General features: G+C 38.5%; 12 protein-coding genes, 1 long non-coding RNA gene and 1 pseudogene across 26 annotated transcripts; all 14 read right to left on the minus strand.

The window, feature by feature from the left end:
- Nucleotides 1-9,456: 9,456 nt before the first annotated feature.
- On the minus strand, nucleotides 9,457-17,099 carry LOC146576141 (uncharacterized). Its single transcript, XM_085271201.1, has 8 exons — nucleotides 15,404-17,099; nucleotides 15,059-15,177; nucleotides 14,907-14,979; nucleotides 14,682-14,797; nucleotides 14,284-14,358; nucleotides 13,279-13,347; nucleotides 12,962-13,030; nucleotides 9,457-12,870 (listed from the first exon to the last, which is right to left on the minus strand). The coding sequence occupies exons 1-8, from the start codon at nucleotides 15,474-15,476 to the stop codon at nucleotides 10,831-10,833; spliced, it is 2,634 nt and encodes an 877-aa protein (XP_085127327.1). The 5' UTR covers nucleotides 15,477-17,099; the 3' UTR covers nucleotides 9,457-10,830.
- An 8,063-nt stretch (nucleotides 17,100-25,162) lies between these two features.
- On the minus strand, nucleotides 25,163-32,851 carry LOC146576142 (uncharacterized). Its single transcript, XM_085271204.1, has 8 exons — nucleotides 31,339-32,851; nucleotides 30,994-31,112; nucleotides 30,842-30,914; nucleotides 30,617-30,732; nucleotides 30,219-30,293; nucleotides 29,214-29,282; nucleotides 28,897-28,965; nucleotides 25,163-28,805 (listed from the first exon to the last, which is right to left on the minus strand). Exons 1-8 carry the CDS (start codon nucleotides 31,409-31,411, stop codon nucleotides 26,772-26,774), a joined length of 2,628 nt encoding a protein of 875 aa, XP_085127330.1. The 5' UTR covers nucleotides 31,412-32,851; the 3' UTR covers nucleotides 25,163-26,771.
- Nucleotides 32,852-40,527: 7,676 nt separating this feature from the next.
- LOC146576143 (uncharacterized) lies at nucleotides 40,528-48,999 on the minus strand. The gene is made up of 8 exons (XM_085271202.1): nucleotides 47,294-48,999; nucleotides 46,949-47,067; nucleotides 46,797-46,869; nucleotides 46,569-46,684; nucleotides 46,171-46,245; nucleotides 45,166-45,234; nucleotides 44,849-44,917; nucleotides 40,528-44,757 (listed from the first exon to the last, which is right to left on the minus strand). The coding sequence occupies exons 1-8, from the start codon at nucleotides 47,364-47,366 to the stop codon at nucleotides 42,718-42,720; spliced, it is 2,634 nt and encodes an 877-aa protein (XP_085127328.1). The 5' UTR covers nucleotides 47,367-48,999; the 3' UTR covers nucleotides 40,528-42,717.
- A 7,486-nt stretch (nucleotides 49,000-56,485) lies between these two features.
- On the minus strand, nucleotides 56,486-64,938 carry LOC146576144 (uncharacterized). The gene is made up of 8 exons (XM_085271205.1): nucleotides 63,241-64,938; nucleotides 62,896-63,014; nucleotides 62,744-62,816; nucleotides 62,516-62,631; nucleotides 62,118-62,192; nucleotides 61,113-61,181; nucleotides 60,796-60,864; nucleotides 56,486-60,704 (listed from the first exon to the last, which is right to left on the minus strand). Exons 1-8 carry the CDS (start codon nucleotides 63,311-63,313, stop codon nucleotides 58,665-58,667), a joined length of 2,634 nt encoding a protein of 877 aa, XP_085127331.1. The 5' UTR covers nucleotides 63,314-64,938; the 3' UTR covers nucleotides 56,486-58,664.
- A 5,000-nt stretch (nucleotides 64,939-69,938) lies between these two features.
- LOC146576145 (uncharacterized) lies at nucleotides 69,939-90,628 on the minus strand. 2 transcript variants are annotated; one of them, XM_085271206.1, is made up of 9 exons: nucleotides 90,600-90,628; nucleotides 75,743-75,823; nucleotides 75,402-75,520; nucleotides 75,250-75,322; nucleotides 75,026-75,141; nucleotides 74,621-74,695; nucleotides 73,637-73,705; nucleotides 73,320-73,388; nucleotides 69,939-73,228 (listed from the first exon to the last, which is right to left on the minus strand). In XM_085271206.1, the coding sequence occupies exons 1-9, from the start codon at nucleotides 90,625-90,627 to the stop codon at nucleotides 71,252-71,254; spliced, it is 2,607 nt and encodes an 868-aa protein (XP_085127332.1). In that variant the 5' UTR covers nucleotide 90,628; the 3' UTR covers nucleotides 69,939-71,251. The 2 variants fall into 2 exon arrangements, with proteins under 2 accessions (XP_085127332.1, XP_085127333.1); XM_085271207.1 differs by lacking the exon at nucleotides 90,600-90,628 and adding an exon at nucleotides 82,075-82,105.
- LOC146576146 (nuclear GTPase SLIP-GC-like) lies at nucleotides 87,320-116,007 on the minus strand. 4 transcript variants are annotated; one of them, XM_085271208.1, is made up of 24 exons: nucleotides 115,961-116,007; nucleotides 115,826-115,875; nucleotides 102,968-103,032; nucleotides 102,788-102,869; nucleotides 101,431-101,543; nucleotides 101,228-101,272; nucleotides 101,099-101,128; nucleotides 99,728-99,752; nucleotides 99,470-99,550; nucleotides 96,802-96,889; nucleotides 96,073-96,289; nucleotides 95,760-95,981; nucleotides 94,337-94,543; nucleotides 94,071-94,246; nucleotides 93,364-93,457; nucleotides 93,197-93,284; nucleotides 92,925-93,046; nucleotides 92,077-92,247; nucleotides 91,839-91,993; nucleotides 91,595-91,712; nucleotides 91,358-91,466; nucleotides 91,132-91,262; nucleotides 90,801-90,882; nucleotides 87,320-90,702 (listed from the first exon to the last, which is right to left on the minus strand). In XM_085271208.1, exons 4-24 carry the CDS (start codon nucleotides 102,852-102,854, stop codon nucleotides 90,632-90,634), a joined length of 2,412 nt encoding a protein of 803 aa, XP_085127334.1. In that variant the 5' UTR covers nucleotides 102,855-102,869; nucleotides 102,968-103,032; nucleotides 115,826-115,875; nucleotides 115,961-116,007; the 3' UTR covers nucleotides 87,320-90,631. The 4 variants fall into 4 exon arrangements, with proteins under 4 accessions (XP_085127334.1, XP_085127335.1, XP_085127336.1 ...); XM_085271209.1 differs by lacking the exon at nucleotides 115,961-116,007 and having other exon boundaries at nucleotides 102,788-102,890; nucleotides 115,826-115,955; XM_085271211.1 differs by lacking the exons at nucleotides 87,320-90,702; nucleotides 90,801-90,882; nucleotides 91,595-91,712; nucleotides 115,961-116,007 and having other exon boundaries at nucleotides 115,826-115,955.
- A 3,506-nt stretch (nucleotides 116,008-119,513) lies between these two features.
- LOC146576147 (nuclear GTPase SLIP-GC-like) lies at nucleotides 119,514-129,883 on the minus strand. Its single transcript, XM_085272516.1, has 20 exons — nucleotides 129,869-129,883; nucleotides 129,433-129,477; nucleotides 129,321-129,350; nucleotides 129,218-129,242; nucleotides 128,942-129,031; nucleotides 126,688-126,775; nucleotides 125,924-126,140; nucleotides 125,611-125,832; nucleotides 124,487-124,693; nucleotides 124,216-124,391; nucleotides 122,938-123,031; nucleotides 122,770-122,857; nucleotides 122,520-122,641; nucleotides 122,096-122,269; nucleotides 121,853-122,007; nucleotides 121,624-121,741; nucleotides 121,441-121,549; nucleotides 121,205-121,335; nucleotides 120,915-120,996; nucleotides 119,514-120,738 (listed from the first exon to the last, which is right to left on the minus strand). Exons 1-20 carry the CDS (start codon nucleotides 129,881-129,883, stop codon nucleotides 120,653-120,655), a joined length of 2,274 nt encoding a protein of 757 aa, XP_085128642.1. The 3' UTR covers nucleotides 119,514-120,652.
- A 154-nt stretch (nucleotides 129,884-130,037) lies between these two features.
- On the minus strand, nucleotides 130,038-133,894 carry LOC146576148 (uncharacterized). The gene is made up of 3 exons (XR_014892220.1): nucleotides 133,763-133,894; nucleotides 130,956-131,020; nucleotides 130,038-130,857 (listed from the first exon to the last, which is right to left on the minus strand). It is a non-coding gene; the product is annotated as an uncharacterized LOC146576148 (long non-coding RNA).
- A 2,304-nt stretch (nucleotides 133,895-136,198) lies between these two features.
- On the minus strand, nucleotides 136,199-147,906 carry LOC146576149 (nuclear GTPase SLIP-GC-like). The gene is made up of 22 exons (XM_085271213.1): nucleotides 147,616-147,906; nucleotides 147,399-147,480; nucleotides 147,041-147,153; nucleotides 146,736-146,771; nucleotides 146,400-146,424; nucleotides 146,171-146,257; nucleotides 145,512-145,599; nucleotides 144,356-144,572; nucleotides 144,013-144,234; nucleotides 143,002-143,208; nucleotides 142,728-142,903; nucleotides 142,059-142,152; nucleotides 141,884-141,971; nucleotides 139,512-139,633; nucleotides 139,099-139,242; nucleotides 138,856-139,010; nucleotides 138,631-138,748; nucleotides 138,440-138,548; nucleotides 138,206-138,336; nucleotides 137,916-137,997; nucleotides 137,645-137,722; nucleotides 136,199-137,435 (listed from the first exon to the last, which is right to left on the minus strand). Exons 2-21 carry the CDS (start codon nucleotides 147,463-147,465, stop codon nucleotides 137,649-137,651), a joined length of 2,355 nt encoding a protein of 784 aa, XP_085127339.1. The 5' UTR covers nucleotides 147,466-147,480; nucleotides 147,616-147,906; the 3' UTR covers nucleotides 136,199-137,435; nucleotides 137,645-137,648.
- Nucleotides 147,907-154,292: 6,386 nt separating this feature from the next.
- Nucleotides 154,293-174,340, minus strand: LOC146576150 (nuclear GTPase SLIP-GC-like). 6 transcript variants are annotated; one of them, XM_085271219.1, is made up of 26 exons: nucleotides 174,249-174,340; nucleotides 173,974-174,162; nucleotides 173,690-173,768; nucleotides 172,614-172,641; nucleotides 172,397-172,478; nucleotides 172,114-172,226; nucleotides 170,442-170,483; nucleotides 170,298-170,336; nucleotides 169,863-169,887; nucleotides 169,628-169,714; nucleotides 169,223-169,310; nucleotides 168,230-168,446; nucleotides 167,891-168,109; nucleotides 166,568-166,774; nucleotides 166,300-166,475; nucleotides 162,557-162,650; nucleotides 162,386-162,473; nucleotides 162,146-162,267; nucleotides 161,721-161,894; nucleotides 158,303-158,457; nucleotides 158,077-158,194; nucleotides 157,856-157,964; nucleotides 157,626-157,756; nucleotides 157,353-157,434; nucleotides 157,086-157,163; nucleotides 154,293-156,932 (listed from the first exon to the last, which is right to left on the minus strand). In XM_085271219.1, exons 5-26 carry the CDS (start codon nucleotides 172,461-172,463, stop codon nucleotides 156,814-156,816), a joined length of 2,550 nt encoding a protein of 849 aa, XP_085127345.1. In that variant the 5' UTR covers nucleotides 172,464-172,478; nucleotides 172,614-172,641; nucleotides 173,690-173,768; nucleotides 173,974-174,162; nucleotides 174,249-174,340; the 3' UTR covers nucleotides 154,293-156,813. The 6 variants fall into 6 exon arrangements, with proteins under 6 accessions (XP_085127345.1, XP_085127343.1, XP_085127342.1 ...); XM_085271217.1 differs by having other exon boundaries at nucleotides 173,920-174,162; XM_085271216.1 differs by having other exon boundaries at nucleotides 173,690-174,162.
- Nucleotides 174,341-175,637: 1,297 nt separating this feature from the next.
- On the minus strand, nucleotides 175,638-189,739 carry LOC146576151 (nuclear GTPase SLIP-GC-like; annotated as a pseudogene). Its single transcript, XR_014892221.1, has 24 exons — nucleotides 189,305-189,739; nucleotides 189,092-189,173; nucleotides 188,814-188,926; nucleotides 188,610-188,651; nucleotides 188,436-188,474; nucleotides 187,450-187,488; nucleotides 187,134-187,158; nucleotides 186,892-186,978; nucleotides 186,496-186,583; nucleotides 185,094-185,310; nucleotides 184,757-184,972; nucleotides 183,177-183,383; nucleotides 182,909-183,084; nucleotides 179,517-179,610; nucleotides 179,347-179,434; nucleotides 179,108-179,229; nucleotides 178,722-178,898; nucleotides 178,482-178,630; nucleotides 178,267-178,384; nucleotides 178,049-178,157; nucleotides 177,834-177,964; nucleotides 177,463-177,550; nucleotides 177,286-177,372; nucleotides 175,638-176,467 (listed from the first exon to the last, which is right to left on the minus strand). The product of XR_014892221.1 is annotated as a nuclear GTPase SLIP-GC-like (transcript).
- Nucleotides 189,740-194,320: 4,581 nt separating this feature from the next.
- Nucleotides 194,321-218,827, minus strand: LOC146576152 (nuclear GTPase SLIP-GC-like). Of its 3 annotated transcripts, XM_085271221.1 has the most exons (26): nucleotides 218,582-218,827; nucleotides 216,194-216,275; nucleotides 215,921-216,033; nucleotides 214,571-214,652; nucleotides 214,298-214,410; nucleotides 213,938-213,976; nucleotides 211,776-211,817; nucleotides 211,635-211,673; nucleotides 211,188-211,212; nucleotides 210,974-211,045; nucleotides 210,613-210,700; nucleotides 210,193-210,409; nucleotides 209,838-210,035; nucleotides 208,363-208,569; nucleotides 208,097-208,263; nucleotides 199,485-199,542; nucleotides 199,319-199,406; nucleotides 199,068-199,189; nucleotides 198,678-198,854; nucleotides 198,437-198,585; nucleotides 198,228-198,345; nucleotides 198,010-198,118; nucleotides 197,794-197,924; nucleotides 197,185-197,272; nucleotides 197,016-197,102; nucleotides 194,321-195,908 (listed from the first exon to the last, which is right to left on the minus strand). In XM_085271221.1, the coding sequence occupies exons 2-25, from the start codon at nucleotides 216,258-216,260 to the stop codon at nucleotides 197,020-197,022; spliced, it is 2,592 nt and encodes an 863-aa protein (XP_085127347.1). In that variant the 5' UTR covers nucleotides 216,261-216,275; nucleotides 218,582-218,827; the 3' UTR covers nucleotides 194,321-195,908; nucleotides 197,016-197,019. The 3 variants fall into 3 exon arrangements, with proteins under 3 accessions (XP_085127347.1, XP_085127348.1, XP_085127349.1); XM_085271222.1 differs by lacking the exon at nucleotides 211,635-211,673; XM_085271223.1 differs by lacking the exons at nucleotides 211,635-211,673; nucleotides 211,776-211,817.
- An 11,212-nt stretch (nucleotides 218,828-230,039) lies between these two features.
- On the minus strand, nucleotides 230,040-243,148 carry LOC146576153 (nuclear GTPase SLIP-GC-like). The gene is made up of 21 exons (XM_085271224.1): nucleotides 242,739-243,148; nucleotides 242,516-242,603; nucleotides 242,295-242,407; nucleotides 241,308-241,332; nucleotides 241,051-241,137; nucleotides 240,644-240,731; nucleotides 237,883-238,096; nucleotides 237,542-237,763; nucleotides 235,724-235,930; nucleotides 235,456-235,631; nucleotides 233,888-233,981; nucleotides 233,718-233,805; nucleotides 233,456-233,577; nucleotides 232,355-232,528; nucleotides 232,113-232,267; nucleotides 231,884-232,001; nucleotides 231,651-231,759; nucleotides 231,425-231,555; nucleotides 231,152-231,233; nucleotides 230,866-230,947; nucleotides 230,040-230,752 (listed from the first exon to the last, which is right to left on the minus strand). The coding sequence occupies exons 2-21, from the start codon at nucleotides 242,580-242,582 to the stop codon at nucleotides 230,683-230,685; spliced, it is 2,424 nt and encodes an 807-aa protein (XP_085127350.1). The 5' UTR covers nucleotides 242,583-242,603; nucleotides 242,739-243,148; the 3' UTR covers nucleotides 230,040-230,682.
- Nucleotides 243,149-260,025: 16,877 nt separating this feature from the next.
- Nucleotides 260,026-273,329, minus strand: LOC146576154 (nuclear GTPase SLIP-GC-like). 2 transcript variants are annotated; one of them, XM_085271225.1, is made up of 23 exons: nucleotides 272,659-273,329; nucleotides 270,829-270,910; nucleotides 270,545-270,657; nucleotides 269,763-269,804; nucleotides 269,616-269,654; nucleotides 268,665-268,689; nucleotides 268,421-268,507; nucleotides 268,025-268,112; nucleotides 266,799-267,015; nucleotides 266,456-266,677; nucleotides 265,135-265,341; nucleotides 264,867-265,042; nucleotides 264,167-264,260; nucleotides 263,997-264,084; nucleotides 263,758-263,879; nucleotides 263,342-263,515; nucleotides 263,101-263,255; nucleotides 262,855-262,972; nucleotides 262,614-262,722; nucleotides 262,382-262,512; nucleotides 262,083-262,164; nucleotides 261,801-261,906; nucleotides 260,026-261,516 (listed from the first exon to the last, which is right to left on the minus strand). In XM_085271225.1, exons 2-22 carry the CDS (start codon nucleotides 270,893-270,895, stop codon nucleotides 261,821-261,823), a joined length of 2,442 nt encoding a protein of 813 aa, XP_085127351.1. In that variant the 5' UTR covers nucleotides 270,896-270,910; nucleotides 272,659-273,329; the 3' UTR covers nucleotides 260,026-261,516; nucleotides 261,801-261,820. The 2 variants fall into 2 exon arrangements, with proteins under 2 accessions (XP_085127351.1, XP_085127352.1); XM_085271226.1 differs by lacking the exon at nucleotides 272,659-273,329 and adding an exon at nucleotides 271,046-271,353.
- Nucleotides 273,330-288,358: the final 15,029 nt, after the last annotated feature.

The raw sequence follows: 288,358 nt of genomic DNA on the forward strand, positions 1-288,358 counted from the left end.
ACAGCCACAACAGGATCATAGCATTAAAAGAAAGATGCAAGAAAAAAAGAAACAAGCAAGAGAGATACTTTGTTACTTTCACAGTTATGTCAGTATTGCAGTTTTCTGTATTGCATTGTTCTTACTCATAAATCTGTGGTTTATGCCAGGTGCTTTTTGCAATTAAATGATAAAAAAGGCAGATAATGTTCCACGTTTTTATTCACATGAACATTCACTACAAAATGAATTAATGCATTACAATATCAAGACTTAAAAAGTAAACTGACCACATTTGACCCATGTCTTTTTTTTTTAAAGTCTTTACACAGCTCAGATTTACTGTTTTATTAACACATAAATGTCTGATATTTCTGTCAGAAGTTACCCAACTGGTGAGCATTACTATTGTGCATCCATGTCTATTATATTGTAATCTCAAAAGGAGCCAAGCTAAAAATGCAGAACCTACCGTTACCTGGTCCTTATAAGTCATGTATACTTGAAAATTATGTGTTTCCATGGGCTTCACAATTCACCTAAACATGAAATATCTGTGTGTGACCTTATGGTACTCATAAGTCACATAAACCTGACAGTGTCCTCACAAGTAGCATTAAATTCAGGTTTGACCAAAATTTAGCCCTAGCCAAAATCTCAACAGATGGGTGTGTTCCTGGAAGCATGGGTCAAATTTTTTGAGATTCCCATGCCTCTAGGACCTTCGGAAAGGCACGTTCCCATTTGTCACATTTTTGTCATACGTACTGATATATCACGAAAACACGTATGTGTGTGTGGGTGTGTGTGTGTGTGTGTGTGTGTGTGTGTGTGTGTGTGTTACTGCTGATCAAAGGGTCCTATACGCACAAAGGCACACAACAAACATCCTTGGTCAGGAAGAGAGTAGACCCCCCCTCATCCTAGATAACACCGTGAGGAAGTCCAGCAGTTCATTTATAAACAAAAGCACTTAGACTAGAACAGACGCAACTACGTTAATCCTACCGTAAAACAATAAGACAAGGCACGAACTCTCGTGCCCTCAGTGTGCTCTCTAATACACACAAAGTTTGCAGACTATTAAGTATGATCAAACCTCTACCAATCTAAAACTAATTATAAACTCTAAGCATATATAAGTAAATATTTCTAAGCATAAATGACAATCAAAAATACAAACTCTAACACTTGTACTCTGGGGCCTCTGGATATCTGGGGCCTGGATCTCCTCCATGCCTGCTTCATACCCTGGTGGACGGGGCTATGGCTCCCCACACTCCCTAGCAGATCGTTACATGGAGAAACCTTTGGAATAGAAGCATGCTGATCCACACAGGTATGCACACAGGTGTGCACACGAGTGTTCACAGACGCGGACTACACCTTTCTTGGCTGCTGCCTCAAAGCACATTGTGCGCTGTCTATCTTGCGTGCTGCACAATATCGTTTATTATTTAGTATCTACTGTTATCTACTTCTAGCTAGTTTATTGTGATGGTGCTTCTTTTATTTATTATGTTGCTCTTTGTTGTTTGCTTTCTCTTCTGTTTTTTTTCTCCATACAGGTGACCCAGGTGTTTTGTTTGTTTTTCTTTTTTCTTTTTTTCTTTTTTTTTCTTTCTTCCCCCCTTCTCACCGTCTCTTCTCCCCTTTGGTTTTTATTTCTCTCCCTCTCTTTCTTTCATTCTTTCTCCCTGTCCTATCCCCCAGTCATGTCTGTCCCGTTTGTAGCAACTGAAAATAAAATAAATTCATAATTATAATAAAGGTCAATCAAATGGACCAATATGGCAAGGCCATGATGATCCACTTGGTAAAATAAATCCGCTTGGCATCTTTCTTGGCCTTAAGACAACAATTCTGATGGCTAAAGATCCAAACGGGACACAAAAAAAAGAAAAAAAAAAAGAAAAAAAAGAATTTGTTCTCTGTGCATGTTCATGGGTGATGGGCAACGTAGGTATAAGTATGCAGTAAAGGTGATGCTGATATAAGAATGAGCAGAATGTCAAAGATATGCCCATAAAAGTTTGTATTTTAAATGTCCTTTCTTCTTCTTTCAGTCTTCTGACACATCAAATTTGATGGAAAATCACCATTAACCGTAAGTGACATTTTTCAGATGAAAAGTAACAAATGTGAAAGGATTTAATTAATTAATTTCACTCTAGGTCCAGCTCTTGGGATCAATTTCTCGATTTCTTGGGATCAATTTCTCGATTTGATCATCAAGATGATACATACTTTCCTCATCAGTTCAGTAGGAATAAAGATTATTCATAAAATTAGTTCAGAAATACTTTTTTAAAGGAGTTCTGCATTGGTGTATGAATTAAATGCATGTTAATTCTCTTTGTTTTAAGCAAGGTGTTAACAGTTTACTCTTGCTTACACATTTTGTGTATTAAGTATAAAATCCACAAGTGATATTTTACTCTCTAAACATGGACAACATTTAGGCTGACCATGTTATAGTACGGAACAACATTTTAAGCTCTATTAGTAGCTCTTATGTTTCATAGTTAGCGTTACATAAGTATATATATATGTACCCACAATAAATGAAACATGTTAAACAAAACAAATGTAACAATTCACCTTCAAGTGTCTCTGTTTTTTCACTTAGTTTCCATTCAGTCAGTTTTCTTTGCACAAAATCACCCATGACCAAAAATCGAAACTGAAAGATAAATTGTAATTTCCATTAAACCATTCCTCCTTTATATACTAGACCTTTCAACTCCCTAAACTGATCAGTAGAGCAGTTACATATATGGAAAGATTCATCAGAACAAAAAATTTTTGTGTGTGCTCATCTGCTTTTAAAGTTAATGCGAAAATGGTCAGTTATGGAGGATGAAGTTAGCAGGCAAAAGGAGAAGTCCAACAATAAGCAGGATTACAAAGAATAATAAGATTCAGATTAAACAGAAAATAAAAAGACAGACGTGAATGAGTCTGATGACGAGTGTATGAGAGGGACTGGATGTTTGTTAAATGTAGAAACTGTCTCGGTTCATTGTTGTCTGTATGTCAATTAGTTAAAGGGGTTAAGTAGAAAAAGAAAGGAAAACAAAAAACGTTTTAAAATAAATAATAATATATTAAATAATAATAATAAATAAGAAAACGTAAAATCACTTACAACAACTTCTGCTAGTATATGTATTTTGCACTATGTAAGAGTGGTCCCCTCACATCACTGACACAGGTCACATGATGACGTATTCTGGGTTTTTTTTCTACAGTCTCATTTAGTGTCTTAGTATAATATTTACATTTTGAACACAACAATCAAACTCCAAACACTCCAGTTCATTTCTGAAGTACTGTGTTTTTACTCAGGTAATTCTATTAATAATTTTTTTTTTTTTTTTTTAGCAACTTGAGTTTAGATGTGTGGAGTTAGATATGTTACAGAAAGTGTTGAAAGTAATGCACATACCAGAGAGTGATGCAAAGTGCACCCCAAGAAGTTTTTTTTTTTTAAGTATAATAAACAGGTTTCTCATTTGCATAGGGAAAAAGCTGTAGATATCCTGGAGTAGGTACAAGTAATTTGCACGCTAGTTTGACTAGCCACACCCAATTCTTCTCAAAACAAATGACCTCTTGTACAACCATCACAGCCACCATTTATCTTGCATGCAAATGAATTATTATGTGTGCAAATGATTTGTACTTGTCCTATTCTGGGATATCAACAGCGGCTCTTTGTTCATGCAAATAAGAAACGTGTTTATCCCAAAAATACTAATAATTTCTTTCACTTTGCTGATATGTGTATTTCTTTTAACAACATGTTAAAACGACCAAGGTTGTAAAAAAAAAAAAAAAAAAAAAAAAAAGTGTTTTCATCTTAAACCTAAAATAAATACAAATACTTTTATTGAGGTTTCAAGGTTTTCATGGACCATGTGAAGGTCATTTTTGGAAAGTTATTCTTGTTGCAGAATGTGAATGCTACCTGACAAAAATAAATGTTGGAGAAATGGAGGCTGAATAATGGACAGCAGAATACTAACATCATAAAATCAAAGGAAAGCTCACCACTCGGATGATTTCCAAATTTCCATCATTTCTGATGGAGGCTTTAACATGTGAAGATGGGTGCCTATTTGTGAAATCTACATATTAGTCTTTCATGGAGTTCTCTGCATTACACCAAAGACACATACATCAACTAAAGGTGAGTGCAAATATTCTGGTACAAATCCAAACACAATGTCAAACAAAGGAAGTCTGGAAAGCAAGGACACTCCTTTTATTCCATCCTTCACGACCTAAGACTTCTCCACCTGCATAAGATTTTTTTTATTTTATTTTTATTTAACTGTTATTTAACCAAGATCCCATTGAGATTAAAAACCTCTTTTTCAAGGGAGACCTTGCCAAGTAGGCATGGGTATCGTTTAGGTTTTATCCGATACCGGTGCCAAATCGGTACTTTTGAAACTGTGCCGGTGCTCAAACCGGTGCTTAAAGAATGGAGAACACAAAATTGGTCCAAAAACATATTTGCATGGGCAAACAGCTTCTTTGATTCCCTGAAATATAAAGTACAAATGATTTGGGAACATGTCCTCCATCTCCTTTTCCCAACCACATTAAAGCCAATGTCCTGTTCCACCCACTGCACACAAAGCAAACAACCCCATGCAAACAAAACACACCATATTTACTCAGAAGAAAAATTAAGCTTGAACCATTTGCTGAACACAGGCCATCTGAAAAGCAAGAAAACTAAAAGCAAAATAAACAATCTGACCACTAATGAGCTTTAATAATTGATAAATCGCCAAGAGACCTTATATAAATCCTCGCTGTGAAGGAGATATTATTACAAATAATTAGCAAATAATACCAGGTGTTCAAGTTACCACACCTGACAGCATATGATAGGTTTCGTTTTGCCTGAATCGCAGAGGCGTGTATTACAGTCTGGCTGGGATGCATACACTGTGGTTTTGCTTGAATTTGTTCTCTGTGCATGTTCACGGGTGATGGGCAACGTAGGTATAAGTATGCAGTAAAGGTGATGCTGATATAAGAATGAGCAGAATGTCAAAGATATGCCCATAAAAGTTTGTATTTTAAATGTCCTTTCTTCTTCTTTCAGTCTTCTGACACATCAAATTTGATGTAAAATAAACATGTTAATATATATTCTGTGTGTGCATGTGTGTCTCCACATGTATGTTTTCATACATGCCTGAGTGTTTTTGTATTTGTGCATGTGACCGAGCTTTTTGTATCTCCGTGGGTGATATAAGTTTAGGGCTGTTTGATTGTTTCACCACCTGTGCCCGACATGTCTGCAGATTGGTACCTCCCACCCTGACACTCAAATCAAACACGGCTCAAGTTTCCTGAGCTGTCTTTTGTGTGGAGCGTGTTAAGCGATTTTTAAAGTGGCCCTTTCTGGTTTCTCCACCAGGGCTGAGGGGACACACTCCCTCTGGCTCGCTCTATCTCTAACTTTCTCTCAGTTTTGTTTTCCCTTTGTCAATTGCAGCTTCTCTCAATGTATCTACCCATCTTTTCTGTGTGTGTGAGGAATGAACACAGTGAAGAGAAAAAGAAGAATTTATTTTAGAAAGTTTTCTAATAAAAAAAAAGTTTCCTTGAATCTTCAGTGGCTACAATAAGATGCATTTGCATTTTAGCAGTTAGTTCTCTGCATTCCAGAGATGGTTCAAATGCTCATATCTCACTTCTCATTAAGTATTTAGCTGGCATCCTATTTGCATAGCTGAGAACAGAGGGGAGAAACGTGTAGATGTGTACGAGGTGGCTAACGAAGTGGCCTGGAGATTGCATGGATGGATTCTTGCCAAGCAACGCCCCACCTGCTTGCACCCGCCACTTACTCCCAGTCGTGACTGCCCCCAACCCCCTAGCTCATTGAGTGTGCCCACTCTAAAAGCTCACAAATTCTGCTCCCTTTGACAATGGTTAGGTCAGCCTAGATAAAGCACGTCTATTAGAGGCAATCGAGCTGGCGGGACAGAGTGACAGAGACACACAGGAGGGCAAAACAGGAGGGGAAGGAGTAGGAAGGCTTTGACAAATACCAAAGGTGGCCATAACTCTGCTTGTCTTCCTGGGAAATTTTTGCATGCTTTTTTTCCCTTAGAGCTTGATAAGTGTTTCTGAATTAAATGGGTTTTAATTAGCAGTCATTAAGAAGTTCATTAGCAAATTGCCTGGCTGTTTGGCTGTTTCGATGGGGATGATGGCGCTGCTCTCTGGGGCTCGCTCTGTCTTTTTACCGTGGCAGTAGTGCGTTTGGGTTTAAAGGAGAGGAAGCAGACATTTAAAGAGAGAGTGTGGATTTAAAAAGGAGAGGAAACACAAGAGAGGGAAAAATCTGATCTGGACACTTTGCACTTGTTTCTAATTTTTTCTGACCTTTCTCACCTCCTCTCATTCTGCACCTTTTTCTCTCTCACTTCTGCATCCTCCCCATTTTGCCCACATCTCTCTCTCACTGTCAGTGGTTACTTTGTGGTTATGTGGTGATGGAAGCTGATAGCTGGCAGTTGAAGGCTGTTCTGTAGGGCTTAAGAAGAATCCATCTGTGACTGCGCGGTTGCAGTTTAGTCAGATGGTGCAGACTGGCCTGCTGAGGTGGCGTTACAGAACGATACTCGAGATGAAAGCACAGGACATGGACAACAAAAGCCATGATAGTAGCACAGTTATAGAAGCAGATAGTATTTGGTGGCTAGGCTGTTGTTCTTACACTGCTTGAGAAATTGTGTGGAAATGTAGCATGGTTAAGCAAGACAAGTGACTGTGTGTGTGTGTGTGTGTGTGTGTGTGTGTGTGTGTGTGTGTGTGTGTGTGTGTGTGTGTGTGAGGGTGTTTTATGGAGAGGCACATGGAGACAAAAAAAGCTTCATATTTGTTTATTTACTTTATGGTTGTGGTTCACTCATGTCATAACTGCTGCTATGTTTCTTTAATTCATTACTGTAAAATTGTATACAAAAGTACACACAATATTTAGTCTTACTTACTTATTATTAGTCCTATTTTTAGAGTTTTTTCAGTTTAAAATAATGATATAAAGAATATATAAATAAATACACCAATTGTGCTCACCTTGATAAAAGCTTTGGTCACATTCTCACACAGATATCAGCATGCGCCAATATCTTTTAGGAGAATGATTAGAGTTTGGAAATGAGGAAATGCGCTGGCTTCACTCACATGAAGACATGTACAAATTAACCTTCCTTTAATCTCTCTTTCTCACTGCTGAACATACAGTGGGGCAAAAAAGTATTTAGTCAGCCACCGATTGTGCAAGTTCCCCCACTTAAAATGATGACAGAGGTCAGTAATTTGCACCAGAGGTACACTTCAACTGTGAGAGACAGAATGTGAAAAAAAAATCCATGAATTCACATGGTAGGATTTGTAAAGAATTTATTCGTAAATCAGGGTGGAAAATAAGTATTTGGTCACCTCAAACAAGGAAGATCTCTGGCTCTCACAGACCTGTAACGTCTTCTGTAAGAAGCTTTTCTGTCCCCCACTCGTTACCTGTATGAATGGCACCTGTTTGAACTCATCATCTGTATAAAAGACACCTGTCCACAGCCTCAAACAGTCAGACTCCAAACTCCGCCATGGCCAAGACCAAAGAGCTTTCGAAGGACACCAGGAAAAGTATTGTAGACCTGCACCAGACTGGGAAGAGTGAATCTACAATAGGCAAGCAGCTTGGTGTGAAAAACCAACTGTGGGAGCAATCATCAGAAAATGGAAGACATACAAGACCACTGATAATCTCCCTCGATCTGGGGCTCCACGCAAGATCTCATCCCGTGGGGTCAAAATGATCATGAGAACGGTGAGCAAAGATCCCAGAACCACACGGGGGGACCTGGTGAATGACCTGCAGAGAGCTGGGACCAAAGTAACAAAGGTCACCATCAGTAACACACTACAACGGCAGGGAATCAAATCCCGCAGTGCCAGACGTGTTCCGCTGCTGAAGCCAGTGCATGTCCAGGCCCGTCTGAAGTTTGCCAGAGAGCACATGGATGATACAGCAGAGGATTGGGAGAATGTCATGTGGTCAGATGAAACCAAAGTAGAACTTTTTGGTATAAACTCAACTCGTCGTGTTTGGAGGAAGAAGAATACTGAGTTGCATCCCAAGAACACCATACCTACTGTGAAGCATGGGGGTGGAAACATCATGCTATGGGGCTGTTTTTCTGCCAAGGGGACAGGACGACTGATCAGTGTTAAGGACAGAATGAATGGGGCCATGTATCGTGAGATTTTGAGCCAAAACCTCCTTCCATCAGTGAGAACTTTGAAGATGAAACGAGGCTGGGTCTTCCAACATGACAATGATCCAAAACACACCGCCCGGGCAACAAAGGAGTGGCTCCGTAAGAAGCCAGTCTCCAGACCTCAACCCCATAGAAAATCTGTGGCGGGAGTTGAAAGTCCGTGTTGCTCGGCGACAGCCCCAAAACATCACTGCTCTCGAGAAGATCTGCATGGAGGAATGGGCCAAAATACCAGCTACTGTGTGTGCAAACCTGGTAAAGACCTATAGTAAACGTTTGACCTCTGTTATTGCCAACAAAGGTTATGTTACAAAGTATTGAGTTGTATTTTTGTTATTGACCAAATACTTATTTTCCACCCTGATTTACGAATAAATCCTTTACAAATCCTACCATGTGAATTCATGGATTTTTTCTTCACATTCTGTCTCTCACAGTTGAAGTGTACCTCTGGTGCAAATTACTGACCTCTGTCATCATTTTAAGTGGGGGAACTTGCACAATCGGTGGCTGACTAAATACTTTTTTGCCCCACTGTACATTCAGCATTCCTTTCCTAGAGTCTTGAAACCAAGCCAAGGACAAACGGTTTGTGCCCCCAGGACAGTTTAACTGTCAGGAGCAAGTCTGTACTGGTCCAGATTGTAAAACAACTTTATAACACGACCATTTCCTGAAGTCATTTTCTAGATAATCCTTCTAAGCTCATTGCCCACCAAGGTTTAAACTGTTTTTTCTATAATTAATTATAATTCTAACATCATTTGTCACATATTCACATAAAATGTCACATAAAAGTAGCAATTTTCAGGCACAACCTTGTTTCAACGTATAGACAAAGATCTGTGTTTACACTCTGGCATGCTGTTACATTAATGTAGCTTCACACAACCACAGATGCACAGCAGGCATTCAGTGTGGACTTTGTTTCAGAAATGACTGAAGAATAAGAAATTGATGGGACCAAGAAACAATATAAGACATTTATATAAAAAGTATTTCTGTAATATTGTGTGAATTGATGCGTTCACTGCAGCACCACGCTGATTTCATATTTGTGCACTTGTAGCATTCAGTGTTGAGTTTTTTCTCCCACACTGCCATGTGTGTCTTTTAAACGATGTTTGATTTAATTTAAAATGTCAGATTGTTTTTTCTTTTTAGTTTTAGGTCAACTTACGGCATAAGTCTATATACGAGCTTCTTTTCTGTTGTTTGCTTCACCGATGGTTCATGACCCGGTAAACATGTTTAACATGGTATTAAACAAGTGTTCCACCCCAGCCTAGGCAACCGGCGTGCAACACAGAAAAAAAAAAAAAAATAAGGAAAAAAAAACTACTACGGTTCTCCACCAAAATCCCAAAACGAAAGCATCGACAGCTATTTACTTCAAAGCAAAATAGGACATTTATTTACATCAAAACACCAAACTATTTACAACCGGGGGAGGGAAGATCACGACCATGACAAACTGAAACACAGGGCTTAAATACATAGAAGGAGCAATCAGGGAATGGACAACAGGAGGGAAACACAGCTGGGGCAAATCAGAACTGACGAGACAAGGAAGCGTAAATTGAACACACTGAGATAAGACAGACTTTCAAAGTAAAGCAGGAAACACATAACAGTCACGCCTAAAACAAAACACTGACAACACCGAATCGTAACACAAGGGTCCTACTTAGATATTTAATTCTGGCCTATGATAAGGTAATAAAGCCACATATGAACAGTGGTCATGTTTATTTTTCAAAAATCTCTAAACATCATTTACTGTATTTACACATCCTTTTTTCTTTTTTTTTTAAGGAACGACACTAAAATTTGAATTGACTCTGAATAGCAGCACAAATCCAGAGTGAAGAAGGAGGCCAAACAGATTTTTCAGGCATATTTAAAGTAATAAGACTAATTATAATCATTTTTATGTAGCAGGATACAAACATTCTTGAGCAAATCAATCTGTATTATATTCAATAGACTTGCACACATTGCAACATTAAACAGAATAAGTCTCATCAGCCATTACACAATAATATGAGGTAATATGAAGCTTTATGATCTGTTATCTCAGTAATAGCAATCTGTATCAGGATGCAGTAAACCACATTGATCCACTCACCCCGGATTTTTAGCGTTAATTCACAAAATGTTTATGTGTCACAATAATTTGCATTTCATATTGAATAGAGGTAAACTGACATGTATGATAAATACGTAGTGAATACAAAGTTGGGAAAGGCAAGCTTTTGGCTGTTTACCAATCACTCCATAATTTCCTCCATATACAGATAATACACATACAGTACTGAGTGATATAATCCTACATTACACTGACTACATTATGTCCACACTGTCACACCAAAAGAAAACGTAAGCCACAGATCTCGCACACATATGAACAAAATGACTCCAAACTCCTTTGAAAAAACTTCATCATCGTTCATTTTTCCAAGATTTTCACTGTAGTAAAAACAGCCATGTGCCATGATATACAAGACAGAGAAAGCACCTTAGCTGTGCTGGAACTTTAATATCTTTCATATGAGTTTGGTAAAGGCACCAGCCAACCATCCACATACATGCATTTACACCTAACATCCCTCAAAAAGAAGGCTTTGGGCTGAGTTGTCCTTTCCACTTCCACAAAGATAGTCCTTGATGCACTGTCAGGAATCATCCTGCTGTCCTCTGCATCACGTTTGATATAAAATAGCTGGACCACAATGACTGAAATAGCCGAGCACACACAGTTGGATGTGCAAACACAGTTCTCTTTAAACCTGACGATGAACTGTATTTCTCCATAGCAGCCATTCTTGAGTTTTATGACACAGTCTGTTCTGTCTGCCTCTTCATGGTTTATAGAGTAAACAGTATTTCTGTTGATGAAGCTGTCAAAGGCTTCCACTGATCTGAATGAAACAGGTCGATTTAAGAGCTCTTCTATTGCTAGTTTTATGGATCCTGTGATAGCCAGATGCCGTGAATTTCCAAGCAGATTGTAACAATCAGTGGTTTCATTTACTGGTGAAATGCTGGCTAACGGAGAATTTCCGTTAGAAACAAGGGAGCGAAGGTGACTCGGCAGGCGCTGCCAACGGAGAAACTTGTCTTGAATTTTTTGAGGATTGTAGTTTATGTTGCTAAGCAGTGCCCTTAAATTTGCACTGTTCCTCTCAAAACTGAATGCTGATGTTGCCCAGAGAGGCCCCCAGTTACGCACACAGTCAGCTAAGTGGATCAACTGATGGCAGTTGAATGAAACGTTTTCTTCACCATAGAGTTCTTCCATGTTTCTAACAAAGAGTACCAAGTTCTCATGGGCCAGCTGAAGGTCATTTTGGGAGACTGATTCTTGTAGCAGAATGTGAATGCTGATCGACAAACAAAAAAAATGTTGGAGAAATGAAGGCTGAAGGATGCCTGGTAGGACACTAACAGCATAAAATAAAAGGAAAGCTCGCCACTCAGATGCTTTCCAAGTGTCCCGACCCTTCAGTGACTGTAGAGATCTGCTCATTTCTGATGGAGGCTTTAACATTCGGAGATAAGAGTCCATCTGTGAAATCTGTTGACCTACATACCAGTCTTTCATGGAGTTCTCTGAGTTCAGCCACAATCCAATAAGTTGCTTAGTCACACCAACTAAAACTGAGTGCATATATTCTGGTACAAATCCAAACACAATGTCAAACAAAGGAAGTCTGGAAAGTAAGGACATTCCTTTTACTCCACACTCTGAGGTGTTTTCATGGGAGCTTTCAGCCTCTCTTGCATTTTCAACAAACATATTCTTTGATCTTGATTCTTGTTTAGTTTCATCATATCGGTATGACCTCACAGATCCAGAGCCCTTTGGTACCACTGTGCCAGGGTGTAAACACCAGTCACAACCATATTCTCCATTGAATTGTTTGCAATTCCGGAGAAGTGGCCTCGCCACAGCGTCAGAGGAGCAAACCAAGCAGAAGACTTTTGATGAATGAAGAGTGCCTCTGCTGTCTCTCCACTGAAATGGATTTTGGGCTAAATCACAACATTCATCCACAAATGGTTTCAGAAATGTGTTCATATGAGGTTTTCCTTGGCCAAACCAAAATCCAGCAACTATCATATTTACCTGTCTTTGTGTGTAAGGAAGTTCATTAATAACAAACTGAAGGGGCCAAATTGAGTATCTGGTTGTGCTAAAATTTGGTACTTCATCAAAATTCCATGTCAGTGTGAGATCATCTGCAGCTAGTTTACCCTCTCTGAGGAGATTCTGGTACATCATCCCATCCATCACATCTTTGATGTTATCATGCTCATCTTTAACTGTTTTAGGTAACAACTCAGTGCTGTGGTTCTCAAGGATACCTTTCAGAAGGTCTTTCAGGGATGAGTACAGAAAGAAGTTTCCATTTTGAATGCTGCTTGCTTTATTGAACACAGAGGCACAGTGAGAACAACAAGAATCAGGATTGTTTCCCATGAAGTTTTTACACTCTTGACAGTAAAACATTGTAAATGTGGTTGGACTTTGTCCTTGTGTCACTGTTGCCCAGGAGCGAATTGGTTCGTTACTCTGAAAAGACAAACAAACATGTGTTTTATATACACAAATAATATCGGCATAACAAAATGACTTGAGGAGAAACATCAATATTCCTTCTTACTGTGTCACTGCCTCTGTCAACTGCTGAAGCAGACTCCAACTGAAATGGAAAAATGTTGTGGTCCTGCATCTAAAACAAGGCCAAAACATCAGCCAGGCCTACCTATACTCTTAATATTTCATATTCACTTGATGAAGGTGCATTTCAGATATGTATATTAAACAAATTTAAAGCAGTTTGCATTTGTTAGCTTCATTATTTATTGCTCCTCTTAATGCAGCATTATGGAGACAAAATGTTTGTCTGCAGATAAAATCATTGTAAATCACTGGATCTTCAACCAGTTTAAAAATATTTTTTCTGACTTCATTTCTTACCGTGTCTTTGCCATCTGTTGTGTCAGACGCTGAAGCAGATTCCAAATGTTGAGGAAAAATGTTTGGCTCCTACGTGAAAACAAATACCAAATAATTATCCAGACAAGGCACAGGCCTTCATGTTGTTTACTCACAGTTTGTGAAAAACAGTTGAGCTGTGTTGGAGAATTCTGCAGAGGACTTAGGTAAACAGCTAACCTGGTTCACTTTGCTCATATTGACACCTGTTTTACTCTAAAGATATGAGTCCTTGAATCAATCAAAATGTATTTTTATTAGTGCTGTCAGCATTAATCTCTTTAAAATGACGTTAACGCCATAATGTCATTTTAACTTAATGGCGTAAGCGGTTAGCTTGTTATTGTTTAGCGGCGTCCAGCTCCACGCATGGGGAGATCCACGGTAACCAGCTAACGTAGATTTGCTGCGTTAATGCGGCTATGGCGTCAATGTCATTTTAAGTCTGACATCATGTCAAGTTCAGGGTTCATTTTAAGATTATAATCATGACCTATAGGGCCCTGCACGGTGTAGCTCCAACTTACATCAGTGATCTTCTTCTGCCTTATCGCCCCAGCAGGTCCCTGAGGTCTTGTGACCAGGGACCAGGGCTTGCTGGTTTTCCAGCATACAAGGTTAAAAACAAACAGTGACAGAGCGCTTGTATCAATGGCTCCCAGACTCTGGAACTCGCTCCCTTTGAGTTCGAGATCTGTGGACTCAGTCATTTCATTTAAAAAGCAGTTAAAAATGTATCTGTTTAAACTTGCTTTTGGTTGCTTTTGTTTGTTTGAGGTTGTATGTCCATTTCTGCTTGTGTGAAGCACTTTGTGATTTTATCTTGAAAGGTACTATTTAAATAAAATTTTACTTACTTACTTTACTTAAGGAGATTAACGCTGACAACATTAATTTTTCTATAATAACATGATGACATTAATAACAAAAATGATCAAAGATTAATCACTCAATAATGAACCATGTTCAGACACAATGAGATCATACCATTTCTGGACTGTCCTCTTGCTCTGCGCTTGTTTCCATCATGTCAGCAGAATCATCATTTGTTCTATTCAAGTCCTGCAGTGGTGAGGGATAAATTTAAGATGTATTTCGTATAATAAAAGAAGTGTGATCAGTTTTGTTATATTGATACCTGCCAGTGTGAAATGCATTACATGCACAGTAAATGCTACATTAAATACATTATCTTGTACTCGAGTATTGTGAGGTTATTTTTCTGAATGTCACAGCGCTCACACACAACCTCCAATCTGATGCATTGCATACACTATTAATCTACTGATCTTAACCGCCATTTGTTTTATTAAAAAAAACAGTATATTTAAACTTTTATGGCTTTATGTTCCAGGATTTTTTTGTAACATTTAATAAAACATTACCTGTAAGTATTCTCTGAGCCTCCTTTTAAACTTTACTCTTGGTCCAATTTTTGGAATCAAAGTATTGATTCTGCCTGACTCGAGACTTAGGAAAGCTTCTTTGTCAATACCTTCCTCTGCAACAAAACGAAGTATTCAAATTGAAATTAGACAAACAAATATCAATATGAAATTACAGTACAGCAGTAATTTATGAAGGACCAAAACCAAACTATAATAAAATACCTTCAAATCTGTGAATCAGCTCACTGAGATGCCATTCAGTTAATTTTTCCTGGACAAAATGACATGTCTCCATCTACAGAATCAAAACAAACACATCACACATTAATGAAACAATAGACCTGCTGATATAGAATAAAAAATAGATGCCTTACCTGTAAGTAATCTTTCAGTCTCTTTCTAAACTTTACTCTTGGTCCAATTTTAGGAAACAGTAAATTAATTCGGATTGAATCTCCAAGGTTTAGAAACGTCTCCTTGTCAATGCCTTCATCTGAAATAATGCCAACAACAAAATAAAATATTCAAAAGTCAGATGAAGCTAACACTGCAAAACATTAATATTCATCAACTTTGAATATGAAAGACTTTTGTTTTCTATTACAAGTCATAAATCACAGGAATATCCAGACTGACTTCTAAATCAGTAAATTACGATGCTGTTCTAGTGCCATTACAGATACAACAATTCCCATTAAATAATAATAATAAACTCATACCTTTAAATCTCTGCATGAACTCACTGAATCCCCATTCAGTTAGTTTGTCCTGGACAAATCCAGATGTCTCCATGGAATTTGCTGTGGGGACAATCAGCAATAACTGATTTATTCATATTTAAAGTATTATTCACTAAATAAGATCATTTACTTTCCTGTGGGGTTCTGAAGTGTCAGAGGTTTAAGTTTCTATGTATCTCAATAACCTTTTTCATGTGACAAGAGGAGGTAAATGTTTTTGTCTCTTAGCTGGATTGAACTGTTGCAACTTTTGCGACTTCATGTCACTCTGTAGAGTTCATCTAAATATCTAAAGTTTCCAGTTTAGTGAAATGTGTTTACACTGATACAAAGGTTTAAGTTTTATTTTTCATTTGATTTCATTTGATTTGGAATAATATGATTTTTACAGAGCCAAAGTTTTTTAAGGGGCAAAAAATGTGAAATTAGCAGGAAACTGTTGTAGCAAACATATTGACATTTTCACAAAAACATATTCTAAAAGATCTCATTAGATCTTATTAATTTCAGCGTTGATAGTTTACATACACATAATGTGCTACAGGCACTGTTTAAAAAATGTTTTAGTCTCCAGATGTCATTTATATAAAATGTATTTGTGATATCTTGTTTAATCTCTCCACTCACCTTTGCTGTCATCAACACGTTGACAAAAGCATGCATTTTTGTCATTGGCACTAAAACTATAGAGACTAAAGACCTGATACTTTACCATCAGCATACTTTTTTCTTCATACAAGGAAGCAAAAGCAACTGAACTACTCTAACCTTCATTTCTTACTTAATAGTCAACAGGAATAAAAACAAACAATAGGAAGGACACTGTCAAGACTGACAGGCAGGCAGGAGTAGTGTTGGCCGTATGACACTGGTACTCCCACACAAGCTTCAAACTCAAAGTTACATTTTCCTTGAACCACTATTTCAAAGGTTGCTTCATTGTGGAAAATCACATGTCCCATGTACATGATCACACCCCACCCTAGTTACTGAAACATGCCCTACCATCCCAACACATCCTGCTCCACCAAGGACACCTTCATCTACCTGCTACATTACATAAGTTTACAGAATCAACTGACCAATCAATCCATCGTTACAAAATTGTATTTATATCATTCACACAATGAATGATATAAATACTTTGATACAATCAGCAAATGGAAATTGAGATTTCATGTGCTGTCTCCTATTTCATTACTAGATGTCACTGAACAAAGCTTTGAATGAATGAACCAATTTTCAACAGGACTGATCAAGTGGTTCAATAGAGGTTCATGGTTTTATTTGCACATCAGGAGTTGGACCCAAACGCAGCATTTGGAAGATGGAGTGGTAAACTAAAAAGTGACCTTATTAACTTGAACTACGTGCAAAATAATTCAGATAAAAACAAAACAAACAAAAAACAAACAAACAAGGAGATCTGAATCTTCGAGGAAAACAGACTACACAAGACTAAGGAGCTTGGAAAGAAAAGCGTCTGGACTTCGCTTGAAGACGTTTCACCTCTCATCCGAGAAGCTTCTTCAGGTCTAAGGTTAAATAGTGGAGAGTCCCAGAGACTCCCAGATTTAAGCCCTATGGGAGAGTTCAAATAGTGAACAGAGGCAGTGGCTTACAACACCAACTGTCTGCCATCTATAATCCAGTTTTGAGATCCCTTCCCAGACACCTCAACACCCACACACATCATAGGGCCTTCTGACCTCACATGATAGGGTGGGGCTAGGTTTCACAATGGCTGTGTCCCAATTCAGGGTCTGCATGCTTGAAGTACGCGCACTACGTACGGTGCGTACTATAAGTACGAGAAGTGCGGAAGTGAGAGGTTTGTGAAATGGGACGGTATACGCTTCGTCGCGCTGTTCAGGTTGCCTAGCAACCATGATACTAACAGCGAGATACAGCATTGTTTGACAGAAATGAAGGAGAAAAATGTTTTGTTGGTCATTCATTTTTGTCATGACATCACTTTGATTAGTTGAGTATCTGAGGCTGAGACCACGGGACTGTAAAACATGATTGTTGGGCTTCATTTCTGTACTGAACAGTCATTTAAGATTAGTTAGTAAATAACAATTAGTTAATGTTGTTCATGAGACTAAAGTCATCTCACTGTGGTAATGTAAATATAATATATAGATATATATATATCTATATAATGTATATTGTATATAATGTATATTGTAATAACATGATATTATGTTGTTCAAATGTGAAAAGTATATTGTGAGAACAATAAAGTTTTCACATTACATGTGATATAGCTCTATTTTTCTTTTGCCTGGGTGGGAGCTCTACGCTTTCGAAATGTTTCGCTTTGAAACCAGACTGAAATGTTTCTGAGATATCGTTAATTTCCAGTAGAGCCTGGAACTGAAGGAAGACAGGATTTTGGACAGGAAGGAGAGTTTAGAGATTGGTTTAAAATTTGAGAACACTGTTGCATTGAGATGTTTGTTTTGTTTTTTTTTTGTTTTTTTTTGAGAAATGGGTTCACTATGGTATGGTTAAGATCGGCTGGGATGGTTTTAATAATGGTTAAAACTGTAGGTCCAATAGTGTCAAAGACACTATTATCTTTGACATTATTAAAAGAGAGAGGGGATAATAGTGTCACAGGACATTCACAGACACATTTACACCTAACATCCTTCTAGAAAAAGACTGAGTTAATTTGCCCTTTCCACTTCCACAAAAACAGTCTATAAAGCACTGTCATCTTGTTGTTATTAATACATTGTTTGTAATATATAGCACCTTTTCACCAAAGCAATCGTCAGATAAGATATTCATTTTTGACAATCTAAGACTTTTTTCAGTATTATGAATATGTTCTCATAAATTATAAAGTCTAAGGAGCTTAGAAAGAAAAGCATCTGGACTTCTTTAAGTTGCTTGAAGACATTTCACCTCTCATCCGAGAAGCTTCTTCAGAGTCCCAGATTTAAGAGCAATGGGAGTGTCCCCCATGGGTGTAAAGGGAATCAAAACTGGATTATAGATGGCAGACAGTTGTAGACCGTGTCGTAAGCCACCACCTCTGTTTACCCTCTGCTTTACCCTCTGTTTACCCTCTTTGAACAGAGGCGGTGGCTTACGACACCAATTGTCTGCCATCTATGATCCAGTTTCTAGATCCCGTGCCTATGCACATCCTGGCTCTTCTGACCTCAGGAGATCAGATGATAGGGTGGGGCTTGGTTTCACAATGAGTTCACCCGAAACTTTGGCTGATTGTGACCAACACCTGTTTTCACACCTTGGCTCATGTGATTAGGTAGAGGATCAATAAGGGGTCCATGTCCATTTTAGGGGATACTCCAATAGGGCTTGAATCTGGGACTCTCCACCATTTGACCCAGGAATGAGAGGTGAAACATCTTCAAGTCCAGACGCTTTTCTTTCCAAGGTCCTTAGACTACGATGACCTGGATGGCTGAGAACCCCCACAGACATAAACTATATTCGCTCCTCCAGGAGAAAGCTAAGTACCCCAAAGAGAGAGTGGCTCTTTCTGCTGCCACACAGAGGTCTCTGGACAGGAAAAAGAAGTAAGAAATTAAAGGGAAACACATGTTTTTATGGCAATGCTTTTTAGATCGAGTGATTAGTGGTGTATGTGGTACTGGAGTTGGTGAGTCTCCAGCATAGACTAGGAAGATGCAGCAGAAGCCAAAATGCCCCACTACCAACAAATACGATATTACTTCATTATTACTTTTAATTGATTCTAAATTTCACTTGATGTTATTTCTAAATGATTGTCCTCAAAAGTTATTTACATACATTCATTACTCCTTTCCTAGAGTCTTGAAGCCAAGCCAAAGACAACATGTTTGTGCCTCAGGACAGCTTAACCGTCAGGAGCAAGTCTGTACCGGTACAGATTGTAAAACATCTATTATAACACACCCATTGCCTGGTTTTGAACCTCCAATCCTCCCTCCTCAACCACCGGACGAAGCCCCCAAATGTTAAGGTTCAAAATTGAGGAAGGAGAGTACAAACCACCCATGGTCCAGAAGGTCTTGGTCAAACAATGATTTTAATGAATACACACGTGTGGGAAGAACACTCTGTACGCCGACAGCAAGTGATCTCCAACTTAATCAAAGCATGAACAGATATTTTATAGCATCAGGGTTTGATTTATTGACGCCCCTTCATGCGTCACAGATACATTTTATACATAGATCAGATCAACACCACAATGGCTTTTCACCCAGAAGATCATCTTCTATTTTCATGGCTGGTACTTTCCGTTCTTGTCTTAAAGTAAATTGTTCCTCTTTCTTGCCGAGACAACAAGGACGGTTCCTCTTTTACCGAGACACTTTTGCAGTTACAACCAGACATAACTAATCTCTCCTCTAAATAAATTTAACTCGTGTGTGTGTGTCACGACCTCACATGCTCTTTCTCAATTCACCTGTTGCACTTCTGACCTTTTACCAGACCAGAGGCTCACTGAGACTATATGTATGTCTTCTACTAAATAAATGTTTTAACCAAGAACCTCTACTTAAAAGCTTAATATAAAATGATCTGATATATAAGTGTTTTGTAAGCATGTATTGCAATTCCTTCTATGGCTCCAAGTCACTTGCACAATAGATTGTCCGAACATCGCGCCGAACAAAGCTTCCGACCCCCAATTAATTGACCGAGCTCCAACTCTTTAATAAGCACAGATATGCATTGTGTATGAAATAGTCATAACTGCACCTGAAATACAAGGTCAACATAATAACTGTATGCATAACATCTTAAGGCCTTCTTAAAGCTATCTGTTACATTGTTAAAGCCTCGTCTTAGCCTGCTGCTCAAAATAACTTCCACTTCTGCAAAACTCTCCAAGCCTGTTTCCTGTCCTATTACTTTTAGCCTTTCTGAAAGACACACACTGTTCAACCCCTGAATGCAATATAAACTCCAGATTATATTATTAATGCAATGGTAATGATGACAATTATTTAACAATAGCAGTAAAATAATTTCCCTGCTCCACATCACATATTAATAAAGGTAGCAGTCTTCAGACACAACCTGCTTTCGACGTATAAATAAAGATCTTTGTTTACACACTGGCATGCTGTTACATTAATTGTAAGGGGCAAGTTTGTACTTGTCCAGTAATTATTGTACCAGTATAGTACCAGTAAACATTGTAGTCATTCTTTCTTAGCTCAGTGTCCGCAAAACTTTAAACATTTTTTGTTTTTTATAGATAATTAATTACAGTTCTAACATTATTTTAGTCACATATTCATAAATGCAGCAGTCTTCAGACGCACCCTGCCTTTAATGTATTTAAAGTCATGCCCTAACTGGAGTTTTTACTCTTTTAATGCAAACCTTTCACCACTAAGACTTTAGTCAATGCTGCTAACCACACGATGGTCCTTGAATTAGCTTTGAAAATTCACATGAATGAACTGTTGCTCACCGAGTAGAGCCGTATTGTGAGAGGGTCACCATGGCTATTAGCCAGGCCAGCTTCTGGGAGAATGGTTCTGGCCCCTGTTTTTTTGTTTACAGTGTGATGATGTGAGGGGAGCCGCGGTGGAGCAATGGACTCCAGGATGAGATGGGGATAGGAGGGTTCTCCTCTTCTGCCTGGGACGAGGCTGGTCTGGACCCTTCTCTGAAGGAGGAATTTCGGTCCTGCTTGTGAACACCTAACAAACATTTATCCTTTGTTGTGGGACAGTTACATTGTGGGACAGGGTGGGAGTTTAGCGAGCATAGAACATTGTGTTTTATATGTTTTTTTGAAATTGGGATTATTTATTTCTGGGGATTTTAGTACCTTGACAACATTTTATTGCTTGTTTTTAGAATTGTTTTTCATTCTTCCTCCCTGGTTTGGAAATAAGCTGTTTCTGATGAGACTTACATCATCTATGTGCCCTGGGTTTCTGACTCGCGCACTCTCCCCTTGTATCTAAAGAACCAGCCTGTATAGTAAGACATTCGCACCAGCGTGTCTACATATTCACGAACAAAAACATCACAGTGCTGTTGGTTTGACTGTTGCCACTCGCCAAAATAATTTGTGTCAACAGCTGATTGTCAATGAAGGAAAAAATAAGTAGCTATAGTTAAATGTAAGTCAAAAGAAGCTAAATTGAAAACACTTAAAAACAGTTGTGTGCCTAATTACTCTGGCTTTGTTATCTGTCATGTTTTAGTGATGCATATATTTAATATCAACTGCTTATAGCTGTAAGTTCAGTTTTATACAGACAGTCAGACAATTTAGTTGTGGTCAAAATACAATATTTAAGTGTGTATGATTTATTCATTGCATTTTTTTTTCTTCAAGGGCTTTAACTACCAGATGCATGCTTAATCATCAAGGTAAGTAAATCCCAAATGTACTGTTTGGGAAAACCTGCAGTCTGTTGAGACTGAAGAAGTCACTTGGATGAGTGACAAAACATTTGTCTCACTGAAAACACTACGCGCAGATGAACACAATCAGCCTTTTGGGCTATAGTTACCAATTTGTACATTGTTTCCTTCTTTATCTATGCTGAGTTTTCAGTTCTCTGAGTCATATCAAAGTGTTTTAGTACTTGGTTTTAATGACTTATGAAAAGGAAAAAAGATACAATCTCTGACATCTTCAGTATTCTGATTATTTTTTCATAAACTATAAACTACATTCACTCCTACAGGAGAAAGCTAAGTGCCCCAAAGAGAGAGTGGCCCTTTCTGCTGCCACACATCGGTCTCTGGACAGGAAAAAGAAGTAAGACAAGAAATAGAAACACATGTTTTGCATTAATGCTGTTGAGATCCAGTGATCAGTGGTGTATTTGGACTTCTTTAGGGTTGGTGAATCTCCAGCACAGACTAAAAAGATGCAGCAGAAGCCAAAATGCCCCACTACCAACAGGTGTGAAACACGGCTGTGGGATGTTATTACTTTTTGGTTCATTTTGTGTTTCCCTTTATGCAATTTCCAGATTATATTCTCCAGAGGTTATTTACATACAGTGGGGCAAAAAAGTATTTAGTCAGCCACCGATTGTGCAAGTTCCCCCACCTAAAATGATGACAGAGGTCAGTAATTTGCACCAGAGGTACACTTCAACTGTGAGAGACAGAATGTGAAAAAAAAATCCATGAATTCACATGGTAGGATTTGTAAAGAATTTATTCGTAAATCAGGGTGGAAAATAAGTATTTGGTCAATAACAAAAATACAACTCAATACTTTGTAACATAACCTTTGTTGGCAATAACAGAGGTCAAACGTTTACTATAGGTCTTTACCAGGTTTGCACACACAGTAGCTGGTATTTTGGCCCATTCCTCCATGCAGATCTTCTCGAGAGCAGTGATGTTTTGGGGCTGTCGCCGAGCAACACGGACTTTCATCTCCCGCCACAGATTTTCTATGGGGTTGAGGTCTGGAGACTGGCTAGGCCACTCCAGGACTTTCAAATGCTTCTTACGGAGCCACTCCTTTGTTGCCCGGGCGGTGTGTTTTGGATCATTGTCATGTTGGAAGACCCAGCCTCGTCTCATCTTCAAAGTTCTCACTGATGGAAGGAGGTTTTGGCTCAAAATCTCACGATACATGGCCCCATTCATTCTGTCCTTAACGCGGATCAGTCGTCCTGTCCCCTTGGCAGAAAAACAGCCCCATAGCATGATGTTTCCACCCCCATGCTTCACAGTAGGTATGGTGTTCTTGGGATGCTACTCAGTATTCTTCTTCCTCCAAACACGACGAGTTGAGTTTATACCAAAAAGTTCTACTTTGGTTTCATCTGACCACATGACATTCTCCCAATCCTCTGCTGTATCATCCATGTGCTCTCTGGCAAACTTCAGACGGGCCTGGACATGCACTGGCTTCAGCAGCGGAACACGTCTGGCACTGCGGGATTTGATTCCCTGCCGTTGTAGTGTGTTACTGATGTTGACCTTTGTTACTTTGGTCCCAGCTCTCTGCAGGTCATTCACCAGGTCCCCCCGTGTGGTTCTGGGATCTTTGCTCACCATTCTCATGATCATTTTGACCCCGCGGGATGAGATCTTGCGTGGAGCCCCAGATCGAGGGAGATTATCAGTGGTCTTGTATGTCTTCCATTTTCTGATGATTGCTCCCACAGTTGATTTTTTCACACCAAGCTGCTTGCCTATTGTAGATTCACTCTTCCCAGTCTGGTGCAGGTCTACAATACTTTTCCTGGTGTCCTTCGAAAGCTCTTTGGTCTTGGCCATGGCGGAGTTTGGAGTCTGACTGTTTGAGGCTGTGGACAGGTGTCTTTTATACAGATGATGAGTTCAAACAGGTGCCATTCATACAGGTAACGAGTGGGGGACAGAAAAGCTTCTTACAGAAGACGTTACAGGTCTGTGAGAGCCAGAGATTTTCCTTGTTTGAGGTGACCAAATACTTATTTTCCACCCTGATTTACGAATAAATCCTTTACAAATCCTACCATGTGAATTCATGGATTTTTTCTTCACATTCTGTCTCTCACAGTTGAAGTGTACCTCTGGTGCAAATTACTGACCTCTGTCATCATTTTAAGTGGGGGAACTTGCACAATCGGTGGCTGACTAAATACTTTTTTGCCCCACTGTACATTCAGCATTCCTTTCCTAGAGTCTTGAAACCAAGCCAAGGACAAACGGTTTGTGCCCCCAGGACAGTTTAACTGTCAGGAGCAAGTCTGTACTGGTCCAGATTGTAAAACAACTTTATAACACGACCATTTCCTGAAGTCATTTTCTAGATAATCCTTCTAAGCTCATTGCCCACCAAGGTTTAAACTGTTTTTTCTATAATTAATTATAATTCTAACATCATTTGTCACATATTCACATAAAATGTCACATAAAAGTAGCAATTTTCAGGCACAACCTTGTTTCAACGTATAGACAAAGATCTGTGTTTACACTCTGGCATGCTGTTACATTAATGTAGCTTCACACAACCACAGATGCACAGCAGGCATTCAGTGTGGACTTTGTTTCAGAAATGACTGAAGAATAAGAAATTGATGGGACCAAGAAACAATATAAGACATTTATATAAAAAGTATTTCTGTAATATTGTGTGAATTGATGCGTTCACTGCAGCACCACGCTGATTTCATATTTGTGCACTTGTAGCATTCAGTGTTGAGTTTTTTCTCCCACACTGCCATGTGTGTCTTTTAAACGATGTTTGATTTAATTTAAAATGTCAGATTGTTTTTTCTTTTTAGTTTTAGGTCAACTTACGGCATAAGTCTATATACGAGCTTCTTTTCTGTTGTTTGCTTCACCGATGGTTCATGACCCGGTAAACATGTTTAACATGGTATTAAACAAGTGTTCCACCCCAGCCTAGGCAACCGGCGTGCAACACAGAAAAAAAAAAAAAAATAAGGAAAAAAAAACTACTACGGTTCTCCACCAAAATCCCAAAACGAAAGTATCGACAGCTATTTACATCAAAGCAAAATAGGACATTTATTTACATCAAAACACCAAACTGTTTACAACCGGGGGGGAAGATCGCGACCATGACAAACTGAAACACAGGGCTTAAATACATAGAAGGAGCAATCAGGGAATGGACAACAGGAGGGAAACACAGCTGGGGCAAATCAGAACTGACAAGACAAGGAAGCGTAAACTGAACACACTGAGATAAGACAGACTTTCAAAGTAAAGCAGGAAACACATAACAGTCACGCCTAAAACAAAACACTGACAACACCGAATCGTAACAGTTCCCCCCACCCAAAAATCAAACATTTAAAACATGTAACCCCAAAGAAAATGTTTGATTCATGCCCAGCGCATACGGCACCGGCTGCTGTTCTGCAGGTGACGCTGATGGCTGGATGGGCCCCTTGGATCCTCCAGTGGAAACGGAAGGCTGGAGCGGTCCCTCGGACCCTCCAGCGAAGGCGGACGAAGGCTGGAGCGGTCCCTCGGACACCCCCAGCGAAGACGACGAAGGCTGGAGCGGTCCCTCGGACCCTCCAGCGAAGACAGACGAAGGCCGGACGGGCCCCTCGGACCCTCCAGCGTATCCCGGACGAGCCGCCATTTTGTTACACCCCGGCCTAGGCAACCGGCGTGCAACACAGAAAAAATAAAAATAGGGGGAAAAAAAACAAAACAGAAAAACTACTACGGTTCTCCACCAAAATCCCAAAACGAAAGCATCGACAGCTATTTACTTCAAAGCAAAATAGGACATTTATTTACATCAAAACACCAAACTATTTACAACCGGGGGAGGGAAGATCACGACCATGACAAACTGAAACACAGGGCTTAAATACATAGAAGGAGCAATCAGGGAATGGACAACAGGAGGGAAACACAGCTGGGGCAAATCAGAACTGACGAGACAAGGAAGCGTAAATTGAACACACTGAGATAAGACAGACTTTCAAAGTAAAGCAGGAAACACATAACAGTCACGCCTAAAACAAAACACTGACAACACCGAATCGTAACACAAGGGTCCTACTTAGATATTTAATTCTGGCCTATGATAAGGTAATAAAGCCACATATGAACAGTGGTCATGTTTATTTTTCAAAAATCTCTAAACATCATTTACTGTATTTACACATCCTTTTTTCTTTTTTTTTTAAGGAACGACACTAAAATTTGAATTGACTCTGAATAGCAGCACAAATCCAGAGTGAAGAAGGAGGCCAAACAGATTTTTCAGGCATATTTAAAGTAATAAGACTAATTATAATCATTTTTATGTAGCAGGATACAAACATTCTTGAGCAAATCAATCTGTATTATATTCAATAGACTTGCACACATTGCAACATTAAACAGAATAAGTCTCATCAGCCATTACACAATAATATGAGGTAATATGAAGCTTTATGATCTGTTATCTCAGTAATAGCAATCTGTATCAGGATGCAGTAAACCACATTGATCCACTCACCCCGGATTTTTAGCGTTAATTCACAAAATGTTTATGTGTCACAATAATTTGCATTTCATATTGAATAGAGGTAAACTGACATGTATGATAAATACGTAGTGAATACAAAGTTGGGAAAGGCAAGCTTTTGGCTGTTTACCAATCACTCCATAATTTCCTCCATATACAGATAATACACATACAGTACTGAGTGATATAATCCTACATTACACTGACTACATTATGTCCACACTGTCACACCAAAAGAAAACGTAAGCCACAGATCTCGCACACATATGAACAAAATGACTCCAAACTCCTTTGAAAAAACTTCATCATCGTTCATTTTTCCAAGATTTTCACTGTAGTAAAAACAGCCATGTGCCATGATATACAAGACAGAGAAAGCACCTTAGCTGTGCTGGAACTTTAATATCTTTCATATGAGTTTGGTAAAGGCACCAGCCAACCATCCACATACATGCATTTACACCTAACATCCCTCAAAAAGAAGGCTTTGGGCTGAGTTGTCCTTTCCACTTCCACAAAGATAGTCCTTGATGCACTGTCAGGAATCATCCTGCTGTCCTCTGCATCACGTTTGATATAAAATAGCTGGACCACAATGACTGAAATAGCCGAGCACACACAGTTGGATGTGCAAACACAGTTCTCTTTAAACCTGACGATGAACTGTATTTCTCCATAGCAGCCATTCTTGAGTTTTATGACACAGTCTCTTGTCTCTTCATGGTTTATAGAGTAAACAGTATTTCTGTTGATGAAGCTGTCAAAGGCTTCCACTGATCTGAATGAAACAGGTCGATTTAAGAGCTCTTCTATTGCTAGTTTTATGGATCCTGTGATAGCCAGATGCCGTGAATTTCCAAGCAGATTGTAACAATCAGTGGTTTCATTTACTGGTGAAATGCTGGCTAACGGAGAATTTCCGTTAGAAACAAGGGAGCGAAGGTGACTCGGCAGAAGCTGCCAATAGAGAAACTTGTCTTGAATTTTTTGAGGATTGTAGTTTATGTTGCTAAGCAGTGCCCTTAAATTTGCACTGTTCCTCTCAAAACTGAATGCTGATGTTGCCCAGAGAGGCCCCCAGTTACGCACACAGTCAGCTAAGTGGATCAACTGATGGCAGTTGAATGAAACGTTTTCTTCACCATAGAGTTCTTCCATGTTTCTAACAAAGAGTACCAAGTTCTCATGGGCCAGCTGAAGGTCATTTTGGGAGACTGATTCTTGTAGCAGAATGTGAATGCTGATCGACAAACAAAAAAAATGTTGGAGAAATGAAGGCTGAAGGATGCCTGGTAGGACACTAACAGCATAAAATAAAAGGAAAGCTCGCCACTCAGATGCTTTCCAAGTGTCCCGACCCTTCAGTGACTGTAGAGATCTGCTCATTTCTGATGGAGGCTTTAACATTCGGAGATAAGAGTCCATCTGTGAAATCTGTTGACCTACATACCAGTCTTTCATGGAGTTCTCTGAGTTCAGCCACAATCCAATAAGTTGCTTAGTCACACCAACTAAAACTGAGTGCATATATTCTGGTACAAATCCAAACACAATGTCAAACAAAGGAAGTCTGGAAAGTAAGGACATTCCTTTTACTCCACACTCTGAGGTGTTTTCATGGGAGCTTTCAGCCTCTCTTGCATTTTCAACAAACATATTCTTTGATCTTGATTCTTGTTTAGTTTCATCATATCGGTATGACCTCACAGATCCAGAGCCCTTTGGTACCACTGTGCCAGGGTGTAAACACCAGTCACAACCATATTCTCCATTGAATTGTTTGCAATTCCGGAGAAGTGGCCTCGCCACAGCGTCAGAGGAGCAAACCAAGCAGAAGACTTTTGATGAATGAAGAGTGCCTCTGCTGTCTCTCCACTGAAATGGATTTTGGGCTAAATCACAACATTCATCCACAAATGGTTTCAGAAATGTGTTCATATGAGGTTTTCCTTGGCCAAACCAAAATCCAGCAACTATCATATTTACCTGTCTTTGTGTGTAAGGAAGTTCATTAATAACAAACTGAAGGGGCCAAATTGAGTATCTGGTTGTGCTAAAATTTGGTACTTCATCAAAATTCCATGTCAGTGTGAGATCATCTGCAGCTAGTTTACCCTCTCTGAGGAGATTCTGGTACATCATCCCATCCATCACATCTTTGATGTTATCATGCTCATCTTTAACTGTTTTAGGTAACAACTCAGTGCTGTGGTTCTCAAGGATACCTTTCAGAAGGTCTTTCAGGGATGAGTACAGAAAGAAGTTTCCATTTTGAATGCTGCTTGCTTTGTTGAACACTGAGGCACAGTGAGAACAACAAGAATCAGGATTGTTTCCCATGAAGTTTTTACACTCTTGACAGTAAAACATTGTAAATGTGGTTGGACTTTGTCCTTGTGTCACTGTTGCCCAGGAGCGAATTGGTTCGTTACTCTGAAAAGACAAACAAACATGTGTTTTATATACACAAATAATATCGGCATAACAAAATGACTTGAGGAGAAACATCAATATTCCTTCTTACTGTGTCACTGCCTCTGTCAACTGCTGAAGCAGACTCCAACTGAAATGGAAAAATGTTGTGGTCCTGCATCTAAAACAAGGCCAAAACATCAGCCAGGCCTACCTATACTCTTAATATTTCATATTCACTTGATGAAGGTGCATTTCAGATATGTATATTAAACAAATTTAAAGCAGTTTGCATTTGTTAGCTTCATTATTTATTGCTCCTCTTAATGCAGCATTATGGAGACAAAATGTTTGTCTGCAGATAAAATCATTGTAAATCACTGGATCTTCAACCAGTTTAAAAATATTTTTTCTGACTTCATTTCTTACCGTGTCTCTGCCATCTGTTGTGTCAGACGCTGAAGCAGATTCCAAATGTTGAGGAAAAATGTTTGGCTCCTACGTGAAAACAAATACCAAATAATTATCCAGACAAGGCACAGGCCTTCATGTTGTTTACTCACAGTTTGTGAAAAACAGTTGAGCTGTGTTGGAGAATTCTGCAGAGGACTTAGGTAAACAGCTAACCTGGTTCACTTTGCTCATATTGACACCTGTTTTACTCTAAAGATATGAGTCCTTGAATCAATCAAAATGTATTTTTATTAGTGCTGTCAGCATTAATCTCTTTAAAATGACGTTAACGCCATAATGTCATTTTAACTTAATGGCGTAAGCGGTTAGCTTGTTATTGTTTAGCGGCGTCCAGCTCCACGCATGGGGAGATCCACGGTAACCAGCTAACGTAGATTTGCTGCGTTAATGCGGCTATGGCGTCAATGTCATTTTAAGTCTGACATCATGTCAAGTTCAGGGTTCATTTTAAGATTATAATCATGACCTATAGGGCCCTGCACGGTGTAGCTCCAACTTACATCAGTGATCTTCTTCTGCCTTATCGCCCCAGCAGGTCCCTGAGGTCTTGTGACCAGGGACCAGGGCTTGCTGGTTTTCCAGCATACAAGGTTAAAAACAAACAGTGACAGAGCGCTTGTATCAATGGCTCCCAGACTCTGGAACTCGCTCCCTTTGAGTTCGAGATCTGTGGACTCAGTCATTTCATTTAAAAAGCAGTTAAAAATGTATCTGTTTAAACTTGCTTTTGGTTGCTTTTGTTTGTTTGAGGTTGTATGTCCATTTCTGCTTGTGTGAAGCACTTTGTGATTTTATCTTGAAAGGTACTATTTAAATAAAATTTTACTTACTTACTTTACTTAAGGAGATTAACGCTGACAACATTAATTTTTCTATAATAACATGATGACATTAATAACAAAAATGATCAAAGATTAATCACTCAATAATGAACCATGTTCAGACACAATGAGATCATACCATTTCTGGACTGTCCTCTTGCTCTGCGCTTGTTTCCATCATGTCAGCAGAATCATCATTTGTTCTATTCAAGTCCTGCAGTGGTGAGGGATAAATTTAAGATGTATTTCGTATAATAAAAGAAGTGTGATCAGTTTTGTTATATTGATACCTGCCAGTGTGAAATGCATTACATGCACAGTAAATGCTACATTAAATACATTATCTTGTACTCGAGTATTGTGAGGTTATTTTGCTGAATGTCACAGCGCTCACACACAACCTCCAATCTGATGCATTGCATACACTATTAATCTACTGATCTTAACCGCCATTTGTTTTATTAAAAAAAACAGTATATTTAAACTTTTATGGCTTTATGTTCCAGGATTTTTTTGTAACATTTAATAAAACATTACCTGTAAGTATTCTCTGAGCCTCCTTTTAAACTTTACTCTTGGTCCAATTTTTGGAATCAAAGTATTGATTCTGCCTGACTCGAGACTTAGGAAAGCTTCTTTGTCAATACCTTCCTCTGCAACAAAACGAAGTATTCAAATTGAAATTAGACAAACAAATATCAATATGAAATTACAGTACAGCAGTAATTTATGAAGGACCAAAACCAAACTATAATAAAATACCTTCAAATCTGTGAATCAGCTCACTGAGATGCCATTCAGTTAATTTTTCCTGGACAAAATGACATGTCTCCATCTACAGAATCAAAACAAACACATCACACATTAATGAAACAATAGACCTGCTGATATAGAATAAAAAATAGATGCCTTACCTGTAAGTAATCTTTCAGTCTCTTTCTAAACTTTACTCTTGGTCCAATTTTAGGAAACAGTAAATTAATTCGGATTGAATCTCCAAGGTTTAGAAACGTCTCCTTGTCAATGCCTTCATCTGAAATAATGCCAACAACAAAATAAAATATTCAAAAGTCAGATGAAGCTAACACTGCAAAACATTAATATTCATCAACTTTGAATATGAAAGACTTTTGTTTTCTATTACAAGTCATAAATCACAGGAATATCCAGACTGACTTCTAAATCAGTAAATTACGATGCTGTTCTAGTGCCATTACAGATACAACAATTCCCATTAAATAATAATAATAAACTCATACCTTTAAATCTCTGCATGAACTCACTGAATCCCCATTCAGTTAGTTTGTCCTGGACAAATCCAGATGTCTCCATGGAATTTGCTGTGGGGACAATCAGCAATAACTGATTTATTCATATTTAAAGTATTATTCACTAAATAAGATCATTTACTTTCCTGTGGGGTTCTGAAGTGTCAGAGGTTTAAGTTTCTATGTATCTCAATAACCTTTTTCATGTGACAAGAGGAGGTAAATGTTTTTGTCTCTTAGCTGGATTGAACTGTTGCAACTTTTGCGACTTCATGTCACTCTGTAGAGTTCATCTAAATATCTAAAGTTTCCAGTTTAGTGAAATGTGTTTACACTGATACAAAGGTTTAAGTTTTATTTTTCATTTGATTTCATTTGATTTGGAATAATATGATTTTTACAGAGCCAAAGTTTTTTAAGGGGCAAAAAATGTGAAATTAGCAGGAAACTGTTGTAGCAAACATATTGACATTTTCACAAAAACATATTCTAAAAGATCTCATTAGATCTTATTAATTTCAGCGTTGATAGTTTACATACACATAATGTGCTACAGGCACTGTTTAAAAAATGTTTTAGTCTCCAGATGTCATTTATATAAAATGTATTTGTGATATCTTGTTTAATCTCTCCACTCACCTTTGCTGTCATCAACACGTTGACAAAAGCATGCATTTTTGTCATTGGCACTAAAACTATAGAGACTAAAGACCTGATACTTTACCATCAGCATACTTTTTTCTTCATACAAGGAAGCAAAAGCAACTGAACTACTCTAACCTTCATTTCTTACTTAATAGTCAACAGGAATAAAAACAAACAATAGGAAGGACACTGTCAAGACTGACAGGCAGGCAGGAGTAGTGTTGGCCGTATGACACTGGTACTCCCACACAAGCTTCAAACTCAAAGTTACATTTTCCTTGAACCACTATTTCAAAGGTTGCTTCATTGTGGAAAATCACATGTCCCATGTACATGATCACACCCCACCCTAGTTACTGAAACATGCCCTACCATCCCAACACATCCTGCTCCACCAAGGACACCTTCATCTACCTGCTACATTACATAAGTTTACAGAATCAACTGACCAATCAATCCATCGTTACAAAATTGTATTTATATCATTCACACAATGAATGATATAAATACTTTGATACAATCAGCAAATGGAAATTGAGATTTCATGTGCTGTCTCCTATTTCATTACTAGATGTCACTGAACAAAGCTTTGAATGAATGAACCAATTTTCAACAGGACTGATCAAGTGGTTCAATAGAGGTTCATGGTTTTATTTGCACATCAGGAGTTGGACCCAAACGCAGCATTTGGAAGATGGAGTGGTAAACTAAAAAGTGACCTTATTAACTTGAACTACGTGCAAAATAATTCAGATAAAAACAAAACAAACAAAAAACAAACAAACAAGGAGATCTGAATCTTCGAGGAAAACAGACTACACAAGACTAAGGAGCTTGGAAAGAAAAGTGTCTGGACTTCGCTTGAAGACGTTTCACCTCTCATCCGAGAAGCTTCTTCAGGTCTAAGGTTAAATAGTGGAGAGTCCCAGAGACTCCCAGATTTAAGCCCTATGGGAGAGTTCAAATAGTGAACAGAGGCAGTGGCTTACAACACCAACTGTCTGCCATCTATAATCCAGTTTTGAGATCCCTTCCCAGACACCTCAACACCCACACACATCATAGGGCCTTCTGACCTCAGGAAATCACATGATAGGGTGGGGCTAGGTTTCACAATGGCTGTGTCCCAATTCAGGGTCTGCATGCTTGAAGTACGCGCACTACGTACGGTGCGTACTATAAGTACGAGAAGTGCGGAAGTGAGAGGTTTGTGAAATGGGACGGTATACGCTTCGTCGCGCTGTTCAGGTTGCCTAGCAACCATGATACTAACAGCGAGATACAGCATTGTTTGACAGAAATGAAGGAGAAAAATGTTTTGTTGGTCATTCATTTTTGTCATGACATCACTTTGATTAGTTGAGTATCTGAGGCTGAGACCACGGGACTGTAAAACATGATTGTTGGGCTTCATTTCTGTACTGAACAGTCATTTAAGATTAGTTAGTAAATAACAATTAGTTAATGTTGTTCATGAGACTAAAGTCATCTCACTGTGGTAATGTAAATATAATATATAGATATATATATATCTATATAATGTATATTGTATATAATGTATATTGTAATAACATGATATTATGTTGTTCAAATGTGAAAAGTATATTGTGAGAACAATAAAGTTTTCACATTACATGTGATATAGCTCTATTTTTCTTTTGCCTGGGTGGGAGCTCTACGCTTTCGAAATGTTTCGCTTTGAAACCAGACTGAAATGTTTCTGAGATATCGTTAATTTCCAGTAGAGCCTGGAACTGAAGGAAGACAGGATTTTGGACAGGAAGGAGAGTTTAGAGATTGGTTTAAAATTTGAGAACACTGTTGCATTGAGATGTTTGTTTTGTTTTTTTTTTGTTTTTTTTTGAGAAATGGGTTCACTATGGTATGGTTAAGATCGGCTGGGATGGTTTTAATAATGGTTAAAACTGTAGGTCCAATAGTGTCAAAGACACTATTATCTTTGACATTATTAAAAGAGAGAGGGGATAATAGTGTCACAGGACATTCACAGACACATTTACACCTAACACCCTTCTAGAAAAAGGCTTTGAGTTAATTTGCCCTTTCCACTTCCACAAAAACAGTCTATAAAGCACTGTCATCTTGTTGTTATTAATACATTGTTTGTAATATATAGCACCTTTTCACCAAAGCAATCGTCAGATAAGATATTCATTTTTGACAATCTAAGACTTTTTTCAGTATTATGAATATGTTCTCATAAATTATAAAGTCTAAGGAGCTTAGAAAGAAAAGCATCTGGACTTCTTTAAGTTGCTTGAAGACATTTCACCTCTCATCCGAGAAGCTTCTTCAGAGTCCCAGATTTAAGAGCAATGGGAGTGTCCCCCATGGGTGTAAAGGGAATCAAAACTGGATTATAGATGGCAGACAGTTGTAGACCGTGTCGTAAGCCACCGCCTCTGTTTACCCTCTGCTTTACCCTCTGTTTACCCTCTTTGAACAGAGGCGATGGCTTACGACACCAATTGTCTGCCATCTATGATCCAGTTTCTAGATCCCGTGCCTATGCACATCCTGGCTCTTCTGACCTCAGGAGATCACATGATAGGGTGGGGCTTGGTTTCACAATGAGTTCACCCGAAACTTTGGCTGATTGTGACCAACACCTGTTTTCACACCTTGGCTCATGTGATTAGGTAGAGGATCAATAAGGGGTCCATGTCCATTTTAGGGGATACTCCAATAGGGCTTGAATCTGGGACTCTCCACCATTTGACCCAGGAATGAGAGGTGAAACATCTTCAAGTCCAGACGTTTTTCTTTCCAAGGTCCTTAGACTACGATGACCTGGATGGCTGAGAACCCCCACAGACGTAAACTATATTCGCTCCTCCAGGAGAAAGCTAAGTACCCCAAAGAGAGAGTGGCTCTTTCTGCTGCCACACAGAGGTCTCTGGACAGGAAAAAGAAGTAAGAAATTAAAGGGAAACACATGTTTTTATGGCAATGCTTTTTAGATCGAGTGATTAGTGGTGTATGTGGTACTGGAGTTGGTGAGTCTCCAGCATAGACTAGGAAGATGCAGCAGAAGCCAAAATGCCCCACTACCAACAAATACGATATTACTTCATTATTACTTTTAATTGATTCTAAATTTCACTTGATGTTATTTCTAAATGATTGTCCTCAAAAGTTATTTACATACATTCATTACTCCTTTCCTAGAGTCTTGAAGCCAAGCCAAAGACAACATGTTTGTGCCTCAGGACAGCTTAACCGTCAGGAGCAAGTCTGTACCGGTACAGATTGTAAAACATCTATTATAACACACCCATTGCCTGGTTTTGAACCTCCAATCCTCCCTCCTCAACCACCGGACGAAGCCCCCAAATGTTAAGGTTCAAAATTGAGGAAGGAGAGTACAAACCACCCATGGTCCAGAAGGTCTTGGTCAAACAATGATTTTAATGAATACACACGTGTGGGAAGAACACTCTGTACGCCGACAGCAAGTGATCTCCAACTTAATCAAAGCATGAACAGATATTTTATAGCATCAGGGTTTGATTTATTGACGCCCCTTCATGCGTCACAGATACATTTTATACATAGATCAGATCAACACCACAATGGCTTTTCACCCAGAAGATCATCTTCTATTTTCATGGCTGGTACTTTCCGTTCTTGTCTTAAAGTAAATTGTTCCTCTTTCTTGCCGAGACAACAAGGACGGTTCCTCTTTTACCGAGACACTTTTGCAGTTACAACCAGACATAACTAATCTCTCCTCTAAATAAATTTAACTCGTGTGTGTGTGTCACGACCTCACATGCTCTTTCTCAATTCACCTGTTGCACTTCTGACCTTTTACCAGACCAGAGGCTCACTGAGACTATATGTATGTCTTCTACTAAATAAATGTTTTAACCAAGAACCTCTACTTAAAAGCTTAATATAAAATGATCTGATATATAAGTGTTTTGTAAGCATGTATTGCAATTCCTTCTATGGCTCCAAGTCACTTGCACAATAGATTGTCCGAACATCGCGCCGAACAAAGCTTCCGACCCCCAATTAATTGACCGAGCTCCAACTCTTTAATAAGCACAGATATGCATTGTGTATGAAATAGTCATAACTGCACCTGAAATACAAGGTCAACATAATAACTGTATGCATAACATCTTAAGGCCTTCTTAAAGCTATCTGTTACATTGTTAAAGCCTCGTCTTAGCCTGCTGCTCAAAATAACTTCCACTTCTGCAAAACTCTCCAAGCCTGTTTCCTGTCCTATTACTTTTAGCCTTTCTGAAAGACACACACTGTTCAACCCCTGAATGCAATATAAACTCCAGATTATATTATTAATGCAATGGTAATGATGACAATTATTTAACAATAGCAGTAAAATAATTTCCCTGCTCCACATCACATATTAATAAAGGTAGCAGTCTTCAGACACAACCTGCTTTCGACGTATAAATAAAGATCTTTGTTTACACACTGGCATGCTGTTACATTAATTGTAAGGGGCAAGTTTGTACTTGTCCAGTAATTATTGTACCAGTATAGTACCAGTAAACATTGTAGTCATTCTTTCTTAGCTCAGTGTCCGCAAAACTTTAAACATTTTTTGTTTTTTATAGATAATTAATTACAGTTCTAACATTATTTTAGTCACATATTCATAAATGCAGCAGTCTTCAGACGCACCCTGCCTTTAATGTATTTAAAGTCATGCCCTAACTGGAGTTTTTACTCTTTTAATGCAAACCTTTCACCACTAAGACTTTAGTCAATGCTGCTAACCACACGATGGTCCTTGAATTAGCTTTGAAAATTCACATGAATGAACTGTTGCTCACCGAGTAGAGCCGTATTGTGAGAGGGTCACCATGGCTATTAGCCAGGCCAGCTTCTGGGAGAATGGTTCTGGCCCCTGTTTTTTTGTTTACAGTGTGATGATGTGAGGGGAGCCGCGGTGGAGCAATGGACTCCAGGATGAGATGGGGATAGGAGGGTTCTCCTCTTCTGCCTGGGACGAGGCTGGTCTGGACCCTTCTCTGAAGGAGGAATTTCGGTCCTGCTTGTGAACACCTAACAAACATTTATCCTTTGTTGTGGGACAGTTACATTGTGGGACAGGGTGGGAGTTTAGCGAGCATAGAACATTGTGTTTTATATGTTTTTTTGAAATTGGGATTATTTATTTCTGGGGATTTTAGTACCTTGACAACATTTTATTGCTTGTTTTTAGAATTGTTTTTCATTCTTCCTCCCTGGTTTGGAAATAAGCTGTTTCTGATGAGACTTACATCATCTATGTGCCCTGGGTTTCTGACTCGCGCACTCTCCCCTTGTATCTAAAGAACCAGCCTGTATAGTAAGACATTCGCACCAGCGTGTCTACATATTCACGAACAAAAACATCACAGTGCTGTTGGTTTGACTGTTGCCACTCGCCAAAATAATTTGTGTCAACAGCTGATTGTCAATGAAGGAAAAAATAAGTAGCTATAGTTAAATGTAAGTCAAAAGAAGCTAAATTGAAAACACTTAAAAACAGTTGTGTGCCTAATTACTCTGGCTTTGTTATCTGTCATGTTTTAGTGATGCATATATTTAATATCAACTGCTTATAGCTGTAAGTTCAGTTTTATACAGACAGTCAGACAATTTAGTTGTGGTCAAAATACAATATTTAAGTGTGTATGATTTATTCATTGCATTTTTTTTTCTTCAAGGGCTTTAACTACCAGATGCATGCTTAATCATCAAGGTAAGTAAATCCCAAATGTACTGTTTGGGAAAACCTGCAGTCTGTTGAGACTGAAGAAGTCACTTGGATGAGTGACAAAACATTTGTCTCACTGAAAACACTACGCGCAGATGAACACAATCAGCCTTTTGGGCTATAGTTACCAATTTGTACATTGTTTCCTTCTTTATCTATGCTGAGTTTTCAGTTCTCTGAGTCATATCAAAGTGTTTTAGTACTTGGTTTTAATGACTTATGAAAAGGAAAAAAGATACAATCTCTGACATCTTCAGTATTCTGATTATTTTTTCATAAACTATAAACTACATTCACTCCTACAGGAGAAAGCTAAGTGCCCCAAAGAGAGAGTGGCCCTTTCTGCTGCCACACATCGGTCTCTGGACAGGAAAAAGAAGTAAGACAAGAAATAGAAACACATGTTTTGCATTAATGCTGTTGAGATCCAGTGATCAGTGGTGTATTTGGACTTCTTTAGGGTTGGTGAATCTCCAGCACAGACTAAAAAGATGCAGCAGAAGCCAAAATGCCCCACTACCAACAGGTGTGAAACACGGCTGTGGGATGTTATTACTTTTTGGTTCATTTTGTGTTTCCCTTTATGCAATTTCCAGATTATATTCTCCAGAGGTTATTTACATACAGTGGGGCAAAAAAGTATTTAGTCAGCCACCGATTGTGCAAGTTCCCCCACCTAAAATGATGACAGAGGTCAGTAATTTGCACCAGAGGTACACTTCAACTGTGAGAGACAGAATGTGAAAAAAAAATCCATGAATTCACATGGTAGGATTTGTAAAGAATTTATTCGTAAATCAGGGTGGAAAATAAGTATTTGGTCAATAACAAAAATACAACTCAATACTTTGTAACATAACCTTTGTTGGCAATAACAGAGGTCAAACGTTTACTATAGGTCTTTACCAGGTTTGCACACACAGTAGCTGGTATTTTGGCCCATTCCTCCATGCAGATCTTCTCGAGAGCAGTGATGTTTTGGGGCTGTCGCCGAGCAACACGGACTTTCAACTCCCGCCACAGATTTTCTATGGGGTTGAGGTCTGGAGACTGGCTAGGCCACTCCAGGACTTTCAAATGCTTCTTACGGAGCCACTCCTTTGTTGCCCGGGCGGTGTGTTTTGGATCATTGTCATGTTGGAAGACCCAGCCTCGTCTCATCTTCAAAGTTCTCACTGATGGAAGGAGGTTTTGGCTCAAAATCTCACGATACATGGCCCCATTCATTCTGTCCTTAACGCGGATCAGTCGTCCTGTCCCCTTGGCAGAAAAACAGCCCCATAGCATGATGTTTCCACCCCCATGCTTCACAGTAGGTATGGTGTTCTTGGGATGCTACTCAGTATTCTTCTTCCTCCAAACACGACGAGTTGAGTTTATACCAAAAAGTTCTACTTTGGTTTCATCTGACCACATGACATTCTCCCAATCCTCTGCTGTATCATCCATGTGCTCTCTGGCAAACTTCAGACGGGCCTGGACATGCACTGGCTTCAGCAGCGGAACACGTCTGGCACTGCGGGATTTGATTCCCTGCCGTTGTAGTGTGTTACTGATGTTGACCTTTGTTACTTTGGTCCCAGCTCTCTGCAGGTCATTCACCAGGTCCCCCCGTGTGGTTCTGGGATCTTTGCTCACCATTCTCATGATCATTTTGACCCCGCGGGATGAGATCTTGCGTGGAGCCCCAGATCGAGGGAGATTATCAGCGGTCTTGTATGTCTTCCATTTTCTGATGATTGCTCCCACTGTTGATTTTTTCACACCAAGCTGCTTGCCTATTGTAGATTCACTCTTCCCAGTCTGGTGCAGGTCTACAATACTTTTCCTGGTGTCCTTCGAAAGCTCTTTGGTCTTGGCCATGGCGGAGTTTGGAGTCTGACTGTTTGAGGCTGTGGACAGGTGTCTTTTATACAGATGATGAGTTCAAACAGGTGCCATTCATACAGGTAACGAGTGGGGGACAGAAAAGCTTCTTACAGAAGACGTTACAGGTCTGTGAGAGCCAGAGATTTTCCTTGTTTGAGGTGACCAAATACTTATTTTCCACCCTGATTTACGAATAAATCCTTTACAAATCCTACCATGTGAATTCATGGATTTTTTCTTCACATTCTGTCTCTCACAGTTGAAGTGTACCTCTGGTGCAAATTACTGACCTCTGTCATCATTTTAAGTGGGGGAACTTGCACAATCGGTGGCTGACTAAATACTTTTTTGCCCCACTGTACATTCAGCATTCCTTTCCTAGAGTCTTGAAACCAAGCCAAGGACAAACGGTTTGTGCCCCCAGGACAGTTTAACTGTCAGGAGCAAGTCTGTACTGGTCCAGATTGTAAAACAACTTTATAACACGACCATTTCCTGAAGTCATTTTCTAGATAATCCTTCTAAGCTCATTGCCCACCAAGGTTTAAACTGTTTTTTCTATAATTAATTATAATTCTAACATCATTTGTCACATATTCACATAAAATGTCACATAAAAGTAGCAATTTTCAGGCACAACCTTGTTTCAACGTATAGACAAAGATCTGTGTTTACACTCTGGCATGCTGTTACATTAATGTAGCTTCACACAACCACAGATGCACAGCAGGCATTCAGTGTGGACTTTGTTTCAGAAATGACTGAAGAATAAGAAATTGATGGGACCAAGAAACAATATAAGACATTTATATAAAAAATATTTCTGTAATATTGTGTGAATTGATGCGTTCACTGCAGCACCACGCTGATTTCATATTTGTGCACTTGTAGCATTCAGTGTTGAGTTTTTTCTCCCACACTGCCATGTGTGTCTTTTAAACGATGTTTGATTTAATTTAAAATGTCAGATTGTTTTTTCTTTTTAGTTTTAGGTCAACTTACGGCATAAGTCTATATACGAGCTTCTTTTCTGTTGTTTGCTTCACCGATGGTTCATGACCCGGTAAACATGTTTAACATGGTATTAAACAAGTGTTCCACCCCAGCCTAGGCAACCGGCGTGCAACACAGAAAAAAAAAAAAAAAAAAAGGAAAAAAAAACTACTACGGTTCTCCACCAAAATCCCAAAACGAAAGTATCGACAGCTATTTACATCAAAGCAAAATAGGACATTTATTTACATCAAAACACCAAACTGTTTACAACCGGGGGGGAAGATCGCGACCATGACAAACTGAAACACAGGGCTTAAATACATAGAAGGAGCAATCAGGGAATGGACAACAGGAGGGAAACACAGCTGGGGCAAATCAGAACTGACAAGACAAGGAAGCGTAAACTGAACACACTGAGATAAGACAGACTTTCAAAGTAAAGCAGGAAACACATAACAGTCACGCCTAAAACAAAACACTGACAACACCGAATCGTAACAGTTCCCCCCACCCAAAAATCAAACATTTAAAACATGTAACCCCAAAGAAAATGTTTGATTCATGCCCAGCGCATACGGCACCGGCTGCTGTTCTGCAGGTGACGCTGATGGCTGGATGGGCCCCTTGGATCCTCCAGTGGAAACGGAAGGCTGGAGCGGTCCCTCGGACCCTCCAGCGAAGGCGGACGAAGGCTGGAGCGGTCCCTCGGACACCCCCAGCGAAGACGACGAAGGCTGGAGCGGTCCCTCGGACCCTCCAGCGAAGACAGACGAAGGCCGGACGGGCCCCTCGGACCCTCCAGCGTATCCCGGACGAGCCGCCATTTTGTTACACCCCGGCCTAGGCAACCGGCGTGCAACACAGAAAAAATAAAAATAGGGGGAAAAAAAACAAAACAGAAAAACTACTACGGTTCTCCACCAAAATCCCAAAACGAAAGCATCGACAGCTATTTACTTCAAAGCAAAATAGGACATTTATTTACATCAAAACACCAAACTATTTACAACCGGGGGAGGGAAGATCACGACCATGACAAACTGAAACACAGGGCTTAAATACATAGAAGGAGCAATCAGGGAATGGACAACAGGAGGGAAACACAGCTGGGGCAAATCAGAACTGACGAGACAAGGAAGCGTAAACTGAACACACTGAGATAAGACAGACTTTCAAAGTAAAGCAGGAAACACATAACAGTCACGCCTAAAACAAAACACTGACAACACCGAATCGTAACACAAGGGTCCTACTTAGATATTTAATTCTGGCCTATGATAAGGTAATAAAGCCACATATGAACAGTGGTCATGTTTATTTTTCAAAAATCTCTAAACATCATTTACTGTATTTACACATCCTTTTTTCTTTTTTTTTTAAGGAACGACACTAAAATTTGAATTGACTCTGAATAGCAGCACAAATCCAGAGTGAAGAAGGAGGCCAAACAGATTTTTCAGGCATATTTAAAGTAATAAGACTAATTATAATCATTTTTATGTAGCAGGATACAAACATTCTTGAGCAAATCAATCTGTATTATATTCAATAGACTTGCACACATTGCAACATTAAACAGAATAAGTCTCATCAGCCATTACACAATAATATGAGGTAATATGAAGCTTTATGATCTGTTATCTCAGTAATAGCAATCTGTATCAGGATGCAGTAAACCACATTGATCCACTCACCCCGGATTTTTAGCGTTAATTCACAAAATGTTTATGTGTCACAATAATTTGCATTTCATATTGAATAGAGGTAAACTGACATGTATGATAAATACGTAGTGAATACAAAGTTGGGAAAGGCAAGCTTTTGGCTGTTTACCAATCACTCCATAATTTCCTCCATATACAGATAATACACATACAGTACTGAGTGATATAATCCTACATTACACTGACTACATTATGTCCACACTGTCACACCAAAAGAAAACGTAAGCCACAGATCTCGCACACATATGAACAAAATGACTCCAAACTCCTTTGAAAAAACTTCATCATCGTTCATTTTTCCAAGATTTTCACTGTAGTAAAAACAGCCATGTGCCATGATATACAAGACAGAGAAAGCACCTTAGCTGTGCTGGAACTTTAATATCTTTCATATGAGTTTGGTAAAGGCACCAGCCAACCATCCACATACATGCATTTACACCTAACATCCCTCAAAAAGAAGGCTTTGGGCTGAGTTGTCCTTTCCACTTCCACAAAGATAGTCCTTGATGCACTGTCAGGAATCATCCTGCTGTCCTCTGCATCACGTTTGATATAAAATAGCTGGACCACAATGACTGAAATAGCCGAGCACACACAGTTGGATGTGCAAACACAGTTCTCTTTAAACCTGACGATGAACTGTATTTCTCCATAGCAGCCATTCTTGAGTTTTATGACACAGTCTGTTCTGTCTGCCTCTTCATGGTTTATAGAGTAAACAGTATTTCTGTTGATGAAGCTGTCAAAGGCTTCCACTGATCTGAATGAAACAGGTCGATTTAAGAGCTCTTCTATTGCTAGTTTTATGGATCCTGTGATAGCCAGATGCCGTGAATTTCCAAGCAGATTGTAACAATCAGTGGTTTCATTTACTGGTGAAATGCTGGCTAACGGAGAATTTCCGTTAGAAACAAGGGAGCGAAGGTGACTCGGCAGGCGCTGCCAACGGAGAAACTTGTCTTGAATTTTTTGAGGATTGTAGTTTATGTTGCTAAGCAGTGCCCTTAAATTTGCACTGTTCCTCTCAAAACTGAATGCTGATGTTGCCCAGAGAGGCCCCCAGTTACGCACACAGTCAGCTAAGTGGATCAACTGATGGCAGTTGAATGAAACGTTTTCTTCACCATAGAGTTCTTCCATGTTTCTAACAAAGAGTACCAAGTTCTCATGGGCCAGCTGAAGGTCATTTTGGGAGACTGATTCTTGTAGCAGAATGTGAATGCTGATCGACAAACAAAAAAAATGTTGGAGAAATGAAGGCTGAAGGATGCCTGGTAGGACACTAACAGCATAAAATAAAAGGAAAGCTCGCCACTCAGATGCTTTCCAAGTGTCCCGACCCTTCAGTGACTGTAGAGATCTGCTCATTTCTGATGGAGGCTTTAACATTCGGAGATAAGAGTCCATCTGTGAAATCTGTTGACCTACATACCAGTCTTTCATGGAGTTCTCTGAGTTCAGCCACAATCCAATAAGTTGCTTAGTCACACCAACTAAAACTGAGTGCATATATTCTGGTACAAATCCAAACACAATGTCAAACAAAGGAAGTCTGGAAAGTAAGGACATTCCTTTTACTCCACACTCTGAGGTGTTTTCATGGGAGCTTTCAGCCTCTCTTGCATTTTCAACAAACATATTCTTTGATCTTGATTCTTGTTTAGTTTCATCATATCGGTATGACCTCACAGATCCAGAGCCCTTTGGTACCACTGTGCCAGGGTGTAAACACCAGTCACAACCATATTCTCCATTGAATTGTTTGCAATTCCGGAGAAGTGGCCTCGCCACAGCGTCAGAGGAGCAAACCAAGCAGAAGACTTTTGATGAATGAAGAGTGCCTCTGCTGTCTCTCCACTGAAATGGATTTTGGGCTAAATCACAACATTCATCCACAAATGGTTTCAGAAATGTGTTCATATGAGGTTTTCCTTGGCCAAACCAAAATCCAGCAACTATCATATTTACCTGTCTTTGTGTGTAAGGAAGTTCATTAATAACAAACTGAAGGGGCCAAATTGAGTATCTGGTTGTGCTAAAATTTGGTACTTCATCAAAATTCCATGTCAGTGTGAGATCATCTGCAGCTAGTTTACCCTCTCTGAGGAGATTCTGGTACATCATCCCATCCATCACATCTTTGATGTTATCATGCTCATCTTTAACTGTTTTAGGTAACAACTCAGTGCTGTGGTTCTCAAGGATACCTTTCAGAAGGTCTTTCAGGGATGAGTACAGAAAGAAGTTTCCATTTTGAATGCTGCTTGCTTTATTGAACACAGAGGCACAGTGAGAACAACAAGAATCAGGATTGTTTCCCATGAAGTTTTTACACTCTTGACAGTAAAACATTGTAAATGTGGTTGGACTTTGTCCTTGTGTCACTGTTGCCCAGGAGCGAATTGGTTCGTTACTCTGAAAAGACAAACAAACATGTGTTTTATATACACAAATAATATCGGCATAACAAAATGACTTGAGGAGAAACATCAATATTCCTTCTTACTGTGTCACTGCCTCTGTCAACTGCTGAAGCAGACTCCAACTGAAATGGAAAAATGTTGTGGTCCTGCATCTAAAACAAGGCCAAAACATCAGCCAGGCCTACCTATACTCTTAATATTTCATATTCACTTGATGAAGGTGCATTTCAGATATGTATATTAAACAAATTTAAAGCAGTTTGCATTTGTTAGCTTCATTATTTATTGCTCCTCTTAATGCAGCATTATGGAGACAAAATGTTTGTCTGCAGATAAAATCATTGTAAATCACTGGATCTTCAACCAGTTTAAAAATATTTTTTCTGACTTCATTTCTTACCGTGTCTCTGCCATCTGTTGTGTCAGACGCTGAAGCAGATTCCAAATGTTGAGGAAAAATGTTTGGCTCCTACGTGAAAACAAATACCAAATAATTATCCAGACAAGGCACAGGCCTTCATGTTGTTTACTCACAGTTTGTGAAAAACAGTTGAGCTGTGTTGGAGAATTCTGCAGAGGACTTAGGTAAACAGCTAACCTGGTTCACTTTGCTCATATTGACACCTGTTTTACTCTAAAGATATGAGTCCTTGAATCCATCAAAATGTATTTTTATTAGTGCTGTCAGCATTAATCTCTTTAAAATGACGTTAACGCCATAATGTCATTTTAACTTAATGGCGTAAGCGGTTAGCTTGTTATTGTTTAGCGGCGTCCAGCTCCACGCATGGGGAGATCCACGGTAACCAGCTAACGTAGATTTGCTGCGTTAATGCGGCTATGGCGTCAATGTCATTTTAAGTCTGACATCATGTCAAGTTCAGGGTTCATTTTAAGATTATAATCATGACCTATAGGGCCCTGCACGGTGTAGCTCCAACTTACATCAGTGATCTTCTTCTGCCTTATCGCCCCAGCAGGTCCCTGAGGTCTTGTGACCAGGGACCAGGGCTTGCTGGTTTTCCAGCATACAAGGTTAAAAACAAACAGTGACAGAGCGCTTGTATCAATGGCTCCCAGACTCTGGAACTCGCTCCCTTTGAGTTCGAGATCTGTGGACTCAGTCATTTCATTTAAAAAGCAGTTAAAAATGTATCTGTTTAAACTTGCTTTTGGTTGCTTTTGTTTGTTTGAGGTTGTATGTCCATTTCTGCTTGTGTGAAGCACTTTGTGATTTTATCTTGAAAGGTACTATTTAAATAAAATTTTACTTACTTACTTTACTTAAGGAGATTAACGCTGACAACATTAATTTTTATATAATAACATGATGACATTAATAACAAAAATGATCAAAGATTAATCACTCAATAATGAACCATGTTCAGACACAATGAGATCATACCATTTCTGGACTGTCCTCTTGCTCTGCGCTTGTTTCCATCATGTCAGCAGAATCATCATTTGTTCTATTCAAGTCCTGCAGTGGTGAGGGATAAATTTAAGATGTATTTCGTATAATAAAAGAAGTGTGATCAGTTTTGTTATATTGATACCTGCCAGTGTGAAATGCATTACATGCACAGTAAATGCTACATTAAATACATTATCTTGTACTCGAGTATTGTGAGGTTATTTTTCTGAATGTCACAGCGCTCACACACAACCTCCAATCTGATGCATTGCATACACTATTAATCTACTGATCTTAACCGCCATTTGTTTTATTAAAAAAAACAGTATATTTAAACTTTTATGGCTTTATGTTCCAGGATTTTTTTGTAACATTTAATAAAACATTACCTGTAAGTATTCTCTGAGCCTCCTTTTAAACTTTACTCTTGGTCCAATTTTTGGAATCAAAGTATTGATTCTGCCTGACTCGAGACTTAGGAAAGCTTCTTTGTCAATACCCTCCTCTGCAACAAAACGAAGTATTCAAATTGAAATTAGACAAAAAAAAAATATCAATATGAAATTACAGTACAGCAGTAATTTATGAAGGACCAAAACCAAACTATAATAAAATACCTTCAAATCTGTGAATCAGCTCACTGAGATGCCATTCAGTTAATTTTTCCTGGACAAAATGACATATCTCCATCTACAGAATCAAAACAAACACATCACACATTAATGAAACAATAGACCTGCTGATATAGAATAAAAAATAGATGCCTTACCTGTAAGTAATCTTTCAGTCTCTTTCTAAACTTTACTCTTGGTCCAATTTTAGGAAACAGTAAATTAATTCGGATTGAATCTCCAAGGTTTAGAAACGTCTCCTTGTCAATGCCTTCATCTGAAATAATGCCAACAACAAAATAAAATATTCAAAAGTCAGATGAAGCTAACACTGCAAAACATTAATATTCATCAACTTTGAATATGAAAGACTTTTGTTTTCTATTACAAGTCATAAATCACAGGAATATCCAGACTGACTTCTAAATCAGTAAATTACGATGCTGTTCTAGTGCCATTACAGATACAACAATTCCCATTAAATAATAATAATAAACTCATACCTTTAAATCTCTGCATGAACTCACTGAATCCCCATTCAGTTAGTTTGTCCTGGACAAATCCAGATGTCTCCATGGAATTTGCTGTGGGGACAATCAGCAATAACTGATTTATTCATATTTAAAGTATTATTCACTAAATAAGATCATTTACTTTCCTGTGGGGTTCTGAAGTGTCAGAGGTTTAAGTTTCTATGTATCTCAATAACCTTTTTCATGTGACAAGAGGAGGTAAATGTTTTTGTCTCTTAGCTGGATTGAACTGTTGCAACTTTTGCGACTTCATGTCACTCTGTAGAGTTCATCTAAATATCTAAAGTTTCCAGTTTAGTGAAATGTGTTTACACTGATACAAAGGTTTAAGTTTTATTTTTCATTTGATTTCATTTGATTTGGAATAATATGATTTTTACAGAGCCAAAGTTTTTTAAGGGGCAAAAAATGTGAAATTAGCAGGAAACTGTTGTAGCAAACATATTGACATTTTCACAAAAACATATTCTAAAAGATCTCATTAGATCTTATTAATTTCAGCGTTGATAGTTTACATACACATAATGTGCTACAGGCACTGTTTAAAAAATGTTTTAGTCTCCAGATGTCATTTATATAAAATGTATTTGTGATATCTTGTTTAATCTCTCCACTCACCTTTGCTGTCATCAACACGTTGACAAAAGCATGCATTTTTGTCATTGGCACTAAAACTATAGAGACTAAAGACCTGATACTTTACCATCAGCATACTTTTTTCTTCATACAAGGAAGCAAAAGCAACTGAACTACTCTAACCTTCATTTCTTACTTAATAGTCAACAGGAATAAAAACAAACAATAGGAAGGACACTGTCAAGACTGACAGGCAGGCAGGAGTAGTGTTGGCCGTATGACACTGATGCTCCCACACAAGCTTCAAACTCAAAGTTACATTTTCCTTGAACCACTATTTCAAAGGTTGCTTCATTGTGGAAAATCACATGTCCCATGTACATGATCACACCCCACCCTAGTTACTGAAACATGCCCTACCATCCCAACACATCCTGCTCCACCAAGGACACCTTCATCTACCTGCTACATTACATAAGTTTACAGAATCAACTGACCAATCAATCCATCGTTACAAAATTGTATTTATATCATTCACACAATGAATGATATAAATACTTTGATACAATCAGCAAATGGAAATTGAGATTTCATGTGCTGTCTCCTATTTCATTACTAGATGTCACTGAACAAAGCTTTGAATGAATGAACCAATTTTCAACAGGACTGATCAAGTGGTTCAATAGAGGTTCATGGTTTTATTTGCACATCAGGAGTTGGACCCAAACGCAGCATTTGGAAGATGGAGTGGTAAACTAAAAAGTGACCTTATTAACTTGAACTACGTGCAAAATAATTCAGATAAAAACAAAACAAACAAAAAACAAACAAACAAGGAGATCTGAATCTTCGAGGAAAACAGACTACACAAGACTAAGGAGCTTGGAAAGAAAAGCGTCTGGACTTCGCTTGAAGACGTTTCACCTCTCATCCGAGAAGCTTCTTCAGGTCTAAGGTTAAATAGTGGAGAGTCCCAGAGACTCCCAGATTTAAGCCCTATGGGAGAGTTCAAATAGTGAACAGAGGCAGTGGCTTACAACACCAACTGTCTGCCATCTATAATCCAGTTTTGAGATCCCTTCCCAGACACCTCAACACCCACACACATCATAGGGCCTTCTGACCTCACATGATAGGGTGGGGCTAGGTTTCACAATGGCTGTGTCCCAATTCAGGGTCTGCATGCTTGAAGTACGCGCACTACGTACGGTGCGTACTATAAGTACGAGAAGTGCGGAAGTGAGAGGTTTGTGAAATGGGACGGTATACGCTTCGTCGCGCTGTTCAGGTTGCCTAGCAACCATGATACTAACAGCGAGATACAGCATTGTTTGACAGAAATGAAGGAGAAAAATGTTTTGTTGGTCATTCATTTTTGTCATGACATCACTTTGATTAGTTGAGTATCTGAGGCTGAGACCACGGGACTGTAAAACATGATTGTTGGGCTTCATTTCTGTACTGAACAGTCATTTAAGATTAGTTAGTAAATAACAATTAGTTAATGTTGTTCATGAGACTAAAGTCATCTCACTGTGGTAATGTAAATATAATATATAGATATATATATATCTATATAATGTATATTGTATATAATGTATATTGTAATAACATGATATTATGTTGTTCAAATGTGAAAAGTATATTGTGAGAACAATAAAGTTTTCACATTACATGTGATATAGCTCTATTTTTCTTTTGCCTGGGTGGGAGCTCTACGCTTTCGAAATGTTTCGCTTTGAAACCAGACTGAAATGTTTCTGAGATATCGTTAATTTCCAGTAGAGCCTGGAACTGAAGGAAGACAGGATTTTGGACAGGAAGGAGAGTTTAGAGATTGGTTTAAAATTTGAGAACACTGTTGCATTGAGATGTTTGTTTTGTTTTTTTTTTGTTTTTTTTTGAGAAATGGGTTCACTATGGTATGGTTAAGATCGGCTGGGATGGTTTTAATAATGGTTAAAACTGTAGGTCCAATAGTGTCAAAGACACTATTATCTTTGACATTATTAAAAGAGAGAGGGGATAATAGTGTCACAGGACATTCACAGACACATTTACACCTAACACCCTTCTAGAAAAAGGCTTTGAGTTAATTTGCCCTTTCCACTTCCACAAAAACAGTCTATAAAGCACTGTCATCTTGTTGTTATTAATACATTGTTTGTAATATATAGCACCTTTTCACCAAAGCAATCGTCAGATAAGATATTCATTTTTGACAATCTAAGACTTTTTTCAGTATTATGAATATGTTCTCATAAATTATAAAGTCTAAGGAGCTTAGAAAGAAAAGCATCTGGACTTCTTTAAGTTGCTTGAAGACATTTCACCTCTCATCCGAGAAGCTTCTTCAGAGTCCCAGATTTAAGAGCAATGGGAGTGTCCCCCATGGGTGTAAAGGGAATCAAAACTGGATTATAGATGGCAGACAGTTGTAGACCGTGTCGTAAGCCACCGCCTCTGTTTACCCTCTGCTTTACCCTCTGTTTACCCTCTTTGAACAGAGGCGATGGCTTACGACACCAATTGTCTGCCATCTATGATCCAGTTTCTAGATCCCGTGCCTATGCACATCCTGGCTCTTCTGACCTCAGGAGATCACATGATAGGGTGGGGCTTGGTTTCACAATGAGTTCACCCGAAACTTTGGCTGATTGTGACCAACACCTGTTTTCACACCTTGGCTCATGTGATTAGGTAGAGGATCAATAAGGGGTCCATGTCCATTTTAGGGGATACTCCAATAGGGCTTGAATCTGGGACTCTCCACCATTTGACCCAGGAATGAGAGGTGAAACATCTTCAAGTCCAGACGTTTTTCTTTCCAAGGTCCTTAGACTACGATGACCTGGATGGCTGAGAACCCCCACAGACGTAAACTATATTCGCTCCTCCAGGAGAAAGCTAAGTACCCCAAAGAGAGAGTGGCTCTTTCTGCTGCCACACAGAGGTCTCTGGACAGGAAAAAGAAGTAAGAAATTAAAGGGAAACACATGTTTTTATGGCAATGCTTTTTAGATCGAGTGATTAGTGGTGTATGTGGTACTGGAGTTGGTGAGTCTCCAGCATAGACTAGGAAGATGCAGCAGAAGCCAAAATGCCCCACTACCAACAAATACGATATTACTTCATTATTACTTTTAATTGATTCTAAATTTCACTTGATGTTATTTCTAAATGATTGTCCTCAAAAGTTATTTACATACATTCATTACTCCTTTCCTAGAGTCTTGAAGCCAAGCCAAAGACAACATGTTTGTGCCTCAGGACAGCTTAACCGTCAGGAGCAAGTCTGTACCGGTACAGATTGTAAAACATCTATTATAACACACCCATTGCCTGGTTTTGAACCTCCAATCCTCCCTCCTCAACCACCGGACGAAGCCCCCAAATGTTAAGGTTCAAAATTGAGGAAGGAGAGTACAAACCACCCATGGTCCAGAAGGTCTTGGTCAAACAATGATTTTAATGAATACACACGTGTGGGAAGAACACTCTGTACGCCGACAGCAAGTGATCTCCAACTTAATCAAAGCATGAACAGATATTTTATAGCATCAGGGTTTGATTTATTGACGCCCCTTCATGCGTCACAGATACATTTTATACATAGATCAGATCAACACCACAATGGCTTTTCACCCAGAAGATCATCTTCTATTTTCATGGCTGGTACTTTCCGTTCTTGTCTTAAAGTAAATTGTTCCTCTTTCTTGCCGAGACAACAAGGACGGTTCCTCTTTTACCGAGACACTTTTGCAGTTACAACCAGACATAACTAATCTCTCCTCTAAATAAATTTAACTCGTGTGTGTGTGTCACGACCTCACATGCTCTTTCTCAATTCACCTGTTGCACTTCTGACCTTTTACCAGACCAGAGGCTCACTGAGACTATATGTATGTCTTCTACTAAATAAATGTTTTAACCAAGAACCTCTACTTAAAAGCTTAATATAAAATGATCTGATATATAAGTGTTTTGTAAGCATGTATTGCAATTCCTTCTATGGCTCCAAGTCACTTGCACAATAGATTGTCCGAACATCGCGCCGAACAAAGCTTCCGACCCCCAATTAATTGACCGAGCTCCAACTCTTTAATAAGCACAGATATGCATTGTGTATGAAATAGTCATAACTGCACCTGAAATACAAGGTCAACATAATAACTGTATGCATAACATCTTAAGGCCTTCTTAAAGCTATCTGTTACATTGTTAAAGCCTCGTCTTAGCCTGCTGCTCAAAATAACTTCCACTTCTGCAAAACTCTCCAAGCCTGTTTCCTGTCCTATTACTTTTAGCCTTTCTGAAAGACACACACTGTTCAACCCCTGAATGCAATATAAACTCCAGATTATATTATTAATGCAATGGTAATGATGACAATTATTTAACAATAGCAGTAAAATAATTTCCCTGCTCCACATCACATATTAATAAAGGTAGCAGTCTTCAGACACAACCTGCTTTCGACGTATAAATAAAGATCTTTGTTTACACACTGGCATGCTGTTACATTAATTGTAAGGGGCAAGTTTGTACTTGTCCAGTAATTATTGTACCAGTATAGTACCAGTAAACATTGTAGTCATTCTTTCTTAGCTCAGTGTCCGCAAAACTTTAAACATTTTTTGTTTTTTATAGATAATTAATTACAGTTCTAACATTATTTTAGTCACATATTCATAAATGCAGCAGTCTTCAGACGCACCCTGCCTTTAATGTATTTAAAGTCATGCCCTAACTGGAGTTTTTACTCTTTTAATGCAAACCTTTCACCACTAAGACTTTAGTCAATGCTGCTAACCACACGATGGTCCTTGAATTAGCTTTGAAAATTCACATGAATGAACTGTTGCTCACCGAGTAGAGCCGTATTGTGAGAGGGTCACCATGGCTATTAGCCAGGCCAGCTTCTGGGAGAATGGTTCTGGCCCCTGTTTTTTTGTTTACAGTGTGATGATGTGAGGGGAGCCGCGGTGGAGCAATGGACTCCAGGATGAGATGGGGATAGGAGGGTTCTCCTCTTCTGCCTGGGACGAGGCTGGTCTGGACCCTTCTCTGAAGGAGGAATTTCGGTCCTGCTTGTGAACACCTAACAAACATTTATCCTTTGTTGTGGGACAGTTACATTGTGGGACAGGGTGGGAGTTTAGCGAGCATAGAACATTGTGTTTTATATGTTTTTTTGAAATTGGGATTATTTATTTCTGGGGATTTTAGTACCTTGACAACATTTTATTGCTTGTTTTTAGAATTGTTTTTCATTCTTCCTCCCTGGTTTGGAAATAAGCTGTTTCTGATGAGACTTACATCATCTATGTGCCCTGGGTTTCTGACTCGCGCACTCTCCCCTTGTATCTAAAGAACCAGCCTGTATAGTAAGACATTCGCACCAGCGTGTCTACATATTCACGAACAAAAACATCACAGTGCTGTTGGTTTGACTGTTGCCACTCGCCAAAATAATTTGTGTCAACAGCTGATTGTCAATGAAGGAAAAAATAAGTAGCTATAGTTAAATGTAAGTCAAAAGAAGCTAAATTGAAAACACTTAAAAACAGTTGTGTGCCTAATTACTCTGGCTTTGTTATCTGTCATGTTTTAGTGATGCATATATTTAATATCAACTGCTTATAGCTGTAAGTTCAGTTTTATACAGACAGTCAGACAATTTAGTTGTGGTCAAAATACAATATTTAAGTGTGTATGATTTATTCATTGCATTTTTTTTTCTTCAAGGGCTTTAACTACCAGATGCATGCTTAATCATCAAGGTAAGTAAATCCCAAATGTACTGTTTGGGAAAACCTGCAGTCTGTTGAGACTGAAGAAGTCACTTGGATGAGTGACAAAACATTTGTCTCACTGAAAACACTACGCGCAGATGAACACAATCAGCCTTTTGGGCTATAGTTACCAATTTGTACATTGTTTCCTTCTTTATCTATGCTGAGTTTTCAGTTCTCTGAGTCATATCAAAGTGTTTTAGTACTTGGTTTTAATGACTTATGAAAAGGAAAAAAGATACAATCTCTGACATCTTCAGTATTCTGATTATTTTTTCATAAACTATAAACTACATTCACTCCTACAGGAGAAAGCTAAGTGCCCCAAAGAGAGAGTGGCCCTTTCTGCTGCCACACATCGGTCTCTGGACAGGAAAAAGAAGTAAGACAAGAAATAGAAACACATGTTTTGCATTAATGCTGTTGAGATCCAGTGATCAGTGGTGTATTTGGACTTCTTTAGGGTTGGTGAATCTCCAGCACAGACTAAAAAGATGCAGCAGAAGCCAAAATGCCCCACTACCAACAGGTGTGAAACACGGCTGTGGGATGTTATTACTTTTTGGTTCATTTTGTGTTTCCCTTTATGCAATTTCCAGATTATATTCTCCAGAGGTTATTTACATACAGTGGGGCAAAAAAGTATTTAGTCAGCCACCGATTGTGCAAGTTCCCCCACCTAAAATGATGACAGAGGTCAGTAATTTGCACCAGAGGTACACTTCAACTGTGAGAGACAGAATGTGAAAAAAAAATCCATGAATTCACATGGTAGGATTTGTAAAGAATTTATTCGTAAATCAGGGTGGAAAATAAGTATTTGGTCAATAACAAAAATACAACTCAATACTTTGTAACATAACCTTTGTTGGCAATAACAGAGGTCAAACGTTTACTATAGGTCTTTACCAGGTTTGCACACACAGTAGCTGGTATTTTGGCCCATTCCTCCATGCAGATCTTCTCGAGAGCAGTGATGTTTTGGGGCTGTCGCCGAGCAACACGGACTTTCAACTCCCGCCACAGATTTTCTATGGGGTTGAGGTCTGGAGACTGGCTAGGCCACTCCAGGACTTTCAAATGCTTCTTACGGAGCCACTCCTTTGTTGCCCGGGCGGTGTGTTTTGGATCATTGTCATGTTGGAAGACCCAGCCTCGTCTCATCTTCAAAGTTCTCACTGATGGAAGGAGGTTTTGGCTCAAAATCTCACGATACATGGCCCCATTCATTCTGTCCTTAACGCGGATCAGTCGTCCTGTCCCCTTGGCAGAAAAACAGCCCCATAGCATGATGTTTCCACCCCCATGCTTCACAGTAGGTATGGTGTTCTTGGGATGCTACTCAGTATTCTTCTTCCTCCAAACACGACGAGTTGAGTTTATACCAAAAAGTTCTACTTTGGTTTCATCTGACCACATGACATTCTCCCAATCCTCTGCTGTATCATCCATGTGCTCTCTGGCAAACTTCAGACGGGCCTGGACATGCACTGGCTTCAGCAGCGGAACACGTCTGGCACTGCGGGATTTGATTCCCTGCCGTTGTAGTGTGTTACTGATGTTGACCTTTGTTACTTTGGTCCCAGCTCTCTGCAGGTCATTCACCAGGTCCCCCCGTGTGGTTCTGGGATCTTTGCTCACCATTCTCATGATCATTTTGACCCCGCGGGATGAGATCTTGCGTGGAGCCCCAGATCGAGGGAGATTATCAGCGGTCTTGTATGTCTTCCATTTTCTGATGATTGCTCCCACTGTTGATTTTTTCACACCAAGCTGCTTGCCTATTGTAGATTCACTCTTCCCAGTCTGGTGCAGGTCTACAATACTTTTCCTGGTGTCCTTCGAAAGCTCTTTGGTCTTGGCCATGGCGGAGTTTGGAGTCTGACTGTTTGAGGCTGTGGACAGGTGTCTTTTATACAGATGATGAGTTCAAACAGGTGCCATTCATACAGGTAACGAGTGGGGGACAGAAAAGCTTCTTACAGAAGACGTTACAGGTCTGTGAGAGCCAGAGATTTTCCTTGTTTGAGGTGACCAAATACTTATTTTCCACCCTGATTTACGAATAAATCCTTTACAAATCCTACCATGTGAATTCATGGATTTTTTCTTCACATTCTGTCTCTCACAGTTGAAGTGTACCTCTGGTGCAAATTACTGACCTCTGTCATCATTTTAAGTGGGGGAACTTGCACAATCGGTGGCTGACTAAATACTTTTTTGCCCCACTGTACATTCAGCATTCCTTTCCTAGAGTCTTGAAACCAAGCCAAGGACAAACGGTTTGTGCCCCCAGGACAGTTTAACTGTCAGGAGCAAGTCTGTACTGGTCCAGATTGTAAAACAACTTTATAACACGACCATTTCCTGAAGTCATTTTCTAGATAATCCTTCTAAGCTCATTGCCCACCAAGGTTTAAACTGTTTTTTCTATAATTAATTATAATTCTAACATCATTTGTCACATATTCACATAAAATGTCACATAAAAGTAGCAATTTTCAGGCACAACCTTGTTTCAACGTATAGACAAAGATCTGTGTTTACACTCTGGCATGCTGTTACATTAATGTAGCTTCACACAACCACAGATGCACAGCAGGCATTCAGTGTGGACTTTGTTTCAGAAATGACTGAAGAATAAGAAATTGATGGGACCAAGAAACAATATAAGACATTTATATAAAAAATATTTCTGTAATATTGTGTGAATTGATGCGTTCACTGCAGCACCACGCTGATTTCATATTTGTGCACTTGTAGCATTCAGTGTTGAGTTTTTTCTCCCACACTGCCATGTGTGTCTTTTAAACGATGTTTGATTTAATTTAAAATGTCAGATTGTTTTTTCTTTTTAGTTTTAGGTCAACTTACGGCATAAGTCTATATACGAGCTTCTTTTCTGTTGTTTGCTTCACCGATGGTTCATGACCCGGTAAACATGTTTAACATGGTATTAAACAAGTGTTCCACCCCAGCCTAGGCAACCGGCGTGCAACACAGAAAAAAAAAAAAATAATAAGGAAAAAAAAACTACTACGGTTCTCCACCAAAATCCCAAAACGAAAGTATCGACAGCTATTTACATCAAAGCAAAATAGGACATTTATTTACATCAAAACACCAAACTGTTTACAACCGGGGGGGAAGATCGCGACCATGACAAACTGAAACACAGGGCTTAAATACATAGAAGGAGCAATCAGGGAATGGACAACAGGAGGGAAACACAGCTGGGGCAAATCAGAACTGACAAGACAAGGAAGCGTAAACTGAACACACTGAGATAAGACAGACTTTCAAAGTAAAGCAGGAAACACATAACAGTCACGCCTAAAACAAAACACTGACAACACCGAATCGTAACAGTTCCCCCCACCCAAAAATCAAACATTTAAAACATGTAACCCCAAAGAAAATGTTTGATTCATGCCCAGCGCATACGGCACCGGCTGCTGTTCTGCAGGTGACGCTGATGGCTGGATGGGCCCCTTGGATCCTCCAGTGGAAACGGAAGGCTGGAGCGGTCCCTCGGACCCTCCAGCGAAGGCGGACGAAGGCTGGAGCGGTCCCTCGGACACCCCCAGCGAAGACGACGAAGGCTGGAGCGGTCCCTCGGACCCTCCAGCGAAGACAGACGAAGGCCGGACGGGCCCCTCGGACCCTCCAGCGTATCCCGGACGAGCCGCCATTTTGTTACACCCCGGCCTAGGCAACCGGCGTGCAACACAGAAAAAATAAAAATAGGGGGAAAAAAAACAAAACAGAAAAACTACTACGGTTCTCCACCAAAATCCCAAAACGAAAGCATCGACAGCTATTTACTTCAAAGCAAAATAGGACATTTATTTACATCAAAACACCAAACTATTTACAACCGGGGGAGGGAAGATCACGACCATGACAAACTGAAACACAGGGCTTAAATACATAGAAGGAGCAATCAGGGAATGGACAACAGGAGGGAAACACAGCTGGGGCAAATCAGAACTGACGAGACAAGGAAGCGTAAACTGAACACACTGAGATAAGACAGACTTTCAAAGTAAAGCAGGAAACACATAACAGTCACGCCTAAAACAAAACACTGACAACACCGAATCGTAACACAAGGGTCCTACTTAGATATTTAATTCTGGCCTATGATAAGGTAATAAAGCCACATATGAACAGTGGTCATGTTTATTTTTCAAAAATCTCTAAACATCATTTACTGTATTTACACATCCTTTTTTCTTTTTTTTTTAAGGAACGACACTAAAATTTGAATTGACTCTGAATAGCAGCACAAATCCAGAGTGAAGAAGGAGGCCAAACAGATTTTTCAGGCATATTTAAAGTAATAAGACTAATTATAATCATTTTTATGTAGCAGGATACAAACATTCTTGAGCAAATCAATCTGTATTATATTCAATAGACTTGCACACATTGCAACATTAAACAGAATAAGTCTCATCAGCCATTACACAATAATATGAGGTAATATGAAGCTTTATGATCTGTTATCTCAGTAATAGCAATCTGTATCAGGATGCAGTAAACCACATTGATCCACTCACCCCGGATTTTTAGCGTTAATTCACAAAATGTTTATGTGTCACAATAATTTGCATTTCATATTGAATAGAGGTAAACTGACATGTATGATAAATACGTAGTGAATACAAAGTTGGGAAAGGCAAGCTTTTGGCTGTTTACCAATCACTCCATAATTTCCTCCATATACAGATAATACACATACAGTACTGAGTGATATAATCCTACATTACACTGACTACATTATGTCCACACTGTCACACCAAAAGAAAACGTAAGCCACAGATCTCGCACACATATGAACAAAATGACTCCAAACTCCTTTGAAAAAACTTCATCATCGTTCATTTTTCCAAGATTTTCACTGTAGTAAAAACAGCCATGTGCCATGATATACAAGACAGAGAAAGCACCTTAGCTGTGCTGGAACTTTAATATCTTTCATATGAGTTTGGTAAAGGCACCAGCCAACCATCCACATACATGCATTTACACCTAACATCCCTCAAAAAGAAGGCTTTGGGCTGAGTTGTCCTTTCCACTTCCACAAAGATAGTCCTTGATGCACTGTCAGGAATCATCCTGCTGTCCTCTGCATCACGTTTGATATAAAATAGCTGGACCACAATGACTGAAATAGCCGAGCACACACAGTTGGATGTGCAAACACAGTTCTCTTTAAACCTGACGATGAACTGTATTTCTCCATAGCAGCCATTCTTGAGTTTTATGACACAGTCTGTTCTGTCTGCCTCTTCATGGTTTATAGAGTAAACAGTATTTCTGTTGATGAAGCTGTCAAAGGCTTCCACTGATCTGAATGAAACAGGTCGATTTAAGAGCTCTTCTATTGCTAGTTTTATGGATCCTGTGATAGCCAGATGCCGTGAATTTCCAAGCAGATTGTAACAATCAGTGGTTTCATTTACTGGTGAAATGCTGGCTAACGGAGAATTTCCGTTAGAAACAAGGGAGCGAAGGTGACTCGGCAGGCGCTGCCAACGGAGAAACTTGTCTTGAATTTTTTGAGGATTGTAGTTTATGTTGCTAAGCAGTGCCCTTAAATTTGCACTGTTCCTCTCAAAACTGAATGCTGATGTTGCCCAGAGAGGCCCCCAGTTACGCACACAGTCAGCTAAGTGGATCAACTGATGGCAGTTGAATGAAACGTTTTCTTCACCATAGAGTTCTTCCATGTTTCTAACAAAGAGTACCAAGTTCTCATGGGCCAGCTGAAGGTCATTTTGGGAGACTGATTCTTGTAGCAGAATGTGAATGCTGATCGACAAACAAAAAAAATGTTGGAGAAATGAAGGCTGAAGGATGCCTGGTAGGACACTAACAGCATAAAATAAAAGGAAAGCTCGCCACTCAGATGCTTTCCAAGTGTCCCGACCCTTCAGTGACTGTAGAGATCTGCTCATTTCTGATGGAGGCTTTAACATTCGGAGATAAGAGTCCATCTGTGAAATCTGTTGACCTACATACCAGTCTTTCATGGAGTTCTCTGAGTTCAGCCACAATCCAATAAGTTGCTTAGTCACACCAACTAAAACTGAGTGCATATATTCTGGTACAAATCCAAACACAATGTCAAACAAAGGAAGTCTGGAAAGTAAGGACATTCCTTTTACTCCACACTCTGAGGTGTTTTCATGGGAGCTTTCAGCCTCTCTTGCATTTTCAACAAACATATTCTTTGATCTTGATTCTTGTTTAGTTTCATCATATCGGTATGACCTCACAGATCCAGAGCCCTTTGGTACCACTGTGCCAGGGTGTAAACACCAGTCACAACCATATTCTCCATTGAATTGTTTGCAATTCCGGAGAAGTGGCCTCGCCACAGCGTCAGAGGAGCAAACCAAGCAGAAGACTTTTGATGAATGAAGAGTGCCTCTGCTGTCTCTCCACTGAAATGGATTTTGGGCTAAATCACAACATTCATCCACAAATGGTTTCAGAAATGTGTTCATATGAGGTTTTCCTTGGCCAAACCAAAATCCAGCAACTATCATATTTACCTGTCTTTGTGTGTAAGGAAGTTCATTAATAACAAACTGAAGGGGCCAAATTGAGTATCTGGTTGTGCTAAAATTTGGTACTTCATCAAAATTCCATGTCAGTGTGAGATCATCTGCAGCTAGTTTACCCTCTCTGAGGAGATTCTGGTACATCATCCCATCCATCACATCTTTGATGTTATCATGCTCATCTTTAACTGTTTTAGGTAACAACTCAGTGCTGTGGTTCTCAAGGATACCTTTCAGAAGGTCTTTCAGGGATGAGTACAGAAAGAAGTTTCCATTTTGAATGCTGCTTGCTTTGTTGAACACAGAGGCACAGTGAGAACAACAAGAATCAGGATTGTTTCCCATGAAGTTTTTACACTCTTGACAGTAAAACATTGTAAATGTGGTTGGACTTTGTCCTTGTGTCACTGTTGCCCAGGAGCGAATTGGTTCGTTACTCTGAAAAGACAAACAAACATGTGTTTTATATACACAAATAATATCGGCATAACAAAATGACTTGAGGAGAAACATCAATATTCCTTCTTACTGTGTCACTGCCTCTGTCAACTGCTGAAGCAGACTCCAACTGAAATGGAAAAATGTTGTGGTCCTGCATCTAAAACAAGGCCAAAACATCAGCCAGGCCTACCTATACTCTTAATATTTCATATTCACTTGATGAAGGTGCATTTCAGATATGTATATTAAACAAATTTAAAGCAGTTTGCATTTGTTAGCTTCATTATTTATTGCTCCTCTTAATGCAGCATTATGGAGACAAAATGTTTGTCTGCAGATAAAATCATTGTAAATCACTGGATCTTCAACCAGTTTAAAAATATTTTTTCTGACTTCATTTCTTACCGTGTCTCTGCCATCTGTTGTGTCAGACGCTGAAGCAGATTCCAAATGTTGAGGAAAAATGTTTGGCTCCTACGTGAAAACAAATACCAAATAATTATCCAGACAAGGCACAGGCCTTCATGTTGTTTACTCACAGTTTGTGAAAAACAGTTGAGCTGTGTTGGAGAATTCTGCAGAGGACTTAGGTAAACAGCTAACCTGGTTCACTTTGCTCATATTGACACCTGTTTTACTCTAAAGATATGAGTCCTTGAATCAATCAAAATGTATTTTTATTAGTGCTGTCAGCATTAATCTCTTTAAAATGACGTTAACGCCATAATGTCATTTTAACTTAATGGCGTAAGCGGTTAGCTTGTTATTGTTTAGCGGCGTCCAGCTCCACGCATGGGGAGATCCACGGTAACCAGCTAACGTAGATTTGCTGCGTTAATGCGGCTATGGCGTCAATGTCATTTTAAGTCTGACATCATGTCAAGTTCAGGGTTCATTTTAAGATTATAATCATGACCTATAGGGCCCTGCACGGTGTAGCTCCAACTTACATCAGTGATCTTCTTCTGCCTTATCGCCCCAGCAGGTCCCTGAGGTCTTGTGACCAGGGACCAGGGCTTGCTGGTTTTCCAGCATACAAGGTTAAAAACAAACAGTGACAGAGCGCTTGTATCAATGGCTCCCAGACTCTGGAACTCGCTCCCTTTGAGTTCGAGATCTGTGGACTCAGTCATTTCATTTAAAAAGCAGTTAAAAATGTATCTGTTTAAACTTGCTTTTGGTTGCTTTTGTTTGTTTGAGGTTGTATGTCCATTTCTGCTTGTGTGAAGCACTTTGTGATTTTATCTTGAAAGGTACTATTTAAATAAAATTTTACTTACTTACTTTACTTAAGGAGATTAACGCTGACAACATTAATTTTTCTATAATAACATGATGACATTAATAACAAAAATGATCAAAGATTAATCACTCAATAATGAACCATGTTCAGACACAATGAGATCATACCATTTCTGGACTGTTCTCTTGCTCTGCGCTTGTTTCCATCATGTCAGCAGAATCATCATTTGTTCTATTCAAGTCCTGCAGTGGTGAGGGATAAATTTAAGATGTATTTCGTATAATAAAAGAAGTGTGATCAGTTTTGTTATATTGATACCTGCCAGTGTGAAATGCATTACATGCACAGTAAATGCTACATTAAATACATTATCTTGTACTCGAGTATTGTGAGGTTATTTTTCTGAATGTCACAGCGCTCACACACAACCTCCAATCTGATGCATTGCATACACTATTAATCTACTGATCTTAACCGCCATTTGTTTTATTAAAAAAAACAGTATATTTAAACTTTTATGGCTTTATGTTCCAGGATTTTTTTGTAACATTTAATAAAACATTACCTGTAAGTATTCTCTGAGCCTCCTTTTAAACTTTACTCTTGGTCCAATTTTTGGAATCAAAGTATTGATTCTGCCTGACTCGAGACTTAGGAAAGCTTCTTTGTCAATACCTTCCTCTGCAACAAAACGAAGTATTCAAATTGAAATTAGACAAAAAAAAAATATCAATATGAAATTACAGTACAGCAGTAATTTATGAAGGACCAAAACCAAACTATAATAAAATACCTTCAAATCTGTGAATCAGCTCACTGAGATGCCATTCAGTTAATTTTTCCTGGACAAAATGACATATCTCCATCTACAGAATCAAAACAAACACATCACACATTAATGAAACAATAGACCTGCTGATATAGAATAAAAAATAGCTGCCTTACCTGTAAGTAATCTTTGAGTCTCTTTCTAAACTTTACTCTTGGTCCAATTTTAGGAAACAGTAAATTAATTCGGATTGAATCTCCAAGGTTTAGAAACGTCTCCTTGTCAATGCCTTCATCTGAAATAATGCCAACAACAAAATAAAATATTCAAAAGTCAGATGAAGCTAACACTGCAAAACATTAATATTCATCAACTTTGAATATGAAAGACTTTTGTTTTCTATTACAAGTCATAAATCACAGGAATATCCAGACTGACTTCTAAATCAGTAAATTACGATGCTGTTCTAGTGCCATTACAGATACAACAATTCCCATTAAATAATAATAATAAACTCATACCTTTAAATCTCTGCATGAACTCACTGAATCCCCATTCAGTTAGTTTGTCCTGGACAAATCCAGATGTCTCCATGGAATTTGCTGTGGGGACAATCAGCAATAACTGATTTATTCATATTTAAAGTATTATTCACTAAATAAGATCATTTACTTTCCTGTGGGGTTCTGAAGTGTCAGAGGTTTAAGTTTCTATGTATCTCAATAACCTTTTTCATGTGACAAGAGGAGGTAAATGTTTTTGTCTCTTAGCTGGATTGAACTGTTGCAACTTTTGCGACTTCATGTCACTCTGTAGAGTTCATCTAAATATCTAAAGTTTCCAGTTTAGTGAAATGTGTTTACACTGATACAAAGGTTTAAGTTTTATTTTTCATTTGATTTCATTTGATTTGGAATAATATGATTTTTACAGAGCCAAAGTTTTTTAAGGGGCAAAAAATGTGAAATTAGCAGGAAACTGTTGTAGCAAACATATTGACATTTTCACAAAAACATATTCTAAAAGATCTCATTAGATCTTATTAATTTCAGCGTTGATAGTTTACATACACATAATGTGCTACAGGCACTGTTTAAAAAATGTTTTAGTCTCCAGATGTCATTTATATAAAATGTATTTGTGATATCTTGTTTAATCTCTCCACTCACCTTTGCTGTCATCAACACGTTGACAAAAGCATGCATTTTTGTCATTGGCACTAAAACTATAGAGACTAAAGACCTGATACTTTACCATCAGCATACTTTTTTCTTCATACAAGGAAGCAAAAGCAACTGAACTACTCTAACCTTCATTTCTTACTTAATAGTCAACAGGAATAAAAACAAACAATAGGAAGGACACTGTCAAGACTGACAGGCAGGCAGGAGTAGTGTTGGCCGTATGACACTGATGCTCCCACACAAGCTTCAAACTCAAAGTTACATTTTCCTTGAACCACTATTTCAAAGGTTGCTTCATTGTGGAAAATCACATGTCCCATGTACATGATCACACCCCACCCTAGTTACTGAAACATGCCCTACCATCCCAACACATCCTGCTCCACCAAGGACACCTTCATCTACCTGCTACATTACATAAGTTTACAGAATCAACTGACCAATCAATCCATCGTTACAAAATTGTATTTATATCATTCACACAATGAATGATATAAATACTTTGATACAATCAGCAAATGGAAATTGAGATTTCATGTGCTGTCTCCTATTTCATTACTAGATGTCACTGAACAAAGCTTTGAATGAATGAACCAATTTTCAACAGGACTGATCAAGTGGTTCAATAGAGGTTCATGGTTTTATTTGCACATCAGGAGTTGGACCCAAACGCAGCATTTGGAAGATGGAGTGGTAAACTAAAAAGTGACCTTATTAACTTGAACTACGTGCAAAATAATTCAGATAAAAACAAAACAAACAAAAAACAAACAAACAAGGAGATCTGAATCTTCGAGGAAAACAGACTACACAAGACTAAGGAGCTTGGAAAGAAAAGCGTCTGGACTTCGCTTGAAGACGTTTCACCTCTCATCCGAGAAGCTTCTTCAGGTCTAAGGTTAAATAGTGGAGAGTCCCAGAGACTCCCAGATTTAAGCCCTATGGGAGAGTTCAAATAGTGAACAGAGGCAGTGGCTTACAACACCAACTGTCTGCCATCTATAATCCAGTTTTGAGATCCCTTCCCAGACACCTCAACACCCACACACATCATAGGGCCTTCTGACCTCACATGATAGGGTGGGGCTAGGTTTCACAATGGCTGTGTCCCAATTCAGGGTCTGCATGCTTGAAGTACGCGCACTACGTACGGTGCGTACTATAAGTACGAGAAGTGCGGAAGTGAGAGGTTTGTGAAATGGGACGGTATACGCTTCGTCGCGCTGTTCAGGTTGCCTAGCAACCATGATACTAACAGCGAGATACAGCATTGTTTGACAGAAATGAAGGAGAAAAATGTTTTGTTGGTCATTCATTTTTGTCATGACATCACTTTGATTAGTTGAGTATCTGAGGCTGAGACCACGGGACTGTAAAACATGATTGTTGGGCTTCATTTCTGTACTGAACAGTCATTTAAGATTAGTTAGTAAATAACAATTAGTTAATGTTGTTCATGAGACTAAAGTCATCTCACTGTGGTAATGTAAATATAATATATAGATATATATATATATCTATATAATGTATATTGTATATAATGTATATTGTAATAACATGATATTATGTTGTTCAAATGTGAAAAGTATATTGTGAGAACAATAAAGTTTTCACATTACATGTGATATAGCTCTATTTTTCTTTTGCCTGGGTGGGAGCTCTACGCTTTCGAAATGTTTCGCTTTGAAACCAGACTGAAATGTTTCTGAGATATCGTTAATTTCCAGTAGAGCCTGGAACTGAAGGAAGACAGGATTTTGGACAGGAAGGGGAGTTTAGAGATTGGTTTAAAATTTGAGAACACTGCTGCATTGAGATGTGTTTGTTTTGTTTTGTTTTGTTTTTTTTTGAGAAATGGGTTCACTATGGTATGGTTAAGATCGGCTGGGATGGTTTTAATAATGGTTAAAACTTTAGGTCCAATAGTGTCAAAGACACTATTATCTTTGACATTATTAAAAGAGAGAGGGGATAATAGTGTCACAGGACATTCACAGACACATTTACACCTAACACCCTTCTAGAAAAAGGCTTTGAGTTAATTTGCCCTTTCCACTTCCACAAAAACAGTCTATAAAGCACTGTCATCTTGTTGTTATTAATAAATTGTTTGTAATATATAGCACCTTTTCACCAAAGCAATCGTCAGATAAGATATTCATTTTTGACAATCTAAGACTTTTTTCAGTATTATGAATATGTTCTCATAAATTATAAAGTCTAAGGAGCTTAGAAAGAAAAGCATCTGGACTTCTTTAAGTTGCTTGAAGACATTTCACCTCTCATCCGAGAAGCTTCTTCAGAGTCCCAGATTTAAGAGCAATGGGAGTGTCCCCCATCGGTGTAAAGGGAACCAAAACTGGATTATAGATGGCAGACAGTTGTAGACCGTGTCGTAAGCCACCGCCTCTGTTTACCCTCTGCTTTACCCTCTGTTTACCCTCTTTGAACAGAGGCGGTGGCTTACGACACCAATTGTCTGCCATCTATGATCCAGTTTCTAGATCCCGTGCCTATGCACATCCTGGCTCTTCTGACCTCAGGAGATCACATGATAGGGTGGGGCTTGGTTTCACAATGAGTTCACCCGAAACTTTGGCTGATTGTGACCAACACCTGTTTTCACACCTCGGCTCATGTGATTAGGTAGAGGATCAATAAGGGGTCCATGTCCATCTTAGGGGATACTCCAATAGGGCTTGACTCTGGGACTCTCCACCATTTGACCCAGGAATGAGAGGTGAAACATCTTCAAGTCCAGACGCTTTTCTTTCCAAGGTCCTTAGACTACGATGACCTGGATGGCTGAGAACCCCCACAGACATAAACGATATTCGCTCCTCCAGGAGAAAGCTAAGTACCCCAAAGAGAGAGTGGCTCTTTCTGCTGCCACACAGAGGTCTCTGGACAGGAAAAAGAAGTAAGAAATTAAAGGGAAACACATGTTTTTATGGCAATGCTTTTTAGATTGAGTGATTAGTGGTGTATGTGGTACTGGAGTTGGTGAGTCTCCAGCACAGACTAGGAAGATGCAGCAGAAGCCAAACTGCCCCACTACCAACAAATATGATATTACTTCATTAATACTTTTAATTGATTCAAAATTTCACTTGATGTTATTTCTAAATGATTGTCCTCAAAAGTTATTTACATACATTCATTACTCCTTTCCTAGAGTCTTGAAGCCAAGCCAAAGACAACATGTTTGTGCCTCAGGACAGCTTAACCGTCAGGAGCAAGTCTGTACCGGTACAGATTGTAAAACATCTATTATAACACACCCATTGCCTGAAGTCATTCTTTCTCAGTACATTGTCCACCGAGGTTTCAATATTTTTTATTATAATTAATTATAATTATAACATAATTTGTCACATATTAATAAAAGTAGCAGTCTTCAGACACAACCTGCTTTCGACGTATAAATAAAGATCTTTGTTTACACACTGGCATGCTGTTACATTAATTGTAAGGGGCAAGTTTGTACTTGTCCAGTAATTATTGTACCAGTATAGTACCAGTAAACATTGTAGTCATTCTTTCTTAGCTCAGTGTCCGCAAAACTTTAAACATTTTTTGTTTTTTATAGATAATTAATTACAGTTCTAACATTATTTTAGTCACATATTCATAAATGCAGCAGTCTTCAGACGCACCCTGCCTTTAATGTATTTAAAGTCATGCCCTAACTGGAGTTTTTACTCTTTTAATGCAAACCTTTCACCACTAAGACTTTAGTCAATGCTGCTAACCACACGATGGTCCTTGAATTAGCTTTGAAAATTCACATGAATGAACTGTTGCTCACCGAGTAGAGCCGTATTGTGAGAGGGTCACCATGGCTATTAGCCAGGCCAGCTTCTGGGAGAATGGTTCTGGCCCCTGTTTTTTTGTTTACAGTGTGATGATGTGAGGGGAGCCGCGGTGGAGCAATGGACTCCAGGATGAGATGGGGATAGGAGGGTTCTCCTTTTCTGCCTGGGACGAGGCTGGTCTGGACCCTGCTCTGAAGGAGGAATTTCGGTCCTGCTTGTGAACACCTAACAAACATTTATCCTTTGTTGTGGGACAGTTACATTGTGGGACAGGGTGGGAGTTTAGCAAGCATAGAACATTGTGTTTTATATGTTTTTTTGAAATTGGGATTATTTATTTCTGGGGATTTTAGTACCTTGACAACATTTTATTGCTTGTTTTTAGAATTGTTTTTCATTCTTCCTCCCTGGTTTGGAAATAAGCTGTTTCTGATGAGACTTACATCATCTATGTGCCCTGGGTTTCTGACTCGCGCACTCTCCCCTTGTATCTAAAGAACCAGCCTGTATAGTAAGACATTCGCACCAGCGTGTCTACATATTCACGAACAAAAACATCACAGTGCTGTTGGTTTGACTGTTGCCACTTGCCAAAATAATTTGTGTCAACAACTGATTGTCAATGAAGGAAAAAATAAGTAGCTATAGTTAAATGTAAGTCAAAAGAAACTAAATTGAAAACACTTAAAAACAGTTGTGTACCTAATTACTCTGGCTTTGTTATCTGTCATGTTTTAGTGATGCATATATTTAATATCAACTGCTTATAGCTGTAAGTTCAGTTTTATACAGACAGTCAGACAATTTAGTTGTGGTGAAAATACAATATTTAAGTGTGTATGATTTATTCATTGCATTTTTTTTTTTCTTCAAGGGCTTTAACTACCAGATGCATGCTTAATCATCAAGGTAAGTAAATCCCAAATGTACTGTTTGGGAAAACCTGCAGTCAGTTGAGACTGAAGAAGTCACTTGGATGAGTGACAAAACATTTGTCTCACTGAAAACACTACGCGCAGATGAACACAATCAGCCTTTTGGGCTATAGTTACCAATTTGTACATTGTTTCCTTCTTTATCTATGCTGAGTTTTCAGTTCTCTGAGTCATATCAAAGTGTTTTAGTACTTGGTTTTAATGACTTATGAAAAGGAAAAAAGATACAATCTCTGACATCTATTCTGATTATTTTTTCATAAACTATAAACTACATTCACTCCTACAGGAGAAAGCTAAGTGCCCCAAAGAGAGAGTGGCCCTTTCTGCTGCCACACATCGGTCTCTGGACAGGAAGAAGAAGTAAGACAAGAAATGGAAACACATGTTTTGCATTAATGCTGTTGAGATCCAGTGATCAGTGGTGTATTTGGACTTCTTTAGGGTTGGTGAATCTCCAGCACAGACTAAAAAGATGCAGCAGAAGCCAAAATGCCCCACTACCAACAGGTGTGAAACACAGCTGTGGGATGTTATTACTTTTTGGTTCATTTTGTGTTTCCCTTTATGCAATTTCCAGATTATATTCTCCAGAGGCTATTTACATACATTCAGCATTCCTTTCCTAGAGTCTTGAAACCAAGCCAAGGACAAACGGTTTGTGCCCCCAGGACAGTTTAACTGTCAGGGGCAAGTCTGTACTGGTCCAGATTGTAAACCAACTTTATAACACGACCATTTCCTGAAGTCATTTTCTAGATAATCCTTCTTTCTAAGCTCATTGCCCACCAAGGTTTAAACTGTTTTTTCTATAATTAATTATAATTCTAACATCATTTGTCACATATTCACATAAAATGTCACATAAAAGTAGCAATTTTCAGGCACAACCTTGTTTCAACGTATAGACAAAGATCTGTGTTTACACTCTGGCATGCTGTTACATTAATGTAGCTTCACACAACCACAGATGCACAGCAGGCATTCAGTGTGGACTTTGTTTCAGAAATGACTGAAGAATAAGAAATTGATGGGACCAAGAAACAATATAAGACATTTATATAAAAAGTATTTCTGTAATATTGTGTGAATTGATGCGTTCACTGCAGCACCACGCTGATTTCATATTTGTGCACTTGTAGCATTCAGTGTTGAGTTTTTTCTCCCACACTGCCATGTGTGTCTTTTAAACGATGTTTGATTTAATTTAAAATGTCAGATTGTTTTTTCTTTTTAGTTTTAGGTCAACTTACGGCATAAGTCTATATACGAGCTTCTTTTCTGTTGTTTGCTTCACGACCCGGTAAACATGTTTAACATGGTATTAAACAAGTGTTCCACCCCAGCCTAGGCAACCGGCGTGCAACACAGAAAAAAAAAAAATGAAAAAAAAAAAATACTACTACGGTTCTCCACCAAAATCCCAAAACGAAAGTATCGACAGCTATTTACATCAAAGCAAAATAGGACATTTATTTACATCAAAACACCAAACTGTTTACAACCGGGGGGGGAAGATCACGACCATGACAAACTGAAACACAGGGCTTAAATACATAGAAGGAGCAATCAGGGAATGGACAACAGGAGGGAAACACAGCTGGGGCAAATCAGAACTGACGAGACAAGGAAGCGTAAATTGAACACACTGAGATAAGACAGACTTTCAAAGTAAAGCAGGAAACACATAACAGTCACGCCTAAAACAAAACACTGACAACACCGAATCGTAACACAAGGGTCCTACTTAGATATTTAATTCTGGCCTATGATAAGGTAATAAAGCCACATATGAACAGTGGTCATGTTTATTTTTCAAAAATCTCTAAACATCATTTACTGTATTTACACATCCTTTTTTCTTTTCTTTTTTTAAGGAACAACACTAAAATTTGAATTGACTCTGAATAGCAGCACAAATCCAGAGTGAAGAAGGAGGCCAAACAGATTTTTCAGGCATATTTAAAGTAATAAGACTAATTATAATCATTTTTATGTAGCAGGATACAAACATTCTTGAGCAAATCAATCTGTATTACATTCAATAGACTTGCACACATTGCAACATTAAACAGAATAAGTCTCATCAGCCATTACACAATAATCTGAGGTAATATGAAGCTTTATGATCTGTTATCTCAGTAATAGCAATCTGTATCAGGATGCAGTAAACCACATTGATCCACTCACCCCGGATTTTTAGCGTTAATTCACAAAATGTTTATGTGTCACAATAATTTGCATTTCAGTTTGAATAGAGGTAAACTGACATGTATGATAAATACGTAGTGAATACAAAGTTGGGAAAGGCAAGCTTTTGGCTGTTTACAAATCACTCCATAATTTCCTCCATATACAGATAATACACATACAGTACTGAGTGATATAATCCTACATTACACTGGCTACATTATGTCCACACTGTCACACCAAAAGAAAACGTAAGCCACAGATCTCGCACACATATGAACAAAATGACTCCAAACTCCTTTGAAAAAACTTCATCATCATTCATTTTTCCAAGATTTTCACTGTAGTAAAAACAGCCATGTGCCATGATATACAAGACAGAGAAAGCACCTTAGCTGTGCTGGAACTTTAATATCTTTCATATGAGTTTGGTAAAGGCACCAGCCAACCATTCACATACATGCATTTACACCTAACATCCCTCAAGAAGAAGGCTTTGAGCTGAGTTGTCCTTTCCACTTCCACAAAGATATTCCTTGATGCACGTTTGATATAAAACAGCTGGACCACAATGACTGAAATAGCCGAGCACACACAGTTGGATGTGCAAACACAGTTCTCTTTAAACCTGACGATGAACTGTATTTCTCCATAGCAGCCATTCTTGAGTTTTATGACACAGTCTGTTCTGTCTGCCTCTTCACCCTTTACAGAGTAAACAGTATTTCTGTTGATGAAGCTGTCAAAGGCTTCCACTGATCTGAATGAAACAGGTCGATTTAAGAGCTCTTCTATTGCTAGTTTTATGGATCGTGTGATATCCAGATGCCGTGAATTTCCAAGCAGATTGTAACAATCAGTGGTTTCATTTACTGGTGAAATGCTGGCTAACGGAGAATTTCCGTTAGAAACAAGGGAGCGAAGGTGACTCGGCAGGCGCTGCCAACGGAGAAACTTGTCTTGAATTTTTTGAGGATTGTAGTTTATGTTGCTAAGCAGTGCCCTTAAATTTGCACTGTTCCTCTCAAAACTGAATGCTGATGTTGCCCAGAGAGGCCCCCAGTTACGCACACAGTCAGCTAAGTGGATCAACTGATGGCAGTTGAATGAAATGTTTTCTTCACCATAGAGTTCTTCCATGTTTCTAACAAAGAGTACCAAGTTCTCATGGGCCAGCTGAAGGTCATTTTGGGAGACTGATTCTTGTAGCAGAATGTGAATGCTGATCGACAAACAAAAAAAATGTTGGAGAAATGAAGGCTGAAGGATGCCTGGTAGGACACTAACAGCATAAAATAAAAGGAAAGCTCGCCACTCAGATGCTTTCCAAGTGTCCCGACCCTTCAGTGACTGTAGAGATCTGCTCATTTCTGATGGAGGCTTTAACATTCGGAGATAAGAGTCCATCTGTGAAATCTGTTGACCTACATACCAGTCTTTCTTGGAGTTCTCTGAGTTCAGCCACAATCCAATAAGTTGCTTAGTCACACCAACTAAAACTGAGTGCATATATTCTGGTACAAATCCAAACACAATGTCAAACAAAGGAAGTCTGGAAAGTAAGGACATTCCTTTTACACCATACTCTGAGGTGTTTTCAACAAACATATTTTTTGATCTTGATGCTTGTTTAGTTTCATCATATCGATATGACCTCACAGATCCAGAGCCCTTTGGTACCACTGTGCCAGGGTGTAAACACCAGTCACAACCATATTCTCCATTGAATTGTTTGCAATTCCGGAGAAGTGGCCTCGCCACAGCGTCAGAGGAGCAAACCAAGCAGAAGACTTTTGATGAATGAAGAGTGCCTCTGCTGTCTCTCCACTGAAATGGATTTTGGGCTAAATCACAACATTCATCCACAAATGGTTTCAGAAATGTGTTCATATGAGGTTTTCCTTGGCCAAACCAAAATCCAGCAACTATCATATTTTCCTGTCTTTGTGTGTAAGGAAGTTCATTAATAACAAACTGAAGGGGCCAAATTGAGTATCTGGTGGTGCTAAAAATTGGTACTTCATCAAAATTCCATGTCAGTGTGAGATCATCTGCAGCTAGTTTACCCTCTCTGAGGAGATTCTGGTACATCATCCCATCCATCACATCTTTGATGTTATCATGCTCATCTTTAACTGTTTTAGGTAACAACTCAGCGCTGTGGTTCTCAAGGATACCTTTCAGAAGGTCTTTCAGGGATGAGTACAGAAAGAAGTTTCCATTTTGAATGCTGCTTGCTTTGTTGAACACAGAGGCACAGTGAGAACAACAAGAATCAGGATCGTTTCCCATGAAGTTTTTACACTCTTGACAGTAAAACATTGTAAATGTGGTTGGACTTTGTCCTTGTGTCACTGTTGCCCAGGAGCAAATTGGTTCATTACTCTGAAAAGACAAACAAACATGTGTTTTATATACACAAATAATATTGGGATAACAACATGACTTGAGGAGAAACATCAATATTCCTTCTTACTGTGTCACTGCCTCTGTCAACTGCTGAAGTAGACTCCAACTGAAATGGAAAAATGATGTGGTCCTGCATCTAAAACAAGGCCAAAACATCAGCCAGGCCTACCGATACTCTTAATATTTCATATTCACGTGATGAAGGTGCATTTCAGATATTTATATTAAACAAATTTGAAGCAGTTTGAATTTGTTAGCTTCATTATTTATTGCTCCTCTTATTGCAGCATTATGGAGACAAAATGTTTGTCTTCAGATAAACTCATTGTAAATCACTGGATCTTCAACCAGTTTAAAAATATTGTTTCTGACTTCATTTCTTACCGTGTCTTTGCCATCTGTTGTGTCAGACGCTGAAGAAGATTCCAAATGTTGAGGAAAAATGTTTGGCTCCTGCGTGAAAACAAATACCAAATAATTATCCAGACAAGGCACAGGCCTTCATGTTGTTTACTCACAGTTTGTGAAAAACAGTTGAGCTGTGTTGGAGAATTCTGCAGAGGACTTAGGTAAACAGCTAACCTGGTTCACTTTGCTCATATTGACACCTGTTTTACTCTAAAGATATGAGTCCTTGAATCCATCAAAATGTATTTTTATTAGTGCTGTCAGCATTAATCTCTTTAAAATGACGTTAAAGCCATAATGTCATTTTAACAATATGGCACAAGCTTGTTATTGTTTAGTGGCGTCCAGCTCCACGCATGGGGAGCTCCGCGGTAACCAGCTAACGTAGATTTGCTGCGTTAATGCGGCTATGGTGTCAGGACGTCAAGTCTGACATCCTGTCAAGTTCAGGGTTCATTTTAAGATTATAATCATGACCTATAGGGCCCTGCACGGTGTAGCTCCAACTTACATCAGTGATCTTCTTCTGCCTTATCGCCCCAGCAGGTCCCTGAGGTCTTGTGACCAGCGCTTGCTGGTTTTCCAGCATACAAGGTTAAAAACAAACAGTGACAGAGCGTTTGTATCAATGGCTCCCAGACTCTGGAACTCGCTCCCTTTGAGTTCGAGATCTGTGGACTCAGTCATTTCATTTAAAAAGCAGTTAAAAATGTATCTGTTTAAACTTGCTTTTGGTTGCTTTTGTTTGTTTGAGGTTGTATGTCCATTTCTGCTTGTGTGAAGCACTTTGTGATTTTATCTTGAAAGGTACTATTTAAATAAAATTTTACTTACTTACTTTACTTAAGGAGATTAATGCTGACAACATTAATTTTTATATAATAACATGATGACATAACAAAAATGATCAAAGATTAATAACTCAGTAATGAACCATGTTCAGGCACAATGAGATCATACCATTTCTGGACTGTCCTCTTGCTCTGCGCTTGTTTCCATCATGTCAGCAGAATCATCATTTGTTCTATTCAAGTCCTGCAGTGGTGAGGGATAAATTTAAGATGTATTTCGTAAAATAAAAGAAGTGTGATCAATTTTGTTATATTGATACCTACCAGTGTGAAATGCATTACATGCACAGTAAATGTTACATTAAATACATTATCTTGTACTCGAGTATTGCGAGGTTATTTTTCTGAATGTCACAGCGCTCACACACAACCTCCACTCTGATGCATTGCATACACTATTAATCTACTGATCTTCACCGCCATTTTTTTTTTTTATAAAAAAACCCCTCAGTATATTTAAACTTTTATGGCTTTATGTTCCAGGATTTTTTTGTAACATTTAATAAAACATTACCTGTAAGTATTCTCTGAGTCTCCTTTTAAACTTTACTCTTGGTCCAATTTTTGGAATCAAAGTATTGATTCTGCCTGACTCGAGACTTAGGAAAGCTTCTTTGTCAATACCCTCCTCTGCAACAAAACGAAGTATTCCAATTGAAATTAGACAAACAAATATCAATATGGCATTACAGTACAGCAGTAATTTATGAAGGACCAAACCAAACTATAATAAAATACCTTCAAATCTGTGAATCAGCTCACTGAGATGCCATTCAGTTAATTTTTCCTGGACAAAATGACATATCTCCATCTACAGAATCAAAACAAACACATCACACATTAATGAAACAATAGACCTGCTGATATAGAATAAAAAATAGCTGCCTTACCTGTAAGTAATCTTTGAGTCTCTTTCTAAACTTTACTCTTGGTCCAATTTTAGGAAACAGTAAATTAATTCGGATTGAATCTCCAAGGTTTAGAAACGTCTCCTTGTCAATGCCTTCATCTGAAATAATGCCAACAACAAAATAAAATATTCAAAAGTCAGATGAAGCTAACACTGCAAAACATTAATATTCATCAACTTTGAATATGAAAGACTTTTTTTATTGTAAGTCATAAATCACAGGAATATCCAGACCGACTTCTGAATCAGTAAATTTCGATGCTGTTCTAGTGCCATTACAGATACAACAATTTCCATTAAAGAATAATAATAAACTCATACCTTTAAATCTCTGCATGAACTCACTGAATCCCCATTCAGTTAGTTTGTCCTGGACAAATCCAGATGTCTCCATGGAATTTGCTGTGGGGACAATCAGCAATAACTGATTTATTCACATTTAAAGTATTATTCACTAAATAAGATCATTTACTTTCCTTTGTGGTTCTGAAGTGTCAGAGGTTTACGTTTCTATTTATCTCAATAACCCTTTTCATGTGACAACAGGAGGTAAATGTTTTTGTCTTTTAGCTGAATTGAACTCCTGCAACTTTTGCGACTTCATGTCACTCTGTAGAGTTCATCTAAATATCTAAAGTTTCCAGTTTAGTGAAATGTGTTTACACTGATACAAAGTTTCAGTTTTAATTTTCATTTGATTTCTTCTGTCATAGTGGAATAATATGATTTTTACAGAGCCAAAGTTTTTTAAGGGGCAAAAAATGTGAAATTAGCAGGAAACTGTTGTTGCAAACATACTGACATTTTCACAAAAACATATTCTAAAAGATCTCATTAGATCTTATTAATTTCAGCGTTGATAGTTTACATACACATAATGTGCTACAGGCACCGTTTCAAAACATTTTAGTCTCCAGATGTCATTTACATAAAACGTATTTGTGATATCTTGTTTAATCTCTCCACTCACCTTTGCTGTCATCAACATGTTGACAAAAGCATGCATTTTTGTCATTGGCACTAAAACTATAGAGACTAAAGACCTGAGACTTTACCATCAGCATACTTTTTTCTTCATACAAGGAAGCAAAAGCAACTGAACTACTCTAACCTTCATTTCTTACTTAATAGTCAACAGGAATAAAAAAAAAAACAATAGGAAGGACATTGTCAAGACTGACAGGCAGGAGTAGTGTTGGCCGTATGACACTGATGCTCCCACACAAGCTTCAAACTCAAAGTTACATTTTCCTTGAACCACTATTTCAAAGGTTGCTTCAGTGTGGAAAATCACATGTCCCATGTACATGATCACTCCCCACCCTAGTTACTGAAACATGCGCTACCATCCCAACACATCCTGTTTCCCCTAGGACACCTTCATCTACCTGCTACATTACATAAGTTTACAGAATCAACTGACCAATCACAAGCCACCCCTTCTGAGCCTCTATCTCTCCAACGCCAGATCTCTCGTGCAAAAAACGGATGACCTGGAATTACAACTAGTGGGAAATCGCTATGTTCGTGACTGCTGTGCCTTGATCATCACTGAAACCTGGCTTCACCCGGGAATACCCGATGCTAGCGTGCAGCTAGCAGGCCGCACTCTGCTCCGCTGGGACAGGACAAAGGACTCCGGTAAGAGCAGGGTGGGAGGGCTCTGTATTTACGTGCATGAAAGCTGGTGCAACAACGGGACAATTATAAACAGTCACTGCTCCCCGAACCTCGAGTACATGTCGGTAAGATGCCGGCCTTTCTTTCTACCGAGAGAGCTAACAGTAGTGATCATCACGGCTGTGTACATTCCACCCGATGCCAATGTAATCACGGCACTCTCTATCCTGCTGAACACCATTAACAAATAGCAGCGGGCCCACCCGGACGGTGTTCACATTATCGCAGGTGATTTTAATAAGGCCAATATAAAGACTGTACTCCCAAGGTTCTATCAGCATGTCAAATGTCCCACCAGAGGACACTATTTATTACATATTACTTATGTCTTGTATATTGTATATTTTATATATATATGTTTTTCCCTTTGTTAATACTGTCCATATGTACATAGCGCTGCAGAATTGTACCCCCCCCAGCATGTTTACACTGAGCAGGAGATGCTCTGTATCTCATAGTACAACTGTATAGTGACAATAAAGGCATTCTATTCTATTCTATTCTATTCTATAGAATCAACTGACCAATCAATCCATCGTTATAAAATTGTATTTATATCATTCACACAATGAATGATATAAATACTTTGATACAATCAGCAAATGGAAATTGAGATTTCATGTGCTGTCTCCTATTTCATTACTAGATGTCACTGAACAAAGCTTTGAATGAATGAACCAATTTTCAACAGGACTGATGAAGTGGTTCAATAGAGGTTCATTGTTTTATTTGCACATCACTAGGCAGGAGTTGGACCCAAACGCAGCATTTGGAAGATGGAGTGGTAAACTAAAAAGTGACCTTATTAACTTGAACTAAGTGCAAAATAATTCAGATAAAAACAAAACAAACAAACAAACAAACAAGGAGATCTGAATCTTCGAGGAAAACAGACTACACAAGACTAAGGGAAAGAAAAGCGTCTGGACTTCGCTTGAAGACGTTCACCTCTCATCCGAGAAGCTTCTTCAGGTCTAAGGTTAAATAGTGGAGAGTCTCAGAGACTCCCAGATTTAAGCCCTATGGGAGAGTTCAAATAGTGAACAGAGGCAGTGGCTTACAACACCAACTATCTGCCATCTATAATCCAGTTTTGAGATCCCTTCCCAGACACCTCAACACCCACACACATCATAGGGCCTTCTGACCTCAGGAAATCACATGATAGGGTGGGGCTAGGTTTCACAATGCCTGTGTCCCAATTCAGGGTCTGCATGCTTGAAGTACGCGCACTACGTATGGTGCGTACTATAAGTATGAGAAGTGTGGAGGTTTGTGAAATGGGACGGTATACGCTTCGTCGCGCTGTTCAAGTTGCCTAGCAACCATGATACTAACCGCGAGACACGTTACATACAGCTTTGTTTGACAGAAATGAGGGAGAAAAATGTTTTGTTAATCATTCATTTTTGTCATGACATCACTTTGATTAGTTGAGTGTCTGAGGCTGAGACCACAGGACTGTAAAACATGATTGTTGGGCTTCATTTCTGTACTGAACAGTCATTTCAAGATTAGTTAGTAAATAACAATTAGTTAATGTTGTTCATGAGACTAAAGTCATCTCACTGTGGTAATGTAAATATAATATGGCCAATATTATAGTATTGTCAGATTATTATGATATTTATATATATATATATATATATATATATAATGTATATTGTATATAATGTATATTGTAATAACATGATATTATGTTGTTCAAATGTGAAAAGTATATTGTGAGAACAATGAAGTTTTCACATCACATGTGATATAGCTCTATTTTTCTTTTGCCTGGGTGGGAGCTCTACGCTTTCCTAATGTATCGCTTTGAAACCAGACTGAAATGTCTCTGAGATATCGTTAATTTCCAGTAGAGCCTGGAACTGAAGGAAGACATTTTTTGCAGGATTTTGGACAGGAAGGAGAGTTTAGAGATTGGTTTAAAATTTGAGAACACTGTTGCATTGAGATTTGTTTTTTGTTTTTTTGTTTTGGGGTTTTTTTTTTGAGAAATGGGTTCACTATGGTATGGTTAAGATCAGCTGGGATGGTTTTAATAATGGTTAAAACTTTAGGTCCAATTGTGTCAAAGACACTATTATCTTTGACATTATTAAAAGAGAGAGGGGATAATAGTGTCACAGGACATTCACAGACACATTTACACCTAACATCCTTCTAGAAAAAGACTGAGTTGATTTGCCCTTTCCACTTCCACAAAAACAGTCTATAAAGCAATGTCATCTTGTTGTTATTAATACATTGTTTGTAATATATAGCACCTTTTCACCAAAGCAATCGTCAGATAAGATATTCATTTTTGACAATCTAAGACTTTTTTCAGTATTATGAATATTTTCTCATAAATTATAAAGTCTAAGGAGCTTAGAAAGAAAAGCGTCTGGACTTCTTTAAGTTGCTTGAAGACATTTCACCTCTCATCCGAGAAGCTTCTTCAGAGTCCCAGATTTAAGACCAATGGGAGTGTCCCCCATGGGTGTAAAGGGAATCAAAACTGGATTATAGATGGCAGACAGTTGTAGACCGTGTCGTAAGCCACTGCGTCTGTTTACCCTCTGCTTTACCCTCTGTTTACCCTCTTTGAACAGAGGCGGTGGCTTACAACACCAACTATCTGCCATCTACAGGGAGTGCAGAATTATTAAGCAAATGAGTATTTTGTCCACATCATCCTCTTCATGCATGTTGTCTTACTCCAAGCTGTATAGGCTCGAAAGTCTACTACCAATTAAGCATATTAGGTGATGTGCATCTCTGTAATGAGAAGGGGTGTGGTCTAATGACATCAACAGCCTATATCAGGTGTGCATAACTATTAGGCAACTTCCTTTCCTTTGGCAAAATGAGTCAAAAGAAGGACTTGACAGGCTCAGAAAAGTCAAAAATAGTGAGATATCTTGCAGAGGGATGCAGCAGTCTCAAAATTGCAAAGCTTCTGAAGCGTGATCATCGAACAATCAAGCGTTTCATTCAAAATAGTCAACAGGGTCGCAAGAAACGTGTGGAAAAACCAAGGCGCAAAATAACTGCCCATGAACTGAGAAAAGTCAAGCGTGCAGCTGCCAAGATGCCACTTGCCACCAGTTTGGCCATATTTCAGAGCTGCAACATCACTGGAGTGCCCAAAAGCACAAGGTGTGCAATACTCAGAGACATGGCCAAGGTAAGAAAGGCTGAAAGACGACCACCACTGAACAAGACACACAAGCTGAAATGTCAAGACTGGGCCAAGAAATATCTCAAGACTGATTTTTCTAAGGTTTTATGGACTGATGAAATGAGAGTGAGTCTTGATGGGCCAGATGGATGGGCCCGTGGCTGGATTGGTAAAGGGCAGAGAGCTCCAGTCCGACTCAGACGCCAGCAAGGTGGCGGTGGAGTGCTGGTTTGGGCTGGTATCATCAAAGATGAGCTTGTGGGGCCTTTTCGGGTTGAGGATGGAGTCAAGCTCAACTCCCAGTCCTACTGCCAGTTTCTGGAAGACACCTTCTTCAAGCAGTGGTACAGGAAGAAGTCTGCATCCTTCAAGAAAAACATGATTTTCATGCAGGACAATGCTCCATGACACGCGTCCAAGTACTCCACAGCGTGGCTGGCAAGAAAGGGTATAAAAGAAGAAAAACTAATGACATGGCCTCCTTGTTCACCTGATCTGAACCCCATTGAGAACCTGTGGTCCATCATCAAATGTGAGATTTACAAGGAGGGAAAACAGTACACCTCTCTGAACAGTGTCTGGGAGGCTGTGGTTGCTGCTGCACGCAATGTTGATGGTGAACAGATCAAAACACTGACAGAATCCATGGATGGCAGGCTTTTGAGTGTCCTTGCAAAGAAAGGTGGCTATATTGGTCGCTGATTTGTTTTTGTTTTGTTTTTGAATGTCAGAAATGTATATTTGTGAATGTGGAGATGTTATATTGGTTTCACTGGTAAAAATAAATAATTGAAATGGGTATATATTTGTTTTTTGTTAAGTTGCCTAATAATTATGCACAGTAATAGTCACCTGCACACACAGATATCCCCCTAAAATAGCTAAAACTAAAAACAAACTAAAGACTACTTCCAAAAACATTCAGCTTTGATATTAATGAGTTTTTTGGGTTCATTGAGAACATGGTTGTTGTTCAATAATAAAATTATTCCTCAAAAATACAACTTGCCTAATAATTCTGCACTCCCTGTATAATCCAGTTTTGAGATCCCTCCCCAGACACCTCAACACCCACACACATCATAGGGCCTTCTGACCTCAGGAAATCACATGGTAGGGTGGGGCTTGGTTTCACAATGAGCTCACCCCAAACCTTGGCTGATTGTGACCAACACCTGTTTTCACACCTTGGCTCATGTGATTAGGTAGAGGATCAATAGGGGGTCCATGTCCATCTTAGGGGACACTCCAATAGGGTTTAAATCTGGGACTCTCCACCATTTGACCCAGGAACTGAAGAAGCTTCTCGGATGAGAGGTGAAACGTCTTCAAGCAATTTAAAGAAGTCCAGATGCTTTTCTTTCCAAACTTCTTAGACAAGCCTGACCTGGATGACTGAGAACATTCACAGACATACTACAAGAGACAAAATGTCACCAAAATAAGACAGGAAATGTCTGAGATTTACCTGGACTAAAATACATGCGCTTCACACACACAGAAGGCAAACCACAGAGACACGATAGGCTTAGCAAAAGAGACACTAAGGACAAAACACATAAACAAGACTAGGAAACAAAAGAGAACCAACAAAATTAAACAAGACACCGGAGACTATAAATATAGATAACAAACCTCAGAACCCCTATGAAATACTGAACTCTGGGCAAAATAATGCAAAGTATCAAGTGAAATTATTCCTGAGATTGAAGAAAAATAACCATGAGTCCATAACAACAACAAAAAATGCTGGGACTAAGACCCAGGACAATGACAAATATAATAGACTGATTCAGTATCTACTTACATGTGGTCTCTTCTACTGAACTGAAGTCTGTTTCTTCTGTGTATTTTGCACTTTGTATGAATAGTCCCCTCCCACCACTGACACAGATCACATGGTGACATATTTTGTGTTACGCAACAGAACAGCAGATCTTAAACACTGCGTCATTACTCAGATAAATCTGTTGATTCATGTTGATTAGAAGAAATAGAAAAAAAATCATTCTAGCAACCTGAGTTTAGATGTGTGGAGTTAGATATGTTACTGAAGGTGTTGAAAGTAATGCAGATACCAGAGAGTGAAGCCAAGTTGCAGACCCTGAAGTTTTTTTTTTTTAATAAACTGGTTTCTTATTTGCATAGGCAGAAAGTTGCTGTTGATATCCAGGAGCAGGTAGAGGTGATTTGCACACTAGCTTGAATACCAGAGGCGGAGCCAGACATTTGAAACACCCGGGGCTTAGCATGTGGGATTTCTTTCTTTTTTTTTTTTGGGGGGGGGGGGGGGAGAAATGACTGAAAGATTAATTGGCTCTGTTTTGAATTTTGTTCAAAAAAAGAATGACTTCATATAGGGAAAATATATATCACATATGCAGGACACCTTAAACTAGTTTTTTAACTAAGCAGCAAGGCAGAACAAGGTCAGGGCTGTATCAAGACACGAGGAGTAAACCCCAATTCAACCAGACCCAAAACTGATCAGAATTAAAACAGGACTACAACAGTTCAAAAATCAGGACTAAGGACTTAACTGGTGGTGGTCAGAGGGCCCGGTGGCGCCAGTGTCCGGCAGCCTCGCCTCTGTCAGTGCGCCCCAGGGTGGCTGTGGCTACAATGTAGCTTGCCATCACCTGTGTGTGGATGTGTGTGTGAATGGGTGGATGACTGGATATGTAAAGCGCTTTGGGGTCCTTAGGGACTAGTAAAGCGCTATATAAATACAGGCCATTTACCATTTAACCAAGACAGAACCAAAATCAGAACTAGATGATAGCAGCACTAAAAATCATTATAGACCTGCACTACACTTATTTTTTTAATTCTACCAAAGTCCACTATTTAGATTGAGAAAAGTTTATATAATTATTTAGCCTTGTTGTGCAAACAAGCCTAATAAATGTTCAAGCTTAATAAATGTAGAATTTGAAAAATAGCAAACCTAAAAAGAAACACTAGGTACGAGATACATGAGGACCTATGATACGGTGATACTTTTGGTAAACAACCATTTGACTAACATGTGTGTCTCACCTGCTCTTGTTCATCTCTGTTCTGTCCTCATTCTCCATCTCCCTCTCTGTTCCTCTCTCTCTCTCTGTTCCTCTCTCTCTGTTCCTCTCTCTCTGTTCCTCTCTCTCTGTTCCTCTCTCTCTCTCTGTTCCTCTCTCTCTGTTCCTCTCTCTCCCTCTTTGTGCTGACAATCATCAAATATACAGTTGAAACCACATATTTATGTACTCTTCAGATCAAAACACAAACACTTTTTTAATTGTAACATCAAATCAGACTAAATGTTTATTTTTTTAGATTGATAAATATAAAAACATATTTGTTAACTTTAAGAGTAAGGAGAGAAATTATCTGTATTTCTTAATTGCAAATGGCACCAAATTGTATGCAAAACTGAGCCACACTTATGGAGCTCCACAGTTCTTTTCCTGGTGTTGTGGTTGACATCTCTTGATTTTCCCACGTCACAGAAACAGGCTCTGTGTTTTGCCTTATATGCATCCACAGGTGTGCCACCAGTTTACTCACATGGACTCTACTAACCTATCAGAAGCTTCTTCAGCTCAGAATGGATTATTAATTACCAATAAACTTAGTGTATATGTACTCCTAAATTTGATGAAAGTGATAAAAAATAGACAGCTCTGTCTCTCTTTATTCTGACATTTAACTAATTCAAAAGATATTTCAATATTTATTTAACCAAAACAAAACAAGTTTACTCTAAATTGATGTTGTACAGTAAAAAAATGTTCTTGTGTTTTCCATAAAGTGTATGTAAATAGATGGTTTAAACTGTGAATATACTGCTGTGTATTGAAGTTCCTCTTGTTTTGCATAGAAATATACTGAACAACATACAAAGCATAATATATAAAATACTACCAGAGTTTTTTCTTTGAAAGAAGCTCCTTATGTCCATTCTTGTATATCAGTGCATTACTGAAACCGATTTATTTAGCCGTGGAGGGTAACAACTGAAAATATGAAATAAACACACATGTAAGCTAAGAAACAGCATTGTTGTTGTTCGGCTTTTCATTTCGCCATTTGTTGATTCACTTGAAGACCAAGTAACGTAATATGGGTCAAGTGATCAGTTTGATATCAATCTTTCGTGATGCACCGTCATATTTACATTATTTGTACGGTACGAATGATTTGCTTTGGTACCTGGTCAAACTTAAGCTCTCCTTAGTATGGCTGGCTCCGTTTCTCCAACAGCGCACTCACTGCTGGCAGCAGCTGCCCCGCCCTCTCGCTCAGTCGCTTAGTGCCTGAGCTCGGATCATACCAATATCAGGGGGGATTCACGCACAGTCGTAAATTCCCACAGTGTGCACTATGTGCTTCGAATATTGTGTGTACTTTTTGTTTTATACAGTGTCAGCCAGACATCTAACTATGAAAAAAATTACACTCCAAAAGACCCCGGGCTTCTGACAAAACAACCCGGGCTTAAGCCCAGTAAGCCACCCCCATGCTCTGCCCCTGTTGAATACCCGCTCCTAATTTTCCTCAAAACCAATGACCTCTTGCACAACCACCACCAACACCATTTATTATGCGTGCAAACAAGTTATTATCTGTGCAAATGATATGGTATCCCTATCCTGGGATATCAACAGCAGCTATGAAGACTATATAGATGTGCTCATTGCTGATGCAGGCCTTAACATGTAAAGACTGTTGTTGTACCTACATGCATTTAACCAAAGACACACACACCAACTAAAACTGAGTGCAAATATTCGGGTACAAATCCACACAAGGAAACACAATGTCAAACAAAGGAAGTCTGGAAGGCAAGGATACTTATTTTACTCCGTACTTTGATGTGTTCTTTTCAGCCTCTCTTACATTTTCAACAAACATATTTGTTAATCTTGATGTTTGTTTCATTTCATCACATCGCTGTGACCTCACAGATACAGAGCTTTGTTACACCACTGTGCCAGGGTGTAAACACCAGTCACCAGCAAATTCTCCATTGAATGGTTTGCAATTCTGGAGAAGTGGCCTTGTCACAGCATCAGAGGAGCAAACCAAGCAAAATCATTTTTAGGAGTGATCTATGAATGGCTTCATGTGTGTGAAACGTGTTTATATTAGGAAAATTTTAATGGCTTTATATTCCAGGATTTGGCTGTTTTTTTTTTTTTTTAAATTACCTGTAATATTCTCTTTATAAACTTTACTCTTGGTCTGATTTTAGGAATCACAGCAATCCAAGCTAAACTGGCACTGGAAACTAAACACAAGGCAACACAGGCTTAAAACATGACGAGAGAACCACAGCACAAAGAGAGGGTACAACACCACACAGAGCAAACACAGGGCTTAAATACACACTGGTAAATAATCAGGGAACTGGAGACAGGATGGAAACACACCTGGGAGAAATTAGAACTAATGAGAGAAGGGGAAGCAAAACTAGACTCACTGCATGTAGGACTGGGACTATCAAAATAAAGCTGGAAACAAAAGACAATCCACAAAGACACGGACTTGACACTGAGAGACAGACTGAAGGAATATGACACATGGAACACAAGGAAGACACTGACTTAAACTAGAAGGCAGAACAACAAATAACATCAAGAGAACAAAACCATGAGTAACTAATAATCAGGAAGTAGAACTTAAACACAAAACACTGGGTAACAATCAGGACCATGACAAGCAGATTGACATTTCTGGCTTTTAGCGAAGAAGCTGTATATCTTTTGGTCATGTCACATTGTATGAGTTTACATGGTCACAGGGGTATAAAACCAAGCATTTATGAAACAAACAAACAACAAACATTTATGAAACAAGATCACCTTTGTGATGAACTGACTTTGAGACTGCAAGCCTGTCCCTTACATCACTGAAAGAGGTCACATGTACACATGCACACTGCAGTACCAGACTTTGTGGCCACACAGTGGTTTAATTTTTTTTTAAAGGATAACCCTTTATTTCCCTGAAATAGAAAGTACAAAGGATTTGGGAACATGACGTCTGCCATGACCATTTTCCTAACCGCATTAAAGCCAATGTCCTGTTCCATCCACTGCACACACCCAAAGCAAACAACCCCATGCAAACAGAACACACCATATTTACTCAGAAGAAAAATTAAGCTTGAACAACTTGCTGAACACAGGCAATCTGATTGCCTGATATTGCAACTATAATCTCTATCTAATGTTCTCTGTCATTCAGTATTGTCACTGTGATCCTGCTGTTCTTTAATTTTTTGCTCCTTGTTGTTATTTCTGTTGACAATGGGAGTGATATTGTGTAATGAAATTGCGCAAAGAGCAGCTCAGTTATCATAGTTTTGAAGGAAAGGTTTAAAAATAATTTGAAATAACAATTGTTGTGTAATCTTTGGAGATGTTTTAGACTACAGATAAACTGGAGTTTATTTTTATTGATGATGTAGTTATCAAGTTTCCCTTATAGATGACAGAAGAACTATTTTTAATAATTGTTAAACCAGCGAACAACCGAAACCCCTTATTTACTCTAAAGTGAGAGGCCATTCCTGTCCGAAAGGTTTACAAGATAAGAGTCAAGAGAAGATTAGTTTTTCCCAACTTGCACGTTTCTCCAAATGTTCTTAGCTCCCTCATCTACTCATCCATGCAGTAACACATCATGTTTAACCACAAAAGGACTCCAACTGAAATAAGAAAAGTTTTTGTGTCAAACGAGAGGCTAATCTGATACTATGTAAAACATCAAAAATAAAATATAATAAAGATTAAAAATAATAATAAAAGATTTACACAAATATCTTTAGTTTTATTGTATTGTAAAACCAGACATTAGAACAAGATGTAAATCTTGCAGTCTGGCTAAGATGTTAGTTAACTTACAATCTGTATAATGTAACCTGCAATTTTTGTGGAGTGTTTCAAACTACAGTGATGTGAAAAAGTATTTGCCCCCTACATGATATGTTTTTTTTTCTTGTATGTCCATTTTGTGTTTACTTGTATAATTTTTTTCTAATGTTTTAATTTGTTTGCTGATCTGAAACACTGAAGTGTGACAAACACAAAAATAGGAAATTAGGAAGAGAGCAAACACGTTCTAACACCACTGTATGTTGGTCCTGAAATGCAATTGTTTGGTGGTTTTAGGGCAAAAAGATCTAGGTTATAATAAATATGTTTCCATCTTATGACTAAAATAAATATTTGCTTTCACTCAAGATTTATTAAACAGTATACAATATCAACTACACGCATTCTTTTAGAATCAGTACAGATTAGGAAGCAAGAAAACAAAATAATATAAAAACTACATCACATTGTGCTGGGAAATCCAGATGTGTGACTCCAACAGGAAGCAAAATAAACAATGAAACCACCAGTGAGCTTTAATAATTGCTAAATTGTCAAGACGGCTTATAAAAATTATTCCCAAGAAACAGATTTTATTACAGCAGTATAATCATCAAAAGTTATCTGTGGCTTTAACAGTTATTTAATTTAATATTTAGAGTTGGGGAATGGCTGCAATCACAGCATTGTAAGATGGCGGAAGAGGCCCCCTCCTCGATTCAGAGATGGTCTGAAAAAGCACTTTTGCAAATATATAATGTCTTGATAAATCGAGTAGATATTTGAAGTTTACACTGCAACATTCTTGCCTGAAAATATCTTAAAAGTTTATTTTGTGATCCAGAAAGAGTAATATTTCAAACTCCGCCACTATGCGTTCCTCTGCCACTGCCTCATTTGAGTTTTGGAGGAAATGCATTCTGGGATATTGCATCTCGTCATTTCGAGCTGATTGGAGACCAAAACAGCCAATCAGATTTTTTTGCATCCAAGTTTGAGATTGGCTGGTTTTCTGGCACAAATATAACGGTGTACAGAAAGAGTTGAATGCACACGGGCAGAAATGTTGAGAACACGAGCAACACATTGCGAGCAAGCGTAAATGCAAAAACTGAGCAGAAGGGGCTGCTATTGTGTGTGTGTGTGGATAATAGCAAACACCGAAATAATTTTTTTGCACGCAACAGTGAATTTTGTTCACTCAAAATTAGCTTTTCTTTGCTCAAAATAAATTTCTCCTCAAAATGCAACACTTGTGCCTGCAAATTTTTTTTTACTACGCTCAGAACAGTGGCACAAAAATAACGCCATAGATAAGAAAATCTGCTGGGGGCAAAAAGGTGTCATGTTCTTAATGAAATGACAACAAGACTGAGTGACTTTCAGTTTCTGATTAAAAGAAAATGAAACTGAACTAAAGATCAAATCCTGCCACTTTTCCATTTACATTTTGTTCTCATACACAAATCTACTTAATGCAAAACTTCCCAGAGGTACAGGAAAATTTGCATTAAGCAAATTGTTTCTCGTACACATAATTAACCTCTGCTTCTGTCCTCCTCTTCAGACATGAAAACAAGCACAAGAATCAAACTGTCACGGCTGGGGGAGGGAGCCGTGTGGTGTGGAGGAAAAGGAGGACCCAAAATGCAGCAAACTGATGATACGAATGACGTTTTATTTACAGGGTGGTAGTGGCAAAAACAGGCAATGAAGCACGAGTAATTACAAACGGAAACCTAAACTGGGAGAAACTAAGTGACAAACCTGGGACCATACAAAGGGGTGCGGGGCAGAGAGACGCAGAGACAGGAACACCATAGAACGCAGATGAATGTAGATTAACACAGTGATACATGGATGAACGCAGACGAGCCGACAACAAACACAGACCGACACCCACTAAATATACACACACAAGGTAATCAGGTAATCGCACACAGGAGGGAAGAACAGCTGATCTGAATACACATGATGACTGGAGGACACAAGCTGAACACAATGACAACAGACACAGACTTTCAGAACAAAACAGGAAATCTAGAACCCGAACCGGACACAAGGGGGGAGGACACAGAATAACTAGACAGAGGGAAATAATCACAAAACAAAACGCTGGGTCAACGACCCAGGACCATGACACAAACGAAGCAGGGAAAACAGTCCACACCCAAAACACTAAAAGGCCTGGATCAGTTCTGTTTTGAAATCTCTCGGCCCTTATTTCTGAAGTGAAGTTGTGGTATATCTTGATTTAAAAAAAATTTCTTCATGTAAAACTAACCTTTTCTGGAAGAATAACACAAAAAGAAGGTTGGCAACAAAAGTTACCCTCTCACAATTTGCACCTTTACTAATGTTTTATCGAACAGTATACAATATCAAATACATGCACACCTTTAGATTTAGAGCAGATTGAACTAAATAAAACAAAAAAAAAAGTTGCAAATAGCTGAATGATGTAATTTTCGTCATAGTTTAACAGTTTCTTCTATTTTGCAACATTTCTCATGTGGTCATTGATATGAACCATCATCGTACAATAAGCAAATATTTGTCCTTAAAAACTTTTAATTCAAGACCATTATTGTGGAGTATGTCTCAGCTCTGTGACCAATGAATAAAAAATATTAAAAGAAACTTGCCAAAACTGTTATAACTGTTCTACTTGGACACTTACTCTAAAACCTTACTGACTTTTGTAAGAGAATTGCAACAACATAGATAAATAAAGAGCAATTGTTGAAAAGGAAGATACATGTGAAACTATCGTCTTCTTTCAGCTGCTTCTGTTTAGGGGTCGCCACAGCAGATCTGCCTCATTTTACTCTATTCTTGGGATTCTCTTCAGTCACACCCTCTGCATGTCCTCCACCACATCACTGCATCTTCTCTGTGGTTACATGCTTTTATTTGTTTTAACTAAACTTCTTCTGAGAACATACATTTTTATTTGCTTTTAACTGAAGGACAATTTCACTGCTACCACTGACAGTAACCAACTTGCCTCACTCTTTCACACACTTTTGAAAACAGTCTCTACAAATCTCTGCTTATTACCGACAAAAGTAAAAAAAATTGCAAAAAGCTGCAAGATTAAAAAGAAAATGCATCAACACAACAATATAATGTCTTTGGTAATGATGTTACCAAAGACATGATTTCAGAACTGCATTAAGTGTGTTTAAGTAGAATGAATGTAGGACACATTTTGAAAAGAAACTGTCGTTGGTACAATAATAACAATAATAGTAAAAAACACTTAAATATAAAATTGAAAACAAAACATGTGCTTGAAAAAATTCAAAACTATAGAAAAGATACTTAAAAATCTTAACATAACATGGAACATGAATGGAAATCATATTTGCTTAAAATATGTATTGAAATTTGTATGTTTAAAAAACAAATACAATATTGAAATTGAGAATCTCATTAGTAACATTGTGGAATCAGTTCCTAGTCAAAATATGACCTTTTGATATTCCCTCAGTTAGTGACATTTCTTCATCTGACGACTGCGCTATTTTTAAGTTTGTCATAATTTTCCTTCACCATTGAAAGCTCTGTTGAAAAATCTAAAACAAGCAAACAAAAAAGGTCAAAAATATTAAAAATAAGATATTCAGGTTTTGGTGAAGTTGAAGTTGTATTTATTGTCTTTAGAAATGTTTACCTGGAAGTGAGCAGTTATCAGTCTTAAGTGAGAGTTCAATTGATTCCATCATCGTTTTCTGCAGCGTCTCTAGGATGTATTGCTAAGATAGTACCAAACTTTTAATCACTTATCAAAGAACCAGTGAGAAATACATTTAAAAAACACAACTTAAGATGCGTTGGAGGTTGCTAGGACTGAGGAAAGTACTCAAGGAAACACTTTTCTTATAATATCCACTCAAACAGAAAAAGGCATTGTGTAAATATTGGACAAAGGAAAATTGATGTGCAACAGTATGGTTTAAATTGTGTTCAAATATAAATATGTTTAAATATAAAATATAACAAACCATCAAGGCATTCAGCTTCTCCAACATGGTATTTTTTGCCCGCTCAAACATGTTCTTATTTGAGTGCACATGTCTCTCAATAGTCTCCCTCATGTTGTTCAGTGTGCCTGGTCCTCTGAATGCTGCGGCCTCTAGAGTAAGACATAAAACATCTGTCAGACTTTTGATGCAGAATCATGATAAAAAGAAATGTATCGTAGCGGCAACTTATAAATCTCTTTATTACTGATGTAGCTTTCTTCCATAATTTCTTTAATTTTCTGTGTCACACTGTTGTAGACATCTTTCTTCTGCGTCCGGATGATTTTATTGAGTTTTGCCTTGATTTTTTCCTCCTTAGAAAAAAAAAAAAAAAAAAAAAAAAAAAAAATATATATATATATATATATATATATATATATATATATATATATGAATCATTATTTTTCTGTTTTCACTAATATTGGGAAGTTTAATCTTTTACCTCTGTCTTGAGAAATCTCAGCTGCAGTTCAACATCTTTGTGGTATTTATTCAAAAAATCGGTGTTAAGTGAAAATGTTTCAATTACACCATTAAATGCGCTGCATTTAACTTCATTTCTGAAACATTTAAACAGGATGCTTTTAACAGACAGAAGTAGAATTTTTTATTTTAAAACTGACTTTTACATATCCATTTCATGTTTTTATTTGTTAAAAGGTGTGGTATATAATGTGTATCCTTACGGGAAGGTCTTTCTGAAATCTTCATCAATGCTGTCCATCAAGTATGAAGCTAACATCATGTTAATGTTTATTTGCTTCCCTTTTTTTTGTTTGTAGATGCCACCACTCTGAACAACACGCTTTAGTGTCCAGTGAAAAGCACTACCCTTCTTTCTCTGAAACAAAGTAGAGAACATTTTAACACATAATCATATAAAATGCAAAGTTCCTTGTGTTGATGGAACTAGCTTATACATACATAATACAAGAAGGTCTTCAGTTTTTGTCCATATGAACAGATGGAGCTTTCAACTCCCTTGCTAAGGCATCTCTCAAAAGTCCTATAGGCCTCTGCCATTGCTTTTGCGACTTGCGTAAGTTGTTGGCTCATTGTTCTCTCAAGTTCTCCACACACATGTTTTTTACTAGCCTAAAATAAATAAAAAAAAAAAGAACATGTTACAATTTTTATCAAACTATATCAATTTTAAAAAGAGCTTCACAAACGAGTCAAAAGTAAAAATACAAGCGAAAAAAAGAAAAAGAAAAAAAAAGCAGCATTTCAGATTAAGGAATAGGTATGGGCAATATTTTTTGGTTTGTTTGGACAGAACTTTGAGATTCAAAATTACTAATTCATCAACTACTCGCTCAATGCAACTTCCAATATTGGATTATTCACAACCTGCAACTTATCTTAGAGAAGTGCTATCCTGGCACTTTCTTATTCATGTCTAAGAATGTAAGAACATCTAACACAATAGCAAGAACTGTTCTACTGGCCCTCTCCTCACTTACAACATGCTTTCAGGATTTAATGAAACTGTTTAAAAACATACATCATACCAATATTCTTTGATTAAAAATTCCCTTCTGAGTAAATTTCTTTTATTTTCTCAAGCAGTTGAAAATTGTGTTTTATTCTGCTTTATAAAATGTTGTATTTTTACTTTGCTGTTGCGCTTTCCTAAAAGTCTTTAAGATTCACATTTCATGTGCACCTTGTCATTTTCCAGTGAAACTGAACACACTTTACTAAACTTACTTTCAATAAACACAGCTTTAAAAACATATTAATCACAAATCTGAGTATTTATTACCACTTACCACTCCTCTGCAGTTGGCCCCTTGAATCAAAGACAGAATCCCATAAGCTCCAGACACATAGTTGAATGTCTCTGAGTGACAGTCATTGAGATCTTGCAAAAATTGCTGAAGTTTGGGTATTTCTGTTAAAAGGAATTTGAATGCTGAAATTTTACATGACTGTGCATACTTTGATTTAAATCCAATCGTTCACTCTTGCTTCAGTTAAAAAATGCAAAAAAAAAAAAAAAATTCTTAGCTATAATATTGTCATTTAAGGAGACTTTACCTACCAGTTTCATCTGCATTTAAGCGTTTCTTTTTTAGAAACTCTTTGGAGCTCACTGTGAAGACCTTGAAATGGTCAACAGTGAAGTGTTTCTGGGGAAAATGGATTTCATTTGAACACAATCTTAACATTAAAAAGAGTTGTTGTGTTAGTTTTCTTCAGCTTGCTCACCTTAATTTTGTGTAGCCTGCTGAATTCTTTCCTCACTTCATCTTTGACTTGCATGTTTCTTTTAACTATAAGGTCCCGGCGTTGAGCTGCTGAACTAGAAGAAAAGATATTTGCACATATAGTTGGACAGTAAGGGGGAGTCTCTAACTAGACCCTTTCTAAGTAAGCAATAAGTGCACCCTTACTGGGTACGTAACAGCTAGGTACTGCTGATAAAATGTACTTGATTAATTAATTAACGAGTGAGCACCGCTTTAAAAGCAGACGTTGTTGTTGAGACAATCCTATAAGTGGCCATCTAAGAAAATTCACCTGAAGGTCAGACTGAAATTCTCAGTGAAATTCAGGGAAATACAAAAAACAATCAAGAGCTACATGTCAAGCTCTACAGGCTTCAGTTAGCATTCTAAATGTCAAAGTTCACAATGATATGGTTAGAACAAAGACTAAACAAGTATGGCTTGTTTGAAGAGTTATAAGGGGAAAACCTCACTTCTCTGGAAAGAAGGTGGCACCATGAGGATTGCAAACTGGGGCTCATTTTACAGCCACTGGAACTGGTCACTGGTAGCTTGAAGTTATTAAGTTGACCTTGAACTTCTATGGTATACCGAAGTATTCTAGAGCCTGTTGTGACGCATCTGTCTGACACCTAAAGCTTTTCCAGAATTGGGTGTACAGCTATACACATTTTGTGTCATACTTACTGGTCATCTGAATCTTCAATGTGATCTGACTTAGTGCAGATAAATAGGATTTGTCGACACTCGCCACCATTTCCAATATAGCTGCTGGCACTTTCCAGGATCTCCCAGGCTTCTTTTTCTGCGATTACTCTATTAATCTCAGTTACAATCCACACAGTAGAACAATTTTCAACAATCTGAAAGAATATTATAATTCAACTGTAAGTAACTTATTATCAAAACTTCATATTTAAAAATAGACAGTAGTGAATATGTGAATAAATTACTTGTTTCCACATTTTATCTCGACTCTTGTTACGGTCACCATTTCCAGGAAGGTCCACAAGTGTGACATGCTGGAGAAAATCATTGTTTGGCACCCTGACAGTCACACATTTCACTAGAGGCCAGTACCACTTCTTTACATCTTTATCATTTCCCTGTTTAGAGTCACTTCTTGTGTATTTGACACATCTTGCAGAGAGTTCTTTAGCCTGCAATAATTTTAAAAAAGTAAGACATCATTACTCTAAGCACTACAAGTGTTTTACAAGTTAAACCATTAGAGCAGCAGAAAATATGACAGAAAAGCACATTTTTTTAAAAAACAGTGCACACAGAAGAAAAATAAATATTTCATTTATTTTTAAGATATTTACTTACTTGCATGTTGTTCCTGTTTTTAAAGCAAATGTGAACTCCTTACAAACCCAACCAGCTTTGATGTTAGGAAGACCCCAAACAGTAGCCTTGTAAGAATCTCTGGTTTTAATACCAGATCAGTGCATCACATTGGGAGCACAAATGGGATTGTGGGCCTAATTTATTTCACACATTCACTGTGTTGCACATTTTAAAGTCATAACCCAGAATCAGACTATTAAAGTCTGGGTTCTTGCACCTTGTCCTCTTCTCTAAAGTTAAATTCAACTTAAACAATGCACATTGCAAGTACAGATTTGCATTTGTTCAGAGTAGGACTGTTTTGGTGTAATTTAACCCTTAGATACTGGTCAGATCAAATTTGACCTGTTGTGACATTTAACAGTGTGCAATACACATACACTTATTCTTCTTTTTTATACTAAGTTAATATACTGTGTTGTGTTGTTTGTTACGTTGTGATGTGTCATATCGTGTCGTGTTGTGTTATATGTAGTGCCGACGTAGGACAGTTTTTCCAATTTCATTGTACTACTGTACTATGTATGACTGTGCAATGACAATAAAGAGTTATCTTATCTTATCTTATCTTAACAGCAGTAAAATCCTGAAATGTGACAACTTTTATTAAAATGACTCAAAAAACACACATACTTCAGCTGTACTTGAATTTTGAACCAACTTTTCAAATAGAAAAAGTTGATAGATCCATCCATTCATTCTCTTCGACTTATTCAATCTAGGGTCACAAGGGGGCACAGACCTATTCCAGTTGCCATATGGCAAATTGGGGTACACCCTGGACAGGGTTGCCTGTCCATTGCAGGGCTAAAAAGAAACTATGAACTAATGACAGATAATATAACAAAATACAACAGATTTTTAGTTAGTGGACAATGGTCTCATACATGTGATGTATATTGGGCACACTAGTTAAGTTGCACAGTTGAGGATTACTGAAACCAAAGCTGTATGTAAATTATACCATCCTGAATACATCACCCCTGCAAGAATGCGTCAGTAAGTAATAGAGCGGTGATGTCTTACTGATTCACATGACAAAATCTTCCTCCTGCCTTGGAGAAATTCTGGAATTTCTCTGAAATATTTTCCATCCATGAGATCTTCAGAGGACTTTCCTTTCCATTCTTCTCCATAGAGCGCTGAAAACTTTTCACTGATGTCATGATAGTCATTATCAACATCCATTTCACAGTCTTCATTATCCCCAAGAAACTGATGAGATGACCACAACTCATCTTTCCACTCCTAAAAAACAAAAATGCTTCTCAGTTTTATTAAAAGGGCCTAAACCCAGAATACTAAGAAATTATATTTCTGCAGCTAAAACTAATTTTACCTCTGGTGTGATGAACTCAATGTCTGCCTCATAGTTAGAGCCTTGCATGTTAGCCTCCACTTTGATCATGACTGAGGTGCATGCACTGACACTTCCAGAAGGCAAAAGGTTCTTCTCTTCAATGATGGCATTTATCAGAGAACTCTTTCCAGCCCCAGTTTTACCAAATACACCAACCAGCTCCCTCTTGTCTGTCTCCAAATCACTAATTTTTTTCCTGTTAAATAAGATTGTAAATATGGGTTAACTGATCCAACTGACTACACAAATAATCATCACAATGCTTTTCACGTTTCTATAGCTTTTGTTTTTGCTAAGAACTCAATCTTTTAGATGCTATCTCAGAAAAAAAAAATATAGAAATTTAGTAGCTGAAGAGTTAAATTTTTACCTCAAATTTATGGATACCATAAACAGCAAATAAAAGTAGCTGTACTATACAGAATAAAAGTCTGGCAGACTTAAATCGAATCCAAGTGAGACTAATTGTGATCCACACTAAAAGCATTGGAAGAATTCATTTTCTGTTATAACCTGTCTGTCAGCAATACAACTTTAAACTAACTAATAAAGTAAGTAATAGTAAAAAGGTCTTGAGTCTTACAAATTAAATAAGGAATGAATGTCCATGTTACTATGATTATTTATGATTCTAGAATCACTTGCTGGCAAACAAACAAACATGGCTTTCTAACATGGCTATACAGACACAACAAACGTAATACTCACTTCAGGAAAGCACTGAGCTTGTCTTTTTCGTGTAGTCTGGCATGGACGAATTTCATTATGTTTTTTACATCAGACAGAACGATTGCTTCTGTAAGCAAAGAAGTAAACAACTATTTAGCAAGAGCTATAAACCTATGGATCCATCCATCTTCTACTGTTAATCCGAGTCCAAATCTGAATTTGACGCAAAAGACTTTTCTCACAGGATCAAATACCCTGGTGAATCCCAAAAGACACATATAGATTGGTTTGGAAAACTCCCATGCAACCTAGAATATCTTTGGCAGCATACAGTGCTGGTACAGTGTTTTGTGATGATTACGATGGCTGTATTTTTATTCCTGAGTCAAAAGGTTTATTTCATAGCTGGACTGTGCCTAGCACTACACTGGCAAAGACTTTTCGGCGGTAGTCCACCACCTTGGTCTGTCAGTCTAACTGCACTGTCCCACCTCCATGTGACATTGTAGAAGCATATCAACCAAAACAGCCGCACCACATACAGATCCCTGAGAAAAATAAAGGAGAATATCATCCACCCCAGTTGTCTCAGTAACCTTACACAAAGTAATCTCTCTAATTCTCACATTCGATCAGTCTTGCTTCATGGACTCATTGAAAACCCCCCACTTTTTGGTTCAGCTACTGTCAGATCTGGAAGAAGTGGTGAAAAGATGAATCTGAAAAGCTAAGAGAGAAAGAGAAAAAAAATCCACTTACAATAAATGAAACAAAATATGTCAAGGTAACTGACACCGACACCAACAAGTAACAAGCCCTCACACTCACAGGAGGCTGATGTTGCTAGCATCCACCATAGAGAAGTACATGAGGGACAGCAGTTCCCAAAAGAGTGAAAAAGGAATGGAGAAAGGTGAAATTACCATGGTAAGAAAATAGATGAAAGGACATAATTTGGGAGAGATTCAAGGATTACGGTAAAATGAATGGCTACTTTGACGATATGCCACACCTAATCTTTAAACTGTGGCTTTTAATTGTCACATGCTACATTGCAGTGCAACTAAGATATGCTGACCAAACAACAGCTTTACCAATCTGATTAAACCTGTTTAGACTAACATCTAGACTAATTGTAAAACAACAAGTATCTCATTGTTCCAGCATCCAAGAGAAGTAACTGCTAACACAACTCAAGACTGATGCTGTATAACGCAAATGCTATGGCAACGGTGGGACAGGTCACGTCAGGTCAGAGGGGATTTTATGATCACCAGATCTCACAGAACTCCAAGAACAACTGGTGTATTGAAGGGATTGAGTACGAGAGCAGCTGAGCTTAAAGAAAATATTGTGGCTACGCTGGAAACCTGGATCCTCCATGGTTGATTACCAAGAGTATGAGATGTATCCTCTGACAGTCTACTAGAAGAACTGAATGCAGCATTATGGATAATCTTTACTATGACCATCACTGAAACCAACCAGTTGATCTACACCACAGAAGCAGTGATCTTTGGGATGCTTGGATACAAGATAAAAAAAAAGGCCACAAGAAGCAGTATCCTCCATGAAAAAGGAGACTAGAGGCCAAGATCAAGGCAGCAAGGATGGAAGTTAGCCAATTATAAGAGCTCCAGAAAGGTGTGATGAAGAAAGGGATGCTTAAGAAGTACAGCAGGCTACCCATGCCTGAAGCAAAGACTCATAGCCTTCACTAGCCACCTGAAGAGGTACACCAGAAAGATAGAGGCCAGGAGGACAAGCCAGATGTCCTTCTTCAGTAAACCATACAAGGTGTACGCTAAGTAGCACTGGAGGAATATAAGAACAGCAGCCCCACCAAGCCTGGAGATGGAGCAAAAAGACTGGCTGTAGTGATAGATGTAACTATATCAAGATATGATGTCATTAGGAAGAAGTAAAACGAGAAGCTTGAGAAATTCCAAGGGCTGAGAGAAGAACTTTATAAGATGTGAAGGGTGAAAGCAGAGTGGTCCCCACCATGGTAATCAGAGCACTCAGGGCAGTAATGCCCAAACTGGGAGGGTGACTACAACAGATCCCAGAAACACCATGTGAGCTCTATGTGTTAGAGCGCAATCCTGAGAATAGCAAAGATACCGAAAGGATCTCCGGCCTGAAGCTTTCAACTGTCATTAATCTACATTCATACAAATGACATTTAGGACCCATTAACCAGCCCATAGGCTGGAAGAGGAGAAATATGAGTAAACCCAGCCCTGCCAATCACAGCTCACTAAGCTACCACTTCAGGGTTAGTGGTTCAGCTCCTGCCAGTCTCAGCAAGAGTAACTCCAGTTCGGGGGCCAGGGTACCTGGACCTGGGGTATAGAGTATGTTTGGGGAGTGTGGGTGTGTGTACAGTGTCCTTTTCTGTTTGTCTCCATATTGGGTGAGTGCAGAGTATGTGTATATGTGTGCATGAGAGTGGGAATGCACGTTTGTCCCGTCGGGTCTTCCCTCTCTGGGAGCATCTCAGGCCCTCCCAGGTATGGGGGCCTGGGAGGGCCTGTGTGAATGTAATGTATCAGGCACACAATATGGTAACTTTAATTATGGTATATGTAGCACTCATGTTGTTGCCTCTTCAAAAGTAAATTTTAATAACATACTTTTACGCCAATAAACCAATACATTAAAAAATGGCAGATTTGTTTAATGGCCAATGTTTAGAGAGAAATACCCAATGGTTGGGAGCTACGTTGTCGTTTAGCTGGTGGTTGCAATTTGCTGGACTCGTCCGGTAGGTCGAACTTTCTCTTTCCTAATTGGATAGAAAAATATTTAAAGAAAAGGATAAATATACAACTTTGTTCTCTGGGATTTGCTCAGGAGTCAAATTTAATATTTAATTTCAATGATATTATTCTGTCCAAGTGACTGTTGTCTTGAAAATACTGCTCAATACTGCTTGTAATAAATAAGATGGCATACATCTTACCTTTACCACTTGTGGATGGCAAAACCTGGGGATCAATGTACATATTAATGCATGAGATTATATATATGTGTGTGTGTGTGTATTAGGGATGCACCGATACCACTTTTTTGAAAAACGAGTATGAGTATGAGTACTTGCATTTCAGTACTCGCCGATACCGATACTGATACCGAGTACTTAATAAAAACACGATTTAAATTTACAGGTAACAGCTTTAGTCCTATAATTTAACAAAAAAACCCAAAAAAACAAAACAAGGGACTGGTTTGGAATTAAGAACATTTATTTAAAATGAAAAGCATGTTGTATGCAACATATTCATGTATTCGTGTATTTTAGTTACAAATATATAATATTTCAGCTGTAAAATAATCTTACATTTAGTACTGTAGTTTATCATTGAATACCTATAGCACACAGACTTTACCTTGGGTCAAATATGGTGGCGATGAAGTACAGTGGGTTGTTCTCGACGTCACTGAAGCACTTCTTGACAGCTGCCAGTAAGGTTGCTTTCATTGTCTTGACGCCGTGGTCCTCGTCTGTTTCTCTGTTTAGAAGTCTCACTAGCACAGTCACAGCTGGCATGACATCAGAGGCTAGTGCATCGTAGCTGCTCACTTTTGTAGTTAGTTCCTCAAAGGGGGAGAGGATGGCAACAGTCGTCTCCATAAGAGCCCATTGGTGAGCGGTGAGATAGTCAGAGAGTTCATGCTCGGACACATACACCCCAGCACTCGCTTTTGCTCAATGAGGGACTGGAGCATGTAATACGTGCTGTTCCAGCGCGTCTGTACGTCCTGCTGCAGTCTCTTTATTGGTTGGTTGAGCTGTCCCTGAATGTCCTCGAGGCGGGAGTAGGTTAAGGCGGAATGTTTAAAATGCCCAACTATTTTCCGTCCCACTGCTATAGCATCAGCTATGCTCCTCTGTGCTAATAAGCATGGGTAAATAAGCGTGGGTAAACTCTTTGTACTCGTTGTCGTGTTGGGATTTTAGGTGCTTGATTAAATTACTTGTGTTAAATGCGCTACCTTTTGAGCCTCTGGACAATTTCGCTGAGAACAATTTGCAATCCACCTTTGTTTTGTTGTCTTCATTCACTTTAAAATAGTTCCACACGGCTGATATGTCTCGCCTCGCCTTCTCCCTGCTCTGAACTGCAGCCGGGGCCTGGGGGCGGGCACTCGGCACCTGTGATTAACCCCTTACATGCCGCTCAACACAGATAGGTCTCAGACCATGGTATCGGTCCCTGGTATCGGGGGACTTTTAACGAGTACGAGTACTTTAGAAAATGTGGTATCGAGGCCGATACCAGATACCGGTATCGGTGCATCCCTAATGTGTGTGTACATATATAATTCTTACCCGATCTAATTCAGGTGCATCTTCTTGCTCCTGTTAATAGTGAATACAAAAAATCAGTGCAAAATAACTGAAATACATAATTGCTATCATTGATCTTAGCCAGTTATAGCAAAATTGTATCTAACTTACTTTAGCAGATAAATTGACTGTTTCCTCATTTGCACTTTGTTTTTCCTAGCAACAACAAAAGAGGCCCGGTAAATAGTTCTGTTTTAATCTGTTATTTGCAGATACCAATGTAATTTTAACACAGATTTGCATAAATTGAGATTTATCAGACCAAATGTTACAATGTACAATAAGAAATATTAAATTGCATACAGTAAAATTACCTTTAACTGCTTGAATCTCTTCTTGAACTTTAATCCTGGTCCAACTTTTGGAATCAATTTATCAATGAGTTCATCATTAAGTTCATAAAAGCTTTCCTCTGTAATTTCTTCATCTGTAATTAAATAAATCTTAGTAATGCAGAAGTGCAAATCATTTAAAAATTACTACACATGTCTGTGAAGGTTCTCAGTCATCCAGGTCATTGTAGTCTAAAGAGCTTAGAAAGTAAAGTGTCTGGACTTTTTTAAGTTGCTTGAAGACGTTTCACCTCTCATCCGGGAAGCTTCTTCAGTTCTAGGGCCAAATGGTGGATAGTCCCAGATTTAAGTCCTAGGGGAGTGTCCCCCAACGGGGTCAAGAGCTCCCTGTTGATCCTCTACATAATCCCACGAGCCAAGGTGTGAAAACGTGTGTAGGTAACAATCAGCCAAGGTTTCAGGTGAACTTATTGTGAAACCAAGCCCCAACCATGTGATTTCTTGAGGTCAAGAGGCCAAGGATGTGAGTGGACATTAAGGCGTTTGGGAAAGGATCTCAAAACTGGATTATAGATTTCACAGAGTGGGTGTTGTTTCTGGAGTATTTGGTGTCTGACCCATTGTTATGGGCCATTTGATCCTTATACAACTGTTGCATGAGCTTGGTCCACATAGCATTAAGTACATTATATGTCTCGGGTCTTGTTCATGAGTTATGGGAGAAGGGAGCAGGAGATCAAAAGACAGATTGGTGCTGCAGCTGCATTGATGTGGACGTTGTTCTGTTCCATCGTGGTGAAGAGAGAGCTGAGTGTAAAAGCAAAGCTCTCAATTAACCAGTCGATCTACATGCCTATCATCATATATGATCATGAGCTGTGAGTAACTGAAAGATCGCAGATACAAGTGGCGGAAATGGGCTTCCTCCAAAGGGCAGCTGGCCTCTCCCCTAGAGATCGGGTGAGAAGTCACCCAGGAGCCACTGCTCTGTGGAAAGCCAGTTGAGGTGGTTCAGGCATCTGACAAGGATGCCTCCTGGGCACCTTCTGAGTGAGGTGTTCCAGGCATGTACAACCAGGACACTATTCACTATTCATTCACTCTCGTATTCACACACGCCCAAGGACACAATGACCAGGACAGAGAGCCCGGGGATTTTGAACCAGCGACCTTCCGGTTACAGATGCACATACCCAACCCCCTGAGCCACGGTCGCCCCAATAGAAGAAAGACAATATGCTCTTCCTGATACAGACCCAAATCTCCAGCTGGAAACAATCCAGTGACCTTTCGCTTGCCAAACTGACGTGTTAAACACTGCATCACATCAATATTGTTTAAAATCTGTGCTCATCAGTGATGCATAGTAATACCTTACCTTCAAATTTATCCATCCACTTTTGTAGATCCCATTCAGTCAGTTTGTTTCGCACAAAATCATCCATGACCACGAAGAAAAACTGAAAGATAAATTGTAATTTCTAATCAAACAACAAAATGGCTAGGAATAGGCAGATATATAAACAATACGTTTAGAGCAAAAGTTCAAATAGTTTACCTGCTATTGAAGATGCGGTAGAAAAGGTTCTTTCAGAGAGGGTGAAGTCAGCCAGAAGGCATAGACTGGGAACAGTCAGGAACAAAAACAAAAAAGGAGAAGTCCAACAATAAGTAGAAGTTTTAAAAACAAAAGTCGATTAAGGTACAAAAAAAAAAAAAAGCAAAAAAGCAAGAGAAGGTAAGTAGAACAAAAGGAGGTGAGTGGAACCAGATCTTATCATAAACAGATGCTAGTCAGGGGATGAGTAAGGGTAAGTGCTAAAAGATGGAAGAGCTAGTGTTATTGCAGAGGTGATGGAAATGGCTGGATGTTTGGCTCAAGGATTTTAGTGGACATGTAAAAATAAGGAGCTGAATACAGGAACACTGACATTTAGTTTTGTTTAAATGTGACAATTTTTTTTTTTAAAAGCCACTAGGAAAAATGTAAAAAGAAATAACTTTGGAAAACAAATACATTAAGAAAAAACAAACAAACAGTAACTGTTAGGTATGACAAGCAAATGTGCTCTTTGGACACTCATTCTTTACTATTCTGTCAAAATGTCAACACAGATTTGATGAAACAGAAAAAAAAGAGTTTCCAAAAGGAAGTTTTAAAAAGTTCTGTAAAGAATAAACATAAATGACATGACACAGATTTGTTCCATGTCTTCATTATTTATGTATTTATGTTATTCATCTATGTTTATGTTATTTACAAGGTCAGAAAGGCTGCAGGAAGCAAGACTGATTGAATAAGTGATGCAACAGCATGGCAAGATTGTTTTCATAATATACACAAACTGAAACTAAAGAACAATGCATTTACAAATTTTCCTAATACAAAACTTTACAAAATTACTTACAAATTCTTAAGTAATTTAATTGTTGTTATTAAATTACTTAAGAATATATACATTTACCAAATATAAAATTAGTTTTGCTGTATCATAACTGGGTAAAACTTTAACCTTATTAAAACAGCCTTAATTAACTATGATGTGTTTTTGTCCTAAGTAACATTATCAGTGTTTTTAATGACACTGAATGTTAGAGCCAATCTATAGAGAAATATTTTTGATACTGTTTCAGTTATTGTTACATGTTTAATTTTGTATGATATGTTGTTAGAGAATAAATGCTGCGTGTTTAATTTGTGTCGGGTAAGAAAACATTACAGCGCATGTGTTGTAGCAGGTTAGAGTGAGCCAGGACGGCAATGGAAGTGTGCGCTGTAGCAGCAAATAGTTTTTTGACCGTGACATCTTTTGTTTGTATGTACGAGTCAGAAATAAATCTGAACAGCTCACATTAAGAAGTGGAAGAATTATTTTTTCGAAGCTTGGGACAGAAATTCGCCACTACATAAAAGTCAAAAAACTAGCGAGTAACGGAGGAATGTTTTCCGCGGTGGAGCCACCGACTGAGACATAGAAAAGTCACCGGATCGTCGGCATAAAGACGCCTACATACAACAACATGGCGAACAGCTAAGTAAAAAGTGTTTTGTCAGATGCATCTTACCTGTGGAAGTAGCATAAAGGAGTTTGTGCAGTACACCACCCGACAGCTGTGCCGAAGAAAATCATTACGGCTTAGCGGTGTTATATGATTACAATGGCGGACGACATTAATGACAGTGTGGGTGTAGTTACGCGTGATGGCAGCCAGAGGGCGATGACAGACAAAGGTCTGGAGTTCAAACTGCATCAGCTCACAAAGGTGAGAAGAGGCAAATTAGGACAAGTGACAGCACAAGAAGATGAAACTGAGCGACTTTTGAGCCATGAAATTCTGCCGGCTGTAAATGATGTGAGAGAGGCACTGAAAGTTTACAAGAAGTTGTATGAAGAGTTTCAAGAATGCAATTATGCAGTGTTGCTGTGTATTAAAGATGAGGAGGAAAAGGAGGCTGACCAACAACTTTGGTTTCAGCCAATGTCAGAACGATGTTTGTAGTTCATTAATAGAGTTAATACATGGATTGAAATACAAACATGTGATCAAGAGATAACTCCCATGGACAGTGCATCCAGAGTGTCAAAAACATCTAGAGTGTCAAACAAGTCTAAAGTATCCAACACGTCAAGGGTGTCGACAGCATCGTCGGAGCGCGTCAAGGAAGAAGCTAACAGAGCAGCTCTGATGGCACGAGCAGCGTCTCTGAAAGAAAAACAGGCTCTAGAGTTAAAAGAAGCAGAAATTAAAGCTGCAAAGGAAAGACTGGAAATTGAAACAGCCATTGCAGTGTCTACTGCCAAAGTGAAAGTGTATGAGGAATGTGAAGGGGTTAAGTCTCAAGTGAGTGAAACCAGACTTACGGTAATGCCACGTCGTGACCTCCTGAAGATGAATAACGAAAATGGTCATGGCAACGTAAAACACACACCAGGGAAGCCAACAGAGATAGAGAGGTCTGCCTCTTGGAGGAATCCTGGTGATCCAAGTACTGCAGCAGGGGCCATGCCTAAGACACATAGAACTCCACTGCAGGGGCCGAGCCAACGCCAAGATGGTGTCTCACTTCAGGAGACCAGACCAAGTGAGCTTTATCAAGTTATGCAGAAACAGGCAGATATCACAGAGATGCTTGTAAAGAACCAACAGCTGGCTCGGTTACCACAAAGGGATGTGCCAGTGTTCCACGGAGATCCTTTGGAATACAGGTCGTTTATGAGGGCATTCATGCACGCTATTGACACCAGAGCTGATAGCAATTCAGACAAGCTATATTTTCTGGAGCAGTATACTCGAGGCGAGCCTCGTGATCTTGTGAGGAGTTGTCAGCATATGCCTGAACATCGGGGGTATGAAAGGGCTTTGCAGCTGCTTCAAGATAAATATGGAAATGAGTTACAGATTGCTGGCACGCTAATTGAGAAGGCATCGAAGTGGCCACAAATTAAGGCTGAAGATGGAAAGGCGTTGAGCGCATTCTCTGTATTCCTGGTGAGCTGTCGTAATGCTATGGAGGATGTGGACTATATGGAAGAGATGGACAACCCTGCAACTATGAGGGTCATCATTTCCAAGTTGCCATTTAAAATAAGAGAGCGCTGGAGAGTCCATGCATATGATATCCAGGAGCGGCGCTGCAACAGAGCAAGATTCACAGAGCTGGTGGCCTTCGTTGAACGCCAAGCAAAGATCATGTCCGACCCACTCTTTGGCGATCTTGAAACAGCAGTGTCAGACAAGGTTATAAAAAAGCCACAGCAAGGAAATAAGTTGAAGAAAGACATTAGACATGGGAGCAGCTTTGCTATCAAGGTTAACCAAGGTTCAGAAATGGACAAAAGAAGCAGAGTGAGTAAGAACCAGAGTGACCTTTCACTCAACTGCGCCTTCACAAGACCTTGCATGTTCTGTGGGAAACTTCATACACTGCAAGAGTGTTACAAGATTAGAGAGGAGACTCATAAGGATAGAGTGGACTACTTGAAGAAAAACGGACTTTGCTTTGGATGCCTGCTAAAGGGTCACATGAGCAGAGATTGCAAAAAGAAGATGGTGTGCGAGGTTTGTTCACTCAAGCATCCAAGTTTGTTGCACTTCTCAAGTTATGAGGAAGAGAAGCCTCCCGATGAGGTCAATATGGGTACCACTGCTAAAGGCCCAGCAGGGTTGTCTGAAGAAAAGGAGACAAGTGCCTGTACTGGGGCTGGAGGCAGCTGCGTGCTTGCCATTGTACCTGTAAGGGTGAAGTCCTGCAAGAGTGACAAGGCTGTGGAGGTTTATGCTTTCATTGACCCAGGTAGCTCTGCATCGTTCTGCACCAAAGCCTTGGCAAGGCAGCTGAAGGTGCAAGGCAGACGAACCGAGCTAACGTTGAGGACCATTAATTCCAAAAGTCGAGAGGAGAGTTATGTGCTCACAGAATTGGAAGTCAGCAGTCTGGCAGACAACAACTTTATCGCACTGTCAAAGGTCTTCACACAGAAAAGTATTCCTGTTTCCAGAGAGAACATCCCACTCCAGAAAGAGGTTGACAAGTGGCCGTACCTACGCGAAGTGAGGTTGCCTCATATTGAGGCTGAAGTGGAGCTTCTCATTGGAACTAAAGAATACACCATATTGGAGCCATGGAAGGTGATCCCAAGTGAGGACAATGGTCCATATGCCGTAAAGACAGCACTTGGATGGATTCTGAATGGACCACTCAGAGAAACGGATACTGCAGCCAATGATGTACAACCATGTGCTATTGTGAACAGAATAGCCATCGACAACGTGGAACAACTGCTTGTACGACAGTATAACCACGACTTTCCAGAGCGTCACTGTGATGATAAAGCAGGAATGTCTCAAGAGGACCACCACTTTATGGAGTCTGTGTCAAGCTCTACTCGTCTCACTGATGGACACTATTCCATAAGTCTTCCTACGAAGAAGTCGTGCGTTCAGATGCCGAACAATCGAAGTGCAGTGTTACAGCGTGCACTGAGCCTTCAGCGCAAGCTGAAGAGGAATCCTGCACTCCATGAAGAATACACTGCCTTCATGAGTGACATGTTGAGCAAGGGATATGCCGTTGAGGTTCCAACAACACAGTTAAACCGCAAGGATGGAAAACAGTGGTATATTCCCCACCATGGGGTATACCATCCACAAAAAAAGAAGCTGAGGGTGGTCTTTGACTGCGCTGCCAGCTACCAAGGAGTTTCACTGAATAGTGAACTTCTACAAGGGCCAGATTTAACAAACTCATTGATCGGAGTGCTGACACGGTTCAGGCAAGAGTCTATAGCCTTTACAGCAGATATTGAAGCAATGTACCATCAGGTGTGTGTCCCGGATGACGATGCTGACCTGCAGCGCTTTCTGTGGTGGCCAGCAGGGGACCTCAATCGAGACATTGCTGAGTACAGGATGATGGTGCATATCTTCGGTGCGACTTCTTCTCCCAGTTGTGCCAACTATGCACTGCGAAGAACAGCAGAGGAGAACCGCAGCAAATCATCACCTGAAGCTGTAAGCACAGTTCTGGAAAATTTTTATGTTGACGACTGCTTGAAGTCTGTTGCCACGGAAACTCAAGGTATGGAGTTATACACAGACCTCACTGAATTGTGTTCTGGTGGAGGATTTCACCTAACGAAATGGACAAGCGAAAGTGGATATGGAACAGCATCATACTTGAGGATGACCAGCAATGACGGACGGGTTCACTGTACGTTAATGATGGGAAAATCCCGTGTGGCGCCCCTGAAGCAAACCACTATTCCACGAATAGAGTTGACTGCAGCTATGGTTGCTGCAAAGACAGACAAAATGTTAAGAACGGAGCTTCAGATGAATCTTCTTGAATCTACATTCTGGACTGACAGCACAACTGTGTTGAAGTATATTGAAAATGAAAACCTTCGCTTCAAGACATTCGTGGCCAATCGCGTTGCGGTCATTAGAGAGCTAACAAATCCCCAGCAGTGGAGGTACGTTGGTACAGCAATCAATCCAGCTGATTGTGCATCCAGAGGGCTTGCACCATCTAAGCTCATGAAGAATCTAAGCTGGTTCCACGGCCCAGCTTTCCTGAAAACCCCAGAAAGACAGTGGCCAGAAAGACCTGACAAGGAAAGGATTGATAAAGATGACAGCGAAGTGAGGCATGCAACCATGGTACATCTCACAAATGCAGCTGAGAATGTTCACACGTTGAACAAGCTGATCAATCACTATTCCAGCTGGCATCGAGTGAAGAGAGCTGTGGCATGGATGATCAAACTCAAAGACTTACTGCTACGACGATGTGAAAAAAGGAAAGAGATGTACGTTAAACAGAAAGAACAAGACAACGAATCAATGCAGACAACACTTACCCTGAAAGATCTGGTGCAAGCTGAGACAGAGATCATCAAGTTCTGTCAAAGTCAACAATTCCAAGAAGAGATCACCATGTTAAAGAAAGGCAAGTGTGTGACAAAGACTAGTCACTTGAGGAAACTTGATCCCGTGATGCAGGACGGAGTTTTGAGAGTTGGTGGTCGCCTCGCAGCTGCTGGGATGCCAGAACATGTGAAGCACCCAGTCATTATCCCAAAGGGCTCACATATCACCACACTGATCTTGCAGGATATACATGAGAAGATTGGGCACTGTGGAAGACTGTATATGCTTTCACGGCTGCGACAGAAGTATTGGATTCCATCCGCTAACTCAGAAGTGAGGAAGTTTCTGTCAAGGTGCGTAATCTGCAGGAAAACTAGAGGCAAACCACTGGAACAGAAGATGGCAGATTTGCCAGAGGATAGGCTTCTACCTGATGAACCCCCCTTTTCTAATGTTGGGGTGGATTACTTTGGACCGTTTAATGTGAAGCATGGCCGCAGCACAGTAAAAAGGTATGGTGTGGTGTTTACCTGCCTTACAACAAGAGCAGTGCACATTGAAATCGCGCACACTTTGGACACTGATTCATGTCTGAACGCCATCAGACGCTTTGTGTGTAGAAGAGGTCAGGTATCTGTCATGCGTTCAGATAATGGCACCAACCTAGTTGCTGCTGAACGGGAGTTACGCGAAGCCATTCAAGAGTGGAATCAGTCAAAGATTCTAGATTGTCTCATGCAAAAGGGAATCCAGTGGGTATTTAACCCACCCGCTGGTTCTCACTTTGGAGGGATATGGGAAAGGCAGATCAGAACCGTGAGGAAGGTCCTGAGGTCTATACTGAAGGAACAGTTGGTCAATGATGAAGGTTTACTGACACTAATGTGTGAAGTGGAGTCAGTACTAAATGACAGACCGCTGACTACAGTAACAGATGATCCAACAGACCTGGAACCACTGACGCCTAACCACTTGCTACTAATGAAGAAAAAGCCGGGTTTGCCTCCTGGACTTTTCAGAAAGGAAGACTCATACTCCCGCCGCCGTTGGAAGCAAGTGCAATATCTTGCTGACTTGTTTTGGAAGAGGTGGGTGCGCGAGTATTTGCCTATGCTTCAAGAGCGTCAAAAGTGGACTCAGGTCAAAAGAAATGTAACTGTGGGGGACATTGTAATGGTGGTCGACGAGTCAGCGCCAAGAAGCTCGTGGATGTTGGGGAGAGTTCTTCGTGTCATTCCAGATGCTAAGGGTCTGGTGCGGCGTGTGATCATCAAGACAAAGACTAACACCTTAGAAAGACCCATTGACAAGCTATGCTTGATCTGTGAGAATGTCATGTAACTTGGAATGAGAAAATACAGTATATGTTCTGATCGGTTACAGGTTTTGTGAAAGATAATTTGAATGACCATGTGTGATACAGGAAGTGTTAATGTTATTTGGCTCTTTTGTAAGTGTTCGCTAATTGTCAGTCTTCACGCCCTCCAATTAGGGGGCTGGAAATGTTAGAGCCAATCTATAGAGAAATATTTTTGATACTGTTTCAGTTATTGTTACATGTTTAATTTTGTATGATATGTTGTTAGAGAATAAATGCTGCGTGTTTAATTTGTGTCGGGTAAGAAAACATTACAGCGCATGTGTTGTAGCAGGTTAGAGTGAGCCAGGACGGCAATGGAAGTGTGCGCTGTAGCAGCAAATAGTTTTTTGACCGTGACATCTTTTGTTTGTATGTACGAGTCAGAAATAAATCTGAACAGCTCACATTAAGAAGTGGAAGAATTATTTTTTCGAAGCTTGGGACAGAAATTCGCCACTACACTGAAGGTGATCTATTCAGCAGCTGCACTGAATCCATGAAATAGTCACAGGTCAATATTAGTAAAGCTGCTACTTAAACCTGAGACTCAAAAGGAGTCCCTGTCTTCACTGCCTTGCAGGCAAAAACAATATAATTCATGCATGTTTTTTGTCCCGTTTTGCAGATTTTGCAGTCATAATCTGAATGCGATACTGCACCAAACAGACTTGCTATTTCCAAGATAACGCCAACCTATAAATTCTCTATTTATCTGTTTATTTATTCATGTCTATAACAGACCTGGGGCCCGTTCTTCGTACGTCGCTCACTACATCCAAGATCAAATGACACATCCAAGACCAAACCATCGCGCTAACCGTGAGCTCGCTAATCCGGTTCCCCGAACACACCTGTTGTTGACGATTAGTACAGCTGGACGCAGTAATGTGACATCACTGGGTGTCGTAAAAGGGGCTACGCATCGATAGTAGAAACATTGATCGGCAACCCGCTGATTGGTCGGCGAAAATGTCGAAGGGGCGCGCTCGGTATTTTCCGGCAGCAGAGCAAGAACTCTTGATTGAGGGATTTCAGGAGTTTCAGCTAACTTACTTAGCGAGGTACGAAGAACAGGCCCCCATTCTTCGTACCTCGCTAAGTAAGTTAGCTGGATTTGATTGTTGACGATTTCGCGTGATCTTGGATCGTTCGGTTCCCCGAAGCTCATCCGGGACTTGCTGCCATAGCAACAGAGCCGTAAGCATAAACCTGCTCGGGAGCAGGTTTACTTTATGTAAACAGGATTAGATCGCGGCCACGCAGGTATGTCCGCTTCATTCATACGAAAGCAACAGCGATATTCCACCACTGTTTCACCTTAAATAAATAACATCAATGTAACTAAAGATAATGCAGCACTTGATCCTGTTATTGATTTCACACAGATACATACAGGTCATTTCCTAAAAAAGGGAAATGTACTATTAACATTCTATTACATGTATGTGATTATTACAGATGTAATTCATATTTCAGAGTAGTAATTGTAAATTACTTCGTGTAATCAAGATGAGAGACCACGGCTATAAAAGCGAAGGTGGATTTGGGAAGCCTGTCGCAGCCATGTCCTGTCCGTATACGCGAGCCACCCACTGCGGAAGGTGCAAGATTGATAAGGAGAGTCCTCAGAATCCAGCGTATATTGCAGGACAGACAGGATCCTTTAGCTCAGCGCGACAGTGTGCTCATTGAGAGATATCGATATTCCCATGAGGGTATTATTTACTTAACCAACTTGTTGACGAGGGGGTGCAGGACCACCACCTGTCTTTTGTTGCTCTGCCCTTTTCTTGGTTGCTGTTATGAACAAACAAACAGTTTATATATATAAGTGATAAATATTACCATTCTGTAGAATATTCTTATATTTCACTTTTACTTGTTCCCATGTTCTAGTGGGTCCTGTTGTGGCTCTAATGTGAAAGGGGATATAATATAACATAATATAATATAATGTAATATAATATTGGATAATATAGTGTAATATAATAAATCTACCCTACCGCCTACTGGTGTTGGCCAGAGGGGCCGATGGCGCGATATGGCAGCCTGGCTTCTGTCAGTCTGCCCCAGGGCAGCTGTGGCTACAACTGTAGCTGCCTCCACCAGTGTGTGAATGTGAGAGTGAATGAATAGTGGCATTGTCATGCGCTTTGGGTGCCTTGAAAAGCGCTGTATCAATCCACTCCATTATTATTGTTATTATTAAATTACTTACGAGTTTAATTTGTCAGTAACTTTCTGCCAGCCCTCTCTCCTTGCTTTTGCAGCCTTTGCAGTGTTCCCTTGCGTTCTGATTAAACTCTGAAACTCCTGAAATCCCTCACTCAGGAGTTCTTGCTCTGCTGCCGAAAAATACCGAGCGCTCTCCTTCGACATTTTCGCCGACCAATCAGAGGGTTGCCGATCAATGTTTCTACTATCGATGCGTAGCCCCTTTTACTACACCCAGTGATCTCACATTACTTCATCCAGCTGTACTAATCGTCAACAGCAGGTGTGTTCGGAGAACCGGATTCTGGGCCCTATTTCAGGAAGCCGGTTTAGAAAACTCAGAGTGAAAAACGATACTCAGGGTTGAGTAACCCCGAACTGTCCAACTCGGAATATTCGGTTTCAGAAAGGCTGATAACAATTAGTTCAGTCAACGCGGAGTTGCTTTAACCCCAAGTTAAGCGCACGCACGAGGATACATAAAGCCCTGATCAGTGGAGCACAGATTAAGCGAGTCACCATGGAGACGGAGGGAAAGAAGGCGCGGTCAATGTATCTTACAGCGCTTGAGGCCGAAATTCTGATGGCAGCATATGCCGATAACATGCAAATTTTGCGGAAAAAAAGTAACACAGCCTCAGCTGCAAAACAAAGGGAGCATGCATGGCAAAACATAGCCGACAGAGTCAATGCGTGAGTGTTAATTTAAACATTGATCTAGGGATTTCCACCCATTTAACACGTTATTTTATTATATGTTATTTTATTTTATATTTTATACATTTTATTTCGTGATGTGATGTGAGCGCAGGTGCAACCCAACAGGCCCCAAACGTTCCTGGCAGCAAGTAAAAATGAAATATAAAAATATAGTCCAAACAGGTAAGGTGTAATTGTATTATGAGCCATGGTGCTTGGTCTGTTTGTCCGATGTAAATCAATTGCAGTTAGAGGCTACATTAATTTTCTTTCTGTAAGCACTTATTGAAATTATCTGAGCACATTACAAGTAAATATTTGCTAACTCTGTATGCTCAAATGTGACCCGTTATAGCAAACAGAAAAAAAGCGGAGGCCCGAAAAACAGGTGGGGGTCCTCCACCACCACTCACAGAGCCTGGCCACTTGGCTTCCACATTTGTGATAATGTTGGCAGCATCACATATGATCTTCACAGTGCAGAGAACACAAATTAGCATCCATTACTATAATGCAAAATTTGTTAGTTTGAAATGCTACAGGGAACTATGTGCCTGTACATTAATGCTGTGGAAAGACTTCCTGTTCACATAGTCTCCTTCATTTACTGAAGGAGCAATGATTGGAATGTGAGTGCCATCTGTACAGCCAATCACGCCTGGGAACCGTGAAAATAAATGTAAAATTTAAGTAGTAGTTCAAGTATCACCACATCATGAATTAAGTTTTGTTCATCCTGATACCTGCAATTTTGTGGAAACCCTCTTTGATAAATCTTGTGGGTCTATGACCGGGGAACACCACAGACGAGTGCAGGAGACGTTTCAGTGCAACTGTAACATTCCTGACTGCCCGACAGACGGTAGCCTTGGAAACGTGCTCAGCGTCACCAATGTTATACAGAAAGCTCCCGTTTGCAAAAAACGAAGTCCAATACAAATAATATGAATAGAACTGAGAGGATGTCCGCGATGTGTCACATGAGTAATATTAGGCCTGAGGATGTTATTCAAATAAATTATAGATTGTGCTGAAAAACGGTAACATTCACACAGAAAATCATCAGGAAATGATAAAATGTCCAAACGTGCTCTAATCACTCTCTCCCGGCGGAGAGCTCTGCGGAGAATTTGGGCTTCATCTACTGGCTCTTCAAGGAAGGGGCACGCCATGTCTGACACTTCCTACAGTCAGGTTTCTGACAAAGAGGCGGAGAAAGTCAGGGTTAGTTGAAGTAAACCTGCTAGGGGGCAGGTTAGCTTCACGGAGTGTGTCGTCATAGTAACTCACTCAGGATCAATCTAAACTCGCTTTGTGAAACCGAAAACCCAGAGTTTTCGTTCACTCAGGGTATACTTACTCAGAGTTTGCACTAAACCGGCTTCCTGAAATAGGGCCCTGAGTGTAAAATAAACAATTTATTGACATCCACTTAAAACTTATCAAATTAAAAGAGCAATTGCAATTGCACATGTACTGTCAATTCAGAGCTGTGGCTTATAGGTGAATGGGATGCCAGACGAGAACAAGTCCAGAAAAGCCACCAACTCACACGTGTGGCTCACTTGCACATACAGGTGCAGACACACTACGGTGCAGCTCAAACAACGGGTACATAAACTGGTACCACCACTAAGGCACCCACTCACTTCCACTTTATTCCTTCAGCCCCTGATTAAAGGAAACAAATTATTAATTTATCTATAAAAATAATAATGTTTTTTGTCCGGTCCCGCAGATTTTGCAGTCATAATCTGTTCATTTCCATTCGTTTTGCTTCTGTTATTACTTTACATGAATAATATGGCCATATCCAAGCACTGACAGCAGGGATAAAGAAAGAAAAAGGAATGAGGGAGAAAAACGGAGAATATAATGAAAGGATAGAGCACAAACGGAAAAGCAAAATGGATCACCAACTACTGCACCTGTTGGACAGCAAGGCACACATACAATGTTCCTGTGTGGGGGGGTTTTGTGGGTTTTTTTTTTTTTTTTTTTTGTTTTTTTTTGCGTGTGTGGCAGTGCGAGTAAAAGGGAATGATGTAACACGAACACACCAAAATGACGGCGGACCTCAAAAGTTACTTATCAAAAAATGACAATGAATCCACATTTTTGCACAGATTTGGCCTTATAAAGGCATGTGGTCGGAAACTTTTGATCAGCCTGTTGTTTTCAATACATCGCATGCTCAAAAACTGTTTTGTCTCATTCCCATTTCTGTTTGTATGTTGAAGCTCCACGTTAACCTTGTTAAGATCAAACCATGCAAATAATTTTTCTTTTCTTTTTTTTATAACCATTTTTCTAGTGGTCATAAACTTTTGATCAGGACTGTATATTATCAATTTACAAATGAAACGTTCGTTCAAAAACCAAATGTACATACACAAGTACAAACAACAGTACTGGGAAGTTGTTATAAACACAAACTGCTCGAATTGAATAATTCCCGAACGAAAGAAGGGAGAATACAAAGCATAAAGGCAAAGCACCTGCACTTCTCTTAGTGTATGCCAGAGAAACAGTAGCGGCTCCACTGTAATGCTGTCAGCCGCCCACCCAGGGCCAGACATGTTGTGAATGCACGTCAATTTAGCATTTACAGTAAAAGACTATTGTGACAGAAATAATGCTAAGACCGTGAAAAATCAAAGTTACATACCGATCAAACGGCTTCTCCCGATTCTCTGCAACTACGACCTATAAATACACCTGTTTACTGCGATGTAAAATAAACGTAAAATACGGCACAATATTAAAACATACCAGCAATCGATGGAAGGAAAACTTCAGAGGAAACAATCCGCAGGTGATCTCTACAAAAACACGAGTATCACCAAATCAACCAAAATGTAACCAATTCAATCGGAGGGAGCAGCAACATTTTTAAGACTCCTATACCTGTAACAGCTCGAGAAGGCAGGTGACGAAGACCCGGAAGCGAGGAGATGGAAGCTACGATTGAACACAGGACATCTATTTGCCTGATTTCAGTGACATCGTACCAGTATTTTTATTCTCACATAATCCCGCTTTCTTTATTTTTTTGCTCCATGTTGATAGATAGATAGATAGATAGATAGATAGATAGATAGATAGATAGATAGATAGATAGATAGATAGATAGATAGATAGATAGATAGATAGATAGATAGATAGATAGATAGATAGAATATCCACTACAGTATCCAATCCAATTATACAGTTATTGCTATTATTGTTACTACAAAAAAGAAGATTCAAAATAATTTCAAAATATCAGTTGTCATTTCACAAGTGGCACTTTTCTGTGAAATTCTATATGAAACATTTGCACTGAATCGTCTCTTACAGTGACACCTATTAGCTGTTAATGAGTAGTTAAAGCAACATTAATCTGGTGAAAGGGGTAGTCTTTGGAGATGTTTTACACAGCAAGTAAGTTATAAATGCATCAGAATTTTGAGTTTATTTTTGTTCATGATTCACTTCAATTAAATTCCAATTTAATTGAATTTATTTAGAGCTAAATCATGACAATAATTGACTTATGCATTATATTGTAAGGTAAAGAAACTACAATAATGCAACAATGCAAACAGAGAAAAATCCCAAAACCATGTGACCCATATGAGCTCCAGCAGAACCAGACTCAGGGAGGGATGGCCATCTTCCACAACTGGATGTGGTAAGAGGATGAAGATAACACAAAGACATGCTGTGGAAGAAAACCATAGATTGATAGATGTTGAAAGAGTAATGTATAAACAGATTATACGTTTCAAGGCTTGATAGTAGAGATATTGTCTGTCTCCTGAATCCAAATTGGGAGCAGGTTTCACAGAAGAGAAGCCTGAAAACTAAAGGCCTTCCTCTCATTCTACTTTTAAATACTTTAGGAACTACAAGAAGGCCTGCAGTCTGAGAAGGAAGTGCTCTAATGGGGTGCTACTGTACTATAAGGTTATTAAGATAAGGCCTGATCATTTAAGACCTTGTATGTATAGTCTGGAAGAAAGCAGTACGACATATTTGTTTAATATGCACATAGAAGGACATATACAGCTCCAAGATTCCTCACTGGAGGCCAAAGTAATGTCATCCAAAATAAGCATCTGGTTAGATACCATATTTCTAAGATTTTTAGGGCCGGGTACAATAATCTCAAGCACAGTGTAAAGTGTAAAGATAAATGTCGTCATGATAAATAGAAACTGAAACTATGGCAAATAAAAACTATGATCAATCCATTTGCATCATATTCATTTGCAGATCATTTAAGGCTAATTGAAATATTGTATTCAGGAGGAACACCTTCCTCCCTTCTGCTATTACTTTACTATATACACAGTCCCAACAAAAACAAACATTACATCATGTGACAACATGGGACAGATGTGGGAGGCATGGCAGGATAATAAGGACAAGAGCAAGTAACCAATAATGATGACATATATGGAAGACCAGAACAGTCACATGCATCGAAATAGACAATTCTCTGTTGAAATAATTAATTGTATAATGAAATATGCATTTGTAAATTCATTTTTAAAAACAAAATTGTAATTATTTTATTTATTTAAAAATTAAATAGGTAATTTCTTATTTGATAATTTAATTTAAAACAAAAACACTATTTAGAAATCAATCTTTCAAGATGAATTGTTAAACCATTAATAAATACTTCAAAAAATTTTTAACTCTCAATAAAAACCTCATTTCAAAAACTATTGAAATCCAGATGACAAAACATCTTTCAAAATCTTTAAGTAACAATTTAAAAAGGAGAAATAAGTAAATGAATTAAAATTTTGTGGAATTGATGTTTAATTTAAAGTTTTTATTAATGGATTAATTTATTTTGAAATATTGATTTTTATTACACACACACACACCTACACACACACACACACACACACACACACACACACACACACACACACACACACATATACATACTGATATGGGCAGAAGAAAACTCAAACAAAGCTCTAAAGCTATTAAGTGTCCACCCAGGCCCAGGCTGATCAAACAACTTCATCTGAGTATAAAACAAAGTGGCCCACCTCTAACAGCTGCTCAGATGGCAGCTACTATTTATAGTAGCACCATATAATGGGATTGGCCACTAATTGGTGATTAACAATACAATATGAAATATAATAATCATTCACCTACAATTCCATTCACATTGCATGTCAGTGTAAAGCTTGTTTTTGGTGTTATTTATAATTGATAAACTAGAGATTGTAATGTCCAGCATGTTAGGCTCATAACAAAGAAGGGATATGTCTGTGAAGCTTCTCAGTCATCCAGGTCATCATAGTCTAAGGAGCTTGGAAAGGAAGCTCTGTTCGAACAGAGGCAGGGGTTTATAACACCAACTGCCTGCCATCTCTAATAATGTGATTTCCTGTTGTCAGAAGGCCCAGGATGTGAGTGGCCCTTAATGCCCACTCATATCCTGCCCCATAGGGTTTGGCTTGGTTTTACAATAAGTTCGCCTGAAACCTCGGTTGATTGTGATCCACACCTGTTTTCACACCTGTCTCTTGTGATTACATAGAGGATCATTAGGGTGTCCATTGTCCCTCTTGGGGGGGGGGGGGGGGGGACTCTGGGACTCTCCACCATTTGAGCTTATCAATCGATACTTTATTTATATAGCACATTTAAAGACCAAAGGTACACCAAAGTGGTTCTCAATAGTTAAATATGAAATAAAATTAATTACATGTGAGTACGATAGTAGAGTACAAATACATTGCCAGACAAAAAAACCCCCCCAAAAAAACCGCACCAATTAACCCGGGAGTACTATGTTAAAAGAAATATTTCACTCTTGGTGTAAAAGTTAGGTAAAATCAACACAGAACTATCAACTGGGGAAAAAAAACAGTAACACAATAGGTTAAAAGTACACACAAATGTAACAAAAGCACAAAGTCCGATAAATCACTAACTAATCGAAAATGCAAGATCAAATAAATAACCTTTCAATCGTGTTTTAAAAGATTAAATAGATTCCGACGTGTGAATATCAGCTGGAAAACTGTTCCAGAGGTTAGGTGCAGCAATGGCAAAGGCACGATCCCCTCTGGTTTTCAGCTGGGACCAAGGTTGCACCAAGAGCATTTGACTCAATGATCGAAGTGCTCTCCTAGGAGTATACAGGCTGAGAAGTTCAGTTAAATAGCATGGTGCAATATTATTTACGATTTTGAATGTAAGCAATAAAATCTTAAAATTAATCCGATATTTGATGGGCAGCCAATGTAGATCAGTAAGGTTCAAGGTAAAAGAATCAAATCTTCTAGTACCAGTTAAAAGACGTACCGCTGCATTTTGGACAAGTTGTAGTTTATGTAGAAGGACAGATTGGAAGCCCAGGTAAAGGGAGTTGCAGTAGTCTAATCTTGAAGTAACGAAGGCATGGATAAGTTATGACTGAAGAAGCTTCTCGGATGAGAGGTGAAACATCTTCAAGCAACTTAGAAAAGTCCAGACGGTTTTCTTTCCAAGCTCCTTAGACAACAAAGAAGGGAATTCCACACAAACAATTTTACCATATTCATTTATTAAGCACAGTGGTAAAGCAAAAAAAGCAACAACAACTGTGTGCTTACCTATAACCTACCTACAAGTGACTGAAACTAGAAAAAACGGAAAAGCCACAAAAGGGGAAAAAAACAACAGCAAGAAAAAATAAATAAATAATTTGGGTGCCAGAAAAGCCTCAGCCTTCTTAGAGGAGGGGGAGGGTGGCAGCCATCTTAAAATTATATCACCTTACATAGGTTCCCAAACAGGTGAACTCCTTTTCTCATAATGGATGGGAAGAGCCACTAATGATGGCCTGAACAAAAAGGAAATAAAAACAGGCCCACCAAACGATAACACGACATTAAGGCCTCACAGGATGTAAAACGCATTTTTCATCATAGACCACATACAGCTCACTTCTATCACAGATGGGTCAAACCATAGAAACTCCAATTTCTGTCAATGTAAAGATGTTTAAATACACATGTATACAATGTTATAGTGATTTCATATTTCCAAAAACTGTAATGCAATGGGTTTTTGTATGTTTGTTTTGTTATGGAGCAGGATTGTTTACTAAGTTTGGATCCTAAAACTTAAAAAAAAAAAAAAGTCAAGAACCAAAGAGGAAATACATTTTTCATAACACAGGACTAAGGAACACCAAGGGAGAAATTAAGCTGTAAACCAACAAGACAACATGACTAAATGAGAGGAAGAATACAAGAAATAATCTAAACATTACACAACTCTATAATGTCATGTAATGATTTAATATGAAAAACTGTAACTCAGGGTAAGCAGATCAAGCACATAAAAAATATATTCTCAAGCTTTTTAAACAGTATCAGTCAAAATGCATAAATAGTTTTACTTAACTACTGAACAATGACAAATGGAAGATATGAATTATTTACATCTTAATATTGCTTTTAACAATCCTCACACTACACTAGTCCCTAAAATGGACTAATTGCAGCCTCTAAGATGATCAGCATATGTACTTAAAACAAATTTTAACATTTTTAAAGACAAAAAACATTGACATTTGACAGTTGATAACATTAGGATTTACAGAGTTAGTGATATTTCATCATCTGGAGTGCCTACAAGTTGATCATAATATTTCTTCACCATCTCAAGCTCTGTTGAAACATCTGAAAAACAAAATATTTTTTGAATTGTTTCCCCCCAGAGTGACACACATATGTGTGAATGAGTAATCAGTTATTTATTCATTTATTTTTTTAAAGATAAATATATAGACAAGACTGCAAAGATAAAGAGGGAAGGGAAACAATTTGAACCAATGTAATTACATCAAACTGTTTACCTGGGAGTAAGCACTCTCCAGCTTTGAATGAAAGTCCAATAGATTCCTTCATAGTTTTCTCCAGAGTCTCCAAGACGTATACCTAATTTAAAATTTTAAAGTTTTTCATCACTTACCACAGACTAAGATACTGTGTTAAAGTTGTATTTAGAAGGTTCTCAGACTGGATGAAAAATATGAATGGAAACAACCATTTTTGTATAAGGCTAATCCAGTTAAATACAGAAAAAGGCTTCAGGTGAGTTATGAGAAAATATGTTCATCATAATTCTTTATAAAACATGACAAACCATCAAATCGTGCAACTTCTCCAACATGGTGTTTTTTGCCTGCTCAAACATGTCCTTCTTTGAGTGCACGTGGTTCTCAATAGTCTCCCTCATGTTGTACAGCGTGCCTTCTCCTGTAAATGCTAAAGCCTCTACAAAAAGACAGAAAACTCTTCAGACTTTTCATGCCAAATAATTCTAAAAAATAAAATATCTGTTTCACTGCCAAGTTGTGAATCTCTGATTTTATTTCTTACTCTTGTAGCCTTCTTCCATAATGTTCTCAATCGTCTCTGTCAGACTGCTGTAGACATTTTTCTTCTGTTTCTGGATGATTCTGCTCAGTCTTGCCTTAATATTTTCTTCCTTACAGACAAACATGAAATAAGGATGAACTTTACCATCAGTCCATTGATAGACAGTAAAGTTTCACTTCTTACCTCTGTCTTGAGAAATCTGAGTTGCAGTTCAGCATTTTGGTACTTTTCAATCAGAGAATCAATGTCAAGTGAAAATGTCTTGATGACTCCATTGAATGCTCCACAAGTTACTTCATTTCTAAAACATGTAAACATTGTAGATCATAATGGCTTAACTGGCAAGTTTATATGTTATAAATTACATATCTTGAATGATATTATGTGACTGTTTAGAACATGTTTTTATTACGGGAAGGTCTTTCTGAATTCTGCACCAATGCTGTCAATCAGACAGGAAGCCAACTTCATATTAAGGTTTATTGGTTTCCCTTTTTTTGGTTTGTAGATGCCACCATTCTCAACGACACACTTCGGTAAATTGTAAAAAGCACCACCATTCTTTCCCTGAAACACAAAAGAAAACTCAGAATTATTGCATTTTACATTGTCATGCAAAATCTGTATGTATTTTAACTATGATTAAACTACATACATCATACAAGAAGTTCTTGAGTTTTTCTCCATATGAACGTTTGGATTTCTCAACACCATCATCAAGACATTTTTTTAAAGCCGTATAGGCGTCTTCCATTTCTTTTCTGACATTATCAAGTTGGAGGCTCATGTTTATCTCAAGTTCTTCACACACCTCGCCTTTTTTACTATTCTGAAAAATATTTTTATTAGTAAAACCATAAAAACTACTTGTTGTTGTTTCTTAATGAAATTCAGTTGGTTTAAAAAGTCACTCTCCTGTAATACGGACCTAAGAAGCAAAATAGAACAGCAAACCTACACGAATCAATCAAATAATAACTCATAAATTAGTAACAAAAACCAATAAAAGAAACACAAATACATATGAGAAATCCAAACATTTAAGAGAATATTATTTTGTATCTTTTACTTGACCTTACCACTCCTCTGGAGTTGGCGCCTTGAATCAAAGACAGAATCCCGTGAGCTCCCTTCACATAGTTTACCGTCTCTGAGTGACAGTCATTGAGATCTTGCAAAAATCTCTGAAGTTTGGTTATTTCTGTTTCAAGGACATACATACATAGTTTAATTAAAATTAAACAATTCTTCTTTCAATCAAAGCAAACTGAAAAAACATTAGCATTCTAGCTATGCATGTTATGTTTACATAAAGGAGACTTCACCTACCAGTATCTTCTGGACTTAAGTAGTTTTCTTTTAGGAACTCTTTGGAGCTCACTGTGAACACTTTGAAAGTGTCGTCAGTGAAGTGTTTCTAGGGAAAAATGTGATTTCAATTTAATGCAAATGTGGAGAGAGTTTGCATTAGACTCTCTGTCGGACTATAAAATTCACCTTAATCTTGCTTTGCTTGTTGAATTCTATCTTTATTGCATCCTTGGCTTGCACATTTCTTTCAGTTAGTAGATCATGGAAATCAGCTGACGAACTAAAAAAAGGGGGGTAACACACACACACACACACACACACACACACACACACACACACACACACACACACACACACACACACACAAAGAAATATACTTGTCTCAATGGCAATAACCCACCAACAGACTAATGAGGTACCTTCCTTAAGACTGTAATGGATATTTGAGAAAAAAGTGATACAAATCAAGAATGTTTGTGATAATGGAAAATAAGTGACAGGAAGACAGTGGGAGAAACAGGAAGTCTACTTCAGAGTCGGAAGCTCCTGCAGAGTTAAGTTGACGGTGAATATCTGAGATTTTACGGGTGAAAAAAAGAGATAAGAGAATTACAAAAGTCAGCAGAATACATATGGGAGGAGAATATGTCTCGAGTTTTTGTAATTTTACTGAACAATGAAAAGAGAGACCTGGAGTTACCTTCATTAGAACTGATTAAACCAAAGTAGTATGCGAATTTGGCTGAAACAATGCAGTCCTTATAGAACAAAACATGATCATTATACATTTCTTTATGTATAGCAAGTCCAGTTTTCTTGAATAGACGTTCGAGTTGGCGTCCTTTAGCTTTAAGATGACGCAGGTTGGGGGTAAACCATAGTGCTGAATGGGAAAATGAGACAGTTCGATGTTTAAGTGGAGCAAATATGTTACGAAGGTTATGAAGGTTGACATTATAATGAGAAACAAGTTCATGAGGGGTTGAGGAGCTGTGAATAGATGGAAGGTCATGGATGGCAGATCTCTCTGGAAAGAGGGATTTTGTCATTGTCCATATGAATATTGAAGTAGGCAAGAAGTCACTTGGATAAGTGATGAAATATTTCTCCCACAAAACGCTACATCCAGATGAACAGATTCAACTTTTGGAGACATGATCTAGATGGATTATGATTTGTTCGGAAGTTTCCTATAATCTCATAGATTTTGTACCCATACATAAAGCTGCCTTGCCTGCGTCACTCTCAAATAACTCAATTTCCTTCTGACCAGGCAATTCTCTTTTCATTACTCAGTGCACCTTATTTAGTAAACTTTATAAAATTGTCTCAGCATCTGAGACTCCTTTTGACCTAAATGTTCTGCATTAATAAAGCCAAACCCTTTGCTTCACTCTTTGTCTAGCCTGGGTTGATCTTCTATGGAAACACCCTGCAGCTGATCAGCATGGGAAATTTACTTACAGATCATCTGAGTCATCAAGAAGATCAGACTTGGTGCAGATAAAGTGAATTTGCTGACATTCGCCACCATTTCCAATCAGACTACTGACACTGTCCAGGATCTCCCAGGCCTCTTTCTCTGACGTTGCACGATTAATTTCAGTCACAATCCACACAGTAGAACAATTTCCAAGTATCTGAAAGGAGAATAACATCATCGTCTCAATGCTTCATCAAAAGATGACATTACTGTTTGCACAGAATAAAGCAAAGAGCAGTAAATGTGAATTACCCCTTTCCACATCTGATCTCTGCACTTGTTACGGTCGCCATTTCCAGGAAGGTCCACAAGTGTGACATGCTGGAGAAAAGGATTGTTTGGCAACCTGACAGTCACACACTTCACCAGTGGCCAAAACCACTTTTTTCCTTCATTACCTTCTCCTTGTTTTGAATCACTTCTTGTGTATTTGACACATTCTGCAGAGAGTTCATCAGCCTGCAATAAATAACAAAAATAAAGCAATGCAAGACAGTTTTACTTCAATCCTACACTGCAAGTGTGTTACAGATTGCTTTAAAGAATTACAGTGCCATGAAAGATGACAAAAAAGCAATTAACTAGTCTCAGTAAAAGTTTGCATGAGTCATTAATTTTAGATTTAAATGTGATCAGCAGACCTGTTTTATATCCGTGTGGAATAGTTTTCTATAGGAGATTGCTGCAAAAAGTGCAGCCTTACCTAATGCCCACCCTACTGTTACTCATTTTATATTAAGACTTAAAATCTAGTTGGTATGGTGAGTAACCTTCAGTAACAGTAATAAATCACTGTGTTGCACATAGTGAAATCACCCAAGAATCAAACTGTTAAATGGTGTAATTTAACCCTTAGATACTGTTCAGATCAAAAGTCACATTTAACAGCAGTAAAATCTTGAAATTTGATGACTTTTCCTAAAATGACTGACACACACACACACACACACACACACACACACACACACACACACACACACACACACACCCCTTGAATTTTGAACCAACTTTTCAAATATAAACAGTGTTTAAAATGACTGATCCATCCATTCATTCTCTTCAACTTTCTAATTTAGGGTCTCAAAGGGGGCTGCAACCTCTCCAGTTGCCATATGGAGACAGTTGGGGTATACCTGGAACAGGTTGCCTGTCTGTCACAGGCCTAAAAAGAAAATATGTCTGAAAATGACAGATAATATAACAAAATAGAACAGATTAATTTTTTTTTGTTAGTGGACAATTGTCTCATACACCTCTTACTGTAGGTTGCACAGTTCCTAAATTACTGAAACCAAATACTATACTTAATAACAGCAAATTTATACAATTTTAACACATCACACTTCCTGTTTAGTAATAGAGCGGTGATGTCTTACTGATTCACATGACAAAATCTTCCTCCTGCTTTGGGGAAATTCTGGAATTTCTCTGAAATATTTTCCATCCATAAGATCTTCAAAAGACTTTCCTTTCCATTCTTCTCCATAGAGCGCTGAAAACTTTTCACTGATGTCATGATAGTCATTATCAACATCCATTTCACAGTCTTCATTATCCCCAATAAATTGATGAGATGACCACAACTCATCTTTCCACTCCTTAAAAACAAAAATGCTTCTCAGTTTTATTAAAAGGGCCTAAACCCAGAAAAATAAGATATTATATTTCTGCAGCTAAAACTAATTTTACCTCTGGTGTGATGAACTCAATGTCTGCCTCATACTTAGAGCCTTGCATGTTAGCCTCCACTTTGATCATGACTGAGGTGCATGCACTGACACTTCCAGAAGGCAAAAGGTTCTTCTCTTCAATGATGGCATTTATCAGAGAACTCTTTCCAGCCCCAGTTTTACCAAAGACACCAACCAGCTCCCTCTTGTCTGTCTCCAAATCCCTAATTTTTTTCCTGTTAAATGAGAGGAAGAGTTAAATTTTTACCTCTAATTTGTGGATACCAGAAACAGCAAATAAAAGTAGCTGTACTATACAGACTTACCAGAAATTCACAAGAATAAAAGTCTGGCAGAAGTAAATCAAACCCAAGTGAGACTAACTGTGATCCACACTTAAAGCATTGGAAGAATTCATTTTCTGTTTTAACCCGTCTGTCAGCAATACAACTTTAAAGTAACTAATAAAGTAAGTAATAGTAAAAATACTTCACCAGTCAAGAAATACATTGGTGAATACTAGCACAAAATGTAGGTTCATGTAGGCTCAGCAAAAAGAAAACTGTTATTTCTTGTAATGAACATCCCCCAACAATAAAAGACAGCTCATGTGCTCCCAAACAATGGAGGTCTTGAGTCTTACAAATTAAATAAGGAATGAATGTCCATGTTACTATGATTATTTATGATTCTAGAATCACTTGCTAGCAAACAAACAAACAAACATGGCTTTCTAACATGGCTATACAGACACAACAAAGAATACGGAAACTTAATACTCACTTCAGGAAAGCACTGAGCTTGTCTTTTTCGTGTAGTCTGGCATGGACGAATTTCATTATGTTTTTTACATCAGACAGCACGATTGCTTCTGTAAGCAAAGAAGTAAATAATTATTTAGCAGGAGCTATAAACCAGTGAAACCATCCCAATGATCCTTTCTCTGAGTCCTTTCTGAATGACCATCTCACCATATCACTAATTTCTCACTCCACTCTCACTTGTGAACAGGACCCAAAGACATATTTTACTCGAAGCAAAAGTGCTTTCCTGAGTGGCCACTCCATTCTTTTCTCACAGGATAAAATACCTTCTCGAATTCCAAAAACCCCAAATAGATTGGTTTGGAAAACTCCCGTGCAACCTCAAATATCTCTGACAGCATAAAATGATGGTACAGTGTTTTGTGATGACTACGAATGCTGCATTTTCATTCCTGACTCAAAAGGTTCATCTAATAGCTGGACTCTCCTCTGCACTGGCAGTTCGGAGTTTTTCGTTCAGCTACTGCCAGATCTACATTCCACTTGGCCTATCAGTAACTGCCAGCTGATTCTCGAGCCCCACAAGCTCAAAACCATGAGTGACAGGATTCCTCCCCAAACCTGATCCCTCCACCTTCAGTGCCCACCAGGGCTTGACTGGTAATCTGGCATACCAGACATTTGCCTGTTTTGCCAATGTGCTTTTAGACCAATGACTGCTGTGGACCATCCACACAAACACTGACAGCTGCCTATTCATTAATTAACTGCTATCATTAACTGACACTGTTTTACCCAATCAAATCGCTTAACACAACCAGGCCCTCTCCACCTTTGCTGTGCACTCACACACCTTGTAGAACAGAGTTTATTGTGGAAGAAGTGGTGAAAAGATGAACCTGAAAAGCTAAGAGAGAAAAAGAAAAAAAATCCACTTACAATAAATGCAACAAAATATGTCAAGGTAACTGACACGTTAGCAGCTGCGCCATCAACGGTGGTACCAACAACAACACCGACACCAACAAGTAACAAGCCCTCACACTCACAGGAGGCTGATGTTACTAGCATCAGCAAAGGAGAAGTACAGGAGGGACAGAAGTCCACAAAAGAGCGAGGAAGGGATGGAGAAAGGTGACATTACCACGGTAAGAAAATAGATGAAAGGACATAATTCGGGAGAAATTCAAGGATTCCGGTAAAATGAATGGCTACTTTGATGATATGCCACCTAATCTCTAAACTGCGGCTTTTAATTGTCACATGTTACATTGCAGTGCAACTAAGATATGCTAACCAAACAACAGCTGTACATCTAGCATCTAGACTAATTATAAAGCAACAAGTATCTCATTGTTCCAGCAACCAAGAGAAGTAACTGCTACCACAACTCAAGACTGATGCTGTATAACACAAATGCTATGGTATTGGTGGGACAGGTCACGTCAGGTCAGAGGGGATTTTATGATCACCAGATCTCACAGAGCTCCAAGAATAACAGGTGTATTCAAGGGATTGAGTACGAGAGCAGCTGAGCTTAAAGAAAAGATTGTGGCTACGCTGAAAACCTGGATCCTCCATGGTTGATTACCAAGAGTATAAGACGTATCCTCTGACAGTCTACTAGAAGAAGTGCATGCCAAGGTCAAGGCAGCACAGAGGGAAGTTAGCCAATTATTAGAGCTGCAGAAAGGTGTGATGAAGAAAGGGATGCTTAAAAAGTATAGCAAGCTACCCATGCCCAAGGCCTTATAAACTGCTAGGCAAAGACTCATAGCCTTCACTAATCACCTGAAGAGGTACACCAGAGAAAGAGAGGCCAGGAGACAGTCAGGACCCATTAACCAACCCATGGGCTGGAACTGGGGAAATATGAGTAACTCGGCCCTGCCAACCACATCTCACTAAGCTATTGGAGTAGTTCAGCTCCTGCCAGTCTCAGCAAGAGTAACTCCGGTTTTGAACACTCCAGCCCCCTTCAAGATGACTGGTTCTGAGCTCATGGTGTCTTGTAGTAAGCCCAGCTAAGTCAGGCTCCTCGGCTCCAATGTTAGTCAATACAAAATGTAATACAAAGAGGAAAAATGTTTGAACATTATGTATCATGCTCATAATATGGGAACTTGGCAAAAACATTAAATATTTAATTATGGTATATGTGGCATGCGAGCCGTTGCCTCTTAAAAATTCTATTTTATTAACATACTTTTACACCAATAAACCAATGAAAAAAATGCCATTTTTGTTAAATGGCATTGTTTATAGAGAAATACCCAAGTATGGTCTTGGTTGGGAGCTACGTTGTCGTTTAGCTGGTGGTTGCAACTTGCTGGACTCGTCTGGATGTTCAAACCTTCTCTTTCCTAATTGAATAAAAATAAAATAAAATAAAAATAAAAATGTACAAATAAATAATTTTAAATGGGATTTGCTCAGGAGTGAAATTTAATACTCAAACTGACTGGTATTATTCTGTCCAAGTGAAAACACTGTTGTCTTGAAAATACTGCTAATACTTGTAATATAGGTAATAAAGGCATACATCTTACCTTTATCACTTGTGGATGCCAAAACCTGGGGATCAATGTACATATTTAATGCATGAAAAATTATGTAATCAAATATAGGAATTTAATTATATATAAATCTTACCTGATCTATATCAGGTGCTTCTTTTTGCTCCTGTTAATAGTGCAAAGTAACTGAAACACTGTAATTGCTATTATTGATCTTGGCCATTTAAATGAAATTGTATTTAACTTACTTGAACAGACAAATTGACTGTTTCCTGATTTATGTTTTGTTCTTCCTAGTAAGAACAAAAAATTCCAGGTAAATAGTTTTGTGTTAATGTGTGTTTGCATATACTAATCCAATTCTAATATAAATTCACAGAAATTGAGATTTATCAGACCAAATATAACAATATGCAAAATAACTTTAGAAATAAACTGACTGAGAACCTTCACAGACAACTTTAGAAATACTAATTACATGCAGTACAATTACTTTTTAAAATTTATTTATTTATTTATTTCTGTGTCTGTCCCGTTTGGTTCTTTAGCTGTCAGAATTGTTGTCTGAAGGCCAACAAAGATACCCAACGGATTTACTTTACCAAGTGGATCATCACAGCTTTGCCGTATTGGTCCATTTGATCAACATTTGTTATTATTATTTATTTTATTTTCAGTTGTTACAGATGGGACAGACATGGTTAGGGGATAGGAAAGGCAGGAAGAAAGATGAAAGAAAAGAAAAACAGAATGGAAGAGGGACAGTGCGAAAGGGTACTTAAAAACAAAAACAAAAATCTCGCTGATCACCTATTAAGAGAAAACAAGCAAAAAAAGAGAGCAGCATAATAAACACAACACAAGTACAATTACCTTTAACTGCTTTAATTTCTGCTTGAACGTTAATCTTGGTCCAACTTTTGGAATCAACTTATCAATGAGTTCATCATTAAGTTCATATAAACTTTCCTGTGTAATTTCTTCATCTGTAATTAAAATTTAAAATCTTAGTAATGCAGAAGTGCAAATCATTTTAAAATTACTACACATATGCATATGATGAAGGAGAGTTTAGTTATTGACACAGCTGTTAAAGTGTAATTTGCCCTCACAGGGGCAATTTAATACATTGGCTCTTTGAATTGAAGGCATGTCATTTGTGTTTTCTTTTATTAATTTATATTTTACTTTTCTCTGTTAAATTAACAACCTACAAGATGCTACAGAAAAGTAACTATCATAACTATTATCGAGATTTGTATAAAATGTACCAATGTGTTGCCGTTGGTGCATATGTACTACTCCAGTACAGTAGGAAAATTACCTGCTTTGCTGCTCAACAAAGTTGCAGCATTTATGTCTACACTAACAGATTCTTTTTCAGTATTCATTGGCTACTCTCTTGCTACAAGTTGTTGCCGCAGTGGGTGGCTCCAAATGCTTCATTAGGCAATATGCTCTTCCTGATACAGACCCAAATCTCCAGCTGGAAACAATCCAGTGACCTTTCGCTTGCCAAATTGTCATGTTAAACATCACATTATTATTGTACAAAATCTGTGCTCATCAGTGATGCATAGGTATACCTTACCTTCAAATTTATCCATCCACTTTTGTAGATCCCATTCAGTCAGTTTGTTTCTCACAAAATCATCCATGACCACAAAGAAAAACTGAAAGATAAATTGTAATTTCTAATCAAACAACAAAATGGCTAGGAATAGGCAGATATATAAACAATACGTTTAGAGCAAAAGTTCAAATAGTTTACCTGCTATTGAAGATGCGGTAGAAAAGGTTCTTTCAGAGAGGGTGAAGTCAGCCAGAAGGCATAGACTGGGAACAGTCAGGAACAAAAACAAAAAAGGAGAAGTCCAACAATAAGTAGAAGTTTTAAAAACAAAAGTCGATTAAGGTAAAAAAAAAAAAAAAAAAAAAAAAGCAAAAAAGGAAGAGAAGGTAAGTAGAACAAAAGGAGGTGAGTGGAACCAGATCTGAACATAAACAGATGCTAGTCAGAGGATGAGTAAGGGTAAGTGCGAAAAGGTGGAAGAGCTAGTGTTATTGCAGAGGTGCCGGAAGTGGCTGGATGTTTGACTATAGGATCTTAGTGGACATGTAAAAATAAGGAGTGAGTGAAAGACTAAATATTGAAACACTGACATTTAGTTTTGTTTGAATGTGGGAAAAAACCCAGCTAGGAAAAATGTAAAAGGAATAACGTTGGTAAACAAATACATAAAGACAAAACAAAACTAACAGCAACTGTTAGGTATGACAAGCAAATGTGTTCTTTGAAAACACTCAGATTCTTTACCATTTTGTCAGAATGTCAACACAATTTTGATAAAACAGCACAAAAAGAGTCTGGGTTTACTTCCAAAGCTATGTTTAAAATAAAAATTTATATAAATAAACACCAAACTTAAAAAAAAACAACTTTCCAAAAGGAAGTTCTCTGAAGAATAAACATAAATGACATGACGCAGATTTGTTCTATGTCTTCAGTATTTATGTATTTATGTTATTCATCTATGTTTATGTTATTTACAAGGTCAGAAAGGCTGCAGGAAGCAAGATTGATTGAATGAGTGATGAAACAGCATGGCAAGATTGTTTTCATAATGCATATACAATTTCGCCTAATACAAAACTTTCCAAAAGATGCAAGAATATATGCATTTACCAACAGTTTTGCTGTATCATAACTGGGTAAAACTTTAACCTTATTAAAACGGCCTTGATTAACTATGATGTGTTTTTGTCCTAAGTAACATTATCAGTGTTTTTAATGACACTGAAGGTAATCTATTCAGCAGCTGCACTGAATCCATGAAATAGTCACAGGTCAATATTAGTAAAGCTGCTACTTAAACCTGAGACTCAAAAAGACAAGATTTTGAGTTCCCCATCCCTGTCTTGCACACACACTATGGTGCAGTTTAAACCAGAGGTCCATAAATAATCAAGGCACATGGAAGGTCCCACCACTAAGGCATCCAGTCACTTCCACTTTATTGCATCAGCCCCTGATAAAAGGAAACAAGTTATTAATTTATATAAAATATTCATCTAAAAAAAAAAAGCCTCTGTGGTTAACCCTACTGCAGAAACACTGGTGCAGCTGCAGCTAGAAAACGGAGAGAGGGCCTATGTAACTACAGGGGTCCAACAAAGAATGGCCACGCATCATACTGATGTCTTCGGTAATTTATTTTTCTCTCTCTCTCACTCTTATTGTCTTCAGACACCATGAAAACTGAAGAAACACAAAGTTTACAACATAAATGCTTTGAGCTTATCAGTCTCTCATATCAGTGTCCATAAACAGTCTTGTGCAAGCAGAACAGAAAAAATGCATAATAATGGATATCACAAAAATGTCCTCTCATTACCAGTGTAGAACACATATGCAACATTATACAAACAATATACATGAAACCATACCATGTGCACCTCTTGGACCACATGCAGAATAACATTAACGTTGAGGCTGTAGATGCATCTGTAGCCATGTATCCATGCTAGCTCCACAATGCCATGGTTGTGCTCTCAACCAAACTCTGGTCATGTGACAAACTCTACCTCATACAAACTTTACAGCACTTTACATATTTAACAAACCCATATTTTGTAATCACATATTTTTGAAATGTTTTTTTTTTATTAATGTTAGACTTTTATCATCTTATCTTGTAAATAAATGAACTAAATTAAGCATGAATCTATCACAGAAACATGAAATAACCAACTTTATTTGAACTGTCTCAGGGACAGTTACAGCCTACTTCCAATGGTGTAACACAGTCCTGATCAAAAGTTTAAGACCACTTGAAAAATGGCACAAAAAAAAATCATATTTTGTATGGTTGGATCTTAACAAGGTTCCAACTGGAGCTCGAACATGCAAAAAGAAGAAATGGGAGTGAAACAAAACATTTTTAGAAGGTTATTGAAAACAACGCTTAAACTGAAACAGGCTGTTTTACAGTTGATCAAAAGTTTAGGACCACACCTCCAAAAAACCCAGTAAACACCCAAATAGAAGTGTTATTGTTGATCACTTCAAAAATTAATATTAATTGTTATATATTCAAACTGCTCGAAATGAATAATTCAATACATCAAAAACACATTAACAGGCTTCCATATGCTCTACATACGGCTTAAAGGCTATTCTAAAATCTTAAACCAGAGCAATGCACAAAGATCAAACGATCAAGATCAAATCACTGCCCAGACAGTTACTGAAATGGGAAGAATAAAATCCGAACGAAAGAAGGGAGAAAACAAAGCATAAAGGCAAAGCAGCAGCACTTCTGTAAGTGTAAGCCAGAGAAACAGTAGCGGCGCCACTGTAATGCTATCAGCCGCCCACCCACATGCTGTGAATGCACGGTAAAATTAGCATTTACAGTAAAAAGACGATTGTGACAGAAATAAAGCTAAGACCGTGAAAAATCAAAGTTACAAACGGCGTCTTCCAGTTCTCAGAATGGAGGTTTCTGCAGCTACGACCTATAAACACACCTGTTTACTGCGAAGTAAAATCATTAAATGCACAGAATTAAAACATACCAGCAATCGGTGGAGGGAAAACTTCAGAGGAAACAATCCGCAGGTGATCTATACAAAAACATGAGTAGCACCAATCAACAAAAATGTAACCAATTCAGTCGGAGGGAGCAGAAAAATTTACACGACTTCTACCTGTAACAGCTCCAGAAGGCAGGTGACGAAGACCCGGATGTATACAGCAACAGGTGAGCTAGTGAGGGATGCTTAGATGGAAGGGCGTCTAATTCGTGATATCGTACCAGTAGCTTTATTCTGAAATAATCCCCCTTCCTTTAATTTTGTGCCGGAGACTGACGAGGTACAACAGGTCCGGGGGTGGGGGGATATAAACCACATATTTGTTTAATATTCACATTGACGGACATAACTTCAAGATTTGACGCAAAAGTAATGTCATCCAGAGTAATAGATAGTCTCGAGGACAAGTGTAAAAATAAATGTCTTCGAAGACATTTATTTTTACATTTATTTACATTTATTTTACACAAATAGAAACTGAAACTCTGGCAAGTAAAAACTATGATCAAGCCATTTGCATCACATTCATTTGCAAATCGTGTAAGGCTAATTCAAATACTTCATTCAGGAGGAACGCCCTCCTCCCTGCCATCATTGCTTTACGCACAGTCACAACAAAAACAAACATTACATTTGACAACACGGGGCAGACGTGTGTGCGTGTGTGTGTTGCGAGAGCAAGAAACCAATGATGTCAATACGAAGGACCAGAAGAGTCAAGTGCATCGAAGTGCATCTGTGTTAAAATAATGAATAGTGTAACAAAATACAAAATAATTTTATTCATTTAAAAATTAATAAATTAATGTATTACTTAATAACTTAATAACACAATTTATAAATCAATGTTTCAAAATGAATTATTAATCAATGAATAAATACTTCAAACTAAAACAGATTTCACAATTTTTTTAACTCTCAATAAAAACCTCATTTCAAAAAGCATTTTAAAATGACAAATTAGAAAAAACTGATTTTCAAGTTGCAATTTAAAAAAGAGAAATAAGTAAATTAATTCAAATATCAAGGTTTTTAATTTTCCATTTTTGTTAAAATCCAAGTTGAATTTAAAGTGTTTAATTGGATAGATAATTTAGTTTGAAATATTGATTTGCAATATTATAAATATGTATATACTGATGGGCAGAAGAAAACTTGAACAAAGCTCTAAAGCTATTAAGTGCCCACCCAGGCCCAGGCTGATCAAACGACATCACCTGAGTATGAAACAAAGTGCCCCACCTCTAACAGCTGCTCAGATGGCAGTTATTTATAGTAGCACCATATAATGTGATTGGCCATTAATTGGTGATTACCAATGCAATATTAAAATATATCATTATTATTTCTCCTACAATTCCATCCACATTGCATGTCAGTATAAAGCTTGTATTTGGTGTGAATAATAATTGTTAAACTAGGTATTACTGTAGAGTTTTTGACAGTACTCTCTCATTTCAGTCTCACATTAATTACATAACTCGCTCTGCATACTTTCACTTATGTAACATTAACCGACTTCGTCCCTTCCCACCCGGTATCCAGTAAGGGTCCTGGCTAGACCCCCCATGCTAAAACCAAGCCCTGGAATGGCACGGCTACGTCTGCAGCCAGTCCACAGCTCGGACACAAGCATTTTATACATGTTGTACTCTGTATGATTGTGTATGTGTCAAATAAAGTTGGTTGCTTAGTTTGCTTAGTTCCCTACTCCCCATGCTGCTGCCATCCTTGTCCATAGTCTTATTACTTCTCTGATTGATTATTGCAACTCCCTCTTATTTGGTCTCCCTAATAAGTCCCTCCATAAACTTCAACTTCTTCAGAATCCTGCAGCTCGGGTCATAACTCATACTCCCTTAAGGGACCATATCACCCCAATTTTTCAGCAGCTTCACTGGTTACCCATACAAGCTACGATAAACTTAAAAATTTTAGTTCTCACATTTGAGTGCATCCACGACCTTAACACTCCTTATCTTTGTGATCTGCTTCATATCACCACTGTTTCCCGCTCTCTCAGATCTTCATCTGCCATTCATCTTGTTGTCCCTTCTGCTGGTCTTATCACAATGGGGAACAGAGCTTTCAGTCGCTCTGCTCTTTGGCTCTGGAACTCAATAGATTCCCTTCCCTTATTTAAGTCAGATTTTACTTGTTGACAAAATCTTGGTTGCTTTTTTATTTGTGGGGGGGGTTTGTATTTTAATTTATTTTTAATCTATTTTAATCTACTGTTTTATTGATCTTTATCCATGTTTATCTTTTTCTCTTTGTAAGGTGACCTTGGGTTTTAGAAAGGCACCCTCAAATAAAATGAATTATTATTATCATCATCATCATTAGTAGTAGTAGTAGTAGTAGTATTAATATGCACAGCTTGTTAGGGACATGACAAAGGGAATTCCACACAAATAATTTTACCATATTCATTTATTAAGCACAAACAGAGGTAAAGCAGAAAAAACAACAACAACTATGTGCTTACCTATAAACAACAAGTGACTGAAACTAGAAATAACCACAAAAGCCACAAAAGCGGGAAAAAACAAAACAAAAACTAAATTGGGTGCCAGAAAAGCCCCAGCCTTCTTAGAGGAGGGGGAGGGTGGCCGCCATCTTAAAAGAATATCACCTTACATAGGTTCCCAAACAGGTGAATTCCTTGTCTCGTAATAGATGGGAGGAGCCAGTAATGATGACCTGAACAAAAGGAAATAAAACAGGCCCACCAAATAATAACAAGGCTTAAGGCCTCACAGGATGTAAAACTTATTTTTCATCGTAGGCCACATACAGCTCACTTCTATCACAGATGGGTCAAACCATAGAAACTCCAATTTCTGTCAATGTAACGATGTTTAAATACACATTTCTACACTATTATAGTGATTTCATAGTTCCAAAAACTGTAATGCAGACGTAGCCATGCCATAAGGAAAATCAGTGAAGGTACACACATCAGGGACAAGAGGAGACAAAAAAAAAAGACTTAAACTGGGCTCCTAACTGGGAGACCAGTTTGAGGACAGTAAAAAAACACCTTAGCACAAAAAAAGCACATGAATATTCACATGTACACCACGTAAGCACATGACATGCATTGGAGGCGTTTGGGATGGGTGAGGGTAGGTGAGTGCGTATCTGTGTCAGTGTACTTGTGTGTGTGTGTGTGTGCGTGTGTATGTGTATCCTGTGTTCAGCTTGAGAGACTGTCCTTTCACCTAGTTAAGCAAAAGTCAATAGTCCACAGCCTTTGCAGGAAATCAGAATTTTACAGTTGTTCTGACTACTCACAGCTCTACCCATAGCTTCGATCATAGCGGGTAGCCTTGTGGGGTTTATAACAACTGTCACTGCTTTCTTCAATTTCCAATAAACCAGGGCCAAGCCATCTCCGATCAGCAAGAATCCTGTTATAATGATTCCAAATAGGTAGATGTCTTCAATGTCCTCAGTCGAAAGTCCCGCCAGGCACACGACATGCCACTTCTCCTGCCATCGTGCCATCGGCAGGGAACGTCCCTCCAGGACGGTTGAACTCTTCCGAACCCAGGCTTTTCATCGAGAAGTGAGTGTCAATTGCATTTAGGGATCAGTTGATCAAATTCATAGTTCTTCTTTAGGTATTAGAGATGAGGACTGAGAGGCTCTTCTGGGGTTAGAGATAGACACGACCAGATAAAAGACACGAGAAGCCAAGCAGGAAAGATAAGGGAGGGAGAGGGAGAGAGATGCGTCCACCTCCATCAGAGCCAAAGCAAGCAAACAGAATCTATTGTCTATTAAAGACAAAAACACTGACATTTTTTAAAAAAATTAACAACAATAATTTCATACTGAAGATAAAATCTTAGGATTTACCCAGTTATATTTCATCATCTGGAGTGCCTACAAGTAGATCATAATGTTTCTTCACCATCTTAAGCTCTGTTGAAACATCTGAAAAACAAAACTTTTTTTGAATTGTTTCCTCCCAGAGTGACACACATACGTAAATGTGTGGCTAAATGAATAATGAATAAATTTTAAAAAAAGATAAATAGACACCCTTATTGTTATCAGCTGCAAGATTGCAAAGATTAAGAGGAAAGGCAAACAATTTGAACCAATGTAATTACATCAAACTGTTTACCTGGGAGTAAGCACTCTTCATCCTTGAATGAAAGTCCAATAGATTCTTTCATAGTTTTCTCCAGAGTCCCCAAGACGTATACCTAATTTAAAAATGTAAAGTTTTTCATCACTTACCACAGACTAGGATATTGTGTTAAAGTTGTATTTAGAAGTTTCTCAGACTGGATTAAAAATATAAATGGAAACATACATTTCTGTATAAGTCTATTCCAGTTAAATACAGAAAAAGGCTTCAGGTGAGTTATGAGAAAATATGTTCATCATAATTCTTCATAAAACATGACAAACCATCAAATCGTGCAACTTCTCCAACAAGGTGTTTTTTGCCTGCTCAAACATGTCCTTCTTTGAGTGCACGTGGTTTTTAATAGTCTCCCTCATGTTGTACAGTGTGTCTTCTCCTGTAAATGCTAAAGCCTCTACAAAAAGACAGAAAACTCTTCAGACTTTTTATGCTGAATAATAACAAACATAAATATCTGTTTAGGTGATAAGTTGTGAAGCTCTGATCTTATTTCTTACTCTTGTAGCCTTCTTCCATAATGTTCTCAACTGTCTCTGTCAGACTGCTGTAGACAATTTTCTTCTGCTTCTGGATGATTCTATTTAATTTTGCCTTAATCTTTTCTTCCTGAGAGAAAAACATAAAGTATAGATGAACTTTACTTATTGTTTATCAATGGGCTAATGTATAAGAAAGTCTCATCTCTTACCTCTGTCTTGAGGAATCTGAGCTGTAGTTCAGCATTTTTGTACTTTTCAATCAGAGAATCAGTGTTAAGAGAAAATTCATTGATGACTCCATTGAATGCTCCACGTTCTGAGTCATTTCTAAAACATATAAACATTGTGGTTATTAATGGCAGAATTGGCAAGTTTATATGTTATAAATTATCTTGAATAATATTATGTGACTGTTTAGAACATGTTTTTATTACGGGAAGGTCTTTCTGAATTCTGCACCAATGCTGTCAATCAGACAGGAAGCCAACTTCATATTAAGGCTAATTGGTTTCCCTTTTTTTGGTTTGTAGACGCCACCATTCTCAATGACACACTTCCGTAAATTGTAAAAAGCACCACCATTCTTTCCCTGAAACACAAAAGAAAACTCAGAATTATTGCATTTTACCTTGTCGTGTAAAATCTGCATGTATTTTAACTATGATTAAAAAACATACATCATATAAGAAGGATTTCTTAACACCATCATCAAGACATCTTTCAAAAGCCCTACAGGTGTCTTCCATTTCTTTTCTGACATTATCAAGTTGGAGGTTCATGTTTCTCTCAAGTTCTTCACACACCTCGCCTGTTTTACTATCCTGAAAAACATTTGAAGGAATAAAACCATGAAAACCACTTATTGTTTTTTTTTAAAAAGATTAATGAAATTCAGTTGGTTTTAAAAGCCACTCTCCTGTAATAAGGACCTGAGAAGAAAAAATGGAGCATCAAAACCTTATGAATCAGTCAACCAATTAATAACTCATAGTTTAATAAATATAGCAAAACCAAAATTAGACACACAAACACAATTGATAAATCCCAACATGTAAGAGAATATTATTTTGTATCTTTTACTTGACCTTACCACTCCTCTGGAGTTGGCGTCTTGAATCAAAGACAGAATCCCGTGAGCTCGATTCACATAGTTTACTGTCTCTGAGTGACAGTCATTGAGATCTTGCAAAAATCTCTGAAGTTTGGGTATTTCTGTAAAATAAATTTCAATGTTACAATTTTACATTACGTACTTATTTGAAATTAAATAATTCTTCTTTCAGTCAAGGCAAACTAAAAAAAACAAGTGCAATCCTATGGAGGACCAGGATTATCAAAATGAATGAATTAAAAATGCAATTAAATAATTAAATATATGTTTCATTATTTAATTAAAATTGGAATTAATTAATTAAATAAATATTTCAATAATCAATTAAATGTCCATTCATTACATTTAAAGCATTTATTTATTTCAAATTTTATTTTATTAATGACATATTTAATTAATTGTTTAATGATGTATTTATTTAATTCATTTTGGCACTCTTGGCCCTGCCTCTGTCTTCATGAATTTATTTTATCTGTCAGCCTCACCCATCAAAGTCAGGGGTCGGGGTTAACACTGCAACCGCTGCTTGTCTAACATCTGAATGGTTACAGTGCAAAGTAAGTCAAGACAGGTTGATCCTAAATAATTGACTGCTATGAAATGGTGATAGTGTGGACTTGGGGCAGCCAGGTATCCCAGAATGCATTTCAAAACAGAAGCGGCAATGGTGGTGGCGCTCTAAACTGTAAGTAAAGTTTTAAAATACCCCGTTTTTCTGTCATAAACTCTACTTTTAATATTATTTTAGCTGAGAATTCAATGGCGTAATCTTCACGTATCAGGTCAGGTTGTCAACATAGAATATGTTTGCAAAAGTTACCTGGTTATCGTCACAGTTTAACGTGGGCACTGTTGCTTTATGTAACGTAATGTCGGAGCAATATTCTGCACAAGATAATCAAATGTATTTTTTTTTTCCTGAGCGCAGAGCTGCTGGAGCTTGTTTCCCTTGTTTCTCTGTAAAACGGGATTTACGGAGAGTGAAGGACACTTATAAAACTACAGAGCACCTCATAGGCGAACCCACTTTATCAGCAGCTGATATCGAATCACCGGCACACGGCTTTAATACCTCCGCTGAGTTTTAGCTCTCAGTGGAGGTTAAACAGCAGACATAATTTATTCAGGTTCTGTCTGTCAGGTCATGTTTACTTCACTGTTTCATTTACAACAGAGCAAATCTGATCGGCTCTGATTAAAGTTTTAGCTCTCACGTCTTTCGAATAGTCTGATAAAGATGATTTTCTGTAAAAGAATATCGATATGACCCCTGGCGTATATGACCGTTAGATTACTTTGATGCTGCCAACACTTTGTGCCTGCCCTGGGAAACCCTGGGTTAATTTAGAGAGCTGACAACCAGCTTCGTGTGAGCATTTATCCTGGTCCCAGTGTTAGGGTCAGTGATTCCAGAACACTGAAAAATATCCTGGATATGCTGATCTCGCTCTTGGTATACAGGGCTAAAAGACAGCAGCTGGACTTCATTGTTTACCTTCATGGTTAATATTCATAATGAAAATATTAGTTGAACATTGTGAAGTCTGTATGTTTCAAAGTGTCTAACAAGCCTGGTACACTTAAACCTGACAGTTAATATATGAGGGAAACACCAACGCCGTTATCTCTTTTAAAAAAGATTATGCGTTTATGCACTGGTGACACTGATTATTGAATGTAAAAGTCAAAGTTCATCAGATTTATTTGCTCTCTCTCCTCCTTAAACATAATTTTAATGTTAGTTTTAATTCAGAATTGGCGACTGAAACAAGTGTGGCACCTAGGAACATCAGGAGATAAAGACCCGATAGATATAACCTTAGTAAAGGAAGTTGGTGTTCAACCTCCAGTCAGCTGGGGTTATGACAGCCATGACACACCAACCAGATATCTGAAGATTAAAACATTACATTCTTGGCTAAAAAAATATTTAAAGTGTATTTGGTGACACACAAACTGGGTTTTTCAAAGTACAGCTCGGTTAGTTTTTACATGTCCTTGTTGGCGCAGAGAAACGCCCACTTAAAGAATAGCCACCAGGCCACAGCTATGGTTTTGACTCGAACAACATTAACCCCGCCCCCTAAAGTTGATGGGTGAGACTGACAGCTAAAATAAAATTCATGAAGACAGTGCCAGGGCCAAGAGTGCCAAAATAAATGTAAGATATATATAATTAAATAATTAATTAAATGTGTCAATAATTAGCTGATCAAATGTCTAATTAATTAAATAAACGTTTGAATAAATAATTTATTACATGTTTTAAATATATGGTATATTTAATTAATCAATTTGGTCACTTCTGGCCCCCTATACATTTGAGTTATTTAGAAGGAGACTTCACCTACCAGTTTCTTCTGGACTTAAGTAGTTTTGTTTTAGGAACTCTTTGGAGCTCACTGTGAACACTTTGAAACTGTCATCATTGAAGTGTTTCTAGGGAAAATGTGATTTGATTTTAAAGCATTCTTGCAACTGTGGAGAGTCTTTGCATTAGATTTTCTGTCAGACTACAAAACTCACCCTAATTTTGCTTCGCTTGTTGAATTCTTTCTTTATTGCATCCGTGGCTTGCACGTTTCTTTCAGTGATTAGATCATGGACGTCAGCTGATGAACTAAAAGAAATGTAAATATATATATGTATATGTTCTGTACACCATCATCAGTTTGCAGGAGGTTGTGTGGTTTTGGCTTTCAGGTGGAGTTGTGGGAGACTCCTTTTGTGACCAAGCTGAGCTTTGCCTAGGTGGCTTTTGCACACTACTATTATTGTTATTAATCTTAAAGCATTATGAGACATGTCAGCATGTTCTCGTTGGACCATGATTTGTGAGGAAGTTTCCTATAATCTCATAGATTTTGTACCCATACATAAAGCTACCATGATCCCATCATTGCATCTCTTTCTCCTCCTACTCCTGTTTTATTCTTCAGCCCCTCTTGCTGTTCCAAACCCTTGCCTGTGCCTCTCTTAAATAACTCAATTTCCTTCTGACCAGGCAATTCTCTGTTCATTACTCAGTCCACCTTATTTAGTAAACTTTATAAAATTGTCTCAGCATCTGAGACTCCCTTTGACCCAAATGTTCTGCATTCATTACAAAAAAGTCTCAACTCTGTGCTTTATCTCTCCTAGCTTGATTTTAAATGGAAACGCCGTGTAGTTGATCAGCATGCAACATTAACTTACAGATCATCTGAATCATCAAGAAGATCAGACTTAGTGCAGATAAAATGAATTTGCTGACATTCGCCACCATTTCCAATCAGACTACTGACACTTTCCAGGATCTCCCAGGCCTCTTTCTCTGATGCTGCTCGATTAATTTCAGTCACAATCCACACAGTAGAACAATCTCCAAGTATCTGAAAGGAGAATAACATGTCTCAGTGCTTCATCAAAAGATGGCATTACTGTTTGCACAAGAATACAGTATAAGCAAAGAGCAGTAGATATGAATTACCCCTTTCCACATCTGATCTCTGCTCTTGTTGCAGTCACCATTTCCAGGAAGGTCCACAAGTGTGACATGCTGGAGAAGAGACTTGTTTGGCACCCTGACAGTCACACACTTCACTAGTGGCCAAAACCACTTTTTTCCTTCATTGCCTTCTTCTTGTTTTGAATCACTTCGTGTGTACTTGACAACTTTTGCACAGAGTTCATTAGCCTGCAATAAAAAACAAAAGTAAAGTAGTGCAGTTTAATTTCAGTCCTCAATGCAAGTGCTTTACAAAAACCATCAAAAAGTCAGTGACATAAAAGATGACAAAAGAACAATTAATTAAAGAAACTGGATCACTAAAGCTGGAGTAATTAGTTTTAAAGTTTAGCTTTAAATGATCAGATTGTGTACAAGTATGTCTATCACAGAAGTATGGGATAATGTAGCTTCCCCTTGTTTTATATTATACCAAGACAGTCCCCCACTCTGAGGGGTACTGAGGGGGAATTCAGGTAACGGTAATTTCTATGGAAATTGTTGCTTTGTTGAACTGTTTAAAACGATCAACCATTTGATAATTTAGAAAAAGGATCATTGCCAGCCACAATTAAAATGTATTTAAGAAGTTATTTAGGAAAAGTTTTATATTCTTTATAACTAGTATTGCTCTTAGCAGAAACAACTTTATGTGGGCATGTTGTATAGTTGTCCACAAATTTGAGACATTAAAAAGCTACTTTACACTGCTCCCTTATTTAAAAGGGGGCACCTCTGCGGGTAACTCAGCATGTTTTGATTGACAGAGTTGTACGCCCTTTTGCCTTTCCTGATGCAACTGGCTGTCAGACATTGACTTGCTAAAATTTCTGGCCCCTTTGATTCACTTTTTGCAAAAGGTGCTCAGTAGTGGATTTCTATGAATAAATTTAAAAGTCGTTAAAAATTTAACATGTGAAAAAGCCAACTATTTAATTAATTTTGCTGTATATATATGATAGATATAATGTAATATGAGAGTTTTTGTCTTACCGATTCACATGTCAAAATCTTCCTCTTGGATTGGAGAAATTCTGGAATTGCTTTGAAATATTTGCTCTTCATGAGGTTTTCAGAAGACTTTTGTTTCCATTCTTCTCCGTACACTGCTGACAGCTTTTCCACAGCATCATGATAATCATCATTATCTTCCATTTTGTGATCTCCATTTTTGCAAGAAAACTGATGAAATGACCACAACTCATCGTTCCACTCCTAAAATAACATTTTTACATATTATTTATTGAGGCATGTACCCAGCCTTAAGCCCCCAGAACTGCACTGTAACACATGATTTAGTTTTAAGTAAAAATGAAACTTTTATAATTCAATTTACCTCTTTTGTGATGAACTCAATTTCTGCCTCATACTTTGAGCTGTAGGTATTAGCTTCCAATTTAATCATGACTGAGGTGCAGGCATTGATACTTCCTGAAGGTAAAAGATTCTTCTCTTTGATGATGGCATTTATCAAAGAGCTCTTTCCAGCCCCAGTTTTACCAAAGACACCAACCAGCTCCCTCTTGTCTGTCTCCAAATCACAGATTTTTTTCCTGTTGATCAAGATTTTAAATATGGGTTAATTGATTCAGTCATGAAAACATTTTCAAATGTAATTAAAAAGGTTTAAAACAATATTTTGACATCACTAATGCATAAAAGAATAGTGATAGTCATTTTAGTATATATGTCATTATAGAATATCCAAAGAATTATCATTAGACGTTTCAGTTTTATACACTTATTCAGCTCATTGTTTATTGTTGTTTTGGTTCATAGCTTCATTGTTTGTCAGCAAAAGTGCTGATGTTTCTATTATTAGCTATTGGATGACATTTTTTTAAGTCTAAGTGGGATACACATTAAAAGTCAGATGTTCAAACCATACAAATTATAGATGATTTAATGCTTTAGTATCATTAAATCATCAATAATTTGTATGGTTTGAACATCTGTTGTTGTTAGTCAGAAGTAAAACTTAACCTCCGAAGACCCGAACTCTTTCATGTCATGCATTTTTAATTTCTCTTTGCTATTTGGGCTGATTGGGACCTGATGAATGTAAAAACAAAGAATTATCAGATTTTTTCTTTTTACCTGAGTTTTGTTTCTAAAAAATTGGGATCCACATATGAGTACATTCGTTTTAATTTTGATAGAACAGTGTCAGTATAATGTCCTCGTAAGTGGATATCAGGCCCTTGTAGAGCAAAATTTAGTATTTTGGTCTAGACAACCCAAATTGTGATGTCTACATATGTGGACGCCAGGTCCTAGGAGGTTAAAAACAGATAAAGAAACCAACATACCAAACAGACTGACACTAGAAATAAATGGTTGAATATTGAACCAAAAGGATTTGAGACGAAGCTAAAAATAAACTGCTTTGTTTGTGAAACCTGCACATGGTCATGAGTGGAACCATGCACATATATTACAAAACGTAAAAAATTAAGGCCCATTCATTAAAAAATATGAAAATTAATACTCACTTCAAGAAAGCACAGAATTTGTCTTGGTGATGTAGTCTGGCATGTGCAAATGTCATGATGCTTTTTGCATCAGACAGTATGACTGATTCTGTGGGCATGAAAGTAAAGAACTATTTAGCAGGACTTCTAAACTAGCATGTAGTCAATGTAAAGTCTCATAACAACAACAACAAAAAAACAACAAAAAATTTTGTTCACAAAATTCACAAAAAGTGTGAATTAGAGTATATCAGGAGCATAATGTGACAACTTACCGACAGACATTAATATACCATGCAACATACTGACTGTTAAAATTTGATAGCAGCCCAAAGAAAAAGTAATTTCTAACACCAAAGCAGAAACTGACTGTGGCGGGCCGTGGGCGGCGGTGTTGCGACAGGGAAGGCAGAAGCACCTGTAATCATAATCACTCTTCGCTAGCTTAAGAATGGTGTAGGGGCCTGTAATATTGTTGTTGTTGTTGTTGTGGGTATGTGTGGAAGTGTATTAGAACAGCAACCATAGATAAAAGTATGTTGAAGAACGTAGAATTGTGGTCACGTCATGCCTCATTCCTGCCACGCCGACATTTTATATTTTGGAAAAATTGTCCTGCACAGAAATTTAACCCTATAGTGGCTTCAACTGTAAAATTGTTCAGAAAGAGTTGTAAATACCTGCAAATCCCGGCACAGACAGACGTTGTCGCTTAGCTGGTGGTTGTAACCTGCTGGCGTCACTTTGAAGATCAGATTTTCTCTTTCCTGATTGGACAAAAACAAAAGAGAAAGAACAAAAAAAGTTTCTCTCAGCATTGAAAGTTGTTCTCAAAGTTTGATTGTACAAAATAGTGCTGCCTTTAAAACAGATTAATGAGATGCAATAAATAAGATGCGTGTGTCTCACCTGTATCACTTGTGGATGGAAAGACCTGAGGATGAAATTTAGTTATACAGATAATTATTCAACCAGCAGATTGATGAAGAATAGATTATAATTATATTCCTGCTTAACATCTCATCCTGTCAGACTATTCTTTTTCCTAATTAAGTCTCAGTCACACTGACCTGTAGAGACGGTCGGTGAACCCCTACAGCAAGTTGTAGTTGCTAGGTTAAAATGTGTATTAACGAACCCCCGATGAATTAAGTTTTTAGATTCAGTCTCTATCAGCCAGAGGATGGAGCTTTACTTTGTCTCAAGCAGTTGGCCCAAATGTCTGAAATTCAGTATAATCCTTACCTGAGCCAAATCAGCTGCTTCTTGCTCCTGTTTACACTGCAGATAAAAAGTGCAAAGCTGTGTACAATATTGAGCACTTAAACATGTATTAAAAATGTCATTTGTCATATAGACACAAAATCTTAAGGCAACAAAACAACACAATTGAAAAGAAATGACTGTTTCCTGATTTGAGTTTTGTTATTCCCACAATCAAAAGATTTTAAATCCAAATTAGTGAAGAATTAACAAAAATTCCACTACATACGGTATCTAGATAATTCAAACCTCTATGCACTAAAATAGAAATGATAGAAATTAATTACCTTTAACAGCCTGAGGTTCTTCTTTAATTTCACTCTTGGTCCAGCTTTTGTGATCACATGATCAATTTCTTCATCATCAAGATCATACAGACTTTCTGCATCAATTTCTTTATCTGCAGTTAAAGATAAAGTTGAAGAGATAAAGATTATTCTCAACTTGCTTCAGAAATTCTTGTTAAATGAATGAAAGAGATGAATGCTCTTCAGTTTTAATTTAACTCACTTTTATGTCTAAAAACATTTTGTGCAGTATGGACAAAAATCTCAAGAATCTATGTTATCAGATGTTGTTTCAGAGTCAACAGATCACATCAGTATCAATATCTGTACTCATTAGGGATTCACGTTAATACTTTACCTTTAAATTTCTCCACCCACTCACTTAGCCCCCATTCAAGCAGTTTGTTTCTTACAAAATCATCCATGACGAAGAAATGAAACTGAAATATACAATTTAATATTTAACCAGACAGCACTGCTTTACAGATTAGATCTTTGTGATCAACTTCTCCTTTAATGCACATATAATCAGTGACACTGATATTAAATTAAAATTAAAAGTTCAAACTGCTCACCTTTTGTCGAAAGTAATGCTGGAAAAGGCTGCTGAGGGAGATGTGAGGGAAGCAATGAGACACAAACAGGGAACAGGCGGGAAAAATAAAAATCAAGCAAAAAGCAAAGTCCACAAACAGATACGATTAAAAACAAACTGGAACTGTGTGGCTCAGACTGCACAATTGCAACTGCTTCTATTCATATAATAGACAACACACCGACACCTGAGGGAGTCCGCCACTGGCAGGGGAAGTGGTGGTGGGTGGAGATAGGCCTCCAAACCTTGGAGGGCCTGAGGTGTCCCCAGAGAGGTGGCGTCTGATACCCAGCCTGACATATAGACACAGACATACAGGCACACACAGACACAAACATCCATTCCCACCCTCATGCTCTCATATGCACTCACTCCACACTCAACCAACGTGGAGACAGACATAAAGAGACGCTGTACACACAATCACACTCCCCAAGCGTACTCTACAAACCGGGTCTAGGTACCCTTGCCCCTGGAGGGGGGAATTGCACCCAGACCCAGGTGGTGTTACCCTTTTCCCTGCGGTGGGGAGAGGCAGACCACCCCGACTCCGCAGCAGCAGGGAGGCCCCACACCCCAGACCGCAGTCGGACGGCCAACTCCTCCTACTAGCCCTCCCGCTCCAGCAGGCCGCAGAGAATGGGGGTGGGAGAAGACTCCAAACCTCCCTCCACCCGCTCATTGTAGTGTTGATGCATATGTGTTCTAAGGTGCAATTAAAACCCAGGAGGGCATGGAGCTACCTGCCAAGGAGCAGCAGGTAAGCGCATAGTCCCTCCTGCTAACCCTCAATGACTAAGTGTATTTAAAATTGAGAGGTGGGCAACGACGTCAGGGGTGAGGTATACACCCTGATGGTGATTTGGACTCCGTGATTGTGCCCACCCCCAAGATCCTATATGTATGTGTAATGAGAGTGTGAATAATGTGAATGTCTAAGTTGTGGGATAAAATTGAGGCAGAGGCAGCCAGAAGGGGACAGGGAGGGGGGGGTAGCCTCCTCTGCACCCTGGTGATATACCCCCACTCCAAGGCCCTGCATGTGTGGGTGGTTGTGGAGGAGCGGGAAGAGGGAGGCAGCTGGAGATGGGGAGGGAAGGAAGGGAGGGGCAGGTAACCCCTCCCTGGGGCCAGCTCCCCCGCTGACCCCAGTAGGCACTCCCACCCTCCGCGACCCGCCAGGGAAGGGGGGCCCAGGCCCATCAGACCGGGGCCCAGTGCAGTAGCGCCCCCCGGCTCCACAGAGCCCTGGACAGTCCACCCAACCCCACCACAGAGAAAACTGCACCCACCCCACCAACCACACATCTTCCAGACTACATAAGACGGTAAACGCCCAGGCTGAGATCTTCCTCCACCTCTCCTGTATCTCCCCCTCCTGCAGAGAGTTCCTGAGAGAAGAAAGCTCCTGCAAGATGTGACCATCCCCCCCACCAGTTGAAGAGCCCCCCAGGCGGCTCGATGCACCGGCGGCACCCTGCTCCAGGGCCGGGCCCCCATGCACCCACCCGCCCACAACCCCGGCAACACACCAACCAGGACCCGAGCCCCCGAGGCCCGGCCCGGGCCCCAGCCCAGAGACGGAGCGCCCCCAAAACCTCACGCCCATCCCGGACCCACCCAGGGGCAGCCAGGTTGCCAGGTCAGTAACCCACGTCCGTCAGCACAGACCCTCCCCTAGCCCCGCTGCACGCAGCCGCGAGGAAACAGTCACCTGAGAGCCAACAGAGCCCTCAACCGGACGTGACCGCTACCCCGGGTTGAGCCCCCCAAGGAAGATGCCTCCGGGGAACCCCCCGACGCCCTAAGCCTGTCCCTACCCCCTCACCAATCACAACAGTGAAGGCGGGACCAAACTATGACCCCCCACCCCCACTAGGTGATGGAGCTGATAAAAGGGGCCCAGAGCAATTGATCTAATGTGGTGGCAGAGGCTGTGTCAAGACTAATGTAATCTAATAGATAATTTCTATATTGGTTAGAATTAAGATTATTTTTATTTTTCCAGTTCATGAGGACTGTTTTCTTGGCTATGCATAGGGCAGTGAAGATCATATGGGCTATATTCTTTTCTGAAGTGACATTATCTAAGCTGCCCAACAAACACACTAAGGGGGAGGTTGGAATGTTACATTTCAGACATTTTGATAAGTCTTCACATATCTCGCGCCAAAACTTTTGCACTGGTGGACAGAACCAAAGAGCGTGGATGTAATTGTCTGGTGTATTGCCTTGACAGTGTGAGCAGTTGTTGGAAGATGTAAAGCCCATCTTGAACATCCGATGACCTGTATAGTGCACTCTATGAAGTATTTTGTATTGTATTAATTGCAGACTGGGATTTTTAATTAATTTAAAAGTTTTTAAGCAAATCTGAGACCAGAAGTTTTGGTCTAGGTTGACTGATAAATCTGCTTCCCACTTTGCAGTAGGAAGGGATATTGATTCATCTAATTTAGAAAGTGTTCTGTATATTTTAGATAATAATTTGGGGGATTTAAGAGTAAGAAAATGTGCCGCACTTAGTGGTGTTTGTAATTCAACTTGACTGAGGTTAAATTTCTTTTTTACTATGGATTTAATTTGTTGATATTCTAAAAACCTTGTCTTGTTGATCCCATATTGTTCAACTAGTCTGTCAAATGGAATAAATTCTGTTCCCTCTAATATATGTTCTAAGTATTTAATTCCTTTATAACTCCATTCTGGGAAATTAATCATATTATTGTTTTGTAATATGTCAGGGTTATTCCAGATAGGTGTACGTTTGCATGGGATTAATGAAGACTCCGTTATTTTTAGAAACTCCCACCATGCTGTTAGAGAAAAGCTGATGTTGATACTTTTAAAGCATTCATGTCTTTTGATGTTTGAGCTAATAAATGGTAGGTCTGAAATCTCTAGATCCTTGCATAGTGCCTGTTCAACATCTAGCCAGGGCTCAACTAAGAAGGTATGTTTTAACCATTCTGAGATGAACTGAAGCCTGTTGGCTAAGAAGTATTGGTGAAAATTAGGCAGATCTAATCCTCCTCTATCCTTGGTTCTTTGTAGTGTTTTTAAGCTAATACACGGGGGTTTATCTTTCCAAAGGAATTTTGAAATATATGAATCCAGAGATCTGAACCAATCTTGTGATGGTTTGTTAGGGATCATCAAAAATAAGTAATTTATTTTTGGCAAGATCATCATTTTTATAGTGGCGACCCTTCCCATGAGTGATATGGGTAAAGATTTCCATCTAGTCAGATCGCCTTCTACTTTCTTTAGAAGTGGGATGTGGTTTAGTTTAGTTAAGTCTGAAAGCTTAGGAGAGATATTAATACCTAAATATTTAATATTTCCGGATTGCAGTGGGGCAGAGGAAGAATTATGGAAGGAGCAGTTAATGGGGAGAACTGTAGATTTTGGCCAGTTAATTGAATAATCTGAAACTCTTGAAAACCAGTTTATTAAAGTAATTACCTCAGAGAGGTTGGTTTGTGTGTTTTGCAGAAAAAGCAACACATCATCCGCATAGAGACTGATTTTATGTTCTATGTTCTTACATTTTATGCCCTTAATTGTTGTAGCCTGTCTAAATGCTGCTGCTAGATGTTCGATAAAAATTGCAAAAAGTGAGGGGGAGAGTGGGCATCCCTGTCTGGTGCCCCTCAGGAGACAGAAGCTGGGGGATGTCTGGTCATTTGTTCTGATACGAGCCGTTGGGGAATTGTATAATATTCTTATCCAGTTTATGAAAGAGTTTCCAAAACCAAATTTGTGTAAAGTTGCGAATAAAAATTTCCAATTAACTCTGTCAAATGCTTTTTCTGCATCTAGAGATAATATTATGGCTTCGATGTTTTTATCGTATGAGTAGTCTATTAAATTAAGTAATCTACGAGTGTTTGTTGAGGAGTGCCGACCTTTTATGAAACCAGTTTGGTCAGGATGAATTAAGAGGGGGGTCATTTTCTCTAATCTCTTTGAGAGAGCTTTGCAGATTATTTTAAGGTCTACATTTAAAACCCCTGGGGCAACCTGGGACCATTTCGTGGCCTTTGCGTTTTACGTTTCCACGCCATTTCCACTGTGTTTAATGGAGTATAGCCAAACTTTCTAACATGAATTTTTTTCCCATTTTATTTTGAAATTCAGTCGGAGTTTTTAAAATGAGCTTAAATGGCTGAATAAAAGGCATACATCCACTATCGAACCTCGTGGCCGATTTGTGCCCCATTGAAACCCTTTATAAACGCTATTTTTCACTGCAGGATTTATACCGTTAACATCTGGGTGATGGCTTAGGTTTCGTTTTTGTTTTGGAGAAGAGGCCTTAGAATTGTAATTTTTTTATTTGTCCACCGGGTGGTGCCCTTGCTCCACATTTGACCCGGGGCTGGAAAACAGCGGGCTGCTTAAAGAGACCTGCGGGAAATGACGCCTCTTTTCCGGCGTGCTGCAGCGGCTTCGCCCGCTGATCGGGCGGGACAATTTTCGGCCCCAGGACCGTTTGAGGTTGGATTTTTTTTTTTTAATCAACAGGAAATGACGTATTTGTTGTGACGTGGTACCGGATGTGTGTGTTGGAAAAAGGGGTCCGACGCAACATGCCCCGGTCATCGTCGCGAGTCAACCCGGGAGCATGCACCGATTCCGGGCTAGAGGAGAAGCATTTGCCGCCTGGAGACCATTTTCTGGTCCTGAAAAAAAAAATAAAAGGCGATCGAAATGACTGTTTGTGCCAATCTTTAGTCCATCTAAAGGCCTAATTATAATAACAATCAAATATTACTTCAAATGTTTTTTTGGGAAAATATTTAGTTTTTTAGTTTTTTTTTTAGTTTTTTTGTAATTTAAAGGGTTAAAACAACGAAAATATAATTAAAACTTTATATGAATATTTCAGGGAGAAGTAGTTTTAAAAGACTGACCAATTTAAAGTGAAAAAAAAATTAATATTTAATATTTTTATTGCACTTTTTGGGCGTGGTCGATAGTGTGCATTTTATGAAATGCGCTCCTGGAAAAAAAATAAAAGGCGATCGAAATGACTCTTGGTGCCAATCTTTAGTCCATCTAAAGGCCTAATTATAATAACAATTGAATATTACCTCAAATGTTTTTTTTGGAAAATATTCAAGTTTTTTGTTTTTTGGGGCTAAAAAAACAGGGCGCTCATGTAATAAAACTGGGATTTAAAGGGTTAAAACAATGAAAATATAATTAAAACTTGACATGGATATTTTAAGCAGAAGTAGTTTTAAAAGATTGACTAATTTAAAGTAGAAAAAAATATTGATATATAACATTTTTAGAGCACTTTTGGGGCGGGACCATTTTTGGTCCCGAGGTTCACGAAAGGGTGGGATTTTGAGGTTGCCCCAGGGAAATTGGACGATAGCTTGAGGGAAATAAAGGGTCTTTGAGGTGGTGTTTGTGCAGAAGGGTGTGGCTGAAAGACAGGTAGCAACCTGCCAGACAGTGTTTTTTTTTTTTTTTTGTCTTACACAACCCAAAGGGATAAAAGTTTACAAATGTTATGGGTTAAAAACAAGACAAAAACACTGTTTTATGTATACTTACAGTAAACTGGAAAACAAAACATTAAAAAAGAAGAAAAAAAAGTGGTCAACACAACAGACAGCTCAACATGTTAGGAATCTGCTCACTTGGATTTATATAGCGCTTTTCAAGGCACCCAAAGCACTTTACAATACCACTATTCATTCACTCTCACATTCATACACTGGTGGAGGCAAGCTACAGTTGTAGCCACAGCTGCCCTGGGGCAGACTGACAGAAGCGAGGCTGCCATATCGCGCCATCGACCCCTCTGGCCAACACCAGTAGGCAAGTAGGGTAAAGTGTCTTGCCCAGGGACACAACGACCAGGACAGAGAGCCCAGGGATCGAACCGGCGACCATCCGGTTACAGATGTGATCCCCAACCCCCTGAGCCACGGTCATTATTTTATAATGATAAAAATAATAACTCGTCTAGTTGCAAAGAGAAAAATGTTGTACTTTTTAGTCTTTCCAGAAGCTGATGCTGTATGTCTAAGACCATGTCTGTAATATGGTGGCTCAGAGTTTCGTTTGAGAGTGGGATGGTCAGTAGCTTGTTTGCAGCAGCCTCTCCCATCAGCTTATGACACATATACAGTATACAGCAACGGGTAAAATCAGTTCAGTGCTTCGTTGCGTAGCATTAGTCCACACTTTGCACACTGGGCTCTCAGGTCCGCCTCGTTTCCTCCGTTCACAAACACATACTTCAGGAAGTCAGGGTTAAACTTGCACAAAAATGTTGCCTTGTGGACGGGGGGTTGTCACTTTTATGTTCATTTTTGCATTTTAAGAACTTCTCCATATATTTTGCTATTTATAAACAGCGGGCAGACTGTCTTCTTCTGGTTGCTTATTGAGGCTGATTAAACAACCCCCAACAAGTGGTGGGAAGCTGCATTGGAAGTGAAATTATTTTTAATGGACAGGGACACAGGTGTAAAATACCTTTTTTTTCCAGCCCTCAAAGTGTGGCTCATGGCCCAGTGGTTAAGAATCACAGACTTATGTGATGCAGTATCAGTTTATACTGTAAATAACTACAAGAGGGTGGACAGGGTATGCTTTGACACATTTGTGAATCATTCAGAAAAACTGAGAAAAAGGTTGATGAAAGATTGATATTTATTCTGGTTCTTTTTTCCCCCCTCAAAAAACAAAAAGAAAGCAAACAAACGAAAACAACAAAAAACAATTCAAATTCAGAAGGATTTCCATAAGAGTAATGGGAGTAAAGACTATTCAGAGACTTATTTCAATGACTTTAAGCATTGAAAAATGCCTTAGTGGAATAAAATAAACTTCTGGCTATAATATTATGAATACGGCTGAAAAACTGTAATGAAGAAGGTCAAATGTTTTTGTCAAATTTTTATAACTTATATTAACAACTGAACCTAAACAAAAATGATGGCATTTTAGGATACTCATACTGATAGGTTTGTAGCTTGAACCTATTCGCTGGAACGTTGAAGACAATATAATTACACAGCAAGCAAGACACGAAGTAGGCAAAGTTCATATTCCTCGTGCACGGGAGAGAACCGGACAAACGCCGTTCCTTCGCTTGACCCCAGTTGCTCTCTCCGCTCCCCCGTAACACTGCTCTTTTATTGAGGTTACATGAATATGCATAGGTTCATTAACATATGACGTCTATATACAAACAAAGAGTACCTTTCCTGTGCGTTGTGTAAGTGTGTGTGTGTGAGTGTGTGGGGTCAGAGTGTGACCCCATAAATGACTTCCCTTAACCTGCTGGTCTGGAAAATCCAACAATCCATCTATATGTAAAAAGCACTTAGACTAAAACTGACATAGCTACATTAATCCTACCGTAAAACATTAAAACAAGGTACGACCTCTTCCCATGCTCCCAGGATGTAGGTGTGCATTCCTGGAATGCATTCCAAGCCTTTGCAGCCTGCTAAAGATCACACATCCTATCACTACACAATTGATTATACACCTCTAAGCATATATGGTTAAATCTTTCTAAGCATAAATGACAATCAACAATACAAAACCTAACACATGCTAAAAAAAAAAAGAAAAGAAAATAATATTTCCTGAAATGTAGAATTTATTACAAAGGTAAATTGGGTGTAACATTTTAAGACAAGCTTTTAGAAATAATGTGATAATATATTTTTAATACAAAATATACTCAGTTCTTTTGTGGGGAAGGAGTTAGTGCCTCAAATGGCACCGAGTACTTGGAAAGACCTGCATAACAACAAAAATGGCTGTTAGGTGTGACAGAGGTCAAATTCTGTTAACAACACACAATGTTGTCAAAATATCACAACAGATTCTGCTAATACTACTGCCAAAACAATGTTTATGTAATATTTTTTGTGAAGAATAAACATAGATGACAAGTCAGAAATGTTGTTGGGAGCAAGAAACGTACAATTAAAGAGCATGACAAGAAGTATGAATGTGTCCTTGAAAAAAAACTTTTACAAATAAATCTATGACTATTGGTGTTTCTTATACACAAATCCATCTAATCCTAATTCAGATATTGTTTTCAAGAAAAACACCCTCTGCTGTGGCTCTAATGTATGAAAACCTGTCAAAAACACATATTTGAGTGTGAAAAGTTGAGATGAAAAACTACTTTTAATCTCATAATCAGACAATTAATTCCACAGTGAAAAGAACTCCTGAAATTGAGGGAAAAGATGGACACAATGTAGAGGGATAAAACTAGTCATGTAGCTACAGGACGGAGATGGAGCTACTTACCCTAACTGACCAATCCTGTCTCAAAGTTTACAAGATCAATTTTAGGATTCATTAGATTATAGTACTAAACATTTTAGAAGTATTTGTAGGTAAATACAATTACAATTGTAATTGTAATTTTAGATAAAATACATTGATATTCCATTTAATTACAGGGGAATTACGCATTAGTCGTGGGCTGTATTATAAAGTGTTGCCATGTTTTTATCTTTTGTGTTAAGTAGACTGATTTTACATGTACTGAAATGTGTTATATAAATGTCATTGGCATCTGAATGAGCCATAACTAAATTCATAAAATAAAAACATTAAAATAGATTTGAAATATATGTAGAGTGATGTAATGTAAATCTCTTTCAGTTTTTCCTCAAACTGCTCTGTCAGCCTCAAGATTTGAATCATTAAAGATACAGACATTCTCAAAATCAAAGTCAAATGTCACCAAACAACTTTTAAATAGACCAAACAAAAACAACTGAAAATGATTGAGACATTGATTGGTATTGACATTGGTGTTTTGGTTTCTGTTCTATATTTCTTAGCTTGTGTATTCCTTTGCCCCTGATATCACTCTGACCCTTGTACTGTGTTCCTCCTGTTCTTGGTCAGAGTTATCCGTGTTCAGTCTGTGGATTTCCTGTTTTACTTTGAAGGTTCATATCTTATGTCAGTGTTTCTAGTTTCGCTTCCTCTGTCTCGTTTAGTCTAATTTCTCCCGGCTGTGTTCCCACCTGTTCCTCGTTTCCTCATTTGCCTACCAGTGTATTTTAGTCCCTGTCAGTTAGTTCTTGTTGTCGCATTGTTAACGTCAGTTCACCCTCGTGCTGTGTCGATCTCCTTGTGTTTCCCGTGAGTTTATGTTTTTTCCCAGTTCAGTTTAGTTTCCTTTGTAAGCTTGTTTTCCTGTGCCAGCAAATAAAGCTGAGATAAAAGCTTTTGAGTTCATCCCTTGAGTCTGAGTCCTGCATTTTAGGTCCACCACTCCTGCTTGCCTGCCTGCCACACAGCCAAACATGACAAAAACAGAAAAAGAGGTTTAACAAAGAGCGATAACAAATGGAAACTTTGGTTTCCATTGGTTCCATTAAGGACAATTGTTTTAATTTAAAACATTTAATGTAATACTGATGATGACATTTAAGGACTTACCAAGTGATGTTTCATCATCTGGAGTGGCTGCAAGTTGATCATAATATTTCTTCACCATCTCAAGCTCTGTTGAAACATCTGAAAAACAAAACATTTTTTAATTGTTTCCCACCACAGTAACAGTGTCACTCAGTAATTTTTAAGTTAATTAAAAAATAGATAGACAAATAGGTAAACAGACTGTGCTATCAGGTGCAAGGCTGTAAAGATAAAGAGAAAAGGAAGAAAGCATTATCAAATGTAATTACAGCAAACTGTCCTGTTTACCTGGGAGTGAGCTCCCATCAGTTTTAAATGAACTTTCAATGGATTCCGTCATAATTTTCTCCAGAATCTCCAGGATGTTTACCTATTTTAGAAATTGTAATTACTTATCACAGATCAAAATGTGTTAAAGTCAAATACAATTACATTTAGAAGTTTCTCAAACTGGATTAAAAATATAAATTGAACATACATTTTTGTCTAAGTCTATTCCAGCTAAACATAGAAAAAGCCTTTGGGTGAATTATAACAAAATATGGTAATCATATGACAAACCTTCAAACTGTGCAACTTCTCCAACATGGTATTTTTTGCCTGCTCAAACATGTCCTTATTTGAGTGCACGTGGTCCTTAATAGTCTCTCTCATGTTGTACAGCGTGCCTTCTCCTTCAAATTCTGCAGCCTCTACAATAAGACAGAAAGCTCCAATTAGATTTCTCTTTCTGAATAATGATAAATATGTGTTTTAGTGCCAAGTTGTGAATCTCTGATTTTATCTCTTACTGCAGTAGCCTTCTTCCATAATGTCTTCAATTGTCTCTGTCAGACTGCTGTAGACTTTTTTCTTCTGTTTCCGCATCGTTCTGTTCAGTTTTGCCTCAATTTTTTCTTCCTTAGACACAAAACATGAAATAGGATGAAAATCACTTTAAATCATATAAAGTCATAAAACATTTTTTTTTTTTACTGTCCATTAGTTTAGACAGGAAAGTTTCATCTCTTACCTCTGTCCTGAGAAACCTGAACTGCAGTTCAGCATTTTTGTACTTTTCAATCAGAGAATCAGTGTTAAGAGAAAATTCATTGATGACTCCATTGAATGCTCCACGTTCTGAGTCATTTCTAAAACATGTAAACATTGTGGTTATTAATGGCAGAATTGGCAAGTTTATATGTTATAAATTATCTTGAATAATATTATGTGACTGTTTAGAACTTGTCTTTTCTTACGGGAAGGTCTTTCTGAATTCTTCATCAATGCTGTCAGTCAGACATGAAGCTAACTTCATGTTAAGGTTAATTAGGGTCCCATTCTTTAGTTTGTGGACGCCCCCATTCTCAACGACACACTTCAGTACCCTGTGAAAAGCACCACCCTTCTTTCCCTAAAACAAAAAAGAAAACAGAATTATTTAAATACACTCAACAAAAATATAAACGCAACACCTTTGTTACTGCTCCCATTCCCCATGGGATGGACGTAGAGACCTAAAATTCATTCCAGATACACAATATAACCATCCCTCCCAAACAGTGGTCACAAATCAGTCCAAATGTGTGGTAGTGGGCACATCTGCTATATTGAGATAATCCATCCCACCTCACAGGTGTGCCACATCAGGATGCTGATCTGACATCATGAGTAGTGCACAGGTGTACCTCAGACTGCCCACAACAAAAGGCCACCCTGGAATGTGCAGTTTTGTCTCACAGCAAAATGCCACAGATGCCACAAGCAATGAGGGAGCGTGCAATTGGCATGCTGACAGCAGGAATGTCAACCAGATCTGTTGCCCGTGCATTGAATGTTCATTTCTCAACCATAAGCCGTCTCCACAGGCGTTTCAGGGAATATGGCAGCACATCCAACCGGCCTCACAACCGCAGACCTCGTGTAACCACACCAGCCCAGGACCTCCACATCCAGCAGGTTCACCTCCAAGATCGTCTGAGACCAGCCACCCAGACAGCTGCTGGAACAATTGGTTTGCACAACCAAACAATTTCTGCACAAACTGTCAGAAACCGTCTCAGGGACGCTCAACTGCATGCCCGTCGTCCTCATCGGGGTCTTGACCTGACTCCAGCTCGTCGCCGTAACAGACTTGCTCACATTCGATGGCGTCTGGCACGTTGGAGAGGTGTGCGCTTCACGGATGAATCATGGTTCATATTGTTCAGGGCAGATGGCAGCTGAGAATGTCCCAGTTCTTGCATGGCCAGCATACTCACCGGACATGTCACCCATTGAGCATGTTCGGGATGTGCTTGACCGGCGTATACGACAGCGTGTACCAGTTCCCACGAATATCCAACAACCTCGCACAGCCATTGAAGTGGAGTGGACCAACATTCCACAATTGACAATCTGATAGACTCCATGCGACGATGTGTTGCACTGCATGAGGCAAATGGTGGTCACACCAGATACTGACCGGTTCTGGGTCCCCAGACCCCCAATAGCGCAAAAAGCTGCACATTCCAGGGTGGCCTTTTGTTGTGGGCAGTCTGAGGTACACCTGTGCACTACTCATGATGTCAGATCAGCATCCTGATGTGGCACACCTGTGAGGTGGGATGGATTATCTCAATATAGCAGATGTGCCCACTACCACACATTTGGACTGATTTGTGACCACTGTTTGGGAGGGATGGTAATATTGTGTATCTGGACGAGCCATCAGGCAGCCTTCACACCTCCAACGACCCCAACAATAGAGGCACCTTGGACACTCATTCCCCCACCTCTCCCCCCTCCATAGAGCCATCACCACCTTCAAACTGTTCACCTGCAACACCCGCCCCCTCACCCCACACAAAAGAGGATTTCACACCACCTCCTCCGACCACAACTCTTCATATTCATGAAGCAGATGTGAGGAAGCAGTTTAAGAGTCTGAATGCTCGGAAAGCTCCCGGCCCAGACGGTGTGTCTCCTGCCACCCTCAGACACTGTGCAAACGAGCTGGCCCCAGTGTTTTCTGGCATCTTCAACTCCTCACTGCAGGCATGTCATGTGCCTGCCTGCTTCAAGTCCTCTACCATAATCCCTGTCCTCAAGAAACCCAGGATCACTGGACTAAATGACTACAGACCCGTGGCTCTGACATCTGTGGTCATGAAGTCTTTTGAGCGCCTAGTTCTCTCCCATCTCAAGACCCTCACGGCCCCCCTCCTGGACCCCCTGCAGTTTGCATATAGAGCCAACAGGTCTGTAGACGACGCCATCAACATGGCCCTACACTTCATCCTGCAGCATCTGGACTCCCCAGGAACCTACGCCAGGATCCTGTTTGTGGACTTCAGCTCTGCCTTCAACACCATCCTTCCAGACCATCTCCGAGGCAAGCTTTCCCAGATGAATGTGCCTGATCCCATCTGCCGGTGGATCACTGACTTCCTGACGGACAGGAAGCAGCACGTGAGGCTGGGAAAGAATGTCTCGGACTCCCGGACCATCAGCACCGGCTCCCCTCAGGGCTGTGTTCTTTCTCCTCTGCTCTTCTCCCTGTACACCAACTGCTGCACCTCCACCCACCAGTCTGTCAAGCTAATCAAGTTCGCAGATGACACCACCGTCATTGGGCTCATCTCTGACGGGGATGAGTCTGCCTACAGGAGGGAGGTTGAACGTCTGGTGTCTTGGTGCAGCCACAACAACCTGGTGCTGAATGCCCAGAAGACAGTGGAGATTATTGTGGACTTCAGGAAGCACACAGCCCCACTCCCCCCCATCATCCTGACTGACACCCCCATCACCTCTGTGGACTCATTCCGCTTCCTGGGTACCACCATCACCCAGGACCTGAAGTGGGAGCCCACCATCACCTCCGTCATTAAGAAAGCCCAGCAGAGGATGTACTTCCTGAGGCAGCTGAAGAAATTCAACCTGCCAACACGGACGATGATGCAATTCTACACTGCAATCATCGAGTCCATCCTCACCTCCTCCATCACCGTGTGGTACGCTGGAGCCACTATCAGGGACAAACAGAGACTGCAGCGTGTTGTGCGCTCTGCTGAGAAGGTGATTGGCTGCAGACTCCCATCTCTGCAGGACCTGTACACCTCCAGGACACTGCGGCGTGCAGCCCGGATCTCAGCTGACCCTTCTCACCCTGGACACAGTCTGTTTGACCTGCTCCCCTCAGGCAGGAGGCTCCGGTCCATTCGCACCAGAACCTCTCGCCACAAGAACAGTTTCTTCCCCTCTGCTGTTGGACACATGAACAATAACCATATGACTGTTCCCACCACTAACACATGACCCTACGCTGTGTCACTGCATCATTTCATGTCTGGCACTGATCACCACCTGCACTCGTGTATATATCTTTCTACGTAGCACTCATAATTCCTATTCTCATGTATATATCTCATGTATATCTCATGCATATATCTTTCTTTCTACATAGCACTTTAATTCTTATTGTTTGCACTGAAGCACCGCAGCAATTTCCTAATGTTGTAAACCTCAACATCTGGCAATAAACCCATTCTGATTCTGATTCTGAATGAATTTTAGGTCTCTACGTCCATCCCATGGGGAATGGGAGCAGTAACAAAGGTGTTGCGTTTATATTTTTGTTGAGTGTACATATTACTGTTAAATCTGTAACTTTTTTGTAACTATATTTAAAATACATACATGATACAAGAAGTTCTTGAGTTTTTCTCCATATGAACCTTTGGATTTCTCAACGCCATCATTAAGACATTTTTCAAAAGCCATTATGGTCTCTTCCATTTCTTTTCGGACCTTTTCAAGTTGGAAGTTCATGATTCTCTCAAGTTCTGCAAACACCTCGCCTTTTTTACTATCCTGAAAAATATTTGAAGTAATAAAACCATAAAAACTACTTGTCGTTTCTTATAGGTTCTTGAATTCAGTTGGTTTTAAAAATCACTTTTCTGTAATAAGAACCTGAGAAGCTAAATATAACAGCAAAAATGCATGAGATAAGTAATAACCCATAAATTATTTTTTTTAAAAACTAAATAAGAAACACAAAGACAATTGAGAAATCCCAAAATATAAGAGAATGTTGTTGTATATGTTTTACTTGACCTTACCACTCCTCTGGAGTTGGCTCCTTGAATCAAAGCAAGAATCCCATAAGCTCCACTCACATAGTTTACTGTCTCTGAGTGACAGTCATTGAGCTCTTGCAAAAATCTCTGAAGTTTGGTTATTTCTGTTAAGAAGAAATTTCAGTGCCACAGTTTGACATTACATATTTTAATTCAAACTAAACGTTTTTTTCTTTCAGTCAGAGCAAACTAAAACAACATGTGCATCAAGACTTCACCTACCAGTTTCTTCTGGACTTAGATGCTTCCCTTTTAGGAACTCTCTGGAGCTCACTGTGAACACTTTGAAACTGTCATCAGTGAAGTGTTTCTGGGGGGAAAATGATTTAATTTTAAAGCATCCTTACAACTGTGGAGAGTCTGTATTATTTTCTGTAAGCCTATAAAACTCACCTTAATCTTGGTTCGCTTGTTGAATGCTTTCTTTACTCCATCCTTGGCTTGAATGTTTCTTTTAACTATTCGATCATGGATATCAGCTGATGAACTACATGAAATTTGCATATATGTACTGTTATCATCATCACTATTATTATCACCATCATTAATTTGGGGCAGGCTGGGTGGTTTTGATTTACTCTTGAGTTATGTCCACATGTCCACGGGTATTTTTGAAAACTGAGATTTTTTGTCTTCGTTTAAAAAAACCCCAATCCACATGTGCAGTTTAAAAAATATATCTCTGTTCACATGTAAACGCAAACACAAAGTAAAACGCTGTCAAGAACATGCCAAATCCTAACCTTCTTGGGAGGGAACAGGTAAACACAAAACCTTAAGTACTTCTGAAAAGTTTTGGTTTTTCTGAAAAGGCAACTACTTTTGTGTTACTTTTCAAGTGCCATTTTCAAACGCTTTCATTATTTGAATAATGTTAATAACTAAAGACAGTATTTTGGATTTTGCCTCACTGGTTTATTCAAATAAGAACGAAACTGACAATCAGTGTTGGTCAAGTTACTTGAAAAAAGTAATCAGTAACTAATTACTGATTACTTCCCCCAAAAAGTAATCCCATTACTTTACTGATTACTTATTTTCTAAAGTAATTAATTACTTAGTTACTTTTTATAAACACAATTTACAACCTGAAGAGGTGATAAAGCGATAGATCTCTCAGCCCAATTCTACTTTTTCTGCATAATCCATCATACAAAATGTAATCAAATGGAAAAGTCCTTTTTTAAAACTTGTTTTATTCGTTTTAACTATTTAACTTTATGCATCAAGCAAAAATTTAATTAAATTTTATATGCAACATTCTCTGACTGGAAGAAAACACAGCAGAAAATAAATAAAGTCAAAGACTAGCGCTCCTGTTGCTCTATTTTCACCTGTAAAGCAGGAGTAGGGTAGGCGGAGGTTTCCCCTGGTGCAGGTGTGCCGCAGCGGTCAGTGGAAGAATCCGCGAGTTTCTCTGTGAATTTCCCATTATGTCGTAGCGGACTTGGTGCTTGCTTGGAAGTTTAGGGGGTTTTTTCGCTGTAAAAAGAAGTTTTCTTCCCATGCACAACGGACACTAATGTTTTTGTCACTTTTTATGGAATCAAACTCAAAGGTCAGTACTTCCACGCTTTAAACGCTGCACGCTCATACTCTCTCCCACACTCGATATATTATCCATTGTTGATCTGCACACAGAACGTCGTCGATCTGTCACGAACGTCGCACTCGCTTATGTCACTGTCATGAGACATTCTCGCAAAAAAAAAAATCACGGTTTTAGTAACGCAGTAATGCAGCGTTCCTACGGGAAAGTAACAGTAATCTAATTACTGTTTTTGCAACAGTAATCCCTTACTTTACTCGTTACTTGAAAAAAGTAATCGGATTACAGTAACGCGTTACAAGTAACGCGTTACTACATTAGTCTGAGTGATTCAAAATCATAAGTCACAGCGCTGTGAAATATGGCTGGTGTAGACTCACAATTTAGGAATAGACAAGATGCATACAGCATACAAATATTTAATTTAAAAAAATTAAATTTATTCAAAAACAACGACGTGTTGGCATCGGGATTTGGCTTCTGTTTAATGTAGAAGCCACGTCCGAAGTTCACTCTAGGGGTGTCCAAATTCATAGACTGCATCCTCCTGAGGACCCGGCCTTCGCGGTCTACATGGGCCGGGTCCTCAGGAGGCCGGGTAGGCCAGAAGTGAGCAACTGTGAAATTGGACGATCTAGCCTTCAATTTTGCGTCACCAGCTGTCTCGGAGTTTAATAAACTCAGTCGTCTGCTCCTTGCTATCTAAAATATAACAGGACACTGGCATAAATTCTCGATCATCTCACACTTCTGTTTAATCAGTTTTCTGTTTGACGTTTATTCAGCTGTGTAAAAACCCTGGAAGAACCCACCCAAGGGATTAATAAAGTTTTATTTAATCTACTATAATCTAATAATTTTAATCTCAGCCAAAATGATTTACACAAACAAATAAAACACTGAAAAAAGCCAAACAATAACATTTTCAGTTATCTAAGTGACTTTATTTGATGAGATCATGTTTAACCTGATTAGCGAAAGACCGCGGGAGGTTTGAAAACAATGTGCCAGGAGTTTGCTGTTCTCGAGCTATCGAGCTCCTGGGTAACAGACGTATCCGAAAAAGTCGGAGCACTTTTGCAAATATGTGATGTTTTGATAAACTGCCGCCATTGTTGGAAACTGGAATTGTCTTGGCCGCGCTATGAATTCTGGGATATGGTGGGCCACGAAGGATACACCCAACCCATCCTTCAAATCTGGGGAAATGAGGGACGCATTCGTTGGCCGCATTCGTAGGAGTCTACGAATTTGGACAGCCCTCATTGCGTTGCTGTGATGTAATCGGCCAAGAAATGCGGCCTCAGCAGGATGCAGCCCATGAATTTGGACACCTCTTCTGACTCCTGTCTTTCAAAATGGAGGGACAGTAACTGCGGGTGTATATGTAAGCGTCTAAAAACTGCAGATAGTAAGATTAACAGCAACAGTATACTGTGTAAATCCACCATTGTAGAAATTCATTTCATCTAAACAATATTTTGGTGTACAGCATGATGTCAAAACGTTGCGTGACGAAATCTCTGTATTCGAGTTAAACACAGAAACGGAGTTTTCAAAAATATCCACGCTGGCACGAGTTAAAAAAAAACAACTCAGTTATTAGTGATACAAAACACAGTTTACGTGCGGACAAAAAGCCCAAACGCATTGGAAAAGCTGCGTTTTCAAAAATACCCATGTAGGTGTGGACGTAGCTTTGGTCTTCAGGTGGAAATGTGGGAGGCTCCCTTTCTGACAAAGCTGAGCTTTCCCTGGCTGTTGCACACCTGTAACTCATGGTCATCGCCTAAATTGTGTTTAAAGACTGGCTGTGGCACTGCTTCTCTGCCACCTTAGGGTGTTGCTCTCCACTAATTCACCAGTTCATTTTATATATTTCTTTCATTGTAAATAAACCTATTAAATGTCATATTAGTTGTGCAAGTCTGCCTTGCGGATCCAGTTTATAATGATATGACTTTATTTATTTAATGTATTTATTTTGACTGTTAAAAAAAGCCAAACAAACTCGCAAATATGGGAGACTGGTAGCATTTATTCTAAAGCACTTGGAGAAAGGCCAGCATGTTTATTTGGATCGTGATGTCACCACACGCTGACATGCTCACATACAAATGGTTTTTTTTGTCACAGCAACTATTTTAACTTTGTTGCTGAAGGACAGTGTAATGGCACTTTTGCTTTACAATGTAAAATTGTTGAATTACTCGACTGTAAGGACCAGGATATGCACGATTTCCTATAATCTCATAGATTATGTGCAACATACATTAAAGCTGCCACGATGTCAGTTTCATCTCTTTCTCCTCCTGCTCTGCTGTTATTGCTCACCCTCTTCTCTCTTGCTGTCCCTCTACCACTGCCTTTCCCACTCTCCTCTATTCCCCTCCCTCTCTGTGTATTACTCAGTCCACCATCTTCAGTAAACTTTATAAAATTGTATCTGCCTCTCAGACTCCTTTTGACCCAAATGTTCTGTATTAATTACAACAAAGGCTCAACCAAGTGCTTCATTTTTTCTCTAGCCTGCATTGATCTTACATGAAAACACCTTGTAGTTGCTCAGCATTCAAAATGTACTTACAGATCATCAGAATCATCAAGAAGATCAGACTTGGTGCAGATAAAGTGAATTTGCTGACATTCGCCACCATTTCCAATCAGACTACTGACACTTTCCAGGATCTCCCAGGCCTCTTTCTCTGATGCTGCTCGATTAATCTCAGTCACAATCCACACAGTAGAACAATCTCCAACTATCTGAAAGGAGAATAACATGTTTCAGTGCTTCATTGAAAGATGACTGTTTACAGACAACACAGTATAAGCAAAGAGCAGTAAATGTGAATTACCCCTTTCCACATCTGATCTCTGCTCTTGTTACAGTCACCATTTCCAGGAAGGTCCACAAGTGTGACATGCTGGAGGAAAGGATTGTTTGGCACCCTGACAGTCACACACTTCACTAGTGGCCAAAACCATGTTTTTCCTTCATTATCTTCTCCTTGTTTTGACTCACTTCTTGTGTACTTGACAAATTGTGCAGAAAGTTCATTAGCCTGCAATAAATAGTAAAAGCAGTGCAGTTTAATTTCAGTCCTCACAGAATGTGCTTTATAGAAATCATTAAAAAGTCAGTGACATAAAAAAGGTTAAGTAATTAGTGTTAAGTTTTAGATTTAAATGATCAGATTGTGTCATGTACAAGCTTCCCTTTGTGTTATATTGGACCAAGAAAAACATCAATCAAATCCAAAATGAAAATAGATTTTTAGGATTTATTTAATTTTTATTCTCTATTTAAATCATGCTATGAACACTCTTGTTCTCAACAGCCAGTATTACTATTAGCAGAAACTACTTCATGTCGGCATTTTGCACAGTTGTCCACTTTAACTGACTGTCAGACACTGATTTACTTTGTGGCCACTTTGATTCAGTCTTTGCTGAATTTGCTCAGCAGTGAATTTCTACGGTGCAATTTAAAGTGTAAGAGTAGGTTAAAATAGGGAACTGATCACTGTTGTGTAAAGACGTAAAGGTTCTGACTGCGATTTAAGAAGAAGAAGAAGAAGAAAATCATGCTCTACAAAACCAGACCTGGACCAGTCTTGGGTCTTGTTAACCACAGTTATTACAAGAAGAGATTTTTTTCTGGAAATGTGATCATCTAAAGATCATTGTGGGAACTCAGTAAGATCTGTTTCGATCAGTGGATCTGTTTTCAGTGTTTTGTTTTTTGGACTTTTGACTCTATGCTGCATTCTGTTTTCAGAAGTGAACTTTGTTTCTAGCTCTTAGTCTTTTGTTAATTTTTTCAGTTCCCTTTTGTGTTTAGGTTGTGCTAGTTTCACCTGTGTGCCCTTCCCAGCATTGCCACTGGGTAATCTATCATGGCTGTCTGTTATAGTAGTAATATGATGTTATTACGTGCTACGTCGTCTCACTCACAGCATGACTATTATGTAATTTCTTCTGCTCCTTCTGTATTACTAGCAGTTGGTAACCCATTTAATTAGAGCAGGTAGTTATGGGATCTCAGCATAATCTGATAATTTGGTCAGTTTCCTTTTGTGTCCAGGTTGTCCTAGTTTCACCTGTGTGCATTTCCCAGCATCCCCAGTGTGTAGTCTATCATGGCTGTCTGTTATAGTAGTAATATGAGTTTGTCTTACTGATTCACATGTCAAAATCTTTCGCCTGGATTGGAGAAATTCTGGAATTTCTCTGAAATATTTGTTCTCCATGAGGTTTTCAAAGGACCTTTTCCAGTCTTCTCCATACAGTGCTGTCAGCTTTTCAACAGCATCATGATAATCATCGTCTTCCTTGTCCTGATTTTTATTATTGCCAAGAAGCTGACGCTGAAATGACCACAACTCATCGTTCCACTCCTACAAAAATAGATGACAAGCAATTTATTGAGGTATGTACCCAACCTTAAACCGCAAGAACTGGACTCTAACACATGTTATAGGTTTAAGTAAAAATCAGACTTTCAGAACTCATTTTACCTCCTTTGTGATGAACTCAATTTCTACTTCATACTTTGTGCTACGTGTGTTGGCTTCCACTTTGATCATGACTGAGGTGCAGGCATTGATGCTTCCTGAGGGTAAAAGATTCTTCTCTTTGATGATGGCATTTATCAAAGAGCTCTTTCCAGCCCCAGTTTTACCAAAGACGCCAACCAGCTCCCTCTTGTCTGTCTCCAAATCACTGATCTTTTTCCTGTTGAACAAGATTTTAAATATGGGTTAAATGATTCAGTCATGAAAACATTTTTAAACATGCTTTAAAAGTGAGAGTTTAAAAGAGAGTTATAATCATGGTAGTGATTTTTCAATGAATCATTACTAGTTTTATACACTGGTTCCACAAATTGTTTATTATATGTTGTTTTATTTTACTACTGAATTATTTCAGCATCTATAATTGTACTGCTGTATGTCAGCAGTTTGTGTCATACAATCTGACACAAGAAAGGAAAGAACCAAAAGGATTCATGTTCAGGCAGCACGGTGGCATGATGTTTAGCACTGTTGTCTCACACCAACATCTGGCTTGGGAACTTTTTATTTTGAGTTTATCTCCATGTTTGCCTCGGTTCTCTCCCGGTACTCTGTCTTTCTCCAACAGTCCAAAGACGTGCAATTAGTACTGATTCTAAATCCTCATCAATGTAGTTACTCATTCCTGTCACTGTTTCTTGGTGTAACCAGTGTGACTTCCATAAAGTGTGTTTGGACTGAATTATTTTAATTGTTGCGTTCATGTGAATATACTGCTCATTTTTGTGTGAGTCAAGACTCTTGAAAAGGGACCATCTTCTCCGTGTGACTCAATTACACATAACTAGCAGCTTCTGAGGATGTTTTACAGCCATTTTCTGCATTTTTGCTTTCTTTAAAAACAAACTCTCTGTGATTTGTTTGTGAAACTGTCACGTGATCAGGAGTGGAACCAGGCCCATACATTACAAAATATAAAAAAAACATAATACTCACTTCAAGAAAGCACTGAGTTTGTCTTGGTCATTTAGTCTGGCATGTACAAATGTCATGATGCTTTTCACATCAGACAGTATGATTGATTCTGTGGACAAAAAAGTAAAAAACTATTTAGAAGGAATTATAGACTAGAATAACCAGAAAATGTAAAATCTCATGTTAAAAAAACAAACAAAACAAACCTGTGTGAATTAGAGTATATCAGGACCATAATGTGACCACTTACCAATTAACCCTAATATACCATGCATCATGTGACTGTTACATTTTGACAACAAGCCAAAGGAAAAGTAATTTCTAGCATCAAAGATGAAACTGGCATGTTGGGCAAATTGTGCTGCACAGAAATTTAACCCTATAGTGGCTTAAACTGTGACACTGTTTAGTAAGAGACGTAAATACCTGCAAATCCTGGCATAGACAGACGTTGTCGCTTAGCTGGTGACTGCAACCTGCTGGCATCAGTTTGAAGGTCTGATTTTCTCTTTCCTGATTGGATAAAAACAACAAAAAATAATAAAAGAAAAAAACGTGTTTCTCTCAGTAAATTTATTCTTAGTAAAGTTATGTAGATTGCAAAAAATATTGGTGCCACAGACTAATATGAGATGCAATAAATACGATGCATGTGTCTCACCTGTATCACTCGTGGATGGCAAGACCTGAGGATGAATATGAGTTATACAGGAAATTATTACTATTTGCATTGGCATTGCTCTTTAACAGTATTTAAAGGACACTAACGTACAAGTTTTACAATCAACAAACTTAAATGCAGTTATGTATTCAACCAGCAGGCTGATACATCATAAATTACCTTCTTCTTAGTAAACATCTGTGAGACGATTCTTTTGCATAATTAAGTCGCAGTCCCAAAGACCTACAGAGACTGTTGGCAAACCCCCTAGCTAGGGCAAAATGTATATTCTCCAACCCCCTATGAATAAATTTTTTAGATTCAGTCATTTATTGGTTTCTGTAGAGAGTGGTCAGTCTCTATAGACCAGAGGATGGAGCTTTACTTTGTATCAGGCAGTTGGCCCAAATGTCTGAAGTTCAGTATAATCCTTACCTGAACCACATCAGCTGCTTCTTCATGCTCCTGTTCAAGCTGCAGATAAAAAGTGCAAAGCAGTGTTTAATATTAAGCTCTTAAACATGTATTTGTCATGTGGACATTAAATCTGAAGGGGGAAAAAAACTGTTTTTAACTTACTTGGAAAAAAACAATTGGTTCCTGATTTGAGTTTTGTTCTTCCTATCACAATCAAAACAATTAAAATCTACATTAGTTAAGAATTAATACAATTAAATATAATTACTGCCAGTGAAACATTGTCACCAGTGGGTCACTTGGTGTTTGCTTTCTGCATTAGAGTATGACTTCTTGTTCCAACACACAGTGGTGTTTTTGTGTAGCTTATCTGGGTAGCCAATTTAATTAAAAACTTATAACGTATTTCAAGGTGTAATCTTCAACCATTCACTCAGGAACACAGAATTGGAGACTCGACTTCACACCCTTAAACATCCCGTAGCTAGCCAGGCCCCTTTAGCCGGGGCACAGCCAAAGGTAGTGTAGGCCCCATTGGCTTCCGCTGGCAGATTGTCCCGAGCAGTCGGGGAAACAAGATGACTGGGTGACAATAGGGCTGCCACGATTAGTCGACTAGTCACGATTACGTCGACTATCAAAATTGTTGACGACTGATTTAATAGTCGACACGACGTTTGAAGCTTTGTAAGATCCCAAAAGACGCAGGAATGAGTAGTAGGATTTAAGAGTGTAATAACAGACTGAAACAGAAGATGGCAGCACTGCATGTACAAGGATGCCAGCTGCCGTTAAACCCCGAAGAAGAAGAAGTAGCTGTGTCCCAGAATTCATAGCGCGGCCCAGCTCAGTTTCCAACAATGGCGGCAATTACAATCTATTAGCCAAAGGTTAGCTCCTTCTGGCAGATTGTCCCGAGCAGCCGGGGAAACAGGATGACTGGGTGACGATGAGGAGGAAGCAGAGTCTTAAACAGAAGCTCCTGGTACACCACCAATCTGTTCATGTGTCTAACTGTTTTTCCCCACTTATTGAATCACCTGCCAGGCAACAAACTCTGGTAAGTAACTAGGAAAGTAACTATTTCGTTACTTAAAAAAAAATATCCAGATCTTTTTTTTTTCACACACACACACACACACACACACACACACACACACACACACACACACACACACACACACACACACACACACACACACACACAAATAGATGCACAAACCTAAAAATTTCAGATATTCTGGTTTACAAGGTTAAAAAACTGAGTTTACAACTACACATTTGATTTACAAGTACAAAATATTTATGACCACAATTTAAGCCCATAGAAAGGGTGGAGTTTTTTGTTTTTGCTCCTTAGAAAATGCAGCTTTTACAGTTTCTTCCTGCAGCAAACATAGCAATACTATTCAGGAGAAAATCTATCTAATTTAGAATAGAATAGAATAGAATAGAATTCAACTTTATTGTCATTGCACATGCACAGGTACAGGGCAACGAAATGCAGTTTGCATCCATCCAGAAGTGCTTTAAGTGATATAGATATATTACAAGTCTCCCCTTTAAATTAGCTGAAGACAGCTTCAACCATCTGTGTGTTGAAAAACTGTAATGTGTCCACACCACATGTTTTTGTTAGTAACAGTAACAATATTGTAAAGATAGAAATAGCAATTAGTTAGATTACTAGTTACTGAAAAAAAAGTAACAGCGTTACTTTTATTGCTGTTGTTCCCATCACTGATTATTACTGCCAGTGCATTTTTAAATATACAGATAATTCTAACAAAACTTCACCTCTGTATATAGCAATATTTTTTTGAAACTTAATTACCTTTAACAGCTTGAGTCTCTTCTTGAATTTCACTCTTGGTCCAGCTTTTGTGATCAAATTATCAATTTCTCGATCATCAAGCTCATACAGACTTTCAGCATCGATTTGTTCATCTGTAATTAAAAATAAAGTTGCAGAGATAAAGTTTATTCTCAACTTGCTTCAGAAATTCTTGTTAATGACTGAAAAAGCAATCGGCCCAAATCTATGAGCTGTTTTACAGTTAACAGATCACATCAGTATCAATATCTGTACCCATCACATATTTACATTAATACTTTACCTTTAAATTTCTCCACCAACTCACTTAGCCCCCATTCAACCAGTTTGGTTCTTACGAAATCATCCATGACCAAGAAATGAAACTGTAAGATAAAATGCAATATTTAACCAGACAATACTGCTTTACAGATTAGAGATTTGTGATCGACTTCTCCGTTAATGCATATATAATCAGAGACACTGATATTAAATTCAGATTAAAAGTTCAAACTGCTCACCTTTTGTCGAAAGTAATGCAGGAAAAGGCTGCTGAGGGAGATGTGAGGGAAGCAGTGAGACACAAACACGAAACAGGCGGGAAAAATAAAAATCAAGCAAAAAGCAAAGTCCACAAACAGATACGGTTAAAAACAAACTGGAACTGTGTGGCTCAGACTGCACAGGTGCAACTGCATCTATACATATAATAGAAAGGCTAATCCAACACGAGTAAAGCGGGTGCAGGGAAAAGCAGAACGGAAAACTGAGAGAAGCAGGAAGAGGTGGTGTTTGTGCAGAAGGGTGTGGCTGGCAGACAGGTAACAACCTGCCTCGGAGCAAATGTTTTGTTTTTCTTTTTTGTTTTACTTTTTTAACAGAGGAGTGAAACGATGTTGGGTGATGAACACTTTTAAAACAATACTTATTAATACTATCTTTAATCCTCAAAAGTATTAATAAAAATAGAAATTGCCACTCTTTTCTGTCACAGTCATCAGCCACAACCATCCCACAATAGATAAATGCAACTGTTATGTTTGACTTGCTGAATTATGGTGTATAGGTAGTAGATTCACTGACAGTTAGAAGGAAAAAGAATTTATAAATCTTGGCTGAAAGTTGTTGCTTAATCAGTGTTTGTGCTTTTAGAATGGCGTATTTAACATGCTCAAATGTTGTATCGCTACATAAAATAATTGTGGTTCACACAAACATGCCTTCTTATCCTCCCTGCGCTATTCGTTTTATGTTAATGTATTTAGATTGTAAAACACAAAAAGGGACAGCATATGAAAACATACATACATCTGTAGGGCCACATTAAATATCTGCAGTTTGTGATGTGATTATAGAACTAAAACAAATGATTTTCCTTCCATATTCAAAGTGCCAAAGAGAATGAGATCCCTCGGTTCATCTCTGTCTAAAAGTGGAGTAAAAGGACTTAGCATCCAGCCTTTTAATGGGAATCGTGATGCAGAGTGATAAAACTGAGATTACTTAGATGTTATTTTGCTAACGGTTAATCGTGTTTAAATTTAATCAACATGATGAAATAGAAAGTGTAGTTTGGGTAATGAAATTATTTTCATACCTGACATTTTCATCCAGATTCCACGAGTGTTTTTGACTACGCTGCTCATCCTTGTGTTTCTGCGTGAGATTGTGGAAGTCTGAGAGATGTGAGAATCTCTGAGTTTACCGTGTAGGATTAAGAAAGAAGTTATATTAAGTGTGTTGTGATTAGTAAATGCAGAAGATTCATGTGTAATGAATAGAATATATGTGATTATACATGAAGTGTATGAAGGAAAGTATATTCACATGCGAGAGAAACAACAGGATGGGATGCCCATCTTCCCCCCTTCTTCCTCTTACCACACTTGGTAAGATGCGATGAAAGCAGTGCGTTTATTTACAGTGAAGAGATGTTACATAACAATACATTCCAGTGCGTTCCGTCGACTCCCGTGCAGTGTCTTCTCCCAAAATGTCCGTGTTCGCGCTCTCCGCTCCCGTGTCTCTGCAGTCTCCGTGCTTGCTGCTCTCTACCATTCCACGCTCCTCCTGGGGGGGGAAATAATAGCGGCAGCCGTCAGGACACTTTATCGGCGGGCATATACACACTGAACTTGTAACTCTAGGAAACTGACATGGAGTCTCACACAACAATCCCACGTCAAGGAGCGCTCAGCCACACTGTTAAGTAGCTGCCCAACGAGGCTTGATCAGCTCCAGGTGTGTGATGATCTTCAGGTGTGGCCAGCAACCTGGCAGGGCCACACCCACCAAGCCTGAAGGTGCCTGTCACAACTGCACACGCACACACAGACACACCTCCCTATACACACACAAGCATGAACATGCTTGGGAAAGGCAGCACAGTGCAGAAAAATATATAAAATGAGACCCCAACTGCTCGTGGACCCTGGGTCGCTCAGACCCAGGTCAATGACACCTGTAATATTTTAATATCACACAAAAGGTTATAAAAGGTTACTTTGGCTATAAAAGTTAGCAGATCCTTGGGCCCTATTTTACAGGCCACTAAACTTTAACCCAGTTAGTTACCAGGTACACAGCTGCTGATAAGACATGTGACTGGAGGATTGTAGATGACCTATAAGGCCACCCAGACAAGAACACCTTCAGAGGAAGCAGGATCCACAATCATTTGACTTGGTTTGTGGTTCAGTCTTTACAATTCATAGATAATTTTTTTGTATGTTACAAACTACTGTGGTGCTACAAAATACTTTTTGGCAGGTAGCTTATTTTTAGGTTCAGAAAAAACAAGATCAGGATTTGAAAAATCATGTTTCCATCTTACAGCTATAGAATCAATACAGAATAGAAACAACAGAAAACAATATGATATAATAGCTAAAGCAGAAGCAGAGACGTATTTTTTTGCTGCTGCTTTATTACTCATGTGACAACCAAATTAAACCATTGTATTACACTAAATAATATTTATGTTAGAAATGTAAGAACATGGTATACATAAGTCATGTGCTATAAAGGTCTCAAGAATAAAACTGACAAATGCATCATGAATATAAATGAATCATGACTAAAGACATTAAATTGTAATATTCAAATTTACTACAAGGGAAAGAAAATCTGCTATTGAAAGAAAAACATAAATTGAATCCTTAAACCTGAAAAGAGTCTGAATATCACAGTATTCCTGTGGTTTAAGGCACTAAAATTAAAATCTGTAATATTGTAGTTCTACCGCTGTATCTAATTTTCTGTATAATTCGGGTCTACAAATAATGAACAAATATGACAAAAGGGAGAAAAAAGAGACCAAAACATTTTTGGACAGAGTGCTGGCCATTTGGTTTAGACCCTCACAATTAAAACTGTAATACCCCTGGGAGGAATTAATACTTAAAATTCTCAATCCATCCATTTTCTTCTGCTTATCCAATCCAGGGTTGCTGGAGCCTTTCCCAGTTGTCAGGCGAGAGGCAGAGTACACCCTGAACAGGTTCCTAAGGTTATTCCACTCAAATAAAACTGAAATAAAAACTAAGACTAGATATGAATATTTTAGTTAAACAAAATAAAAACAATAATCAACAGAAATGATTAAATGACCTCATTTGAAATACAAATCAGTTTATAGAGGAAATAGCCTTAGTTTCAGTATTTGTTAGTTTGGTAAAAATGTTATTACAATGTGCCTGACATGTTATTGATGGACATGTCTGAGACACTGAACATCTACAAGACATCTACAAGGCAAGAAGTGTTATTTCTACTGGTTTTCCTAAATTTTACCTCTGACGTTTGCACTAAATACAACAATAATTACAAATACAACAATAATTAAAAAAACAAAAACATAACAGTAATAAAACCCAACTAAAACTAAACTTTTTCAAACAATAAATTGAAACAAGAACAGTCTTGAAACTTGAATTAAAACAAAAAGTCAAAATGAAATAAAAATTAATGACAAAAATACAAAACTATAATAACTGTGTCACACAGCTAACTGTCATTCTTGCTCACATGCACATCTATATCCAAGATCACCAATTAACCTAACCCCCACGCATGTTTTTGGCCTGTGGGAAGAAGTTGGAGTACACAGAGAGCACCCACACAGACACAGGAAGAAAAAGCAAAGTCCACACAGAAAGGCCACAAACTGGATTCAAACCCAGGAGCTTCTCTCAGTGAAGACTGAAAAATCTCATTTCACCAAATTCATTAAAAGTCAAACACAGCATTCAAAGACAGCAAGCAACACAACAGAAATGTCTGTGGTGATATCCAGAGACCTCATGCTTTTGGTCAGTGTTCCCTCAGAGATGTTGAGTGGGTCATCAGGTTTCTGCTGTTACTGTGTGGAGCAAATCTGAAACATCCAGTAATAATAAGCACAAAGATTTTTAACACTCAGCTGCTCAGGCAAACAGTAAAATTGCCAGTGCTTACAGCTAGCTTTAAGATGTCTTGAAAGCTCCTCAGCCTAGAATAGAAAATCTTAATATCTGTTGTTTCTGTTACTGTTTGTGTAGAAAATCATTTTTGGAAACTTTATTTTAACATGTTTGAGGTGACTCGGATGTAAAAAGGGTAAAATAACACAAATTATAAGTGGTGATATTATTCAAATACTTCGTCTGTGCACAGCAATAACAAATTCGGCATGTTTACCTCAGCTGTCAATCCGATATGAGTCAATAAGTCACTTCTGTCCAAAGACAGTATTCAGGGAAGTATATCCTGAATTTTTATGTTGGTAGTGCTTCTGTTTTCACCACTGTTAGCAGTTGTTTAGCAGCTCTAGCAGCTGCTAAACTTCTTTTAAAGTAGATGTAACATTGTGGTGTCATACTTTAACACTGCATAACATTACTTGGCACAATGCTAGCTAAGAACCAGCTGTTTTTTTTTAGCTGAGATGATGAAAATACAAATGGACAGGTTAAATGGACATATGTAATTTAACCCTGGAGAACCCATGGGGTCAAATTTGACCCCATGGGTTCTCCAGGGTTAAAATGGTTATTTCTGATCTTAAATTATGGCACACTTATTGACACTAAACAGTAAAAATTTAAAAGTTACTGTATACTTAGGTGCTTAGGATTGTCATCAGATTTCACCCTTTTTCCTTTGAGAATTCACAGGAACCTTTAAAGTAACATGAAATAACATTTAAATATTTACCTGGCTACTGTGATGTCATTTCTCCCTCTTGACTGCCCTTACTTTCATTGTAATGTTGCTGGACAGTTTCAAGATGCTCTGAAACATCTGAAAAGCAAACAAATATATAAAAACATGGGCTTAGCATTGTTCAACATTTTACTAACGATTTACTTTCATAGCCTATATTTTCTTTACCTGGGAGACTCTCACTCAAAGCTGATGCCTTGAGTGAGAGTTTAATGGAGTGGTCCATGGTTTCCTTCAGTTCCTTGCAGATGATCATCTAATTAAACATCAGAGCTTTTATAACTTTTCACAGAGTCAAATAGTGAGGTTTAAAACAACTGAAACACCTGAATTAATGGGTGGGTGTTTGTTTAGAGTTCTTGTGGCCAGTTCAAACTGTTCAGTTCAGCTCATCATTGCAGACTAAATCTTTGTTATGCTCAAAAATAAAAATGTTAACAGCCACTCGCTAATGTTTAGACAATGTCCAGACTGAGCAAAAACACTCAAATGTAGAAAACCCCCAACATGGTCTCATTATAATTTGTAATGTGACAAACCATCAGTTCATTCATCTTCTTCATCATGGTCTTTTTTGCGTCCTCATACATGTTCCTATTTAAGGATACATGTGTCTCAATAGTCTTCCTCATTTTTTTCAGTGCATCAGTTCCAGAAATTTTTTGTGCGTCTACAAGAAAAGAATAAACTTTGTCAAAACATTTTTTATGTACAATCGTGATTTATTACAGTGACAAGCTGACAATCTTCTTACCTTCATAGCACTTTTTCATGTTTTTCTCAGTTGTCTCTGTTAGACTGTTGTAGATGATTTTCTTCTCTTTTAGGATCATTTTGTTGAGTTTTTCCTTAATTTTATCCTCCTTAAAAGCATCAAACATGGATAAGTTAAAATACAAAATGACAGTTTTTTCATTGTATTGGTAAATTCTGCTATAATAAACTGACAAACTGGATTGTTTCATGTCGTACCTCTGTCTGAAGAAATATCAGCTGCAGTTTGACATCTTGGTATTTTTGAATCAGCGAATTTGTGTCAAGTGAAAATCTACTGATAACTCCATTGAAAGATCCGCCTTTAACATCATTTCTGAAAAAATGTTTCATGATGGCAGTTTTGACAAGTTTGCTTTAATCATTTTAATTGTAGTCTAATATGGTACAGTTTAATATTTGTTTATTCTTACGGGAAGGTCTTTCTGAATTTTTCAGCAATGCTGTCAGTCAAGCATGAAGCTAATACTGTGTTGAGATTTATGTGTTCCCCTTTTTTTGTTTTGTGGATGCCGTCTTTTCTAACCACAGCCTCTAGTGTCTTAAAAAAACTAGGCTGTTTCTGTAACAGATCAGGAAAACAATTCTAAACACATGCTCATATAAAGTGCAAAATCTGTTGCTATGATGTTAATTATGATTCAGATACATACATCACGGTCCAAAAAGGATTTCAGTTTTTCTTCAGAGGTTTTGGAATTTTTAACCCCTTCTGTAAGACAATGTTCAAAATCCTTGATCGCTTCATCAACTGCTTTTTTCACTTGATCAAGTTGTTCTGTCATGTTTTTCTCGAGAACTTTACATACATCATCTGCTTTTCCAACACCCTGAAATTAAAAGAGTATATTTATTTTTTATTAAAGGAGTAATAACATAAATACAACTCTTTTTTTTATTCATCATTTTGAAATGTTGTCACTCAGTGCCTGTCAAGAAATCTTGATAACTAAAATTTTGTTAGGTGTCAGATTTATGGAAACATTTGAAGTTTTAAATTTCAGTAAAATATTGTTCCACATAGATAACTTGACCTCACCTCTTTTCTGCACCTGGCACCTTCAATCAAAGACAGAATCCCATAAGCTCCACTCACGTAGTTTACTGTCTCAGAGTGACAGTCATTGAGATCTTGCAAAAATCCTTTAAGTTTTGGTATTTCTGTTGAGAAGAAATTTCAGTGCCACAGTTTAACATTACACACTTTAATTCAAATTAAATAATTCTTCTTTCAGTCAGAGCAAACTAAAACAACATGTGCATCAAGACTTCACCTACCAGTTTCTTCTGAACTTAGATGCTTCCCTTTTAGGAACTCTTTGGAGCTCACTGTGAACACTTTGAAACTGTCATCAGTGAAGTGTTTCTGGGGAAAGATGATTTAATTTTAAAGCATCCTTACAACTATGGAGAGTCTGTATTATTTTCTGTAAGCCTATAAAACTCACCTTAATCTTGGTTCGCTTGTTGAATTCTTTCCTTACTCCATCCTTGGCTTGAATGTTTCTTTTAACTATTCGATCATGGATATCAGCTGATGAACTACAAGAAATGTGCAAATATGTACTGTTACCATCATCACTATTATCATCACCATCACCATCATTAATCTGCGGCAGGCTGGGTGGTTTTGTTTTATTGTTGGCCTTTTTGGTGAAAATATGGGAATCTCCCTTCTGACCAAGCTGAGCTTTCCCTGACTGTTGCACATCTGTAACTCATTGTTAACATGTAGATTGTATTTAAAAACTGGCTGTGAATCCGGCTATAGAGCCACCTGCCATTGCACTCAACCACAGGCTCCTCTGTCCTGATTGGATCTTCACCCCCCCCCCTTCCCACAGACAAGACAATCGATAATCCAGTTGTGTGGCACACGGTGAGAGTGTGGGCTCAGATGAGGAGGCATTTTGGATTAACAGGCTTCTCCCTTCTGAGTTCAACTTTCTCTAACCCTTTTTTCAGCCATCATTATCTGATCCTATATTTCGAGATTGGCATGATAGGGGCATAACATGTTTCAATGATCTGTTTTTTGACAATACCTTTGCATCTTTTGCTCAGCTTTCTGATAAATTTAATCTCCCACGTACACATCTTTTCAGATATCTGCAGATCAGACATTTCCTCCAATCTCAGATTCCAAACTTCCCGGTAGCACCAGCTGCAAGCCCAGGGGATATGCTCGTTACCCTAGTTCCAACACGAAAAGGATTTATCTCTCTTATGTATGACAGGCTGGTGAGCCTGAATGGTTCTTCGATAGATGGGATTAAAATGGCCTGGGAACGAGATTCAAATCAATCATTGTCTGTGGATAGATGGGACTAGGGATGGGTATCGAAACCCGGTTCTTGTTGAGAACCGGTTCCCACTGTTTCAATTCCTTGGAATTGTTTGCCGTTTTTGCAAACGATTCCCTTATCGATTCCAGTCGCCCCGAATGACGTCACCACGTTATGGAGCGTTATTTACCTGGCAGGAAACATGGCGCCTAACGCTCAAAAGTTTGGTTATACTTTACGAGAATGGATGACAAAAGGGCAACTTGCAATACTTGCAAAGTAGATATTTCATTTAAGGGAGGAAACACTACGAATATGCAAAAGCATTTGCTCACAAAACACACGATGACCTTAAATGAATGCCGTGTTTTAAATTCCGCTCCGGACTCGTGAATCTCAACGCAGCAGCAGCGGTAATGTTTGCATGTCCTCTCCCGTTAATGCGGCAGGTAAATAATCAACTAACAGTGCATATTATGTTAGTACGATCTGCCTTATTACAAAACCTGCCATTACTGTGCATTTAGGTGACCATGATGAGAGAGACAGACAGAGTCTGGCTGGCTCAGATGCTGGCAGTTGTCGCTGCAGTCTACTGGTAGCGTCTCCTTTCAGGCCAGGATAGACGAATGTCACCGAGCAGTGACTAAGTTTGTGATCAAAGGCTTGCACCCATTTGCCACAGCAGATGCCCCGATTTTCAGTAAGTGAATGTGTTTAATTGTAGGCAGGGACATTAGTGGATATTCTTGTGTAATTGCTAAAGAATAATTTATGTTATACTTTGTTATTGCTACAGAAGAATATTTATTTTATTATTTTACATTTACAATTTTTTTTCCTGGGGACCCTGTGGCACTCCATTGAAGAGCCATAGGCTGGATCTCTTAAGATCTCACTGTTGGGTTTGTAAGGCCATGTTACTCCTAAATTTCTATCTTGTTCAAAGAGAAGATATATAATCGACCTTAGTGTTCTCCTTTTTTAAAAAGAATCGATAAGAGAATTGATAAAGAATCAAATCGTTAAACAGAATCGAAAATGGAATCGGAATCGTGAAAATCTTATCAATACTCATCCCTACATGTGACTTAATACTCAAGTTAGTGAACTCCACATCCCTATGTGCTCGCCACTGTCTTTTACAATTTAAGGTTGTGCATAGGTTCCATCTCTCCAAAGTCAAACTATCTCGTATGTATCCAAATGTTGACCCCACTTGTGATAAGTGTGGGAGTGCGGAGGCTTCCCTTATCCATATGTTCTGGACGTGCCCTAGCCTTGAAGGATTCTGGAGAGATATATTTCAAACTTTGTCCCTAATTCTTGGACACCATATGGATCCTAATCCATTAGTTGCGCTTTTTGGCACCACTGGGAAGGCTGATGCACGGTTGACCTCATCACAGCATTGCATGCTCTCCTTCGCCTCCCTTGTAGCTAGACGTGCAATCCCACTTAGATGGAGGAGTGCCCCTTTGCCCACCCAGGCTCAATGGCTGAGGGACCTCATGTACTATCTGAGCCTTGAAAAGATCCGGTATGCGATTAGCAATAACAGCGGTAAGTTTTACAAGGTGTGGGGGCAATTCCTGAAATACTTTTCCAGCCTCCAGGTTGCGAACCCGACTTCCAGCATTATAGGTATGGGCAGGGGGTAAACTGATAAAACCAATTATAAGACATGTGAGTGTGTCATTAATCTGTATTCTAGTATTTCAGTTCAAACAGTCACTGTGAAACTTACTTGTTTGCTGTTTAACAATTCTTTAACAATTAACAAATCTGATTTTATTTGCTGCTTCAAATGAATAAAAATATCTTTGAGAAAAAAAAAACTGGCTGTGGCAATGTTTTTCTGCCTGATGGTGGTGGTTCTCCAGTTTGTTGCATTCTAGTTTTAAATGTCTGGTCTGGGTAATATCCTCTCATACTCCTACTTTCTAACCTGGGTTGTCAGAGCCTCTCACCAAAATATTTACTGCCAGTCATTGCATACTCTCCCCCAGACCACCACCTTAGGGTGGTGCTCTCCACTAATTCACCAGTTCATTGCTTATATTTGTTTCATTGAAAATAAACCTATTGAGCTTCAATTGTGCGAGTCATTTATGATGATATGACTTTATTTGTTAAACGTATTTATTTTGATTGTTTAAAAAACAAACAAACTCGCAAATATCAGAGATTGGTAGCATTTATTCTTAAAGCACTCAGAGAAAGGCCAGCATGTTTATTTGGATCGTGATGTCACCACACACTGACATGTTTACATACAAATGTTTTTTTGTCACAGCAACTACTTTAACTTTGTTGCTAAAGGACAGTGTAAATTCCCCTGCCTGTCCCACTCTCCACTACCCCCCCCCCCCTCTTTGTTACTCTGTCCACCATCTTCAGTAAACTTTATATGATTGTATCTGCCTCTGAGACTCATTTTGACCTAAATGTTCTGCATTCATTACAACAAAGACTCAACTCTGTGTTTCATTCCAGCCTGGGTTTATCTTACATGAAAACACTGTGTAGTTGATCAGCATGCAAAATTTACTTACAGATCATCAGAATCATCAAGAAGATCAGACTTGGTGCAGATAAAGTGAATTTGCTAACATTCGCCACCATTTCCAATCAGACTACTGACACTTTCCAGGATCTCCCAGGCTGCTTTCTCTGATGCTGCTCGATTAATTTCAGTCACAATCCACACAGTAGAACAATCTCCAACTATCTGAAAGGAGAATAACATGTCTCAGTGCTTAATAGAAAGATGACTGTTTACAGACAACACAGTATAAGCAAAGAGCAGTAAATGTGAATTACCCCTTTCCACATCTGATCTCTGCTCTTGTTACAGTCACCATTTCCAGGAAGGTCCACAAGTGTGACATGCTGGAGAAAAGGATTGTTTGGCACCCTGACAGTCACACACTTCACTAGTGGCCAAAACCACTTTTTTCCTTCATTGCCTTCTCCTTGTTTTGAATCACTTCTTGTGTACTTGACACATTTTGCAGAAAGTTCATTAGCCTGCAATAAATAAAAAAAGCAGTGCAGTTTAATTTCAATCCTCACAAAAAGTGCTTTACAAAAACCATTAAAAAGTCAGTGACATAAAAATTCAGGTCATGTGAAATCCTTTTTAGAACAATCAACCATTTTATAGTTTCAAGAAAGTGCCTAATTATTATTCAAAACCAAAATTAAAATAAATTTTTATGATTTATTTAAAAGTTTTTATTCTGTATTTAAAATCACACTAAGTACACTCTTGGTCTCAAACAGTTAGTATTACTATTGGCAGAAACTACTTGATCTGTGTATTTTGCAGTTGTCCACCACTTTGGGACATTAATAAGCTACTTTAGGGTGCTCCCTTATTTACAAGGGATCACTACAGCGGATAACTTGGCATGTTTTGACTGTCAGGGTTTTACACCACTTTATGCCATTACTGACACAACCAACTGTCAGGCACTGATTTACTAAAGTTTGTGGCCACTTTGTTGACTTTGCTCAGCAGTGAATTTCTACAGAGCGATTTAAAAAGGGTAAGTAGGTTAAAACAAGGAACTGATCACTGTCGTGTGAAGAGGTAAAGGTTCTTACTGCGATTTAAAAAGATAAATAAATCATGCTCTACATCAGTGTTTCCCAACCTTTTGGAGCCACGGTACATATTTCACATCAGATAAATCACACGGCACACCACCAAAGAAAAAAAGACAAAATAACATATTGATAATTTTTCCGCGTACCAGGTATAGCAGTTTGTCTCCAATATACCTTTTTAGCTTTCTTCTGACCACTACTCATGCTAGGGCCTTCATCTGGGTCACAATTTTCTCCAGGACCCAGGTCAGATTTACTACTTTTTCTTTTCAAATATTTATCTGTTGTTATTACGTGCTACGTCGTCTCAATCACAGCATGACTATTGTGTAATTTCTTCTTCTTCATTTTTACTAGCAGTTGGTAACCCGTTTAATTAGAGCAGGTAGTTGTCTTCCACGGCACACCTGATCATTTCTCAGAGTGGTTGGGAAACACTGCTCTACATAATGGACCTGGACCAGTCTTGGGATCTGTTAACCACAGTTATTACAAGAACAGATTTTTTTTCTGGATATGTGATCATCTACATGTCATTATGGGATCTCAGTAAGATCTGTTTCGTTGGGATCACTGGATCTGTTTTCAGTGTTTTATGTTTTTTAGACTTTTGAATCTATGCTGCATTCTGTTTTCAGAAGTGAGTTATGTTTCCATAACTCTTTTGTTAATTTGGTCAGTTCCCTTTTGTGTCCAGGTTGTCCTGGTTTCACCTGTGTGCATTCCCCAGCATCCCCAGTGTGTAGTCTATCATGGCTGTCTGTTATAGTAGTAATATGAGTTTGTCTTACTGATTCACATCTCAAAATCTTCCGCCTGGATTGGAGAAATTCTGGAATTTCTTTGAAATATTTTCGATCCATGAGGTTTTCAAAGGACTTTTCCCATTCTTCTCCATACAGTGCTGACAGCTTTTCAACAGCATCATGATAATCATCATCTTCCTTTTTCTGATCTTTATTATTGTCAAGAAACTGACGAAATGACCACAACTCTTCTTTCCACTCCTACAAAAATAAATGACATGCCATTTATTGAGGTATGTACCCAGCCTTAAACCCCAAGAACTGCAGTGTAACACATGATTTAGCTTCAAAAACATTTTCAAACTTTGAGAACTCATTTTACCTCCTTTGCGATGAACTCAATTTCTGCCTCATACTTTAAGCTACCTCTGTTAGCTTCCACTTTGATCATGACTGAGGTGCAGGCACTGACACTTCCTGAAGGTAAAAGATTCTTCTCTTTGATGATGGCATTTATCAAAGAGCTCTTTCCAGCCCCGGTTTTACCAAAGACACCAACCAGCTCCCTCTTGTCTGTCTCCAAATCACTGATCTTTTTCCTGTTGATCAAGATTTTAAATATAGTTAATTTGTTTTAAAAAAAGAGAGTTTAAAAGAGAGTTATAATCATGGTAGTGATTTTCCAATCAATTATCACTATACATTTCAGTTTTATACACTTGTTCCACTAATTGTTTACTGTATGTTGTTTTGATCTAATAAATAATGATATAAAGTGCCTTGAGGCGACTGCTGTTGTGATTTTGCGCTATATAAATAAAATTTAACTGAATTGAATTGAATTGATCCACACCTTCCTGTTTGTGTCAGTTAAAGTGAAAATGTTTCCCCCAAGAATGGGTAAATACCAGGAACAGGGAAAAAAATGTAGCTAAGTCACCAAAACTTCCTAAAAATATCCGTCTTTGTTGGTCTTAACTTGGATAGTTTTAGTTTACTACTGAATCATGAATGAATGAATCTTTGTCACTTGCAATTGCCTGTATTGAAAATTGGACCTTGCTGACCGTAAATACAATACACAAACATCACATTGAGGAGACAGGTCAGACTAAGTGGCATAAAGGAAAAACAGTGAAATGTATAACATAAAAAGGGCAGTCGAGGAGAAAAAAACAAACTCTGCTCATACTGGTCCCCAAAAGGGAATCAGTATGAGAAGAAAACAAAAATTCCATAGCACAAAAGAAGCACGGATATTTTCCCACCTTAACACCATGACAAACAAGACAAGCAACAGGCGGGGAATAGGCCAATGTGCACAGCTGCATCTGGGACGCCGCGATCGTGCATCCGAAGCTGAGCCGCTGTCCACATTGGATGGGAGGCATTGGGTTCGGGGAAGGGTGGGGGGTGAGTGCATATCAGTGGCAGTGTACGTGTGTGCATGCGTGTGAGAATATGTGTCCTGTGTTCAGCCTGAGAAAGTGTCCTTTCTCCCAGTTAGGCAAAAATCAACAGTCTGCAGCCTACGCAGGTGGCCTTGCGGAATCGGGCAAGAGAGTCAGTGAGTTATCGTTTCTCAGGGAAAAACTGTTTTGTTCTTGTCGGCATCGGCCTTTAAGCGTCCAGCTGGCACCGTCGTGTGTGTGTGTGTGTGTATGTGTGGGGGGGTTAGCCTCATGAAAGATGTTGGTTGTGTTGTTTTAGGACAAACAGACTGCATTTGACTTTTACAGTTGTTACATACATTACAAAATAGGAAAAAAAAACTTAATACTCACTTTAAGAAATCACTGAGTTTGTCTTGCTTATTTAGTCTGGCATGTACAAATGTCATGATGCTTTTCACATCAGACAGTATGACTGGTTCTGTTGGCATAAAAGTAAAGAAGTATTTAGAAGGAATTATAGACTAGAATAAACAGAAAATGTAAAATATCATGTTAAAAAAACAAACAAAGCAAACCTGTGTGAATTAGAGTATATCAGGACCATAATGTGACCACTTACCAATTAACCCTAATATACCATGCATCATGTGACTGTTACATTTTGACAAAAGCCCAAAGAAAAAGTAATTTCTAGCATCAAAGATGAAACTGGCATGTTGGACAAATTGTGCTGCACAGAGGTTTAACCCTTAAACTGTGACACTGTTTAGTAAGAAACGTAAATACCTTCAAATCCTGGCATAGACAGACGTTGTCGCTTAGCTGGTGACTGCAACCTGATGGTGTCACTTTGAAGGTCTGATTTTCTCTTTCCTGATTGGATAAAAACAACAACAAAAAATAAGAAAAGAAAAATGTGTTTCTCTCAGTAAATCTATTCTTAGTAAAGTTATGTAGATTGCAAAAAATATTGGTGCCTTTAAAACAGAATAATATGAGATGCAATAAATACGATGCATGTGTCTCACCTGTATCACTTGTGGATGGCAAGACCTGAGGATGAATATGAGTTATACAGGAAATTATTACTATTTGTATTGGTATTGTTCTTTAACAAAATTTAAAGGACACTAACATATAAGTTTTACAGTCAACAAACTTAAATGCAGTTATTTTTTATTAACCAGCAGACTGATGAAAAATAAATTACAATAACCTTTTTCTTACTAAATATCAGTGATCCGACGAGACAGTTGTTTTACATAATTAAGTCCCAGTCCCAATGGAGCTTTACTTTGTCTCAGGCAGTTGGCTCATATGTCTGAAATTCAGTATAATCCTTACCTGAACCACATCAGCTGCTTCTTCATGCTCCTGTTCACACTGCAGATAAAAAGTGCAAAGCAGTGTTTAATATTAAGCTCTTAAACATGTATTAAAATTGTATTTGTCGTATGGACATTCAATCTGAAGGAAAAAAATGTTTTAAACTGACTTGAAAAGAAATGACTGTTTCCTGATTTGAGTTTTGTTCTTTTGCCACAATCAAAACAACTCAAATTATATTAGTTAAGAATTAATAAAATTACTCTACAAATAATTACTGCCAGTGAGATGCTGTCAAACACCAGTGGGTCGCTGGTGTTCGCTCTCTGCGGTAAACTATCACTTCTTGTTCCAACACACAGTGATGCTTTTATGTAGCTTATCTGCGTAGCCAATTTAATTAAAAACTTATTTCAAGGTGTAATCTTCACACACTCTGTGTATTCACTCACAGTATTCACTCACTGTGTCTTCAGGGGTTCACTAGCTTAGCTTGGCCATAGCCAACTCATTAGCAGCATGGCCTTTTCACCTGTCCCTCCTGCACGTTCCTGCTCATTGTGTCAGATGTTTAGTTACTCCTCAGCCTCCTTCAGCAATAATGATACTTGCAATAAATGTAGCCTATCGGCAGCTCTGGAGGCCAGGATCACAGAATTGTAGACTCTGCTTCGCACCCTTAAAAATCCCATAGCTATCCAGGCCTCTTTAGCCCGTGCTAAAGGTAGCGTAGGCCCCGTTAGCTCGCTCTGGGAGATTGTCCCGAGCAGTCGGGGAAACACGATGACTGGGTGATGATGAGGAGGAAGCATAGTATTAAACAGAAGGCCGGGCACACTGCTAACCCGTTCATGTCTCTAACTGTTTTCCCCAATTGGTGACACACTGGTTACCTTAATGGGAGGTCACTAAAATTAATACTGTATGCTTAAAGGCAAAAGAATGGAGTTTTACTTTGTCTCAGGCAGTTGGCTCATATGTCTGAAGTTCAGTATAATCCTTACCTGAATCACATCAGCTGCTTCTTCATGCTCCTTTTCATGCTGCAGATAAAAAATGCAAAGCCAAATACAATGAGCACTTAAACATGTACTAAATTGTTTTCTTTCTCGTATAGATACAGATAGATATAGATAAAGATAGAAAATCTCAAGGCAACAAAATAGTTTGTAACTTACTTGAAAAGAATTGACTGTTTCTTGATTTGTGTTTTGTTTTTCCTGTACAATCAAAACATTGTAAATCCATATTAGTAAACATTTAACAAAAATTACACTGCATAATATTACTGCCAGCACATTTTTCAATATCCAGATAATTATAACAAAAATTCACCGCTGTACACTAAAATAAAAATGATTGTTTAAAAAAAATGTAATTACCTTTAACAGCTTGAGGTTCTTCTTGAATCTCATTCTTGGTCCAGCTTTTGTGATCAAATTCTCAATTTCTCGATCATCAAGCTCACAAATAATTCCTGCATCAATTTCTTGATCTGTAATTAAAAATAAAGTTGCAGAGATCAAGATTATTCTTAACTTGTTTCAGGAATACTAAATAAATGAAAAAGCTATGGGCACAGATCTGAGCTGTTTTACAGTTTACAGATCTAATCAGGATCAATATCTGTACCCATCACAGATTCACGTTAATACTTTACCTTTAAATTTTTCCACCCACTCACTTAGCCCCCATTCAAGCAGTTTGGTTCTTACGAAATCATCCATGGCCAAGAAATGAAACTGTAAGATAAAATGCAATATTTAACCAGACAGTACTGCTTTAAAGATTAGATATTGTGACAAACGTCTCCATTAATACATATATAATCAGAGACACTGATATTAAATTCAGATTAAAAGTTCAAACTCACCTTTTGTTGAAAGTAATGCTGGAAAAGGCTGCTGAGAGAGATGTGAAGTAAGCAGTGAGACACAAACAGCAAACAGGTGGGAAGAAAGAAATCGAGCAAAAAGCAAAGTCCACAAACAGATACGGTTAAAAACAAACTGAAACTGTGTGGCTCAGACTGCACAATTGCAACTGCATCTATACATAAAATAGAAATGTAAATCCAACATGAGTAAAGTGAGTGCAGGGAAAAGCAGAACTGAGAAAAGCAGGAAGAGGAGACGTTTGCTCAGCGTAGATGGGAGTGGCTGGCAGACAGGTAACAACCTGCCTCAGAGAAAGTGGGTTTTTGTTGTTGTTTAAAATAAATCAAAGGGATTAAAGTTTTCAAATATTATAGGTTAAAACAAGACAAAAACACAGTTTTATGTATACTTAAAGTACACAGGAAGTCAAAACGTTAAAAAAAAGAAGAAAAAACACTTTCAGCTGTTCCCTTTTTCACAAGAGCTCATAACAACAGACAGCTTCATATGTTAGTAATTTGTGCAGCTAATCAGGATCAAAGCAGGGATCTTTCTTCTCGGGCAAACAGAAAAATATCTATATTATGGAGCCACTAACGTTAGGCAAAGTTGCCTACCTAAATTAAGGTACTTAGATTAAAAATATCACCATAGGTTTTATTATATGCTGCCACATGTTGGCTATGTACGAATAATAAAGGTGTGAGACAATGTTGGGTGAACACTTTTTTAAAAATTCTTAATTATTACTATTCCAGTCAGTCCAATTCAGTTCAATTCAATTTCATTTGTAGAGCCCCAAATCACGACAACAGTTGCCTCAGGGCTCTCTGTGTTGTAAGGTAGTGTCAGGGCTCTGTGTGCGGGCAGGGGGAGATGAGGATCCAAATGCAGGACTCGGAAAACAGAATGCAACTCAAAACCTCAGCTTTATTGCTGGCACGAAAACAAAACATGAAGTGAACACTGAGAACAAAAACACACAGGCATAATCTGAGGGTATGACGTGACACTGAGCAAGGGCAAACACAAGGCTAATATACACAGGGAAGTAATCAGGGAAGGGAAAACAGGAGGGAGACACAGCTGGGAGAGATAGGGGCTAACGAGATAGGGGGAGCGAAGCTGGACACACTGACATAAGACACAATCCTTCAAAATAAAACAGGAAACAACACAAGGATGCAGCCTGAGAAACACGGACTTTACACGGGCAGAACTAAACCTAAACCAGAATAAGCTGGAACATACTAAATAATCATCATCATCATTATAATCATCATCATACAATAGATCAAGAAAATAACCAAAAATACAAAATCAAACCAAAACATGAAATCTCAAAATACTGGGTCAAAACTGACCCAGAACCGTGACAGGTAGACTCTACAACAATACATACAGAGAAAAACCCAACAATCTTATGACCCTCTATGAGTAAGCACTTTGACGAAAAAAAAAAATCTTAAAAGTAGAGATAGTGTCTGTCTCCCGAATCCAAACTGGAAGCTGGTTCCACAGAAGAGGGGCCTGAAAACTGAAGGCTCTCCCTCCCATTCTACTTTTAAATACTCTAGGAACAACAAGTAAGCTTGCAGTGGGAGAGCAAAGTGCTCTAAGAGTGCTCTAATATGGTACTACAAGGTCATTAGACTTAAACTGCCGGAGAGCAGCCATTTGGCTTTTCTACCTTTAAAACCCGGAGAGCAGCCAAATGGCTTTTAGCTAGGCTTTAGCTTCAGCCAAGTGGAAGCTAAATTGGCTAGTCATTCATATGTAAATTAGGTTGTTACCTGGGAATTCTGGAGGGAGGGGAGTGGGGGTGTGTGGATGAGGGGGTGGGGGAGCTGCTAAAAGCTGTGAACTTCCTTTTGTGTTCGTCTTGATGCATTCTCAATCATCCAGGGAAATAAATCTCCAAAAGTCACCAACTTGGAGTGTTTCAGTTTGCCATCTTAGGGAGAAATCAACACACATGGGTGTATGTCCTTTGTTGCTGAGATTTATTGATAAAAACAGTACAAAAAACCAACCATTTGTACACATATTTACAAATAATAATAAAAAGTGAGTGAGTACATTTCAACATTATACCAGTGGTCTGATTGATGCCACAATGGAGCAAATCGAGCAAAGACTGATAAGTTCGCTGCAATTTCCAGTGTGTGGGGATCATTTGTCACCAACTGCATCACGTGCTACAACCCTGGTCTACATATCACCGTTGATGAACAGCTTTTCCCATCAAAGACTCGGTGCTGTTTCCTGCAGTATATTGCAAGTAAACTTGACAAGTTTGGGATCAAGTTTTGGGTGGTTTGCGACCTAAAATCCAAGTACATTTGCAATGTCTTCCCATATCTTGGCAAGGACCCCAATCGTCCCACTGGGGAGAGACTTTCTGAAAATGTAGTAATGAGGCTGATGGAACCATTCCTAGACAAGGGCAGAAATGTTACAACGGACAATTTTTTCACATCGCTTTCACTTGCGCAAAAACTTCTTAGACGGAAAACCACCATCCTCGGCACAGTCAACAAGATTCGCAGGAAAATTCCTCAATCCACTAGACAGACAGATCGCAATGAATTCACCACTCAGGTATGTTGCAGGTCTTTTGTGGTTCTATGTTTATGTGTTTCATTGTGTGTAAAAGGGCTTTGGAAATAACAATTTATCTTATTTCTTAGGTGTTTTCAGTAACACGGCAACTGGCCAGCGCCGTGTTCCTCTGCGGACAGTGTACTCCCGAACCATCTGGTCCATCACATCCACGCCACACTTTGTTTTGTTGTAAAGGGTGACAGTGTTTGGCTTCCTTTTGATAGTGTTATCAGTCTGAACCACGCTGTGCATGCTGCTAAGAATATAGACTGTCTTCTTCCGTTTGGCCGCATACGCCGTTAGCGTGGCAGCAGAGGTTGAAAACACCTAAGAAATAAGATAAATGGATAGTACTGGATGGTACTTGGATTTTAGGTCGCAAGCCACCCAAAACTTGATCCCAAACTTGTCAAGTTTACTTGCAATATTCTGCAGGAAACAGCACCGAGTCTTTGATGGGAAAAGCTGTTCATCAACGGTGATATGTAGACCAGGGTTGTAGCACGTGATGCAGTTGGTGACAAATGATCCCCACACACTGGAAATTGCAGCGAACTTATCAGTCTTTGCTCGATTTGCTCCATTGTGGCATCAATCAGACCACTGGTATTATGTTGAAATGTACTCACTCACTTTTTATTATTATTTGTAAATATGTGTACAAATGGTTGGTTTTTTGTACTGTTTTTATCAATAAATCTCAGCAACAAAGGACATACACCCATGTGTGTTGATTTCTCCATAAGATGGCAAACTGAAACACTCCAAGTTGGTGACTTTTGGAGATTTATTTCCCTGGATGATTGAGAATGCATCAAGACGAACACAAAAGGAAGTTCACAGCTTTTAGCAGCTCCCCCACCCCCTCAATCACACACCCCCACTCCCCTCCCTCCAGAATTCCCAGGTAACAACCTAATTTACATATGAATGACTAGCCAATTTAGCTTCCACTTGGCTGAAGCTAAAGCTTAGCTAAAAGCCTACCAGGCATTTGGCTGCTCTCCGGGTTTTAAAGGTATAAAGGTAGAAGCCTGGCAGTGCTACTGTTTTAACAGTAGCACTGCCAGGCTTCTAGGATAAGATGGGGCCTGATTATTTAAGACCTTGTATGTGAGGAGCAGGATTTTGAATTCAATTCTGGATTTAACAGGAAGCCAATGAAGGGAAGAAAATACAGGAGAAATCTGCTCTCTCTTTCTAGTCCCTGTCAGGACTCTTGCTGCAGCATTTTGGATTAGCTGAAGGCTTTTTGGGGAGTTTTTAGGACATCCTGATAATAATGAATTACAGTAGTCCAGCCTGGAAGTAATAAATGCATTAAGTAGTTTTTCAGCGTCACTCTGAGACAGGATATTTCTAGTTTTAGAGATACTGCACAAATGGAAGAAAGCAGTCCTACATATTTGTTTAATATGTGTATTGAAGGACATGTCCTGGTCAAAAATCACTCCAAGGTTCCTCACAGTGTTACTGGAGGCCAAGGTAATGCCATCCAGAGTAAAAATCTGGTTAGATACCATATTTCTTAGATATTCAATCTAACAACCTCAGTTTTATCACAAATCTTTACTACCAACTTTAATCCTCACAAATACTAAGAAAAATATAAATTGTCAATGTTATCTGTCAAAGTCGACAACCCAGCGACACACAACAAATAACATGCAACTGTTAAGTTTGACTTGCTGAATTATGCAGAGTGATAAAACTGATCTTATGACCACTGTAATGAATGACTGAAGCTTTTCCCAAACTTCTCAATGTGAAATTTTACAGGGAGGGAGAGAAACAACAGAATGGGATTCACAGAGCAAACCACATTTGGTAAGACGAAGGAAGGGGGTGTAACACATGTCCAAATTGTTAAATCATCTTCAGGCCTGGATGAGCCCATCCTCCTTTCTCTCATTCCTCCCAAAATCAGTCTTAGGAATCTACATTAGAGTAGGTTAATTACATAAGTCGAATTCAAGGGCTTTTATTAAGCGATGATTATTATTAGTTGATTTTTCCTTTGCTCCTGTTAAATTTCTTTAATTTAATATTCTGCATTCAAAAAGTCTAAATTGTAGACATTGGTCTTTTAACCCTTTGTGAAACAGTAAATGTAAAGGTTATAAAAGGTAACTTTGGCCATAAAAGTTCATTATTGTGGAATTATAGAAGAGAGATGGAGGATTAAAGACTGGAGGATTGTATTTGACCTGTAAGGCCACTTAGACAAGAACCCTTTTTGACGAAGCAGGATCCACAATCATTTGACTTCTGGTTGATAAATGGTTTGTGGTTCAGTCTTTACAGTTCATAGATAATTTTGCTCTTTGTTACAAGCTACTGTGGTACTGCAAAATACTTTTTGGCAGGTAGCTTAGTTGTAGGGTCAGAAAAAAAACACAAGAACAAGGTTTGAAAAACCATGTTTCCATCTTACAACTATATAGAATCAATACAGAATAGAAACAACAGAAAACAATATGATATAATAACTAAAGTAGAAGGTGAGACATATTTTTGCTGCTGCTTTATTACTTATGACAACCAAAGAAACCATTGTATTACAGTAAATTAATATTTAGGTTAGAAATCTAAGTAAAATGGTATACATAAGACATGTGCTATAGAAGTTTAAGAATAAAACTGACAAATACATCACAAAAAAAATATTCAAATTTACTTAAATTGAATCCTTGAAACTGGAAAGAATCTGAATATCACAGTATCCCTGTGGTTTAAAGCACTAAAATATAAAATCAATGTTACAGATATAAAAAATCTGTAACATTGTAGTTCTACCGCTGTATAATTTTCTGTATAACTAGGGTCTACAAATAATGAACAAATACAACAAAATGGAGAAAATAGATATCAAAACATCTTTGCACAAAGTGCTGCCCTTTTGGTTTAGACCCTCACAATTAAAACCTTAAAAACCCTGGGAGGAATTCATGCTTAAAAATCTTCATCTATCCATTTTCTTCTGCTTATCCAATTCAGGGATGCTGGAGCCTTTCCCAGTTGTCAGGCGAGAGGCAGAGTACACCCTGAATAGGTTGCTAAGGTTATTACACTCAACTAAAACTAAACTAAAAACTGAGACTAGATATGAATATTTTAGTTAAACAAAATAAAAACAAACAACAGAAATGATTAAATGACCTCATTTGAAATACAAATCAGAGGAAATAGTTTTAGTTTCAGTATTTGTTAGTTTGGTAAAAATGTTATTACAATGTGCCTGACATGGTATTGATGGACATGTTTGAGACACTGGACATGTAACAAGACAAATGGGTAAACTGTTTTCAAAAAGTGAAACATTTCTATTGTTTCCACTGGTTTTCCTAAATTTTGTCTCATATTTCCACTAAATACAAAAGTAATTAAAAAAAAAAATTAACAGTAAGGCAAGGCAAGTTTATTTATATAGCACAATTCAACAACAAGGTGATTCAAAGTGCTTTACAGAGACATTAAAAAACAATAAAAAAGCATGATTTAAAATTGATTAAAAGAAAAAAACAGTAGATAAAATCAGAACGTAACAGTAATAAAAACCCAACTAAAACTAAACATTTTCAAACAATGAAAAATAAATTGAAATTGTAAGTCTTGAAACTAAACAGAAATGAAAAATAAAAATGAATGACAAAATACAAAACTAATAACACCAATTAACCTAACCCCCACGCATGTTTTTGGCCTGTGGGAAGAAGTTGGAGTACACAGAGAGCACCCACACAGACACAGGAAGAAAAAGCAAAGTCCACACAGAAAGGCCTCAAACTGGATTCAAACCCAGGAGCTTCTCTCAGTGAAGACTGAAAAATCTCATTTCATCAAATTCATTAAAAGTCAAACACAGCATTCAAAGACAGCAGGCAACACAACAGAAACGTCTGTGGTGATATCCGGAGACCTCGTGCTTTTGGTCAGTGTTCCCTCAGAGATGTTGAGTGGGTCATCAGGTTTCTGCTGTTACTGTGTGGAGTAAATCTGAAACATCCAGTAATAATAAGCACAAAGATTTTTAACACTCAGTTGCTCAGGCAAACAGTAAAATTGCCAGTGCTTACAGCTAGCTTTAAGATGTCTTGAAAGCTCCTCAGCCTAGAATAGAAAATCTTAATATCTGTTGTTTCTGTTACTGTTTGTGTAGAAAATCATTTTTGGAAACACTTTAACATGTTTGAGGTGACTCGGATGTAAAAAGGGTAAAATAACACAAATTATAAGTGGTGATATTATTCAAATACTTTGTCTGTGCACAGAAATAATTAATTCAGCATGTTTACCTCAGCTGTCAGTCTGATATGAGTCAATAAGTCACTTCTGTCCAAAGACTGTGGACAATATTCAGGGAAGTTTTTGAGCATGTCCTGAACGTTTATGTTGATAGTGCTGCTGTTTTCACAACTGTTAGCAGTTGTTTAGCAGCTGCTAGTAAACTTCTTTTAAAGTAAATCTAACATTATGGTGTCACACTTTAACACTTAGTGAAAAAAACTCTCATCCAACGTAAGAATATAATCAAACATTTTATCAGAGAGAAATGGGGTTGTTTAGGGCACCGGTGCATAACATTACCTGGCACCAATGTTAGATAAGAACCAGCTGGGTTTTTTTTTTTAGCTGAGATGATGAAAATACAAGCGGACAGCTTAAATGGCCATATGTAATTTAAAATGGCTATTTCGGATCTTTAAATTATGACAAAAGTTAATGTATATTTAGGTGCTTAGGATTGTCATCAGATTTCACCCCCTCTCTTTGAGAATTCACAGGAACTATTAAAGAAAGAAAGAAAGTAGAAAGAAAGTGTACTTTATTGGTCCCCGTGGGGAAAATCCCTCTCTGCATTTAACCCATTCACTCAGTGAAGCAGTGGGCAGCCATTGGGCGCCCGGGGAGCAGTGTGTGGGGACGGTACCTTGCTCAGGGGTACCTCAGGGTAGCTGTTCAGGGGAATCGAACCCCCGACCTTACGATCATGGGGCCGCCACTCTACCTACTGAGCTATCCCTGCCCCTGTGTTAAAGTAATTTAACACAAAATGGTTAATAATAATAATTCTGTGACATGAAATAACATTTAAATATTTACCTGGTTACTGTGATGTCATTTCTCCCTCTTGACTGCGCTTAACTTCATTGTAATGTTGCTGCACAGTTTCAAGATCCCCTGAAACATCTGAAAAACAAAAAATAAATAAAACATGCTTTGGCATTGTTCAACATACATGATTCACCTTTATAGCCTATATTTTCTTTACCTGGGAGACTCTCACTCAAAGTTGATGCCTTGAGTGAGTGTTTAATGGAGTGGTCCATGGTTTCCTCCAGTTCCTTACAGATGATCGTCTAATTAAACATCAGAGCTTTTATTACTTTTTCCAAAGTCAAATATTGAGGTTTAGAAACACCTGAAACATCTAAATTAATGTTTGTTTAGAGTGCTTGTGGCCAGTTTATACTTCAAACTCTTCAGTTCAACCCATCGTATCAGACTAAATCTTTGTAATGCTGAAAAATAAAAATATTAACAGCAGCCTCACTAATGTTTAGAGAGCAGGGGTGGGCAACTTCCAGGCTTCAAAGGCTGGTGTCATGTAGGTTTTAGATGTGTCCTTGATCCAACACAGCTGATTTAAATCGCTACATTACCTCCTCAACATGTCCTGAAGTTCTCCAGAGGCCTGGTAACAAACTAATCATTTGATTCAGCTGTGTTGACCCAGAGTGATATCTAAAACCTGCTGGACACCGGCCCTTGAGGCCTGGAGTTGCCTAGCCCTGGTTTAGAGAATGCTCAGACTGAGCCAAAGCACTCAAATACAGAAAAAACAATACTTGGTCTCATTGTATGTTATAATTTGACAAACCATCAGTTCATTCATCTTCTTCATCATGGTCTTTTTTGCATCCTCATACATGTTCCTATTTAAGGATACATGTGTCTCAATAGTCTTCCTCATTTTTTTCAGTGCATCAGTTCCAGAAATTTCTTGTGCGTCTACAAGAAAAGAATAAACTTTGTCAAAACATTTTTTTATGTACAATTGTGATTTATTACAGTGACAAGCTGACAATCTTCTTACCTTCATAGCACTTTTTCATGTTTTTCTCAATTGTCTCTGTTAGACTGTTGTAGATGATTTTCTTCCCCTTTAGGATTATTTTGTTGAGTTTTGCCTTAATTTTATCCTCCTTAAAAACATGAAACATGGATGAGTTAATAAACAGAATTAGTATTTGTAGAGTGAATAGGTAAATTCTGCTATAATGGACTGACAAACTGGATAGTTTCATGTCGTACCTCTGTCTGGAGAAATATCAGCTGCAGTTTGACATCTTGGTATTTTTGAATCAGTGATTTTGTGTCAAGTGAAAATCTACTGATGACTCCACTGAAAGATCCGCCTTTAACATCATTTCTGAAAAAAAATGTTTCATGATGGCAGTATTGACAAGTTTGTTTTAATTATTTTAAGTATAGTGTACAGTTTAAAATGTGTTTATTCTTACGGGAAGGTCTTTCTGAATTTTTCATCAATCTTGTCAGTCAAGCATGAAGCTAACATTGTGTTGAGATTTATGTGTTCCCCTTTTTTTGTTTGGTGGATGCCGTCTTTTCTAACCACAGCCTGTAGTGTCTTGAAAAAACTAGGCTCTTGCTGAAACAAATTGGAAAACCATTTTAAAAACACATGCTCATATAAAGGTCAAAATCTGTTGCTATGATGTTAATTATAATTCAGATACATACATCATGGTCCAAAAAAAATTTCAGTCTTTCTTCAGAGGTTTTGGAATTTTTAACGCCTTCTGTAAGACATTGTTCAAAATCCTTGATCGCTTCATCAACTGCTCTTTTGACTTGATCAAGTTGTTCTGTCATGTTTTTCTCGAGAACTTTACATACATCATCTGCTTTTCCAACACCCTGAAATTAAAACAGTATATTTATTTTTTATTAAAGCAGTAATAACATAAATACAACTCTCTATTTTCATTCATCATTTTGAAATTTTTTTCAGTCAGTTCCTGTCAAAAAATCTTGATAACTAAAATCTTGTTAGGTGTCAGAGTTATGGAAACATTTGAAGTTATCAATTTGTCATTAATATATTGTTCCACACAGATAACTTGATCTCACCGCTTTGCTGCACCTGGCACCTTCAATCAAAGACAGAATCCCATAAGCTCCATTCACATAGTTTATTGTCTCAGAGTGGCAGTCGTTGAGATTTTGCAGGAAGTCTTGAAGTTTGGGTATTTCTGTAAATAAAAGTAATTTAATCTAGTAACTTCTTCCTGGTTTACATAGAGGGAAAATAAAACAAGATATGCATTGAATAAGATTGTTTTCTTTTAATCACAAAATATTCTGACATGCTTACAACCTACCATTGTCATCTTCTTTTACACGTTTTCTTTTCAGGAACTCAACAGCACTCACTGTGAACACTTTGAAACCTTTATCACTGAACTGCTCCTGAAATAATGTGTTTTAATTTTAATGAAGCTTTGCCTCGCCATTACAGAAAACTGTTTGAACATCTTTAAAACTCACACTCAGTTCCTGGAATTCGTTCATCACTTCTTTCTTGGTTTCCTTGTTGTGTGCAACTCTTAAATGGATAGAAAAGAAAACTGGACTCAACATATAGCTTAATCATACAGCAACACATCAAGAAAATAGCTGAGTTTGTCTTTCAAAGGATTTGCATGTTGAGTGCAAGATTCCTTTACCACTTCAAAAAGATGTGTCAATAAGATCAGCATAATTAAAGGACTGACCACTTCAGGCCCCGCTTTTCTGCCTTCTTTTTTTTTTCTTTTTTCTTTTTTTTTTGTGTCCCGTTTGGATCTTTAGCCATCAGAATTGTTGTCTTAAGGCCAAGAAAGATGCCAAGCGGATTTATTTTACCAAGTGGATCATCATGGCCTTGCCATATTGGTCCATTTGATTGACCTTTATTATAATTATGAATTTATTTTATTTTCAGTTCCTACAAACGGGACAGACATGACTGGGCGACAGGACAGGGAGAAAGAATGAAAGAAAGAGAGGGAGAGAAAGAAAACCAAAGGGGAGAAGAGACGGTGAGAAGGGGGGGAAGAAAAAAAACAAAACACCTGGGTCACCTGTATGGAGAAAAAAAACAGAAGAGAAAGCAAACAACAAAGAGCAACATAATAAAAAAAAACGGCACCATCACAATAAACTAGCTAGCAGTAGATATCAGTAGATACTAAGTAATAAATGATATTGTGCAGCACGCAAGATAGACAGCGCACAATGTGCTTCTTTTTATTTTCTGAAGGATCGTGCTTTCTATTATTCCTGACCTTTTTTTTTTTTTTATTGTTTATGGTTTCATTCAATGGTAAATGGCCACATGCTTAAACAGATTCTGCAAACCAAAGTAGTTAAAGTAATAGTTCTGACTGCTAGTGAAAATAGTTTTATTTACAAATAACTCCCTCACTGAACTAACACAATTCCTCAAAATGTTTGTAAGTAAGTAAGTAAAATTTATTTATATAGCGCTTTTCACAGATAAAAATCACAAAGTGCTTTACAACACAGGAAATGGAAATATAAAAACAATATAACAGTAAATAAAACAATGTAAAACAATAAAACTATAAAAACAGCATAAGAAGAAATTAATCAAATGCTTTTCTAAATAAAAATGTCTTCAGCTGTTTCTTAAAAGAATCAATGGAGTCCGTGCAGCGAAGAGACAGTGGGAGAGAATTCCACAACCGTGGTGCCACAGTCTGAAAGGCCCGATCACCACGAGTTTTAAAACGAGTGCGCGGTACCACCAGCAGTCTCTGATCTAATGACCTTAAAGCCCGAGAAGATGAATGTGGTTTCAGCAGGTCAGATAAATGTACTCTCTGCTTATATTCCTTCATATTAAATATTTTTTAAATAACTTATTTTAACATTGCATTCAACAACAAACTTAAAGGGCCAAATTGCAATATATTTCTTCACGTCAATATACAGGCTGCAAGGGGGGGTGACGTGGGCCGCAAGTGGCCCCCGGGCCATGAGTTTGAGACCCTGTTCTGAAGTATAAAAGGACAACGCTTTGTGATTTTCTATAAAGTTATGTTTAGCTATGTGTATACCACGGCACCTTTTTGACAAACATGCTGAAAGTGGAAAATGAGAAACATGTCCCATGCTGTACTTGAACCCACAACCTTAGACAAACAGATCTAAACTGTTTCGCATTCGTTTTGTATCGTAGTGCTAAATCACTACAGATGTAATATACTTTTGTCCACTATGGTTTTCCGGCGCTATTTCAAGTCTGAGTTGCCACTTCTGGGCCCTGTTTCAGGAAGCCGGTTTAGTGGAAAAACTGAGTAAGTATACCCTGAGTTAACGAAAACTCTGGGTTTTCGGTTTCACAAAGCGAGTTCAGCTGCAGCCTGAGTGAGTCACTATGACGACACACGCCGTGAAGCTAACCTGCCCCCTAGCAGGTTTACCACAACTAACCCTGACTGTCTCCGCCCCTTTGTCGGAAACCTGACAGTAGGAAGTGTCAGACATGGCGTGTCCCTTCCTTGAAGAGCCGGTAGATATCGAAGCCCAAATTCTCCGCAGAGCTCTCCGCCGGGAGAGAGTGATTCGAGCGCGTCTGGACATCTTATCATTACCTGATGATTTCCTGTGCGAACGTTACCGTTTCTCAGCACAATCTATAATTTATTTGGATAACATCCTCAGGCCATATATTACGCATGTGACACATCGCGGACATGCTCTCAGTTCTGTACATATTATTTGTATTGCACTTCGGTTTTTTGCAAACGGGAGCTTTCTGTATAATATTGGTGACGCTGAGCACGTTTCCAAGGCTACCGTCTGTCGGGCAGTCAGGAATGTTACAGTTGCACTGAAACGTCTCCTGTACTCGTCTGTGGTGTTCCCCGGTCATAGACCCACAAGATTCATCAAAGAGGGATGCCACAAAATTGCAGGTATCAGGATGAACAAAACTTAATTTATGATGTGGTGATACTTGAACTACTACTTAAATTTTACATTTATTTTCAGGGTTCCCAGGCGTGATTGGCTGTATAGATGGTACTCACATTCCAATTATTGCTCCTTCAGTAAATGAAGGAGACTATGTGAACAGGAAGTCTTTCCACAGCATTAATGTACAGGTACATAGTTCCCTGTAGCATTTCAAACTAACAAATTATTTCATCATAGTAATGGATGCTAATTTGTGTTCTCTGCACTGTGAAGATCATATATGATGCTGCCAACATTATCACAAATGTGGAAGCCAAGTGGCCAGGCTCTGTCCATGACTCACAAATATTCCGTGAATGTACACTGAGCACAAAATTTGGACATGGTGAGTTGAAAATACTTTAAAATATATAAAGACCAATTGCTTCAGGGACATTTGAACTGAAGTGTATCCTTCTGTCTTAGGAGAGTTCACTGGCTACTTGCTTGGTGATAGGGGGTATCCATGTTTACCCTATTTGCTTACCCCTTACCCTGACCCTGAACCGGGCCCACAGCAGCGATATAATCTGGCTAATTGCAGGACAAGAGCCAGAATTGAAATGACTATCGGAATGCTTAAGGCCCGGTTCCAGTGCCTGCAAAGACTCAGGGTCACCCCAGAAAGGGCATGTGACATTATTGTGGCATGTGTGATTCTTCACAACATTGCCACAATTAGAGGAGAACACTGTCCTTCTGAACCAAACAGCAGTGATCCAAACCATGAACATCCTGACCCTCCCACGGACATACAAGATGGAAGAGCAGTCAGAGACACCATATGTCACAATCATTTCTTTTGACCCATCACCTCAACATGTTGAAAGAAGAATAAACAGATTTTTTGTTCAACTGGCTTTATTGGTCGCCTGTGTTTCCTGTACACAAAGTATTAAAAGATGTAAACCTCATAGAGTGTCTCTGTTGCTTCCTCCTCTGTAACAGCTGTCAATGTTTCTTCATTATTTTCCTGTAGTAAAGAAATAAACAACATTGCTGTTCTACTGTAAACTCATATAATCTGTGGAGTATTACTCACAACTGCATGTTGGTCTGGCTCAACAGGAGGCTGCACCAGATGCAGTACACCACCACCATCAACTGATAGAATATGAGGTTTATACAGGTCACTTATAACTTACAAGGGACCAAATGGCAATTAACAAACATACCAATCACCTTACACTTCATTGTCATTATGCTCTCAAAGACAACCAAGACTGAGGCAAGGCAAAATCAGTAGGAACATAACTTCACTACAAAATAATCCATTATGGTAAAGAGTTTATCAAATGAATGAGTAGCACTGCGAAGGTGACTGTGAAGAAAGGATGTATGCACATCATGTATTATTTTGAATTTACCCCCTATGTAGGCACTTGTGTCTTGCGGGGTTATTGACTCAGAGGATGTCCCCGCAGAGATGCCTTCGGCCACAGGGCGCCCACTGTTTTGGCTGAGGGCCAACTGCTCAGCCTCTGTGAGTGGTGGTGGTGGAGGACCCCCACCTGTTTTTCGGGCCTCCGCTTTTTTTCTGTTGGCTATAACGGGTCACATTTGAGCATACAGAGTAAGCAAATATGTACTTGTAATGTGCTCAGATAATTTCAATAAGTGCTTACAGACAGAAAATTAATGTAGCCTCTAACTGCAATTGATTTACATCGGACAAACAGACCAAGCACTATGGCTCATAATACAATTACACCTTACCTGTTTGGACTATATTTTTATATTTCATTTTTACTTGCTGCCAGGCACGTTTGGGGCCTGTTGGGTTGCACCTGCGCTCACATCACGTCACAAAATAAAATGTATAAAATAACAAATAAAATAACATATGATAAAATAACGTGTTAAATGGGTGGAAATCCCTAGATCAATGTTTATATTAACACTCACGCATTGACTCTGTCGGCTATGTTTTGCCATGCATGCTCACTTTCTTTTGCAGCTGTCGCTGTGTTACTTTTTTCCGCGGAATTTGCATGTTATCGGCATATGCTGCCATCAGCATTTCGGCCTCAAGCGCTGTGAAATACATTGACCGCGCCTTCTTTCCCTCCGTCTCCATGGTGACTCGCTTAATCTGTGCTCCGCTTATCAGGGCTTTATGTATCCTCGTCCGCGCGCTTCACTTGGGGTTAAAGCAACTCCGCCTTGATTGAACTAATTGTTATCAGCCTTTCTGAAACCGAATATTCCGAGTTGGACAGTTCGGGGTTACTCAACCGTGAGTGTTGTTTTTCACTCTGAGTTTTCCAAACCGGCTTCCTGAAACAGGGCCCTGGAGAAGAAATCAGATCTCAGAGCTCTGTCATCATTAACCACAGGTAAGAAAAAGGTTATCTGAAATAAGAGTAAACCTACAGAACGAATATGCAGCTGTGTTTTGAAGGGTTATCTGATTTATGACAGCTAGCGTCCATCATTTGGTTAAACAGTTGTGTCAGTTGTGCTGAAGTGACGAGCTAAATGATGAATGAACGGGAGGTTTCAGTTATTCGTGTTGCTGTCATGTTGTAATGGTAAATAAGCTGGGTGGGTTTCTGACAGTGTTGTGTTCATATCTTAGAACATTAGAAATGCTCACTGACAGAAATAGAGCACAGACCTGCTATTTTCATTTCTTTAAATAAAAATTTCATTCAAACACTTTTTTCTATATCCAAGTGTTTTATATCTAACATTCACACTAAGATAAATACATCAGATGGTCGGTTGCGCCGTGTGTCTGGCGACACTCTTGATGGAGGACATTGAATGACATCTATTAATTCGGAACCACGATAACAGAATTCTGGCTGACTGGAGCTGGCTCGGACCTGGCTTATTGAAGAACAAGAAGTGGCTACAGCTGTTCAAAGTCCCACAAGGCTGGCTGACATGATAGACGATGGGCAGGGCTGTGAGTACACAGACTGTGTTTATTGAACGCAATATGGATAAGATCTTGGAGAAGAAGATGATCAGCTGAACACGGAACACACACACACACACACGCATGTACACTGACACAGACCTACATTCACCCCCCCACCCCCTCCAAACGCCTTGGAAGTGTCTTCTATGTTGTGAGATGTGATGATTCATGTGCTATGTGCTGAGGTGTTTTTTTTTTCTGTGTCAAACTGATCTCCCTGTTGGAGCTCAGTCTGGGGAGTTCTTTTTTCTCCTCCCTAACCCCTTCCATTGTTATACCTCTCTGACCTGTCTTCCCCATGTGACGTAATGTATGTATGGTCGGAAGGGTAAGATGGCTCTGGCAAGGCTGGCAGCAACCCAATTTCCCTCGGGATGAATAAAGTATTATGTCAATGAAAAATTGTACTTAGTAGTCAGTATAAGCTTTTAATGATATAAGTTTACATGTGATAGAATACTGCATGATGACCTTTTTATTACTTAGAACTGATTGTTCTTTATAAAAACTTGTTCTGATATTTTTATCTGAATCTTCCCACAGCGATAGTAAGAAGCTCAACAAGCAGTTCTGACCTCTTACCAGGAAAAAGAGCTGCTTCCCACATTCCACCACACACACACACACACACACACACACACACACACACACACACACCTACCAACATTCCACTGAACAAATGTATTCATTATTGTATTACTTTTCTCATGTATAAATAAAGACAAGTGCAAGAACAGAGCGCTGATCACAGGGCCCCCACTCTCGTGTGAGCGCTCTGTGACCGCCCTTGCAAGTAAAACCTGCAGCGTGTGTGTGTATCCACTCTCTGACTCTCAGCTGAAGAAGTGTCATTTAGAATAAATCTCTTGACATATTATCAATCAATCAAGAGCAAATCAGGGGTCAGCATCTTGCCCAAGGATACTTGCATGCAGACTTTCTTTACTGCCCTTCTAAATTATACCGTCTATACAGAGATGCTTCCTGGTGCAAAACAGTGTCCTTGCATACACCTAATAAACAACACAGGATTATCATGGTATTGTTACAACCCCCTCTGCTAGGGGACAGGGAGTGAAATAAAGGTTTTATTGCAAAATTCAAACAGAAAACCGACAGGGCCCCGTACTGCAGACCACTGGGCATATAACCAGCACAAAATTAACTAAACCTAAAACCTAAAGCTAACTAAGGCTAACCTCACGAGCAGTAACACCTCAAAAATCTACTCAAGCTAAGTTCAACCATAGTTAGGGGTTAACAAGCAGAGTTCAACACTATGAACAGTGTTTAGCGAGCAGGATATCATCTCAAATGTACTTCATGAAAGTATAGGTAATTAATGCAGAAACACAGCCCCAAGGGTGGTAACACTATATAATATAATTTACAAATAAACAAGACAATCAAATAAAATCATAAAGTAATGTGAAAAATTAATGTTACCTACATTATCTAAGTACAAACTGGTGTTTATCCTTTGATAATGTAACACAAGCTTTGTCCCTACCAGGCCTTGAACCTGTTCTCTGACGGTTCTGTGTAAGCAATCTTTTTTTATTTCATTGGCCGTTGCTGCATTCACACTGAATGCATTACAGCCAATACGCAATGGCCCCCCACAGAAAGAGTAGCAGTTTACCCACTAAACCTCTCAGTGAGACACATGACAAGCTAACAAACTGTAGATGAGCCTTGTGGTGAGTATTACCTCATAGGTGGGGCCCAGACTATGGTGAGACACAGACAAACCAGTACACAAATTATATTCAAATGAGGGATGCTGTAATAGAGTGAATTGTTGCCTTATGGCTTATAAACTGGGAAGTGAACGTGATATCGATGTGTTTTAAAAACTGTGGGGATCCCAAGAAGTTGTTCTACACATGTGTGGATTTTTGTTTGTGTAGAGCTTAAATTTAAGGTCACAAGTGCAAGTTAAAAAATGTTCTGTAAAAACTTTGCTCCAAAAGTGGTTGGTGAAATTAAACAGGGAGTGAATTTCCGGGTACTGTTTATAAGGCTGGGGAAACCTGCAGTAAGCTTTCGTCACGACGAAACATTTCTCCCACTGAAAACACTATGTCCAGTTGAACAGAATCAACTTTTGGGGATTAACTTACTTGGATGATTGAACATGTATCTAGATGTTAAAGAAAAAAAATTCACCTGAGGATTTGTGTGCCTCACACTAGCCTCATGCTAACTCTCCAATACACATGAATGGGGAGGGATTTGAGAGACAGAAAAACTGTAGAAATGAAGTGAAATAAATATCTTAGTTTTGCAGACAGTTCCTCTGGTCAATTTGGTGTAACAGTAGGGTCTAAGTCAAACGGTGTGGGAGAAATATGGCCTAAAAGAAGGAAAGTGATTCAAAGTCAATGTGACCCTATCAGCAGAAAAGAGGAATATTTCAGAAAGTGTATAAATTGTAAAAATCTGAATGGAAGCACGCAGCTCACAGACAAGCGACAAATGGTGTGAGACTAGTTAGCGGCTAAAGACATAGATTAATAATAAACAAAAATGGCTGCTGCTTTACAATGATCCAATGAAAATACAAATAAGCAAAATGGCCACTGACATTAACATCCATGGCACAATTTATTCTTTAACATGCAATTGGAACACCTTAAGTCTTTTCAAAAAAAAAAAAAAAAAAATCCCTGCCCTTGAAATAACAACAAAGGAATAACTAGAGAACACATTTCCTAAAGAAAACTCAAGTGTGAATGTGGATAGCTGAATTGTTTGAGATGAAATGTCATAACTTCTGAACCTTTGGTTGGAAAAATATCCATTGAGCTGAAATACACCGAACCATTCATCTGAAAGTCAAAGTGCAGAATTGCTGAAAGCTGAAGTTCACAAAGTCTAAATTTTCTTTTGTCATTTAATCAGCTTATTCTGTTCAGCTACTTTCAAACTCTGAAACTACTTCTTCAGTGTGAACTTCTGCTCTCATGTGAATGAGTTGGTGTATTCAGTGTACACACTGGTGTACAAGACTAAGTAATTATAAAAATTCAACTCAAACGATTCAGCTGTCAGCATTCACACTGAATTTTCTTCAAGAAATGCATTCTCTAGTAAACTGGTACTATCTTAGTCTTGATAATAGTATGTGTCTTTAATATGATTTTTGATATCAGTTATTGAGTACTTTTGCCAACACATTCAGCACTGTGTGGTTTGGTAATTCACTTACCGATCATCTGCAGGATCAGACTTGGTGCAGATAAAGTGGATTTGCTGACATTGACCACCATTTCCAATGAGGCCATGTGCACTTTTTAGGATCTCCCAGGCTTCAACTTCTGATGCTGCTCGAGTAATTTCAGCCACTATCCACACAGTAGAACAATCTACAACAATCTGAAAGAGAATCATAGAATGTCAATTTTAAATAATTACACAAAACAATGTTCAGACAACACAGGACAAAACAAGATGCAGTGGATGTGAATAAAATACCTGTTTCCACATTTCGTTCCTGCTCTTGTTACGATCACCATTTCCAGGAAGGTCCACAAGTGTGACATGCTGGAGGAGCTCATTGTGTGGCACCCTGACAGTCACACTTTTCACTAGTGGCCAAAACCACTGCTGTGCTTTAGATCCATCTTCCTGCTTTGGTCCACCCTTTGTGTATATACGAAGTTTTTGAGATAACTCTTGAGCCTGCAATAAATGAAATAAATACGATAATGCAAGACACGTAACCTGTACAATCACTGAACGTGTCTTCAAATTGGATTAAAGAAGTAGTGCAACGTAAAATATGACTGAAGAGCAACGATAACGTGTAGTGAGTATTGTAGCTTTTAGTGATACTATACCTGAATACGTACCTATACCTAACTGAATTTCTAAAACTTACAATTACAGTAAATTAGGAGCAGAAAACCCAAAATACAGCACAGGCTAATGTAAGTATGTACAACCATATGTACACTCTTGACCTCAGGAGCTAATACTGACATCTTTAGGATGAAAAACTTTTTGAAAGCTTTTCTCATACCATCTATCCATAACATGACTTTTTGTTTGTTTCAAATCCTCTAAATCCATTTCAGTGGAACTCAAATTTGTTTGTTTTTTTCTCCTTTTTTAAAGCTATTCCTTGATGAACTTGCTGAGTTGCACAGCGACTATCACTCATTCTGTTAAAAAACTAAAAAACAAAAAGAATTAGAACCTGCCCTGGTACATTTGGTTGTCATTTTATGGATTTGGAGGTGTGATAAATAAAAATGTTCTCAGTTACAAATCCACTAAACTTGCAGTTAAATTAGTCCAATTTCTATAGAGTCGGCCGAGAGTAAATTATGTCAGTCCTCGCAAACTGAAAACATAAATACTTTCTCAAAGAATGCATTATTTAGAGTTTCTGAGCTTACTGTGTCACATTCCAAAGATTTCTTCATGGAGTTTAAAATTTCTGGAATATGTCTGAAATGCTTTTCTTCAATGAGGTTTTTGTTTTTCCACTCTCTGAGTGCTCAGATAAAGTAGAAAAGGTCTATATAAGAATCAGTCTTCCCTATTTAAGTAGGATGGCAGGACCTGACAAGGGAGCTCAGTGTGCTGAGCTGCAGGAGGCAGCTGGAAAACATTGTAAATAAACATTCACATTTTTGTTTCTGTCTTTGGTCCTTTGATCACATCTAGTTTTCAAACTGGTCAAAAGCAGCACTGAGGTTTGATTAAGGCAAGAAAAGATTTGTTTTGTGATTTTGGTCTGTAGCACTTATCAAAGATGCATTATATTCTACTCTGCTTCTATTTTTTTTTCTTTCTTCATTTTTTTAATAACAGTTAAAGCCCAATTTGCATAGAGTAGGCCGTCTATAAATTATATCAATTTCAGACTTTGCAAACAAATTTCACTCAGTAAAACAAGAAACATTCTAAGTAATAGTAAGTAATAGAATAGCATTTGACCTTACTGTGTCACAATTCAAAGATTTCCTCTTGGACGCTAGAAATTCTGGAATATTTTTGAAATACTTTGGTTCTATAAGGTTTTCAGGGGATTTGTCTTTCCATTCATCTCCATACAGGGCTGACAGCTTTTTAACCATGTCCCGATAGTCATCATCACCTTTCTTGTAAGTTTTCAGTGACCATAATTCATCATGCCACTCCTAAAACAAGATAAAAACAAAAACAATCTTTGGGTTTTCTTAAATGTCATGCAGACTAACTAGAAATTATAATTATTATAATTATGTATTATATAATTATTATATACATACTTATATATACATATACTGTGAAAAATAAACATTCATTTTATTGTACCTCTTCTTTAATGAACTCAATTTCCGCTTCATACTTTAAGCTACGTGTGTTAGCCTCCACTTTAATCACGACTGAGGTGCATGCGCTGATACTTCCAGTGGGCAAAAGATTCTTCTCATCAATGATGGCATTGATTAACGAGCTCTTTCCAGCCCCAGTTCTTCCAAAGACACCAACAAGCTCTCTCTTGTTAATCTCTAAATCACTGATTTTATTCCTATGGAACAAGAGTTTAAATGTGAGTTAATTTATTCAACAATGAAATGTATCGCAAAATTAGAAAGCCATCTCTTTGTGAACACCTTGTGTATATGATTTCCGTTCACCAGAATAGTCTTACAAAAGACATCTGGATCTCATATAAATAAAGCTTCATTATACCTTAAGTAAAAGGTCTTACTTAAATGTTTATATACCCACTTTATAAAAGCACCAAGTTCTTCTTTGTCGTTTATTTGGTCCTTGATTTGTTTCATTATGCGTTTCACTTCAGACAATATTCTGGTGTCTGTCAAAGTGAAAGTAAAGAAGTGTTTAGCAGGAATTATGAACCATTATAAACACACAATGTGATACACTGATATCCAAAAAGGGTAATGTATCAGGTTCTTATGGACCACTTACCAAGTACTTATGGCACAAGTTGATTGTTCAATGTTTGATTTGAAATAAGAAAAATTTAATATAGTACCTCAGATACCAGCAAACTGATGATAAAGTTTTTTCCTGCTATACAAGAAAAATTTCATTGGATATGTTGTTTAGAAACAAAGAAAAATACCTGAGTCACAACGTCTTTTAGCTGCTGGGAAACATTTGAGGGACTCAGCCTGAAGATCCGACTTTCGCTTTCCTAAGCCACAAAAAAATATCCGTTTGTTGGCTGGGTCTCTCTCGATATCCAAACTTAAGCTCAATGGAATCATTTAGTCAAAATAAAAATATTTCTGCTTTGAAAGATGAATATCAGATGTAATAGATAGTATATATCTTACCTTTGGAACTTGTGGATGGCAAAACCTGAGGATGAATATCAGCTATACAGATCACTATTTGCATTGGCATTGTTCGTTAACAACATTTAAAGGACACTAACATACAAGTTTTACAATCAACAAACGTAAATGCAGTGATTTTTTTTATTAGCCAGCAGACTGATGAAAAATAAATTATAATAACCTTCTTCTTAGTAAACATTGGTGATACTATGAGACAATTCTTTCGCATAATTAAGTCCCAGTCCCAAAGACCTACAGAGACTGTTGGCAAACCCCCTAGCTAGGGCAAAATGTATATTCCCCAACCCCCTATGAATTAAGTTTTTAGATTCAGTCATTTATTGGCTACTGTAGAGAGTGGTCAGTCTCTATAAACCAGAGAATGGAGCTTTACTTTGTCTCAGGCAGTTGGCCCAAATGTCTGAAGTTCAGTATAACCCTTACCTGACCCACATCAGCTGCTTCTTCATGCTCCTGTTTAAGCTGCAGATAAAAAGTGCAAAGCAGTGTTTAATATTAAGCTCTTAAACATGTATTTGTCATATGGACATTAAATCTGAAGGGGAAAATTTTTTTTTAACTTACTTGGAAAAAAACAATTGGTTCCTGATTTGAGTTTTGTTCTTCCTATCACAATCAAAACAATTAAAATCTACATTAGTTAAGAATGAAAATACAATTAAATATAATTACTGCCAGTGAAACACTGTCACCAGTGGGTCACTTGGTGTTTGCTTTCTGCATTAGAGTATGACTTCTTGTTCCAACACACAGTGGTGTTTTTGTGTAGCTTATCTGGGTAGCCAATTTAATTAAAAACTTATAACGTATTTCAAGGTGTAATCTTCAACCATTCACTCAGGAACACAGAATTGGAGACTCGACTTCACACCCTTAAACATCCCGTAGCTAGCCAGGCCCCTTTAGCCGGGGCACAGCCAAAGGTAGTGTAGGCCCCATTGGCTTCCTCTGGCAGATTGTCCCGAGCAGTCGGGGAAACAAGATGACTGGGTGACAATAGGGCTGCCACGATTAGTCGACTAGTCACGATTACGTCGACTATTAAAATTGTTGACGACTGATTTAATAGTCGACACGTCGTTTGAAGCTTTGTAAGATCCCAAAAGACGCAGGAATGAGTAGTAGGATTTAAGAGTGTAATAACGGACTGAAACAGAAGATGGCAGCACTGCATGTACAAGGATGCCAGCTGCCGTTAAACCCCGAAGAAGAAGAAGTAGCTGTGTCCCAGAATTCATAGCGCGACCCAGCTCAGTTTCCAACAATGGCGGCAGCTAGTTAGTGTTAACATTACTCTTATTATTCTTTCTGGGTCACAAAATAAACGTTTAACATGTTTTCAGGCAAGAATGTAGCTGTGTAAACCTCAAATATCTGCTCAGTTTATCAAGACAACACATATTTTCAAAAGCGCTCCGACGTTTTCGGAGGCGTCTGTTACCCACTAGCTCGATAGCTAGCTGGGGTTCAAGGCTCACTAGAGCCCGTGAGAACACCGGACTCCCGGCAAATCGTTTTCAAACCCACCACCGTCTTTCGCTACTCAGGTTAAACATGATATATAAGTCATTTAGATAACTTAAAAATGTTATTGTTTGGCCTTTTTTTAGTATTTTATTTGTTCCTGAGTAAATCAGTTTGGCTGAGATTAAAGTTATAGTTTTTACACAGCTGAATAAAAGTCAAGCAGACAGCTGATTATCAGAAGTGTGAGATGCTCGAGAATATACTCCAGTGTCCCGTTATATTTTAGATAGCAAGGAGTTTATTAAACTTCACCGAAACAATCTGCAAATTTCATTAAAATTTAACAAACTATCATCTTGTCTTTATTTTTAGTTACCACATACCTTAAACACTTAAAGCTGTAAGCTAATGATAGTTATATAAGAGCAGATGCTGCTGGTGCAATAAGCTTGTACGTTTTATGTCCAATGGATGCATGATCTGTTTAGTTGACTAATCGCAAAAATAATCGGTGACTAGTCGACTATCAAAATAATCGTTTGTGGCAGCCCTAGGTGACAATGAGGAGGAAGCCCCTGGTACACCACCAACCCATTCATGTGTCTAATTGTTTTTCCCTACTTGGCGACACACCCGCAGGGGATCAAACTCTGGTAATTGGTGATTCTGTTCTGAGACATGTAAAGCTAGAGACATCAGTCAAGATGGCCTGAACAGGCGACAGTGAGGGAAATTTAAAACTGCTGGCTAAGGGTAAACATAAATTCAGTAAAATTGTAATTTACGTTGGCAATACTGACATCCGGTTATGTCAATCAAAGGTCACTAAAATTAATATTCAATCGGTATGTAACCCTATAGGCCAGCGGTCCCCAACCTTTTTTGTGCCACGGACCGGTTTATGCCCGACAATATTTTCATGGACCGCCCTTTAAGGTGTCGCGGAAAAATCCAACAAAATAAAACTAGTACCGGTACCGGAAAAAAAAGAAAATTTATTCATAACACGCGTGAAAAGACCAAGGAAAACCGAGTAAACGATAAAAACGATAACAAAATAATTTTGAAAACCGATAAAAACCCTGAAAACTATACATTTCACACCTGAGCCTCAACTCTCGCGGCCCGGTACCAAACGACTCATGGACCGGTACCGGTCCGAGGCCCGGGGGATGGGCCCGCAGCTATAGGCAACAGAATGAAACTCTATTTTGTCTCAGGTAGTTGGCCCAATGTCTGAAATTCATTATAATCCTTACCTGAACCAAACCAGCTGCTTCTTCATGCTCCTGTTTACCCTGCAGATAAAAAGTGCAAAGCCAAATAAAATACTGAGCACTTAAACATGTATTAAAAATTGTATTTCTCGTATAGATACTAAATCTCAAGGAAACAAAATAGTTTGTAACTTAATTGAAAAGAAGTGACTATTTCTTGATTTGTGTTTATTTCTTTCTAGCACCACCAAAACATTGTAAATCCATATTAGTGAAGAATTAAAAAAAAATTATGCTACATATTGTTACTGCCAGTACATTTTTTTTAATATCAAGATAGTTCTAACAAAAATTAAACCTCTGTACACTAAAATAACAATGATTGTCAAAGAAATCAATTACCTTTAACAGCTTGAGGTTATTCTTGAATATCACTCTTGGTCCAGCTTTTGGGATCAAAATATCAATTTCTCGATCATCTAGATAATACAGACTTTCCGCATTGATTTGTTCATCTGTAATTAAAAGTAAAATTGAAGAGATAAAGATTATTCTCAACTTGCTTCAGAAATTCTCGCTAATGAGTGAAAAAGCAATCCGCACAGTTCTATAAGCTGTTTTACAGTTAACAGATCAAATAATAATCAATATCTGTCAATCAGATCAATACTTTACCTTTAAATTTCTCCACCCAATCACTTAGGCCCCATTCAAGCAGTGTGTTTCTTACGAAATCATCCATGACCAAGAAATGAAACTGAAATATAAAATGCAATATTTAACCAGACAGCACTGCTTTAAAGATTAGACATCATGATCAACTTTAATCCTTTAATGCATACAGAATACAATAGAACTTTATTTGTATAGCACATTCAAAACCAGCGGTACACCAAAGTGTTTTACAGTAATACAATAATTTAAAGAAAGGAAACTAACGGAATAAATACACCAACAGGCGGAGAGCACTAATTAGTAGTGATGGGACGTTCTGTATCGAGGCTTCGGAGCGTGTGTCGAGTAATGGAGGGGGCGTTTCCGCGAAGCGCGTATCGAGGCTTGCTTCATTTATGGGAGGAGCTGAAAATGATGACGTCCGAAGCCTCGCTGCCCGGCTGTACCACGTGACTGGTTCATGAAGTGGTTCGAACTTTGCCGCGAGCTATGACAGCGATATAAACCCCTCAGACTTCATTCAAAAATGTGGGTGTTTGATGGAGAGTTGCGGTTAGTGTGAGTTTGGAGACCGTTTGGAGGTTTATGAGAGTGAGGAGAGAAAGTCTGGAGAGAATGGAGCCAGCTAAGAAGAGGAGGATGTCCTCCCCTGTGAGGGAACATTTTGATCTTATTCCTCCCAACAAGGTATGTAAATTTCTACAGAAGATGTATTTTCATGATACTGATGGTGCAATACAATTTATGTTAAGCTGTCTTTACTTTTGTACAAGGTGAAGTGTTTGCTATGTGCCAGGGAGCTGGGATATAACAACAACACCTCATCCATGCTTAGGCACTACAGAGCTTTGCATGAGAATAAGGGGAACACCGATTGTGGAGCAAGACCAGGTGAGCCATCAAATGCCATGATAATATAGGATGCAGTAATGTTACTAAATGATATAACAATATTATACAACTGTAATAAGTTACGTGTGTGATATTTATATTTGTGCTTTGTCTTTATTGTCTTTCCTCAGGAGAACAATCTCAAATAGATGAAGACCTGGTCAGCATGGTGATTGAGGACTCCCAGCCATTTAGCATTGTGGAGGACAAAGGATTTAAAAGATTTGTTAAATCATTAAATCCCAGCTATGTTCTCCCCACTAAAAAGGTCGTAAAAGCAGTGAAAATTTAGTTTTTACAGAATAAAATGTGAACAGGCAGGACTGAGGCTCAAAGCCTCAGTGTGTAGCTGTCCATACCTCAACGTTACAAAAGCACAACCACTGTCCACACCCCAACCTAACAAAAATTAAACCTCTGTACACTAAAATAACAATGATTGTCAAAGAAATCAATTACCTTTAACAGCTTGAGGTTATTCTTGAATATCACTCTTGGTCCAGCTTTTGGGATCAAAATATCAATTTCTCGATCATCTAGATAATACAGACTTTCCGCATTGATTTGTTCATCTGTAATTAAAAGTAAAATTGAAGAGATAAAGATTATTCTCAACTTGCTTCAGAAATTCTCGCTAATGAGTGAAAAAGCAATCCGCACAGTTCTATAAGCTGTTTTACAGTTAACAGATCAAATAATAATCAATATCTGTCAATCAGATCAATACTTTACCTTTAAATTTCTCCACCCAATCACTTAGGCCCCATTCAAGCAGTGTGTTTCTTACGAAATCATCCATGACCAAGAAATGAAACTGAAATATAAAATGCAATATTTAACCAGACAGCACTGCTTTAAAGATTAGACATCATGATCAACTTTAATCCTTTAATGCATACAGAATACAATAGAACTTTATTTGTATAGCACATTCAAAACCAGCGGTACACCAAAGTGTTTTACAGTAATACAATAATTTAAAGAAAGGAAACTAACGGAATAAATACACCAACAGGCGGAGAGCACTAATTAGTAGTGATGGGACGTTCTGTATCGAGGCTTCGGAGCGTGTGTCGAGTAATGGAGGGGGCGTTTCCGCGAAGCGCGTATCGAGGCTTGCTTCATTTATGGGAGGAGCTGAAAATGATGACGTCCGAAGCCTCGCTGCCCGGCTGTACCACGTGACTGGTTCATGAAGTGGTTCGAACTTTGCCGCGAGCTATGACAGCGATATAAACCCCTCAGACTTCATTCAAAAATGTGGGTGTTTGATGGAGAGTTGCGGTTAGTGTGAGTTTGGAGACCGTTTGGAGGTTTATAAGAGTGAGGAGAGAAAGTCTGGAGAGAATGGAGCCAGCTAAGAAGAGGAGGATGTCCTCCCCTGTGAGGGAACATTTTGATCTTATTCCTCCCAACAAGGTATGTAAATTTCTACAGAAGATGTATTTTCATGATACTGATGGTGCAATACAATTTATGTTAAGCTGTCTTTACTTTTGTACAAGGTGAAGTGTTTGCTATGTGCCAGGGAGCTGGGATATAACAACAACACCTCATCCATGCTTAGGCACTACAGAGCTTTGCATGAGAATAAGGGGAACACCGATTGTGGAGCAAGACCAGGTGAGCCATCAAATGCAATGATAATATAGGATGCAGTAATGTTACTAAATGATATAACAATATTATACAACTGTAATAAGTTACGTGTGTGATATTTATATTTGTGCTTTGTCTTTATTGTCTTTCCTCAGGAGAACAATCTCAAATAGATGAAGACCTGGTCAGCATGGTGATTGAGGACTCCCAGCCATTTAGCATTGTGGAGGACAAAGGATTTAAAAGATTTGTTAAATCATTAAATCCCAGCTATGTTCTCCCCACTAAAAAGGTCGTAAAAGCAGTGAAAATTTAGTTTTTACAGAATAAAATGTGAACAGGCAGGACTGAGGCTCAAAGCCTCAGTGTGTAGCTGTCCATACCTCAACGTTACAAAAGCACAACCACTGTCCACACCCCAACCACACCTCACCTCACAGTAAATGATCATTTCCATTTCAAGCATTTCCAAATAATCATTTCCCATACTGCCACTATAAATATACACAGTGTACTGCCATCACTACAATATACATGTTTTACACACTCCTTTTGTTGTTGACATTTACAGGCTGTGTGCAAAATGCCACACTCTTCAAATTCATGCCAGCTATTATTTTTACGTCCAGTAGGTGTCCTGCTAGAGCAAATGAAGCTTCATGAAGCTTCGCGTTGGGGTGAACCAATTGGATGAAAAGCTTCAGTGCTTCATGGGGCTTCATCTGCCCATCACTACTAATTAGCTGCAGCGCAGTGAAAATATGCAAAAGAAAATACAAACACAACTCGACTAGGAGATTATTCAGCAATAAAATAAAATCATTAAAACTACATAAAAGAACATTTGCAGGATACAAATACTAACTAGGGAAGGCTAAATTGAATAAAAAGGTTTTCAACCGCGATTTAAAAGATTGAACTGATTCAGACTCAGGAATAGCAAAATAGGAAGATTATTTCAGAGTTTGGGTGCAGCTATGGCAAAAGCACGATCCCCTCTGGTCTTCAACCGTGCCCTAGGTTGCACTAAGAGCAACAGGCCCATCTACTAGGAGTGTACAAGCTGCGAAGTTTAACAAGATAGCTGGGAGCAATGTTATTTATAATTTTAAAGGTAACCAATAGTCATTTAAAATCAATACGGTATTTGATGGGAAGCCAATGAAGGTCAGCGAGGATAGGGGTGATAGAATCAAACCTGCCAGTTCCAGTTAAGAGGCGTGCAGCCGCATTTTTAACAAGCCGAAGTCTGCGGAGAAGGGGATTGGAGGCCAAAATAGAGGGAGTTACAGTAGTCTAATCTAGATGCAATAAAGGCATGGATAAATTTCTCAAGGTCCTTACTGGGTATATAAGGCTTGGCCTTGGCAATTTGGCGTAATTGGTAAAAGCTAGATTTAACTACAGTGGAGACTTTGTTTGTCAACTTTAAAAGAACTGTCCAAGTGCGCCATCGTCGCACTCTCATACATCATCAGAGACACTGATATTAAATTCAGATTAAAAGTTTAAACTGCTCACCTTTTGTTAGAAGTAATGCTGGAAAAGGCTGGTGAAGAAAGGAGTGAGACACAAACAGGAAACAGGCGGAAAAAATAAAAATCGAGCAAAAAGCAAAGTCCACAAATGGATAAGGTTAAAATCAAACTGGAACTGTGTGGCTCAGACTGCACTATTGCAACTGCAATATAATAGAAGTTTACATATACATATAATAGAAAGGTAAACCCAACATGAATAAGGCGGGAGCAGGAAAAGCAGAACGGAGAACCGAGAAAGGCAGGAAGAGGAGGTGTTTGTGCAGCGCAGATGGGAGTGGGTGGCAGATGGGTAACCTGCCTCAGAGGAAGTGGGGGGTTTTTTTGTTTGTTTGTTTAAAATCAATGGGATTAAAGTTTACAGACGCATTTTCATCTATACTTAAAATACACTGAAAAAAAAAACATTAAAAAAGGGAGAAAAATACTTTCAGCTGTTCCCTTTTTCACAAGAGCTCATCACAACAGACACAAGAATTTGTGCTGCTAACCAGAATCAAATCAGGGATCTTTCACTTCTTAGGCAAACAGAAAAATAACTATATTATGGAGCCACTAACATTAAGTTGCCAAACTACATTAAGGTTCTTAGATTAAAAATATCAACAGGTTTTATTATCTGCTGCCACATTGTACTGATAATAAAGGCGTGAAACAATGTTGGGTGATGAAGACTTTTTTTAAAAAGTTCTTTATTATTACTATTCGTTTCATTTCAGCGTTATTTATAGATCACCAAATTGCAACAACAACAGCCTCAAGGCTCCTTATATTGCAAGGTGGCCCTACAATAATACTGTTACGGCCCGGCTCTGCTAGGCGGCAGCGGACGTAACATAAACGAGCCCAGAGACCAAGGAGTTAGATAGGAAGACAAACATAAGGTTTATTAACACAACTGAAATCCGTTAGTGAAACAACTCACTAGGCAGCAGAGAAACTTTAAGCAAACACCACGATTAATAACACCAGTAGAGCACTGCTCTACTAAACGTCTCGCAGGAGGCAACACGAAACACAGGCAAAAGGGAGGGACTCTCTGTACAGTCTGTTCAAATCAACAAGTCCCTCGACGAATGAAGACTCCTCAGCCTTTTATACTATCAGGTAACTGCAGTCAGCTGTGTCACTTGTCATAACTGCAGACAGCTGTGTCACTTGTCCGTCGTACTCCAGGCTCTTGCGGGAGCCAATGGTGTGTGTAGTCTGACAGGCTCGGATCCGCATGAAGTTGGGGCGGGCATATGTCCGGGCCAGCCAATCCCCCGTGAGTCCTGGAGCACTGTAGATTCCAGGGAGGAAGGCGGGGCCACCTGAGGCCAGCGGCCGTAACAAATACACACAGAGAAAAACCCAACAATCATATGACCCCCTATGAGCAAGCACTTAGGCAACAGTGGGAAGGAAAAACTCCCTTTTAACAGGAAGAAATATCTGGCAGAACCAGGCTCCAGGAGGAGCGACCATCTGCTGCGACTAGTTGGGGTGAGAGAACGAAGACAGGATAAAGACATGCTGTGGAAGAGAGACAGAGATTAATAACAGGTACAATTCAATGCAGAGAGGTCTATTAACACATAGTGGGTGAGAAAGGTGACTGAAGAAGAAATACTCAATGCACCATGGGAATCCCCCAGTAGCATAACTAAGATTCAGGGTCACCTGGTCCAGCCCTAACTATATGCTTTAGCAAAAAGGAAAGTTTTAAGCCTAATGTTAAAAGAAGAGTTAGTGTCTGTCTCCCAAATCCAAACTGGAAGCTGGTTCTATATTGTGGGGCCTGAAAACTGAAGGCTCTGCCTCCCATTCTACTTTTAAATAATACTTTTAATATTTTAAATACTCTAGGAACAACAAGTAAGCCTGCAGTGTGAGAGCGAAGTGCTATACTACAAGGTCATTAAGATAAGATGGGGCCTGATTATTTAAGACCTTGTATGTGAGGAGCAGGATTTTGAATTCAATTCTGTATTTAACAGGGAGCTATTATACCAATATAATGGGTATAATTTAGGACATCCTGATAATAATGAATTACAGTAGTCCAGCCTAGAAGTAATAAATGCATGAACTAGTTTTTCAGCATCACTCTGAGACAGGATATTTCTAGTTTTAGAGCACAGGTGTCGAACTCCAGGCCTTGAGGGTCAGTGTCCTGCACGCAGTGGCGGTCCTAGCCTGTTTGGCACCCTGGGCGAACATTCCCTCTGACACATAAAACTTTAATGTATTGTTTGGAGTTTAGTCCTGTTACTGTTACTATTTTTACCATTTCTTCTTGGAGCAACTGTAACCCACATAATTTCCTTAGGGATTAATAAAGTATTCTGATTCTGATTGTTTCAGGATGACCTGCCATTATCCAATGACACATCTGCTTACCTGTATCTTTTGCTCGTTTCTCCTCTTCTTTTCTCTTTTTCTAAACTGAGCACCTGATGGCTTTGAACTTTTCTTGTCCATCTTGGTTTTAATTTTGCACTCCAGTATGAACACCCATTCCCCAACCCGAGGATCACCACAACATAATCTAATAGACCTACACCTTAGTTCACAGATTCACTTTGTCTAAGGTGTATTTCTGGGATTTCACACAACCCAGGATTCAAATCATGAATAATGGGCTTGGATTTACATCATTATGAATTAAATGTGCTCTGGAAGTAGCCGCCCCTGCCCTTTCGACGGGTTGTGTGTCAGACTTTAAATCATCAAACTATAAAATATAAATTTTAAATTGTTATTGATCCCTTTACCCCCAGTCCTAAAGTGTATATTTATTTTCTTACTCTTCTTATATTTATTGTTTGTTTACTTGCACGGCTGTAACTGGAGCCTCGTCGTCTCGTCTCTCTATATACTGGACTGTAGCGGAGATGACAATAAAGTTTACTTTGACTTCAGCAGCAAGCAGGCGCGCCGAGGGTTCTCGCGCTCACTTTCAATTTCGAAAAGACATCGGTGCAAATTATAAATCTGTGTCATAATGTCTGGTGTTTTCGTGTTTGTTGGTTTTTTTTTTATTTTGTTTTATTTTGCGAGTTGGTTATTAGATGCTGCTCCAGCCGGTCAGAGAATCCCCCGCCGCCCCGCCCTCTCCTCTCTGTGCCACGAGCAGCAGGCGCACCTCGCAAACGGAGGGCGCCCTTACTCCCGCAAATGGGCGATAGTAAACCCCAGTATGCGCTGGCATGACGTCGGGGCAGAATGAGTACGGACAATTTTTATTTTATTTTTTATTTTGCCGATGCCCGTGATGCCGCCCCGGGCAACCGCCTGTGTCGCCCGTATCAACAACCGCTACTGCCTGCAGGTTTTAGATGTTTCCTTGATCCAACACAGCTGATTGAATGGCTAAATGGCCTCAACATGTCTTGAAGTTCTCAAGAAGCCTGTTAATGAACTCATCATGTGATTCAGGTGTGTTGACCCAGGGTGAGATCTGAAACCTGCAGGACACCGGCCCTCAAGGCCTGGAGTTCGACACCCCTGTTTTAGAGATATTGCGCAAATGGAAGAAAGCAGCCCTACATATTTGTTTAATATGTGCATTGAAGAACATATCCTGGTCAAAAATCACTCCAAGGTTCCTCACAGTGTTAGTGGAAGTGAAGATAATGCCATCCAGAGTAAAAATCTGGTTAGGTGCCATATTTCTAAGATATTCAGGGCCGAAAACAACAACCTCAGTCTGAAATCTTTACTACCATTTTTAATCCTTACAAATACTAATAAAAATATAAATTGTAAATGTTCTTTGTCATAGTTAACAGCCCACCCTCGAACAACAAATAATATGCAACTGTAAAGTTTGACTTGCTGAATTATGGTGTATACCTGATAAATTCACTGACAATTAAAGCAAAAAGAATTGATAAATCGTGGCTCTAATTTGTTGCTGAATCAGTGTTTGTGTTTTTAGAATGGCGTATTGAACATACTCAAATGTTTTATTGCTACATAAAATGATTGTGGTTCACACAAACATGCATTCTTTTCCTCCCTGCTGTATTCATTTTAAATTATGCAAAACACAAAAAGGGACAGCATGAAAACATTTGTAGGGCCACATAAAATATCTGCAGTTTGTGATGTGATAATAAAATGAAAACAAATGATTTTCATTCCAGATTCAAAGTACTAAAGACAATGAGATCCCCTGGTTCGTCTGAACATCCAGCCTTTTTATGGGAATCGGGATGCAGAGTGATAAAATTGAGTTTATTTAAATATTATTTTGTAAATAGTTAATCATGTTTATATTGTGGAAGTCTAAGAGATGTGAGATTCTCTGAGTTTGCCATCTATGATTAAGAAAGAAGTTATATTAAGTATGCTGTGATTGGTAAACGCACAACATTCATGTGTAATTAATACATGATTATGCATGAAGTGTATGAAGGAAAGTACAGTGGAACCCCGGCTTACGAAGACCCCATTTAACGAAAAATTCAAGTTACGAAGGCACGCAATATTTCCTCATCTTTCTGAAGCACTTTGCAAACCACACCAAGGTAAGCCATGATAAAAGTAATGGAATTGCGATGCTGGTGAACAACTACATTTTTTCAGCTTCATTGTTATGTTCAAAATTGGTGCAAGAGTTGTAGGTTATAATGCCAACTGAGCCAATGAGGCCAAACTCAAGAAAGACCAACCAAAATTAATGAAATATTCAGTTGCAGAAAATTCCATAATTTGACTTTTTTGGGGGGTTGGAATATGTTCAAAAGCTAGATTTCTGCATTCTGTCACACACACACACAGCTACATGAATGGCTCTAAGTGCATTCATGTGTTGAATAAACAAAGATTACATGTTAATGTTTTGTTAGTACCCTTATTTCATTGTGTTACATTTCACCCCAGGATATGTTACAACTAACCCAGACTATGGGGTTAATTGTAACATTTCACTCTTTGTGTATGAGACCATACCATGCAATGGGTAATTGTGCTGCAGAGAAAATAGCTGCACTATTTAATAGCAGAGACATGTAAATACTTTGCATTACATTTTGAATCCACTACCTTAAACGAGCTCCAATTTACAGACAGAAATGTCAAAAATGTTACAACTATCCCCGGTCTCCCCTACATGTACACGTATGTATGTATGCATGCATATGTATGCTTTCTTCAACCTCCGCCACCTCCTCCTCCACCAAGAACTTCGTCTTCAGCCAGCATCGCCTCACTCAAAAGGCAATGGAAAAAGGTGCTTCGACTTACGAAAATTTTGACTCATGAAAGACCCTCTGGAACAAATTAATTTCGTAAGTCGGGGTTCCACTGTATATTGTACACGTGATAGAGCTAAAAAGAAGAACATATTCATGTGTGAAACAGCTATATCATATAAATGCACAATAAAGTACTTTATATGGATGAGAAAACATAACCACTATAATGAATAACTGACCCTTTTCCCAAATTTATCAGTGTGAAACATCACAGAGAGGGAGAGAAACAACAGGATGGGGTTCACAGAGCAAACCACATTTGGTAAGAGGAAGGGGGAAGGAGGGTGTCATGCATATGTGCAAATGGGCTTTAAAAGTAGGAGCATTCAGGATTCTTCCTCTAGTTTCCATCATGATCAGCCAGCCTTGGGAGTTCAAAGTTGGAAATTAAAGGGATTAGGTGCTACCGAACACAATGAATTTACAAATTATAATTTTTGTTTCTTTCTCTCGTGCAATGTTGGATTATAATTTCAAAGTATTTGGAGAACACTAACTCCTCCTAAACATCAGCAAGATTAAGGAGCTGATCGTGGACTTCACTACAAAGCAGGCGAGGAATTACAAACCCCTCATCATCAGTGGCACGCCAGTGGAGAGAGTGGACAGTTTCCGATACCTGGGTGTCCACATCACTCAGGACCTGTCATGGTCCTGCCACATCAACACCCTGGTTAAGAAAGCCCGTCAGCGTCTCTTCTTCCTCAGAAGACTTAGAGACTTCCATCTGCCACTGAAGGTGCTCAAGAACTTCTACTCCTGCACCATCGAGAGCGTCCTGACGGCAAACATCTGCACCTGGTTTGGGAACAGCAGCAAGCAGGACAGGTGAGATCTGCAAAGAGTGGTGCGCTCAGCCGAACGCATTATTCAATCAGAGCTCCCTGACCTGCTGTCCATCTACACCAAGCGGTGCAAGTCCAAAGCTAGGAAGATTATGATAGACCTCTCCCATCCCAACAATGGACTCTTTTCACTGTTGAGGTCTGGGAAGCGCTTCCGCTCCCTTAAGGCCAAAACAGAGAGAATGAGGAGGAGCTTCTTCCCCCAGGCTATTCGGGCCCTGAACCAGGTGTAGGACTGGACTCTCCCACACATGTCACTATAAGACTGGACTCTCACACATATCACATCACCACACGCACCACCACACATTTCCTATAATCTCTTCTGCTATTTGCACATTCTTTACTGTAAATTCCTAAGTTAATTTGTAAATTTTGTAGTAACCTGTAAATTGTAAATATTGTAAAACTTTTTTTCTGTCATTTAATGGTTGGGCATTGTACAGCTACAAGCATTTCACCCCCATTTCATACTGTGTATGGTTGTGTGTGTGTGACAAATAAAAAATTTGAATTTATAGAGTTCATACTTGCAGGTTGGATTTCCTCAGCTTCCGCAGGAAGCAGAGACATGGCTTGGCCTTCTTGGTTATGGAGTTGGTGTTGAGTGTCCAGGAGAGGTTCTCTGCAAGGTGGACACCAAGGAACACCAGAGGGACATGTTCTTAATTTATAAACACTAACTTAGAACACGGTGATACAGGTATTAATTACAACTTTTAATAAATTATAACTTCATTGGTCTAAAATAGTAAACTGAGTCCCCTTAAACCTGTAAAAAGTTTGTATCTCCTGAAGCATGTTGCCTGTATGTAAGAGCCATGAATATTATATTATGTCATCTAAGAAATGATTTGCATAAACAGTATTTGGAGTACTCAAAATGTTTTTTTTAACACATTCCACCTCTGTGACATAATAAAAGACTTGATGATAATCTGGTAAATTTGCTCCTTTCTCTAAAGTATAAAAGGACAAAGCTTTGTGATTTTCTAGGAAGTGCAGGGATACTGAAAGTGGCACTTTGTGCACTGCTTTTGTCAAACATGCTGAAAGTGGAAAATGAGAAACATGTCACACAACCTTAGATAAATGGATCAAAACAGTTTCCCATTCATTCTTTATGGTAGTGCTAAATCGCTACAGATGTAATATATTTTTGTCCACTATGGTTTTCCGGTGTTGTTTTGAGTCACTTTCCACTTCCAGAGATGAAATCAGATCTCAGAGCTCTGTGTTCATTAATCACAGGTAAGAAAAGGGTTATTTGAAATAAGAGTAAACCTACAGAATGAATATGCAGCTGTGCTTTAAAGGTTTATCGGATTCATGACAGTTAACGTCCACCGTTTGGTTAAACAGTTGTGTCAGCTGTGCTGAAGTGATGAGCTAAATAATGAATGAACAGGAGGTTTCATTTATTTGTGTGTGCCGCTGTCATGTTGTAATGGTAAATATTCTGACAGTGTTGTGTTCATGTCTTACGAACATTAAAAACACTCACTGACAGAAATAGACCTGCTGTTTTTATTTCTTTTTTTAAATGTATGTGTGTGGTTTTCATGTTGTAAGTACTCTTGTCAATGAGCTTCTGACAGTCTGTCCTGTATGGGTTATGGATGATGATGATGTGCTGTGATAATACAGCTGCTGGCTTTATGCTGAGCTTTGACACTAGGCTGTTGTTACAAATACAGAATCAGTCATGAATGATTTTTATTCACAGACAGAAAAAAATACATCTTCATCACAGCTCTGATAGTGCTAGAGTTAGCTTTCACTGAGTCAGCTGAACACAGTCTTAAAACAAATGTATTTGTTCCTGTCATTAATCTTTAAATCACTTCAGCTAATCCTTGGCCTGCTTCTTTTTCTGTAAACCCAACTACACTGTGCAACAGTATTTTCAAAGATTTATTTCAATCGCTTAGTTCTTTTTAAGTTTCCTTAATTTTTCTGTATTTGTGTCAAAACATTTTTTTCTTTTTCATTGTATGTCATACCCAGAGACCACTCTGATCCCTCCTGTTGAAGCTGGAAGTTGAATTAAAGACATGTCTGCACCTTTGAGGGAGGACCCTGTGCCGCAGAATGCTCTGACTGTGAGCCTTATGACTGGAGGGGGACTCCTCAGAGATGAAGGTGGTGCAGGGAGAGTTTGGGAAGTTAAAGGATAATCTTTCCTGTGTCTTCTGGAGAATGATGTCATTTAGTATGTTGTATGTACTGGTACTTATATAAAACCTTTCTACTCTACTTCAGTTTGCAGAGCAATTAATACACCATGCCTCATTAATACAGACATAAATGAATGAATAAAATATATATATACACCCAGCACGCCCCTGCGGGCGGTTTATCCTTCAAGCTCGGGTCCTCTACCAGAGGCCTGGGAGCTTGAGGGTCCTGCGCAGTATCTTAGCTGTTCCCAGGACTGCGCTCTTCTTATATATATATATATATATATATATATATATATATATATATATATATATATAATGTATTATTATAAATAATAATAATAGTAATAGTATACATATAATAACATATATATGTTATTGTCTTATGTGTATGATTTCCTTTGACCAGAATGGTCTTACAAAAAGAGATTTGGTCCTCTGTATAAATAACGCTTAATTATCCCTAAAGTAAAAGGTCTTACTTAAATGTTTATATACTCACTTTATAAAAGCACCAAGCTGTTCTTTGTCGTTTATATGGTGCTTGACTTTGTTCATTATGACTTTCATGTCAGAGAGTATTCTAGCTTCTGTCAGAGTGAAAGTGTTTAGCAGGAATTAGGAACCATTATAACAAAATGAGCAAAATGAACAAACTGATATACAAAATGAGCAATGTATCGCATTCTTACTGACCACTTACCAAATGTAAAATGTATGGCAATAAGTTTATTGTTCAAGTTAAGTTTGATTTGAAATTACATTTTTTTTTTCATTTTATTTTAATACATCTCTGTCATGGGTCAAAAATGCTATGAGGTGCCATAAAGAATATTATTACTGAAACACTCTCCACTGAAAACCAAGCCATTTCAGATGAACAGGAAGTTATTTCCTGACAAGGAAAAAGTGGTACATTTCAAACCGCTACACAGATGTCTACTCAATAACCTGCTAGTAGCCTAAGTGAAGCAGCCGCATTACTCTGTCAAATGCAACAGCCGTGGGCAGTCGGTTGTAAGACTACGGTCAAGTGAGTCCTCACTAATATTTCAAACTAAACAGGTTTTCTAGATCAAATCCACCACCTCTCATACTTTGAATAAATTAAAAATACACACAAAATGGGCCTATCACATCAATGATCGACCTGCTCATTACTATGTCCACCTTGTTACTGTGGAAAACGAGGAAGACGCTTTTTGCTTAAATTAGCCATTATCACTTATGTCAGGGGTTCTTACATTTAGTTTTTTTTGTTTTGTTTTTATCTCAGGGCCTGACGTTTTCACTACAAAGTGGACCAGGGCCCATTCACATATTAACACTGTATTGAATAAATTAATTTTGCTTTTGGTTTGATTTATATTTAATAAATAAATCAATTCCACCTGATCTTAAAAGCTAAAACCTTGCCAAATAAACATGATGATGACGACATTATACAATGTAATAAGACATTTATTTATTACATGTATGTGAACCTGGAAATAAAACAAAATGCCAAACAGGTCAACAATTCATGAAACAAATCAAACTGCAAGTAGAAATTGAAAGGCTCAAGTCAAGGTTAATAACACAAAAATAATTAATAATTAAATTTTACTACAACGAAAGAGAAAAAAGGGACTGATCTAGTTGTAAAGAGACAAAGATAGTATTTTTATTCTTTCTAGAAGCTGATGCTGTATGTCTAAGGTCATGTCCATGATACGGTGGCTCGCAGTGTCGTTTGAGTGTTCTTTGCAGCAGCCCCTCCGATGATCTCATGGCACATATATACAGTGGCAGGCCAAATCAATTCAGTGCTTCAATGTATAGCATTACTCCACACATTGGGCTCTCGGGTCCGCCTCATTTCCTCTGTTCACAAACCGCATGCTTCAGGAAGTCAAAGCTGTACTTGCACAAACATTTTGACTTTTGGGAGGGGGTTGTCACCTTTATCTTCCTTTTTGCATTTTAAGAACTTCTCCATATATTTTGCTAACTGCAAACAGCAGGCAGACTGTCTTCTTCTTCTTGCTTTTTGAGGCTGTTTAAACAACTCCCACCAAATGGTGTGAAGCTGTATTGAGACTGAGATTGTCATGGACAGGGAACAATAACCAAAAGTATTTTGCGGCTCTTAAGGTGTGGCTCGCAGCCCCATGGTTAAGAATCACTGACTTATGTGATGCTGTTTATACTGTAAGTAACCATAAGAGGGTGGGCATGCTATGCTTTAACACATCTGTGAATCATTCAGACAAATGGAAGAAAAGGTTGATGACAGACTGATATTTATTCTGGTTTTAATTTTTTAGATTTCCTTAAAAAAAACAAAAGAAAACAAACAACAACAAAAAAAAAAGAATTCACATTCAGGATATTCATAAGGATTTCTGTGGGAGTAATGGGGGTAAAGACAATTCAGGGACTTACTTCAAAGACTTTAAGCATTAGAAGATTAGAATTAAAAGGACATCTCGCTATAATATTATGAGTAAGGCTATAATGAAGAGGAACAAAAATGCACAAAAATGATGGCATTTTAGGATAATTGTGCTAAAAAAAAGGAGAGAAAAAAATTTCCCGAAACAAATAATTTATTTCTAAGGTAAATTGGGATTAACAATGTAAGACAAGCTTTTAGAAATGATGTGATAGTGTATTTTTATACATAATACACTCAGTTCTTTTGTGGGGACTCAAATGACACAGAGTACTAGACCTGCAACAACAATGGCTGTTAGATGAGACAGAGGTGCACGTTAGACAAACTTAACTTCTGTCAACAGCGCAAAATATCAAAAAAGAGTCAGCTGATACTACTGCCAAAACAATCTTCATAATTAATTTTTTTGTGAAGAATAAAGAAAGGTGACAGGTGAGAAAGGTTGTTGGGACCAAGAAACTTACAATTAAAGAGAATAACAGGAATTATGAATGGGTGCTTGGAAAAAACCCCCAGAAACTTTAAGTTTTACAAATAAATTTATGACTAGTTGTGTTTTTCATACACAAATCCATCTAATCCCAATTCAGATATTGTTTTTAAGAAAAACACCCTCTGCTGTGGCTCTAATGTATGAAAACCTGTCAAAAACACATATTTGAGTGTGAAAGGTTGAGATGAAAAACTACTTTGAATCTCATAATCAGACAGTTAATTCCATAATGAAAAGAACTACTAAAATTAAACATTTATTGGAGGAAAAGATGGACACAATGTAGAGGGATAAAACTAGTCCTGTAGCTGCATGGAGATAGAGCTACTTACCCTAACTGACCAATCAACGTTTACAAGATAAATTTTAGGAGTCATTAATACTAAAAATCTTGGAACAATGGTCTGGATGACTTGTTACCTTTAAATATTTGTAGGTAAATATAATCACAATTTTAATTTTAATTTTAGATAAAATACATTGATGTTCCATTTAATTACACCTTAGTTGTGGGCTGTATTATAAAGTGTTACCATTTTTTATCTAGTGTGTTAAGTACACTGATTTTATATGTACTGAAATGTGCTATATCATTGCATTGTCATCTGAATGAACCATAACTAAACTCATAAAATAAAACGATTAAAATAGATTTGAAATATATGTAGAGTGATGTGATGTGAATCTCTTTCAGTTTTCCGCAAACTTCTTTGTCAGCCTCAATATTTAAAACATTAAAAGATAAATATGTCTTACAGAAATAAAAGTCCACAATCACTTATAATGACATTCACAAAATCAAAGTCAAATGTCACCAAACAACTTTTAAAGGGACCAAATAAAAACAACTGAAAATGATTGAGACCAAATCGGATGGTTTTTTGTTTTAAACAGCACTTCCTCTGGTAAGACCTGTTTGTGTCCAGGTTTCTGCAGTTTCTACCTGGTCAGCAAATCTGAAACATCCAAAAAAAGGTTTAACAATGAGCAATAAGGACCAAAATATATATATATTTTTTTAAATGTAAAATATTCTATGTAATACTGATGATGACGTATAAGAATTTACTCAGTTAGTGATGTTTCATCATCTGGAGTGCCTACAAGTTTATCATAATGTTTCTTCACCATCTCAAGCTCTGTTGAAACATCTGAAAAACAAAACATTTTTTGAATTGTTTCCTCCCCAAGAGTGACTCACGTAATAGTGTGTGTGACTGTAAATTATAAGTTAATTTTAAAAATAGAGAGACAAATAGGTAAATACACTGTGCTATCAGGTGAAAGATTTCAAAGATAAAGAGAAAAGGAAGGAAGCTTTATCAAATGTAAATACAGCAAATTGTCCTGTTTACCTGGGAGTAAGCCCCCATCAGTCTTGAATGAACGTTCAATGGATTCCTTCATAGTTTCCTCCAGAGTCTTCAGGATTTTTTCCTATTTTAAAAATGGTTATTACTTATCACAGATCAAAATATTGTGTTAAGTCAAATACAATTAAATTTAGAAGGTTCTCAGATACTGCATAAAAACATAAATGGAAACATATTTTTGTGTAAGTCTATTCCAGTTAAATATGGAAAAAGCCTTCATATGTTCATCCCATTTTTTCATAAAACATGACAAACCATCAAAGTGTGCAATTTCTCCAACATGGTATTTTTTGCCCTCTCAAACATGTCCTCCTTTGAGTGCACGTGGTCCGTAATAGTCTCCCTCATGTTGTACAGCGTGTCTTTTCCACTAAATTCTGCAGCCTCTACAATAAGACAGAAAGCTCCAATCAGATTTCTCTTTCTGAATAATGATAAATATAAATATGTGTTTTTGTGAATCTCTTATCTTATTTCTTACTCTTGTAGCCTTCATCCATAATGTCTTCAATTGTCTCTGTCAGACTGCTGTAGACTCTTTTCTTCTGTTTCCGCATCGTTCTGTTCAGTTTTGCCTTAATTTTTTCTTCCTTAGAGAACAAACATGAAATATGGATGAACATCACTTGAAATCACATCAAGCCATAAAACTAAGGTTAATTTTTCATGTTTTCCATTTACTGTCCATTATGTCAGTAAAGTTTCATCTCTTACCTCTGTCTTGAGAAATCTGAGCTGCAGTTCAGCATTTTTGTACTTTTCAAACAGAGAATCAGTGTTAAGAGAAAATGTATCGATGACTCCATTGAATGCTCCACGTTCTGAGTCATTTCTAAAACATATAAACATTGTGGTTATTAATGGCAGAATTGGCAAGTTTATATGTTATGATTATATATCTTGGATAATATTATGTGACTGTTTAGAACTTGTCTTTTCTTACGGGAAGGTCTTTCTGAATTCATCATCAATGCTGTCAATCAGACAGGAAGCCAACTTCATATTAAGGTTAATTAGGGTCCCTTTCTTTGGTTTGTGGACGCCACCATTCTTAACAACACACTTCAGTATCTTGTGAAAAGCACCACCCTTCTTTCCCTAAAACAGAAAAGAAAAGAAGAAGTATTTAAACACATATTCATGTAAAATATGTTGTTTTGTTGTAACTATATTTAAAATACATACACGATACAAGACGTTCTTGAGTTTTTCTCCATATGATCCTTTGGATTTCTCAACGCCATCATCAAGATATTTTTCAAAAGCCGTATAGGTGTCTTCCATTTCTTTGTTGACATTACGAAGTTGGATGTTCGTGTTTTTCTCAAGTTCTGCACACACCTCGGGTTTTTTATCATCCTGAAAATTTTTGAAGGAATAAAGTCAGAAAAACAACTTGTTGTTTCGTATATATTTATGAAATCAATTGATTTTAAAAGTCACTGTCCTGTAATAAGAACCTGAGAAGTAAAATAGAACAGCAAAAATAAATGAATCAATTAATAAATCATAAATTAATAGATTATAAAAACAAGATACTCGAAAAAATTTGGAAATCTCAACATGTAAGAGAATGTGTATCTTTTAATGCTGGGCATACACTCTGCGATTTATGGTCCATTTTGAGACGATTTTTCAGTCGTGCGACCGTTTTCGGGATTGGTCCAAGTTTTCCCCTAATCGTGTGTCATGCATCGTGTAGTATACGTGGGGTAACAAGAAGCGATTAATACCTCACGATCAGTTCCCGATCTCGTAAGAAAATCAAACCTGTTTGAAATCCTGTCGCTCGTTGCGAGGGTGTCAACGCAGCCTCTCACACTGCGCACACAGCTCCATCTTTCAGAAGTGAAAAGGTGGAGCAGCAGCACGGCAGTGGAGCGTGTGATCTGGACATAAGCGATGGAGGCACAACTTGTAGAACTTTGGCAAGCTCATCTGAGTCTTTTCGATGTGGCCTCACAAAATTATCACGACCACAACAACCGTGAAAATAGTTGGATGGATATTGCTGCTCATTTGCAGCTGCGTTTTTCATTAGCAATTTAGTAATGTTGATGGTGGTGGTGTGTGTGTCTGTGTGAGTAAAAGACAGAGAGGGAGAGATAGATTTTGTGTTATGTGTTATGGACGCACAGTGTGAGCACATCAGGCCATATAGTGTGAGACCCTGCACCGTGACCTACGAACTTCTCACCCCTGCGATTCAATCGTACAGTTTGCGCAGAAGCTGAATAACGCGACTGAAAAAAATCGCAGTGTATTCCCAGCATTAGTTGACCTTACCACTCCTCTGGAGTTGGCTCCGTGAATCAGAGACAGAATCCCGTGAGCTCCATTCACATAGTTTACTGTCTCTGAGTGACAGTCATTGAGATCTTGCAAAAATCCCTGAAGTTGAGGTATTTCTGTTGAGAAGAAATTTCAGTGCCAGTTTGACATTACTTAAATTCAAATTAAATAATTCTTCTTTCAGTCAGAGCAAACTAAAACAACATGTGCATTTCAGCTGTTTATATTCTGTTAGCAAAACGGAGACTTCACTCACCAGTTTCATCTGGATTTAGATGCTTCCCTTTTAGGAACTCTTTGGAGCTCACTGTGAACACTTTGAAACTGTCATCAGTGAAGTGTTTCTGCGGAAAAATGATTTAATTTTAAAGCATCTTTGCAACTGTGGAGAGTCTGTATTATTTTCTGTAAGCCTATAAAACTCACCTTAATCTTGGTTCGCTTGTTGAATGCTTCCCTTACTCCATCCTTGGCATGAATGTTTCTTTTAACTATTCGATCATGGATATCAGCTGATGAACTACAACAAATGTGCATATATGTACTGTTACCATCATCACTATTATCACCATCATTAATCTGGGGCAGGCTGGGTGGTTTTGATTTACTCTTGGGCTACGTCCCCACGTACAAAGGTGTTTTTTCATTTTTTAAAAATCGCATCGACGTGTGCACTTTTTAAAAAATATCTCTGTTCACATGTAAACGCAAAAACAAAGTCAAACGCTGTCAAGAACATGCCAAATCCTAACTTACTAGAATTATGCCCTCTTTTCTTTTCAAGTGCCTTCATTATTTCAAATGTTAATAACTAAACTGTATTTTGGATTTTATCTCACTAGCTCTTTTGGCCAGAGTTTATTCAATAAAGAAAAAAACTGACAATTTTACATTTGTCTTAGTGATTTATAATCATGAGTCACAGCTCTCTGAAATACGGCTGGTGTAGACTCACAACTAAGAATGGACAAAATGCATGCATACATATATTTAATTTAAAAAAATTAAATTTATTAAAAAATGAAAAAGGCATTGGTGTTAGGACTTGGGTTGTGACAGCGTCTGTGTATTTTACTCTGACACCTCTGTCTTTCTAAGTAGAAGGGCAGTAACTGCATGTGTACATGTAAGCGTGTAAAAAAATGCAGATAGTATTTTGTTTCTGTCTCCCATTTTGAAAATTCATCAAATGTAAACAATCACGTGGCGCACAGCGTGGCGTCATGTTTGATGTTGCGTGACTAACTCCTCGTATTCCTCGTCCACGGGTAAATGCAAAAACTGTTTTCGAAAATCTCCACGCTGGCAGGAGTTTATAAAAATCTCAGTTTTCAGTGATCCAAAACGCCATTTACGTGTGGATGAAAAGCCCAAACCGATAGAAAAAGCTATGTTTTCAAAAATACCAGTGTAGCTGTGGACGTAGCCTTGGCCTTTAGGCGGAAATGTGGGAGGCTCCCTTTCTGACCAAGCTGAGCTTTCCCTGACTGTCGCACACATATAACTCATTGTCATCGCCTAGATTGTATTTAAAGACTGCCTGTGGCACTGCATCTCTACCACCTACGGTGGTGTTCTCCACTAATTCACCAGCTCATATTAGTTTATTCAGTTTATATTTTTCTTTCATTGTAAATAAACCTATTAAACTTCACATCAGTTGTGCATACATAAAAGCTGCAATGATGCCAGTTGCAACTCTTTCTCCTCCTGCTCTGTTATTGCTCACCCTCTTCTCTCTTGCTGTCCCTCTACAACTAAAAAAAATCTACTACCTTTGCCACTCTCCACTATTCCACTCCCTCTTTCTTTATTACTCAGTCCACCATATTCAATAAACTTTATAAAATTGTATCTGCATCTCAGACTCCCTTTGACCCAAATGTTCTGTATTATTAAAAAAAAAAAAAGGCTAAACTCTGTGTTTCATTCTAGCCTGGGTTTATCTTACATGGAAACACCGTGTAGTTGCTCAGCATTCAAAATGTACTTACAGATCATCAGAATCATCAAGAAGATCAGACTTGGTGCAGATAAAGTGAATTTGCTGACATTCGCCACCATTTCCAATCAGACTACTGACACTTTCCAGGATCTCCCAGGCCTCTTTCTCTGATGCTGCTCGGTTAATTTCAGTCACAATCCACACAGTAGAACACTCTCCAACTATCTGAAAGGAGAATAACATGTCTCAGTGCTTCATTGAAAGATGACTGTTTACAGACAACACAGTATAAGCAAAGAGCAGTAAATGTGAATTACCCCTTTCCACATCTGATCTCTGCTCTTGTTACAGTCGCCATTTCCAGGAAGGTCCACAAGTGTGACATGCTGGAGAAAAGGATTGTTTGGCACCCTGACAGTCACACACTTCACTAGTGGCCAAAACCACTTTTTTCCTTCATTGCCTTCTCCTTGTTTTGACTCACTTCTTGTGTACTTGACAAATTGTGCAGAAAGTTCATTAGCCTGCAATAAATAATGAAAGTAAAGCAGTGCAGTTTAATTTCAGTCCTCACAGAATGTGCTTCATAGAATTCATTAAAAAGTCAGTGACATAAAAAAGGTTAAGTAATTAGTGTTCAGTTTTAGATTTAAATGATCAGATTGTGTCATGTACAAGCTTCCCCTTGTGTTATATTGGACCAAGAAAAACATCAATCAAATCCAAAATGAAAATAGATTTTTATGATTTATTTGATTTTTTATTCTCTATTTAAATCATGCTATGAACACTCTTGTTCTCAACAGCCAGTATTACTATTAGCAGAAACTACTTCATGTCGGCATTTTGCACAGTTGTCCACTTTAACTGACTGTCAGACACTGATTTACTTTGTGGCCACTTTGATTCAGTCTTTGCTGAATTTGCTCAGCAGTGAATTTCTACGGTGCGATTTAAAGTGTAAGAGTAGGTTAAAATAGGGAACTGATCACTGTTGTGTGATAAGGGAAAAGGTTCTTACTGCGATTATTTAAAATAAAAACAATCATGCTCTACATCACGGACCTGGACCAAACTTGGGTCTTGTTAACCAGTTATTACAAGAACAGATTTATTTTTTCTGGCAATGTGATCATCTAAAGATCATTGTGGGATCTCAGTAAGATCTGTTTTGTTTTGATCACTGGATCTGTTTTCAGTGTTTTGTTTTTTGGACTTTTGAATCTATGCTGCATGCTATTTTCAGAAGTGAGATATGTTTTTAGTTCTTAGGCTACGTTCACACTGCAGGTCGTAATGCTCAATTCCGATTTTTTGATCAAATCCAATTTTTTTGTCTGCTCGTTCACACTACAAATAAAATGCGACAGCAAACGCGCTCTAGTGTGAACGCTTAAAGCGGCCCGCATGCGCAAAAGAAGACTTCACACACAGCGCGCTCTTTAGACCCAGAGCAAACAGTATTGTTTGACAGATGGCCGTTAATATAAAGACTTCAGACTTTACGTTTCCCAATTTTTGCTTTAAGTTATTTTGTTATTTACATAATAATGTAAATAACCTAATAAATATCCTTATTGCTGTTTTAGAGAGGAGCGGTGCTTCAAAGGATAGTTGCAGATTTCTGTCAGAATCTGCAGATTATACAGTACAAATAAAATGTTCACGTTTCTCCAACGTTGTCTTCCCAACAGTTTCACTGACATCTACACTGGATGGCCAGGAAGCGACCGCGATGTCTTCTCGGGCGCTTCTCCGGCGCTGATAATTGGCCTCTGTCTTGTGTCGGTGACGTAAAAGACGGATTTAATGCACCGTTCAAACAGCAGTCGCTTTCTAAAACATCAGATATGTATCGGATTCAGTACCACATACAAAAGTGACCCAGATCGGATTTGAAAATATCGGATTTGCACCGTTCACACTGTCACACCATGATCGGATATGGGTCGCATAGTGTCAAAAAAATCGGATTTGATGCGCTTTCGCCTGCAGTGTGAACGTAGCCTTAGTCTTTTGTTTATTTGGTCAGTTCCCTTTTTGTGTCCAAGATGTCCTAGTTTCACCTGTGTCCCCTTCCCAGCATCCCCTGTGTGTCCCCTGTCTGTTATAGTAGCAATATGAGTTTGTCTTACTGATTCACATCTCAATATCTTCCGCCTGGATTGGAGAAATTCTGGAATTTCTTTGAAATATTTGTTCTCCATGAGGTTTTCAGAGGACTTTTCTTTCCATTCTTCTCCATAAAGTGCTGACAGCTTTTCAACAGCATCACGATAATCATCATCGCCTTCCTTTTCCTGATTTTCATTATTGTCAAGAAGCTGATGAAATGACCACAACTCATCTTTCCACTCCTACAAAAATAGATGACAAGCAATTTATTGAGGCATGTACCCAGCCTTAAGCTCCAAGAACTGCACTATAACAAATGATTTAGTTTTAAGTACAAATCAAATTTGAGAATTCATTTTACCTCCTTTGTGATGAACTCAATTTCTGCTTCATACTTGTTGTGTGCGTTGGCTTCCACTTTGATCATGACTGAGGTGCAGGCATTGATGCTTCCTGAAGGTAAAAGATTCTTCTCTTCAATGATGGCATTTATCAAAGAGCTCTTTCCAGCCCCGGTTTTACCAAAGACACCAACCAGCTCCCTCTTGTCTGTCTCCAAATCACTGATCTTTTTCCTGATGAACGAGATTTTAAATATGGGTTAATTGATTCAGTCATGAAAACTTTTTATGCACGCTTTAAAAAAGAGAGTTTCAAAGAGAGTTATAATCATGGTAGTGATCATCAAATGAAATATCACTAAATATTTTAGTTTTATACACATACACCACTAATTGTTTACTGTATGTTGTTTTGATCAGCATCTTCCTTTTTGTGTCAGTTAAAGCTAAAATGTTTCCCCCAAGAGTTGGTAGATAACAGGAACAGCAAAAAATGTAGTTAAGTCACCAAAACCTCCTAAAAATATCAGTCTTTGTTGGTCTTAACTTTGATAGTTTTATTTTACTAATAAATCATTCTGTGATCTATAGTTGTACTGCTGTTAAGTCAAAAGTATAACGTAAAATAGCTAAACAAAGAACCAACACACCAAACAGACTGACACAAGAAACTAATTGGTGAATATGGAACCAAACTATCATCTGGCTGAGTGGTGCGACACCAACAACCTGCTGCTTAACACCGAGAAGATCAAGGAGCTCATCGTGGACTACAGGAGGAAAGCTGACCCACATCCACCCATCTACATTAAAGGGACGGCTGTGGATTATGTGAGCAGCTTCAAGCTCCTTGGAGTCCACATCTCCGAGGATCTCATCTGGACGACCAACTGCTCCAAGTTGGTCAAGAAGGCTCACCAGCGCCTCTTCTTACTGAGGACTCTGAGGAAGAACCACCTGTCCTCAGACATCCTGGTGAAATTCTACTGCTGCACCATCGAGAGCATCCTGACTAACTGTATAACAGTCTGGTATGGGAGCTTCTCTGCCTCGGACCGGAAGGCGTTGCAGAGGGTCATGAAAACCGCCCAGCGCATCGGTGAAAGACCACTTCCTGCCATACAAGACATCTACAGGAAAGTGTCTGAAAAGGGCTGGGAAAATCATCAGAGGCCCCAGTCACCCAGCACAAGGACTCTTCGACTCCTGCCCTCTGGGAGGCGCTACATGAGCCACAGGACTAAGACCATCAGGTAGTGGTAACAGCTTCTTCCCCACAACTGTCAGACTCCTGAACTCTGACCCACATTAAACTCATGGACTGAACATACACACACCTACAACCACCTATAACTGAACACACACACAATGGACAAAACAAACAAATGGCCAACTGTACCCTCATACACAAAATAATAACATGGACCGGTTCAGGTGGTGGTTCACCAACCTTACAACCACTAGCACTTTATATAACCACTGTAGAAATTACCCACATATCTCACTGATCTGAACTGCACTACTGTAAATGCTGTATAGACAATCATTCTGTACAATACAATAATTATAGTTCTACAACTGTTTACAACTGTTTATTAATACTCACAATTGTATATCTACAATCAGTATAGTTCATATTTCATATTTCTGTATAGTTTTCATATTTTTAACCATATTTAAATCCTGTTCATAGCCTGTACATAGTTTGTACACTCACTACAGCCTGTACATACTTATAGTTATAGCATATTCATAAAATACCTTCATACCGTGTACATTGTAACATACCCATAATTAGGGATGGGTACCATCTGACATAAACGGTAGTAACCAGACCGAAAAGCAGCGCACATTTCGGTGCTTTATTTCGGTGCTTTTATTCCCTGAGCTGTGATACACTTCTAGCCAATCATTTTACGTTTCCGAGGATAGTAGGCGGGTCCAGGTACGTACGTTCTTTTAGAGCAGAGCTACAGATTAAAAATGCCCAAGGCGAAGCGGTCAAAAGCCTGGCTGTACTTCACAGCAAAAGATGCAAACTCAGCAGGCTGCAACAAGTGCTTTAAGCTGATACTGTGATACTGTCAAAGGAGGTAACACCTCAAATCCGATGAAACACCTGGCGACGCATAGCGTTTTTTTTAAAAGCCCAGAAATGCACCGTATTTGATAGCTTGCTGCGAGACCTCACACCGAGCGCATCTACTGCGGGTGGGTTGCCTGTTATCGGACCCGGAGTTAGCATTTCATTTTTCTGATTTCGTATTATAGGGACGTGTTGGGTGGCCAGAAGCGTAATATACCGACGATTTGTCACATAGCATAACATGTTACGCTTTGGGAGTGAGAACGTGTTGTCTTTTCATGTTTGCCTCGGCTCTCTCCAGGTACTTTGGCTTTCTCCAACAGTCCAAAGACGTGCAATTAGTGCATTTAGGTTAATAAATCCTCATCAATGTAGTTACTCATTCCTGTGACTGTATCTTGGTGTAACCAGTGTGACATCCATAAAGTTTGTTTGGACTGAATCATTTTAATTGTTCTGATCATGTGAATATACTGCTTATTTTTGCGTGTGTCAAGACTCTTGAAAAGGGACCATCTTCTCTGTGTGACTCAATTACACATAACTAGCAGTTTTTGAGGATGTTTTACAGATATTTTCTGCATTTTTGGTTTCTTCAAACACAATCTCTCTTTGATCTGTTTGTGAAACTGTCACATGATCAGGAGTGGAACCAGGCCCATACATTACAAAATATGAAAAAACTTAATACTCACTTTAAGAAATCACCGAGTTTGTCTTGGTCATTTAGTCTGGCATGTACAAATGTCATGATGCTTTTCACATCAGACAGTATGATTGATTCTGTGGACAAAGAAAGGCAAAAACTATTTAAAACAAATAGACTAGAATAAACAGAAAATGTAAAATCTCATGTAAAAAAACAAACAAACAAAACAAACCTGTGTGAATTAGAGTATATCAGGACCATAATGTGACCACTTACCAATCAAACTTACTATACCATACATCAAGCTGACTGTTAAATTTTGACAACAGGCCAAAGAAAAAGTAATTTCTAGCATCAAAGATGAAACTGGCATGTTGGACAAATTGTGCTGCACAGAAATTTAACCCTATAGTGTCTTAAACTGTGACACTGTTTAGAAAGAGACGTAAATACCTGCAAATCCTGGCATAGACAGACGCTGTCGCTTAGCTGGTGACTGCAACCTGCTGGCATCACTTTGAAGATCAGATTTTCTCTTTCCTGATTGTATAAAAACAACAAAAAATAAGAACAAAAAATAAGAACAAAAAATGTGTTTCTCTCAGCATTGAAAGTTATTCTTAGTAAAGTTATGTAGATTGAAAGGCACCAATATTTTATGCAAACACAGAATAATATGAGATGCAATAAATACGATACATGTGTCTCACCTGTATCACTTGTGGATGGCAAGACCTGAGGATGAATATGAGTTATACAGGAAATTATTACTATTTGCATTGGCATTGCTCTTTAACAACATTTGAAGGACACTAGCATACAAGTTTTACAATCAACAAACTTAAATGCAGTTATATTTATAACTAGCAGACTGATGAAGAATACATTATAAATTACCTTATCACAGAATTGGAGACTTTGCTTCGCACCCTTAAAAATCCTATAGCTAGCCAGGCCCCTTTAGCCTGTCCAGTCAAAGGCTAGCTCCCTCTGGCAAATTGTCCCGAACAGTCGGGTAAACAAGATGACTGGGTGATGGTGAGGAGGAAGCATAGTCTTAAACAGAAGTCCCCGGTACACCACCAACCTGTTCATGCATCTAACTGTTTTTGCCCACTTGGCAAAACACTCGCCAGGAATCAAACTCTGGTAATTGGTGATTCTGTTCTGACTTCGAGGAGGGGGCCTAAGGGTACATCTTTCGCCATCTTAGAATGCTGTAATTGCAGCCATTCCCCAACTCTCTGAATGGTATTCATGGCCATTGATCAGTGGGTTTTGGTCAGTGGTTGTTGATCAATGGTCATGAGAATTTGCATAATTAACATTAAGGAACTGACCTCCCAGCCCATTGTTCCTTCACTGGACTGGTTTCAGTCATTATGCAAATGCACTGCAGTCAGCTGAAACTAAAGAGGTCACTTGGATGAGTGACGAAACGGTTCTCACACAAAACGCTACGTCCAGATGAACAGAATCAAGTTTTGGAGATTTACTTATCTGCATGATTGATGCATCAAGACAAAACGATAGAAATAGTAATTACTCAGATTACCAGTTACAGAAAAAAAGTAAAAGAGCTGCTTTTAACGCGGTTTTTCCCATCACTGATTATTACTGCCAGTGCATTTTTAAATATACAGATAAAGTCACCTCTGTTCACTAAAATAGCAATGATTGTCAAAGAACTTAATTACCTTTAACAGCTTGAGGTTCTTCTTGAATCTCATTCTTGGTCCAGCTTTTGTGATCAAATTCTCAATTTCTCGATCATCAAGCTCAAAAATATTTTCTTCATCAATTTCTTGATCTGTAATTAAAAATAAAGTTGAAGAGATAAAGATTATTCTCAACTTACTTCACAGATCACATCAGAATCAATATCTGTACCCATCAGGGATTCACGTTAATACTTTACCTTTAAATTTTTCCACCCACTCACTAAGCCCCCATTCAACCAGTTTGGTTCTTACGAAATCATCCATGACCAAGAAATGTAAGATAAACTGTAAGATAAAATGCAATATTTAACCAGACAATACTGCTTTACTGGTTAGACATTCGTGATCGACTTCTCCTTTAATGCACATATAATCAGAGACAGTGATATTAAATTCAGATTAAAAGTTCAAACTGCTCACCTTTTGTTAGAAGTAATGCTGGAAAAGGCTGCTGAGGGAGATCTGAGGCAAGCAGTGAGACACAAACAGGAAACAGGCGGGAAAAATAAAAATCAAGCAAAAAGCAAAGTCCACAAACCGATGCGGTTAAAAACAAACTGGAACTCTGTGGCTCAGACTGCACAATTGCAACTGCATCTATACATAAAATACAAAGGTAAATCCAACATGAGTAACGCGGGAGCAGGAAAAGCAGAACGGAGAACTGAGAAAGGCAGGAAGAGGAGGTGTTTGTGCAGCGCAGATGGGCGTGGCTGGAAGAGCGGTAACACCCTCCCTCGGAGCCCTTTTTTTTCAACAATGAAACGATGTTGGGTGATAAACACTTTTTTAAAAAAAGCCTAATAATAAATACCATCTTTAATCCTTAAAAATACTAATAAAAATATAAATTGCCACTCTTTTCTGTTACCGTCATCAGCCCAGCCACACCCATCCCCCAATAGATAAAATACAACTGTTAAGTTGCATATTATCTATTATCTTGTATCTATCATCTTGTTTTATAACCCCCAAAACACAAACACATCCTCCAACCACACACACACACACACACACACGCATGTTTTGTTTTCAAACACCATTGCAGTGTATTTCGCACCTCAAACCTTTTGTAAACAATAAAACAAATACAAGTAAACTGAAACAAATTACAGGTTGCAATAAAATAAAGTACAAACTCTTTTAATAACAGAAATCTTTATGGTTTAATTTATTGTACGTGTAGTTTTTTTTAACTGTGTAAGAATATTTAACATTATGCTATCAATACATTTAAAAAAATGCCTCTCTTCAAAATGGGTTTAAAAACATAAACAGCTGTGGGATACTGTTTGTCCATGATTTGGACAGCCCAGTGCGGGCTTCTGACGCAGGGGGATACCTACCTTGGCACTAGGGCTGGTTATCATCACTGATTTCTAGAATCGGTTGGATTCCAATTCGATTCAATTTTTCCTCAGACAGTCAGAAATATTATAATTTTGATCATTTATCAGTACTGATACTTCATCAGATGTTTAAGCATATGCAATATACACAGCAGATGCCTTTGTGTCAAAGTAACTAAGGATAAAACACAGAAAAACATGAAGGAGATTTTCCTGGCCTGGCTTTTCCTTAAAAATATTCTGCAGTGGATCAAAAACTGAAGAAAACCGTTAATCAACATATGAACATTACCTGATGCTCTTTGAGGATAATAGCTTGCTTGGTATAATTAGAGAGACTGTAGATTGCATAGTGGGAGGGGGCTGGGGTGCAGGGCAGGAGAACAGCTAACCCCCACCCCCTGGACTGGAGGCCACAGTTACAAGCCTGTGGGAGGGCAACCCTCCAGGGCAAAGAGGAGAGTGGTGGAAAACTACTGAAGAGCATTCCCCCCCCCCCCCCCCCCCACACACACACACACACACACACACACACACACATTCACAGATCAGCCTTAGGTGTGCTGATCTCCAGATGCATCTGTAAGGAAGAGGTGAAGAGTGGCAAATCCTGCAGCATCATAAGCTGTGAGATGTCGTCGTTCAGCACTGATGGCGTGTACGTGCCATCAAGTGAGAAAGCTGAAGACATCGCACTGATTCTCATGCATTTCGTCCACGCTTTGTGTTTACATCTTTGCGTGGAATCCGTTTACCTGCTCTCATTTGCTGATTTAGTTGTTTGGTGGTTGGTGATATAGTTTTCTTAGCTTTAACCTGAAATGCACAAGATTAATTTGTAATAAATAGAATATATATGATTATACATGAAGTATATAAAGGAATGTATATTCACACGCAAAAGAAACAAAGGATGGGATACCCATCTTCTGGCCTTCTTCTTCTTACCACATTTGGTTAGAGGAAGAAGGGTGGGGGAGTAGAAGTCATGCATACAACATGGCCAAATGGCTATCAATGCTTCTAAGGGGTCACTTAGGAGCATTCAGGATTCTTCCTCTAGTTTCCTGCATGATCAGTAAATCCAGACTTGGAAGTTCACAGTTGGAAATTACAGCAAAAAAAAAGCCAAAGGATTAGGTGCTGCCGAACACTATGAACTTACGAATGATAATTTTTTGGCTTTTTTCTCTTCTCGTACAATGTTGGATTACCATTTCAAAGTAATTGGAGAACACTATAGAGTTACTTTGCTATTGGATTATATTGACAGGGAACAGAAATAAATGCATCTTCAGGCCTGGATGAGCCCATCCTCTCTCTCATTCCACCCAAGATCAGTATTAGGAATCTACATTAGCTTAATTAAGTAAGTAAAATTCAAGTGATTTTATTAAGTGATTATTATTATTATTACTTGATTGATCTTTTGCTTTGCTTCTACTAAATTCCTTTAATGTAATATTCTGGATTCATCCATCCATCCATTCGCTTCCGCTTATCCTTTTCAGGGTCGCGGGGGGTGCTGGAGCCTATCCCAGCTGTCACAGGGCGAGAGGCAGGGTACACCCTGGACAGGTCGCCAGTCTGTCACAGGGATTCAAAAAGTCTAAATTCTCGACATGCTTTTTTTTTTAAACCTTTGTGAAACAGGAAATGTAAAAACCTGTATTGTTTTAATATCACACAAAGGGTTATAAAAGGTTAGTTTGGCCATAAAAGTTAACAGATTATAGAAGAGAGCTGCTGATGACAGATGTGACTGGAGGATTGTAGATGACCTGCAAGGCCACTGAGATAAGAACGCTTTTACAGGAAGCAGGATCACCAATCATTCGACTTCCGGTTGAAAAATAGATTGTTTCAGTCTTTAAAGTTCATGGATAATTTTGTTGTATGTTAAAAACTGCTGTGGTGCTGCAAAATACTTTTTTGGCAGGCAGCTTATTTTTAGTGTCAGAAAAAAACAAGAACAGGGTTTGAAAAAAAAAACATGTTTCCATCTTACAGCATAGAATCAATACAGAATATAAACAACAGAAACAATATAATAGCTAAAGTAGAAGCTGAGTAGGCAACTCCAGGCCTCGAGTGCCGGTGTCCTGCAGGTTTTAGATATTGTTAAGGTTCAAATATTGAGGAAGGAGAGTACAAACAACCATGGTCCAGAAGATCTTGGTCAAACAATTGATTTTAATGAATACACGCGTGGGAAGACCAGTTCCGTTCGCAGACAGGGCTGATCTTCGACTTAATCAAAGCATACACAGATTTTTATAGCATCAGGGTTTGAATTAATGACGCCCCTTCATACGTCACAGACAGAATATATACATACGTCAAATCAAAACCACAATGACTTTTAACACGGTTTTTAAAAGAACATTGTCTTCTATCTCGTCTGGAACACGAGCCCCACATCCTGCCAGACCCTGTTCCTCTTTCTTGCAGAGACAACAAGAAACTGTTCCTCTTTCACAGTTGCGAGTAAACATAACTAACCTCTCACCTATAAATGATTCCCTCTAATTGAGTGTGTGTGTGTGTGTGTGTGTGTGTGTGTGTGTGTGTGTGTGTGTGTGTGTATATGTCGTCCTCAAATGCTCTCTCATCTCACCCGTTGCACTTCTGACCTTTCACCAGAACAGAGGCTCATCCTTATGTGTAACAACCTAATTGAAACTATATGTACTATATTGAATAAATGTTTTAATCAAGAACCTCTACTAAAAGCTTAATAAAAGGATATAAAAGTATACCAGGCAATTTGAATAACCTAGTTATTCAAATAGCCTCATCTAACCAGCTCCTCAGAATAACCTGCGCTTAGATTCTGCTTTCTGTTTCAGTTCTGCAAAGCCTGCATATCCTGTCAGAATCAGAATCAGAATACTTTATTGATCCCTGGGGGAAATTATTTTTTGTTACAGTGCTCCATTATAAACCAACATTAAGACAAGACAGACAATACACTAACTAAGAATAGTACAATATATACATATACATACATACATACATAAGTCACTCATAAATAAATAGCTGAAAAAGAAACATGTGTAGTTGTAGCAGCAAACAGTGTGTTAAGTGGATGCGTTGTACAGGGAGATGGCCACAGGCAGGAAAGATTTCCTGTGTGGTTCAGTGGTGCTTTTCGGTAATCTCAGTCTCTCACTCAACGTGCTCCTGTGACTGACCAACATGTCATGGAGTGGGTGGGAGGTGTTATCCAACATTGTCTTTATCTTGGACAGCATCCGCCTCTCCGACACCACCTTGAGGGAGTCCAGCTCCATCCCCACAACATTGCTGGCCTTACGGATCAGTTTATTGAGTCTGTTGGCATCTGCGACCCTCAGCCTGCTCCCCCAGCATGCAACAGCATAGAGGATCGCACTGGCCACAACAGACTCATAGAAAATCCTCAGCATTTTCTGGCAGATGCTGAAGGACCTCAGTCGCCTCAAAAAATAGAGACGACTCTGGCCCTTCCTGTAAAGTGCTGTGGTGTTTTTAGCCCAGTCCAGTTTATTGTCAATATAGTCCTCCACAATGTCAACACTGACCCCCTGGATTGAAACAGGGGTCAAGTGTTTCCTGGTCTTCCTGAAGTCCACGATCAGTTCCTTGGTCTTTGCCACGTTGAGCTGCAGAGGATTCTGCTCACACCACGTGACAAAGGAGTCGACCACAGCCCGGTACTCTGTCTCATCATCCCTGCTGATGCATCCAACCACCGCAGAGTCATCAGAAAACTTCTGAAGATGGCAGGTCTCTGTGCAGTGGCTGAAGTCTGTGGTGTAGAGGGTGAAGAGGAAGGGGGAGAGGACAGTCCCCTGTGGTGCCCCTGTCCTCTCCTCCTTCCTCTTCACCCTCTACACAGCCTCTGTCAGCCTGTGGCTTAGTCTTTCTGAAAGACACACACACTGTTTAAACATCTGAATGCAATATCAATGCTGCAGATTATATTATTAATGCAATAGTAATGTTGATGATTATTAACAATAGCAGTAAAATAGTTTCCCTGCTCTCCACAATATCACCCTGGGAGAGAGATACTCCCTACAAGTTATGACAAAATTTGATTCGATTTGATTGATGACCCTAATCACGACCTTTTGACCTCCCCCCTCCCCCCCGGAAGTGTGTAATTTGATCCCCTAAGCGTGACGAATTGCATCCGGCGAAGGGAGGGGGAAACCCCCGGAAGTGTGTAATTTGATCCCCTAAGCGCGCCACCACCACAGGAACGCAGCCCAGCAGCGTTCCTGTGTACTTGGACGGCGAAGAGATCTGCTCTCCCGAGGCCGCTAGCATGGGAGGCAGCAGCAGCGAGTGTTTTTTTAATTTTTTTATTTTTTTTTAACTTTATTTATCACATTATAGACATACAGTCAGGTAAAACAGGGATCACATAAAAGATAACATTGTGGTAGTACAATGAGGAACAGAAAGAGTGACAAAGACAGTAAGACAAAAGTGAGTACAAAAAATAAAATAAATCAAGGGGAACATAAATAAACAAAAGTTTGCAAGAGCCAAAATCAAGTTAGCAGTTTCAATCGGTTACAGATGTTAACAGTCTTGAGAGCCTTAGTGTTTTTTGATGAGGAGATTGTCCTTATATATTGTGCAAGTTCCATTTTTAATACAAGAAGTTCAGGCTTTCTGCCGAGGACTTTGCTTTTGTGTATATGAAATTTTGCCAAAAATAAAACCAAATTTATAAAAAAGAAAGCATCATTGTCCTTGTCTTTAAAATTATAATAGCCAAAGATAACATCCTTATAGTACAGTTGAAGATTAGGGAAAACAAAGTCAGTAATAAACTTGTGGAAATCCTTCCAGAATTTACACGTAAATTTACACGACCAAAACAGATGAGAAACTGTTTCAGGTTGCTCTTGACAGAAAGTACAATTTACATTTATTTCAGCCATAAATTTGGACAAATATTGTTTGGTAGGGTAAAACTTATGAATCAACTTAAAAGAAATCTCTTTAATTTTGTTTGTCAAGAAAAACCTTTGTGGTAAAGTCCAAACTTTTTTCCATTCAATATCTGTTACAAAATTGGCCCAATAAAATATGGCTGATGGAACAGAGACCATTGCATCCTGAAAGAGAGATCTTATTTTGGTATTTATAGACTTATGAGAGGAAAAGCAAACATTGCCAAGAGAAGAATGTAACACATCCGGGGGAGTGACCTGTCGTGGAGCACTGTGGGAGCATCTGTGTAACATGGACAGACCAGATGGGATGGCATCGAACACTATTGAGAATTCTTTAGGCGTTATCGGTACATTGTATCTCCTGAGGAACTCAGAGTAATTATAAAAGAGTCCATCTTCTCTAAATAACTGACTAACCAAGATTATTCCATTACTAAACCAGTTATTTAAAAAAAGAGTTTTATTTTTATAAATAATATTGCAGTTATTCCAAATAAAACAGTTTTGTGGAGAGAAATTGTGTTTGTAAATCAGCGCCCATGCCAAAAGAATTTGTTGATGAAAGTGAGAAAGTTTCAGTGGTATTTTTGGAATACTGTAATTGCAGAGCAGTAGGAAGTTAAGGCCGCCTAAATTAGAGAACACATGATGTGAGATAAAGTTCCAGATAGAAGTGGGATTTTTTAAATACTTTTTAATCCAGTTTATTTTAAAGGTGTTGTTAAGAGCACCGAAATCAATAAAATTTATGCCTCCTTTATCATATGAATTTAAAGCTACTGATTTACGCAAGTAGTGAGTTTTATTTTTCCATAAAAAATTGTATAATAATTTGTTAATTGACTTACAGGTTGTATTATCAACATGTAGTGACTGGGCAGCATAGGTTAGACGGGAGATACCTTCAGCCTTCGATAGCAGAACTCTACCCTTCAATGACAGGTCTCGCTGTAGCCAATGATTAAAGATTTTTTGGGATTTATCTATAATAGGAATGAAGTTTGTGGAGCATCTGGATTGCTCATTTTTTATTATTTGAATTCCAAGGTATCTTACAGAGTTTCTTACAGGTATTCCATGAATTGAAGTTGCTGAACAACTTTTAACTGGTAAAAGTTCACATTTATGCAGGTTGAGTGAAAGTCCGGAGGCTTTAGAGAATGGCTGTATATTGTTGATGGCCACTGAAACTTGCGAGGCGTCTCTGAGGAAGAGAGCTGTATCGTCTGCCAGCTGACTTATGAGTATTTCTCTGTTAGCAATGACCAGGCCTTTTAAAGAACTGAGTTTGATATGCGAATTAAGGAGTTGCACAGAAAGAAGGAATAAATATACGGATAGGGGGCAACCCTGCCTCACTCCACGCTTTAGAGAAAATCTTGGGGAAGTACCAGTGGCAAGCTTTATGGAGCTGTTACTATTGGAATACAGTGTCCGAACGGCATTACAGAAGGACTGACCAAACCCAAATTTATTTAAAGCAGTAAAAATAAACTCATGCTCTAAGGAGTCGAACGCCTTGTAGAAATCTAAAAAAAGAATAAGACTATCATCCTGTACAAGTTCTGGGTAATCTATTATGTCTAGAATTAATCTTATGTTGTTTGAGATATGACGATTCCGCATGAAACCAGACTGACTCTCATCAATAACTTTATCTAATACAGGTTTCATTCTATTAGCCAGAATTTGTGCCAATATCTTATAATCATTATTCAGTAAAGAGATTGGTCGCCAATTGTCTAAGAGCAAAGGATCCTTTCCTGGTTTTGGAATGAGGGTGATCAAACCTTGACATAAAGTGGGAGGGAGTGTACCTCTATCCATACTTTCCTTAAAAACTTCTAAAAGAAACGGGGCTAAACTGTCAGCGAACTGTTTGTAAAACTCGGCAGTAAGGCCGTCAGTTCCAGGTGATTTGTTAAACTTCAGATGTTTTATAGCATCTGCAACCTCAATCAAAGAAATCGATCTGTCGCAAAGCTGACTATCCTCCTCATTCAGCTGAGTGATTTTGTCTAAAGAATTTTAAAAAGTCAGACAAGCTTCAGGGCAATAACTAGAAGAATAAAGTTTGCAATAAAAGTTTGAACAATATTTTGCTATGGTATCCTTATCATTAGAAATTGTCCCATTAATATTTAGTTGTAGGATGGAGTTGGTGTTAGATTGATGCTTTTCAAGTCTGAAAAAATAGGCTGAATTCTGCTCTCCTTCTTCGAGCCATTTCCTGCGAGACCGAATAAATGCTCCGTCAGCTTTGCGTTTGTAAATCTCATCTAACTTATGCTGCAGGTCAACCAGTTTTATCTTATCAGATTCACTGAGGGTGCCTATTGGTTTGGAAGTAAGGCATGTGATCTCTTGTATCACTTGCGTCTCATCAGATCTTCTTTTTTTTGCTAAATCACTGCTATATTTTCTAAAGAATTTTCCAATTTCATATTTCAAAAGTTCCCAGTTACTACAAAATGTATTATCTGTGAGAGCTTTACTCCAATAAAGTTTAATGAATCTCTGAACTTCACAAATCACTTCTTTATGCTCAAGAATGGTACTATTTAACTTCCAGTAAGAGGTTTTAGTGATTAGGGAGGATGACAACGGGATTGATAAGCTAACCATTTTGTGGTCTGAGAGTGGTGTAGGATAAATATCCGTTTTAACTTTTTCTAAATCTTTTGAGATAAGCCAAAAATCGATATGTGAGTGTCTGGTTTGAGACTTATTGCACCATGTATAAGCTATCTGAGACGAATGAGAATCCCTCCAAGAATCGACTAAGTTGAATCTTTGTGCAAACAGTCTTATGAATGAGTTAGAGTCTGAACTTCTAGAAGGCCATCTGTCTAAATAGCTGTTAAACACTGTATTAACTCATTCACTGCCAGCCATTTTCAAATCAGGTAACTCCCCACTGCCAGGGTTTTTGAGCATTTTTACTCATTTTTGAAGAGCCACAGAAAACTGTGTGTTATGATCATATAAACGCTGAACCTACCAAAATGAAGAACAGACTCTCTTCTTTCATCCAAAAAAAAAAAGCTTGTTTCTACCATTTTCCATTCTTTAGTAATCAGCTGTAGAAGAGAGGTGGGTTCCACCAAAAATGCCTGTTTTGACCAAAAAAAGGGAGAAAACAAACTCTTTGTGAAACATACATTTCAAGCAGAAAAGTGCCTTTGACACTAATATTTCTTGCTTTGTGACACCTCTAACATATAAAATAGTTTTTCCTTCTATAAAACAGAAATAACACTGAGAAAGGTTATGTTTTATCAAAACAATTTATTTACGAATATATGAAACAATAAAATTCACTGACAAGCTGCCCGAGGTTGTATTCTAGCCCCTCCCATTGAAAAACGTAATTGACGTCTATAGACGTCAATGGCAGTCAACGTAAGTTTTTCAATTGACGTCTATAGACGTCAATGGCAGTGAATGAGTTAAAGTCTCCACCAAAAATAATAAAAGAATTGGGATATTTAGATAACCAGCGCAGTAGGCGCTCCTCCAACCTATCAAAATATAGTTTATTCTCCCTCTGACAGTTAAAACCATACACATTGACTAAAACATAGATAGAGTGTGCAGCCTCAACTATTAGAAAAATGTAATGACCATCTTTATCTATGTCAGAATTCAAAAATTTTACCATTAAATCTTCCTTTAAGTATGCAGACACCAGCAGCATGCTCTGTACCATGGGACATCCACAGATCATCTCCCCATTGCGATCTCCAAAATGTTTTTTCTTGTTCTGTTGAGTGAGACTCTTGTATAAAACAGAAATCTGAATTGAACTGCTTGCAAAACAAAAAAATAGCCTTACGTTTAACATTGTTTCTTAAACCTCTTGCATTTAAAGAAATAACAGACAAAGACATAAAGATAGTAACAAAAATTAAAAGTGACAAATAAGAAAAAGCTTAGACCAAGTAAATGAAGAACAGTTGAATTGGGAACCTGGTCACTTAAGAGAGTCCTATATAAGATGAGAACTGCAAGTAAGGAAATTGTGAACTTGAATAATAATAGGAATACAATAGCCTAAAACAAAACCAATGTGGTAAAAAATAAATAAATTAAATAAATAAATGCTTCACATATGAGCATTGAAAGGGAGCTTAATAGAAATTTTCTTGCTCCATTTAAATCACTAATTAGTCAAAAAAAGAATTAAAAAAACAAACAAACAAAAAAAATAAAATAAAAAGAAGCTTATCCAGCTTGCTCATAACATTTTCAGCAAAAATATTGCAGCCAAACTGAAGACCAATAAACTTATAACAAATAAACTGCATCAGTTTAACTCTGATCGTTTTATGAGTCCAACAACAAAGACAAACAAACAAAAAAAGAACGGCAGTGAAACCAAGTTAATCTTAAGATACTTCAGTTTTCACCTCAAAATACCTTGGATCAAGTTATAGGGGTGGAAAAATCTCTTTTCCCTCCACGAATGCACGACCTCCTACGAAGAACGCCAGCTTGTTTTCTTTGCGCGCAGCTTCCACAGATGGCCAGAGTCTGTTTCTTCGGGCGCGGTCGTCAGGAGACAGATCCTCAGCCAGCTTTAGGTTGTTACCTTTCAGGTAGGTGGATTTCTTAGCAGCGTGCCAGACAGCATCGCGGTAGATCCTGGATGTAAACTGAATGATGATTCCCCTGGGTTGGTCGTTATTGGACTTCTTGGGACCGATGCGGTGGACGGTGTCAACGACGTCGGGGAATTTATCTTGCATCTCCGGTAGGACTGATCTACAGACTTTGAGTACCTCCTGCCGCACGTCCTGCTTGTCCCTCTCGGTCAGACCGTAGAGCTTCAGATTCCAACGGCGTGAATAGCTCTCCAGGTGAGAGATGCGCTTTTCCTGTGCTTCAGCGATAGCTTTATATTTTTCGAGCTGTGCCTCAACACTGACAACTCTGCTCTTCATATCATTTAACTCAGCACAGACAGCATCAAATGACTCCTTAACAGCTGTGATATGTTCAGTGTTCTCTTGGACAGCTTTTTTCATCTCGGAGATGGCTATGGAGTTGTCACTCACCATTTTTTCAAGAGTGTCCGACCTCGAGTTAATCAACATGGTAAGTGATGAGAGCTGGGAGAGAACCGTAGATGTCTCCGTATCCGCAATTTTTCTTAGCTTACCAGCGGGAGAGGCGCATGGAGTGATAGGGAGAGGGGGAAACTCTTCTTCCATCCGTGAATACTGAAGCGGTTCGGAAACTGCCTCCAAATAGTCGTGCATGGAGTCGATGAGAGTATTTTTAGTGTCGGCGGGCATCTCAGTGGCAAGAGAAGACTGAGCAGCTTGGCTAACATTAGCAAGCTTGCAAACGGAGCCGCTGTTAGCATGTAACTTCTTAGAATCGGTCTTTCTCTTCTCGGGTTTGCTCATTTTGGTTCACAAATAGATACCAAAATGAGAAGTAAAGGATGACTATTGCGTAGGCGTAAATAAAGTCTCTGTTCACTGTGTGTAATATATATTTAAAAAAGGCCAGGTTCGCAGAGCTCAGCGAAACGTGACTGCTCAGAGCGCCATCTTGGGGGTCTCGCGGCTAATGCTCGATAATGCAACATATTGTTTACCTTCGGTTTTAAAACTTTTTTCTTCGCAGTTCTCCTGGTATGCGGAGACGAAAATAACGTCGTCTTCTTGTTCTTCTTTTCGCTGCGGCGGAGGTTCTGCGGGGAGGATGGCGTCTAAATCGCCTCGGAAAACGGCCGGATTTATGCTGCTACTCACCGCGCTATCGATAGCTTCTGTAAGTAACAGAGTTTCGTTAAAAAAAAAAAGTCTATCTAAACTTATTTAAAAAATGATATATACTTATTTAATCGCACCGTAGTCCACTTGCGTGAAATCATTGATGTAGAAATCTAAAAGAAAGTAATCAAATTATTGACATCTCTGTTGATATATAATTTAAAGTCGTAAAGAAAAAAAGACTTACCGGGGTGAGGTACGAATACTTCTGGCGAGATGGCCCTGGCGCTCTGATCGGCGGTGTTGTTTGAACGGAATGCTGACATAATATTCTCGGATTCTTCCTCGCGATTGGTAGAACTCTCACAGTAGGGTTTGAGCAGATAATGGCTCTTTTAACTCCCCTGTCTCATTTTATCCTCGTCTAGAGAGGCATCTGTTTTTCGCATCTTTCTCCTGACAATATTGTCAGTTAGAGAGGGTTTTGTGTGTGTGTGTGTGTGTGTGTGTGTGTGTGCAGTCGGGAGAGTTGGGGTGTCCAATTTCCTTTTTTTTTTGGGAGGGCTGTCTGTTTTCCACATTCTGCAACGGTAAAATACGACTTAGAGGCGGATATTTGTTTTACTTTATGGGCAACAGTTGTTCTTGCTCGCCTCCTGTTGACAAAACTCACCTCATGGTTTAAACTCGACTCTGAGAAAAAAAACTCTTTCCCACAGAGGGGGGTGCTTTAATAAACTTATTCGAATATGAGCTTTTTTTTCCCACTAAGGCTTATTTTATGGGGAGATGTACGAAATTATTTACCGGGTTACAAGCAATGATAATATCGGCCGTTGACTCCTCAGCGTCATCATTTTCATTTTCTGTCTATTGAGAAAACCCATTGTAAAAGTAATGAAGAAAAAAACTCTACCGCTGTCTCATTCCTCCTTGACCCGCGGTGTGTGTGTGTGTGTGTGAAACAAGATCGCCTGTCACGGCAATTATGGTTTGTTTTTCAGTCCCTTGTAAAAGGGACTCTCAAAAGGAAAAGTAGTATTCAAAGAAAAGTATTCACTAAGGGATATTTATTCATTTTTACACATACGGGGTAGGCAGCCTGTAGGTTACAAGCGGATAGAAAGTTCTTCTTTTCATCACAAGCTATGGTGTAGCCTAAAAATGCAATTTGTTGCTAGACAGATCATCTTAAAGGTTTTTTACTGCGTCTGTATTATAGGAAAATAAAATACTATTAGAAAGAAATGGTTCTCTACAGGCAATAGGAAGTCACTCTTTTTTTCCCATTACAAGCGCCGGTGCAGCTTAAGAAAGTAAAATTACATCCGCTATTGTAAAAAAAAAAATAATACAGAGAAAATTGTCATAATATTGAAACAGAATTCAAACTATGAGTTTGTGGAAAACTAACTGCCGCTCTGTCTCTCTATACAGCACAGAGTCAACTGCTGCTGCATCACCCCTATGCTTCAGGAACCCTCTCTGATCTCCCCCCAGCAACCATACCCCTCCCCTCATGCTTAAGGAACATGACGCATCAGGTCTGAAAATGACTAGACACTTCCGGAGTATTTCCGGTAGGGTCGCAAGGTCTGGATCGAGGCCTTCCATAGTAAATATGCTGACTTCATTACAGTAATAGGCAAAATGAAATTCTCATCGTGCTCTTTAGATATATTGCCTCTCTCTGTCTTGTCTGGGACTCTCACCATCATTGGTCCCACATTGTTATCCATCATCAACAGTACACTGAGGCAAGGTTTTGTTCCATCCTTTAAACATGCTGAGGAAACTCCTCTTTTTTAAAATAAATAAATAAAAAAAACAAACAGAATCTAGATCCTTGCTCTACTAGTAATTATTGGGCTATTTCAAAACTGCCATTTATAAGTAAATTACTGGAAAAAGTTCAGTTCAGGTCCTCACTATGCAGATTACAGATTTTTGTCCCTTTTCAATCTGGCTTTCAAAAGCAGCACTCCACTTAGACCACTCTCTCGATGGACCCCCTAATGATCCTCTATCTAATCGCACGAGCCAAGGTGTGAAAATGGGTGTAGGTCACGAGGTTTCGGGTGAGCTCATTGTGAAACCTAGCCCCACCCTGTCATGTGATTTCCTGAGGTCAGATGGCCCAGGATGTGAGTGGGCGTTAAGGCGTCTGTGAAGGGATCTCAACACTGGATTATAGATGGCAGACAGTTGGTGTCGTAAACCACCGCCTCTGTTCAAAGATGGTCGCTCACAGTGGACATAAATGGCATCTTTTACTCTTCTTTCAAACCATCTAGCTACAGTCGACAGGGGAACAAGGTTTGTAATGTACATGATTTAATTTGAGCAATCTGAAATGCATAATATGTATTGTATAGTTTAATAGAAAACGGTTAGACTAGCATAACGAGTGGTTAAAATGGTGTTAATGGTGTTACTGATGCTGAAAAACTAGTTCATGTATTTATTACTTCCACGCTCGACTACTGCAATTCATTATTACCAGGAAGTCCAAAAAACTTCCTGAAAAGCCTTCAGTTAATTCAAAATGCTGCAGCAAGAGTACTGACAGGGACTAGAAAGAGAGAGCATATTTCTCCTGCTTTGACTTCCCTTCATTGGCTTCCTGTTAAATCCAGAGTTGGATTCAAAATCCTGCTCCTCACATACAAGGTCTTAAATAATCAGAATCAGAATACTTTATTAATCCCGAAGGAAATTAGGGTTACAGCAGGCAGCACGCTAATGGCGCATGCGCACTTACAAAGGAACCTTCTGACCAACTTTACACAAACATCACATTGGGGAGACATGTCAGAAAGGTAGGCTGATAGGAAAAAAAACAACGAAAATACAAAACATGAGGTAAGAGGAGGAGAAAAAAAACTCCACTCAGACTGAGCTCCTAGTGGGAGAACAGTTTGATAACAGAAAAAACACCTCAGCACAAAAAGCACACGACACCATAGAAACACAAGACAAGCAACAGGGGCGGGTAAAGGGTAAGAGAGAGCCGGTGTAGACAGCGCATCCGGTCCTGCAGCATGTCTGCGCTGGTCCAGTTGACTGCCATCTTCCCTGGTAGGGCACAAGCATCGAAGGCGTTTGGAAAGTAATGCACACGAGACAAGACAAGGACATAGAGGCTAAGCAGGGAAGATAAGGGTAAGGAGGAGAGGAGAAAAGTGCGACCGCCTTCGCTGAGAGCCAAAGAGGCCCCATCTTATCTCAATGACCTTGTAGTACCATATCACCCTATTAGAGCACTTCGCTCTCGCACTGCAGGCCTACTTGTTGTTCCTAGAGTATTTAAAAGTAGAATGGGAGGGAGAGCCTTCAGTTTTCAGGCCCCTCTTCTGTTGAACCAGCTTCCAGTTTTGTTTGGGGGGACACTATCTCTACTTTTAAGATTAGGCTTAAAACTTTCCTTTTTGCTAAAGCATATAGTTAGGGCTGGACCAGGTGACCCTGAATCCTCCCTTAGCTGCAATAGATGTAGGCTGCCGGGGATTCCCATGACGCATTGAGTTTTTCCTTTCCAGTCACCTTTCTCACTCACTATGTGTTAATAGACCTCTGCATTGAATCATACCTTTTATTAATCTCTGTCTCTCTTCCACAGTATGTCGTTATCCTGTCTTCTTTCTCTCACCCCAACCGGTCGCAGCAGATGGCCCAGCCCCTCCCTGAGCCTGGTTCTGCCGGAGGGTTCTTCCTGTTAAAAGGGAGTTTTTCCTTCCCACTGTCGCCAAAATGCTTGTCATATGATTGTTGGGTTTTTCTCTGTATCTATTATTGTAGGATCTACTGTACAATATAAAGCGCCATGAGGTGACTGTTGTTGTGATTTGGCGCTATAAAAATAAAACTGAATTGAATTGAATATATGGATGGGTTGTCATTTTGGAAGTTGCTGTTTGTGTGAAAGACTAGACAATAAACTAATGTTGTTTTTTGCTCAGTCAAGTCAGAGTTATGTCTGCTGTTTTCTGCACAACACTGGGTTGTCAGACACAGATTGCATGAAGTTATCAATTTGACTCAATTGCAGGCTGATATTAGACTTAGAAATCCGAAGTTGCCTATTGTGTGAATGTGAGTATAACGGTCTGTCTCTGTGTTGGCCCTGCGATAGACCTGTTCACCCCGCCTCTGGACTGCTGGGATAGGCTCCGCCCACCAGGCAGAGTGACTACAATACCCCATCAGCCTTTTACGGCTGAGAGCTCATCAAGAATGATAAAAAAATAATAAAATCATGCCCATATACTTCACTGTAAATTTACTATTGTTATCATTTATACACAATTTTTAATAGTCTTCACAGTCTCCTTTTACATCAACAGTCTTGCTGCCTTACGTTTTTGAGGTTGAGATACCAAAATATGAAAAAAAAATACTATAATACAAAATGCATTGAGAAATATTTCATACTTTATACTTAAATTAGCCTTTATTACTTACGTGAGGCAGTATCAGTTTATACTGTAAATAAGCATGAGAGGGTGAACATGTTATGCTTCATATAAAGAACAACAAAATAAACAACAAAATAAACTACCACAGCTATGCAGATGACACACAAATATATATCACAATGTCACCAGGAGACCGAGGCCCTGTACAGGCTCTCGGTAAATGCATTGAGGAAATTAATGACTGGTTGTGCCACAATTTTCTCCAGCTAAACAAAAACAAAACTGAGGTAATAGTCTTTGGCGCCAAAGAAAAACGATTACAGGTCACCAGAGAACTTCAATCTATACACCTAAAAACCACAAACCAGGCGAGAAATTTGGGTGTAGTGATGGATGCAGACCTAAACTTAGAAAAACACATTAAGACAATAACAAAGTCAGCTTACTATCACCTCAAGAATATTTCAAGGATAAAAGATCTGATGTCTCAACAGGACCTGGAAAAACTAGTCCATGCATTCATCTTTAGTAGGCTTGATTACTGTAACAGCATCTTTACAGGTCTACCTAAAAAATCAGTCAGACAACTACAGCTCATTCAGAACTCTGCTGCTCGAGTCCTCACTAAGACCAAAAAAGTGGACCACATCAGTCCAGCTCTGAGGTCTTTACACTGGCTGCCTGTCCGTCAGAGGATAGACTTTAAAGTTCTGATGCTGGCCTATAAAGCTCTGAATGGTTTAGGACCAAAATACATCAGTGACCTCCTGACCCAGTATGAACCATCCAGATCCCTCAGGTCATCTGGATCCGGTCTTTTATCAGTTCCCAGAGTCAGAACCAGACACGGAGAAGCTGCATTCAGCTTTTATGCTCCTTATATCTGGAACAAACTCCCAGAAAGCCTCAGATCAGCTGAAACACTCAGTTTATTTAAATCCAGGTTGAAGACTCACCTATTCTCAGCTGCATTTGAATAAAGCACCAAATCCACACTTTTAAGCTTAAATTTCAAAACTTACATTTAACTACTGATTTTATCTATTGTTCTGATTTTATCTGTTTTGATTTTATATACTGTTGTTTGTTTGTTAATTAGTTTGTTTGTTTGCTTGTTTTAATCAATTTTAAATCATGCTTTTTATTTGTTTTTGTTTCTAATGTCTCTGTAAAGCACTTTGAATCACCTTGTTGTTGAATTGTGCTATACAAATAAACTTGCCTTGCCTTCAACACATCTGTGAATCATTCAGAAAAATGGAAGAAAATGTTGATGAAAGACTGATATTTATTCTGGTTCTTTAAAAAAAGATGATTTTCCTTTAAAAAAATAAAAGAAAACAAAACAAACAAAAATAACAACAACAAAAAAACAATGCCCCTAAGAGTAAGAGTAATGGGGGTTACAGCCAATTCAGGGACTTATATCAAAGACTTTAAGCATTGAAAATGTATTCACAGAATTAAAATAACATCTGGTTATAATATTATGAGTAAGGGTGTACAACTGTTTTTAATTTTTATTACTTATATTTTAAAAACTGAACTTGAACAAAAATGACTGGACATGGCATTTCAGGATATTGCATTGCATTAAAAACCCAAACAAAAGTATAATTGATTTCTAAGGTAAATTGGGGATTCAGATTGTAAGACACGCTTTTAGAAATAATGTGATAATATATTTTCATACAAAATACACTCAGTTCTTTTGTGGGGACTCAAATGGCACAGGATACTTGGAAAGACCTGCAACAACAACAATGGCTGTTAGGTGTGACAGAGGTGCACCTTAGACAAACTCAAATTCTGTCAACAGCACACTATGTTGTCAAAATATCACAACAGAGTCCACTGATACTACTACCAAAACTATGTTCATATAATAATATTTTTTGTGAAGAATAAACATAGATGACAGGTCAGAAAGATTGTAGGGAACAAGAAAGCAACAATTAAAAGAGCATGACAAGAAGTGTGAATGTGTCCTTGGAAAAAACCCCCAGAAACTTTAAGTTTTACAAATAAATTTATGACTAGTTGTGTTTTTCATACACAAATCCATCTTATCCTAATTCAGATATTGTTTTTAAGAAAACGCACCCTCTGCTGTGGCTCTAATGTATGAAAACCTGTCAAAAACACATATTTGTGTGTGAAAGGTTGAGATGAAAAACTATTATCTCATAATAAAAAATCTTAAATCAATGGTCTGGATGACTTGTTACCTTTAAATATTTGTAGGTAAATACAATCACAGTTTTAATTGTAATTTTAGATAAAATACATTGATGTTCCTTTTAATTACAGGGGAATTACGCGTTAGTTGTGGGCTGTATTATAAAGTGTTGCCATGTTTTTACCTTCTGTGATAAGTAGACTGATTTTACATGTACTGAAATGTACTATATAATTGTCATTGTCATCTGAATGAACCATAACTAAACTCATGAAATAAAAGCATTAAAGTAGATCAAAACATATATGTAGAGTGATGTGAATCTCTTTCAGTTTTTCCTCCAACTTCTCTGCTAGCCTCAAGATTTAAAACATTAAAAGAGACAGATGTCTTACAGAAATAAAAATCCAGAATCACTTATGACATTCACAAAATCAAAGTCAAATGTCACCAAAGACCAAATAAAAACAACTGAAAAGGATTGAGACCAAATCGGATGTTTTCTTTGTTTTAAACAGCACTTCCTCTGGTAAGACCTGTTTGTGTCCAGGCTTCTGCAGTTTCTACCTGGTCAGCAACTCTGAAACATTAAAAAAAGAGAGCAAAGGTTTGACAATAAACAATAACCAATGAACATAATATAATTTCTACATTTTTAAAATCGTAATATTGCTTGTAAAACTCCTCACACTAAAGAATACTAATGGCTATAATTAGTTTAAATGTTGAATTGCAGATTCCCCTAAAATGGACTCATTGCAGCCTCTGAGCTGATCATCATACTTTGGCTTAAAATAATTGTTAACATTGTTAAGAGCAAAAATTCTTTATTTTTTGTAAAATTTTTAATATTTAATGTAATACCATTGATAACATATTAGGAGTTAGCCAGTAAGGGACACTTCATCATCTGGAGTGCCTGGAAGTTCATCATAACGTTTCTTCACCATATCAAGCTCTGTTGAAACATCTGAAAAACAAATTTGAATTTTTGTGAATCAGTAATTTATAAGTTAATTTAAAAAATAGATAAATAGTTACACAGACGAAGTTATCAGGTGCAAGATTGCAAAGATAAAGAGAAAAGGACGGAAGCATTATCAAGCACTTGGAACCGATGTAATTACAGCAAACTGTCCTGTTTACCTGGGAGTGAGCTCCCATCAGTCTTGAATGAACATTCAAAGGATTCCTTCATAGTAGTCTCCAGAATCTCAAGGATGTCTCTCTAATTTAAAAAAAAAAAAATTGTATTCACTTATCACAGATCAAATATTGTATTAAAGTCATATTAAATTACATTTAGAAATTTCTCAGACTTCATTTAAAACATAAATGGAAACATAACTTTTTGTATAAGTCTATTCCAGTTAAACACAGAAAAAGCCTTCAGGTGAGCTATAACAAAATATGGTCATAATACTTCTTCATAAAACAGGACAAACCCTTAAACTGCGTAACTTCTCCAACATGGTATTTTTTGCCTGCTCAAACATGTCCTTTTTTGAGTGCACATGGTTCTTAATAGTCTCCCTCATGTTGTACAGCTGGCCTTCTCCTCTAAATTCTGCAGCCTCTACAATAAGACAGAAAACTCCAATTAGATTCCTCTTGCTGAATAATGATAAATATAAATATGTGTTTTAGTGCCAAGTTGTGAATAATATTATCTCTTACTCTTGTAGCCTTCTTCCATAATGTTCACAATTGTCTCTGTCAGACTGCTGTAGACTTTTTTCTTCTGTTCCCGGATCATTCTGTTCAGTTTTGCCTTAATTTTTTCTTCCTTAGACACAAAACATGAAATACAGATGAACGTCGTTTTAAATTACATCAAGCTATAAAACTAATTTTTCATTTTTTCCTTTTACTGTACTTTACTGTTTGAATTGATGTATAGGAAAGTTTCATCTCTTACCTCTGTCTTGAGAAATCTGAGCTGCAGTTCAGTATTTTTGTACTTTTCAATCAGAGAATCAGTGTTAAGAGAAAAAGTCTTGATGACTCCGTTGAATGCTCCACATTCTGAGTCATTTCTAAAACATGTAAACATTGTGGTTATTAATGGCAGAGTTGGCAAGTTTATATTTGAAAATTGTGATATGTTATAAATTACATATCTTGAATAATATTATGTGACTGTTTAGAACTTGTCTTTTCTTACGGGAAGGTCTTTCTGAATTCTTCATCAATGCTGTCAGTCAGGCATGAAGCCAACTTCATGTTAAGGTTAATTAGGGTCTTGTTCTTTGGTTTGTGGACGCCACCATTCTCAACAACACACTTCAGTACCTTGTGAAAAGCACCACCCTTCTTTCCCTAAAACAAAAAAGAAAACGGAATTATTTAAATACATACTCCTGTAAAACCTGTTGTTTTGTTACACCTAGATTTAAAATACATACGTGATACAAGAAGTTCTTGAGTTTTTCTCCGTATGAACGTTTGGATTTCTCAACGCCATCATTAAGACATTTTTCAAAGGCCGTAATGGTCTCTTCCATTTCTTTGTTGATATTTGCTAGTTGAAGGATCATGTGTCTCTCAAGTTCTGAACACACCTCACCTTTTTTATCATCCTGAAAAATATTTGAAGGAATAAAACCATAAACAAAATACTTATTATTATTTCTTCTCTATAAACTCCACTTGGCTTTAAGTCACTCTACTATAAGTAAAACAGAACGGCAAAAATACAATCAATTGATCACTTAGTAACCTATAAATTAATACATAAAAAAACATAATAAGAAACACAAAGACATTTGATAAATCCCAACATGTAAGCGAATGTTGTTGTATATCTTTTACTTGAACTTACCACTCCTCCGGAGTTGGCTCCTTGAATCAAAGCAAGAATCCCATAAGCTCCACTCACATAGTTTACTGTCTCAGAGTGACAGTCATTGAGATCTTGCAAAAATCCCTGAAGTTTGGGTATTTCTGTTAAGAAGAAATTTCAGTGCCACAGTTTGACATTACGTACTATAATTCAAATTACATAATTCCTCTTTCAGTCAGAGCAAACTAAAACAACATGTGCATCAAGACTTCACCTACCAGTCTCTTCTGGACTTAGATGCTTCCCTTTTAGGAACTCTTTGGAGCTCACTGTGAACACTTTGAAACTGTCGTCAGTGAAGTGTTTCTGCGGAAAAATGATTTAATTTTAAAGCATCTTTGCAACTGTGGAGAGTCTGTATTATTTTCTATCAGCCTATAAAACTCACCTTAATCTTGCTTCGCTTGTTGAATTCTTTCCTTACTCCATCCTTGGCTTGCAGGTTTCTCATTACTATTCGATCATGGATATGAGCTCGTGAACTACAAGAAATGAGCATATCTGTACTGTTACCGTCATCACTATTATCATCACCATCACCATCATTAATTTGGGGCAGGCTGGGCGGTTTTGATTTATTCTTGGCCTTTAGGTGAAAATGTGGGAACCAAGCAGAGCTTTGCCTGACTTTTGCACACCTGTAACTCTTTGTTAACACATAGATTGTATTTAAAGACTGGCTGTGGCAATGTTTCTCTGCCTGATGGTGCTGGTACTCCAGTTTGTTGCCTTCTATTTTTAAATGTCTGGTCTGGTTAATATCCTCTCATACTCCTACTTGCTAACTTGGGTTGTCAGAGCCTCACACCAAAATACTTACCTGTTCACTACAGTCTCCGTCTTTTTTCCTTCCAGCCAGTCATTGAGTACTCTCTCCCAAACTACCACCTTAGGGTGGTGCTCTCCACTAATTCACCAGTTCATTGTATACATTTGTTTCATTAAAAATAAACCTATTGAGCTTCAGTTGTCTGCTTTGCGGGTCCAGTCATATATGATTATATGGCTTTATTTGCTTAATGTATTTATTTTGACTGTTTAAAAAACAAACTCGCAAATATGGGAGTTTGCATGGAAAATGTACTTACAGATCATCTGAATCATCAAGAAGATCAGACTTGGTGCAGATAAAGTGAATTTGCTGACATTCGCCACCATTTCCAATCAGACTACTGACACTTTCCAGGATCCCCCAGGCTGCTTTCTCACATGCTGCTCGATTAATGTCAGTCACAATCCACACAGTAGAACAATCTCCAACTATCTGAAAGGAGAATAACATGTCTCAGTGCTTCATTGAAAGATGACTGTTTACAGACAACACAGTATAAGCAAAGAGCAGTAAATGTGAATTACCCCTTTCCACATCTGATCTCTGCTCTTGTTACAGTCGTCATTTCCAGGAAGGTCCACAAGTGTGACATGCTGGAGAAGAGACTTGTTTGGCACCCTGACAGTCACACACTTCACTAGTGGCCAAAACCACTTTTTTCCTTCATTGCCTTCTCCTTGTTTTGAATCACTTCTTGTGTACTTGACACATTTTGCAGAAAGTTCATTAGCCTGCAATAAATAATAAAAGCAGTGCAGTTTAATTTTAATCCTACAGTTTAAGTGCTTTACAAAAACCATTAAAAAGTCCGTGACATAAAAAAAACGTAAAGAAATTGGATCACTAAAAAAAAAAATATATATATATTTTTAATCATTTTATTTTTTGCTTTTATATTAAACACAGCATGCTTATACAGATTCAACTGAGGACAATTACTACATTTAGCATTTGTGAACTTATAAGTAAAAAAGAAAAAGGAGAAAAAAGAGGAAGAAAAAATTATAACAACATTAACTAAATAAAGAGTAAAATAAAATAAGAAAATTCGCGCAGAGCGTGAGGCATGAATTATGATCAGTTAATTAAGAATTCTAGAAATGGCTACCAAATCGTACAAAAACTCGCCAGTTTCCCCTTTCTATCAAATATTATCTGTTCCACCCTGGCCACAGACACCATCTCATTAAACCACCTTTTAAAACACGGGGCCGAAGAAGACCGCCACTGTAAAAGAATACGTTTCTTTGCAGCCAGCATACCCATTGTAATTATCTGTTTTTGTGAAAAGGAAAAACAGATTCGATTGATGCAAATGATCCAATTATAGCCAGTGTACCACAAGTGGTACTTTTTTCCTAAATTGGTTTGAAAACCACGTAAAAATCTGGCTCCAAAAAGCTTTAAAGACAGGGAAATGCCAAAATAGATGTGCAAGGGAACCTTCGTCAATTTTCGATTTAAATGATCAGATTGTGTCATGTTCAAGCTTCCCCTTGCGTTATATTGGATCAAGACTGAGGAGAAATTCAGGTCATGTGAAACCCTTTTTAAAACAATCAACCATTTGATAGTTTTGAGTAAGTCTCTAATTATCATTCGACAGACAGAAATAAAGAAAGAAAAAAACTGTTTTTGGTGTTTTGTGTTTTTTGGACTTTTGGATCTATGCTGCATTTTGTTTTCAGAAGTGAGATGTGTTTCCAATTCGTAATCTTTTGTTAATTTGGTCAGTTCCCTTTTGTGTCCAAGATGTCCTAGTTTCACCTGTGTCCCCTTCCCAGCATCCCCAGTGTGTAGACTATCATGGCTGTCTGTTATAGTAGCAATATGAGTTTGTCTTACTGATTCACATCTCAAAATCTTTCGCCTGGATTGGAGAAATTCTGGAATTTCTTTGAAATATTTGTTCTCCATGAGGTTTTCAGAGGACTTTTCTTTCCATTCTTCTCCATAAAGTGCTGTCAGCTTTTCAACAGCATCACGATAATCATCATCGCCTTCCTTGTCCTGATCTTCATTATTGTCAAGAAACTGACGAAATGACCACAACTCATCTTTCCACTCCTACAAAAATAGATGACAAGCCATTTATTGGAGGCATGTACCCAGCCTTAAGCTCCAAGAACTGCACTATAACAAATGATTTAGTTTTAAGTACAAATCAAACTTTGAGAATTCATTTTACCTCCTTTGTGATGAACTCAATTTCTGCTTCATACTTTGTGCTACGTGTGTTAGCTTCCACTTTGATCATGACTGAGGTGCAGGCATTGATGCTTCCTGAAGGTAAAAGATTCTTCTCTTTGATGATGGCATTTATCAAAGAGCTCTTTCCAGCCCCAGTTTTACCAAAGACACCAACCAGCTCCCTCTTGTCTGTCTCCAAATCACTGATCTTTTTCCTGTTGAACAAGATTTTAAAGATGGGTTAATTGATTCAGTCATGAAAACATTTTTAAGCATGCTTCAAAAGGTTTAAAAGAGAGTTTTGTTATTTTTAATAGTAATCACTACTAGGTATTTCAGTTTTATAGACTCGCTCAACTAATTGTTTACTGTATGTTGTTTTGATCTACACCTTTTTTGTGACAGCTAAAGTGAAAATGTTTCCTTCAAGAGTTGGTAGATACCGGGAACAGGAAAAAAAATGTAGCTAAGTCACCAAAACTTCCTAAAAATATCAGTCTTTGTTGGTCTTAAATTGGAAAGTTTTAGTTTACTACCGAATCATTCCGTCATCTATAATTGTGCGGCTGTAAGTCAAAAGTATGATGTAAAAATAACTAAACAAAGTCAAAGGAGCTTGCAAAGAAAAGCGTCTGGACTTCTTTAAGTTGCTTGAAGACGTTTCACCTCTCATCCGAGAAGCTTCTCCACTTCTCGGATGAGAGGTGAAACGTCTTCAAGCAACTTAAAGAAGTCCAGACGCTTTTCTTTGCAAGCTCCTTTGACTACGATGACCTGGATGACTGAGAACCTTCACAGACAACTAAACAAAGAACCAACACGTCAAACAGACTGACACAAGAAACTAATTGGTGACTATTGAACCAAAAGGGTTCATGTTCAGGCAGCACGATGGCATGATGGCACTGTTGTCTCACACCACCATCTGGTTGGGGGCATTTTTGTTTTGAGTTTACGTGTTCTCTCTGTGTTTGCCTCGGTTCTCTCCAGGTACTCTGGCTTTCTCCAACAGTCCAAAGACGTGCAGTTAGTGCATTTAGGTTAATTCATCTCCGTGTGACTAAATTACACATAACTAGCAGCTTCTGAGGATGTTTTACAGATATTTTGTGCATTTTTGCTTTCTTTAAAAACAAACTCTGTGATTTGTTAGTGAAACTGTCACGCAATCAGGAGTGGAACCAGGCCCATACATTACAAAATATGAAAAAAATTAATACTCACTTCAAGAAAGCACTGAGTTTGTCTTGGTCATTTAGTCTGGCATGTACAAATGTCATGATGCTTTTCACATCAGACAGTATGATTGATTCTGTGGACAAAAAAGTAAAAAACTATTTAGAAGGAATTATAGACTAGAATAACCAGAAAATGTAAAATCTCATGTTAAAAAAACAAACCTGTGTGAATTAGAGTATATCAGGATCATAATATGACCACTTACCAATCATACTTAGTATACCATGCATCATGTGACTGTTACATTTTGACAACAGGCCAAAGAAAAAGTAATTTCTAGCATCAAAGATGAAACTGGCATGTTGGGAAAATTGTGCTGCACAGAGGTTTAACCCTATAGTGGCTTAAACTGTGACACTGTTTAGAAAGAAACATAAATACCTTCAAATCCTGGCATAGACTGACACTGTCGCTTAGCTGGTGACTGCAACCTGCTGGCATCACTTTGAAGGTCTGATTTTCTCTTTCCTGATTGGATAAAAACAACAAAAAATAATAAGAAAAGAAAAACGTCTTTCTCTCAGTAAATCTATTCTTAGTAAAGTTATGTAGATTGCAAAAAATATTGGTGCCTTTAAAACAAAGACTAATATGAGATGCAATAAATACGATGCATGTGTCTCACCTGTATCACTTGTGGATGGCAAGACCTGAGGATGAATATGAGTTATACAGGAAATTATTACTATTTGCATTGGCATTGCTCTTTAACAGCATTTAAAGGACACTAATGTACAAGTTCTCCATGTTTTCAACTAGCAGACTGATGAAGAGTACATTACGCCCTCCCATTACCCTCTTCTTATGCTATGAGACAATTCTTTTACATAATTAAGTTTTGGTGGCAGATTTCTGTTCTCGTGTATTAATCACATGTTTAATCATATCACATTAGTAATAGTAATATCACTTTAGTATAGCAAGAGCACTCCTGTCACTTAGTTGTATGCATGTGCACTAGAAATGAGCCCTGTGCTCTACACACACACACTGACACAGTGGGGCCATTGTTAGTTCATGGGAGACGTTAAACAGATAGTGAGACTCCCTCTCCTTTTCAGGGATGTAAATCTTTAGGTGACGGTTAAGCAGAAAGCAAGGTTATAATTCTCTCTGAGAGGGAGAGGGTTTTAAGCATGAGGCTGATGGTATAGCCTCCCCGTGAGAGGGGCCAACATGTAAGAGTTTGTGGAGTGTCTTTGTCTGTCTCTGGGTATATAAGATGTAAGGGCGGTGGCCACGATTCAGAGATGATCCTAGTGGTTTGGCTGGGATGCTTCTATCCACATTGCAATGTGTTTATTACACCCTTTTCAAAACGCTCAATGGGTGTGTTGCAGGTTATTGTCAAAATTTCCACAACAAAGTCCCAGTCATGAAGACCTACAGAGACGGTTAGCGAACCCCTAGCTAGGGCAAAATGTATATTTCCCAACCCAACCTATGAATTAGGTTTTTAGATTCAGTCATTTATTGGTTTCTGTAGAGAGTGGTCAGTTTCTATAGACCAGAGGATGGAGCTTTACTTTGTCTCAGGTAGTTGGCCTAAATGTCTGAAATTCAGTATAACCCTTACCTGAACCACATCAGCTGCTTCTTCATGCTCCTGTTCACACTGCAGATAAAAGTGCAAAGCAGTGTTTAATATTAACCTCTTAAACGTGTATTAAAATTGTATTTGTCATATGGACATTTAAGAACTTTTCCCTTCACATTTACTTACTTGAACAGAATTGACTGTTTCCCGATTTGAGTTTTCTTCTTCCTACAACAGTAAAATCAGTTCAAATCTATATTAGTTAAGAATTAATAAAATTACTCTACAAATAATTACTGCCAGTGAGACGCTGTCGAACACCAGTGGGTCATTTGGTGTTCCCTCTCCATGGTAGACTATCACTTCTTGTTCCAACGCAGAGTGGTATTTTTGTGTAGCTTATCTGTGTAGCCAGTCTAATTAAAAACGTATAGATAGCGTATTTCATAGTGTTATCTTCATGCACTCTGTGTATTCACTCACTGTGCCATCAGGGATTCGCTAGCTTAGCTTGGCCTGTAGCCAACTCACTAGCAGCATGGCCCTTTCACCTGTACCTCCTGCACTTTCTTGCTCATTGTGTCAGATTACTTTTGTTACTTTTGTGCTTAATTACTCCTTAGCCTCCTTTAGCAATAATGATACTATTTGTAGACTATTTGCAGCTCTGGAGGCCAGGATCACAGAATTGGAGACTCTGCTTCGCACCCTTAAACATCCCATAGCTAGCAAGGCCCCTTTAGCCCAGCAAAGCAGTGTTTAATATTAACCTCTTACTACTGTTTCTTGATTTCTTGATTTGTGTTTATTTCTTCCTAGCACAACAAAAACATTTCAGTTTTAGTAAAGAATTAACAAAAATGACACTACATATTATTACCGCCAGTACATTTTTAATATTCTGATAATTCTAACAACAGTTCACCTCCGAACACTCAAATAAAAATGTTGTTAAAAAACGTAATTACCTTTAACAGCTTGAGGTTCTTCTTGAATTTCACTCTTGGTCCAGCTTTTGGGATCAAATTATCAATTTCTCGATCATCAAGGACACGCAGACTTTCTGCATCGATTTGTTCATCTGTAATTAAAAATAAAGTTACAGAGATAAAGATTATTCTCAACTTGCTTTAGAAATTCTTGTTCAATGAGTGACAAAGCAATGGGCATAGTTATATGAGCTGTTTCACAGTTAACAGATCACATCAGGATCAATATCTGTACCGATCATGGATTCACGTTAATACTTTACCTTTAAATTTCTCCACCCACTCACTTAGCCCCCATTCAGCCAGTTTGTTTCTTACGAAATCATCCATGACAAGGAAGTGAAACTGTAAGATAAACTGTGATGTTTAACCAGACAGTACTGCTTTACAGGTTAGACATTTGTGATCAACTTCTCCTTTAATGCATATATAAATCAGAGACACTGATATCAAATTCAGATTAAAAGTTCAACAGTTCACCTTTTGTTAGAAGTAACGCAGGAAAAGGCTGCTGAGGGAGATAATAATGGATTGGATTTATATAGCGCTTTTCAAAGAACCCAAGGCGCTTTTCAATGCCACTATTCATTCACTCTCGCATTCACACACTGGTGGAGGCAAGCTACGGTTGTAGCCACAGCTGCCCTGGGGCAGACTGACAGAAGCGAGGCTGCCACAGGGTAAAGCAGAACTGAGAACAGAGAAGAGCAGGAAGAGGTGGTGTTTGTGCAGGCCAGATTGGAAGTGACTGAGAGAGGGGGGTAACAACCTCCCCAGACCAATATAATCCAATAGTAAGGTAGTAACTCTATACTGAGTCCTTCAATTACTTGACATTGTAATCCAACACAGCACAAATAGAGAATAAATGTAGTTTGGAAAGGAAGGCACTTTTGTGCTATTTTAATCACATAATCATATGATTATGTGACAAAATAGCACAAAAGTGCTAAACTACATTTATTCTCTATTTGTGTTGTGTTGGATTACAATGTCAAGTAATTGAAGGACTCAGTATAGCGTTACTACCTTACTATTGGATTATATTGACACGACCCAAAGAAGTGCAACTTCCTGCCTGGATGTGCCAATCCTCTGCTCTCTCATTACTCTCAAGATCAGTATTAGAAATTTGCATTGTCTCGGAGTAGAATAATTAGTTAAGTATATTAAGTGATTATTATTATTTAATACATCCTTTGCTTTGCTCCTGCTAAATAGCTTTAATAAAATATTCTGCATTCAAAAAGTCTAAAGTAAAGATCACAGAAAAAGTGGTTGTATGCATGGGCGTGAATGGGGCAAGTTGTCTAAAGCCCAACTTAAGATGGGCAGCAACAGTACCTCAACTGAACATAATGTCACTGGAAACAGAATAATAAAATATTTCTGACAAAATACTTATAGACGGAGTCTGAGTTTGATAGAAAAATACACACAGTTTAAAAACCAAATATAAACAGTTCGGCTAATATGACACTTTTGGTTCAATCCTTTTTTTTCCCCTTCAGTTCTAAGACCTCCACCCATTTTGTGGATGAAAGAGTTATTTTAGCCACAGAACATCTGATATGATTTTCTTGGCTGTGCGGAACAATCAGTTTCAGCTTATACTGTTTATTCTTGTGCTCTGTGTGCAGCTGGGTTTGCTAGTTCACAGACTTTATAGAGCGCATTGGATCATGACAAGAGGAATGCAATGTACACTTTATCTCTTACACCCTAAACCTCCCCACCCCCAACTTCCTGGCGCATCCCACAGCCCTGGAGAATGTACGTTCCAAAATGTTTGCATTGGACTGCAGAACAATGTTGTAGTACTCATGTTTTTAGTAGATTTTCTGTTTCACAGTCAGTAGATCACATCCGTATCAATATCTTCAAATCTCTCCAGCCACTTACTTAGGCCCAGTTTTTTTTCTCCACAAAATCATCCATAAGCAAGAAACTAAAAGATAAACTGTAATATTTCATCAGACAGTACTGCTTGACAAATTAGACTTTGTAATCAACTGGTCCTTAAATTCATTGACTCTAATTCTATATTCAGATAAACTTTTATTGAATTCAAATTAAAAGTTTAAACTACTTACCTTTGGTTTAAAGTAATGCAGAAAAAGACAGTTGACAATAAAATAAATAAATGAACAAAAAGTTAAAAAAAAAAATAAAAACAAAATGCAGGGAGGCACACACTGGAACAGGGTGGAAAAAAAAATCTAGCAAAAAGCAAAAGTCCAAAAACAAACTGGGACTCGGTTTTGCAAAAAGTGTAGTTCACTGTTTGGCAAGTGAAAGTGGATCGCTACATATAATACAACGCTAAATCTAGACAGAGTAAAGTGGGTGTGCACGGAAAAGCAGAACTCAGAAAACAAAAAACAGGATAGGGAAGACGCAGAAGTGGTGTTGATGCATGTAGAAAGCGGTTTTGTTTGGTGACAAACAAATCGAATGGATTAAAGTTTACAGATTAAAAACAAAAGACAAGAAATAAAGAACACTGTGTTATATAAGTATTTAACACAAATTAGTGATAAAATCGCACAATTATGTCCCGTTTTCTAAGCTTCATTCCGTACTAACAAACAGAGGCGTCATAAGGATGAGAAAAGTGATAACATGAGCGCTAGAAAAATAGTAAACCGTCAATTACTTTTACTTTTGAAAATATTAACATATTACAATAAAGGGATGTTTGTTTCATAAGGTATTTGACCTTACCACTCCTCTCTTCTAGAATTAATGTCGTTTTGTCATTGCCAACAAATAATGAAATCTAGTCAGAGTCTGACATCGCCTCCCCCCTCCTTATTTCATGATTTGGTTCGGTCCAGTGCGCCAGGCTGAGCGCCAGAGCACTAACAGATCCGGTTCATAAGAGAGAGAGAGACAGATGGAAATAATAAGAAGATAACGAAGTCCATATGAAAGAAACTGCTCGAAATTCCTGGTATTTGTAATGTGTTGTATTGTGGCGGGGAAAGAAACAAAAACAAACAAAGCCAAACAAAGGAAAGCCAAACAATAATGGTTATAAAATAAAATAAAAACCCTGTAGGAGTAAGAAGCAGCTCTGGAAGAAGCATAAGCTTTTTTAATCCCACCCCCTTTCCACCACTACTAATAATCAACACGTTTTCTTCCTATTTATCCATCAGAAATTCTTCCTTACAATTTGTTACATGTGTTTGCTTTTATAACCCTAACACGTCAAAACATATACAAATTTACAGATATATAAAGTTATATAAACATACTTGTGCGTGCGTGCGTGCATCCACACACACACACACACACACACACACACACGTTTTGTTTTTTTTACTGCTTGTTAGACTGAGTCGTGCTGGGACATTGCTTCCGTTCTTCACTTCAGTCCACAATTTCACTCCACACACAGAAATGCAAAAGCTTTTTACTATTGTATGGATACTGGGGTATATTAAATTTAATCCCCCCAAATTGCATGCCCCTTCTCTTTAAGAAAACAATTTTAGAATTTTTTTTATTTTAACAGTGGATGACTCGACCACCTGTCCCAGATTATGTCATCAGTGTCACGGTCTGCTCCGTGGTATTCGTGTAACCCGTGCTTGCTGTCCTCTCCTTCCACAATCCTCCTGGGAAAATACCAGAGGCAAATACACCACACTGCGACAAACTCACACTCACTGACTTCTAGCTGGGAAACTGACGGGAAGTCTCACGAAACAAGCGTCGGAGAGAGCTCCACAACACACCTAAGTAGCTCCCCCGACGAGGCTTGATCAGCTGCAGGTGTGCGTAATGAGCTCCCTCAGGTGTGGCCAGCATCCAGTCTGAACACACCTGCCGGGCCTGATGATGCCTGTAGACCGGTGCTCTGTACACACACACACACACACGCACGCACACACACACGCACGCACACACAAACCAGGAAAACGAGCGACAGCAGCACCAAAAATACACATGTCCATAACTTATTTAATAACCTTGGGTCCCTCAGACCCAGGTCCATGACATAGGTTTAACACACGTGATGGTGGCCCAGAGTCTTTCTTCTCTGGATTGGTGAACTATGCAAAACCTGGCTCCATTAACTCATGTATGTGCCTTACCTTTTTCCCTCGCAACTATATATATTACCCTGGTAATTCTTGTCACTGTAAATAAAGGCACTAAACCTTAACCATTCTGCCATTGAGTCCACTCCGTCCAGTGTTCTTGACATCTCTCGGCATTTAAAGTTTATCTCAATTAATTATTTAGATGTTGCAAAAATATTGCTGCCTTTAAAACACAGATTAATATGAGGTTAAAAAAATAAGATGCGTGTCTCAGCTGGATCCATGTGAATAGTGTCGAGGAGGGAAATTATTTTACTGCTATTGTTAAATAATTGTCATTGCATTAATAATATAATCTGCAGCATGGATATTGCATTCCAAGGTTTAAACAGTGTCTCTTTCAGAAAGACTGAGTTGCAGGCTGACAGGAAGTTGTATGTAGAAAGAAGCAGGAAGTTATTTTGAGCCGCAGGCTAAGACGAGGCTTTAACAATGTAACAGATAGCTTTAAGAAGGCCTTAAGCAGTTATGACTATTTTATACATAATGCATATCTGTGCTTATTAAAGAGTTGGAGCTCGGTCAATTAATTGGGGGTCGGAAGCTTTGTTCGGCGCGATGTTCGGACAATCTATTGTGCAAGTGACTTGGAGCCAGAGAAGGAATTGCAATACAGGCTTACAAAACACTTATATATCAGATCATTTTATATTAAGGTTTTAGTAGAGGTTCTTGGTTAAAACATTTATTTAGTAGAAGACATACACATAGTCTCAGTGAGCTTCTGGTCTGGTAAAAGGTCAGAAGTGTAACAGGTGAATTAAGAAAGAGCATTTGAGGACGAGACACAGACAGTAGGTGAAGAGGTGACACAAAGAGCATGTGAGGTCAACACACACACACACACACACACTTTAAATTAGATTTATTTAGAGGAGAGGTTAGTTATGTTTGGCTGTAACTGCAAAATTGTCTTGGTAAAAGAGGAACCGTTCCTTGTTGTCTCGGCAAGAAAGAGGAACAATTCATTTTAAGATAAGAACGGAAAGTACCAAGCCATGAAAATAGGAGATGATTTTCTAGGTGAAAAGTCATGATGATGTTGATCTGATCTATGTATAAAATGTACCGGTGACGCATGAAGGGGCGTCAGTAAACAAACCCTGATGCTATAAAATATCTGTTCATGCTTTGATTAAGTTGAAGACTACTTCCTGTCTGCGTACAGAGTTGTCTTCCCACGCGTGTATTCATTAAAATCATCGTTTGACTTCACCCGGCCGGATCGGTGTGGTTATTCTTCGATCACCTCTTGTACCCTTCCTCAATAATGAATCTTAACATTTGGGGGCTTCGTCCGGTTATTGAGGAGGGTGAGTTGGAGGTTTAGATGGAGAAATTTGGTGGTCTTGGGTGGTCTGACGGGCAGACATGAGTTCCAGTGGTCTAAGTGAGTGGGCATAAGCCGGCTTATTCAAAAGGTAAGGCACTACCTGTTGAATTATTTCCAAAGTGTGCCAAATTGGACATGATAAAATTTAAGTCTACTCACTGAAGTTACTGGTGGATGTCTGTTTTGATTTTGATGAAAATCTCATGAGTTGAAGCAGTTAGAGTTCTGCTAAGAAGAATGAAGAAATGAAAGCAGTAAAGTCTGCTAAAGCAGTTAGAGTCTGCCAGGAAAAGTTTAAATACTGGGTTGAAGTCCCAAAGAAATTGAGTTAGAGTCTCAAGTAGTTTGGTAGGGAATTGGTTATTGTGTTGGTTAGAGTCCAAATTTGGTCATAAGAGTGGACCTGAGCGGTCATTTTGTGAGTTGGAGTCTCCATTTGACCACTAGGTTGCACCTGCCTCAGTTATACACTTGTTTTGGGTGTTTTACTGTTGTTTCAAAGTATTATAAATTATTCTAGAACGGCAGTTAGAGTCTGCTAGGAAGCGCAGTGCTCAGAGGTAACGCTTGCCAATGCAAAGGACGCTTATGCATTGTCCTCGAAGAGGGATAGTCAGTTGGTCACTGTGGAGCTTGGGGCACTCCAGAATAACTAGGAGTTAGAATCTCCTTACCGTTTGAAACGGTATCTGCGCTTTTTTGGCCAGCAGAAGTGGATTTCGGGCGTGTAACTTTAACTTAACACTTCGAGGTAAGCCTTGGCTGTGAAATGCCAAAAATAGAGCTTCAGGCAAAGTTTGGGTTGGTTGACGCTTTTAAATTGAGTTAGGGATTTTAGAAATGAGGCCAGAAACAGTTAAAGTCTTGATACTGGTTAATTGGTGGGCGGTTATTTTAAATTTGTCTAAATTGGTTAGGCGCTAAAGCTGACAGATCTGACAGTAGTTGTAAATATAAGACGTCGTTGTAATATAGAATAATAAAATTTGGTGTGAGAGATCTCTGTGTGTCGAGTCAGTAATGCACTGACTGCCTGCTGCTATTTTTGGAGGAGTGTGTGTGAGTGAAAATGCAAATGAGTAAGCAGTGAACTGTTTAAGCCACAGTTGGTTTTACAAATACTGCTGCAAACATTGTTGAGTGTGTGTTTCAAATGCCATTTATGTTTATTAGAGGACTATAAATAAAGTTTTGAGTTGCCGTAGTGGATGTATAGTAATTGACTGAGTTTGGATGTAGATATATAAATATATTGAGTGCACTGTATATACTTAAGGCTAATACATCACTTTCAGTAGTAACTGTTCTCCAGCATTAGTTGCTGGTGGGTTTTATTTTTTCAATTTCTTGTGTGTGCGGTGAGAATTAATGGAGGTTTCAATTTTTGTTTGTTTGTTTTTTACTTGCTCTTTTTGATTATGACAAGCATGTCTAAAATACTCTTAGGAAAGTGTGTTGAGTTATATTCCTTAACTCTAGTCACAGTTTAAGTGTGAATGCGGTGACTAGAAGCTTTGACATGATGAATAAAGGTGTGAGAGGTATTTCTTGGGTGATGTAAAGTAGGACGTTTTAAACTTTGAAAGTGTTTTTAATTTGAGAGAGGCATGAGTGATGTTATAAGAGTTTAGTTTATTTAAAAGGTGTGTGTGAGAGGATTATGAAATCATTGTGTGAATGATGCTACATTTTAGGTCAAAAGTTAGTAGAATTACAGAGGGTTTGTAGATTGTAAATACAAAATAAGTTTGATTAGCCTGGAGAAACAGCAAAGCAGCTTGAGCTGCTCTGAGCAGCTGCGTGCGGTGTGTGTGTAATAGGAAATGGTGTGGGTGACAGGAAGTTTGCATGCTCATATAAGGTGATGTGTGAACAGAGGAAGTCTGAGAGAGAAGTGTGTGCGTAGGCAAAATGCAGAGTGTGTGCGTGAAATAAGGGAGTATTGTTTTTACATCAAGGTTTAGTAGAACTAAAGTAGAACGTTACAAACAAACAGATAAATAAGGTAAAATGAAGAGAGAAAATAACTGACAATTACATTAATGAATAGAAAACACACATACACAAAGTGCCATATGTGAAATTATTCTAAACATATGTTTCTGTTGTTACAGCTTCTTGAGAGATGATTCAGTATGCAAATTAGCTGGAGTGTGTGGTGACGAAAGAACTTCCTGAGTGTGTGTGTGACTGTGACTTTCAGGAAGAGGAAGCATAGCAGAGACGAGAAGTGCAGATTGGGGTAGGAAATTTATAGTTTAGTGATATGTTGTTGTAAGGGGGTTTTATGCTGAATTGAAGTATGTTATAGAGCATAAGGGGGTGATTTTTGTGTGCAAATTGAGTGGGTTTAATGGGACTTTTGGTGTATTGAGGAGGTGAAATTATGTGGTGGCAAGACTTGTGTGTTTAAGCTTGTTGAGGTTGTTGTGGTGAGGGGTTGATTTTGTCAGTTAGGTTTGGGGTTGGTGTTTTTGTTTTTAATAAAGGGAGTTTTAGGAAACATGGACATGTCTAAAAAATTGGGCCCATTATTTTGTAACAGTGCACTTAAAGAAAACCTGTCAGGTGATTTTGTTTTGTTTTTATGAGCTAACAATCAGCTCTATTTTTTTTCATTTCTGTTTTAAGCAGGCCTGCAACAGTGAATAACGGCGCTAAAAATTCTTGGAAAGAGCAAATATAAGGGGGCTTTCCAGATTACAATTGGCTGAGGAGAAAGCTACCTGGGGACTGATCAAGGTCGTAAGTCCCTGTAAAAAGGATTTTATGCGAGTCAATCCAGTCCAAAAGCATAAAGAAATATTTTCCTATGGCAAATAAAAAATGACTGAGCTCATTTTGCTGAGGGTGGAGTATCTGATCGTGCGGGAAGCTCCACTATCAGCAAATATATGGTGTGACTGCATGTGAGTGAATGTGTGAGTGAATGTGAGGGTGAATAAACGTGGACAAACAATTTGCTTTTACCAGAAAAATTTTTGTTTTGTTGACTGGGGTTAGATTATGGGATTATAGTATATTGTTGGGAGAATGCCAAATGCTAAAGGGGAAATATTTTTTGATGTAACTCAGTTACCATTAATTGTAGAAACACATGACTGATAACTGTTCTGTTTTAAGTTTATTTTTATGACATAGATTGGATCATGAGTGGGGAAAACTGAGCATTTTTAAGTTTTGTATAGTATCTTGACACATGAAATGTATCAAGATAAAGGGGGGTTTAGGGTTTAATAATTTAATTGTTTAATAATTTAGGATCATTTTAGGACCTTTTGGGTTTTTGATCATTTGGATATGGTAAAACTGAAACTGTTATTTTAAGTTAAGGTTAAAGGATTAAAAGTGAACTTGTCACGGTTTGCGAGGCAAGCCGTGTGGAGTTGTAGAAAAGGACCCAAAAGGCGGCAGCTCTGGTGCAGGTGAATATTTATTTACAACGGTGGGCACAAAACAGCACTGGTGGAAAAAACAAGAAACCGGAAACCTAAACTGGGTAAGCTAATAACACAAACCAGAAACGAGACGCAGGGAGACCGAGGGGAAACAGCACAGACAAACCAGCAACTACCATAACAGAAGACACAACTTAAATACACCCAGAGCACGGGGAGAACACAGACATAACAGGCTGGGGGAAACATGGAATAAACACAAAGAGAGACGAGAGCTCATAAATACACAGAGGGGCACAAGGGGGTAAGAGTCACAAAGGGAAAAAACACTTAGGGAACACCACAACAGGACACCTCAGAAAACCTGGCCTAAATAAGGAGCGAAAATACAAGGAACCAAGAATACTGGGCCAACATGGCCCAGGACCATGACAGAACTGAATCCTGTTTAGAAGATACAATGCCGGTTTTTCAAAGCTGTGAATAATTCTTAGAGGGAAAATTAGTGAGGGTTGAAGGGGTAGAACAGCTTTGATTTCTTTTTGATTTCTAGAAGTAGTGGTTATAATGTAGGCTTACACATACAGATATTATATAGGAGGTATTTTTAGGATAAAAGGGGGAGCTTATAAATAGAAATGATTTTTATACATATTGCATTTTGTGCTTTTAAAGGAGTTGTGGCTCAAATTTGTCTCTGGAGGGTCACGAGCCTTTGGCTAGCGCTATGATTAGCCAATCTACTGTGAGGATAATATGAGTTCATGAAGGATTGCACACGCTTACAGACACAGAGTTAAGAAACACACATGACAGTATTGATTCCAGGCAAAAGGCCTTAAATTCATTTAGCTTTTAACTGAACTTAAAGAAGGACCAAAGAGGAAGGAAAGCATATGTTTTGGTTAAGTCTGATACATTAGAATTAGAAGGTATTGTTACATTAAACGGAGCAAAATGAAATTAGTGTTAACACATAGGAGTTGTTTCAAGGCAGCATTTAGCTATGATGAAATGTATACAGGAGTAATTGCTTATATGCTTAAACTTAATTGATTAAAGTGGTTGTTTTCTTTTGGAGTAGATTAACTTGCAGCAGCGACAACTTGTGCACAGGATGTTGATGATCAGATAAGGGAAAATAGAGCGAGCAACCGGACGTGAAACCAGCGCTTAAAAGAATTTTAAAGTGATGAGTAACGTTGAAGAGTATACATAAATACAAGTCAATAAGTTAAGAAGATAATTAGGATCAGGCTTTTGATTAAAGAGTCCCAGATAGGATAAGTTAGGGAGATGCAAGAGAAGGTGTTTTGTTTCCTTTGCAGAAGATCGATCTCGGCGACCACAGGAGGGGCGAGGATCCTGGAGATCTCGAGGTTCGAGACCACCAGAGAGGGTCTGCGTGAGGACACAATGTATTGTGACCTCTGGTGTTCCAGAGGTCAAAAGGGGGAGTGTCGAGGAGGGAAATTATTTTACTGCTATTGTTAAATAATTGTCATTGCATTAATAATATAATCTGCAGCATGGATATTGCATTCCAAGGTTTAAACAGTGTCTCTTTCAGAAAGACTGAGTTGCAGGCTGACAGGAAGTTGTATGTAGAAAGAAGCAGGAAGTTATTTTGAGCCGCAGGCTAAGACGAGGCTTTAACAATGTAACAGATAGCTTTAAGAAGGCCTTAAGCAGTTATGACTATTTTATACATAATGCATATCTGTGCTTATTAAAGAGTTGGAGCTCGGTCAATTAATTGGGGGTCGGAAGCTTTGTTCGGCGCGATGTTCGGACAATCTATTGTGCAAGTGACTTGGAGCCAGAGAAGGAATTGCAATACAGGCTTACAAAACACTTATATATCAGATCATTTTATATTAAGGTTTTAGTAGAGGTTCTTGGTTAAAACATTTATTTAGTAGAAGACATACACATAGTCTCAGTGAGCTTCTGGTCTGGTAAAAGGTCAGAAGTGTAACAGGTGAATTAAGAAAGAGCATTTGAGGACGAGACACAGACAGTAGGTGAAGAGGTGACACAAAGAGCATGTGAGGTCAACACACACACACACACACACACTTTAAATTAGATTTATTTAGAGGAGAGGTTAGTTATGTTTGGCTGTAACTGCAAAATTGTCTTGGTAAAAGAGGAACCGTTCCTTGTTGTCTCGGCAAGAAAGAGGAACAATTCATTTTAAGATAAGAACGGAAAGTACCAAGCCATGAAAATAGGAGATGATTTTCTAGGTGAAAAGTCATGATGATGTTGATCTGATCTATGTATAAAATGTACCGGTGACGCATGAAGGGGCGTCAGTAAACAAACCCTGATGCTATAAAATATCTGTTCATGCTTTGATTAAGTTGAAGACTACTTCCTGTCTGCGTACAGAGTTGTCTTCCCACGCGTGTATTCATTAAAATCATCGTTTGACTTCACCCGGCCGGATCGGTGTGGTTATTCTTCGATCACCTCTTGTACCCTTCCTCAATAATGAATCTTAACAATAGCAAAAGCAGAGGATGAAATTCAGTTATACAGGAACTTGTCACTGTTTGCATTGGCATTGTTCTATAACAAAATTTAAAGGACACTAAAATACAAGTTTTATAATCAACAAACTTAAATGCAGTCATGTTTTCAACCAGCAGACTGATGAAGAATAGATTATAACTCCATTGTTTTTAGTAAACACCTGTGATCCTATGAGACAAATCTTTTGCATAATTATGTCCCAGTCACACAGACTTGATTGATGGTTAGCGAAGGGCATATTCCCCAACCCCCTATGAATTAAGTTTTTAGATTCAGTCATTTATTGGTTTCTGGAAGGTTGCCAGGGGGCTCACTGACAGTCTGTATAAGCAACAGACTGGACCTCTACTTTGTCTCAGGCAGGCTTATTATACTGCAGTATAATCCTTACCTGAACAAATCAGTTGCTTCTTCATACTCCTGTTTACACTGCAGATAAAAAGTGCAAAGCTGTGTACAATACTGAGCAGACTTTAAGATGTATTCAAAATGTAAAATAAATAAATTAAAAAAATAATGTAATTTGTTGTATAGATACTTTTGTAGATACTGAATCAGAAAGAAAAACTTTTTTTTAACTTACTTGAAAAGACATGTTGACTGTTACCTGATTTGTGTTTTGTGGTAAAATGAAATCGCAAAACCATATTAAATTTTTCAAAATTACACTACAAATTATTTCAATGTTACAGTTTTGTAATATACAGGTAATTCTAACAAAAATCAGCAGTTAGTTACTTTTCACAGCTTGAGTTTCTTCTTGAATTTCACTCTTGGTCCAGCTTTTTTGATCAAATTTTCAATCTCTCGATCATCAAGACAATACAGACTTTCCTTGTCAATTTGTTCAGCTGTAATTAAAGATTCAGTTGCGAAATGAAGAATTGTTCTTAACTACTTCAGAAATTGTTTTTTAAATTATTTTTAAAGAGTGAAATAGCTATGGGAACAGAAAACTTTCATTTTTCTGTCTTGACCTCAGGACCTGGCGTTCACATATTGGGACATCACATTTTGGGTTATCTAGACCACAATACTAAATTTTGCTCTTTCAAATGAGCCACATTGCTCAAAGGGGCACAACTGCTATTTTTCATTTTGTTTTTATACTCAGGAAAAATGTTGCTGTGTTCAGACACCAAATAAAGAGTTTTGCACATCATTACTCAATTGTGACTTTATAGTGTTCAATAGAACACTATAAAGTCAAATAGCAAAGAAAAATTTTAAATGCAATCCATGAAAGAGTTCGGGTCTTAGGAGATTAACACATTTTGTGTAGTATGAAAAAATATCTCAAGCGTTTTTGTACTCTGAATGGAAAATGTTAAGGCCGTGGGATGTAGGGTAATGGGATTGCTGCAGCATGCAAAAAATAGATAGATAAGATGTTTGAAACACTATTCCAGATGTTATTTTTGCCTAAAATGTTAGATTTAATGTGTGATTAAATGAGTAAAAATAACCTGTGAACTCATCTGTCATGAACGCACTGACCTCCACCAGGTTTGGATTGGTGAATACTAGAGTGCTGAGTAATAAAACTTTTATCTTAAAGGATTTATTTATGACCCAAGGACTGGATTTCCTCTGTATAACTGAGACATGGTCAAGGGCCGGTGAGTCCAGCGTTTTCCCAGATCTCTTACCAGATGACTTCTTTTTAAACTCTCCTCGAATATCAGGCATAGGAGGAGGCCTAGCGATTGTTTTTAAGCAGTATAAATGTAAACCACTGTCCTTATGAACATCACCTAGTAACTTTGAACTGAGTGTGTTTGAGCTAGGTCGCTCTCACACAGTGCTCTGTGCTGTGGTTTACAGACCCCCCAAATACAATAAGGACTTCTTGAATGACTTTTCTGATCTGTTGGCTGAAATTATGCCAGAATACGATCATGTCCTTAATGTTGGGGACTTCAGTATTCACATGTGCTGCCCTGACAAGCCAATGGCAAAGGACTTTTTAAATCTTATCGATTCCGTTGATCTTGAGCAACCTGTGTCTGTGCCTACACAAAAATACGGGCACAAGTTGGATCTTGTTTTAACTCATGATTTACCTGTCTCTAACTTAGAAGTTTGTGATATTGTCCTCCTCCTGTTGTTGCTCGGTGCTGGCGTATTTTTAACCCATCCTCTGCTGGTAAGTTCTCTGTTGTTTTTAATCAGAACTGCAGACTTCCTGATTCTGTATATAATGATTCAGAAGAGCTGAGCACACGGTTTTAGTCAGTCTGCCAAACCGTTTTAGATTCGGTGGCCCCCTTTAAGCTTAGGCAAGTTAAAGCCAAATCTGAACCCTGGCTGAATGAAGACACCCGTGCTGCCAGAAGAAATTGTAGGAGAGCTGAACGTAAATGGAAGCAGGATAAACTTCAGGCGTCATACCAAACATTACAGAATTACTGAAATTCTTATCAGAAAACTGTAAAAGATGCTAAGAGGAAACATTTTGCTGCTATTATTCAGACAAATTGCCGTAAGCCTCATGCCTTATTTAAGACTATTGACATGGCCGGTCAGGATCCTGGGTCTCCTGACCCAGTGTTGAGTTTCTAGTGTCTCAGTATTTTTTTTATTATGATGTATGTTCTATGTTCTCTTTGTTGTCCCAGTTTATTCTATAGACTCTAGTGTCTGAGTTTGGGTTGCTTGTATTCTCTTTAGTTTTCTGAGTATTTAGTAGCTGCCCTCTGTGCCTCCTTTATGTTGATCTCTGTGTTTCTTTGTTGCTCTGTCTCCCCTGTCAGCTGTATCTCCTAGTCAAGTCTGTGTCTCTGTGTTACATGTCCTGTTTTACTTTGAAGGTCTGTGTCCTATGTGACTGTATTGTGTTTCGCTTCCCTTGACTCTCGTTATGTCCGATTTCTCCCACCTGTGCTCCCCTTCTGTGTCTCATTCCCCTCGTTACTTCCCAGTGTATTTAAGGCCTGTTTTTCTCTGTGTCAGTGTTGTGAGTGCCCTCATGCTGTGTATTTCTCCCTGCAGATCCCAGTAAAGTTTTTTTTGTTAAGCAATAAAAGCTGCCGTTTTGAGTCTGAATTTTGGGTCCTTTTCCTGCCTACACACAGCCGTTTTATGACATGGTCCTTCATGCTCCACAGACTGTTGGTGTCGAGTCCTCTCAGGAAATTTGTCTGTCGCTGGCTCTCCCTCTCTGTCTTTCACTCACACAGACACACACACCACCATCAACTTTGCTAAATTGCTAATGAAAAACATTGATCAGGCAGCTGTGATTAAGCAGCAGTGTAAATCCAACTATTTTTACGGTTGTTGTGGTCGTGATAATTTTGTGAGGCCACATCGAAAAGGCTCGGATGAACTTGCCAAAGTTCTACAAGTTGTGCCTCGATCGCTTGTGTCCACATCACACGTTGCACTGCCGTGCTGCACCGTCTTTTCACTTTCATTTCTGTGTTAGCGCGTGCGCAGTGTGAGAGGCTGCGGTGACACCCTCACGACGGCCGACAGGATTTCAAACAGGTTTGATTTTCTTACGACCAAGCGATTGATGATCGGGAGCTGGTCGTGAGGTGTTAATCGCTCCTCGTTACCCCACGTATACTACACGATGCATGACACACAATGAAGGCGAAACTTGGGACAATCACCAAAACGGTCACACGACTGAAAAATCTGCTCGAAATGAGCCAAAAATCGCACCGTGTATGCCCAGCGTTAAAAAGATAAATGGCTTCTCAGTAGACCCTCTGCTCAGATGCCTTGATGAAATAAGGGCCTGGATGGCTTTGAACTTTTTACATTTTAATGAGCAGAAAACAGAAGTGATGGCTTTTGGTGGGACTTCTGAGACCTTCTTCCCACTCCTTTTCAATATGTAACTGAATCAGAACAGTTGAAGGAATATTGAAATGTGGTCGCTTTATTTCGTTTTGAATTTTCTTTCTCTTCTTGTCTTTGCTAAATGAACTTTGTATAATGTTCACATGAGCAAAATAAATTAACAACCAACAACAAACAAACCAGTTCAGTCCAGTTTAGACTGCTTACAGTTGTGCGCTGTGTGCATCTGGGTCTGCTTGTTCAAAGATTTCATAGAATGTGGCAAGAGGAATGGAATGCTATGTACACTTCATGTCCTACACCCTAAACTTCCCCACCCCCAACTTCAGGGCGCATCCCACGGCTCTGGAGGATGTACGTTCCAAAATGTTTGCATTGGACTGCAGAACAATTTTTCAAGATTTAGGATTCAAAGCGTTTATTGTCATGTGTACAAAGAAAACCATTTCTCTGTACAATGAGATTCTTTCTTTGCTGTCCACACACAGATGCCAGTTAATATGTACTAACAGATAAAATACAAATAGCATAAATAAATAAATAAATGGAGACCAGAAAAAGGTGGGTGTAGTGAAAATAGTGAGAAGCAGGACTGAGAAAAGCAAAAGAGGCGGTGTTTGTTCAGGGAAGATATGAGTGGCTGAGAGATGTTACAACAACGACGAGTGGATTTGTTGGAAGGGATTAAAGTTTCCAGATATTATAGGTTAAACACAAAAGAGAATAAAGGTAGACCGTTGCATTACATGTGTATATTCTCAACATTTTAGACAGTGAAAACAAAAAAAAAACGTCTCCCCTCCTGTGACTGTACGCAGCTGTGGACCGGTGGAGACCGAACGGCTGAGTAGTAGTTTAGGATTCCTGGATTTTTTAAACATCTGCTTGAAGTTCGCATCCTGGCGTGGGTGTATTGTCATCTAAATTCTTAGCAGATGCGTCCCCACTGTCACAAAAAACAGGCGGGCACGTGAAATGCACGTCATTAGACCCGGTGCGTCAGCAGTACTTCCCTGTTCTGGCTGTATAGCAGACTTGTACACGTGAAAAGTACAATATTTAATTATAAGGGGCGGCCACAGCCGGCAGCTCCCTATATTTGATTTCAACTGGATGGTCTTCCCGACACTAACACGAAGGGATGTGTACCTCTTCCTAGGATCAAACTGGGAATTATTAACTTGTATGCATCCACTGGCATTATGCATACATGTTATTACTATAATCGTAAACACAAAATAGTGATAAAATAGCACAGCAGTGTCCTAGTTTCCAAACGTCCTTCAGGACTTAGATAAAAACATTAATACAGGCTTTATTACATGCAGCCACATGCTGGCCATGTACTGATAACAAAGGAGTAAAATGATGTTATGTGTTGTGTGATGGACACTTTATTTTAAATATGAATTTTTATTCAAATTTCATTACATTTGTGATCCTCAAAATTACTAATAAAAATATAAAGTACCAGGATGGGAGAGTGGGAGCCCTCCGATACATGGGCTGACCATTAAGGATGTTCTCTTCAACAGTATGCAGCCCACATTCCCACAACACATAAGAAGCCTGAACACAACCAGAGGTGACAAAGGCAAAGACAGTTTTTATTTAAGTAGACGTACAGATACTTTCTTTAAAAATACTCGGGTAAAAGTTGAAATACTCAGCTTCTCTACTCAAGTGAAAGTGAGAAAGTACAGGCCTGAAATGCACTCAAAGAAAGAGTAAAAAAGTAGCCCCTTGAAGGACATTTCTGTCCATTTTGTTACAAAGCTAACTGAACCTTAAGCTATATTATTATAAGGATAGATGACATTATTGTTATTATTATTGTTAGCCCTGTGACAAACTGGCGACCTGTCCAGCGTGTACCCCACCTCTCGCCTTATGGCAGCTGGGATAGGCTCCAGCGCGCCCCGCGACACTGCAATGGATAAGCTGAAGCAAATGGATGGATGGATGGCATCATAAACCACACAGGGGTTAAAGGGATTCGGCAGCAGGGGGACTGGTTGAGTGGCTCCGTATTGGAACAATCACAGCTTACACTCATTTACATTTGGATTTTCTTTGAATGCAGGCTGTGATCAGCTGACCTGTCCTGCTGCTGCTCTGAGGTTTACTGCTGTTTATGGATTTACACAGCTGAATTCAACACGATGTAAGCAAATATTTTCAGTAATGTCTTGGCTGATTTGCTGCTTATATTGTAGTTATACTAGACAGTATAAAGTATTTTCATGCAACTTTTGCATAACACAAAGTTGGTATAATTCTATTTTAGCATACCTCTACTTTTTTTTTTCTTGCACACAAAGACTATTCTTGCTCGGCCAGTGCAACAAATTCAAAATACCATGTTGTTAGGACTGGCTGTATTCTGCCATTGTCAGATAAAAGTGTTTAATGGGATTTACAGAAAAACTCTGCTTTAATGTTCTCTAAGAATTTATAATCTGATCTGATGTTAGCCTTCACTGTTAGATGATGACTGTCTTATAGTCATAGCAGAAATGTTTACTGAATTGCTATTTTTAATAATCGGAGTTTCATGATAGGTTCACATTTCCCTGAAAAAAATGCAGGGCAGCTTTAATAA

The sequence above is a fragment of the Mchenga conophoros genome, linkage group LG4 (assembly GCF_057382185.1).
Source record: "Mchenga conophoros isolate Kocher_MC1m ecotype Shallow Benthic linkage group LG4, M_conophoros_male_GT1.1, whole genome shotgun sequence".
In the NCBI taxonomy this organism is placed as follows: domain Eukaryota; kingdom Metazoa; phylum Chordata; class Actinopteri; order Cichliformes; family Cichlidae; genus Mchenga; species Mchenga conophoros.

Coding starts and splice junctions, on each gene's coding strand:
- LOC146576149 (XM_085271213.1), bottom strand. CDS start 147,465: ATGGATGATTTTGTAAGAAACAAACTGCTTGAATGGGGGCTAAGTGAG. Junction 142,153..142,727: donor CTTGATGATTCAGATGATCT/GTAAGTTAATGT, acceptor CATTTCTTTTAG/TTCATCAGCTGACGTCCATG. Junction 138,549..138,630: donor TCAGATTCCTCAAGACAGAG/GTAAGAGATGAG, acceptor TTTTTCTCTCAG/GAAGAAAAGATTAAGGCAAA.
- LOC146576145 (XM_085271206.1), bottom strand. CDS start 90,627: ATGTCACTAACTGAGGGAATATCAAAAG. Junction 75,824..90,599: donor AACTGAGGGAATATCAAAAG/GTCATATTTTGA, acceptor TTGTCCCCACAG/CAAATTCCATGGAGACATCT. Junction 73,389..73,636: donor CAACAGATGGCAAAGACACG/GTAAGAAATGAA, acceptor GCCTTGTTTTAG/ATGCAGGACCACATCATTTT.
- LOC146576143 (XM_085271202.1), bottom strand. CDS start 47,366: ATGGAGACATCTGGATTTGTCCAGGACAAACTAACTGAATGGGGATTC. Junction 47,068..47,293: donor GTTCATGCAGAGATTTAAAG/GTATGAGTTTAT, acceptor GCATTATTTCAG/ATGAAGGCATTGACAAGGAG. Junction 46,870..46,948: donor GACTGAAAGATTACTTACAG/GTAAGGCATCTA, acceptor TTGATTCTGTAG/ATGGAGATATGTCATTTTGT.
- LOC146576153 (XM_085271224.1), bottom strand. CDS start 242,582: ATGGATGATTTCGTAAGAACCAAACTGGTTGAATGGGGGCTTAGTGAG. Junction 238,097..240,643: donor AAACTCGGTGATTTCTTAAA/GTGAGTATTAAG, acceptor CTCGTTCATCAG/GAAAAAGATCAGTGATTTGG. Junction 235,632..235,723: donor GAGATCAGATGTGGAAAGGG/GTAATTCACATT, acceptor TTCTCCTTTCAG/ATAGTTGGAGAGTGTTCTAC.
- LOC146576147 (XM_085272516.1), bottom strand. Junction 123,032..124,215: donor CTTGATGACTCAGATGATCT/GTAAGTAAATTT, acceptor CCCTTTTTTTAG/TTCGTCAGCTGATTTCCATG. Junction 121,550..121,623: donor TCAGATTTCTCAAGACAGAG/GTAAGAAGTGAA, acceptor TTTGTCTGTAAG/GAAGAAAATATTAAGGCAAG.
- LOC146576141 (XM_085271201.1), bottom strand. CDS start 15,476: ATGGAGACATCTGGATTTGTCCAGGACAAACTAACTGAATGGGGATTC. Junction 15,178..15,403: donor GTTCATGCAGAGATTTAAAG/GTATGAGTTTAT, acceptor GCATTATTTCAG/ATGAAGGCATTGACAAGGAG. Junction 12,871..12,961: donor TTGACAGAGGCAGTGACACA/GTAAGAAGGAAT, acceptor TTGTCTTTTCAG/AGTAACGAACCAATTCGCTC.
- LOC146576144 (XM_085271205.1), bottom strand. CDS start 63,313: ATGGAGACATCTGGATTTGTCCAGGACAAACTAACTGAATGGGGATTC. Junction 63,015..63,240: donor GTTCATGCAGAGATTTAAAG/GTATGAGTTTAT, acceptor GCATTATTTCAG/ATGAAGGCATTGACAAGGAG. Junction 60,865..61,112: donor CAACAGATGGCAGAGACACG/GTAAGAAATGAA, acceptor GCCTTGTTTTAG/ATGCAGGACCACAACATTTT.
- LOC146576154 (XM_085271225.1), bottom strand. CDS start 270,895: ATGGATGATTTCGTAAGAAACAAACTGGCTGAATGGGGGCTAAGTGAG. Junction 265,043..265,134: donor GAGATCAGATGTGGAAAGGG/GTAATTCACATT, acceptor TTCTCCTTTCAG/ATAGTTGGAGATTGTTCTAC. Junction 262,723..262,854: donor TCAGATTTCTCAAGACAGAG/GTAAGAGATGAA, acceptor TTTGTGTCTAAG/GAAGAAAAAATTAAGGCAAA.
- LOC146576152 (XM_085271221.1), bottom strand. CDS start 216,260: ATGGATGATTTCGTAAGAAACACACTGCTTGAATGGGGCCTAAGTGAT. Junction 198,855..199,067: donor GTGCCAGGTGCAGCAAAGCG/GTGAGATCAAGT, acceptor TTTTAATTTCAG/GGTGTTGGAAAAGCAGATGA. Junction 197,925..198,009: donor CATGAAAAAGTGCTATGAAG/GTAAGAAGATTG, acceptor CTTTTCTTGTAG/ACGCACAAGAAATTTCTGGA.
- LOC146576150 (XM_085271219.1), bottom strand. CDS start 172,463: ATGGATGATTTCGTAAGAACCAAACTGGTTGAATGGGGGCTAAGTGAG. Junction 169,888..170,297: donor AAGCAGCTGATGTGGTTCAG/GTAAGGATTATA, acceptor ATTCATCCTCAG/GTCTTGCCATCCACGAGTGA. Junction 168,447..169,222: donor AAACTCAGTGCTTTCTTGAA/GTGAGTATTATG, acceptor CTTGTTCAACAG/GAAAAAGATCAGTGATTTGG.
- LOC146576146 (XM_085271208.1), bottom strand. CDS start 102,854: ATGGATGATTTTGTGCGAAACAAACTGACTGAATGGGATCTACAAAAG. Junction 96,290..96,801: donor AAGCTCAGTGCTTTCCTGAA/GTGAGTATTACG, acceptor CTTATTTAACAG/GAAAAAAATTAGTGATTTGG. Junction 93,285..93,363: donor GCAGGCTACACAAAATTAAG/GTGAGCAAGCTG, acceptor CATTTTCCCCAG/AAACACTTCACTGTTGACCA.
- LOC146576142 (XM_085271204.1), bottom strand. CDS start 31,411: ATGGAGACATCTGGATTTGTCCAGGACAAACTAACTGAATGGGGATTC. Junction 31,113..31,338: donor GTTCATGCAGAGATTTAAAG/GTATGAGTTTAT, acceptor GCATTATTTCAG/ATGAAGGCATTGACAAGGAG. Junction 30,733..30,841: donor GCTGATTCACAGATTTGAAG/GTATTTTATTAT, acceptor GTTTTGTTGCAG/AGGAAGGTATTGACAAAGAA.